This window comes from Dromaius novaehollandiae, chromosome 1, assembly GCF_036370855.1.
Source record: "Dromaius novaehollandiae isolate bDroNov1 chromosome 1, bDroNov1.hap1, whole genome shotgun sequence".
Classification (NCBI taxonomy): Eukaryota; Metazoa; Chordata; class Aves; order Casuariiformes; family Dromaiidae; genus Dromaius; species Dromaius novaehollandiae.
The window spans coordinates 51,488,175-51,717,038 of NC_088098.1; the positions used below are offsets into that span (position 1 = coordinate 51,488,175).

The 228,864-nt window shown below is 45.2% G+C and overlaps 4 protein-coding genes across 16 annotated transcripts; all 4 read left to right on the plus strand.

The window, feature by feature from the left end:
* Positions 1–6,294: 6,294 nt before the first annotated feature.
* Positions 6,295–22,547, plus strand: LOC112983458 (suppressor of cytokine signaling 1-like). Of its 3 annotated transcripts, XM_064511620.1 has the most exons (4): positions 6,295–6,462; positions 9,978–10,068; positions 17,388–17,512; positions 20,916–22,547. In XM_064511620.1, the coding sequence occupies exon 4, from the start codon at positions 20,982–20,984 to the stop codon at positions 21,669–21,671; it is 690 nt and encodes a 229-aa protein (XP_064367690.1). In that variant the 5' UTR covers positions 6,295–6,462; positions 9,978–10,068; positions 17,388–17,512; positions 20,916–20,981; the 3' UTR covers positions 21,672–22,547. The 3 variants fall into 3 exon arrangements, with proteins under 3 accessions (XP_064367690.1, XP_025956362.2, XP_025956371.2); XM_026100577.2 differs by lacking the exon at positions 9,978–10,068; XM_026100586.2 differs by lacking the exons at positions 6,295–6,462; positions 9,978–10,068 and adding an exon at positions 6,523–6,716.
* An 18,243-nt stretch (positions 22,548–40,790) lies between these two features.
* On the plus strand, positions 40,791–57,472 carry NFAM1 (NFAT activating protein with ITAM motif 1). Its single transcript, XM_026100731.2, has 6 exons — positions 40,791–40,992; positions 43,032–43,370; positions 44,388–44,497; positions 47,083–47,184; positions 51,841–51,927; positions 54,804–57,472. Exons 1-6 carry the CDS (start codon positions 40,938–40,940, stop codon positions 54,861–54,863), a joined length of 753 nt encoding a protein of 250 aa, XP_025956516.1. The 5' UTR covers positions 40,791–40,937; the 3' UTR covers positions 54,864–57,472.
* A 9,053-nt stretch (positions 57,473–66,525) lies between these two features.
* Positions 66,526–195,371, plus strand: TCF20 (transcription factor 20). 11 transcript variants are annotated; one of them, XM_064511629.1, is made up of 10 exons: positions 66,526–66,834; positions 80,326–80,436; positions 106,396–106,500; positions 108,010–108,145; positions 128,441–130,381; positions 152,103–157,739; positions 179,786–179,879; positions 187,080–187,129; positions 190,178–190,305; positions 194,084–195,371. In XM_064511629.1, the coding sequence occupies exons 6-9, from the start codon at positions 152,139–152,141 to the stop codon at positions 190,259–190,261; spliced, it is 5,829 nt and encodes a 1,942-aa protein (XP_064367699.1). In that variant the 5' UTR covers positions 66,526–66,834; positions 80,326–80,436; positions 106,396–106,500; positions 108,010–108,145; positions 128,441–130,381; positions 152,103–152,138; the 3' UTR covers positions 190,262–190,305; positions 194,084–195,371. The 11 variants fall into 11 exon arrangements, with proteins under 11 accessions (XP_064367699.1, XP_025956987.2, XP_025956996.2 ...); XM_026101202.2 differs by having other exon boundaries at positions 130,284–130,381; XM_026101211.2 differs by lacking the exon at positions 128,441–130,381.
* Positions 195,372–217,652: 22,281 nt separating this feature from the next.
* On the plus strand, positions 217,653–228,549 carry LOC112984474 (cytochrome P450 2D17). The gene is made up of 9 exons (XM_026102367.2): positions 217,653–218,099; positions 219,939–220,110; positions 220,848–221,000; positions 221,674–221,834; positions 221,966–222,139; positions 224,051–224,192; positions 225,317–225,504; positions 226,449–226,590; positions 227,107–228,549. The coding sequence occupies exons 1-9, from the start codon at positions 217,887–217,889 to the stop codon at positions 227,283–227,285; spliced, it is 1,524 nt and encodes a 507-aa protein (XP_025958152.1). The 5' UTR covers positions 217,653–217,886; the 3' UTR covers positions 227,286–228,549.
* Positions 228,550–228,864: the final 315 nt, after the last annotated feature.

Below are 228,864 nucleotides of genomic sequence, written 5' to 3' on the forward strand. Positions count from 1 at the left end.
TTTTAATGTATTTAATTGAGGAGCGGTAGGGGAGGGAGAAGTGTCTCTACCCAGCTCTTGTCTAGACTTAACCTTCCTTCACTTCCAAGATCTGGCAGATTCCCCATAGGCGGAGACAAAATAATAGCAAAAACCAGAAGTAATCTGACACTTGTAATTACAGGCCTACCAGCTCCTTATTGACCTCAGACAAAATAAGGAAATGGCATATACAAGAATCATTAAAATGAAGAGAAGAGTGCTACTTAATGCCAAGTCTCATGTGCTTATGGAAAAGAATCCATAGAGCTAATTAGGTAACTTCTGGAGAAGTTATACATTTGGGCTATGATTTGGCTGATAAATATAAAACTGTTGATGTAATAGGGCTCCAGCAAGGGATTTGATATAGTTCTACATTGTGTTTTGATGTAAAAAAACTGGCATCATTCCAAATCAACAGCATTTGTACTAATTGCATTGAAAGTTGGCTAGCTAATGAGTGTCAAAATGTTAAAGTGGGTACAGGCCCGTAGTGTGTGTTTTCAAGCAGCCCAATGGTAAGTCGCTCAAGGAGCATGGGCTACACTTCCAGGCTCGCAGCTGTGTCCTCGGAAGAAGGAGCTCCAGCGAAGGCTGGACTCCTGGTACAGAAGCAGCCAAATGTGAGCTCCCAGCACAGCACTGCAGTCAGAAAGGCTGATTTGATCCGTGGATGTGTGAGCAGGGAATGCAGAGCGGGTGTAATGAGATTATATTGCATGAGCTTGTATTACATCTGGTAATCCCATGGATGTGACTATCGGTGTAAAAGAATTCCCAGTTTTGACATCTACAACTCAAGGCAGAAGTTAGCAAGCTGGAGAGGCTTCCTTGAAGAGCTCTGAGGACTGTTAAGGGGTTGGAAGACAAACCTTATGGGGCAGAAGAGTTTAGGACCGAAATGATCGAAGCTGAAATATACCTATGCAGGAATTAAAATTTTGCTCCTCTAATAGGTACTCTGGCCAACAATGGCACAAGAAAAAAAAAACATCTAGAAATAAAGTACACATTGGCAGTGGATAAAATTGTTAAATATTTGAACAGTTTAGGATGATGTCAGGTTCCCTACTGTTGGCAATTTTTGAATTGAAATGGGCTGTTTTACAAAATGATGACAACAATTAATGTAATAGAGTCCTTTGGCCTGTAATAGTCAGGAAAGCAGACCAGATGATCACAACAGTCTCCTCTAGTTTTATAGTCTGGAAATCAGTCTAGTGCAACAGACGCCCTGGTCAGACTGTACCGGCTCACAGTATTTCTGCTACAAAACCTAAAAAATTATTTGCCCCTAGCTGTATAAGCCTTTTTGCCTTCTACCTTGTTTTTCTTCACTTAGAGGCTCCGTTTATTCAGCTGAGGAACCCCTTGCTTCCAGGTCCGGCAGTGACTTAGGGCCTTTCCTTTATGGGGTCAGTGTCTCCGGTAGCTCCCTGCGCTCCTTTGGGATGGCCTCTTGCAGCTGTTTTTGTTTGCTTTGGGGGAAAATCCTCAAGCAGGTGGGCACAGGTCAGAAGCTGGTGCCTGTGTTTTGTGAGTGGGGTTCAGCATCACCTCCCATCTCAGGGACGGAGAAGGCTGGGGAAGCACGTGCAGGAGTGAAGCCAGGCGAGGGATCCGGAGCAGAGGACTCCAGGCAAGGTCCACCACCTCCGGGCGGCACTCCTAAGGACTCGGCCTGAGAATGCAGGATAACGGGAGCAGCGGTAGCTCTTACAGGCTCAGCGAAATCCTTTACTGAGATTCTTCCTCCATGTCTGAGACGGGTCAATGTTAGGAGGAGTTTGCTGAGGTGCTCATGGATTTGTGGGGCCACAGAGCTCCACGGGGCTCACCTGCGCCCGTTGGTGCCCTGGGCTGATAATTCCTGGTCTCTGTGCCAGATCTTCCTCTCTTACTGCTCTGAAGTGTTTTACATATAGGGCAGATTCAGAGGCAAGGGAGCAATTTGCTATACGTTTATAAAAGGCTTTTCGTTTTCTCTGCGGCTACTTAAATCTGACCTAAATACCTTTTGGACTATTCAGCCCGATGCTTTCTCTGAAAACCCAGCAGGTCACTGAGTGTTGAATGCACCAGGGACGTGTAAGGAGTGTGCGAACAGCTACCAGCAAAGCGTCCCTCCTTCCCACTGGGCTGCCTCTGCCCGGCGCCGCAGCAGCTCTTCCCCACAGCCCGGCGCCAGCCTCCCTGGCCGGGCCGCTTCCCACCGCAGCGCCCAGCGTGCAAGATCGCCCTGTGGCGCTCCCGAAGGCAGCAGGGGTCCAGCAGCGCGCGCGTCGTCTCCCCTTCGGGGGAGCGGGCCCCTTTCCCCGCCGCCGCTGTGGGGAACAGCGGAAGGTGTTGCAGGCTAGAAGTAACGCGCGACGGTAGCGCTGCGCCGCCGGCTCCGGCTGCCCAGTGCCCGGCCGGCAATGCCTCCCCGCTGGGGCACCCCGGCTGTGCCGAGGGCTCCTGCCCGCTGCGACAACGTGGCGTCCTTGGGTGCGGGAGGGCGCCGGGGGCCGGCAGCCTGGAAGCAGCAACACGCGGCTCCCCGCGGCCTCACTGGGTCCCTGCACGCCGGGCAGCGCGTGTACCTTCGCTTTCCTGGAAAGCAGTTTCTCTTCAATACTGAGAAGAGCCCTGCTCTCAGAGGGGAAGGAGGGGCCTGGCCACAGCCTCGCTCAAAGGGGCCACTGCTCGCGCTAATTTTTCTCATAAGAGTGGAACTAATTCAGCCTCTGCTTGCTCTAAACCACAGAAAGGTGTTTCTGCTTTGGGTTTTTATCGGGGGGGGGGGAGGGAAGCAGGGGGCTGGGGGATTTTTGTGTGTGTTTGGTTTGTCCGCCTGGTTTTCTCTTTTTGTTCTTTTTTTTTTTTGTCTTTTTGTACTGCTTCACTGTTTGCTTCTCCTAAAAGGAGACTTTCTAGAAAGTTATGAGAGAGACCACCTAGAAAGGGGAGGAGGGGCTGAAAAGGAAAAACACGTAAGATTTTACACAATAAAAGGTTGTACATTGTGTACTGTTTGCAGGCTGGACTCAGCACACATCAGGAGATCGTGGCAGTCGCTTTCTGCTCCCCCCTCCCCTCCAACCATCCTCCTCTCCTTCCAAAATCTTATGCCCTGTCTACCTCGTCCCTCATGCTAGCATATCCAAGCTTGCCCCATGCTTTCACCCCTTTACCACCTGGCTGGAGCTCCCCAGTGCCCCTTGGGCAACAGCAGCTGTGGGCACAGCTGGGGGCACCCTAAACCACTGAGCCCCTGAGCCGATCCCACGTGATCTGGAGACGACGCTCCAGCCCCGCTTGCAGACTTGCACACTTTTCACTTTCCCAGGAAACCACCTTTATTCACTGATTGGATGTGACCTGTCCCCAAACACCTCTCTTTCTCCCAAATTGAAAGGGCAAACGGGCAGCACGTGGCTCTCTGGGCACAGTGCTGGCCACAGGGAAGCGGCATGCTGAAAAAGAGTGAAGGTGGCAAAGCGTCACTGGCTCTTGGGTGCTCTGGGACTGCTAGGTATCAACATTTTCAAACTTACTGAAGACCTTGGGGACTGCTGGAAAACAAGCACAGAAATGTCACAAAGTGGAATGACAAGCCAAAGGTATAATGCCCTTGGACCTACTGTCCTCAGCAGCTGAATTTCAGACAAAACTCTCTGGAAATGGGTCATTCTGCTGTAGCTCTATCAGTTGATGCATTCATGTTTAATGTCTCTTAAAGCTTTAGCGTCAGGGATAGTGGGGTATACATGTCCACAGGAATAGGAAAAAAATGAGGAGTATGATAAAAACATGTAGATTATAATAATAAATTCTGGTCTCCTCTAGGGAGTTATCGCTCTCCACACTGTGTCACCAGCATCCTGGACATTTCAGAAACCTGCCTTTAGTATGGATCCAACTTTCTCCAGAAAGTTGCAGCGTTGGACTGGTGTTCAAAGCTGGTTGCATGTGGTAGGACCATGAACCTGCCCGTGTATTTACTTTTATTACACCGAGCCTTTCATGCAGGTATCTATGCACTGAAAGCAGTTGGGTAAAAAGCATCAGTCCAAAGATGAGAGAGTGGGGAGTCTCTTGGTTCTAGGGAATTTGCTTGTTATTCTTTTTTGTTGCTGTTGTTGAAGCAAATTTGCTTAAAGGTGGGGTCTGTTTCTCACTTTGGACACATCCAGGCTTGGTTTCGGGCTAGCAAGAAAGAAATGCAGCACTGCTGAGGCCTGTGCTTGAGCAGGCCTTGGCTGCTGTGCTCCTCTGTCTCACAGGACACAAAGCTACTTCAGCATCCTAGTGTTTTCCAGATGAAGCCATCTCAGAGTTGCCCCAGTCCTGAGCACATTTTGGTCCTTGTGAGTGAGGTCTGAACTTTGGAAAACTATGCGCCACAGTGCCAGAGCACTGTCGTGACATGTTCCTCAAGCTCTTGCTGCTGAAGAGGACTGCTGTGATAGGCATCAGCTGCAGCTGCTGCAAGGTCACAGTTTCAAGTAGATGAGGGAAAAGTGAGACCAGCAAACAACCTAAGAGCGGTGAGGCTGGTTCTTAGGTTTCACAAGCAAAGAAACAGAGGAAGAATAAAAGGAAGAATTAGACTAGTCCATTGAATATTAGGGCAAGGTGGCTGGCACAGTCTATGAAGCCACCCAATAAATGCTATAAATACCCACAGAGGGAAGCTGACTCCCTACTAGCCAACCGTAAAGCAAACCGCAGGATATTTTTGAAGCTGCCATCCAAAATTACAAAGAAAAGTGTGACAAGCCTACTTATAAACCAAAAATGGAACAGATGAGCACTTCTTCTGGGCCGTGATTTTGGGTTTCCGTGGAAGGTCCTCCTACTGAAGCCTCGTCGGGAAAGAATTAGTGCTTTGCCCAGACTCTCATGGAAGTTCAGAAATTCTTCTGCGGTCAGCAGCATCTTCATGCTTGGTTGGAAGAAAAAACAAGGGCTGATGTCTCAATACTCAGTGGAACTTCTGGCAAGACTGCGGGTCCGAATCAGTGGCGTATTTCTGACTGCTTTGCGCTTCCCCAGCAATGCAAAGCAGCTGCAAAACTCTTTTGCCCCACTGCTTAATCCTGAGTTACAGCTGCTTTGCATTGCTAGACTGGTGCAAAGCAGCCAGAGCACGTCTGTGCTCTGTATTTGCATATCGTCATTTCAGCAGGGCAATTCACCCGGCAAACAGGCAACAGCGAATACATGCGTCAGTCTTTGCGGGATCTGTGAATGTATAGAGGTGAATGAGAACTCCTGTGGTGCAATCACGTCAGCATAATTGCAGATTAGGCCTTAGCAACTGTGTTTTTTCTGTACAGAATTACAAAGTTTGTCTTTTGTCCTATTGCGTCTATTCTTTCTGAGCAATAATGTTTACAGTATGCAGCATGCGGTGTACTATTTATACTTTACGTCATAAAATTTCACGTTTTCCCCTTTTCTGTTTCCAGGATTTTAATTTGAGCCCGCCAAGAACACAGCGTGCATTTTAGGCATGCTCTTCAAGCATGCATTAAACTGCTAGCTGCCATGCACACTGCCCTGCTGCAGTGCCCAGCGGAGCAGGAGCAAACTGCTCCCGTAGGGCAAGAGACCAGCTCGGAGAACTCCGGCAGTGAAGGTCAAGGCCTGGACACCCTCCCCAATTTCAGCCGGTGCAAACAGCCCTTCTTTGCTAGGCCTGCTGCCCCAGCACTGTGCAAAGGGCCACAGTGCTTGCTGGGTCTGCTGCCCCAGCCTGATGCACAGGAGCCCTGGTTTGCTGGATCCGCTGCCCCAGCCCGGTGCATAGAGACCCCCCCACCTGGTGCCTGCTGGATCTGACCCCTCAGCCCGGTGCTTGCTGGATCTGCCGCCCCAGCCCGGTGTCTGCTGGATCTGCCGCCCCAGCCCGGTGCATAGGGACCCCCCCACCCGGTGTCTGCTGGATCTGACCCCCCAGCCCGGTGTCTGCTGGATCTGCCGCCCCAGCCCGGTGCACAAGGACCCCGCGGGGCTGGGGGCAGCGGGCGGCGGCAGGGCCAGCCCGGCGCCCACGAGTCCCGGGGCCGTCGCCTCGGCGCGGGGCCGCCGCCTCCCCGGGGCGGCGCGTGGCTCCGGCGGTCCCGGGGGGGCGGATGCTGGCGGCCTCGTCCCGCTGCGGTTCCTGTGCAAGGTCGCAGCGGAGGGGCTTTCACAGCTTCTCTTTCTCTTTTTTTCCCTCTCCTAATCTGGCCAACCAACTTTCTTTAAAAAAGAAAAAACTTTTTTTTTTTTTTTTTTTTTTTTTTTTGCAAAAGCCACGCCGTGGAAAGACGGGGTGGTGGAGGAGGGAGAAACCCCTCCCCCTTCCCCTCCCCCGTGGCTCCTTCCTCGGAAAAGAAACACTTGGGGGGTTTCCTCCTCTCCCCTCCGCTCCCGAGAGCCGAAGCCACCCCGCGGTGGCCCGCGCCACCCCCGGTAAGCCGCGCCCCGGCCCCTCGGTGCCTCTGGGGGCCGGGGAGGGGGGATGCGCTGCGCGGCGGTGCCCGGCGGCAGCGCGAGGCCGCCTCGGTTTCACTTCGGGGCGGGAGAGCGGCGGCGGCGGCGGCCCGGAGGGGGCAGGGCCGGGCAGCGCCGTGCCGCTGTCGCCCCGGCACTGAGCGCTCGCTCGCACCCGCAGCAGCGCCGCCCGCCCGCAGCCCCCTCGCCCGCCGTCGGGAGGCCGGAGGAGAGTAGGTCTCGCAGCGCTAAGGGGAAACCGCCTGTTTTGGGGAGGGGGGCGTTGTTTCTCTCTTTTTTGCCTTCCTTTCCCCCCCTTCTCGGCTTCTCGCGGGGGCAGGAGTTGGGGGTTGCTTTCCCCTGGCGGCTTGGCTCCGCCGGGAATTGGGGCCGTCGCTGGCTATGGAGGAGGGGTGTGCGCCGCGGTTTGGGGCGCCTCTCCCAGTGGGGCCCAGGGGAGGATTTGGGGCGTCGGCAGCAGGTGGGAGCTGTGCGGCAGGGTGCTGGGGGCGGCCCTGGGGTCTCCGTGTGGTCCTGGGGCAGGTCCCCCGCCAGGGTGTTCTCCAAACCATCAGGGCACAAAGATGCTTGTTTCGAAGTGAAACCTGTGAATTATGTAATCTCCCAGACGGGTCTGCAGGAAAGCAGCCTCGCAGACCTGGGCAGCCCTGACCTCCTCTCCGTACCGCGTCTTGCGTTCACCTAACGTAGGACGCTGGAGGAGCGTTACATAGCATGTTAGCTTTTCACTCTGCAAAGTGACTCCCCCACCAGAATGGAAGGTGTTACAGGGAAAGAGGATAACCTTAAACCAAGGCTGTCCCCGGCACTGGTGGAGCTGGAGGCAGAGTAGCTCACCGTCTTCCCATATCTGATAGAGGCAGAGCGCAGCCTTACCCCGGCCTTTTCTGAGAATATCAGTGCTGGGTGCCCATGAAAAGCATTGCAGTCAAAGGTTAGCACCGAGACCTTGTCCTTTGTGCAATCTGAGTCATGGTGCTTGCAGCCCTACAGAATCCTCTACTCATTTTTTCCCACTAGCACACACTTTTACTGAGAATTTTGGAATCGTTACTACCTAAAACCTCAGCTCCTGTTATTCTTAGGATCATCTTTATTTTTTAATTTAATCTTAATTTAGTTTAAATGCATGTTCCTCTCTGTCCAATGAAAGTTTGGAAGCAGGACCTGAATGAACCCTGGAGATAACTGAGAAGAGCCCAAGAATGTTAAATTAATATCCCGGGCTTTTTTGTTTGCTTGTTTTCTATATGGAAGAAGGAGGGGGATGTGACTTGTCCATTGTTTGGAAAATTTAGGGTAAGGAGTATTGTCAGCAAGCTACTCTTGGGGATTACATGGTCCAGGCAGTGCAATCTGCTCGTTCTCCTCCTTGTAGCGCTCGGAGAACTTAAGAGGAAAATCCAGTCACATGCTGACCATGCTCAATTCTGTAAAATGGGGTGGGATCAAAAATAACTGCAGTTTCCTGATGTTTCATTCTCTGGCGACTGTGCCCTTAAGAGGGTACGCAGACATATCTGCTTTCTCCAAACAACTGTGACTGCAGTTTAACTGCTGGGAACATCAAATGGCCCATTCAGTCGCAGCAGGGCTACGGTCATGTGCTTAAAATTATGCACATGCACAGAAGTTTGTGGGACTGAGGCTCTATTATCACATAATGTTGGTCTTGGTTGAATCAAGTTACGACGAGATGTGGCCAGTCATTGCAGATGAAGCCAAGCTTTGTTTCTGCGCTTGTGAGCGATTTTCCTGGCTATGTGACTTCAAACATAGTTTTGGAAATACAGATTTTTGTCCCCTCTGGAGTGGAAGGCTCTTGGGCACAAATCCGTAGAAGTATTTAGATATCAGCCTCCTACACAGGTTCCCATCTTCTCCTGAACGAAACTTGGACCTGGGCCATGGTTATTTTTGTGCTACTTGTCATTGTGCTGTATGTTATATGTCCTTCAATAACCTGGCTCATTTACCACTTACTTAAATGTAGTGGTGTCAAGAGGCAGCACAAGGCTTCGGTTTAAGATTGCACTGGCAGCCGCAGATAAACTCCAGCAGTTTTCTGGCATGCAGGAGCCCAGACCATGTTGGGGTCCCGAAAAGCAGACGTGAAAGAACAACGAGGAGAGGCTGAGCTTGTGCAGAGCGTCTCAGGTTCGTGTCTCTGCCTCTGTGACGCCTGTTCGGAGAGGGCCAAATTCAGTCTGCAGAAGAGAGCTTCCAACGTGCCTCTAGTGCCTCTTATCCTTAATCCAACTGGAATGCCTGTGAAGCTGGTGGTCAGTTTGCACAAGGGTAGAGCGCGAGTTGCGTAGCATAAATCCTCAGTTACTGTCATTAATACTGTGGTCACATTGCTGAGAAACGGAGGAGAAAATGTTGACACAGTTGCCTTTTAAGTTTTGTTTCTTTCCTTGCTTCCCTTTCTCTCCATCCTCACTGGAGTTTTCTTCTTTCTTTCCTCCGAGTCTTTCCTTGTGGTTCCTCACGACCGTCTTCTCCTCTCCGCCGTCTCCCCTACCAACTGCAGATTTTTTCTTTCCTGGTTTCTCCTGCTGTGCTCCTACTTCAGTTTGGTCAGCAATAAATAGATAGTGCTTAGACTTAAATATAACATCATTAGGGTCGGGCTGACACTGTGGTCAGAGTAATGAAAGCTCTGGGGAGGTTGCATTTTCCTGAGCCGTTTTGGGGGTCGTTGCAGCATTCGGCCAGCTGTGCTTGCCAAAAGCCTGCAAGCCAGGAGAGATGGACACCTGTAGCTTTTCGCTTGCCAAAAGCCCGCAAGCCAGGAGAGATGGACACCTGTAGCTTTTCATTTAAATGAAAATATGGATGGTACAAGAGCTGAGTATGCCAAACAGGGCTGATATCTTTTCATACAGTAAAGGTAGTAAACATTCAATGTGTATGTGGTTAGGCAGCAACGCATTTACTTAGAAGAATGCAACTAAATGTTAGATTAATTTGATCCGTGAATGCATGTAACTAGAGGTGGAAGCTGAAGACAGGTGCTGGTGTCCACTCACCCCCTTCTATGCTGTCAGTGTGCTTCACTGCTGCCCAGTCTCCTCTTTTGCATTTGTGCATCTCCTACAGCCTTCTGCCTCAAAAAGGTAACTGAGCTAACCATTTTGCTGAATTCAGTCCCAGACCCTTAAAAAGAGAAACAACAAAAAAAGAAAGTGCGGTGGTGTTTGGTGCAGCAGATTTTGGTGACTTTGTGTTAATGAGTGGTCAAAATGAGTCAGGTAAAATTCATTTCCCCCCTTGGCCAAGTGCAAGATTTCAAGCTAAGATTTAGCAGTGAGAGGCAAAGCAAGTCCTAAATTTTAACTGCTGTAACTCTCGGGTTGTGTTCAGTAGTTCTGTAATAATATAACAATACTAATTCAGTTTTTGTAAAAATGCTGGTTTCTGTGTTGTCTTTGGAGACCTTAAAGCTGCCCTCTTATTTTCGTCCTCTTCAGTGGAGAAATGAAAAGGCCTGTGTGCACTTCACAGGAAATGAATGTCTGATACAAGCTTGCAGACTGCACATTTCCAAGAACTGCTCTCAAGGTATTTTGATAATGCACATTCTCTCTGTCTTCTCCCTTCCTGCTCCCCATGCACTTTCTGTGCCTCTGCTTGCTTGCAAACACACATGAAATACGAGGGAAAGAATCAGATTGGGCCAATGTTAAGTCTACAAATAGGCTGCTTTAACTTTACATTGGCTCTGTTGGAGCTGTTGCTGGCAAAATTGGGTTAAGCTGGCAGTATTCAGCTGCCTTTGTCTAAGCAGAGAGTTTTTGTTGCTTTTTCCCCCTGCAAACTTTGAAGAAAAATTTTGACTTCAGATTCTGACTTGTGCAGCAATTTTTTTGTTTGTGATTCTGCAGCTCAGAAACAGCTTGTTACTACTTTCTTACTTCCTGGGCAGCAAAGTTTACTTGGAAACTTGCACCCAGGCTGTCAGGAAAGAAAATAAGAGCAATTATTAACAGCTGAAAAATGTCAAAGGTCTCAGCCCCTGTTCCCGCAATCTGACCATGTAGCTGGGTTTCTGTACGGCACAGCACCTTGCTGAAGTTAGGGGAGATTCTGCGCGGATTTGCTTGTGGCGGTAGAATTGGGGTGATGTGCATATACACCTGCATGAATGGTCTGATTATACTTTTTGACAGACCGGCAGTGTTATTCTGCATCCATATTTCAGTTCTCTTTTGTTTTCTGATGAGAGATTTTGGGATGCGGAGGCATGGAAGCTGGAGCTAGAGAAATCATCTCCAATTCCCACTGCTGGAAATTATGTTCATCTTCCAAGGGCCAGCTAAGGGGCGTGATGGACAAAGAGCCACAATCGAGGGAAAAGCGAGACAGAGGGAATGTCCTTCTCTAGCCTGACACAGCCATTTCGGATTTGGAGCTGGTTTAGCAGTAAGCAATGAAACTGTAGCGTGCGCACAGTATCCAAGTGAGTGCATACCAGTCGTCAAGGGAGCACATATAAGTGAGAGGTGCTGTACTTTTTATCTATGTAAAAATGAGGAAAAAACGGCTAAGGTGCCTTAACTATTGCTATGGAGCTGTTCTGCAGCAGCTCCATAGTTAATAGTTGATTCCTTATAGTGACTTTGTAAACTCTTACTTACTCCCTTAGCTTTGCATGATGATTAAAAGATGTTTATGCCTTTTGCTGGGCTACACTGCAGCTTTATGTAAAGCTGGAATGGCTAAGAGGTGGCTTTCAAAGGTGATGCTAAAAACCCTTTTGCTGCTGGATTCCTCTACTTACGGTCTGTCAAAGCATTTCAGTCAAAAAGCTCAATTAAACTGGGGCATAATCTAGTAAACAAAAAAGCTTCAGTTGCAAAAAAGAGATCAATTAGGAAAAAAAGACCTTATAGTTTGGTATAGTGAGTCAAACTTTACAGAAGTCTTCCTAGAGCAGTGGGTACTTTATAGAGACCAAGCAGAGAAGTTTGAGAAAGAAGAGAAATGAGAATCCTCAGATCAGCTCTCTCACTTTCCCCAGTAACATTTAATGCGTCTGATTGGGGAGGTTGTTCCTTTTATGAGTTTTAAAATTAGTTACTTTTCAATCTCAGTTACCTTTGAACTTCCTCCCGTAGTTTTATGAAAGACCACACAAAAAACAGCCTTGTTATATTGCGCATTTCTTTGCATACCCTTATAACTATTGGCCTTCTAAACTGAACGTAGAGTTTCTCCAGTCTCTCGCTGTCTGAAGACTTTCACATGACTTCTCATCACCCATCTTCAGGCCTCTCCCCTTCGTTTCGTCTGTCTGTCTTTATTTAAGGCGACTGGAATGGAATAGATTATTTCAGCTGGTGACATTGCTGTTAGATTCCCACCCATCCGTTTTGCATCCTCACACTTATATTTGCTTCTTGTTTTTTATTTTAATTACTGCCTTTGTGTTCTGAGTGGACACTTTTTGTGATGAACCCTCAGCAATTCCACTCAGTTCACTCCTGAGCCGACCCAGCAAATTCATAGCTCTTTAAAAACACAGTAGTAGTTTGTTTTCCTCCTACCAATCCTTATTCACTTGCATTTATCCGGACAGAGTCTTGTCTGACGTCCTGCTGCGTGCCAGCTTGCCTGGTTTTGACTGACCTCTGACCTTGGTGGCCATCCCAGAAGTGGTTTTGTCCCTCGCTCCGGTCACCTGGGCAGGGTGAAGGAGGGGACTCGCCTGCTTTTCCAGGTGGCTACGTATGTTTAAGCAACGTGAGGCTTGAAGCTGCCAGCTAGGGTGCAGGGTTAAATTGCCAGTCTTTAAATATCGTGGGCAACGGTGGGTTGCAGCCCGGGAAGAAGATATTTAGAAAGTGTCCTGGCTCAAACTGAGTCTTTGCATGGGCAGGAGGAAGGGAGCAGGTCATGCCTGAGCTGGGGGCAGCTTTGGGCTCCTTTTGCACCCACTGATCGGTCATGTGCCTGGGGAGGGCGAAGTGGGCTGCTGGCCCTTGCGCCCCTTTCCCTTCGGGAGCTGGTGCTCAAGGAGAGGGGCAGAAGCAGCACACAGGGTCCTTCCCTCCCAGGTGCCACCAGTCCTCAGAGCGTGACAGCTTCCTGGCTCCTCTCCCTGCTGGCAGCCTGGGATGAGGGTCCTGCTGCGGTGCCCAGCTCCAGGGAAAGGGGTATAAAGGAGTGGAGGGGGCTGACGGGGCCACGTGGACCTGGAGGACAGAGCTGGTGGGGATGGGATGGGCAGGCACAGTTGGGAAGGCAGCAGAGGGGTGTTCAGGTGTGGAGCTGGTGACGTGCCTGCTTCCTCCAGACGCCCTTCCTCCTGCCCGCGGTGATGCTGAGGAGTGACTGTCCCTCGTCATCTGTCCGTCCACTTTACAGACCCAGCGCGGCTGGTTCGTTACCTCGTGCCCCCCTTCTCAGCTGGCTTCTGGCCCAGAGATTTTGGGGAAGCACGAGGCATGTCCCCTCCGCGGCCGCTCCTCTAGATCCTGTCCTCCTGATGAGGAGCTCAGCCTGGGCATTGCCTCTTGCCGCGGCCAGGCCCCTGTGTCTCAGCACGGCTTTCCAGAAGGCTCTTCATGGCCCTTGCAGTTCCCTGGCCCTTGGCGGTAGCAGGTGATTTGATTGAGAGAGTGAGTGCCTCTCTCTGCCCCTCCGCCGACCATTTCCCAATTCCTTCAGAAACTCTGCGTATGGGCCACTGCATCCCACTGACTTTTTGTTCCTGAATTATCAGTTTTCCCCTCCTCTCGTGATACACCAACATCCCCCCCCCCCCAGGTCTTCAGGTTAAAGAGCATTAAATACTAGGGAACCTGCTCAGCATCCTGTGCAAGAAAATAATCTGCTCAACGGTAATTACGCAGCTTCTCTGCAGTATCCTCGTCCCCACTTGCTGGTAGCCCAGCGAACTAAATGATTCCCCCAGAGGTTTTCTGTTTTCGATAAACTCAAAATGCCATTTGTTTTCTGGTGTTTGTTTTGTTTATCTTGGCTACCTGCTGCCCCAGTGTCATGACAGCCATCCTGTTGTAAATTTGCTCCCCACTGTCAGTAATTCACATGCCTTTATGTCGGCTCCGCCAGGGTTAGCTTTTCATCTGCTGCAGGATTATTGAGATTGCAGAGAGATCTGGGCAGGGACTATGGTTCTGTTGCGCTTTTGTACAGCGCCCTGAGCCGCGGCGGAGGCCCTTGCAAGCATCGCACCTACAGCTCGGACTTGCTGTGCGGCCTGCGGTGTCCCCAAGCCCGGGCGCTTGACCGAGCGGCTCCTCTTCTCCCCTTTCTGCTCCCATGGTTGTTGGAGACTTGCGTGTCCTGTTGCTTTAAGATTTCCTAAATAACCTCTAAAGACTTTGAATTTTTTTTTTTCACTTTTGACTTTCAGGACTAGTTTCTTTATTTTGTGCATTGGAAATCCCCCATTATAAAACTTAAGTGTTGTGGTGCATTTGTGCTTTGTGACCCTCGCCCCCTTCCTCTGCAGATACAATAACTGATGCGGCCTAATGGCCCGTCACGTCTCCGAAAACCAGCCCTTCTCCAGGGCGAAGGGAGGATCTCCTCTGCGCCTGGAGGCTCTGGCTTGCGTTGGTTAAACTCGCTGGGACTTTTCTCTGAGGTCTTTCCCTGCAGATGCTGTTTGTTTCAGGGGGGTGGAGGAGCCGCCGCCGCAGGAGGCAGAGCTGAGGGGCAGCAAGCAAGGCCGCGTGCAGCAAGCAAGGCGGAGCGGCGCGCCTCTGCCCGCGTGGGCGCCTGCTAGCGCCGTGGCAAGGCGTGCGGAGGCCACAGCAGAAACTCGGGATTTGCCTGCCTGAAGCCCAGGGCGCTTTGTCCGAGGCCGCGTCCTCTGTCTTGGCTGCGCTTTCGTAGCCACGTCGGCAGCTCGAGCGGCTGGCTCTGCCCAGACTCCTGGGTCCCTCTGCGCTGTGCCTTTGCCTCACCACGGCCGCCTGCCCGGCCGCATGCTGCCATGCTGCCGTGTCTCCCCGTAGTCTCTGCTCCCCTCCTGGGCTTGGGGAGCAGCCCTGCTCTCCCAGCGGAGGGAGAGGACACCATGCTGGGCATCACCGCTCCCATTCCCGCTGCTCCCACTCACGCGGGGGAGACGGGACAGCCCGTTTCAGGAGGGAGCACCGACAGATCCGTGTTGTCCTGGCCTCTTCCTACCCCCCCTTCTTGCTCTCCGCTCTGCCTGTTCCCCACTTTGGCCGCTTTGCCGGTGGGCGCTCGGTGCGACGGGGCTGCAGGGCAGGTGGCCCCCGCGGGGCTGCCCCTTCGCGTCCCGCTGCTGCCTGGCCGCTGACAGGGATTGCCGCTCGCTGGGGCGCTGCCAGGGCTGGGAACAGCGCGGCTGGGCTTCGCTCGCTTTGCAGAAGAAGCCCTCGTGTTGGCCAGAAAGGTGAGCGACAGCTCCCCTTTAGCCCTGGCAGGGTGGTCTGAGTTGCAGCTTCGAAACTTAGTAGTAACCAGTCCTGATTTCCCTTCTACATTTTTGTTTTTCTTTGCTTTTCCCCATTTACGGGGAGAAAAAAATTCAGGCTCTTGAGCCAGAATTCAATAGCCCGGTAGAAGTTTTCTTTGCCAGAAGCCAGTCGGTCGTTTTACTTGCTATAAAACAAACTACAGTTACTTGCAGCTCTTACTGCGCAGCAGCCTTTGAGTTCAGGGCAGCGATGTGGCTTCTCTGCTGTTATGAAATGGCAGGATTACAGTTTCACACCGGCTATTTCTGTGAGGAACAAGCTGTTTCATGTGGAAATAATTGCTTTGAATTTGCAGGGTGTTTTAAAAGTGGGATGAAGGGATCTTGAAAATAGGTTCTGTCTTCCAGCTCGGTCAGTTAGTCTAGTCAAAGCAATTCTCTCTCCTATAAACCACCACCTTTATTTATTTATTTATTTATTTATTTATTTATTTATTTATTTATTTATTTATTTATTTATAACATGTTATGCAGAAATCAGATGAGCTTGCGGACTTGCCTGCCTTGAAGAGTACTTGGAACACATCAAACTATCTTGTGGGTTTTCTTTGGGTAAAAAAACCTTGCAGCCTGTATCAGCAAAGTGTCGCATTAAAGCTGAAAGCACATGTCATGGAAAAGCATGACAAGAAACACAAAACTGAAACGTCGAATCCATGGAAAGGCGAGGTGTTTGTGGGTTTTGAGAGATGCTCTCCAACCCCAAAGTCATGAAAGGAGTTTGATAAGAATGGGCTTTGTGCCGGATCTTTAGAAACTGCTTCCCTGAGCTCACGGAGTGGCTCTGCTGCACAGCTGTAATACATGGAAACAGCAGACATCAGCGTGTGTGTGCTGCCTCATGCTAGGCAGCAAACTTACAGGTTTTTTATATTGCATCCTTGCTGAATGCTGGTCATGTAGGGAAACACAGCTTTGGGTTGAGGGGTGTGTGTGTGTGTGTATATATATATTATATATATATGTTGTTTTTTCCATGTATTCCCTCACATGTCAGACACAATGGCAGGCTTGCATCAAACTCTATTTATAGCCGTGGCATAAAAGATAGAGGGAACCGCGGCGTCTCCCAGGCCCGCTCTGTGCCGGAGCGGTCGGCTGCGAGGAGCGCTGGTCCCCTCTCGGCTCAGCCGTGCCGCATTCCTCGCCCGACCGCAGCTCCCTCGGCGCTGGCTGGCGCGCGGTCCTCTGCGCGCCTCCTGCCTGGCCCTGCCCCCTCCGTGTGGCCTGGATCGCTGTGGCCGGGGGGCTCGCCGTGGCCGCTTGCCATCGTCCGCGGTGCCCGCGGGTGGCTGTGAGGCCCGGGCTGGCCTGTCGTTAAAGCACGGCGCTGTGCACTTGGCACTTGCCGGGGAGGCTTCTCGTCCAGCCCCATGCTTGAGCTTTGCTTTGAAACATCCTCCGTAGCCACAAATCAGTAGGCAGCGCATTTCTGTGGGATGCAGACGTGCAAGCAGGAGCTGGCTGCGCAGGCTGGGCTGCCTGAAAGGGGGACGCTGCCGCGAGGGCTTGCAGGGTACCTCTGGGAATGCTGCTCCACATTGTCCCAGGTTCCATCTAACTGCTTGGAAACTGTGGGATTTGTAACGGGAAGGAACCGAAGCTGAATGGCATGGGTAGCGTAGCCACGGGCCGGACCTGCAGCTCGACTAGCTGCGAGTAAACGTGGCTCGTGGGGCACGTGCCCATCTGGGAGCGGTGCAGGGAAGCGATGTCAAGCAGCAGAGCTTAGGTATAAGCGAAGCCTTAAAGGGACTGCCTCTGAAAGGCACGCAGGGGGCTGGGTTTGCTGCTTCTGCTTGCTGATGGACCCACTGACAGCTATGTGATTGCACAAGTGGTGCTCTGCTGCTCCATCAGGTCAGCAGATTTCAAATGCCATCCACGGTGCACAAAAGCAAAGCTGCGGGAGGCAGGGCAGAAGAGCTTGCGTCAGAACCGACTGGGGCCCAATTTGGATAATTTGGGAGCGAATTGTTATGCATGCTGTTTCAGATAAGATACTCTCAACGTTATGTGTAGCATTCGGCGCAAGTTTGAATTTGCTGTTCAGAATCCTAAACCTTATTCCTGTTGCATCATCTCTTAATGTTTGGTTTTCATGGTTCAGCTTCCAAATGATGGTGGCAACTTTAAGCTCTTTGTGTTCATCCTTAGGGCACCTGTGAGCTATTTGGAAGTTAATGAAGTCACAGCATTGGAAGCAGCATCAATACTACTAATAATATATCTGTCATTTGTCTCTGTTGTTGTCTGAAGTGCTGTATACATGATTCTACAGAAATATAGGTCAAGGAGGTTGAGACAGACAACCTGTCCCTGGATTTGTTGCATTTTGGGTCTGTGTTATGGCGAAGTGGTGGACTTAGTCACCAGTTTGATGAGCATCTCTTTCTTTTCAAAGGAAGAACCTGCTCTTACGTGAAGCCTTGCAAAATCGAGGAAATGCTGCATCAAAGCTCTTGAATTTGGACCAGTTCCAGGCCTGATGTCCAGAAACTCATCCTTATGGATAATAAATTTAAAGAGGTAAGCTCTTTCAAGTATCCTAAAGCAAAAGTGCACGAACAAATCAGATCTGAGTACTTGAGGCTGCTGTTGAACATGCCAGATTTGTCAAGCCCCAGGGTGCAGAGCTGGCTTGGCTGGCACTACAGATTGTATACAGTCACCCAGTTGACTAGGGATGTCGTCTTATATGAAATACTCTGCTTTGCTTGGATAGCAAATGGGGAGGCAAACAAAATGACTTGTGTCAAGAGCACTTACTTTGAAAAGCTCTTGAACTTGTAGTAAATCAGAGAAGGTCCAGGGAAACTTATCCAGCCTTTTAATTAGTGGGACTCTGGCTTTTTGCAGTATGTTGCTCTAGCTATAAATGTTCTTCTTACTGTCTTGCAGCAGGGAGGTAGTAATGTGTTTGGGTGTTTGGGCGTTGGGTTTTTTTTGGCTTTTTAGGGGGAAAAAAGCAAATCTCAGTGTGGTAGATCGGAAGCAGAACTAATTATGCATATGCATTTCGGTACACCCCTGGTCTGCCTTATTTCTAATCCTAAGAGTCTGCTTTCTCCTAGCTTGAAATGGGAGGCCATGTGCACATAGTGTCTGTTGACTCATTAAGAGTGAACCTGTGAAGGTAATATCAGAAAGTACTTTCAGAGGGCCAGCTAACACTGCACTGCAGGCCAGACAGTCATCTGTTGGAAATGGGTCACTGATGCTAAACAAATTCATGCTGTCTGAGGATCTGACCCATATGGAGATTTCAAACCAAGTGAACAAATTGTGAGGGTGCTATTTTTGCATTTGCTTTGAATTCGAAATGATGACACAGTCTCAGTTCTTACTCAGTCAGACTTCTAGTAGCAGTGGATTTTTCTTAAAGGACTTGGGAGAATGACTCAAGCTTGAAAACTGGGACAAACCCGTTGTGTTTTTGTCAAATGGCATCTGGAGCCTTAAACAAATTATCTATTTGTTGTTTTAAAAACTAGTCTGCAAATGAAAGACAGCTGCCTGCTTCTGTTTTCCTGTTTGAATTTATTTCCCAACCAAGACCTGTGAGATTGGCAAAATTTCAGTTTGGACCCAAGAGAAGTTGCTGTTTGGGAGGAGAGGCCGCTGGTGGGAACAAGGCTCCTTCTCAGTCCCGTCGTCTCTTTAGCTGCAGCTTTGGAGGCAGTTAACAGTAGTACAACCTCCTTTTTCTATAATAACTAATGTCAAAGGGCTCTGTAGCTTTCTCACCCAGCAGAGAGGAAAAGGAAAGGGATAGAGATGCTGCAGCTTCTTGTGGTGCCTGCAGTGCTGAGTTTTGCATGGTGATAGATTGCTCTAATCACTGCACGTGTTGACTGTGTTTACTTGCGTTCTGCTCACTAAATCAGCCTCCCCTAAGATTTATTCTGACTTGCTGAACCGTCTGAGCAGCTCTCAACTGCTGCCTTTTTTTTTTTTTTAAATGGGGAAAAAAAACCCTACTTGATTAATTCCTTCCTACCCCTCCCACTTTGTTGTAAGAGTGGAATTTCCCTCCCACAGTGGCATGTAGCTAAAGAGCAGGAGAGAGGATGGTAACAGCTTTGTGGCCTGCAGATCACAGGAGGAGAAACTGTATATTCACCCCTGGAAAAGCTTCCCAGGGTGCTCTTGGACAAAGTTGCTTATGGCTCCATGTGTGGAGAAGTGCCTGATGGTTGCATTATAGATATTACTAAAACTATATTACTGCAGCTACTGTGAGAGACAACAGGGGAGAAAGAGTAGCTGTAGACAAGACTTTGCTGCATGGACGTCTCCTTTCCAAAACAGCTGTGCCAGCTGGGCCTATCTTTTGTTAGGAGCCCTAGGGGAGAAAGGCACTGAGCTGGCAGTGGAGGCTGAATTGCTTTTTGCCCCCCGGCAGCGTGTGCCTGGGCAGGAGGAAAAATGCTGGGGCAGGGTGGCGTGGGGGAAAGAAGTTTGGCCCTTCGCATCTCACGCTTCACTGTGCGCGGCTGGCCCGGATGCTGACAGAAGCACGAGGCTTTGGAGTAGCTGGTGAACAACGGGAGCCTAGCTAGCCGGGCTGTATAGCGAGAAAAGCTTTTCCCTCCAGAGTAAGCCCTCCTCTGCAGGTCCCTGCACGATCCCTGGGGGTGCCACATGCTCCCCCCTGCCCTGAGTCCACCGTGGCGAGGGACTGCTGGAGCTGGGGAAACCCGTCCCTTCCTCCGCTGGAGGCTGCATGTCGGCCGTGTGTGCCGCTCGAAGCGAGGCTTCGCTGTCAGTGTGTGTGACTGGGTTAATGGAGTACGTCAAGGGACTGAGGGCAGGGTTTGGCGGTGAGCTACTGCCTTGTCAGGCCTGGGGAAGTGGTATGTAACAGCTCAGCTTCTCACACAGAATGAGCCTCTGGCTTGGGGCTGTGGTTTTTATGTTTATGTATGCACATATATATATATATATATATGTATACACACACACGCAGACAGAATATATACTTTTTTTTTAATAATCAAAATGACTCGGACGGATGGCTGATGGCAATGCCAGGCGCAGGAATCCACCTTGCTAAATGCACAGAGCCTGGTAGTAACACCAGGCGCAGGCTCACTAGGGCAAGAGCAGGCTTGTGACCGCAGCGAAGGGCGCTTTGGAGTCAGCGCGTGACCGCTGCTTGGGAGAGGGCAGGATCATCTGCCAGCAGGGAGCAGCCCGTGGTCCAGAGCTGTCCCCCAGAGAGCCCAGGGCAGAAGTGGGAGTTAAAGGCCTGGAAAGGCCTGAGCAGAATTGTTCTTGCACGGCTGCAGGATCTGGTGTCAGTGTATAAGCAGTCTAATCTGCAGCAGTCCTAGCACTGCTGATGGTGAAACATTTCTTGAAGGGGGCCCAGTCTGAGGCCTCCTGGGCCAAGGCAGTGGTTCCTGGGGTTTGGCGGGAAAGATTCACTCCCATCTTCTGTTTCTTCTAAGTCACTTTGTCCTTTAGGTTGGGCAGGCCTGAGAAGCCCTTTGCACCTTTCACTGAATAAGAAAGATACTTTCCTGCCTTGGGAGGTTTTCGCCTTCTAATTTTGGGTTTCATTTCCCCACACCAATCTCAAGGCCACTCTGAAACCTCCCCGAACACCCAAGAGAGGGAAATCACAAATACTGAGGTCTGCTAGATTCAACACAGCAAGCTGAAGGCTGTGCTGGGGAGCCCCTGGCTGGGAATCGTATAAACTCAATGGATGCAAAGCACTGTAACATCGCGGTGGCGGGGGGAGCCAGCTGGAGCCGTTCCTGCACATATTTCCCCTGTCATTCCTGCAGCTGTGGGTTTGTGACCTACAGTAACTCCCCTGTACCCTTTTTCTTACCCTCGCTGCTGTTCTTCCTCCCTGTGAAGTCTTTGCTTGCCCAGTTAGATGACCATAAAGGCTTTGCCTCACTTTCCTTCTGTCCTGCAGGCTGGATGCAAAGGGGGAAGCATGGTAAAGACAGCATCTTTCCAGGATCCATGGGCTCTTTGAGAGATGATCAGAGGGAGGCCAGATGACCTGCAGAACACGCACGCGACTGTTTCTCGTCCGCAAAGGCAGCATCAGAGCGTCCTCCCCAGCCCTGTGCCATCCAGCTTGCCCGCTCGCTTCCGGATGTTTCGCAGCTGCGAGTGGGAGGTCCTGGAGCGATCCCTCAACATCCTTCAGGCCAGCGACTTCTACTGGGGCCCCTTGTCAGTGGGGGAGGCTCACGCCAAGCTCCAGCGGGAGCCTGTCGGCACTTACCTGGTACGGGACAGCTCTCAGGGGAACTACCTGTTCAGCCTGAGCGTGCGGATGCCGACGGGGCCTGTCAGCCTTCGGATCTCTTTCCAGGAGGGCTATTTCCGCCTGAAAAACTGGTTTTCGGACTGCGTGGTCCGGCTCCTGGAGCTGGTGGTGGCGGGGACCCGAAACAACCCCTTGCACTTTGATGAGATGGGGGGGACGCCCCTGGTGTTCTCCGAGCCCCTGTGCCGGAGCCGCCGGACAGTGCCCACGCTGCAAGAACTGTGCCGCCAGCGCCTGCCCGGGGGCTCTTGGAGCCTGCCCGCCGCAACGGGGCAAGGAGCGGGCTCCTCCGGGATGCGCCCGAGGGAGGAGGTGGCTTGTCCTCCCGGTGGGAGGGGAGGCTTGGAGCCAAGCGTTGTCCCCAGCCCCTCTCCGGCCTGGGCTGGGAGATGACGCAGCGCATGTGGGAGATGAAAGGAAGTGCCTGTTTCGTGGGTATGCTGGTGGGATGCACGCCACTCCGGTGGGATTGGACTGGTCGCTTGGAGAGGAAGGGGAGGGCAGGGGGAGCAGGGCTTGAACTCACTGACTGCGAGAGCTGTGTCCTCGTATGCGCGCAGTGTGTGTGGCCTCTCCCTGAGATGCCTGGAGTAAAGCCAAAGCTGAAGAGCAGAGACCCCCCCAGTCCTGCTCTTTACTCCGGTTGTGACTCATAAGCTTGAGCACAGGGCGAGCTGCCTGTCCTCCCAGGTCAGCCCTGGCTCCTCCTCTGTCCAAAAGTGCCTAAGCTAGTTTCTGCTAAAAATCTGCCCTTCTGAAGTGATCTGGCTGAGTCCGGCCCCTGAGCAGCGCTGCCTGGGTGTTGATGGCCATAGCCCCCGTGCTGAGCGCACACCCAGGTAGCCATGTCCGAGCGAGGACATGCTCCACTCCTTGCAGCATAAACGCAATACCTGTCACTTCAGAGGTCGACGTTTGCACTGGAGTAAAGCTGCTGCAGCCATGTACAACACGTGCAGTTTCACTGGCTTCTGCATTGCTTATTGGAGCAGATTTTTGGGAGTGCAGATGAGTTACCTTATACTAAGGGCATTGTATTCCTGCCAAGGGAATTCTGGTTTGGAGAGCCAGGTCTGCTCTGGGCCGGCGGGCGGGGATGGGAGTACAGCGCCCTTTCTTATGCTCATCTGATAGTATGCTGCTGCCCCCTACAGGTGGTGGGGGGATCGGTGATAAAGGGATATTCTTGGGGTTTTGTTTCTGCCTCCCAAAAGGCAGAAGTTTTTGTATAAGCCTTTTAAATTTTAATAAACATGGTTTTTATACTTATTTTTAAAAGTCAATGGATACATGAGAAAATGTTTTCATTGCCTTGCAGCACTGGAAACACTTAATGCACCTAGTTTAGTGCAGAGACGTGGTAATCGAACTGAAACTGAGCAGTTGAATTTCTTATAAAGACCAAAATCAGTACGTAAATGAATGGTCTGAGCTAGGAACAATAAGCTTAATTCATCATTTATAGTGAAATAAACTGAGGAGTTTAGGAAGTATCTTATGCTTATAAAAAATTTAGGGGTGAAGTTTTTCAAAAGTATTTTTAATACCTTAAAAATTGTACTGGCAGTTTGAAAGAAATACTTGTAATTCACAGTCCTACAGCACAGAGTACAACACCGACAAATCGTAGCCAGGGAGGCTGAGTACAGGTGAGACGAATGGAGTGGAGTTAAACAGGGCTAGGAGAAACCTCACCACTATGGGTCACCTCAGTGGTGCAAGCAGGTATGACGTCTTTGTAACGAGTGACTGAAAACAGCTCTGAAAACAGCTCTTGTGAAAGAGGTTCAGCATGTTCAGTTGCTGGAAAATGTGACCCATGAATCGGATCCAAACCGTTTCCTGGGAGAGCAGAGAAGCCTGCTCCCATCACTGGGCCATCGTGCATCCAAAGCCAAGCGGGCAGTCTGCTGAGTTCACGCTGACTTTCCCTTTCAGAGCTACAAGAGAGAAAGGAAAAAAAAAGATGCATGCAGAGGGATGTTGCTGCTGAATTCAGTGGCAGATAGTCACTCTCTCAGCTTCAGGTATCTTATCTGAGGAACCGAAGCGTGTGGTTAGTGAAGAGAGAGATACAGGGTATGATTCATTGTAGGAGCCTAGCTTAGACACTGAATTATTCTCTAGGGGCCTCTGTCGCTCTGCTGACGGGAAGGTGCCTGGCCTCGTGTCTCGGGGCGCTGGCTTCTGAACCAAGCTGGTTAAACGAGTGCGGGAGCCATGGCTGTCTCCTCCTGGCTGCCTGCTCCCTTGCTGGCTCGGGGAGGGCAGGGGCAGCTCACTAATACTGCAGCCGCTGCGGTTTTCAGCCCAGAGCAAAAGCGCAAGCTGGGATTGTTCAATATAGCAGGGCCTGTGCCATGGCAGCTGAGGCCCGGGTATGGCCTTGCTTGCTGTGGGAGCAGTAACCTCTGGCAGGGGCAGGACAAAAAGCTTATTACCAACGGGTAATTGCATATATTAGCATAGCTGGGTCCATTAGAGGTATTAAATTGGAGCCTTTGGACACCTGAATCAGGCTGTGATGCCCTGCGTTACTCCATGCAGCATCGCTGGCGGGGGGGCAGGGTGTTTTGGGATCAGCACACCCCAGGAGCATAGCCATGTGCATCCCCTATTCAGGAAACCCTCCTCCCTCGGGGTTATGAGCATTTCCAGCTCCTGAAGCAGCTCTCTTCAAACTCTATAACCCAAGGCCTCGGGGTCTTGGCAGACAGCAAGCCAACCGTGATCCTGCGGTGTGCCTTGGTAGTGAAGGTCAGCAGCATCCAGGGCCATCTTAGTAGGAGCATAGCAATGATAGAAGCAATTATCTCCCTGTACTTGGCCCTCATTAGACCCCATCTAAACTATTCCATCCTGTTTTGCCCCCTTTCCCCCTCCAGTATAAGAAAAATGCAATAAACTGGAGTGAGGAGAGGGCCTCCAAGGTGCTCAGGGGGCTAGAGCACTTGCCCTTTGAGGAGAGGCTGGGGGACCAGGACTTGTTCAGCCTGGAGAGGAGGAGGCTTCAGGGGGACCTAACAGCAGCCCCAGTACCCTTGAGGAGTTCAAAAAGGAGCCAGGCTTTTTGCAGTGGTGCACGGTGGGAGAGCAAGGCACAACAGTCATAAGATGAAATGAGAAGTTTAGACTGGATATAAGGAGACACTTTTTCCCCTGAGGACAGTTCAGTAGTGGGGCAGGCTGCCAGAGAGGTCATGCAGTCTCCATGCTCGCAGGTTTTCAAGAGCAGACTGGGGAAAGCCCCGAACAACTTGGTCAGGCCTCGTAGCTGGCCCTGCTTTGAGCAGGAGGTTGGACTGGAGATCTGCTGAGGTCCCTCCCAGCCTGAATGACCCCGTGAGTCTGTGTTTGCTTAGAGCAGGAGGTGGGACACGCTGCGGAGGGGGCAGTGGGGTAAAGGGGTCACATATGCTGCAGCCACAGAGGCTGTGGCTGGAAAACCACCTCCGGTGGGAAGGTTGGGATGTGCACCAGGAGTGTGTTGGCAGGGTGCCAGACCAGCCACGTGTTCCCAGGATGGCAGCAACGCCAGTGAAGTGGTATGGTGTCTTGATAAAGGGAAAAAAGCACTTCCCGTCTCCTTTCTCCACGCTACGTGGAGCCCTCCTGCCCAGCCTGGGCTGCGCGCGTGCGCTTGGTGCTGCCTGCCCCTATAGCTACATCAGCCACGGGTTGGGCCTGGCCTTGGGCATCACCCCGTTGCCCACCCAGCATGGTCTTTGGGGTGCCACTGCTCCAGAAGAGCATGAGGCTCCTGCAGCTCCTGCGCCCGCCCCTGCGGGCGTCTCAGGGGACTTGGGGCACCCACGTTTTGGAAATAGAGCCGAGCCTTCTTCCTGCGCGCTGCGGTGTGTGCCCCGACTCTCAGCTCCTTCCTCAGCTGGGGGGGGAGGGGCATCTTGCCCCGCTCCGGGAGAGCGATGGGACCCGACCTTCCCTACCCAGGCACCGGATTCGTCTCCTCGCTCCTTTTCTCCGCTAGGGATGTCTTATCCGAGGCATGTTGGCTGCCTTCCCTCAGAAACCATGGGGGGGGGGGGGAGCAGGAGGGAATGGGCTAATTTCTTTCACATTTATAACCGAGCACAGGAATGCTTCTGCTTTATGGCAGCAGTTATAACTCGCTGAGGGAAGAGCCTTCGAACTGGATTGCTCTGACCTGACTATGAACCGCTCTTATTTGGCCCGAAGTGAGCAGCACGAGTTGCACGGCCGAGGGCTGCGGAAGCGCTCCATTTGTGGGCAGGACTGTGCTTTAGGATAAATCATGCTGGGGGCGGGGTGGAGGAAACCGTGTGGATTTTAATAAAATCTGCTTTGTTTTGTTCTTTTTTTTCTAATTGCACAGTAAGTGCTTGTCTCTGTCTTACAAGTAAGTCAATTCCATGCAGGGCTGTAGCGAATCGATTTGAGATCTGTGGATGAAACGCAATCAGTGACTGCCAAGTATTGCTAGATTATGAAAGTTTAAAGCGCATTATGGGTGACTCGCTGCAGTACTCCAGAGGAGAGGTCACTTTTCAGATCAGGGTTGGTGCAAGCAAAGAAACCAATTTGAGGAGAAGAATGTGAACAGTGATTCGGATGTGGCGGATTTTACAGAGAATAGTGCTTCATTTTTGGGTTGGATTTTGGAAAAGAAACTTTTAAAAAACTTAAAAAAATGTACTAAGTTAAAACATAAGAGTTTACTTCTGAGGGGTGACTTTAAACTAAGGTTCACTTTAATCACCCTGACTCTGAATTAGGCCCTCTTCCATGTAGGAGCAGGTCCTAGTGGCCTGTAGCCAAACATTTCTTTTGGTGGCTCCTAAAGGGACTTATAAAGAAATTACAAACTTCCTCAGAACCTCTTGAGCACCATTCAGGGACTAGGAGAAAATTGCCTGCATTTTTATATGTTATGTTATACATTTCTCCAGCTGACTCATTTCAGTGTGTCGAGGAAACTTATACAGTCTTGCAGATGGTTTTTTTCAACTGTTCTTCCTAACAGCCAAAGTTGAAAATTTAGTCCTTGTGAGAGAGGCTTCCTCTATCAGGCTGCAAAGGGCTTGGATTTCAGCCCCAACACGGCATAGGCATCCAGCAGGCAACAGTTCTTACTCTGCTCCCAAAAAGCTGCCCTTCAGCAGTGCTCTGGAGACTCACCGGTTAATTTCCCAAAATCCTCCGCTGAAACTTAATAAGCTAATAACTTCCATATGTACCCATGTGTGTACACAGGAGGGGCCCCACAGCCAGCAGCTCTTGTAATAATACATGATTACCTCTGACATAAGGGTCTGTATTCCATTATGGATCTGCCTCAGTGGCTCAAAATTCCCTGAAAAAGTCAAGTTTGTGCAAACACATTTCAAAAATTTTATTAACAGTCAGGCATGCTCAAGGTTTGGACCTGAGCTCCTCCTGTGTGGGCAAGCTTCACAACAAAACCTGGGTACACGCAGCAGTGGCTCAGCTTTGGACTCTTATCCTGACGTCCCTCCCAAAATACCTATTTGCATCATTATCCTTTTAATGTCCTGAAAATCTCAATTTACAAGGATACGCCGGTTAGTGGAATGTGCGGGTTTGTCTAATTGAGTTCACTTTGCACCAATTCCTTTGATGTTTGGCCTTATTAGAGTTATCATAATTGCATGCAACGGCGCTGTGTTTGCACTGTGCCATCGCCTGGTGCAAAAACAGGGCAGGGCTGTTAAGGACGGCAGTCAAAGAGAAAGCAGGTGTCACCGGGAAAGGGAGACACGGCAGAGCCGCTCTGTGACTCGTGCTTCCTCCCCGCAGAGCTGTCTGGGGCTCTGCACACTCCCCGCTACCCTGTGATCTCAGCTGGGGTTGCCAGAGCTGCAGGTTTTGATTCAGGCAAAGCAGAGTACTTCCAAACGGTTCCCATATAAGGGCTGACTCAATAGACTAGGACTCTCCAGCCAGGAAAAGAGATGACTGAGGTCTCTGTGACAGAGGTCTGTAAAGCCTAAGTGGCATGGAGTAGGTGACTGACTGACTGAGTCTGTTTTCACACAAGAACAAGGAGGAATCCGATGAAATACTCGAGTGTCAGACCCAAAACAAACAAAAGGAGATATTTCTTCACGGAATGTATAGCTAAGCTATTTGCAGTCCCTGCCACAGGCCATGGGAGATGCTAACATTTTTGTGGGTACAAAAACTAACAAGTTAACGGTGAGAAAGGCTCCACCTCTGGGGTAGGAAGTGCTTAGCCAGGAAATAGGGGAGAGGTGGGGTCCAGATGTGACTTTGAGCTCTTCGCCTCGGTGGGCACAGCTCCATTATGGCGGGAGTGTGGGAACACCCTGAACAGCATGAAGTGTAAAACAGGCAAATTTACTCAGCTTCTCAGCAGGGGCTACTTATGCTGCACTCTAGTTGTGCATCCAGCTCCTGGTATCTGTGCTGTGTTGCCTTGAGATAGCCAGGGCAGCTGCACATTGCAGTGCAGTCGCAGAGACCACATACCGCGTACTACTGCGTGCTCCAGCACTGCTTCGATTCCAGATTCTGTGGTAGCAGCCCTTGGCTGCTTCCTCTCGGCTTTTATGAACAGAAAAATAGGGGTATCAGTCTGATTCCTTGAGGCAAGCACCAGCAGAGGCTGAGGAGAAAAACGTCATTGTCCAAAAGGAGTGAAGGAGTCTGACTTGTCAGCTGAGGCTGTCAGCTGAGGCCAGCAGCTGAGGCCAGCATCAGCCCGAGGTGACAGCTGGAATGGCACTACCCAGCTGTGTCAGTTGTGGTGGTGGGGAGGTCGAGGGGGTGGTCGAGCCTGGCTACTTTCACCTCAGAAGGGATCTGCACAGCTTCAAAAAAGCCAAGCAGAGAGGAAGAGGAAAATGTCACACATCAGAGGCAGCCTCCTGGGTCTGCATTTGATTCATCTGACCCAGAGCAAATGACAACATGTGCACTTTTTTAAAGGAGGATTTTGGGGATTCCTGCACTACCTGCCTTTCCAAGATACCAGCTTCGGTGTCTAGATCTTTGAGCTGGTCCCTGATGCCATTGAAATCAGTGACCAGACTGTTGTTCCTGTTGGAACAACAGTTGGTGGGGTTAGGCCCACTCCTTTGTCAGGCTGATGTGAGCGAATGTGGGTTTTCCACAATAAACTTAATCAAAACAAACCATGCTCCCACTGGTATGAGCAACAAATCATGCTGGGGGAAGTGCTGGCATTCGGCATGATTAGCCCAAGTGTAGATGCCTTGGAGCTCGTAAACAATAGCCTGAAGGATTGGAGAGGATCACAAACAAAGCACTTACGGACAAGACAGTGTTTCCAAAAGTGACTTGAGAGCTTATGTCCATTGGGGAGTTGACTTTCAAAAATAAAACAGAAGTAAACAAATAGACAAAGATGGCTCTGAAGGCCTTAAGTGAATGAAAGCAAGGAAATTGGGTGTAATATTTCAAAAAGGAAAAAGGAAGTTGGGGAAAAACTTCAGGCAGAACTAACGGTTCCCTTTTAACTCACTCAGGAAAATGCACCCACAGCCTTGGGAATGGGCAGGCTCTGGAAATCCCACCTGTCCGTGCTGGAGGTGGGGTGGCAGCGGGAAGGGAAACAAGCTCCCTGGCTTGCCTCCAGGTCATCATCAGCAGAAGTCCTTGCTCCAAATCACAGAAGGAAAAAATACCTTTTTCCTTTAAAAAGCAGCAATAGCCACAAAAGAACTCAGCAACTCATGTTTGTTAAGTTTTATGAGGATTCAGTGTGAAAGGGCTCTTCTCTGAGCTGTAAGCTAGTGACAGCTTGCTGTGGATTTCAGACTGAAAACAGTTCAGTTTATATAAACTGGGGTTTTTTTTGTATCATGCTTTTATTAATTTAAAAAATCCCATTTTATAATAATTTTTTAAACACAGGGTGAATTAGAGTTGTGTCTGTTTTCTCCTGGCCCTGGCACAGCGAGGTAGCAAGTGCTCAGCTTTGCACCCAAGAGTTTCTGCAGGAGGCCAACAAAGTTCCTGACTGAGGAAGTTTCTCACCCATTTAAATGCCATGATGAAAGGCAGCCATGCCTGGAGCTTGCCTGTGCCACTGCACCTGAGCTGGCATTGCAGATAACCCCAGCACACTGAGACCAGAAAGATGCCAGCATCCTTCATGCCTTCCCAGTTTCTGTGCATGCACTGAACACACACACTCAGTAGACTCCCTCATTTAAAAGCTTCAGCCTAGAAGGTGGTAGCTATTCTGGCAGCGCAGGGTGTGTGTTAGCACGGCGCAGCAAGGTACGCGCTGGGTCCTTGCAGATGGACTTTTAGGTGCATCTAGAGTCATATTGGGACTCATTGAATCTCAGGCCTAAAATAATGCAGGTGCCAATCCAGATGTTCCAAGTGATATCCAGCCTCTAGGCTGTATCCCGCAATCTGTGGTGGCAGGTTGGGTGGGAAGGGACAATGGCTCCTTTTCTCCTCAGGCTTCTGTGAAGAGCTCTCCAAGGACTGGGGCTGTGGGAAAGGGGAGGTGGAGAACCGGATCCAGGATCACTTCCTGCTCTCACAGGCTGCAGGGAATAGGCCAGATAGGACTGCAGCTCTCATGTACGTGCTGAAATGCCTCAAATAAGCCATGCAAACAAATCAGTCGTATGTTATCCAGATGGGGCTGTTCAAATCCAATAATAGCAGCAAACTGCTCCCGAACTCTGTGGAGAGAGAGATTATAGAAGGATCAGGTATAATTATAGCGCCTTATTATTATCATTCTCATCATTCTTTCTAATAAAGCTTTTCAATAGGATGAAAAAACTTCTTGCTGGAGAATGTAGTGTGTTTGCTGGTGTTCTTTCATTCCTCCTTCCAAGGGTGTTCATGTCAGACCATGTAAATGGTGTTAATAAATACTGTAATGATCTTGGACTATTTCATCTTTCAGATGATATATCCTCTTTAGCATCTCTCTCTGGCCTTGACTACAGCAAAGTGTTCTCCTGAAATTTCTCACTGTTGCTACCACTAGCGAGAACACCAGCAAAAATACATAGCTGCTGCTCTGATCCTTGCTTTGAAACTTGCACTTCCAAGCAGAATTAAACAATGCCCTTAAAATATTAGTGGTTGCTGATGGCTTGTCTGTCTATGTACTGCTCCATAGCTGGACTAATAAAGGTGGAATCACTGAACGAATATTCTCTAACTTAAACATTATCACAGAGCTGGAGGTATATAACTTCACGTGTCAGTGGGTGTTCTCCCCCCACCCAAGTCTTGTCCCCTCTGAACACCATGAAAGTTTGTAAGAAAAGCACAAGATTATCAAAATCATACCCTGGGCAGGATGTGTTTGGAAAACACACATCCTGGCTCCCAAAGCTTTGCAGTTTGGTCTTGTGGGCAGGGACCACAGAGAGAAGAAGAAGGGTCTTCCAAAGTTATTTCAGCTGAAACCATTCCTGGGTCATTGCAGATCCCTGAGAGTATTGGCTTCGGAGGAGGCTGAGAGTGTAATGGAGCTGTGCTCACCTTGGAGGCTCGACACAGCGCAGCAGTAGCTCTGTAACTGAGCGTGGACTTCCCGGGAGGGGATTTCTCACAGGAGGGAAGTCCCAGACTGCTCTTCCACTTTGCGGCTCCCCTGGCCCTGGCCTCTGAGCAACTTTGTGTGGGGAAAGCTATCAGTGCATGTGTGGATGGTAAAAACTCTGCTAACACATATCTCATTCTTAATCTGCAGCACTCCCTACATTACCATCATCGACCTGCCCCAGTTCAGCAAAACACTTATGCCTAGCTCTGTTTGGAGCAATGTACAAGCCTATGTGAAGTGTTATGGTGCACCAGAGCCTCTTTCTCAGGCTTCACAGCTCCAGAAAGCTGTGTTCTGCTCCCCTGGAGGTCCCAGGCAAACCAGGAGGAGCAGGCCATGTGGTTTGAACAGATGCAGCAGGCTTTCAGGGGTCAGATTTGTTCCTCAGGGTGGGAGGGAGAGAAGGGGGGGTGGTTTGCTGAGCTGCGTCTTTCTCTTTTCTCCCTCTCTCCTCTGCTCCTCTCCCCTCCTCCCTGCACACCTCAATAGAGAGCGTTCCTCTTAACTCAATGAAAGTAGGGCAGAGTCTAACCACATTTCAAGCCGTCTGCATTTTTGGATTCTGGGTAATTGTGATCTCTATCTGTTCCTAGAAAAGATTTAAACAACTTATAAACCACAGCTGGGCAGAGATAATAAAGGAAACAGTAGTGGGGTGGAGAAGGATCTCCCCAGTGGGTGAAGAACAGGGAGGGAGAGGTGTGGGGGAGAAGTTGGAGGCCCAGCTGCAGCACAGCGGTCTCCATACGGCTACTGGGGCTAAGGGGAACCCAGGGGGCTGCCTGAATGAAACCAAAGTCGCACCAAATACTAGTAGCTATGCTATGTACAAAATGTGTGTGTGTGTGTGTACACATACATATATACACACATATATATACACACACACATATGTATATATATTAAAAAAGCAAGTGTGAGTGCTCTGTGGAGATATGAGCCATGGGAGAAGGGTTTGAATCCCACCTTGGTATTTGCATAGTCCCATCTCCATGCACTTGTTCTCACTGAACTATTTCTCCATGTGGACAGGACACACTTCCTCTCGCACTCTAGAGCTTTTCACATTTCCTATTTCTCATCACCGTTGGATCGACATCTAGCACGGCACGGTTCTTAAAGCTGGAGAGACCCGTTTCACTGGAAGGGTTCGAGCGTGCTCTGGCTCCGTTCTTAACCTCCAGGCCCACAGAGAAGTTCAGCAAATCCCTCCCAGGCCTCCCCTCTGCTCCTCGGTAGCCTCAGCTGCTCGCGGTGTGTTCAGCGTGCTGCACGGCCATTAGGACAACCTGGCCATTATCGCCAGCACTCTGCCCTTTCCTCCTCAGCTGGACTCGGTGCAAGGGAAATACACATCCTCCTGTATGTGCCTGCACTGCCTGTTAGGAAAAGGCTTTGTGAGTGGCGATGCTTTTCTGTTTTTAAGCTGTATTCCCATCATCCTTCTCTAACTGCAGGCAGAGGTCTTGACAAAAAAATCAAAACTTGGTGATGATCCTCTTGCATTAGGCCAAAACTACAGATCTTTGTCCTATAGGCCTCTCAGCTAGGAATACAGATGAGGGGTGGGAAACTGTGGGGGGAAGAGAGAATGAAACACATTTCCATACTGGCAAAAATCCTAGCAAAGAGACAATTCTTCCAGCAAAGTGCTTTAGCCAGGATGGTTTATTTAGTTTGGATAGCCAGAATAGGGTCTGGTGGCTAAAGGAAGTTTTTCCACCCTAGGAGAGTTTGCTAGAGCAGCTGTATGAGCCTGTATATTCTCCACAGTTCACAATAAAAGCAAAGTTGAGGTTTAATAGCAAAAAAGCCATATGCATTGCCAGTGAGATACTTAGCTACTTAATCCCTTCCCAGCCTTCCTCCCAGGAGCCAATGGAGGCCCGGTGTACATGAGAAAAGCAGTGCCGGTCTGAAGTGGGGCGGGGGGTTGTGTGTATGCTTTCAATGGGGGCCACGCTGGTTCCAGAGGCTGCTATTGCTGTGCTGCAGGTCATGCCCAACCCGCACCCTTGGCTGGAAAGTTGCCATAGGTTGTAAGGCCAATGACAAAGTCCCAGCTAAGGAAAAAGCAGGAAAGACATTAACAGAAAGAAACAGAGAAAGTGAGGAGAAGAGCTGGGGAGGGGCTGATGTGGGCTGGAGGCAGGGGAGCAAAAGAGCTCGGTTCACTTCTGGGTACCTGCAGGCAATTAGAGGCTGCACCTTGCCAGGGAGGTGCTGGTGCAGGGAGCAGAGCCTGGCACAGCCGCCTGGCTCAGAACGGGACTTGCCGAGGCCAAAGCAGCTTTGCTGTGTAGACGAGGCCAGAAGGGCCATCTGGCGAGGCTGTCGCTGGCAGGAATGGGTTGTGCAGCTCCCTCGCAACCTCTGTTATCTTGTTCAACATAATCCTCTCCCTGTCTGCCCTGTGCAGGATCCAACCCCCTGCCAAACCTCCCTGCCCTGCCACCCCCACGCTCTCCGCAGAGATGTTGTTCAGCCACTCACTCAGAGACAGGTTTTCAAGGAATTATTTAAACACCTAAAGGTAAGGTTGTGTATGCTGTGGGGAGGAGGGGAGTTCGTGTTTTACACACTGAGGCTGAGGGATCTCAGCAGCGTGCCCCTTTCCTGCCCCAGCATCAGGGTGCTAGCCTATCTGCTGATAATGCAAGAAAGTTTGCACGGCCCAGCCGCGGCACCCCAGCGCTGGTGACACGTCCGATGGCCGTGGGAGTGCTGTGAGTATGACTCCTGCTCTCGTACTCCCACTGGGGGCTGGCGAGGCGCTGTGCCATCACGGCCTCTGCACAGCTGTGCAGAGTGGGCCTCACGGCTTTGGGGTGCAGCAGCACACCTGTAACTGTGAGTGCACTGATTTGAGCCTGCCTCCACTGAAGTGGCTGTGCTGAGCTAAATGCAACCACTGGAGCCTTGACTTGCTGAGGGAGGCTAGCATAGCGCTACAGGTTAATTCTGGTAATTCTGAGCAGGGCTCTACAGAGTATGTGTCTGGGCTTTGCTTGTAGTGGAAAGTACATAAGAAGCGTTCCCAGGAAAAATCAGTGTACAGATCATCTCTGTTTTCTCGCCTTCTGCAGCTAGAGAAGGGCCAGGGGCCCACACTCTGTGTTAGAAGGCCTTTGCAAGCTGAGAAATACCATTCATAATAAAACTTCACTCCTTACCAGCACTGGCAAGAGTTTCCAGAGCGCCCTCAGCGTAGGAGGGACAGCTTCCGAGAGGCAGGCTATGGCAAAGCATGCCAGGGCGCTCTGAGGCAATGCTGCCCTCAGCTCCCCACGCTTTGCCCCCTGTCTGGAGGTTGCTGCCCCCGTAGGCTCAGCAGAAGTGACTCAGCTGCTGCAGCTCCCACTCTGCTGTATGAGCTTGCACTGCTGCTGAGGGTGGCTTTGAACTGGTGCTGAGAACAGAGCAGCCTGAGGTGGGGTGTATGTGTGTGTATGGGGAATTACAGGTTCATGCTCCTCTCTGCAGGCTGCTGCAAGGACAGTCACCTCTGGCAGCAGAGGGAGAGTGAGAATGCAGGTAGGCAGGCAGCTAGGAGCAGTGATGCCTTAAAACCATTGCAGTGTGCTTTGCTAGAGCACGTCTGTCGGAGCCTGCAGTAAGGTTTATTTTCCTTTTCCATACCCCATCTTCTGCCTACTCTTGCCTAACAGGTGAACCACTACTGCAATATCTACAGCTTGCTGAGTAAATGTTGTTCTTCATGTTGTTGATTACAGCTAATTAGCATTAATTTTGCTTTAAATGGATTCTAGTTGTGCTCATTTTCTCTGGGGTTACAGTTCTGGTGCTGCTAAGCAGAGCTGCTCTGTTCTAATAGAGCTTTGAATGTGAAATATGGAGGTCTCCTCCAGTAATCTGGGGTATTGAAATCGGTCAAAGAGCAATGATGGGAAGTGGTGGAGCACGTGGGGGAAAGGGAGAGGACGAGACCAGCACAGCTTAAGCTTTTAACACACTTTATCTTCTCAGTGTTCTGTACAAGTTTGGCCCAGTGTCTGGATTTCACATGAGCTAAAATGCAGATGAGAAAGCCTTCAACTGCACTGATAGAACATCTTGCTTGTGTAGAAAACTAGAAGATAAGTATTCATTTGCCTTGAAAAGAAAAAAAAAGTCGTTGTTTATTGCATAAATTTTAACTTCTTTGTAGAATTAAAAAAAAAAAAAACTCCAAAACTCTGCAAGTCAGCAGTTTTAAATGGAGAGAAAATGCTACTTTACTTGCAGAGGGAGAGCTCTCAAAAACCCTGGGCACCTACAGAGAAGAGGTTTCGCCATACACCCAGCACCATGGCTAACAGGCATTGCTGCACAGGTTTCTCCACACTGTGCCAATCATGGGTAGGTTCAGTGGAGTTTCCTCTGTTTCTGTGTGTGTTTCGTCTAACTCTCACTTCTCTTTTGCTGTCTGTGGCATTCCCAACGCCAAGTGTTTAAAGATCGTGAGACAAGCTTACAATCTGTGAATTAGGGGGAAAAAAAAACAGGTTATTTCTCTTCTAGCCACTGAATGTTTACGTACACACTGAACAAACATGCAGGCTGTTCTCTGTGATCATAAAAGCTTTCAATATCCCTTTAATTTTTTTTTTTTTTTTTTTTTTTTTTTTTTTTTTGTGAATGAAAGCTGAGATTTCCACGTGGCCATGTCCCTAGGAGCTGGCTTTCAAACAACCTCCCAAACGCTGCAAGATGCCAGGAGCCAGGTGCCGGCAGTTTCAGGGGAGCTCAGCTAACACCTGCCAGGCACAGGCGCTTCGCACCCGCAGCACTTGCAGGAGACAAGACCAGGGGCAAAATTACTCTTCCAAAAAATAACCCCCTCAGGATTTCTGGGAACACGGATGAGACAGATGGATAATTGCAGCTTTCCCCCCCCGGCTGCGCGGGAGGGCGGCGCGTGCGGCAGCGGGCATGAAGCGGTGTGACGGCGCCGCGACGGCGGGTAGCTGGAGCGGCCCCTCGCCGCTGCGGCACCGCCTCCGCGGCCGGCGGGGACCCCGGCGCTGAGGGACGGAGCCCCGCAGCCCTGGGCTGGGCTTGGCGATGGCGGCGGCCCGCGCTGAGGGGCGGGAAGAGGCGCGCGGCCTGGGCTGCGGCGCCATCTTGTGGGTGAGGGCGTAGCCGGCGGGAGGCGGGTAAAGGCCGCAGCCCCGCGCCGCCTCCCCGCGGCCGCCCCCGCCCCGCAACCAGCTTCGCCCTCTTCCCGGGCTCTCCGCCCTGCAGAGCCGGGAGCTGCCCCCCTGTGGCCCTGGGGCAGTTCGGGTGGCCCCGCCACCTTCGCTGGAGGTAGCTCTCCCATCTCTCCTGCTCCTCACCTGTCTGAGCTCTGGTGGCGGCCGCTGTTTCGGTTCAGGGCCCCGAGCAGCGGGGACACCAGCCAGGGTCGGCTGTGGCACTGGTGCAATTTGAACAACACTAGCAGAAGCAGGGTGTTTGCTCGGGTTTCATTTAAATCTCCCGTGCGCCGTTTCCTCTTGGAAACTTTCCCACACTTGCTCGCAAACACATCAAATGTGGCCCGCTTTATGGTGCTGTCAGCAAGGTGACTTGCCCACTCAAATCCCCACCACAGTATGCCACAACCCCAGGGTCCAGCCTTTACTCTGTCTTATAACAAGCGAGCCTAAAGGAGCTGGCAATTCATTCGGCATGGTGCAGCGTGTGTCTGTGCAGTGTCCTTCCCGACCTCCCCATGGGGAAGACCTGAGGCAGCGCTTCACCGTTTCATGGTGTGCTGCTTAGGAGAAAGGTGATACCCAACTTCGCTGCTTCCTTGAAGAGTGCTCAACTGGAGGAGGCAAACAGGAGCGTAATAAAGGCCAATAAGCACGTGGATGGTGCTTGGCCTGACGCTGGTGCTGTGTACAATGATTTCCTGTGTTTTAGGATGAGGGCTGTAGCATGAGGGGAAGGCATTTTCCTTCTGCCTTCCTCTCTCCTCCCCCCCCCCCCCCCAATGTTTCCCGCAACGCTGTGGGCTCTGGGGCTGAGCCAGGTGGAAATTTTCCTGGAAGATGTCAGCCTGAGAAGTCAAAGAAGTCCTTAGAGGCAGAATCCTGCTCCCTCCCCGGCTTGTCACTCAGAGGCTATAAAAGGCAGGCTGTGAAGGGGAGCTGTAGGGGAATGCTGTAAGGCTGAAGCGCAGGCATGGAGTGTGAGCCCCTGAGAGCATATCAGGCATGTGATGAGAATTTAGTCCCCAAGAATCTTCCCAGCAGATCAACAGAAAAAGAGCAGAAGCAGGGTGATTTCTGAGGCAGGCTCATTTTGTTGGTGGAAGGGAATTACAAAAGTGCCCCCTCCCTTCCCTACGGTAGTGTCAACACCTTTCTTTTTCTGGTTTCCCTTCTAGTTGCTGATTGTTCTCTTCCCTAGGGCAATTCAACTGGTAGAAATGCAGAGAGGGCATTGGCAGCTTTTACCTCAGCATCATCCAGCCCTGCTGAGAGCCACTCAACACAGAACGGTGGTAAAAATGCTGGCAGAAGTGCAGCCCTGGCTCTCCTATTGCTCTTACCACCAGCCAGAGAGAAATTGTAAGCCAAAGAGTCTGGGGTTAGAGGAGTCAAAGAGATTGTGAATCCTCAGAGGTGCGCGTGTTGCCGCTGGCTGGTTTTCCAGTGACGGGGGATTGAGCTGGTTTCTGACAAGGCAGCAAATCCAGAGCTGCTGTGCTGGGGAATGCTCTGAAATGCTCTCAGGCAGGCTCTGCAGTCAGGCTTGTTGAGTTGCTGCAGCTCTTCTCTGCGCCAAGCAGTGTTTCTCTTTTGGATGGTTGTGGCGTTAAACACTTCGGCAATAAAGAGGCTTTGTTGTGGTCTCTGCAGCATTGCTTTTGCCTTGGCTAGCAGCAGTCTTTTTGTTTGGATAAATACTTTCCCTGGAGTTGGCTGTGGGGGGCATGTGTGGGCACGTGCGTGTGTGTGCATTTGCTTGTGGGTGTACGTTGGACACAGCTGTGAACAGGCAATTCTGGTAGGTTCAGCACTTGCATAAACTTGTTGTTGTTCCTGAGTGCCAGAACAATGTGCTTTTCCTCACGGTTGGGAATGCTGGCCACTATCACAGGCTTTTAATAGTGCTTGAGTGAAATTAATGGACACTTTCCAGCTACAGGCAGAAACTGTTGCTAGCACCTGGCCCAGTCCTATATTTAGTCTCAGGAACTGTTCAACATTTGCTGCATCAGAGGAAGGACCAAGCCATACAGATCCTGGCCAATCTGTGCTGTGGCTGAGACACAGCTGGGCAAACAGTTCCCTCTTCATTGTGCTGTAGGGACCAGCTCACACACAGTAGTGTATTGTATCATGTGTGGCTGAAGGTCATAACACAGCCTATTCCTTATCAGCTTTGTAATTTATATCCTTTGGCACATGTATCCTAGCTGAGTTCCACCAAAGTTTCAGGGAGGAACAGTCCAGCCCCACTACAGGCTGCTTACAGAAATACATGACTCCACTGCTTTTCCTCATCTTCCTCCCATTTATGTCTAAGGTTAAAACCTTGTCCAAAATTCCCAAACCAAATTGAATTAGAATTTAACATTAAAAGATTCAGGCTCTTTTTAGGCTCTAAGGAACAGAATGTCATCCTGTCTTGCAGTTAATAGCTGCTGGGTAGTCATTTCAAAGCCATTTCTTTTCAGCAAGCTCTACCATAGCAAATTCCAGCAGTGAAAGTATGTCTGGCCTGGCGTGCCTCTAATCCCACAGCTGAGTCTTATGTGTGATCTCTTTTGAAATGCTAGATCTATATATTTTTTAAAATTCCAGACAGTGGTGTTTCTAGGCCTTGGCATTTAGAGTGGCAATGGGCTTGTTTATAGGAAGAGAAGGGAAAGGACGGAAGAAGGATGTTGACTTAACAGCCCTACAAACCTACCGCACTTAATCCACTTATTACTCTGAATTCCTGAAGCAGATAAATGCTGATAACAGTTAAAACACATCACTGACAGGAGCAGCTCTAGAAATACATCAGTGCTGGAAATTGCAAAGCCACGCACTACCGTGGGGACGAGTGTGATATAAGAGCTTAGCAAGCCCTTGCTGTTCAGTGGAATTCTTCCACGGGAGGGTAGAAAGCCCCTGCCTGCTTTTCCCTCCCTCCCCCAACTATCTTGAGATGCAGTTCAGGCCAGAGAAATGCTGCCAAGCATCGTTGTGAGCCCACAGCCCCCCAGAGCCACAGCTACCTGATCTGTGCCTACATATCTGAAATACCAAGTGGGCCCCAAGTGTCTTGTTACTGGTCTTGATTGTCCTTGCTGCTCAGCCTTAAGACCTGCGAGGAGTGATTTCCAGCTGAGACCAGCCCCATGCAGCTCACATCAGCATGTCTTTGGGAGAGGAGTTTATTTTGGCTAATCTGAGCTAAACCTTCCCTAGAGGAGTGCAGCTGCTGCACCAGCCTCGCAGAGCCACACAAAGCCACTTGCTCCTCTCCCCATCTGTCAGGGCTCTCAGCAAGGTACTGGAGCCATCTCTGGGCTCAGGGGAATGCAGCAGCCGCAGCTGTGCTCTGCCCCCCTGTGTCAGAGACCTCTTCCTCCTGAGGACCTGTCCTAGGCTGGGCAGCAGGAAAAATGCTATAAACCAAAGGTTGCTTTGTTGCAAACCTCACTCATACAAGCTCTCCAGCGTGGTAAAACAACTAATGAAGACAACGATTTTGACTACACACAATTTACAGGTTCATCTCCCTTTTTAGGCCTTTCCCAGTGCACCCTGCACAACAGCACAGCCAGACAGCCATCTCCTACCAGACTCCACAGCCAGCACCCAGTGTGAGCAGGCACTCTCAGTGATGCAGTGAGGTTCTTTCATGTGGACAGTGCATTTGGCTTACAAGAAGTGTGAAAGGAGGAAGCCATCCAGAGAGAAGTAAAGACCTCTCAGACATCAGGGTTTTTTCTGAATCAGACACTACTCAGCTGTTGCATTGCAGATGTCTTAGCTAAAAACAAGCTTTCACTGAAATCAAAAACTCTTCATGAGTATAAGCAGTAGGATCCTCCCACAAAGAGAGGGTTTTCTTCTTCAAAGGGCTCTCCTTAGATTTCCCTACAATAGACTTCTTTAAGGCTTGCCTGCATTGCAAAGCTGGTTCAGAGCCAGCGTCGTGTGAATCTGAAACATCACAGCTGTTACGGATGAATTCACTGTCTGGATGTTCTCAGTTCTGGAACACGAGCACCTTCCTCCAAAGAGACCTAGTCAAGGAGTTGGCTGTGGAGGGAAGTTTTTCGCTGTAAGAAGTACAGTAGAACCGTTTCTCTGTACTGCAGGTACTTGTTTTCCACTGTGAGGACAAAACAGGTGATCCTACCCTTGAGTATTCACATAAAGCGTTAGTTTGAGCGTGCTGTTCTGCCATGAACCCACACCCTAGGGTACTGCTCAGTAGCTTCCCCATGTAAACAAACTGCTTGATTAAGATAGCTTGAAGTAAGATGTTCTTATTCCAAAATTTAGATGGTCCATGCAGTGGCATAATCAGGAATAGCTGTCCCATAACAACTAGGAAAACAAATCTGAGCACAATTGCAGTAAAAAGCCCAACATGCCACTTTTAAGCTTGTCTACTGTCCAGAGTCAGTGGGATCATTCACTGGATCTGACCCTGTTCACCTCAAATGGCCTCATGAACAAACTACATCAGTCAAAACACTTTTTTTTTCCATGTGCCAACTTGGAGGTTTGCAGTCACTATGGAAGGCGACAAAGTTTGCTTTAAATGTGTGTGATATTTGATGGTCACTGGAAGACAAAGCTCTGTGCGTTAAAGAGCTTACTGTCTAATCTTTGGACACCCGCTGGTAGCTGTAACACCATCATAACAGTACAGAGAAATGAACCACAGTGCAGGGAGGAGTCTAACAGAAAAGCAGAAGAGCCTGCATCTGCCAGGAACAGCTTGCCAAAAGCAGTGTGTGTCCATTCTGCCTGTCCCTTTGCAAACAGGAGGGGATCAAACAGCTTCTCAATTGTGGAAATACCTGACAAAACCCAATCTCTTTTGCCTTTTGGATCTTCATACCTGGTCGTTTTCTTACAGCCTTTGACCCTATCATGGCCTCTAATCTAAAAGTCATCTTCCTGTTTCTTTGGTCGCTTCAGTATGGAGGTAAAAAAGCATTTTTTATTCCTTTTGTTTACTCTCACATTTGTTCATATTAGAGCATTTCCAGCTGCTATCTTTTGCTAATTTCCAGAGGTTCCCTCTAGGAATTTGCACGCTGCTGCTATTTCTGTCTTTTAAGCATTTCAAAGCTTATAGAGAGAATCCTCAAATAAGAGGGAACATGGGAGAAGGGTTATATAACCTAAATAAAATGGTTTGGCCTTTTCCCTGGCATGTTCTTCTCCAGCTCCTGGGATACTGTAAGAAGATAGATCTCTCCCCTGCTTTGTTACTGCAGTGCTATGCAATGTCTCGTAAAAAAGTTATATTTGTGTACGTGCTGCTGGGTGGAGATGCGAAAGAGGAGGATGGATGATCATATCTTAGAAAATAAGGCTCAGAAGAGACCACTCAGGTTATCACACCAGCAGTATCTGCAGGACTTTCTGTTACCTTCTTTTCGTACCTTGTCTACACAGGACTCCCGCTAAGAACCTTTTCCTGATGATATAACTTAAACTATTCCTTACTCTCAGGCTATTGTCCCCGGTTATGTCATCTGTAGAGGATTTGACTTAACTGATGTTACTTCCCTGAAGTTCTTTCTGGGCAGTGACCATGTCGTCCCTGTGTTATTCCACCCCACAAGATCCCTTGTGACAGCAGTGAGTCAGAGTTGCCACTCCTGATGCTGAGTCCCCCTGCACAGTGGGGATGCTGCTTTGGCGATGCAGCGTTACGGCATGATGGTAGGAAAGCAAGCCTGGCTGTGCTCTCAGACAGCTTTAATGCCTTGTATGAGCCTGTTTGTAGATGCAGAACCCCAGAGAATCCCATCAAAACCAGGAATGGAGATGTCTGCCTGTCCCCTACTTTCTGTCTTTATCACCTTCCATTCTCATGTCTCTCTCTGAAAGAATCCTGAATCCTTCATTTTGTAACAAGACTTGCTTGCCATAAGTTTACTGTTCCCATTTTTAAAGACAGTGGTGCTTTGGACAGGCTTCCTCCTCAGTTGCTTTGTATGTGGTGTTATGTCAGTCGCTAAATAAATAGATCCAAAGATTGACTAGTGTTAAATGCAAATTTGGCTGAGGCACCAAAGAGGTCCTGTACCTCAGGCTCCTTTCTAGCCAGTGGCACACTCTTAGCTGTTTTTTCCTTTTAGTAAACAAAATAGGGAGTGAATTATGGGGTTCCCTTCTGTGCTTCTTCATCCTCTCTTGTAACTCCCTACATCATTGTCTGCTGAACTGCAGTGATAGATCGCTTTCAGTAGAACTGTGTAAGCAAGAAGCACATGGAGGGCATGATCTCCCATCTCTCTGCCTGAGGTACTGTCACACATAGGTACTTAAGATCTGTGGCCCTCTGCAGATTGTTCTTGTATGTAGCATTAGGTCTTTCACTTTGCTGTCCATTTACAGCAGCAAAAGTTTGGAGTGATTAAGCTATGTCCTATTTCTCATGGCCTCAGGGCTGGCCCCCATGCAGAATATGCAATTTCCTTCCTCACTTACACTTCAGAAATACACAGTGCCACTGATACTCATACTTGCATGCAATGCCTTCACTAGTTCAGAGTGACTACATGTGCATGCATACACACCCAAGCAGTGGACCATGTTACAGAAATTGTCCAGCTAGTGTTTGTCTTGGAAAATCACTTTCCAGTCTCATCAGCTGTAAATGTAGTCTCACACACTGCAAAATCTGTCCACTTCCTGCTTCCCTTCTTGTCTTTCTGCATGCTGGCATTGTACAGAGGAGCTCACAAGGGAAAAGGGGAAGCCTGTGATTGCAACAGAGTATCTCAGATCACACAGCGATTACCTAAGAGATGTGACAGATCACACAGGGCACATGCTCTGCATCACTCATTCTCTGACAAGGGCCAACACTGCATGCTACAGAGCGGGTGTAGGTTCCTGACCATATGCTTATGTTTACCATGTGATTGCTGGTTGTGTCTCTGGGGCAGCAAAAATTTTCTCTGACTTGTAGTGATGTTAGGTGGCTGCTAACAATTATCACCCTTGCAGGGGGACAAGTCAACGTACAGCAGAGACCTCCAATCCGGGTTGCATTGCTCAAGGAAGAAGTATCCATCCCCTGCAAGGTCACCTTCCCTTACATAATGAAATACACCAAATTTTCAGTCTTCTATTACTGGATTAACTTAGTGGGCAAGAAAACATTCATCTATAGTAAATCAGTAAAGATACAGATCCCTCCCGGAGAGGAGAATCGGACCACTACCCAATCCTATGATCACAAAACCACACCACTTGAAAGCACCTCTTTTACTGGCACGTATTACTGTGAGGTCAAATGGGATCACATCGTGAAAGTGGGAAGTGGAGTATTTGTCCTTGCTAGAGGTAAGTGAAAAAACAGAAAGGAAGGATGAATGGTTAAAATTCAGCTGGATCTTGCTCTGAAAAGATGATCTTTGCTCTTCTTTTCCTCTACCCAAACAAGCTATGAAATCAGGTGGGAATAATAATAGTGTCTGATACTTAATGCTATCAGAGCTCAAAGTGCTTTACACAGGGTAGTTGTGCCACCATTCCCACTTTACAGATGGGGTCATAAAGATGCAGTAATTTATATCTGCCCTGCCACAGTCTGTTGGGAACACCAGGCTAAAAATCAGGATCTAAGCAGGGGCCCTGGGCCCTGGCCCACAGGGTGCTTTTAGTGTCAATGTCCGGGACACAGTGTGATCCGGACTTTATTAGCGTGACAGAGATGGTTGAAAAAAAGCTCAGGGGTTAGGGTGGAAGGCTCACAATAATCCCTCCCCCTTTTCCATGTGGTGCAAGGGGTCAGCTGTTCAGCTGAGGCCCAGACTGGAATAGCAAGGGAGAGCTTCAGGCCGAGATGAAAGAATGCTGTAACAAAGTGGTACGGACATGCATGCTGTTGACTGGCTGGATTCGCATTACTGAATGCTGGATGTGGAACACTTCTTAGAAAGGGTAAATGTGAAGAGCTGTGACCAAAGAGCTTTGCCACGCTGGTCAGAGGATGCTGGCAGTACCCACCCTGCTAGACTGTGTGGCCTGTGTACTCTCCACCATCTATCTTTTGCCCCCTATCACTAAAGACCTTTGCCAGCCTCTCACTGCCACCTTTTTTGGCTCATATTCATTTCACCTCCCTTTAAACTACATAAAGTGCAGCTGCTAATATCCCGTCTCCTTTGTGTGATTCTCCATCTGCACCCTACTCTCCAGTTCAGTCAGACTATATTTTTGTTTTGAAGTGTGTGTGCATCTGTGGTCACCCCCTCTTCACTGCTTCTGTATTTTAGCTCTCTCATGGCTTTTGGCCAGGGTTAAAAATGCAGCTAAGTTCCACTTATACTATGAATCTTTTGTGTTTTTTTCTCACAGATACAGGTTACATACAGACCTCTTACAGGTGGGAAATCCTCATTACTCTTACCACTCTCCTTGCTGCACTGAGCATTACTGGAACAGCTCTGCTACTGTGGAAAAGAAAGGCAAGTTACTACCAAATAAAAAGCAATATCTGACATGACCTAATCTAGGAATTTATTTCACTTGCTTCTAACCTGTCCAAATTGGAACTCTCCATGCTGAAATTTTCCATGCTGGGTGTCTGCCTCAGGTTAATTTTCTTTTTTTAAGCTAAGTCTTCCTGAGAAAAAAGATTACAGAAAAAGCAAAACAAGACATTGATTTGTCCGTTAAAAAATTCTCGTAAGCATTTTGACTCTGGCATGCTCTGTTTTAGATCAAGGATCTGAAACAGGACAAGAAATCACAATAGCTATGTGCTGGCCTTGAGAATATTCAAGCAGATGTAGCCATGTGATGGGCCTTTGGAAATCTGCGGTTTGTATGTATTCAGTAGTGGCTCTTGTCAGTTGAGCAGCTCAGTTCTCTAAACGAGCCCAAGTGAGGCTGCATTTCCACACAGTGCCAGTCTGACAGGCAACGTCCTGCCCTCCCAAGTGTCCACATCTGTTGCAGCCCTGGTAGCAAGGGTAGGGCAGGATTTTCCCTGCATCTAATCCCCCTTCAAGATGGGGGCTACTCTAGTGCCAAGGACACGACCTGATTGCAAGGAGACTGTGCAGCACCTTTCTGAGCCATGGCTCAAGTACCACACAAGAAGCCAGTCTGCAAATTGGAGGAGGCGGTGACTAGACCCTTGAGCATGTGTTTGCCAGAGGAAACATTAAGAGATAGGGTGAGAGGGGAAGGTCGAGAAAAGGATCCTTTGTATGGACACCCTAACTAACTGGAAAATAAGAGTGAGACAAGGGCCTGAGGAGGAACCTGCTCCAGTTGACTCTGCTTTGAGCAGGGGGGTTGGACTAGATGCTCCCCAGAGATGCTTCCAACCTCAGTGATTCTGTGATTCTTTGAGGCTGGAAAGAGGAGCCTTGGGAGGGAAACTGGGACTGGGAGCCTGAGCGAGGAAGCACCAGGGCTTGGATAAGGGTGTTAAGACTGGATGGACAAGGACCCACAGCTGAGCAGACCAGTGACACAGGCTGAGACCAGATGGGTAAGGAAGTGGAAGCTGGGATGAAGAGCTGAGAACAAACTAGAGGTGGGGAAGAGAGGATGTGGGGAGCAGGAGGAGAAGGGACTAAGGGCTGAAAGGTTTGAATGAGACAGGGCCCTGCGGAAAAAACTTAGAAGTTGTGACATTGAAATCCCTGTTGTCTGGGCAAAAGCTATTGCTTCTAGCACTGCCTCAAGCATTCAAAACAGTATTCTCTGCACTCTTACAGAGATCTCAAGACTGGCTTAAATAAACCTGATGTCTTGAACTTGTTCCTGAACTGAACTTGGGGATTCTTGTTTTCTAGATATTGTATCCCCAGTATTTATTCTTTCAAGCTGCTCTCTGCCACCACAATACCAAATTTCCTGCTTGTATTTTTATGTGGAGGCCATGTTTGTGGTACAATCCCATGACTCCAGGAGCAGCAGGCTTCACAGCGCTTGCAGTGATATTGAAAACAAAACGGCAGAAGTTGTCAGCTTTGCTAATGTTGCGAGACTTACCTTGCAGGCGGTTAGATGGAGGGGGAAGGAGCATAAGCAGCGGAGTGACTAGGTTGGAAACAGGCCCCCATCTCTGCTTGTCTAGAGAGCGTCTCCATGGGGATGAGGAGGGAGGCACCATCACGACTTGATAACTGACATCTCTAGGTTTTGAGGGGCACCAGCAAATCTCAGACCTACGGGGTCTTGGGCCTGGAGAGTTCATGCAGCCATTACATTTGCCCTCCTGCAGAACAGAGCACATATTTCTCACCATAGCTTGCTCAGACCTGCTGATTTTAAAATGTTTATCTTTAAGAGAAGTTATTTAGCATCCTCCTTAGTTACTAATGGACTGGAAAGCAGTTCATCGTTTTCATGTGATGTGAATATAATCATCCCACTTCTTTCTGAATTAGAACAGAGATACTTAGTACAGCCTTCTGCCTTTCCTGCCTGTTCTTCTGCTCACTGAGCAGGGCTCACCCTTATCTGGGTGTGAATGGAGCATGTTCAGGGAGAGCTCAACTGATGCAAGAAATGTTGCAGAGGAAGCTACTTTCTTCTTTCAACTCAGTGCTGGACTTGCACGCTAGGGTACCACGGACTGTATGTCACCAGCTCGCTTCATGCTCTTCTCTAGACTAAGGGCATTAGCAACAGCTTCCTAGACAAATCCTCACAAAAGTGACTTCATTCTGCCTCTGTGCAATTCCCCTTGCATTCTGAACAGGGCCCTGCTTTATTCCCCTTCCTGCAGCACTGTTGTGTACTGTTAAATAGTTATCCCCTCCATGCAGCTAAGCTGCAGTGATGGAAGTGATTTCTACATGCCTATAGAGCCCAGTTCTCCTTTGGGTTGTTCCAGTGTCAGTCATCTGACTCCTTTGTTTTACCCGGTGGTGAGGAAAGGGACCAGCCTGCTCTACCTGAGAGTGCTGCTGTTCTTTGCTGTGGAATCACTTGGAGGGGGTGTGAGTGGCTGGGTCTCACATCACACTGACATTCATTTCACTTTTGGGGAGATTTTCTCCAAGTCTGCCATTCGGTGTCTTGTCCCAAGTAGGTGGTGTGTCCTGGAAGGAACCAGCTCCAAAATATCCTGAGACACGAGGTGGAAACTCAGCCTCCTCCAGCTAACCCAGCACCAGCTACTCCCATCTATGACGTGAGTATGAAATTGCCCTCCATCTCTTGTGTTTGCATCACTGTACAACCCTTCATCTCCTTGACCTGCCATGGAACAGACATGATATAACATCAGTATCACGATTTGAAACATAAGCAATACTTGTATACTGGCCTAGTACTACTGACCCTCCCTGTTCAGTTCCTGTCAGGACCGCACATGTTGCATGTCTCCATCCTCATCCCACTTGTGTCCTCCTCAGTGCCAAAACCTCACTCCCTGCCCAGCAGCTCGGCCCCAGTGCTCGTGGGCAGCACCTTCCCTCTGCTGGCAGCATGCCAGGCCAAGCAGCAAGTGCAGGGCCAGCGAGGGCTCCTGGCGGGGAGGTAGAGGGGTCTTCCAAGGTCAGGAAGGAAGAGAGGGGTCTCAGCTCCACTTCATATTCTGCAGTGCCTCGAGGACACATCCTTCCCAGCTGGAGAATGGCTCAGGGACGGGGCAGGCAGAGATGCTCCCCCTCAACAACTCTGGCTGTTTAACACTCCTGCTCCTTTTCTGAGAATTTTAACAGCACTGAGACACTTAGCAGGACTGTGACACCTTCACTGGTGGCACTGTCATGGACCACTGTAGTTCTGAGCTTAGGGACTCTTGATTTGGGGAAGAGGACAGGAGGAAAGGGAAGGGAGTCTTTTTTGGGGAGCGTTTCCCTTTTCATTGCTCAAAATCTAACCGATCTCCTTTTTCCATTTCCCAAACTGGGGAACAACAGCTGTTCCCGCTACTCAAGCCCAGTAGCAGCAGTGTCATAGGTAATAGGATTGGAGTGCCTCTCCTGAAATGTCTGGCCCAGACCTCAGCTACCTCCAGTAACCATGACCTCTAATCCCATTTACCACCCATCCAGCTCCATTTAAAATGGATTCTTTTTTCTCCTTTTACTCCCACGGGAGGGCTGTTCCACTAAGAAGGGAAGGATTTTTTTCAAATGGTCTGTGGGACAAATGAGGAGGAATAAAATGAAAGTGAGCAGAGGAGGATATTGCCTGAATATTAGGAAACCTCTCTGACTGCGAGGTCTATAAGGGCTGGAAAAGCCTCTCCAAGGAAAACCTGTAAGCTGTGCTGCATGAATCATTTAAACTAAACAAAGCAAAGCTCTGGAGAATGTACTACAGAGAGGAGCAAAGCCCTGCCAAGGCGGCAGGGAGATCTGATAGGGGGCAGATACAAACAAAAGGATGGGCCTGCCCCCTTCTCGCTCTCACTTCACGGGTGGGAGGCACTGTTGTGCTGTCCTTAAATTTTTGGAATAGAGGTTTAAGAGAGAGCACTATATATCATATGTGATGTGTTTATTCCAGGCAAAAAAGCAATGCTTTGGGTAAAGGAGGTTGCAGGTTATAAACCTTTTCATTTGTATCAAGTAATTTATTTTTAATTCAGGCTTTTAAAAATCAGAATGGGTAGTTCCCTGCTGAAGTGGATGATTTCTGCAAGGAGACAAAAAAAAAAATCAAATCCATTTCTCGCTCAGTCGGCCTCGTCATGCATCCTTAGCTCCATCTTAATTACATGTTTCATCATGTTGTTCTGTTCAGGAGGCCTCCACTAAGGCTAATACAACAAGCCAGCAGAGCCAGCCTTAGGCACAAGCAGTGCCAATGACTGGCTGGGCCCCCGTGCTTGCAGGAGCCCCATGGACCTGGCTCATCCAGCCTTCTCCCATCGCACGTTAACCCCGCACCAGCTGTGCAGAGCTTGTGGCCAGCCCGCTGTGCAGGGCAGGTTGCTCTGCCCTCTTTGGCAGAGCCGCAGGCAGCCTCAAACTCGCGCGTGCTATGGGGCACGAGTCTGCCCACTGGAGGTTACCATGAAGCAGCTGCTGCGGTAACTTGTTCCCGTGTAAAGCAGCAGCTCCTGCCATGGGGACAGCACAGGGTGAGAGCAGGGCTGTGAGGTGAGGAGATGGGAGCACAGGGCTGTGAGATGTGATGGCTAAATTAATGGGGAGGGGAGAAGGAGGGCTCTGGGATGGAGACACTGCATTGGATAGACCCTCTAGATGGGTGAAGGGACAGATCTCCCTTCAGACAAACCTTATTTCCTTTGAAAGATGAATTTTGGTGCCCTGCTGCTAAATTTCCTTGGGATTCTGCATTGTGCAAGCCCTGCACACACTGTTTGAAACAAGGCGCTTTCTGAAAATCCATTGCTGCTAAACGGGGTGTTGAACACTTAGTGCTTAATCCATGGGGAGGGCAGAAATCCACAGCCAGCAGCCAGGCAAGCTAAGGCAAGGAAACGGGACGGACAATGGAGGAGTCGCTCCAAGTGGTGAGATAAAGAGGGAGGTCAGAGATTAGGTGAAGGAACAGGAGGCCAGAGGGTGCCAGATGTGTTGCCTCTGGGGGAAAGCAGAAGAGAAAGGCCTGGGAATCAAAGTGAGGGTTCGGAGCTGGCTGGTGCAGCTCACTAAATGGGCTGTGTTATCTTGCCCACCAGCGAGGCTTGCCCCTGGCACAGGAAGGGTCTTGGCACACCTTCTGTGAAGCCTCAGCTGCTGAACATCCCTGGGAGTAAAAGCCTTTCCCAACATCTCTTCCAGGTGCTGCAGCTTCCTTCATAGCCCCTGGGAGTGGGTGCATGCAGTGAAAAGCAGCTCAGTGTAGTAAAAAGCCCCGGTAATAAGGGGGTGCTTGGGCACCCCCTTTGTTCCTGTTACACTGCCCGGTGTTGCTAGGCCTCTTTGCCCTCCTGCAATCCCAGAGCAGCACTGCCTCATTGCACTGCCCAGACCAAAACCTGCCTTTGCCTCCATCTTCCAGTTTAGCTGCCTAGTTAATGAGCACCTTGGAAATAGCAATCTGAGCACCCCACTCGATCTGCTTTATACTTCAAACAAGCTTTTTTCTGAGCAGCAAACAGAACTCCTGCAGCGCAGGTGGGTTGCAGAGCACACGAGCTTTTTCCGGGCCAAGGAAGATGAGGAGGTCGCTCTGGGATGGGAAGGCATCTGCCAGCCAGGAGGAGAGAGGTCTGCATGCCTTTACTGTGATGGTAGCAGGTGGTCAGTGACCAAGCGAAAGTGATTTATTTGTAAAGGGCAGTTGGAGCCACCAGCTTTCCAACTGGCCAGCAGCGCAACAGCATTGCCAATAGCCTCTATGGGAACAGGTCTGGCAGAGCGAGGGAATCTTTTTCTGGAGGTTAAGCACCAAAAGGACACTCCTTGCTTGCAAGTGGCTGGAGGCTGGAGCAGGGACAGAGGCTGCCGTCATGACGAGGGGAAACATAGCCAGGCCAGAGGGAGCACAGCACATGGGACGAGGGCTTCACTGCAAGTGTTACACAGAGAACCAAAAATGAGGAAGGTGAAATGGGATCCTCTGTGTGCGCCCGCACCCATGCAAATAGTTGGGAACACCTGCTCCACACGAGCGGATTGTTGGGAAGGGGAAGTGGACAGATGAATTAATTTGACTGTTTGCTCTTGGAGCAGGGGGAGTGGGGATGGTGGAGCCACATGATGCTCCATCCCTTTTGGCTCCCCGCAAGCCCCCGTCTCAATGCCTCACCTAATTTCCAACCCCCATTTCCAAACACTGCTCCTCTATCATGTCTTCTTGTCTAAATCACAATCCTGCCAGCTCTGATCCTGAAAGATGCTGAGTGTTTGCACCTCCCAATGAAATGATGGGGGCTCAGGTGATCAGCAGCCCCAGAATCAAGCCCCCATAGTTTGCTCATCCTCCTCCCTGTATCAGGGAGCACCTCGCTCCTTTTGCAAGCTCTCCACTAATACCCCTCTTGCAGCCGGAGCTCCTCCCATCTTCCCGTTGCCAGAGAAACGGCCACCTTGGCAACCTGCTGTCATTCTTGAAACACACATGAAAAAGTCCTCCTGATTGCTATGTTTGATCCTTCAGGCAGATCTGGAACATCACTCAAACTGACACGCATCTTTAGTGACACGATTACCTGGGGGACTGACGGGTGCATACACATGTGGGATGTGCGTTGGTTTCGGTACGCAGCTATGTGGGACCACAGATATGTTTGTGGACCTGGGAGTGTATTGATTTTTTTATTATTATTTTTCTCTCCTCCCTCTAAGAGGAAAGGAGAGTTCTGGCTTGGAAAAAAACCCCAGACAATAAGTGGAAGTCATGCCCCATGTAAGGTTTCCCCTTTTTGATAGCCCTTGTGCTTCAGGACTGCATCCCAGCCTTTCTTCTCGCCCTTGTGTGCCCAGAATAACCAAGAGCAAGAGCTTGTGGGTGACAGGCACCCAGTCTTGGGCCATGCAGAGCTTTGCCCTGGTCCCCATGGTGCTGAATCTCTGTTCAGGAGGTGGAAAAGTCCTTATTCTGGACGTTCCAGCATTCTGGAAGGATTTGAAGTGGAGGGAGGCAGGGGTATTGGTCTCCACTGTCTTACACAGGGTAGGTAACAGCGAAGCCTATCTATGTGATCCTGAGAGCAAAAGACAATGTAGCTGCCCAGTAAAGATTTCAGGGAAAAAAGGAATTGCTTTTTGGCCAAGTTCAGGTCAGGATTTTTTGTATTTTGGAGACTTCAGGGGTTCCTCAAAACTGTCAGGCACAAGATGAGGAACAACGCAGTGGGCAATTAGGTGTGCTTAAACCCAAGTATTTTACTTGACCCCTGCTCTCTTTTCTCTTCCCTCCACAGTGCCTGGATTCGGAGCAAGTTGATGTCTATTCTGTCCTTGGGAGCAACACAGACAAGCCACCATGCAGAAGGAGTCCTCCAGGAAAGGTAAGGGCTGGGGCCCTGCTCTTACAGAGTTCCCTTACACACTGGGCATGTGAGGAAAACCTCACAGAGTCGCCATGGCCCTAGCAGGCAGTAAGTCCGGCTGCTGTTTCCCTACTCACAGCCCCACTGAAAGGGGAAAATGGGACGTGGCATCCGCCCACCAGCTGGGCTGCACGTGTAGCCGCTCATGTGTCTTCCCTCTTCCGGCAGAGCACTCAATCCTGCAGCATTACCAGTTCTGGCAGTCCTGGTTTTGGGCAGATGCTTTGCTGTATGATGTACCCTGAAAGGTATTGAGAGGTGTGGCATGCTGCTCCCTCTCAATGGGACGGACGTTCACAGGGAGTTGGCCGGATGCTGGCCCCTTCTATGGCCCTTCCCAGATTACTTAGGCAGCTGAAAGATCCTCCAGGGTGGGGGAATTTGTGCACTGGGGCAGAGCCTGGAAACAGCTTTGCTCTCACAGAGCCTGATTGGCATAAAGCACCTGAGAGCTGTTTTGCGGTAACAGAAGCTAAGATGGTCTGAATGGAGGCTGGGCTGACACAATCCTTGTCGGCTCTGAGATCAGAAAAAGGCAGTGTAGCTACATTTTAGCCCTGGCTCTTCTCGTTGGGCTGGGAGTTGTTATGAGTTAGAGACAAGGGACTAAATCCACTCATAGTGAAAGTAGCGGCAGCTCTGAATATGCAGCTGCAGATCAGTTGTGGGGGCCATATGAAGCAGACCAGAGGTGCACACAGCCCTGTACCCTTTGGCAAGCACCAGCTGTTTCAAAGGGACAAAACTTGCATGAGGCATCCTAGGAAACATTTCCTTCCTGTCCTCAGAACTTTGTTGCTCATTTCCCCTCCAGAACTCTTCTCTGCTTAAAAAATATATACATTCTTCTAATGTTGGGCGTTCCTGAAAAACGTCTTCTGCTTCCTCCCACCAGTGTCCTGTTATGGAGAGTCCCCCAACCTTTAGGAAAAGGTGGTCTAAAATCAAGGGGCTACTTCTATGTCAGAGCTATTTGCCATGTCTTCTGCTCCCAAGGTCTCTGTCATCCTGCAGATACTGCTGTGCCACCATAGCAATAGTAGCAGAGGCAGTGGCAAGTATCTGATCACTGCAACTGATTACTGAGGGGAAGGATGGGTTGTTTTATATAGGCTGTCTTATGTCCCAGGGCATCTTACGCACTGGAGAATACAGTATTCCTTGCTTTTGTGTTCTTGCTGCATTTTGTGTTGTTAGGGAGGGAGAGCAGGAGTTCACGATCCCTCTTCCCTGTCCTATATGTCTTCTGTATACCCTTATTAGCTGCTCTCTTGTAAATAATTCAGTCTGATGAATAGATGTGGTACATGTGGGTTTTTTGCTACCATGGAGCTGTCTAAGCCATGCCAAAGCACTTGTGTGTGGCCCACACCACTAAGCTGCTCTTTTGGGGGCCAGCAGGCCTGTAAAACAGCAGGAGCAAAGCAGCAAAGCAAGAGGAAAGGAGCATCTGTGGGAGCACGAGTCTGGCTCTTGCAGGCTCAGCCAGGGAGGGGGAAAGGTCCAAGCTGAGACTGAGGGGAAACAAGGAAGAAGAAAGCAAAGAGGTGATGGGATGAGCTCTCACCGCCAAGAACAGACACCACTGAATGTGCTCAGCCCGTGTGCTGCTCAGAAGGGAAGGAAGTGTGCATGGCAGGGCCTCGCTGTCCCTCCTGCCATGTCCCCTCTCAGGGCTCTGCTTTCTAAAGGGAAAAGGAGCTTCTCCAATAGGAGCAATGTGAGGAATGGAAGGGGACGCCAGGGCCCCGCGCTGTCTGTGCAATGAACAGAGTGGTTGGAAACAGGAGTTTCCTGATGAAAATGGCAGGGAAGGGTGGATTCAACTCTGAGGTTGTTTCAGGGAGGCCAAGAATGATTCGGTTCCACCCAAAAGGGATACGGCCTTCTCTGCACAAGAGAATTTGACTGTGCTTTCCATTACTGTCGCAAATGCCTTCATCAGCTTCCCTCTCAGTCATCTGGGCTATAACAGCCTGAGACACTCACCCTCCACCTGGCTGAGCAGCAATATAACAGGATGCTTTCCCTAAGCAAGAGGACTTGTGGGCCAGTGGGTTTGGCCCGAGACTGGGGGCTGGGACTGCTGAACTGTGGCTGCAACTCTGCCCCCGAGGGTCCAGGCCAGTCCCCACTGCAGGATGCTGCATGTAAAGGGGGAGCTGCAAAGGGAAGCAGAGCAGAGAGCACCTGAAATGGGAGCATTTACCTGCTGTCACACTGGACTGTCAGCCAGTTTGGGCAGTAATGGGTTAATTCTCTAGTGTATGTGCATGCTTTGGAGGTGCCGGCACTCAGCGCTTTTGTAAAATGTTTCCCTTTGGTGGTGGCAACAGAGAAAATGCTAGTGTAGGTAGGGCTTCCTTCACCCCGTGGCATTTCAGCTACTTGCTGTGTAACCTTGCTTACAGCAGGCCTGTGCCACACAGCGCTTAAAATATCAGTCTGTCAGCGCCTTGTCTACAGAAGGAACGGTTGTGAGGAATAGACTCAACTGTTGAAGAAATAGGATTGAGGAGGTCAGGGAATTCCTCCTTCACAGAATCCAAAGTGATTTATTTTTTCACCAAGTCCAATCTTCCCTCCCCTCCCTGTCTGACAGCTTTTTGGGGGAAGAGTGACAAGTAAAGGAGGCATCTTTATCCCTTGGGCTGGATTAGTCACGTTCGTCTCTGTCGGAGCAGCATTTCTCGGTGTAGTGGCTTCCGCTTCAGCGGATCACTTATAGCCATTTCAAACAGAACAAACGTCAGTGTCTGCTTATTAAGAATTAATTAATCTTCTTTTGAATAATTTTGCTCTGTTTCTTTTTTTTTCTTTTCATCATTCTGTAGACACCTAAGAAGCAAGAAACTCTAGAAGAATCCTTTGATACGTTGTATGAGAATATCTAAGAGGGAAAAAATGACCCTGTGTGGACCAGACATCTATCTGTAAGACGGAACTACTCTCTTACATCCTCAGTTCTCTGCAAAGACCCACAGCAACTTCAGGGCACAGCCCCAGGGGACTTCTGAATCCCTGGCTCCCTCTAAACTGCCCTTCATTAACAACAGAATACAGCTGTTCAGATCCCACTGGGGCTCAGTCTGCGTTGACGCAGCACAGCTATTTTGCAGCAAAACCATTTGATGCAAAAGAAAAGCTATTTTTGTCAAGCATTCACACACTGTGTCTTAAACATGGTGCAGATGGGATCTGTGTAGGTTTCTCTCACCTGACCTGGTTGAAATACTTGAAACTTGATCATCTGTAAGTGATAGCACAGTCCAGAGACCTCCCTGCTTCCTGGCCTGATCTTCCAATCCCGACCTGCAGCAGTCCATCTGATCCTGTGCCTGACGGCTTTTCCTGACATGGCCATCAGGCCTTCACGCATAATTTAACCGAGATCCAAGTGTCCACCTGCCTATTTTTCCTTTTCTGGAAACCCCACGGTGAAACATGCTTTCTCATAATCTGCTAATCCCATCAAGCAGTCACAGATGCCTGCTGTGACCATACCAGCCAACTCAAATCAGTGCCTCCAAGTAAATGCTTTCCCTTCAGCGGTATCAGCAGTATACGGTGAGGAATGGATGTATGAACAGAGATAAAGATGGAGAAAAAGAAAGCAGAGGAAATATCCCTGCCCAGGGACATGTCTTAGTCGCAGTGCCCTTTCCAGAACAAAGTCCTTGGAGGCAGGAGCCCAAGGAAACTCCCTTGCTGGGGTTGCGTAAACCAAGCGGCTCCGGGGCCAAGTTCCAGCCCAGAGAAGCTCAAGTTGAGCTCCCTGACTTCCTGGTCCTCTTGGCAACAGGCATTGTACCTCTAGGGATTTTGCCTGCTCAGTGGGAGCAGACATAGCTGCCCCACCAGATTCATTGGGTTTGTCTTTGGCTTCATCTGGCCAGTGTTTCCCAAGAAAGGTATATAGACCCCTTTTTTTTCCCCGCTCACGTTATTTGGCTGGATAGATCAGTTCTGAAACTCACAATGACTGAAGTAAGAGTGGAGGCCCTAGATGTGCATTTTCTATCCAAGCTCTTCTCTCTCCTGTCAGCTGGAACTCGCCTACCATCTACCATTTGTGCTGGGCCTATTTTAGTTCTGTTAGGGAAGAAGTTTCGTTAAATATCCATATAACATGATCAAACCAGCAGATCAAAAAGCCAAGGCTGTTTTATCTCAGTTTAAAAAACAACAACAAAATAACAACCAAACAAAACCAACCCCAAATAAGAATACATAGCATAACCTGAGAGGGTTCACAGAAACCCCTTTAAAGAAGAAGAGCAAATTAAAACTGAGCTGCAGGGTTGTAGGACCCTCTCTAGTTGAAGATAATGTTGCTATGCATCAGAGATAGAGGCTATGGAAAATGTCTCCAGGGCCTCCAACCTTCCTATACTATGTTTAAAGAGATAATCCGCTTATTGCTTTGCTCTTTTTATTAGAAGAGATTTCAAACATGGAATTTGGACTTTCTTTAACCACAGGAAAATGCTTTTTCTCTTCCCAGTGTTGAGGAATTCATTGCAGAAAGAGCAATGAATAGACATCATGGCTTATTAGATCCATTTTCTATTTCTGAAATGATCATGATAATTATAAATAAATATTTTTGAATTTAGTGTTTGCTAATATGACCAGAGGAACATAAATTAGGAGAAAACATTTGTGTTCACCAAAGGATTTATGGAGGCTGGCACAGACATAACAATTACTTCCCTTAATGAGTATGAAAAATGGTGGAGGTGAATTATGAATATATTGCAGTATTGCAATTAAATATTCAGAAGAAGCTGATGGATTAGATGAAAAATTAAAACTTTCAAAATAATACTACTTTGAGTAGTTTTTGTGTTTTGCTTTTTTGATTTTATAAATGCTAAAAATAATGGGCACTACTGGAAATTTCCTAGCAAGGATCTCACTTTGCAGTGAGTTGATTGGTTTTGTCTTTTTATTATGTTTTAAATAGTGAATTTTTTACATTTATCTCTGAACAACTCTCTATATTAAGCAGCTGAAGCTATTTAAAATGAAAAATAAGAGAAGAGGGTGTTTGGAGTAGAAAAGGCTATTCTAAAATAGTGTTAAAGTGCTGGAAGGTGGCAGGAGGAGTCACTGTGTTGATCTGAGTGGGTTTTGGATGCTCGTGCAGCAGTAAAGACTGCAGAAGAATAAATTAAAAAAAAAGTTTTAAAGCTATGTAGCCACAAGCTAGTATCACTTCTTTAGCATCATGGGGAGCTGCGGTAGGGTCAGAGTGTGGGAGCAGGAAAGATACGAAGCAGCAGATTGTGAGAGAAAGGGTGTTTTTTAAATAGTACAGAGTTTTCCAAGGAGGTATGAGGAGATGCCTTCAGGCACAGGTAGGAGAGACTAGTAAATACAGTTTATACAATATTGGTATAACTGCTTTTTTAGCAGATATTTGTTCAGAAAAAAAGGCAATTGTTTGATCTCATTATCCTACCTGGCTGTATGGCCCATAAAAATGGATGCAGGGAATGAGTATTACCAGCAAGAGGAAAGGAGTTAATTTTTAAGTGTTGAGCAATACAGAAAAAAAGAAATTTAAGATCAGCTCCTCTAGCTCCATGAATGTGAGAGGTGATGATTGGCTTGTGTTTATTCCACATGTTTTGCTTTAAATTGAATGTTGGGAGTGGATTCCTCCTTAAAACCATGTCTCCAAGGGCCACAGCTCTGCTTGTTTTCCCCAGCACGCTGCTGTTGTGTGCAGAACATGCACTCAGGTTACAGTGGTATGAACTTTGATTCCCAAGTGCCGGGAAAGCTGAGAGAAATTATCCCTCTGTATTGACGGGATTTCAGGGCAGTGGAGACCCAGTGTCACTGAGCAGCAGTGGGAGGTGGAAATGCACCGTCCATCTTCTTCTAAAGGAGGTGCCATGTTAGCACGAGGATCCTTTGCCTCCCCACCAGCAGTGAGCCTTTAGTCCTGAGACACGCGCTCTGATCATCCTCACCTTGTCTGAGCTAGCGTAGCTGCAGAGTGTTGGTGACACTGAGATACCTAGTCCCTTTAAAATGGTCTCTTTGCAATCCTTCAATATTCCATCAAATCCTTGTTTGACAAGACAAACACTGGATGCACTTTGGTAGTCCACTCACCGTGTGTTGGTTTCATCCGTTTCCATAGGATACAAGCTCTGGTGTGGGCACTGTTCTGTAGTATGAAATATGCCAACTATATATTGCTTTTTATCTGTAGACAAGAAAAAACTTGTCATGATGGATAACTACAATGAAACATATGTCCAAGGTGTAGCCCAAGGTGTTCTCCTTCATTGCTTTTATCTTCTTAATCCTCTTTTTTTTCTTCTCACAGGTGTCACTTGTTAAACATCTCTATGGCAGTAGTGTCTAAAGCTCCAGTTAGGAATAGGGCTTTATAAAAAGAGGTGCTTCCCTGAGGAGCACCCAGATGAAATGGTTATTACTGCTCTGGTTTGCCTTGCTCTGCCACCCAGCAGTGCCCAAAAGGGGTGTGAGCCTGGTCCAAGGGCAGGGGTCTCTTCTTCCCTCTGGGCTCTCTCCTGGGAAGGACCTGGTGTTTCGTCAGCCCTTTGCTGTGCAATGACCCTGAGTGACAGGGATTTAGGGAAGGCGGAGAGTGAAGCCACCAGATGGTGCCCTAGGTCCTCTCTGCTCCCTCTCCTGTCCCCTGCTTGCCCACATCCCCCTGCCAGCACCCCTGGCAGTCCCCAAACCACAGACCCCTTTGGGTGGGCACCTACAGCCAGGCAGGGCAAGCCCAGCTAAGATGGTCTCCTACCTGCGGGCTTGGTGCCAGCGACACCCCGCACAGCTCTGCACCATGGCCCAGATGCCACCGGCGCGTGTGTAGGGATGGAGACGGAATAGGTTCACCTCCTTTGCAGCCATGAAATCTGGAAAAAAAGCCTCATCAGATACCTGCGCCTTGGCACAGGGCTGCCCATGAAAGGGGCGGTAGGATGGGTACTGATACCACCTTTGGCTCGGATTGGCAGCTGAAATACAACACTGGCTGGGAGCTGGCAGCTGCTTGGAGCTGCCGCTGCTTTCCCTCACCAGCTGGAAGAAGGGGCATCTTATCCTGGGTTTGGGAAAATTTGTCATGTGTCAATAGTAAAAAATTCTTTGTAGCTGCTGCTCCTCTTTGCTTTAAGAAGCTGATTCCTGCTGGTTCTTCTCCTCTTGTCTTCTGCTATTGCTTCATGGTCAAGATTTGCTATGCACCTAAATAAAAGGGAAGAGAGCAGTTGTGAATGCCTGACCTTGGAGAGGAGGGTGTGAACCTTCAATGTTGTCTCTTGCTTGGACTTGAGGCAAACCAGTCTCCACTGTCAGGGATAAAATGGTTCTTTTAGTTAATGGTAAAAGAGAAATGCAGGTTACTACCAGTAACTAGTATGTTACTAAGTACTTCACTATTAATAACTAGGCCTTTAAGCTGCCAGCCTGCTTTGCAAGCTGTGTCTCTGCAGGGCTCACAGCACCGGCTGCTGAAATGGGGGACAAGGTGTGATGGCGCTTTGACGACACGGGGCAGGTTCCAGGAAGAAGTGGCAGAGCATGGCAAGTTGTGAGCTCCTGGCATGAGTGTGGTGGACGGAAGAGGTCAGGTTGGGTGGTTGCAAGGGGCATGGGAGCGACAGGGAGGCTGTGCAGGTGGGGGGAGCTGCTGGGTAGCCCCATGCCCAGCCCTGGGGGGAGGGGAGCCATGGAGAGCTGCCACAGCTGGCACACCTGTGTCGCCCCATTCGGGGAAGGAGACTTTTTCCTCACCTGCTGCTGAACCTCTCCTGGAGCTCCTCTTTTCCTTCAGCTCTCCGAATCACGTAAATCGTGCTTTACAGCTCTTGGCCACATGAAGATTTGGATATACAGCTGGTAGGGCCAGGCAGGTCGGCTACCCCGCTTGAAGGAGTCACAGTGTAATTACCCAAATTGGAACAGGGCGAACATGGAAAAGCTATCATATGCGCTTCTGCAAAACGTTATGGCTTTTATCCCATCTGAAAGATTTGTCTGCCTACAATTTTACGCAATGATATCTGAGCACTTTCAGGGGTAATGATAGTTCCCAAAATACCTGTGCCAAAGTTGTGAGGAAATTAGCCCTGTAATGCTGCTAATGGTGCTTTACACTGACACACACCTTTAAAATCAAGGATTTCAAAGTCCCATGCAAGGCTCAGTATGATGTTTCAGTTTCATAGATGAAGAAATGGAGCCTTGGGAGGTTAAATGACTTTTTCAAAATTGCAGAGGGTCAGAGGTAAAGTTGGGAACAAAATTCAGGTTCCCATGTTTTTATCTCTGCCAGGCTGTGCAGCAGCTGGATAAGCAGGAGCTGTTGAGCTGCTCCTAGGTATTAAAAAAAAAAAAAAAAGTGTTTCTCCCTGAGTCACCAGCATCAGTTTCTGTAGCACTTTGCTTTCCATTTTTGATTTCTCATGCAGGTATTGATCAGGCTCACATCTGCCTGGCTGAGATCTGTCTGCTGAGGTGGCAGAGCTGCAGGAAAAGTTACTGATCTCTTTTATGGAGGTGTCCACCATTTTGGCAATAAGGAAAGCTCGTAAGAGCCAAATTACCATGGAAAGGCCAATTACATATGCTGTAATTCCCCAAATAAATGTTTATGGAGGGAACGTGATGAGTTACTGCCCACCCACCCCATAAAGTCTTCTTGATTGCTGAAAAAGTTCCTGGACTTGTAGAGAGGGTAGAGACAAAGAAGAGCAAATGGCTGCAGTAAAGCCACAAATGCTCTCTCTGTTCGTGTGAAAAGAGGGCACTGAAGTCCTCATAATCCCAACATTTAGCTTCGGGAGAAGCAGGAGGTGTGAGGAGAGCTACTGCCGATAACTCTGTGAATGGAAATGTTTGCCATTCTTTTGCAGGCTTAAAGGAAACCACAGTTTGGAGGTGATGTAATTTCTGATCGGTGTGGTTGTTTATGCCAGCACACGAGGAAGAGAAAGTGAAACTTCAGCCCTGCTTTTGCTCTCTGAGGATTTCTGTGCAGTTTCAGACTCATTCAGGTCAAGGCAGGGTGTAAATCTGAAGTACAGTGGCTCTTCTGGAACGGCTCCCTGTGCGGACCAGCCCTTTGCTGAGTAATGTGCAAAAAGCAGACATGGATTTTGGAGAAATAGGTTTTAAGCGAAGACTCTCTAGCCCTTCTCCTCCCCAAAAGATTTAAAATAATCTTGCTGCCCATAAAAATTAGGTTAGCTATTTTGGGTTCTCGCAGAGCTCAAATGAATGCAGCATCTCTCATTTCCAGTCATGATAAGTCACTAGATATCAATTCTTAATTGCTTGATTAATCCTGAATTTTCAGAGCTGGCACTGCTTGTCCTAGCTCAGTAGGGAGCTACATTTACAAGAAGGAAGAAAACATTTCCCTCTCTTGGTTTAACCCTCCCCCCCCCCCCCCCATAACCCACATGGTGGGAGCACGAGATTACTGAGAGGTTTGTAACACATTTTGTCCTGAGAAAGATGGGTTATTAGGCAGAGTGCAAGTGAGACGGTCAGAGGTTCGTGGTAAACTGAGGGATGTGTGATGAATTAAATTTAGCACATGCTGCAGCAATTCATTACAAGACTGCCTCAAACCCAAATAGTAGTGCCCTTATATTTGCTGTATGCTTCTGTTTGTTAGACCATGTTATTCAGTTAAGTAAATAAGTAGAGAGGTTTCCTTCCTGAAGATCGTGACGTTTCTGTGCAGAGAAAGGCTGTTTAAGGTCAATAGTTAGGAAGGACTATACCTTTGTGTGCTTTGTGTATGGTCAGACTGCTAATTGTCAGTGCACATGCCTCTCTAAGTGGTGGTGGTATAAAAAATACGGTTCCAAAAAGTAAAGACATTGAAACCCATTTACGGAACATTTGTAAAATTGTCTCCCTCTTCTTTTTTTTTTTTTTTTTTTAAGCAATGCGTGTGTGGCACATTCAGTGAACTGCAATGTAGTATAGCAGGCCTTGCTTGGGATGAACATATGACACTGTCAGGTCTCCTTTCCTGGGTCACAGGCAACCCAGAATAGATGATGGCACAGTGTGATATAAAGGCGTTATCCATGCAAGTTCAAGGCGAGTTTATTATGCTGTTAAAAAAAGAACTTATTTTGAAATCATTTCTCTAACAAAGGAATAATAGAGTGTCTGATTTTTTCCATTTCAATTAATAGCTGTCTCTCGATGCCACAGACTTCTTGGAAGAAGTAAGTGCTGTCCAGGACTTCTACCGGAAGGACTATGGCACCCAAGTGAATGTCACAGTGACAAGATTCAAAAACAGATGTGCCATCCCTGCTGGCCTCACAGGCTGATGCACCAGTGGCCTCTCAAGAAAATTGCAGCGGTAAAAGGGAAAAAATCTGAGAATACAACTTTCTTCCCCCAGCCCCTTCGAATATGGTACTCTGTCTGTGATTACCTTTTGAAACTAAGTGTGGTTACTTTGGTCTTCAGTATTTCCGACAACGGTGAGGAGAAGGGACAGTTTCCACCACCTACAGGGCTGTGACCTATTGCTCTGAAGTTGTCCCGGTCAGCGGGCAGTAAAACGGTCAGAGGTGGGATATCCCAAAGGCATACTGTCCTTATTTAATCCCTTCCTGCAGCCAGTGTTTCTTAACTGTTTTCTTGTGTGCTTCATTCAATCCAGTCTTAACTGAATCAGGTGACGGCCGCTCCTCTGGGATGTTATCTTGCAGTCTTATAGATTAATGTTTCCTTTGCTTAATTTCATTTACATTTATATCATTTATACTCCCTCAGACAACCCTAAACAGTCTCTCTTGCTGGTGTTTCTGCACCCCTGAAGTTCTCATACACAGTTCCCAGGAGACTCTTCAGTTGTTATTTGACCAATCTACACACAGTGCAATCCCTTCCAGCCTTTTTATCATTTTATGTTCCTCTTTTTTTTTATTTCCCTCAAAGTTGCTGACATCTAGCTAGCACTGAATTGTCCAAAACTGAACGTGTCTTCAAAGTGTGATCTCACCGCTATATTAAAAAATGGGACTATGGCCTATATCTGGGAGAGGAGGTCTCTGCCTTTACAATCCCAAATTAAATTAGCTGCATGATTTTTGCTGCCATATCACATTGCAAAAACATATTAAATCTGCTGTCTACCGTTTCCCTGAGGTCTTCTGGCATTTCTGCTTTCAGTACTTGAGCACAGATGATTCCTCTCTGCACTTCAGCTTCCATCTTTCGGTAGCTCCTGTGTTGTACCTACTGTCCTTTTAGACATGTGGGATCACTTAGCTTCCTCTTTGAGGAACAGAAGTGTGACTCCTTACACATAAGTAAACTGTTTCTATTTTTTAGCACAAAATAGTTTATTATTTCCACTGTCTCCCTAGCTGTCCTTTGCTTGTCTGCTTCAATGCACTTAAAAAGCATGTTACTCTTTTTGGTTTCCAGATACTCCTATTTATAACTTTATGCACTGCTGGCTTGCCTGTTAGTCATCTGCAATAGTCTGAACCTTACCTGCCAAGGATGATGGGGTGTAACTCTTTCTGGAGAAAGGGAAATGCTGTTTTTTTATTAGGTAGTTTCTGTCCCAAATGTCAAGAATGCAGATGAGCTTTTCTTTGGTTGGGAATGACATATTAAAATGTTCCTTTGTTCAGGAGACAGATATTTCTGGGGATGGCTAAACACTCTGAAATTAATTTCCCCAGGAAATAAGGCTTATCACAGAAATTGCCATCATGCTTGTTTTCTCTGTTATAAACACAGTGCAACATGAATAGAGGAAAGGAAGGAAAAAAAACCTACAAAAAACAAAGCACTTTGCTGCATGCATCATTTTCTTCCTGGGGAGAGAACAGGGACAACAAAAAGAAAAACAAACCCCACATGTGACAGATGGTTTTTGGTTCACTTAATGTAGTCCTTGAAGGTGCTTGTATATTATGGTTATGAAAACAGTATAAGAATCGATAAAGAACATAATACATTTTATTGTATTCTGTTTTAGAGATAAGAGAATCTGGAAGAATCAGGTAAAGCAGCCAAGACATTAAAAGTAAAAGTGCTTTTGTTGTAGCTGTGATGGTCTAAAGATCTTAGGGAAGCAAGGTTTGTGGAGAAAGGTAATATCTTTTATTAGATCAAATGATATAGCTGGAAAAAGCAAACAAGCTTGTGGGCTCAGGGTCTCTTTATCAGGTTTGACAGAAAGCAGCAAAATTCAAGCTAACTACAGCTTAGATGCAATTGCTCTTAGTTTAATCTAATTATATTAATCAATTTGACCACTTGAGAAAAAAAGGAGCACCTATGGAGTGAAAAGGGGCGTGAGCAGAAGTGACTGACAGTTCTCTGCTGGACCACTAGCAAAAAAAGGCTTGTTTGCACTGGTGACAAAGGGAGAAGGCAGCAGGGAGGCCGTAATGGGCTATGAAAGTAATATCTCTGTTAAATCCACAGTTTTTTTAGTATCTAGGGGTTATAAGTTTTAATTTCTAGATTTATTTTCTGGGAGTATTTTGTAGGTCTCCTTTCAGATAAGGATGGAGGGGTTAGAATAATTATTTTGCAACAAATATTCTCCTAACGACGAGTGTGTGTTTCTGTCCTTTATTGGTTGTCTGTGTGCACTTGTTCTAGTATGGTAATTAATTAGTTTCATTCCTGCGGTCTCTGTGAGGGTGTCTCACGTGCTGGATGAAGCAGTGAATTGCAGAGTTTGGGGATGAGTACACACAGGAACGAAGATTTTTGGTGGTTTTGCTGTGGGAAGAAGGGCATTGATTTTGTTGCCTGTGGAACTGTGCAGGCATATTTCATGTTTGATGCTCTGGCAATATCTGATTCTAGTATGTGCGTTTTCTTCTGCAGGAGATTTGCTTCCTGTAATGAAGGGGGGGGGGGGGGGAGGAAGTTCTGGGAAATATTCTTTCAAATATAGATACTCATTTTAAAGATGACTTTATGTGTGGATTCTAACATGCAATATTATGGCCATCAGAGGCATATGATCATGGGAAGGGGAATGCTACGGCAGAGATGCTGCAAAAAAGAGCCTTCATTTGCAGAAAGCTAATGTGGTCAGAGACTTTGCCAGTCCTTTATAATTTTGGTTGCACTAGACAAATACCAAATAAACCTGAGCCCTTGAAAAGTGATTTTCTAACATTGCTGTTGTTGCTGTAGTAGCTGTATTGTAGTAAATTTGTATCTATTTCCCTGGATGAGTGATCTTGTTGGATAAAGCAGATGTCACAAGTATTCCCCTCAGAGCAGGTGCAATAGCATCTGAGGGCTTGGCTGAATTTCACAGCTTCTTCATGTGTTTTGCATGGCTGCTGGTCTTATTACATCAACTTTACGGAGGTAGTTTTATGGTCGGTAGGTTCCGGTATATGTGCTGCTTTCAGAGTGCCATTTTTTAATGTCAGTTGTGGCGTCTAGAAAGCTGATAGTGTAGGAGCAATCTTGGGACTGACTAGTGCAGAGGGGAGAGTGCTCACTGAAATGTGGTAGTACTTGATGAGGGAGTCCTGGGTTTTCTGAGCTGTCTGTATTTGATAGAAATGTCATCCGTGTGTCCTACATATGGGACTGGCTTGGTGGTGTAACGTTTTTTAGATTTGGCTTGTGAAGGAGTTGGTATATCAGAGCATTAAAGAGCTGGAGAAAGGTGATTTCTCTCTCCCATTTAGTGTTAAAAAAGTCTGAAGAAGTAGGCTGGGTGCTTGCTGCATGATGTAGCAGATACTAAAATTTCATATAGTTCAAAAAAAAAAAAAAAGGATAAATTCATTGGGAGGAAAAAAAAAATCCTTTGAGGGCTGTTAAATACAAAGACCCTGACTGTGGGTCAGAAAGTGCCAAGTCTGGGGAGAGTATTTTGGGGCAGCATCGCCATCTGCTTACTGGGGTTTAGTTTTCCTTAGGCTTTGTCTGTTCAGCACTCTCAGAGGCAGGAGACTGATCCGACTCAGTCCTGCTGTTTCTCTGATCTCTTCTGGGGAAAATGAGGGGTTTTCCTCCCTTCCCTTGCGAGCCCCAACTGGAACATATGTAATTATGTTTTTATTTACTTCCTAGACCTTGTGCTTGGCTCCAGCACCGCCGCGGCAGGCCCAAGCCTACGCACCGGGACCGAAGCGCGCGGCGGCAAGCTGGGATGCAGGCAGAGCCGCGCTCCGCAGGACTCAGCTTTATTTCTCGCTCCTCCAGTGCAGCCGAACCCCCAAAAGAGCAGCGCAGCCCCGGCCCGCCTCGCCCTCCCGCAGCAGGACACCCCGGCGACCCTACGAGCGGCAGCAGCTTGTGGAGGCCTGCGCTCGCCCCCAGGCCGGTCCCCGGAAGGGACCTGGCGGCAGAGGCCGGGTCGGGGCGCTGCTCGGCGGCGGGGGGCAGCGCGGGAGCCGCGGGCAGCAGGAGCCCGGGGGGGGGGGGGGGGGGGAAGCCCCGCGCCCTCCCCCTCCTCCAGGCATCACTATGAGATGCCAGAGCCCTAATCAACGCCAGCCGCGGCGTGCGGCCCTGCCCAGGGAGCCCGGCCCCGCCGGCAGCGGCTCCTCCTCCTCCTCCGCCGCCGCCTCTCCGCCAGCAGCCAGTCGGGCCTGACACCCGGGCCCGGCTGCGGAGTATTGTCGGGGGCGCCGAGCACGGGGCGGGCAGGCCGCGGCGGCGGGGGGCGGGGAGCGGAGCGGAGGCGAGCGGAGGGGACGAGCCGCCCTGCCGGCTCCGCCGCGTCACATGCCGTGACGGGATTTGTACCCCAGCCCCTCCCGAGCGACGACGACGTGGGAGCCCCGCTCCCCGCCGCGGGACGGCGCGGCGCGGCGATGGCACCATGAGGGGCGGCCCCGCCAGGTAAGCGGCCGTTGCGGCCGTTGCCGACCCGCCCCGGCTCGCGGGGGGAGGGGAGGGGGCGGCCCCGCGCCGGCGCCGCGGGGCGTTGCGAGGGGGCGGCGGGCCGGGGGCGGCGGACGGAGGCAGGTGAGGCCGCGGCGGTGCGGGGCGGCCCCGCCGGGCCGGGGAGAGGCGACGGGGCCTTTTGCCCTCCTGATGGGCAGGGGGCTGCGCTCCTTGGTGTGCTGGAAATAAATGGCTTGTAAAAGGAACTGGCAGGTCTGGCTTTCTTTCCTTTTTTGTTGAGGTGACTTTTTTTCCCCCCTGTTTTTTCATTTTTGCTCTGTGGTGTTTATTGTGGATTTTTTTCTCCCCCCCCCCCCTTAAAACAGCTGTAACCTGAGCTCTCCCCCTGCTCCCCCCTGAGAAAGGGGTTTGAAGAATGACTGTTTGTTGAAATGTATTATTGAAGGCAGGAGGAGGGACGTGGTGAGGGAATCTGTGGTGCTCACATTTCACATTCTTTAGCAACCTTCCCTTAAGTGTGAAGGACACACACACACACATACACTAGTTCACACTTCCAACAGCCCAAGCCTCAGTTGAGCTAACCCCGGGGGATTAATGTCTCTCCTCAGCTCCCCAGGCTCCAGCACCCTGCCTCGCTGCAGCCTGCGCAGGGCTTCCCGCTGGTGATGGTGTTGGCCTGCCCTCGCAGGGGAATTGGTGTGTGTGGGGGAAGCTGGAATTGGGGCAGTTTCTGTACAGTAAGAAAAGGAAACTGGCCGTTGAGAGCTGTGCAAAGCGCTGGATGAGATCTTTTATTTTCCCCCGGTGTTTTCCATATGCTGCCACTCATCCTCTTGCAGGGGTTTCTGTCAGTCAGGCAGCTACTGGGTGTCTCCGTGTTCAGCTGCCTTTAACCTCCATTTGCTGCTTCATGTTTTTTATGATGAACAAACAGTTAATGCTCTGTAGTTCTATGCACTGCTTCCCTCCTCCTTTCCTTCCCTTCTTCCATTTTACTCCCCCCAGTGCCTATGAATCAAAATGTTGTGACCTGTCTGAATGTTTAGAAGAACATAAAGGTGTTTTTTTAAAAAAATCTTTTGATTTATCCTTTGAAAACACCACCCAGGTTTCGCGCTGCTGTTCCCTAGCCAAGGGCCTGCTGGCAGCAGGCTGCCCCCACCCTCTCCCGATGGGACTTGCCCACCGGGACCGTGAACTTGGAGTTGTTGACAGCAGGGGGGTGCGCACATGTGCGGCGCCTCGCTGGAGTGCAGTCGCAGCGGCGGAGGTTTATGACTGGAAACTCCCGTTGGGAGCCAGGACGGTGGCGTGGCAAGACCCACCGTGGTGTAAAAATACCCCAGCAGAGCTTGTTTTGGAAGCCTTTTCTCACCGTTTTGAAACATCTTCCCCCAGTTTCCTTAGGTGGGAGCACCAAGAGTGGCATTGGGAACATGTGGCTGGGAGGTGTGGCGTGAGGAGAGGTCATGCGAAGTTTGTGGGGAGGAGGAGGGGACCCTGGGGAGCTGGGCTGGCAGGCCAGCAGGGGCCTGTAAGCAGCTGGCGAAGAGCAAGGGTGGAGCGGGGCGGGCTGAAGGTCAGGGAAGAGGGGATAGAGTGAAAGCACAAGTGATGGGGCTGGAGAGGGACTGTGGACAGCCTGGGGAAGGGGCTAGGCCCTGTGAAAGCTTGTGGGTGTCCTCCCCTTGTCTCTTTTGTGCGTACTGCTGCTGAAGGGAACACCAATGTGTGGCTTTTTTTTTTTTCTTTGAATTTTATTTTTGGCCCGTGACTCTAGCTGCTGTGATACAAAAATAATCTGCTCCTGGGCACAGCTAGCATCTTCCTTGATATGCCAAGTGGCTGCCTGGCTTGAGTTTTAATGGAGGTGCCCATTAACCCTGGCTCTGTCCAACTGGAAGTGTCCCTGGGAAGAAGCCTTCCCTTGAACGGTTAGGTGGGCTTGTGGGGACAGAGAAAGCCACAGTTCCCTTTCAGGGGAAGATGCTAAGCTGGCTTTGATGGACTTAAATCTCTTCTCTTTAAATCAAAATTAGAAATAAATGAATAACCTAAGTGGTGAGGAGAACAGCCACCTACTGCCCTCTGTTCAGTGCCTCTGAGGTGGTGCCATTTGTGTTCTGGTGCTGGGCCAGGACCGTGGTTCAAGCAACAGGAAGCTAACTGCGCACCAGGGAAAGCAGTGGGAAGAGAGGAAACTGAGAGTGCGTAGCACCTTCCATTGCAGCTAATGTAATCCTCGGTGTTTCATAGCTGCTCTCGCTGCAGGCTTTGGGAAGAGGGGGGTGCACGAGTGGGGAGATATATCAACCTCAAGTGTTCAAAGACTGAGAGTTATCCCATTCTCGCCTGCCCACCCAGTGTTTTTGAAGAGTGGCATCAGGGTCCTTGTTGGGTGCGCTTCAGGATGGACCAGGTTCGCAGGTTTATGCATGCTATTGTGCAGACTTGGACCCTGAGTTTATTTTTTAATGTAAGCTATGAATCTCATGTAGTGTGGCTTCAGTTAAAGTCGCATATACTGCAAAACTTGGGGCAAAACTGAAAGAAGATGATACTGCTTTTAAGTGTTTGTATTTCCCCCATGCTTCCTTTTTCTAAGATTTCTATTCTCCCTTAAAGCGGTGTTTCTTTGGGGATGGGGTGGGGGTAGCAGAAGAGAAAGTATCAACAGCCAGCTCAACCTCTGCTGATTAGTGCTAAAAGATGTGACTGTTTTTGATGTAACTGGCTGTGTCATGAGGGTTTGGACTGAGATCCTGATAGTTTGCTTTGTGTGGGTCATCAGTTCCCATGGAAGGCTAATGCCTGTGGCTGGCAACTTGTCCCTACACAAAACAGGAGAAAGGGTGCGCCTCCCGCTTTCCCCGCAATGGAAAGGAGATTTGAAGTGAAAATTAGTTTGTGTCTCTCCCTTCTCTTTCAAAATGTACGGTAGGAGAGATGCCACAGAATATCCTCTCTGCAGAAGTGATGTGGGAGCAGCAGAAACTCTCCAACCCCATCTTTCTGTAAAGCCTTTGCTGAAAGGGGTGAGCTGGTGACAGATAAGGTTGGGAGTGGGAAAGGCTGGAATATTTTGTTTGCCCTGTGCTTTGTACAAACTGGAAAGGGAGTATGTAGAGCTTTTGTCTGTCTTCTAGGCTCGTGCTGAGGGCCCTGCCGCCTCCCTTTAGCAGACTGGGGTTACCTTTTGACTATCCAAGCTGTGCTTGCTGAGAAATGTAGCATAGGATCTGATACGTGGTGTGTGGGGGGCAAAACCCCCTTAAAAGTCACTTTGTCATGGAAGTCATAACAGGGACGCACAGCTTCAAAAATGATTATTAGTGTCTGATGACCTGGCCAGAATTGTGTAATGACACTGAGTAAGAGATAAAAGATTTTATATCCCATAAACTTGGTTCTTGCTTCAGGGTGAACTACAGAGCTTTTGAAAATGTGTGAGGAGTTTGATGGCTCTCCAGTAAGTACAAATAGGTGCAAACATCAATCACTTGAAACAAGTCCTTAAAAATAAAAACAAACCCAGATGCAGACTCTAGGCAGGTAAGTGAAAGAAGAGCTAATTACTATTTTTTCTATGTGTATATATACATATATCACATTTAAACCTGCATATATGATTTTGTGAGTGACCCAACTGCTTCAGCAGTTTATTCATTTATTTAAAACAGCTTTGTAGTTCACCTTGAAAACCACTTCCTGCCATATGGTTATATTATTTCTCTATGCCACATTTTTTGCTAATTATCAAGACCATTTGCTTTAAGATAGGTGTTTTTTATTTCACAGCCTTGTCTGCCTCTCCTGCTTGATCCTGCCCTGGAGTCAAGAGGCTGTGTCTGTTCGTTCTCCATGGCAACAGGCTGTGATTTACTTATTTCAATTTAATTAAAAAGCAGCTATCAAATTCTAGGCATCTTATATGTTCCTTATATTAAAAACAAAATCAGTGGATCGGTCTCCACAACAGATCTGCCAGCCTCACAAATAAAATTCTCAGCCTGAGCCACTCATGTCTTTAATTTAAAGTCTATGCCTTCTGGAAGAGCTTAGGAGAGGGAAGAGTGCTGTGGCCTGTCCTGAAGTTCAGCAGGTTGGGGCCGGGAACCTGGGGAAGGTGGCAGAAGGTGAGTTCTGGATTTCCCAGTGTCAGGCTGTCTGGTCAAACCACAGGACTGCCTGTTCAAGCCCATCAGGTCACCTCTCTCCTTCTGTCCTTGCACAGCTGTCGAGCGGCTCTCGAAGTGACAGGTAGGATACGAGTGTTTCAGGTCTTGGTGAGTTAGCACTGACACCCCAGACCTTGTCTGGAAAAGGGAGTGCAGGCTGCATGTTCTGTGTGTGTAGTCCTGCTTGTTGGGGCCGGTGCTTTCTGCAGCAGATTCAACTTGTGAGCAATTTTCCAGGATTGTGTGAGGTTAAGATGTCACTGCAGGACTGGGTGACAAGGGTACAAGTATATGCATGAATATTTGTGGGCACAAACATCTGTACTTGCTGCAATGAAGATGCAGAAAATGGCGGTTCTGCTGTAAATGTTTGTGTGCTTATCAGCTCTCCCCGTGCGAGAGATTTTACAAGTCTGAGTCCTTTCTGTGCTTTTTTTTTTTTTTTTTTTTTTTTTTTTTTTTTTGGTCCTTCTTGAAGCATATATGTTTTTTGAGGCATGTGTGATATAACTTTTGGGTTTAAACCAGTCACAGTGCAGAAGCCCAGAGTGCCATGTTGGTTTAAGCATGCTTGGTATTTGTATGCAGGCTAGAAATACAGGCCTTAATCCTAAATGGGTTTTCCAAGTGCTATGGTTGGACAAATGCTACTTTGTGTTAGTTGGGGATAAGGAAAGGTGAGGGCAATGACAGGTGGTTGTTGGCTAGAGTGGGAAGGTGTCAAGAAACGACCAGAGCCAGGTAGGGTAGATAGAGGAATGTGGGAGCATGGTGAATTTACCTAACCTACAGGTGTTAGGTGTGGCAGTAAAAGGACAGAATAGAAGCTATGCAATTAATGAGCTGCCAAAATTCACACTTATTTTTGTCTTCAATACCAACATGCCAGTTCTTGGTAGAATTATTTTTGCCTTGAAGGGACTATCCAGATGACTCAGCCTTGAGATTACCTGGTTGTCTGTTGTTTTTTTTCCTAGTAGAGAAGCTGGGCCTCCTTAAGGCATGTAACTAGATTTAGGTATTACTTTTGAGCTGTGCTAATGTGTGGAAGATGAAAAGCTGGTCTTGCATTTTTATTAAACCTTAAGGAGCAGTTATCATCAGAAGAGTGCCTGTACAAAACTGCACCATATTTTTTTTTCTTGGTGTTGCTACTTCCAGTGCTTTTTCAAAGTCACAGGTGGTGATTTTAACAACAGACTTAGGTTTTTACTCCTCTTAGCCTTGCCAAAGCCTGTGTGGCTACGACAGAAAAAGTTGGATTCCGTCTTGGCTTGCTTATCTTCATTGATAAAATTATGTACAGAGCTCTAGCTGCAGATTCTTGATGCACGAACTGGGAAGACCCTCTTTGAATCTTGGAGGTTACCAGTTAAGCATGCATTTGCTAGTTTAAAAAAAAAAAAAAAAGCATATTTGGTCTGTGGATACTGAGAGGTAAATCTGAAATCTCTTGATGTTCTTCCTGATAAAAACAGAACAAAACCAAGCAAAAGCCCAAAGCAAGCTTTTGTGTGTTACTGTATTTAAGTGGATGCATTAAAGGAATTTATGTTCGGTTGGTAACATCCTTAATTCTTTATTACTAGCATACAGTCATGATCTGTGTTCCTTAAGAGTTCATCTGTTCCTCTTGCTTATCCAGCTTTGAAGTAGACCTCGTTGATATTAGTAGCATCAGACTTAATTTCTTATAGGCTGTATCCTCATCTATAAAATAGAGGGAATACTTCATACAGGCAGCTGTGAAGTTACATTTATTGCCTGTAAATTGCTTTTAGTAATTGAGCAGAGGAGGTGCAGAGAATAAAGACAGTACAGTAATATGTTTTTTCTTTTTTTTGATCGAAGAGAACTGCATTATTTTCTTCATCTGATGATGTAGAATCAGATAGGGGAAAGAAAAATGCTTTGCCATGAGTACCCTGAAACTAATTGAATTTGTAATGAAAACAGACATTTCTGAGCATAGTGATGAAGGCAGCCATCTTGTTTGAGAAGTGGTATCATTGATAGCAGCAAAGTCCAATTTAAAAATAGGCACAATTGTTACTGGAAATCATGTGGGACCGCTTGTGCTTTTGTCTGGTTTGGGTCTGCTCTATTTTGATGTCACTCTTGAGCAGCATGGCTGCCTTCATCATCCAGTTCAGAAATGCTATTGGTAGGTAGAGCCTAACAGCAGGTAAAATGTCATATTTTAAGATCTTTGACAAACTCATCTACTGCAAGCTTTTCAGCTAGGCTTTTTTTTGTGCTGTCCAGTACACTTGTCTGGTGAAACCACAGCTTTGTGCAAATAAGGATGGATTTTCTTGCTCTGGCTGAACCAATCTAACTGTTTTGCTTCCTTTAAGAGGAGAGGTCAAGCCTTGCTCATGGCTCTGCAGCTGTGTTCCTTGCCTTATGCCCACTCTGGTGCTAAATAGATTCAGTTTGTTCAACTTTTGGGAAAACCGCCCTGTCCCAAAAAAAAAGTAAATAGTTTTCTGCTGGGATAGAAAGATGAACCCGCTCTCTGGGTTAAGACTAGCACCAGAGCTGCAGCATAGGAGGAGCAAGATTGTGTAGCCAGAAGCGAGGGGTTGAAAATAAAAGAAAGGTGGAAGTGGGGCCTCCCTTATTTGGCAGGAGTGAACTATTAGCTTGGTTCAGCTGTAATGTGAAGCCTCGCCCTCAGTCTTCATTTTCAGTTCCCTCCCTTCCCGTCCGCTCCTCTCCTTCTTTCCCCTGGATATGCTTGTATGCTTCCAGATGCTGATTCCATGTCCAAGGAGTATTTTCAAAATGCAAAAGGGAAAAGCTTGAGATTCGCTGCCTCTTCAGTAAAAGACATGCTATAGTTCTTGAGAGCCCATTGCTAAAGGGAGTGCATTTTAGGGCATCTGCTAATAGGCAGAGCCCAAGGATATTATAAGAGCTTAAAAAATAGTAGCCATATCCCTCCCCTAGTGAGGGGAGGAGGAAATGCCTGAGGAGTCAGTGTAGGCTATGCTTGTGAAAGAGCTTCACTGAAGGGGGTGATGGTGGCAGTTTGGACCAAGGCCCCAGGGTTGATGGGACCAGACAGTCTGTCCTTGAGATCTGGGATAAATAGCAAGGGCAGGGTAAATTCAGGAGAATTTTCTGCGCCTGTATGGTGAGCCAGGCCTGAAGTCCAGTACCGTGCTGTTGGGAAGAATTCTCCCCATCTTTGAAATGGGAATTGCAATTGCCCCAGATGCAGCTGCCTAAATAACTTCCAGGCCCCAGTGGCAATTGGGAAGGCCTTGTGGGATGCTGCTGCTGTAGTGCAGAATGGACATTGTCTTACTCTGGGGACGTAATGAAGCCAGGGCTGTGCTGGAGCTCAGGCTTCAGGCTATTTGGGTGATTTTGGGGTCTGCTCAGTGTGTTGCTTTGGGAGGAGGGAAGGTAGTGCAGGATGCAACTGGCATGCATGTATGCACGTATATATGTAGGACAGGAGGCAGAACTGCTGGGAACTGGTAAAGGAGAACTTTACTTCCACTAAATGACGTGAACAGTGTTTCTGCCTCAGGTTTGTTTTTGATAGACCAGTGTATCTGCATTAGTAGCCCTTGCTGGTTGTGTATGTAGTAGGCAGAGGTGGATTTGTAACCTGATGAGATGCACGCCCAAGTGTATACTTAGCAGGGCCAGGACACAGGTCAGAGTGTGCATTTGGGAGACTTGATGGAGGCGTCTGTTGACCTGCAATGACTGCTTTATGACTAAGGGAGCAGATACTGTCTGCCTACTGAATTTTATATAGCATGATGGTGAAGATGGTGTCACTGAGGAGTAGTGTGCCCAAAGCAGCTGGATGCAGTGAGCCTGTGCATGTGTGAATCAACCAAGTGGCCATACCTGGGGTGAGGGCAGGTTGCAGTTGGTGTGCTGCACCAATTAGGAGTGTTTGGCACAGCCGTCCTCGAATAAGCAGAGTAAGGAGGGAAGAGGGAATTTGCTCCAACTTGAGTTTACTGTATAGAGATTTGTTTCATGCTCTACTGCAGTTGTTTTTTTTTTTTTTTTTTTAAGCATTTAAATCTAAATTCGCCTTGTTCATTTATGAAGACATTTTGGCAAAAATAGGATTATTTTGTGGTTGCGCTGCTTTAGGTGGTAGAATTATACGCTGGGTGGCTGTTACAGTGGATGTGTGTTCTAAAGATGCAGTGAATAAAGGAGAGAACCAGTGTATTGATACTAAATAATGGTGCCACTGGATGTGCTAAGCACAAAGTGTCTTTGTTTTCAAGGAGATATATGCATATATAAAAATAAATAATTTTAATCTCTCATGCTTATAAGCCAGCTGCAAAATATATATATGAGACACGTTTGGAAGAGAGGGAGCGACACAGAAAATGCTGTATGTAATTTCATTGGGAAGTTTTTTTTTAATTTTTATTTTATTCCATCCCCTTGCACATGAGTTGAGCCTCTAGGGAAGATGTTAGTGAAGGAGTTGGAGAATCAGGGTCTTCTCAGGATCTACCATTGTTCCGATTGATGCAGTGGGTATTAGGCAGGGGATGCATACAGAAATGGGGGCTGGTTGCATTTTTTTCTCTGCAGTCTCCCTTTCTTGCTCCTTCTGGGTAGAGATATGTATCCTGGCACTCTTGTCCTCCACCTACATCTTTTTCTCATCTCTTGTAGATACTTGCTGAATTTTGTTGTTGTTGTTCTGGCAGATCTTTCAGTTGTACTTGTAATGGGTGACTCTCCTCCTGTACTACTTAACCTGGTTCATGATTGTGGGTGTTTCTGTGAGCCAGTTTTAGCATGGAAGTTCAGTGAAAAGATTCGGGAAATCTGCCCTGTTTTGGGCCTTCTCTGCTGTTGCAGCGATCCCTCTGATGAAGATCAAGCTGTTGCGGCTGACCCCAGCAGCGCACCAGCAGCCTTTTGGAGCGCCAAGGAATGCGGTGAAGAAAGAAGCAGCCGTTCCAGGGCCTTGTTAGAAGCCACTTTGTGCTCGGCCTGGAAATGCCCGAGGGCATGTTAGAGTTTGCATATAGGACTGCAATAATCAAATAGTGTGGGGAGGAAGGGGGGAGGAGCGCATGAGATGGTCACCTCACGTAGATTAACAAGGAGGAGGTATTACAGTGCCAGCAGAAGACATCCTGCTGTGGAAGTCCCTAGTCAGGGAATATTTAAAAAAGCTGTCTCAGAGAGTGAGAAGAAAGCCCGATAGGTCTATGATTAATTGCCCAGATACCACTGGAGAAGCAGTTTGAAGAAAGGAACTCATTTGAGAGGTGGGTGTGGTGTAGAGAGGGAAATGGGAATTTCCTTCGAGTTTTGTTTGTAAAGCTTGACTGTAGAAGGAATTTTGGACATAATGGGTGGAAAGAAGGGCTAAAATGAATAGGTAGTTGTTTTTTTCTTTCTTTTTTTTTTTTTTCTCTACTGTCCTGGCAAGTGTTAGCTGAACATCAGTTGAAGCACTACAGAACATACTTGGGAACTGAAGACATTAAGCAGAAAGAGAGAGTGAATCTGATTAGCTCTGCTTTTCATGCATTAAGCAGAAAGACTGACTGAAATGTGAGATTGCAAACAGATAATAGCAGCGTGCTCCTGAGGCACCACCATGACCCAGCATAGGGGGTGGCGGGTCTAACCATGCTAGAGAATCACTTCTTGTAATGGAAGCTGCTTGCTTCTGTGTTGTGGTTTCTGTTGCACTTTCTAATTATCCTATTCAGTGCTGTCTGCCATTTTGAGTCTGGCCACATGGGATAGCTCAGCCCCCTGGAATGTGTGCCCTGTCGAGCACTTCTGTCCTGACTAGTAACTGTAGCTCCAGTAGCCAAAGGGCAGGAGGGAAGAGGTGCCAAGGCTTGAGAGTCCTAGCTGTTTTCCCCTTATTTCCAGGAATAATGGAAGCAACAGCTGCTGCTTTTGCCATGCTGGGAAAGGTGAGTGCTTCTGCTGTGTGCAAAACTGTAACTTTCCTCTGAAAGCAAAAGTGTTAGGGTTTGCTGGAAGAAGGCTCCTAGTGACCTGAAGAAATGGGTGTCTATCAGTGCTACTTAAAATAAAAGCTCGCTTTGCTACTCTGAAGGCCTCTGTGTCCATGAAGGTCTCCTGCTATGCTAGCTGCTTTCTCAGCACGGTACAGAGACCACTCATGGATACTTGGCCACTTCACATCATCTGCACTCTCTCTTGATTCACCTTTTTGCTTCTGTGGTGTGCAGTAGCCCAGAAGGCTATGGGAAGGGGTGTTCCCTTGCCCAAGAGGCAGGTGCTTTGCTTTGACCTGAACTCATTAGGCTGAGGGCTTTTCTCATTCCATCACATCATTTATTTTCTCACCGGGCCTTTTTGGTGCTCTGTTAACCCAGTCCCTGTGAAAAGGACTCCTTTTGGAGCTCCTCAGTATGCGCAGTGCTGTTTGTGCAGGTGAGCCGCTTCCAATCCGTGGCCTCTTCTCTGTGGAGCAAAGGCAGCAGCGGAGAAAAGAAGCCAGTGGAGCCTTGGCCATTGTCAGCTTGAGTTGGAAGGATCTGCTTTCACGGAGAAGCGCTGTTTTGGCTTGGAGCTGGTAAAATCCAAACATCCCTGCATGCTGCTGGGAAAGGTTTTCTGCGTCAATGTAGTGACCTCTTCCCCAAAACAACCTGCATTCCTGTCTTCCCCCCCCCACTCCCAGGTTTTTTGGTAATGGAAAGCTTAAATAACCATTTCCAAAACTCTGACATGGATAGGGAGAATGCAAAGGACATGGGGACAGGGAAGAGTACAGCTTTGCTTCAAATGTTTGAACAAACCAGTATATACAAGAAAGCTCTCATATATATAATGCGTGTGTGTATTATGTGTATGTGTATTTTAAGGCCAGAAGGGGCAGGTCAGACTAGTGTTTCTGTGACCTTTTCCTCAACTGGGTCTTGCTTTTCCTGCTGCTGCCTCTCCTTGCCCGTCGCGGGACTTTGATTTCCTCCCTGCTGACCTGCAGTGCTGTAGGCTACCTCCCCGTCGTGGTGGCAGCTCCCCGCTCTGGCGCAGAGCCCAGGCTAATAATCCCAGCAGATTTTACTAGCTTGTGCTCAGCTCCATGCCTTGCTGTATGGGAGATGGTGTGTTAGATTGTGGTTTGTATGACTTTCAGTATCAGCCCTGGAATCCCACCCGGCTGCATCTGTGTGAAGCCCAAACCTTGCAATAAGCACAGACCGAGCGTCTGGTAGAGCCCGGCATTTCTCAGCGAGGTCTTTTGCTTCTCCACCTGCAGATGACCAGCTAGCACAGATGTCGTCCAAACACACCTTCTAATTGTCTCTGGCTGTCTGGATGATTGCCAGCAGTATGAGGTTCGTGTGGAAACAGGAGGTGTTGATAGTCAGGAAAGAAAAAATTCATCAGGTTCCAGAGAGGGTAATGAAGATCTCCTCTCACCACTCTCCCTACGCATCAAAGCATGCTTAAAAAATAGAGCGTTCATCTTTGACCCCCATTAATGGCTGGCTTGGTTTGTGTAAGAGTTTTATGAGTCTGCTGCTGCTCCCACAGAGTTTAATTATTTAAGAGCATGAGGCAGAGGTTTGTGCTTTCACTGCTGATGTTCCAGGGTTCAAGCCCTCTTGACAGGCCAAGAGGGGTTGGTTACAAATGCAGCCTGCCTGGGTATGAAACTGTGTGCTCTGAGGATCCTAATGGAAGTGTGAGCTGCAGCTGTACAGCCCTTGTTGGGGCTGGGAGTGTATCATTTTCCCGTGTGTGAGCTCCACATGATCATATCGTATCAAATTCAAGGCCTGCATCCTTATCTTCAAGGTACTTAATGGTCTGGACCTGAGATACTTTAAATGACTACCGAAAGCTGCAGGGCAGGCATGCTTGTTGCTGATTCTGCTTGTTGTTTATGCTAGAGCCCCCCCCCAGGTCAGACACAGACGCTTTGGGGGCGGGTGTAAGGCTTTGGCAGCGATACCTGATTTATCAATGCTGGGCCACACGCCCTTCCCTTCTCCTACTGGAGCATGCCTTCGCCTGCCTTCTCTCTCCTAACGGCCCCCTCCCGTTGCCCCTAGCTCCTGCTCCAGACTGCAGCAACCACTTTTCCTACTGTGATACCCCACCTTCCAGCCTGCTTTTCCCTTCCCTTTGCTGTACCCCAGCTTGTTCTTGCACTTTGCTCTGCTCCTCATCCAGCTCTTCTCTGCTGTTAATTGTCCCAATGCTTGGGAACACAGAACAGCTCTCAGGTACAACTGGGTGACTCACTCACATGCTCAGAGACCTTTGTGCAGTTTGTGTTTCCAAATGGGCAGTAAGCCAAGCAGACCATGAGTATTTCCACGCCATCCTGTTGACTGTTCAGCCTGTCTCCTGGCGGAAAGTGTGCGACTCCAGGTTGGTCGATTGGGTGGTGGGCTGGTCTGACGGGTCAGTCGGCCACGCGGAAGGGCCAAGTGGCTCGTGCTGGCCTTCTGGCTGCTACTGGAACAGGTACGTTGCTCTTGGGGTTGTGCTGCCTCTTACATTGGCTGGTCCTGAGGGCTTGCAGTGCTTATCAGCATTGAAATGAAACCGTTGCAACTGTTTCGGTGCACGACTGTAAGCGGAGGCTTGCTTCAGAACAAAAGTGCATGTTCGATTGATCTAGGTGTGGTCGGTAGCAAAATGAATTTATAGGCAGACTGGGAAGCCTTGTTTAATGTGGAAGGCTCACACTATATTTCTGTGACCATGCCATCAATAATGAAAATGCCTATCACAGCAGACACCACGCTGGAGAGTCGCCTGGTGTGCTGTTTGTGGCTTCTGAAGGCTGAGCTCATGGTGTGCACTGGGGCTCCTCTGGGTACTGTCTGCTGCCATTTCTTCCCCCTGAGCTCAGGGGCCACCTGAACCTTCATTTCCTCCCATCCTCCCGTCTGTATGTCAGGTCTCCTGTTTTGTGCCGTAGCAAGGGCCTGTGCCGGCTCTTGGTTGCATGCCAATGGTCTCTTTATACTTTACCCTTTTATACTTTATATTTTATCCTGTTTTATATCTTGCTACTCCTTTCCCTCTTCCTATTTCATTTCCTTTGGTATGGGACTCTCATTTCAAGCTATCTTGGGAGGCTGGGATGAGCTGAAATGGCAGCAAGAGGTGGGAGGGAGAAGGAGTTATACTAGTAGATATCAGTTTCTGCCATCATCTAATTCTTTAATCTGTTGATAATTATGGCCCTAGCTAAATCAGCTGGATCTGCTAGACAAATGCCAGCTGCTCTGTGTCCTTCTGCCTCCATATTCTACTGTTTTTCTATTTTTCTTTTCCTGAAAATTAATAGGATTCTGCTCATTGACGATTAAAACATCGCCTGGAATTTTGGAATGGATCAGATGCATCAGTCAAATGTTACCACATTGCACCCAAAGAGAGGAATGCCATCCAGTTGGGGGTAGGGCCTGTTTTTTTTTTTTTTCCTCCCCCCACCCACCCCATCAGTGTCTAGAGTTGATGGAAACCTTTTTCCTATTTTAAATGCAAGAATTTTTAATAGAAAATATTAGTTTTCAAAATGGATTCTTTCTCGTGTGAAAAATTGGCAGCTTCCTTTTCTTTTGATATGGAGAAATGTTGTGCCTCTTTATTCAAAATGTTATTAATAATCTTGAGTCTTTCCAGGGTTTTGGTAAAGAAAACATTTCAGTAACTATTTTCAATTATTTTGGGAGGCAAAGTGTTTGGTTTTTTTAATGAAAAATCTATTTTGATTACTAAGAAAGATGAAAATAACTGATTTTAACTTTCTTCAGGATGTCAAAGCTGAGGTCGTTAGTCCCAGAATAAACTAATACCCCTGCATAATCTATGTCCCTCACAAGAGGGGAGAGGAAGAAGAAAATTTGATAGGAAGCCACATTTTCTAATGTACTGCTTATGCGTACTTGGCTTCTGTGGCAATAGGTTGAGCATGAGACCTAGAATGAAATAAAAGATGTGGGAGAATGCGAATCTGGAGCCTTGCACTTTTAAAGTACAGGTTCCAGCCTGAGCAGCAAGCTGAAGTGGCTTTTTGGCTTCCTTCCATTTCCTAGTGCGCAGCTAGCCGTTCTCCTCTGGCTGGTATGCCGTTTGGCTATTTCAGCAGAGAGGCTGGGCAGACAAAACACTTATCTGGCTCTCAGAAGTGGGATGGACTTCCCAGGTCAGGAATGAGAAGTGTGTTAGGGTATGTGTCCGGAAGTAATGTGTCTCTGGCGTTGCTCATTTTGAAACCCAAAGTTCCTTATGTTTCGCATTGATTTGCTGTTCTTTTCCTTTTCTTGTTAAAATTGCTTTTGACTCATAAATGAAGGGTCTTAAAACGGAGGTTTTTGATAGAGTTCACCACTAAATGATTCTTTTCTCCTCAGTATGTAAGTTTCCTAAATGAATGATTTTGCAGTAAAATAATATCTCCCTGCAGAGCCTGCCTCTGTTATGTCTTTAGACTATCACAGCAACAGTGAGACTGCTACTGCAATATTAGTAATTTATGCGTATCCCTCATTCTGCACCTTTGTCAGTCATTTCAGCCTCGGCAGGCTGGGAGAGATGAGAAAGGCAGGTATATGTTTGTTGCTGTTCTGCCTGCATTCCTTCTTGGGGTAGGCAAAGGATTTCAGTCTCCAGAGACTGTCTATCTGGAACCTTTTAGCAGTGCTAAATTTACAGAAATAATACCAGAAAATAGCAGAATGGTGTCTCATTTCAGTGATCTCTGCATGCAGTTGCTTATATTGGACTCTACCACAAGCGCAGTTCAGATGTTCGTGAGCTCTGTCTGGTCGCAGTAGGTAAGGAGAGGCGAGCCCTTTGTGGGTCTCTTCGGTGCGATGAACCCAGACAGGGTTTTGCTCTGTGTGTAATGAGCCCCAAATGTTTCTGCGCTGCTGTAGTTGCACATAGCTTTCTTCAAAATCGGGCTTCGTGTCCTTGATTGTCTCTCCCACCTCCTTTTGAGGGAGGGAGGGAGATGGTCAGATATTTTGCATGCTTCCTGAGCTGGTCCTGCTTGAGGTGAGGGAGGAACAGAAAGTCTGATCAAAATGAAAATTGGTCTCTAGAAGCAAGGCTGACAGGAGCATCTCACCAGAGAATTTAACTGGTTTAAATACAAACTATTTAGTGTGTCTGCGCTTGTGCCGAGTTGTACGGTTAACTGTTGCAGTGTTGTGCTCTGTGTTAGCATTTGTCTGGACACATTTTAGCTTGACCGTCTGCTAGATACCTCTCCTTCAAATCTGGTCAGAAGCAGTGCACTCCATGTCGGGGAGTTTTGAAAGGCCGCTGGTGCAGCATGTGTGTTTCAGCTAGTCTGTGTTCTGGCAGATACTGAAATGTTCGAGTTGGATCTGTCTGCTCTGAGTAGTATTTAGCAAGCAGGTAAGTAGTTTGCAACAAGTCAGCGAGTTAGCTCTGATCTGTTGCTGGTGGTCCAGGATGGTTGGTTGACTGCAAGGAATGGGCACCTCTCACAGGTTCTGTGCTGCTGAGCTGTAGAGAGGGATGGGAGTTTCTAGCGGAGGAGAGAATGTTTTGCAAAAATATTTGAGCTGTATCTTAAGCCAGAAATAGCTTTACTGAGGGGAGAGAGAGAGAGGTTTCTAGAATAATTGTTGGGGGGGGGGGAAACTAATGTTACTTTAAAACTGTTTTGTGTTGTTTTAAATTCTGTTTTTGAACATCTTGGCTTGGGAAAGTTTGGCTTGAAAATTGCTGTGTGCAGAAGGATCTGCAGAAAGATCAACAGATAAGAAGAAACCTGGTCTAACTGTTTTGTGTTGCAGTCATTAAAAGATCTTTTCATTTGAGACTGATTTTTTTGCCAGGTTTTATACCTTTGTAGTTCAAACATACTTTCCTCCAAAGTTCTCTGTATTGTTAAGTCTCCTTGAGAACTTATATCTTGCTTTCTTCAAACTGTAAATACAACTAAGCTAAGAAAACAAGATTTCTTGAATCTGAGTTATAATGTGGATGTCCAAGTGGCTTGCCCTCTGGTGAATGCTTATAGTTCAGAAAAAAGTGAGACCCCTTGTTGGACTTCAGATCGCTTGGCTGCAGCCATGAGAATGACCTTTTTTTGCTGATTAAGGACTAGAGCCTTACTCTTGGCTCTGCAGGCTTATGTGCTTTAACTATATGTATACATTTGTAACATCTGACTTGTTGCGGAACAGCACTGACTTCTGCAAAACAGAACTGGTGAAGCTGATTTGGAAGACTTTTTTTCTCCTTCCCTCCTTTACAAAAAGTTACTTTAGATAGGGAGCTGTTCAGCAGGTTGCAACCAGAATTCTATAATAAGATCTCTGTCCGCTCTCCCTACTTTTTCACATGCAAAGTTACGGCTGTAATTATATGACAGCTGCCCTCTTGGCTGACATGCAGCAGATTGAACTGGGGATCTCCAGAGCTAAAAGTGTGAGCTGCTACACTGTGAGCTAAAGCTCTGTAGCTGGAGGCTGTAATGATCTATATCCTTCATGACTGAGCGTAGAAGGGAGCTGCAAGAAATACTTGCTGAGTTAGGCTGAGTATGTAGTACTCACTATGTGCCTGGTTACTTCCTGGGCGCACTGAAACTTTTCTTTGAATGGTTTGTGATAATTATAAAAACTGTCTTCAACTTACAGGTGCTTTAAAATAACACTCCATTTCTTGTGTCAACCATTTTGGAGTCTTTCTGCCTTAACCTTGGTTGCTTGTCAAAATCCTGCAAGACATGTTAGCCAGGAACAGGCATTTGTTGCTGTGTGCTTACATGCTGCTGACTACAAGGGGCTTGGATGTTACTGAAGTCTTTTGGCTGTAATGCAATAAAAGTAATTTTTAAGAATACTAACCACAGTGTGGAAAATTGTAAGGCATTGGTGCTGGTCAGGCAAACTTCTATGCTTGGCTATAACAATAGGTTTTCACAGATGGCACAGTGGGAGCTTTGTCAAAGCAAGGGAAGGAGAAGCTGGAATTGTTGGAATCTGTCCTGTCTTCTAAGGACCAGGAAAACCTGAGCAGAGCCAAAGTTTATCAGGCTGAGGAAAAATCAAGGGAAGCAGAACCATATGGAGCTTCATGAGTAGTGTCAGCCGTGGGTAGCTCCTGCAACTGATGTTGTGGGAGAGGGGGAAGGGTGTTGCAAGTTGAGACATTAATTTTGAACTTTGTGATGTTCTAAACACCTCTTTTCCCCCCACCCCCAAACTAAAAACAAAAAAAGGGAGATGAGAGTCTACTAGCTTTAAGTAGAGGCAAAGTATGTGTTCCTGTGGAACTACACAGTTCAAAACCAAACTGGTCTTTCCCCCATTTAAAAATATGAAAATGAAACATGAAGGGGAATCAATTAAACATTTAAATAAGGTGAACAAGTCTCTTTCGAATCTAAAGCACTAAGTTAGTGCTGGCCCAGTGGGTCTGAAACTTTCTTGATATCACATCTGTTATTAACCGGAACACTCTCTGCTGTAAACGAAGAGAAAGATTTCCATATATGCTAGGCTTTGTCCAATTACACAAGTCTGACTCTGCTAAATCACGGTTTAGGTAACCCCCTCCACCCCACTCTTATTCTCCATTGTCTGTCTTCACATAAATTCGTGCACACAAGGTTAGTATAAAGATACGTAAAGCAAGTCCTAAAAAGTTCTTACCTTCTCACTTCCCACTCCACGTTCCTGTCCTGTACCACCAGTGTCATCCCATCAAGTTGTGCTGATGCAATTACTAATAGGACAGTGGTGTAAAATGGATCAGTGACTTGATATGGTTCAAAAACCCCATCCCTCCAAATGTGTGAAATGACTTGGGTTAAAATGATCTAGTTCATGGTGCATTTTTGCAAGCAGCAGTGCTGGCAGAACTGGGGAAGGGATGTTGCAGCAGTGAAGGAGGGAATTTCTGAAATCAGTGTTATTCCTGAAGGAGGCGCCTTGTGGGACTGCCCCCTTAGGCTATCTCACTAGTATTAGGGCTCTATTCACTATAGCCTGTCTTGTCACTCTTTACAGAGATAGCAGGATGAGTCTTCCTGCACTTCCCTTGGGAGCCTGTTCCTCAGTCTAATAGACTTCACTGTCAGGAAACATTTCCTGATTATGCTTTAATCATGGGTGTCAAACTCCTGGTCCCTGGGATGACCTTAGCCTGCATCAATACAAGTGTCTTTCTTGCATGCACTGCTTAGAGTCAGCCCTCCCTCTCCCCTTCTGCTTTGGCATTTATTGCAGGCAGCTGTTCTTGACTTGAACTCTGCTGTCCTTAGCACCGTTCTTGGAGGCAGTTGCAGATGTACAGAGCTGGGAGCCCACATCAAGGGCCCAAGCTTCAATCTGAGACGTGCTAGTCACTTGGAGTATGTTTTCAAGAATCTGGGCTGCTGGTGAGTAAGCAAATACACGCTGATGTTTGTGTGTCTCTCCACTTTGGATAGAGCCAAGTTAAAGGAATCTGTTACAACAGAGCTATCCCCTGACCTAATTACATTGCTGTCAAACTCCGAAGGGTGGATAAGACTCCGGTGTATCCCTGCAATCAGTTTAAGCAGGGCTCTCAGTTTCCTTTATGTTACAGTGTTTACGTGCCCCCTGTGTTAAAGGGGTAGGGAGAGCATCCCAGCAAAGCTGTTCGTCTGTGAGGCTGTGGAAATGCCAATTGTGAGGTTCCACAGTGAAGCCTCTATGCATAGTGTATCCAGTTTGGCAGGAATGGGGGAAAAAATCTGCCTTGTTATCTGTTTAAGTGGTGTTTTTTATCCCTGAGCTGATGGCGATTACTGTCAGGTTGCGGTGGCTGGCAGTGAGAGGACGGATAGGCTTCCTGGAAAGAGGAACATGCACCCACTATGTCACAGGCCTGGCATGTGGTAACTTTCTGGCTGCACTAGATTTTTCCCCTGATATATAGATTAGTTTGGCATGTGTGGGCTTCATCTGAGTTTTTGCTGTTTTCCAAAGTCTCTCCTCTTCATTTGTTGCCTTTTGCCTGAGTAGAACAGGCTTCGGTGCTGCAGGGGTGAATGTATCTTTGGTTTATGTCATATCATTTATAAAATCGGTGTTACTTTCTGATCTGTTCGTGGTACAGTCAGACATTTTGCTTACTCTCTCCTCTGCTTCTGCAGTCTGTGTAGACCTTGCTATGTGATGTGTATGTCTTTCTACAGAATGGATGTAATTAGTGCAAAACTAGTGGGTGTATGAACTGTTTAGGTACTGACCAGCTGAACTGTTAACTGCAGTGATGGTGAACACCAGAGGCCTGAAGTAGCTTCCTTGCTGCTTCCCATGACCTCCTCCTCTGGCCTCAGGCTGGACCTCCTACATCCTCATCCTGTTTCTGTGTCATCCAGTTTGTGTCCTGGCTCCCCTTTGCTCCTCACCGCTCTGCCATAGAGTTAGTTCTGTGTTGTCCCCATACGCTCTCCACTCCTTGCCTGCCTCAGGTCCTCATCCTCCTCAGAGCACCTTGTCTGCCCGTCTTCGGTGCTCTGCCATCAGTCGGCTCTCCCATGTAGCTCTGCCATTCCTGACTCTAGTGCCTGCTTCCCAAGGGAGAGTTTTTTGGCTGCCCCCATCCCTAAGAGGGGAAATGAAAGTTATGCTTTTTCTAGAGGTGCATAAAACGTGTTGTGTCACCAGATTTTAGGTTTCTATGTTCTGTTTGGCTCAGGTCATCTCTCTGCAGTTAGCCATGCACAAAGCATCTTTCTTCCTTTATCTTTGTTTTCACGGGGCTTGCCTGCAGTGTCTCACTCTCCTGGAGCTAAGTGACATGGCTGTTGAATCTGAGGGTGCAAGTTTTTATGAGTGATTCTCTCCGCAGCCCCTACTGCTGCTGCTCCTGAGCCGCTCGTACCAGTACATCCGAGCGTGCTGCTGCGCGCTGAACTGGATCAGGGAATTGATCTGGATTAAAGTAGCCAGGGTGGACAGGAAAGCCGCTTAAGTCAGCGATTTGCCCGCAGAAATACTTGAAAAACTACAGTTTAAGGATAAGGGAGCTTTGATAGCCCTTTGACTAACAACCTCCTGGTTTAGGAATCCCTTGTTTTGATGCAGAGTTGCCGCCTCCCACCCTTCAAAGCCTCCTCCCAAACTGGTAACAACAGCAGGTCTCCTTCAGGCCCAGAGCTACTGCTACAGGCAGGGCAGCTGCTCTGGGAAAGCTGGGCCACAAAGTGCTGCAGAAGGGTCTAGGACCCGCTGGAGAAAAAGTGGATGTGTGCAAAGAATATGCAAAATCACCCTTGCTGTGCAGCATCCTAGGCTCAGAAACGGCTAGTTCCTTATCCTAATGGCTGGTCTTCCTTTATCTTGGAACTTGCTAGTTTTTCAACTTTGAACTTGCTGCATCACTAAGCTTCTGGGAAATGTAGTGTACCCCTGATACCAGCCTAAAATCTTGACCCTTCTCCCCCCACCCTGTGAGCCATGCTGAACCTGTCCCATGTCTCCCAAGTCACCCCGTTTTGGTGAGAGGTCCCCTGTCTGGTCACTTTTTTTTTTTTCCTGCTCTTCCATTCTGTTTTCACACACCCTTCCCTTCCTTACTCATTTGTGTGCTCCTGACTTCATGCTATCCTGGGTTTAATTTTTGTTTAAGATCTTCGTTTCTTTAATGACAGCGGGAACTGAAGGCTGTTCGCTGTGGGGGCTGTGGTGCGCGGCTGTGCTTGAGGTAATGAGACTTGATGAAAACCTCTTGTTACTGTGGCAAGATTTCTCCTCTGAATTTTGGGGGGGGGGGGGGAGAAAAGGAAAAGTGACAGACCCTGCTGGGTATGTTAATATATTTTTAATGGCTTGCATGTGGCTAGCTGAAGACTTATTTGTCCAGCTTGAGAGAAAAGTGAAGCAGTGTGTTATTCCTGTGCACCTTTGACTGAGCTTAGCCAGGAGTTGAAATGAGGGAGAGGGAGGGCTGGATGAAAATTTCACAGAAATCCTGATGATATAAATGAAATCTGCTAGAGATGGAGGGGGGTTGGCAGGAGAGGAAGAAGATTGGATCCCAGATACCTCCTCCCCTCCCCCTCCCCAAATCTTTCTCTTTTTCTGGAATATTCCACCGTCTGTGATCATCGAGAGAGCTACTGTCTCAGGCTGTGGTATTCCTACCAGTGGTGAGGGGAGAGATTTTTCTAAAATAATTGCTGTATTTCTGAGGAGAAACAGAAGGGTTTACACTACAGTTGAGAGCTGCGAGAGGGAAGGGGCTGGCAGGAGTTAACACAGGCTGCACAGAGCAGGGAGCTGCCGTTTGGGTAGCGGGCTGCACTGGGCATTTTTGTCTCCTAAGCTTAATATGCTATTAAAGCTGCAAGCAGAATGAGTCTGGTGGTCTGAGCCTGCTCCCTAGGGTACTTTTTTTCTTTTTTCTTTTTTTTTTCCTTTTTTTCCCTCCCCTCTGTTCTTCTGCTTTAGACCCATGTATGGCACCGAGCGTGCTGGAGCGGTGGGCTTGGGCAGCAAGGGGCCGGGGGCTGGGCTTTGGCCCCACGCAGCGGGGCAGAGCCGAGCTGTGCACGCACACGGGGCGCCAGAGTCGCTTGCAAAGAATTAATGCCGCATAACCTGGGAGAGCGAGCACGCAGCAGCGAGCCCTGGCGCTCGCGCGCGCCGCTTAGACCGAGCTGCCAGGAGAGGCCGGCCCTCGCTGACAGGCTGGCTGGAAGGGGTTATGGATGCGGACGGGTAAGACGGAGCATCCTGCCCCCCGGCCCGCGTTAGTCGTGGGATGCTTGGGGGAGCAGTGGTGTTTCTCTTCAGTGCTAGCTCTCCTGTGCTTGCAAAATCCTAGTTAAGGGTGATGCACCCTGGGGCAGAAAGGACAAAAATCAGGTGTGCTGTGAAACAGCCCTTTCCCTGGTGCTGGCAACTTGTTCCTTAGCAAACAGCCACTGTTCCAGCTCAGTGTTTCCCGTGCGTTCAGCAATGAGCTGAGCTGTCTCCATCCCCTTAGAGGAAGTCTGTCTGCCTGATACTGAGCCCCAGTGATCTGCGGCGCCTCCCGCAAGTGAGGAAGTTGATGTGCGAGAGGCATTTTCTTGTCAAGGCCATGAAGGCACATCAACGGCTGTAGAGGCGAGCGCACTCTGGGATGAGAGGTGTTAGGGTCGCTGTTGGGAAGAGGGGTTAATGAGTTGCTTCCTTGAGTCTCTTAGCCAGCTCTGGAGTTGCATATGCAACAGTTTCCTCACTGTCCATATCTGGTTTGTTGTTTCCTTCAAGTGACTGTGGTGCTGTAAAATATCCTGCTCTTGATGAATGGCCCTTCCTCGTGGCAACATCTCCGGTTGTTCCTGAGGCCCTCAGGGTCAAAGCTCTATTTTTGTCATCTTTGGAAAATTAAAGGTTTGACTGTCTATTTAATTTTGGTGCCAGGGAATAGTGCTAGACTGGCAACTCTGGGGACATCCTCTGTAGCCTGCCCCTGCCAATGAGCCAGATTTTTGACTCCAAGCCAGACTGTCCCCTCTGATTTTAAGTAGCACAAAAACAGTTTGTGGAAGATTTCTCTGAGGATATTGTAGATTTCTTTGCATCGCAGAAGACTGGAAGCACATATGGCGAGTTAGCATATCTGACTGAGGGGATAGCAACTTGTTAGCCCACAATTACTAGATTCCTCTGCTGATCTGACCATACCCTTATTTAGACTTAAATTAGCTTTCATCTGATTTAGTGAAAATCACTTTAGTAGTGAAGTAGTCAAATCCCTTATGCATTCTGTATAAATCTCTCCATGCAAGGGTTTAATCCGTTTTGCCCGTCTGCTTAAAGTATTTCAGCTTGACTTTCCAGTATGTCCCCATGCAAGCAAGCCCTAGTTTTCAGTGAGTGTCCACTGCTTTCTTAACCCAGTTTTCCAGCTGGGCTGAAGTTGCTGACGGCATCATGACTTATCCAAGAGCATGAGTGAATGTGAATTGGCACAAAATCAAAACTGGAGACCCACCAGGCTCCCTGTCCTGTAAATTCTGGATTGTTGAAGTCCTACATTTCTTGAGTAGCCAACAATAATAGTCAGCGAATATATAGTTTTTTTTTTTTTTTTTTGTACTTAGGCCTCTTCTACTGATAATATGATTATAAAACAATGTTTTGTTTTGTTTTTTTAAGTCTCCTTAAGCACATTTTCTAATGTCCAGATTAATTTTAAAGATGATCCAAAAAGAATGTTCATTTTTTTTCACTGGGCTTGTACCAATTTCTCCCTTCCATCCCCCAACGGATGAAAAAATGGTACTGTCATCAGGCCTGATATATCTAAGCCTAAAATAAACAGTACTGTGTGCGTGCATGCTCTCGCGCTCTCTCTCTCTCTCTCTCTCTCTTTATTTTTTTTAAATTATTTTTTGGCTTTGTTAGAGAACTGCTGGTGAGGTGTAACGGATGGTTTCTATGAGCTCTAATACTTTAATTGTAGGTATGAGAGTGTTGAATCTATTGGCTGTCTTCAGATTAAAACAATTGAATAAATAAAAGTCTTCACTTGCTTTTATTGCTGTCTATATAAGGACAAACCAGAATTTGACATGGGCTAAATTGAATAAAATACCATTCTCTCTCAAGATCACAGCATTCAGTTTCTCACTACTTAAGAGGACATCTTTTTTTTTTTTTTTTTTTTTTTTTTTTTTTGGTCCTCTGGTTGTCATACTCTTTCAGCCAGGACAAGTCTTTCTTTGCTAGGTGGGAAAGACAGTTGGGCCAAGATTCACCCCCCCCCCCCAAGTTGGTCTATGTTTAGTATGTTTAAAAAAAAAAAAAAAACAGCCCACAATGTTACATGGACCCTTCTCCTATTTTTAAGTTTTAAAATTAGTTTAAGGTCACCTTTAGCAATCTGGTGCTGCAAGCCATTCACCGTAGCAACCCCTGTGTTAAGATATACTGTCAGAACCCTGCTTGTTTGTAGGCTTGCTGTGAACTTTAGACACAAGGCTGTGCAACGTAGTTTCTTACTTTCTAGTTGCTTATGAGGGCAGAGCTGCAGACAGTGATTTGATTTTTTTATAAGAGGAAATCATTGGGGAGGTTCTGAGAAGCCCATAGGCAGCTGACGTGGGTGACTGCTGGGGTCCAACAACAGTGTCCCAATGAAGTAGTAGCAAGGATTTGTTTGTTAACTTAATAATCCTTCATCCCTGCACCTCTTCGTACGCTCCCGTTAGCCCTTCCCCCTCTTTGTGCCTCTGAAGTGCCATTGAGTGGTGTGGGGAATTGCATCCAAGAGCTCGTGGTGGCGGCTGCTGCTGCTAAATCAGCCAGCTGAGCACCTGCTGTCTCCTCGCTAACAGAACTGAACAGCCAGCTATTTGTTGTTAAAGTGACATTGTCAAAATAAAAACCATATTTTAAGCCATCTCTTCCTTGCATTTGTGCATAATGCAGTGGGCTATATTAAAACTAAATGAAATTTAAGAAATCCCATCGCTATTCTGCTTGTAGCCAGAGGGGATGGCCTTGAGCATCAGGTATGAATTACCTATGCGCCCTGCAACCACAACTTTGAATCCCAGCAGGCTTGACTTAGCCCTGCGTGCCCAGGTCGATAAATTGACTTCCATGCAGCTTATTATGTGGGGGTCTCTCAGATGTGACCTTATTAAAACCTGGAGTCCTCTATGGACATTAACAATCCCACAGCTGTTTCCCTAAGTATAGGGGAGGGTGCTGCTGCAGTGTCCTTGACAAAATCTTTTCCTTCTCCAAAATCTCTGCTGAGAGGGGCACATGCTGGTCATTTACCTCTACCAAGCCTCAGACATGACTGCAGCATGTTGCTGGGTGAATAGATGTTTCTGTGTGGGGCATCAAAAGCACGTATCAACCTCCTCCTAGTTAGTGTAAGGGCTAAGGCTACTGGCAGGGAAGCTCTTCATGTGAACAGATCATCTTTGTGTACTATACTTGATTATACTGTATTGTTGTTCAGATTCCTGTTTTATATACCAAAAAATAAAATCCTAGCTTTATCTGGCCTGCTGCTGTTATATCATATCATAACCTCAGACTATTTCCTTCCCTCTTCCTGACCTATCATTTTTTTCTGTCTGTATTGCCTTCAGAGCCTTTTTCCTCTCTGTCTTTTCTTTAACTTCCTATCCCTATTCTATATATGCTTGGCCACAAGTCAGCGTCAAAATGCCAGTGTGCTCAGATGGGAGTTTCGAACTGCTATGAAATATTTAATACATGGAGGACAAAACTGATTTGCCACAGGCATGCAGGAAAGAGAAGGAAATGACCCAGCATCCTAGGACGAGGCTGAAGTTAGAGCTGGCTTTTTTCTCCCCTGCCTCCCAGCCTCCTGATAAAGTTGGAGGTTTTTGCCAATCATGTCTGCTCCTGTTTGATGACCAGTGGGTGTTTTTCTTTTTTCTTTTCTTTTCTCCTCCTGGCCTTTTTCTTTTCATCCCTGCTCAGAGCATACTGGGTGGTATGTAAGTGGATGGTAGTAGATCTTGGTACCTAGCCTCAGCTATTCTTTTGTCATGAGGAAAAGAACAGTGCAGTGGTTAGGGTGCTATTCCTGGGGTTGATTCTCCTGTTTGGACACTCTGCCATCTGTAAGATGGGGCAGTTGCAGCCCACAGGGGTGGAGGATAAATGCGAAGCGCTTGGACCTCAGGAGAGGAGAAGGCTGGGGATGGACAGCTCCAGAGCTGCCCCTGCCCCAGGGCAGCAAAGTGAAATTGGCACCTTGGGTTTCCCCAGAAAACAGAGGGCAAGCACTAATAAAAGATCAATTTCTAATATTCTGTTTTGGGGGAAACTCTAAGCAGCAGCAGAAGTGCTGGAGCCGTAGATCTACAGATTGCTGTGGCTTGGCTTAGTCTTGCTTCACATTATAATGATTTTCAACAAGCTACTCGTGTGTGTGTGTGTGTGTGTGTGTGTTAATGAAGGCTTTGATTCAGTACAAGCTGTTATTACTGGACCATGCTTTCTTGGTCTCTTTCACAAGCAAATGAATTTTCCCTGTGTCCTGCCTCTCTGAATGCTCATGCATGCACATGTGTGTGCACTTTGGGATCTTTCAGGATGGAAAGTGCAGTGGGAATGCAAAATACTATAATTATGTGCAGTGTTCATTTCTATTTTTGCTCTGCAGTCAGTTTGGCAAGTGGAACTCTGTATGTCTGGGCAGTTTCATATCTGATCTGATACATTCATCTGTGCTTTTTTGCATTGTGGTTTACAGTACTGCAATTGAAACCTTCAGGATTACTTAAAGATGGAATGAGAGCGTGCTTCCATTGAGCTTTGTAAAGGCCATTTCTTCTAGTGCAAAATAATGGGCCTAAATGACTTGACAGTGCCCCTTTTAAATCCACTACTTGTTTCCTGAGGGGGCAGGGGCGAGGAGGTAATGTATAGGTCTTACAGGAATAAAGCCAGTGTTTTCTGCTCCCCTGCGGCTCTGCAGCAGTAGCTCACTGACTGACCCTATTAGCAGAGCTGTTCTGTCATCACGGGTGAGTCAGGTGTGCAGACGGGGAAGGGAACTAAACAAATAACGTGAAGTTAGAGGATGCGGTGCACATACAGCAGTGACTGCCAAATGGGAAGGAATAAAAGGATGGGGGGAGGAAAAGATCCTCCCTTACAGTAACAGTGGTAAAAATACCCAAGTCCTTTCTTCTCTTTAGCTTCTTTTGAAGCTGCAGCCTTGGGAATTGCAGGTCTGGAGAATTCAGATGCAGGCAAGCTCATGCACTGCTGTGGAAAGTCACATGTGGGTACAAGATGGGTGCATTTCTCCGTGAATCACTCCCGAGCCTGTGCACCAGCATCGTTCTTGGAGGAGATGCACTACTGCTGGGACCTCTTAGAGATGAGATGTAAAGCCCAGGCCTTGATCAATTGTTTGTTAAAGATCCCACTGCACTTTTCACAAGATTAGGGGACAATAACCTCGGTGTCCTGGCCAGATTCCAGTTCATTACTTTCTGCCCATCTAAAATTTCCCCTCCCCCCCCCCCCCCCCCGCCGTTTATGCTGGAGAAGTTATCATTCACTTCCTCTCCTAATGACTCATGGGTAATGCTGCTGGCACACAACTGATGCTTTATTTCATCCTAGTGATGAGGGAGTGATCTCTGTGATTTGGGGTCTCTGGGCTGAAAGAAGTGCTATGGAAACACAAAGATGCTTGGAGTATACACATATACACAAAAGCACAGTTGGTTACTGTTCCCTTCAGCTGCTGATTCAGAACAGGTAAACACTTTTTTCAGCTGAATCTTCCAGCTAATTCCAAATCATAAATGTGTGTGTATGTGTGTGTGCATGTCTGTCTCCATTCCCCCCTCCTTTCCGTCTTGGAACAAGAAGAATGTGTCAAGCCCTCTGGCTGGAATCCAGGACTCTCCGTGGAACTATAAATCGACCCGTCAGGGAGGGGGAAAGAGATTAACGCTGGCCGTCTTCATTAGTGAGTCCCCGGAGGAAACTGGGTCTGTCATGAGCCGTGAATGAGACCAGCTGAGAGAGAGGGGGGAAGTTTGCGGTTTTTATCACTGCCTCCAGAGACCCTGGAGGAGTGGAGGAAAAGAGTGTGATAGGGATGGGAGGATGTAAAATGAAGGAAGCTGGAGCTTTCCAGCACATCGCTTGCTTCCTCATTGGAGGATAGGGTAGCTGGTTGCTGATCCTCCGCGCCAATCCCTGACCTGGGAGCCCATGTGTGTGGCTGGAGTACTTGGCATGCTAATTGGGAGCAGAGAGGAGCGAGCCCAGTGGCAGTGCAGTGCCCTGCCATGCTAAACAAGTGCTGGTAATTGCATTCAAGGTACTTTCATTATGTCAGATTTTTCACAGAACCAGAAAAGTGCATTTATCACAAGCAGCGTAATTCTTCCTGGGCATTGCTCAGGGGGTGTGTGCTTAATTCCCCCCTCCTCTGCCTCCCAGAAAGAGGAAAGTAATTCTTTCCTATGTTTTATTCTTGCTTGCCCAGTGATTTTTACAAATCATTTCTCTGGGCTTCAAACAACACTCTCTTTCTTCCTCTCTCTGTTTATTGTGTATGTTTGCACTGCAGTCTCTTGCAAACACATGCATGCACTAACACACACACGCACGCTAATTGTTGTTTTTCCAAGCAGAACAGGGGTATGGAGATTGCAACTGCAGCTGGTAACGTTTCAGGTTCCCTTGTAAAGTCCCTGAGAGGCTGGATTGTGGTGGTGCTCCTACCAGTAAAATCTGGTTTAAGCTGGTAGTTGTCTCCCCCTCCCCGCTTCTTGCAGTGAGTGACGCAGGCTCGACAGCTCCAGATAGTGATGCTCTTTATTCGCGGAGCAACCATCACACACATCGTGGCAATACCAGCAATGCACACGCCAGTCCTACCAGGGGAGCTAGCCATGACCTGAGGGAACCAGGGAGAGGGAGGCTTGTCTGTGCCCATGTGGTCCTTGTCACCTCTGTAGTGTGACAACAAGAGAACCAATTAGTGTCAGCCCTGGTGGTGGATCTTACTGATGGGGACACAGACCTGGCTAAGATGTGAACTGAGACATCGTATGTTTTCCTGCTCTGCTTCCCTGCAGGTCTGCAGGGTAGAGGATTGCACTGGAGAGCAAAGGGAGCTCCTGGGAAATGCCGCGTGTGTGCACTTGTGTTGCTTGCGCAAGATGCTCTCAGCTGCTCCAATTGCCAGAGGTGCAGGAGACCTTTGCAGGCAATTGCAGTTACCCATCCACCTGACCCAGGGCTTTGCTAAAACTGTTCTCGTTGTCCTCTTCTTCCTCCCGGCCTCACCACTGTGTTTTGCCTGCTGTTTTCCCATTAGACAACTTCCTGCCCTCGACATGAGTACAGCTTCCTACGTCTACTCTACCTTGATATGCCAAGTCCTTTGTAAAACACAGCGCACGGCTTTGCCCCCCGCTGGCGTGTAGCCACCTCTGCTGTGGAATACTTCAGCTTCTTGAAATCACTTTCTACTAGCACTTGCAGCACAGTTGCGGCTTGTGGTCCTAGGTGTTTAATATTTACTAAATTAAGTGGTGTTTCTTGGTAGTAACTAAATCCTTTTTTTAATAAACCTTTTTTTCTGGTATGATATGATGTAAGTATTTAATGTTTTCTTTTGTAAAGAGCAACACATAGCAGGAAAAATTGGACAAATAATTGATAATATTTGGAGTAGGAATGTGGGCAGGAAGAGAACAGAAAGCTGAGGGAAAGAAACTCCTGTTTAAAATCCTTACTCGAAACAAGGCCATAACTAGTACTAAGAAGTGCCGTTGCCAGGTGAGTCAGCAGCAGAGTTGGTCTAAAAGCCAGGAATCCTGCCTCCTAGTTTCCTTTTACACCTGCTGCTGCTGCTGCTAGCTGAGGAGTACTCAGTGATGTTTTGAAATGCCTTGGAAGGGGAAGAAATAAATAGTGAAGAGCAGAAGAGTAACTGCACCATGGTGCCGTGGCACAACACCAGCTATGGTGTCACTAATGAACAAGCTGATGGATGAGTTATTAACTCCACAGTCCGGAGGGAAGAGACCATCTTCACTGATACCATCTTAATGGACAGTGCCGTCCCTCGCGGAGGTGAGATCACCCTTTTGTCTAGCACCTGGGTGTCCTTTGGAAGCCTCCAGTTCAAGCCTGATCCTGCTTAGCTTGTGACATGGCCTGAGATGGTCCGGTCCGGTGTGTGAGGTGACCTGCTCGTGGCCAGGGTGGAGGTCTCTGATCCTGGGGGAGCTCTGTCCTGGTGGAAGGATCGAGGAGGGACAAGGGGAATGCAGCCTGCTGCGGGGGAGAAGTGCTGCAGTAGATTAAAGCAACTGCTGAGGGACTACTCCAGTGAAGCTTGAAATCAGATTGTTTGACAAACATCGTGTTAGAAGCACCTGGCTGGTTCTGTTTGCCCCACAGCTCCCTACCTCAGAGAGAAAACAAGGTTTTTCAGTGCTCCAGAATTGCTTTACTCTTCCTTCTCCCTTTCCCTCGCTATGCCCCAGAGGGCAGATTGCTTGCCTGCAGCGAGCCATGGGTGTTTGTTGGGGATGGAGGGGTGGTAGAAGGCTTTGGGAGCCCCTCAGCCCGATACCATCCCCCTGTATATGAGAAAGAGAGCGAGCTTGTGGAGAGGTGGGTTTGTTTGGTGTGATTTTATTTTATTTTTTTCAGCTCTGATTTTTGTTCTGCCTCATTTGCATATTGTGGTTTTTTTCCAAGCCTCTGCATCTCCTTTCTTCCTCCCTTTTTTTTTTCTTTAAATTCTCTTCTATCTGCTAAAGATTGCTCCCTAACTCTCAAATGTCCCTCCCCCGCCTCACTCCCCCCCACTGCATTTTTCTTTCATCCTTTGTTCTTGATTGCTTGTGCCCAGGAGCAAAGAAAGGGAAAGGGAAGGATACCATCTCTCTGTGAAATACAGGAGAGTGAGAGAAATGCAGGCAGGCAAAGTTGTCAGCCTGGCAGAGTGAGATTGAATCCATCTCAGGAACGCAGGGCGTGTGTTGCTGGAGCACACAGGATTCACCTCCTCCATTACGCTCGCTGCGCCACACGATGGGACTCCAGCCCTGCCAGCCCTGGATGGGACTCCCCTGCAGGCTGTTGCTTTTGGCATCTGCTGCACTGGGGGAATGAAACGGGGATCAGAGACAGACCGAAACAGCTTGCCGTGCCAGCCTAGAATATTAACTGAGTCCTGCGCGTGGTCTCCTGCGTGTCCTCGTCCCAGTGTGAATCTGCTGTGTGTCTCTCACGCAGGACTGTAGGTAATCATCTGAAATGTGTGCACATGCTGGCTGATACATCACATCTTCTCTTTCCTTCCATCTCCTCTCCCTCTGCATCAACAGCGCTGCCATAATCTCTCAAAATCAACAGGCCATTACAGTCTGATGTAACTCAGTGAGTACTTTGAGACAGAAATCCTGCAGTGTGCTTAAAATTCCTAATGTAGAAACACAGTGCTGTCCTGCATTCTCCCTCCGCCTTATTTTCTGGCTTCTAGTGAAAAGTCAGTTTTGTCCTGTGTCTGTGTGTACAGAGTGGACTGCTAGCCCTAAGCCACCTTTTTATTCTCTTTCAGACTCTGTGTTTAAGATGTTTATTCTGGGAGCTGATCTCTTTCCCCCTGCCTCAACCTTCTCCCTTTTTTCCATTAGTAGTTTTGAGTGATGACTTTCAGCTCTCGCCTTGGGAGAGTGGAGGTCATGGAGGCAGCTAACTTTATCCCCTGTGTCTCTTTGCCCTCTGTTCCCTCAGCCTTTTGCGCGTTTGGCCTGTCCCTTGCCAGTGGAACATGTGCTGTTGCTGATTAAAGCCTGTGGATGAGCAGTTCAGGTGAACATGGGCCATGCTGGTTTTCTGGCGTAGCAGAAATGTCTTTCTGCTGTGTGCCTTATTTCCCTAGGAAAGCTTATCTTAGATGTAACCTTATACCTCAATCTTTTTTCTTGGTCCCCTCCCCCAAGTTTTTGTGGTAAGCCACGTTTCTGCCTGAGAGGACTGTGATCTGTAAGCTTGATAGGGAGGGGGTATCAGCTCTCCTGATATTTGCAGGTTAATCTTATTTCTCATAGGACCATTCTGCATCTCAGACTTAGGTTGCAGGTAGATGCAGTGGGGTAGCCCAGACTGATGTCATATCCTACAGAACTGGATTTTCTGTGATTATTTTGGTTACATAGGATAAATGTGGACGATGGAGAAAACTGAACGAGATGCTTGTTGTATGAATCACACCTACTATTAACAGTTCTTCCAAGCGTCTCACCATGGCGCTTGTTGGAAGGACTGGGGTATCGCAGTTTGTGTCTCTCTGCTCTGTCTGTGATAAGGTGGTGTTGGTTCTCCTTTCTGACCTGGCCTGAGAAAGAGCAAAAATGGGTTGCTTGAGGCAGAGTTACAGAACCGGATGCCAGAAGTTGCTGCACCCCATAGTTCTGCTCTAGCCTGCCTGAGAGCTGAAGGCACACACTGGATGGCTTACCAAAACCTGTAGTGTAAGCCGTGTCCTGGGATGTAGAGACAGTGGTTGGTTTTGCCATCTGGGATCAGGTATGTGAGATGCTGGTGTCTTGGTTCCCTCCAGATACAGTCCCTCTTTCCCTTCTGTGGTTCATGGGCATGTCAACAATATCTAATGTCAACCGATTGCAGGGAGATGACCAATACAAAAGAGGTGGCATAGATGCATGGTTTTCATTAGCTGTCAAAAGGAGATTAGCAATTAGCCGTCTCTTACCTGTTCTGCCTCCAGGCCTTATCTGGTACTCTCCTTTATGGCTAGAGTAAAAATAGCAGGTTAGTGATAGTCTCGTGTTCAAAGGAGCTATTTATGGTCCTTAACCAGTGACAAAATGTATGTTTTAAGCAGGTAGTTCACCACACAAAGCTTTTCCCATGATGAGGTCCTTGGATACTACAGTGTAGCTGAAGAAGCCTGCTCTTTGCTTTGTGCACATGGTAGCACAAGCTGCCTGAGGAATGCCACCATGCTGCTTGGGCCATTGATCCCATCGGACTGGTATCTGGGCTTTGACACTGGAGCTGAGACCAAGGGTTCATGGGAAAGTGAGGAACAACTCCACTGTGGATAGTTTGGAGCAGTGAGCCTGAGGGAGAAGCTGCTTCTTTATGTCTTTGTCAGTTGGCTCGCTTACGCTTTGACATATGAGAGTCCATACTAGTTTCTCAGTGATTTCCCTTCTGATGTCACTGTGGATGTTTTCATTATCCTTAGGAAAGTCTAATTATATTAAGATACTGGCCAGTTTTTCTCTGGACTGCCTAAGTAATTTTATCCGTCCATGTGCATCTGTCTCCTGTTGTTGCAAAGGCTGTGATCCTTCCCTTGCCTTCCCTTGCCTTCCCTTGCCTTCCCTTGCCTTCCCTTGCCTTCCCTTGCCTTCCCTTGCCTTCCCTTGCCTTCCCTTGCCTTCCCCTCCCCTCCCCTCCCCCTCCCCCTCCCCCTCCCCCTCCCCCTCCCCCTCCCCCTCCCCCTCCCCTTCCCCCTCCCCTTCCCCTTCCCCTTCCCCTTCCCCTTCCCCTTCCCCTTCCCCTTCCCCTTCCCCTTCCCCTTCCCCTTCCCCTTCCCCTCCCCCTCCCCCTCCCCCTCCCCCTCCCCCTCCCCCTCCCCCTCCCCCTCCCCCTCCCCCTTCCCCTTCCCCTTCCCCTTCCCCTTCCCCTTTTCTTTCCTTTTTCTCTCCTCTTTATTCCCCTACCTTGCACTTGCATAGAACAGGTCACTTCTGTGGCTTGTTATTAAATCTGTCTTCTGGTGCAAAAAGCTCCTGTATAGCTTTGTGCCTCTGGAAAAGACTTCTTGACCATGTCTGTTTTGTTGATTCTTTCTTACATTTTTCATTTCATCTGAAAACACTCTCTCTTCCCTTTCTTGTCCCTCTTAGTTTTTCTCTTCTCCTTCCATTGTAGATATGAGCACTTAAGCTGGTTGGGAATTTTGATTAAATGTTTTCTTTCCTTGGAAAATGTTGGTTTAAAGCAGAAATAAGTGTCTGTCTAAAACACAACATTTCATAGAAGTATTTCAGAGAACGGAATGTTTTGTTGTCCGGCTGCCCAGAATATCCCTTAGCCCGCTGATTTACAGACACTCCTCTGATTTTAAAGCAAGGATTTGAACCTGAGGTTGTTGTCTGAGCATTTTTTTTTGTGGTTGTTCTGACTCAAAACATCCTGCCTCCCAGTCACTGCTCACCTGGGGACAGTGCAAGGGGAAGGAGTGAGCATCAGTGACTGCGTAAGCTGGTTTTGTCCCCAACAGCCGTGCTAATCCAGCTGTGCCTTTACGGCCCTTCTGTAAGGAATGGGAGACCAAATGACCCTGCCCATAGTTAGGGGGGTGAAGGGAGAGGGGGGAAAGACTCTTGAGTTTGGAGGGTTATTTGTTTGTTTGTTTGTTTTCTTAAAGCTCTGAAGAGATGCATGATCTACTGCATCATAATTAAGACAAATTCTTGCATCTGTTTAACTTTGGAAGTCAGCGTGCGTGATATGTTTTTCCTGGAGAAAGCTTTCAAAAGGCATTGAAGGGTGAAAGGACAAGGCTCGATAGCAAGTTATGATGTAAGCACTAGTGTTTAAAAAAAAATCCTTGTTGATACGATGCACTGTCCAGATAATCACCTATGAAGCTGCGAGTTAGTATTGAGTTGTACTTGCAGTGCTGTGGATGCAGTATCATTTACAGGACATGCAAACTGAGGGAGGAAGGGAAGGTCTACCATGCCACTGGGGGGAGCATGCTAGACTAGGATTTGATACATCATGATTCAAACCCTATCCTGCCTCTGTTGGCTAAGTTATTCAGCTTTCTGCATCTCAAGAAGAGGATGTGCCAGAGGGCTTTCTTTTGGAAGCTTTAGCCTTGAGAGCATCTGACAAAGAATGCCAGGAGTTAGGCCTGAGCCCCTTCTGAAGAGGGGGGGAGATGTGGAAGCATGGGGGCAGTGTAACTGTGGGCCACTTAACCTGGGAGAGTCGCCAGCCAAGGCACCACAAACTTGTGAGGTAGAACCAGGAGGCATCCAGCAAAATGCTCAGAAAACAGACTTGAAATGAAGACATGCTCTTTCAGCTGGTGCATCTTCTGCTCTGTGGAACGCGCTGCCACAGGAGTTTATCAGCCTGGTGTATAAATGTGTTCAGAATGGAATTAGATTCATGGAGAATAGATCCACTGGTGCCTTTTAAATGCAATGGTCTGGATATATCCTCTGGCTGAGGAAATCCCTAAACTACTAAAAGCTGGGAGAGGATATCAGGGGCTTGTCTGCTTCTGGCAGCTGTCAGCAGTGGAATTTGGACTTAGGTGGACCTCTGGTCTGATCCCGGATGGCTGCCTCTAAGCTAGCTCATGGAGGACCATTTGTCTAAACTGGGGGAAGGGAAGCAGATGGAGAAATCTGAATGGAAGCTGGTTTGCATTTAATCTGCACTGTTCATGATACAGAGTTGAAATGGAGGACTTGGGGATGGGGCAGTACTAGGGTTTGAGTTGTGAGTCTGGGGTAACATTGGGCATGGCTCTGTGGTGGGTTGAAGTAGATATAAATCACCACTGCTGCCAAATAGCATGGTCCCAGTTTCCTCACACATTAACATCGCAAGTGCATTGCTGAAAACTTACCTAGCAAAAAGATAAATTTTCATCCAGATCTCGTCAGGGAAACATGCTGGTGGAGGGAGGGAAGAGGCAGGAGGGCTTGAGTTCCCCTTTCAGCAGCAGTAAGGGCTTGGATTGCCTTGATGTGTTATCAGACAGCTTGTTTTCAGCTTATTTAGATAGCTCGTCTGCCTCTACCCTTTGCCCTCTTCCGTTATCCCCATTTAATAGTATTTCCCAGCTTCACGAGGGTGTGATGAGGGTATCACAGGCTGTGAAGTGATCAGATACAATGCCTGTTTGTGTGTGTGTGCATGTGCGCGCGCGCATGCATGTGTGTATGAGAGGGAGAGACCTAAGCTAAGCGGCTCGGCTGGCAAGAGCTCTGTGGGGCAAGAAATGGTATTGGCAGGGGTTACTGGTGGAGCGGAGTGTGCAGCGTTGGCATGGCCAAGCGGGGTGGGTAGTCTGCACAGTGCCTTCCAGCGTGCTGCCTGGCCCGCTTGTGTTTTGTTGACCTTGCTTGACTCAGCCTAGCACTCGCCTCAGTGGCATTTCTCAGTTTGTCTGTAACACAATAGTGCTGGCACGCTGCCGCCCATCAATTTTGAAACTAAAAGGAATGGCAGCAGTGGGCAGAAACCTATTGATTGTGCTGTAAATCAGAATACTAAAGGAAAAAAAAAGCCTGATTCTCAGGAAAATTGAAGTCCATCTCTCACCTCTTCAAGACCGCCTTCTGCTGCAGGCAGTCTTTCTGCTACCTCCTCTGGGCACTTACAGCACCAGTAGGTAAATTTTTTGTGTACAGGGACAGTCAGTAGCATGGGCTGTAATATCAGTGTTAATTCTTTTCATTTTTTGTGTGTGCAAATGATGGGATTTCAGGCTGAACAGGGTCTGATAAAGCTGCCAGAAGGTTCAGCCTTGCTTGAGAAATAACCCCGTAGCGAAATGGGACACGCAAGCCACCTGGGGTGCAGAAGGTAGCCTGAGCTGCTGTAGGAAGGAGACAACACTTGCTTTCTTGGCTTTTGAAAATGATGCCAGGTTTGACAGAAGACAAAGTTCTGTAACGTAGGATTGCTTTGCTCCCTTCTGCAAGCGGTGGGCTCGGCCCCTCCCTGCCCCTGGGAACGCCTGGCTTTGGGAATGGAAAAATGGAGAATTTCCCTCGTGGAAGTCTGAGAAAGCAAACGCAGAACTGCAGAAGAGAAAAGGTACTCTTCTGGGGTGGGATATGGCAGAATTAATGTGAGGCAGAGCCTGGGGCTGAGGAACTGGGAGCTGTAGCACACGGTAGAGTTAGAGATTTGGGGGACAGAATGAATTGCGGGGCAGGAGATGGACAGATGGAGAGAGATCTTGGAGGAGGGCCCAAAATTGCCCTATTCGGTACATTTGGGAGAGTCATCACTCTTCTCGTTACACGTATGTTTTGGGAATGGGCCAGGGGAGGTTTCAAAAGAATCATAATCTGAGTTTAAAAAAAAAAAAAAAAGACTCATTATTTTGGGGTCATTTTTATCTGCATTGATTAGTTAAAAAAAAACAAATCTGTTGACTGTTAATACCTCTTGATTTTCTTACCCGTCCATTCTAGGAGAGAATTGTTGCCAGGCTCTGGATCAAGCTTAAACAGGAGTTTCACATAGATTCAGGACAGATGTATAGACAACCTAGGAAAAGTGGAATAGCAGGAAATTATGTTGGTCAAAACTGATATGCTCAGCACAGCCAAAGCTCTTGAGCTAGCGAACCTTTTTTATAGCACATGTTGCCCCTGTGCCATAGATTGTTGATTTTTTTACAGGGAGCAGATGGAAAAAAAAAATCCCTTGGGATGGGATATTTCTCCTGTGACTGGAGAGAAGCTTGTGTGTGCGCCGGAGAAAGGAGAATAACACCTCTTGCTCTGCATATGTTTGGGTTAGCAGGAAAGCTCCTTGAGGATCATGGCTATATTGGCTCCTTGTTTGTCTAAGGTGCTTTGGGATACTGAGGTCAGAAGAGCTTCCTCTGTTGCAGTGGGGATCTGTTATAATAACTGCTGTTTCTGCTGTGATGGGCCACACAACGATGAGATATTTATTAGGCTAATGAGCAAATTATAATTCAAAGCTGCAGGATGAACGAAAAAAGAAATCTATGTTAGCTCCCAACTGGTAATGGCTGTAGTATCAGAGTCACAGAATTCTTGAATTTTAAAGTTTTCCCAAGTGACCAGCACTTGGATGAGATGTGGATATATATGTGTATGCTGTTATATTCTTACACTTATAAATGTGTGTGTGCATTGCGGTCACAATAAAGAGAATGAGGGAAAAAGCTCATTTCCTACCTTTTTATATGTGAATTCTCATTCATAAAGCATATAGGTGGGATATTTTTGTACAGCATTTCCTAGGTTTTTTCTCTTTCCACTAAAAGAAAATGCAGAAAACTTTTGTCATGCATTCAAATACAGCTGTGTTTAGTTTGCAGTGTAGTGCTCTAAGTGGGTATTACGACGTGACCTGCCTAGTGTACCTGTTTTGCATCACCTCCATACACAGAGGGGTTTTTTTTTTGTGTAGCCTCTATTGACCTGCTATCCAGAGGCAGTTTTGGATTATGCCTTATCTGGGCTAGATTCAGATGGTGGCTTCAAGGTGAAACACTCTTTAATCATTAGAGCTGGATGCCTGAGTGTTAGAATCTTGCAAATACGTTGGCGTGTATTTAATAAATACTGACTTTTTTTTTTTTTCTTGAGGAACCCTTGACATAAGCTTTTATTGTGAGATGGTTGTTAGGGCTGAGAATTTGCCACTGACTCCCTCTCCCCACCCCAAAACAAACAAGTAAGTAGAACCATATGTAGTTGACTTCATGCTCCAAACAGCCTCTTAGGCTACTTCCTTATGAAATCAGCAGCTTTTTTAGTGGTGATGGTGTTTTCCTGAGACAAGCCAGACCACTCTAGCCTGCGTAGAGAAGGAAGATGTTTGCCCTAATGATGACTCTTAAGTCAGCCATGAGCTCTATCCAAAGTACCATTTTCCCACAGCTAAAGTCACTACAAAGTATTCCTCTAGCCTAGTTCCCTGTGTGAAATAAGCAAGCTGCTGTTGCTGTTGTTTTTTTTCCTTTTTTGCCAAAATAGAAACATTTAATCATCTTTTAAAGCATACTTCTCAATGCAAAGCCAACAGACATTATTCTCTCAGTAGCTGTTTCTGGTTTAGACTCGACATAAATCTTTTTTGATTGTGCAGTCTGGTTCTAGACTGTGAAGTAGCCCAAATACAGATCTGAGTGATTTTTAACTCGGCATTTTAATCCAGGCATCACTACCGACTTTCCATGCGGTCTTAGCAAAATCAGTTAAATTTATCACTTACTTCTTTTATCTCTGAAGTCAGGGTAATTCCTGGCAAACTCTCAAAAGATTTTGTGGCTGTTTAATTCAGTTGATATTTGGAGAGCGTGCACCAGGTAGTAATATTAGGGAAGTAGGGAAGCACCTTGTGACCCAGCAGGAGGAGAGTATGAAGTGACAGAAAGGGACAAGTAATGGGGGAAAACAAAGAGGAGCTTCAGCCAGGGGTTGCTGGAGGGACCATGGTGGGGACTGGAGGGAGTGCGCAGGGGTGTGAAAAGGGCTGAGAGGGAAGGAGGTGCTGCAGATCAAAGAGAAAGAGGGAATGGAGCACAAAAGAGAGCAGTAGTTTGGAGAAAGGTAGAATGAGTTGAGGAGTTGGAAGAAAGGAAAAGGAAGAAAAAGGAAGGAGTAAGAAAAAAGGTATGTTAAGGTCAATTAGCTTTGTTGATTACATAAGTTTTACTTTTGAGGCATTACATTTCTAAACTTGGGGCAAAATGATTTTTTTTAAGCATCTGAGTGTTACTAACCACTCGAAATTATTTTGTAAAAAATTTTTGAGGAGGAAGATCTCTAAAATTTGCTCCTAAGGTTATACTGGCCCAGGTTCCTGATAGCAACCCTTCTGTCTCTAGGAAGTAGTCCCTTGAATTTTATAAAGTGTTAATGGCTTGGTGTGTCCCTTTGCTGATTTGTGCTGGTGACTTTAAAATTATTGCCTAGTGTTGTTCTGTTTTGTAGATGAAAGCTCTCTAACATGCATTTTTTTAAAAATGTAAGCAAAAATTGATTATAGAAAGAGTTTTGTGTGCGCATTTTTTCTTTTAATCTATAATAAGTAGTGTCTGTGACTTAAAGCTTAGCCTGATATATCTCTTGTTGTTGTTGTTGTTGTTGTTTCAGTCTCATTGGTAGTGGTTTCCCTACTCTCAGCTGCAACCTGTGAGGAGCAAGTGGCAGGGAGAAGGAATCAGGTTTGGGTGGTCTGTGATGACTTGCTTCATTTTGGTATGTAAGACAGGGATGGCGAGGGTTGATCCGAAGCTGGGGGTGATGGTGGTGTTATTTTTACTATTATTATGCCAGACCACATGGTTTAGTCACAGAACAATTATTTGTCAAAATCGATGTTTAAAACTTCTCATTTTGAAAGATACCCATTCTAAAAATTAATAATAATAATAAAAATCCATTAAGACCAGTACTTAAAGCTGCCTGAACATAGGTGGATTCCTTGAAAAAATTCCCAGTAAAAATATTTGTACGCTGTCTTATTGGACAAATATTTTGAAGCATAACTTGAAGCATGTCTTGTACAAGTTTCTGCACTGACTAACCAGGCAGTGGAAAAGCAGAGAAATCACTTCACCTATGACCACAGCATTAGTTTAAAAAAAAAATCATGGAAAATATAGGCAACTCCTGGGATTTGGTGTTATAAAAGGCCGTGGAGTGACTGACTTCTGAAGGGGCCTGGTTAGTGTTATGATGACTAGTAACATTAATAACTGTTTCTTCTAAGATTAATAATGAAGGGAAAGAGGCCTTTTGCTTAATGTATAATGGTCATCTGCAGAAGTCAAAAAAGACTTCTTTGGGGGTCAGCTGCCATCCATCACTGCCTGTTTACAGCAGTGCACAGTAAGGCAGGTGTATTATATTTTCAAAGGCAGCAGCTACAGGCCACTTGTGGGATGCGGGATCCCAGGTGGGACGGACCAAAGACCTGATCTGCTCCGACAGCTCCAATATTTTGCTTTTATCTCTTTCTCCCTTGTCTGTTCATTTCCTTCAAAGGGTGACAGCCCTGTGAAATCTTCCAGCAACCGTAGCATTTTTCTCCCTTGAAAGTTGGAAGGAGCAGGGGACAGAGGGGGAGAGGATTAGGGCTTTTTCTTGTTTTAGGCTTTTATTTGGCTTGTCTTTTCCTGGAGAAACGCAGCTTAGTATTTCAGACTATTTCCCCCCCCCTTTGAGAAATTCCTGTGAAACGATTAGAAGATTTTTCCATATGTGAGATACTTCTGTATTTTGAGCCCTAATCACTTAGGTGAAAAAGAATAAGTAAATTATATATTGAACTGCTAACTGGTGCTGAGGCCTTGTTGTTTCCATGGCAACCTGGCTGGAAATAGCTGCCTGTGACATCAGCACGGTACAGGTAGAGCCGGATCCAGCCGTTTTCCCCTAAATAAGTGAACGCGGTGGGCACAAACATTGCTCCCGCGAGCAGCCTATGCAAAATACCTTGACATTGCAATTAACATATGCAAATAGGGCTTGCAACCTGGGGGGGGAGGGTGGTGGTGGGGGAAGCTGCGCAGCGCTGAAGTCCACAGAGTTCATCCCCTGCACCGGGGAGAGGAGATTGCCGGGGCCCCTCGCAGGTGCTGGGCCCCCCTCCCTCCCCACCTGCCTTTTCGGGTGCCGGGCCGCCCTTTGAGGCCTCTCCACCTGCCCAGGTGGGAGCAAAGCCACTTTGGGGAACTTCATTTTCAACCTTTTCTTTTCCTCCAGCGCCTGGTGGTGCCCCAGTTGCATAAGTTGCGCCTTAAATCAAATTGCTGTCTACGGTATTGCGAACGGGAGGGGAAGGATTTTTAAACAGCTCCGCTTGGACACCATTTCTTTCTGATGATGGCTAAAAGACCTGGTAGGTTGTTCCTTTTTTTCTTTTTTTTTCTTTGGTGTTTTTTCTTTTGGTTTTGTTTTGTGGAGGATTTGGTTATGTTTCTCTTTTATCTTTGAGATGCCAGGAATGTAAACTCTGGTCTCTTCTGGTATTGCTGAAGGACAAGTGGGAGGTGTAAATGAGTCTATGAATGTGCGCATTTAAACCCTTAATTGAAGGGGTGAACATGGTGAATCTTTAACAAAGGCCCTTTCTACTCAAAATATTAATTACTTGTTGAAGTAAATACATGTTAAGCAAAACAAACAACCAGTCTGATTCAGCATGATTATCTGATTATCCTCATAGAGTGGGGAATGGAGGTCCCACCTGAGGCCTCCCTGTCCTGCACATACGCACTTATCGCATTCATTTGTGGCAGGGACTGTCCCACACGGAAACGTGGCTAGACAGTGGCAAGGTGAAAGCAAAGAAGAATAAATCTCCTTTCAGCTGTGGAAGTGAATATCCCTTTGCCAGCAATAAAAAACACTGTTCAGATCATCCAGTTCTACGCATGATCAAAACCCAGTAGGTGTGATACTTCTGTGTGTTTTCTGGTGTTTGTGTCCAATTTAGTTTTAACTGTCCTGAATGATTGCATTTCCATCTTTTTCCTGAAAAGACAGACCATATGTCTCACGGTTGAGATGATTTGTCCTCTCTTTCCCGTATTGTACATCTCAGTAAGTCTGTGTCTTTTCTTTCTTGGTTTCTACTAGACCTGAGCATAGTCCAAGTAGCATTAAACAGTCCCTCTTTTTGCTTGTGCCTGTCAGAAATTTGTAGGCAGTTAAGTTCCCATCTCATTTGTTTATGAGAGCTGAGCAAGCTCTCATATTTAGTCTTTTAGTTTGTAAATTGATTTCTGTTCCGGTAACATACCTGTTACTCTTCTGCAACCTTCTGTTTTCTCATGAGCTTTTTGGGCAGGTTTTGCCCAGAATTAAAATACCGTTTTTCTGGCATGGTTGCAACCAAAACACTTTGAGGCTTGTCTGCTCTAAAGACCCCTAGTGCTGCAGGCGCCTGCAGCAAGTGCAGCTGTTTGCTTGCAGCCGTGCCCGCCTGTATGCAGACGCCGCTCCTGTTCCAACTGCCCTCTCCCAGGGCCTGCCCATCAGTGCATCCCGTGTCTGCTATGCCTGCAGCATGGCAATGACTTTGAGTAGAAAGCGCTGATGTTTCAGTTGCTCTGACATCGGTGGCGCTCTCAGGAGGGGTCTCATACTGCCTCTTCTCTTTCGTCAAAGCAGATGAGCTCGGGATGATATTTTACATTCAGATGTAAATGCTTATCTTTCCTGTAGGCATAAAGACTTTCAGTGTTTATAATGAGAAACCTGACACAGGGCAATGGATGGGGAGTTTTATTAGGTGCTGTGGCTCACTGAGTGTTGTTTGTAGATAGCTGTGCTGCATGGACCTCCTATCATGCTTCACAGACCAGCAGTGACCTGCAGACCACAGTTCAGGTACTGCCGCTCTCGGGCCTTATCTATACTAGGAAAAGGAAGACCAACGATGCATAGTTTATCGTCCTATTGTAAGGCTAAATGACATTGTGTGTGTGTGTTTTTAAAGAGTTCGTTCCGACTGTGGTGTACTTGTATTGCTGCTGCCAGCAGTGAATGAACTGTCCTGATTTTGTCGGTGTAGATGCAGATAAATATATATGGAGCTACAGAATATGACTCCTACCTTTATTATGTACTCCTTTTGGAAGCGGCTGCAAACATTAGCAGCTCTTTTTCCTTCTTTTGATGGGCTACTCTAAATCGTTTATAAGGTGACTTCCAAGGAGGTTTTCTTCTCCAAATACTTGGTCTGTAGGTAGTGCCACCAAGAAGTGAATAGATTAAAATATGAAGATCTCTGCAACCTTGCTGACAGAAGGGAAACCTTGCAATGCATTTCTCACAACTGCCAACCCTAGTTAGCTCTCCTACCAGTAGTAGTACTGGCAGAGTAGTCGGAGATAATCTGTGGACTATGAAGTGCAACGGTCAGAAGAGCTGAGCCCCCTACCACCTCGATGGTTGAGCAGTCCTGAAAACCTAGTCTTTCTTTAGATAGTTTCATGTGTTAGCTGAGCTCTTGGAAGATGTTTCCCCTACTCAGACTTACTGTGCTCAGATATGGTACAATGTGTGAGGCATTAAAATTAGCTCCTCCATCCTAAGCTGCCTACTGCTATTAACACTCGTAGAGTTCCTCAGGGTTTTCTAATGCCTCCTATCTTTTACATGTCTTTTAGAGCATGAAATCTTTGGGCCAAAAATGGACATTGTTTTGTCATATAAGCATATTGCTAGTGCAAGTAAGAATGGTATGGGTGCATGTTCACATTTGAGTCTGTCACAGGAGGGTTCAGTGATAGGTGTTCAGGTAATGAGCCACAGGGGGTGGAGTATGGCTAACAGAAAGTAAGCCGAGATGACTTTTCGCTCCTTGGCCCCTGTTTTTCTCCCAATTCATGTGGTCCTCACAAAAAGGAGGAGCTGTTACTACTATCAGTTCAATGTGGTGTTCTCGGTCTCTATGAATGCTCTGTATAGTACCTGCGGGAGGCGTTATGTAGTGTTTGGGAGAGCTAAAGACTGAGAGGATAGGGTTTTATTGTCTTTTGCACTGAGGCTTGCTCAGGCCCTGAGAGCTCAGTGGCTGCTGTTTCTGGGATGATGTGGCTTACTTCTCTGCAGCTGGAGTATCATGGGCAGGGGCAGACCAGCTGCTTATGCGCCCTAAAAATATCACTTTGTTTTTCCTTTGCCTGAAGGAGGATATGCGGGGAACCGGACTGACTGCAGGACTCGAGGAGTGAGAGGGACGGATGGTCTCTGGGGGACAAACTGCAGAGAAGGAGTCAGTGGCTGGAAGGAGTTGGGCCCTGTTTAAAATGTCTGCTGCCGCATTCAAGGGGCCATTTTAAGTGTCTGTTATCCTACTCTCTCTTAAGGATGTAATTTGAATGAATGTGAAGCCAACAAAAATGTTAGATTCAAGTACAAATCTGTTCTGATTTGGGGATTCATCTGAGTCCTAACAATGCATAAAATACTGTGGGATGAGAGGTGATATATTGTGGAAATGTAAGATATGAATTTTATATTTATTACTGACTTGGCAGGGTGCTTCTCACATCACCATTCTGGTACAATTTTGATTAGATTTTTATGCTGAGCATCAGAGAAACACTGTTTGTGTGTATGTATTTCTCTCTCCCCTTTGCGCTTTTCTTCTCTGATAAGGAGTAGTCTGTGCTGATGAAAGATACTGGGTTGACAGTCCCTGGGCTGTAACGGTATGGTTTAGGCAATGCCAGTGAAAACTTCCTCTGCCAGCGTGGAGAATGTGTGTTGACGTGGAGCAGGGCGCTGCTGGCAGTAGGAGGACAGGTAATTTTCTATGTCTTTCCCACTTCCTGACCTCTGGAAGAGTTCACAGGGTAGTGGTCGTTTCTGTGGTGGTGACATGTTGTGGGGACTTTGTTCGGTGGTCTTGAGGCCATGTGTTGCTCTCATTTGTCACAAGTTGCCGACTCGTAACCAATTTTGCTTACTCCCAGCCTGTGCCAGCTCTGAACTAGCACTGTAAGAAGATAAAATTCATCTGTAGTTGAAGGACTATCTGTTTTTTCACAGGTACTTGCTTTCACTAAATGGGTAAGCATCAGGAAAACACCCTACTCCGTAGACTACCTTACAAAGTTAGGGTTCAGGGACAGTGGAAAATGTGTTGTGTATACCCATATGTAGTTGTTTATACAACCTTCATCTTTTCTGTAGGGTTCTTTACAAGAATTAATGCATGTATTCTTCCCTGCTTTATGTCAAAAGTAGTAGTGTCCTCATTTTATAGCTGCATAAAGAACTGTATTGTGTAGTTCAAGGTGGAGCAGAAAGTCTGCATCATACCTGGGAGCTGAACCCAGACTTCTGGATGCTCCATTCAGCATCCAATACCCGAGGAAGATGAGAGAGAAGGAGGAATGATTTTCATACTTATTTAAAGATTTATGTGCTTGTGCTGCATCTGCTTCCGGAGATGAACCTCTTCAATGTGGCACTTTTCATTAGAATAAGTGTCTTCAGAAGGGGCTTAAAAGGATAAAAATGGGGTAGTAGCTCTCTGCATCTTCACCACAAACAACATTACAGTTGTACTGCAGAAATGCATTTAGCTTATGGCATTTGGTGGCACCAAAAGGTTTGACTAAATCTGATATTGGCATAGCAAAATGTATGAACAGATGATTGCCAGCAGGTTGATTTACCATGATCAGATTGTAACTTGTCATCTGGGCTGTAGTAAATGACTCTGTGATCCTTCTTCATTGCAATAAGAAGTAAAATGTTTGCTTAAGCCATCAGGAGGTTGGTTGGTTCAGTGTTACTGTGACTCAGCTGACAAATGGTAACTTGTTAGTCATGGTAACTCGATTGCTTACTTTTGTGTTTGCATATCTTGGACTGATTTTGATGGGTAGCTATTGTAAATGGAAGGCTAAGCAAGTGAAAGAAAAAGCTGATGAGATATAATCACCTTCCTCATTGGTAGCATAGGTAGGAGCAAATGTATGTGCAGAGCTACTGGCTGTTGGAGAAAAAAAAAGCAGAAAAAGGATTTGTCTCTATCTTAAAGTTGCCGGCCTTCTAAGGTAAATCCATCACCCTTACCAAAGCTGTGAATTCTTCTTATATTTAAAGTTTTAGCAGGAAGTGGACAGGGCTTAAGGTAGTGTTATATGGGTTAGTAGTTCAGTCCCTGACCTCTGGCAGCTGGAAGACTGGCTCTTAGAAGAAGAGGTGGAGAACTTTTTCCTTGCTGAGAGCCAAGCTGGCCTTTCACACACCTGTGTTGGGTCGCACATTACCACATACCTTCACAGTAGTAACCTTCACATTATCCAATAGTAATGTGTGAAATCACGTGGCTGCGGGCTGCACAAAATGAAGTTGTGGACTCCACTCTGCCCTTGAGTTACAGGTGTTCAACCCACCTTCGAAAACTTGAAATAATCTGAGTTCAGCACTCGTCTCTTCAGGAGGAAACACTGCTTGCAGAGTAAAACCACTATGCACTTAAGCTTGTTTATGCAGCAGAGGTAGCATGCAGCAAGCTGGGGTGTGAGTATACGGCTCCCTAACTGTTCTGAACTGCTTTGTGTGGGCATTTTTCATATGCAATTAAGAGCTAAGCCGCTCACTTCAGTGAAGGGCAATAAGAGTGGCTACAGCATGAATTGGTGCCCAGTAGGCTGTGTGTTCACAGCCTGGGTTGGTGCCTCTTTCCCAGGGTAAACAAACCCTGAGATGATTCTTGGTTTTCAGAGAACAGCTGGGATAGGAGCTGCGGGAGGTGGCGGGGTGAGGGCTGAGGAGCGGTGTTATTAGCAGAGTCGTGTGCGTGCCGCCCCAGGCAAAGCCAGGAAGCAGTCGGTCAGGTTTGCTCTGCATCCCGCAGGAGGATTGGTAACAAATGCAGAAAACGTCTACGAGGAGAAGGGGGTTAATCCCAAACAGCAGGAGCAAGGTGACCTGACCCCCCTGAATGCTGCTGACTGCCTGTTGGGCTCCCAGGACCTCTCCTGTTTCTTGGACAGCCGTCAGCCTTTGCAGAGCCCGTAGGCAGGTTGCGGATGCCGGGAGGAGATGGCGGGGGAGTAAGTGCTTCCCACTGCTAAGCATGGAGCTGGCATCGGAGCAGTCTCACCTCTGCCCCCGGCAGCCCTGCTCCGCACCTCTCGCTGGCCCTTCTTGGCCGCTTTCCACGTCTCCTCGCTCTTGCTTCTGCTTGCCAGCCCCTGCGGCCGGGCGGGCGCCCCTTCCTCCTGCCTGGGCTGGGCACGAGGAAGCAGGGAGGGCAGAGGGGAGGGCTGGAGGACGACGGGGTCCCTCGGCCTGCTGGCCCGCCTGCGCAGCGAGAGCAGCCTCCCCCCGCTCCCTGTGTCAGGCGCGTGTTTAAGCTTGCGCCAGTCTTCTGGACACCTTCCCGGTGAGTTTTCCAGAGAATGACTACAGATGAAATGCAATTAGACGCAGATGGACGGGGGGTGGGGGAGGGGCGGGAGATGAGGCGAGTTTGGAAATGGGGGGGGGAGGGTAGAGATTAATCGAAAGACCGTGAGGCAGGTTGGTGCGCCCGAGCGCACAGAGGCGAGAGGGAGAGATGCGTTCAAGGATCAGAAGTCTCCACTGGGAGATGCTCGCTAGGCCACGGCCAGGAACCTTCGGAGGTTTCTCTGCTCTCAACTGCTGCCGCTACTGCTGCTGTGATTGTCTGAGAGCCAGAGGGAAGCAGCAGGCGTGTCTCAGGAATGATTAATCATGTATGGCAGCACCGAGAAAGACGAACGTGGTGTGCGCGCTGAGACCAACGCCTCCCCGGCCCCTGCGTGCCTCTGGCTCGCTGACAGGAGCCTCTCCTGCTCCGAGATTCAGCCCTGGAGGAGGGCGGGCTGAGGGGGGACCGGCTTTGGCCAGAGCCAAAAGGGCTCCTCATCCATCCCGTCGCCCAGAAGCTCTGGGGTTTTGAGACTCTAGAAACGTAAATCTCTTAGGTCTGGGGAAGAATGAAAAAAATGTGAGAGCAGGGAGTTGAGCTAGTCCAGGTGGGAGGAGAGGCAGACCTGACTGAAGGTTTAATTAGCGAGGAGCGGGGAAGAAATAAAAGTGGGTTTGGCAACAGCAGGCTCTGAGCGTTTCCCAGTTGGAGAGGTGGGGATAGGGCACAGAGCAGCCCAGATCGCTGCAGATGTCCCTTTGCTTCAGGACTTGTCAGCCTCCTCTCCCTCCAAAGCCCAGCGCTAGCTTAGAAACCTGAGATTTAAACATGAATTGGTTTATACTGGGGGGAGGGATTTTGTTTGTCAGTTTGTTTTCAGGTTTTGAGTCTCCGGGCTTTGACTTCTTAAGCTTTTCTTCAAGGCAGTAAGGACTAGAAACCTGCTTTTCCCTCACCATTTTTGAGAGGTCAGAATGCTGCACAAAGAGAAAAACAGAAGATGAGAATATCAGAAACTTGCCAAATATCATGAGACGCATGATTAAGCCAGAAGTGCTGGCAGGCCTGCAACTTTTAACCAAGTTTCTCAGTTTAATGGCCATTACCTGCAATGGTCTGCATGCACATGTTCCCCTCTGAGTTTCTCCTGCAAACATCTGAAAAGCTCCCCTTTACTCCGCATCCCACATCCAAGGGTAAAGCAACGTTTTTCTTACTGTCACTATTATTTACGGTGGATGATATCAAAGTGGTCATCCCTTTTTTTTTTCCCCCTCAATCTTTGAAACATCCCTTCTGTGGTTTGTAACAGTTCTTCTCAGGAGCTTTGTACCAAAAGAGAAGTGTCTGACTTTATTTTCCTGCCCCTTGTTTACATCTGCTTGGCTCTAGATTCGTTGAGAAGTCCTTAGCTGTAATGCTGTCTCCTGCTTGTTGAGGTGGGATCTCTGAGCTTGTTTTTGTTGGGTGGCTTGGGCATGCTGTGTTGTGTTTGTTCCTGGAAGATTGCTAGAGAATGCTGTTTATAACCGTTCATTTTCCATGTGCCGCTTCCTTGTGCAGTTCAGAGTGGTGGCCAGAAGCTGGAATGTAACTTTTATTTTTCTTGATATTAAATGTGTGGCTAAATGTTTCTCTCGCAAAGAGGATAGGAGTAGGGCATAGGAACTGTTCAGAAACAGCTCAGGGCTGGAAGAGGTTTCTCAGGACAGCGTTGGGCTCTGCTGGGAAAACCTGTGTGCTGCAGAGGGAGGTAAAGCCAGAGGCCTACAGATGAAGTTAGAGGTATGTTTGAAGTATTGTTTTGGGTTCCCTGGATTAAGAAAGCGATGTAGTTTTCCAACCAGAATTGAAATATATTAGTGGCATTAGAATCCAAGAGAGCCAAGAGCTGGAATAAATACTTAATGCTCCTCCCTGAGAGACCTCTACTCACAGTCAGTAGTCATGGAAAACGGGACAAAACAGACTTGGATTGCTGAGTTAGTGAATAGTGCGCCTTTATTCATTGCTGTTTGGAAGTGAGGTGTTTTCCTCGCTCCGTGAATTTGGCAAACTTCCCTTGTGGTGCTGGTAGCCCAGGGAGGTGATGTTAAGAAGGTGCTGGAAGCAGCTGGCATATTGTATTAGCTGTGCCATGCAACGTGCCCTGAAGGGACCGCGTAGTCCTAAAAGTTTTGCCCTGTGTTGCTGGTAATATTTCCTGCAACATGGGCCATCGGAGGAAGTGGGGATAGGGTTTGGTCTCTTCACCTCCTTCGACTCCAGCCCAGCTGATCTAAATTTGGATGTGTGCAAGGACTCGGGAAAAGTAATGAGCTCCTCCGCTGAGGCTGCGTTGAGGGACTCTTCTTTCTGCCTTGCCCGAAGGGACCATCTATCCTTTTTGTACGGGAGGATGGAGAGCGAGTGGCTGGATGGAGAGCGAGTGGAGGGGAGGGAGGACGTCTGTATACCTGTGGTCTGTACAGAGTTGCCGTTTCGCTTTGAAGCTCTTCACGAGAACATTTGTTAGAACGGAGAAGACTGAAGGGACAGCTTGTCCTCTGTCTTCCCTCTTTCCTCTCTTCAAGGTGGCGACAGAAGCAGGGAGCTTGCGCTGAGGCTTACCTCACCGGGGATATGATTTAAGGGAAAGGAAAAAAATTGGGGCCAAGAAGGCATGATTTGTGACCTCGCTCGCTCACCTGACTGATGAGCGGCAAGAGGAGCGTGTTGCCAACTAATGGGAACCGCGCTCATGTTTCGACAGGGATATTGGTGTAATGGGGAATAACCGTTCCCCCTTGGGGCTGTTGGACTATTTGGGGGATTATGAAGCCCCTTTCCAACCATGGGGATCCCAAGTGGGGTGTGGTGAGGAGCAGAGGTGGAAATCGGCCTGGGCACTGAGTCGGAGAGGAGCACTTTTCCGTTGAGGGGGCTGGAGGCAGCAGCTGCAAGAGGCAAAATACAGGGGCTGCTTCCTGTTCGCGGCAAGCGCCGCTTTGCAGCCCTTCACCTTCAGGTTGTTTTGCTGGGAAACGGGAGCCTGACTAAGAGGCTTTGTGCTATCCTCGAGCATACGGAGACGTGGCAGCGGGGTCTCCCGGCCCTTGGGGGACCGCAGCTTGCCAAAGGGGGAGCAGCGAGGGGTCCCTCGGGTGCCCTGTCTCCTTTGAAAGATGGCACCTCTGAGGCTGTTGGCCCCCTCCCCCTGCTGGGGGATGCTTTCTGACAATGTAATGTGAGCTTTCGAAGATAGCAGAGCTGGGGGCTGGCTGCCAGGCTTCCTTTAATTCCCCCAGCTGGCAAACAGGAGGTCTGTGTCGGTTGCCGGGGCAATGGCGGGAAGCTGTGTTAGTTTAATGAAGCATTGGGAAGGCTGCTGTTTATTTCAGGGGAGTGGGGGCTCTCTCGACTGCCAATATGTTCCCCTGAGGCGGAGGGGTGGCTGCCAGCGGGTTCGCAGGCCGCGGCCACGTTGTCGCCTTCTCCCCCTCGCTCGTGGCAGCCGGCCCTGCCCTGGGATTTGGAGGTCTGCGCTGGAAGATCGTGCTCGGCGCCTGCAGCCCGCTCCACTCCTCAGAACATGTCTGCCTGTGCTCCTGCTCCCCGCCGCAGCTCCCAACACAAAACGCAGGTGCGTTTGGTCCCTTGCCCCCCACCCTCGGGTTTTTGTATCCCTTCCCTCAAACTTGCCCTCATCCTAAAGGCCTTCCCCCTTCCTGGAGAGCATCACCTCTGTCCCAGCGCTGCGATGGTTTCCACCAAGAGGGTCGGGCTTGGTCCCCGGCACACGCAGAGCACCTCCTTCCCTGGCGCTCGGATGCCCCTTTCCTTTCACAGCCTGTGTGGGGGACATCAATTACCAGTTAGGGATTTTGAACTTATTCTCTGATTTAGCAAATGAAGACTTGAAGCGTTAATGTCTTCATATTAAAGGTGACCTACAAAGAAGAGAGAGGAGGAAGGGGGGGAGGAAGGGGGGGGGGGAAAAGCCTTGTGTTTATGCCCCTTTTCTAGTGTCTCTTTATGATTTAAAAAGGACTGAATGTGGGGCTTGGGCTTTTTTATCCCTCTTTGCTTCTCTTCTTCCCAGCATGTTATTTAGAATAAAAAAAGAATTCTGGTCTTGTTTAATCTTTTTTTTTCTTTTTTTTTTTTTTTTTGGAAGGGGTGGGGGGAGGGGGATTCGACAGACAACTTGAGCACTAATAGGCTTATGACATCAGAGGAACTATTCAAATAAAACTTCATTAACTGATTATTTGAAAAATACCCCTTATTCAGACTTGTTACGATGGAGGGGGGTTTAAATAGGTGTGAATAAACAAATATTAGTTGGAGAGCTTGTCTGAAAGTTCAATAAGCCTTGTCTACTCAAGTACAGGCTAAAAAGCCCTCCCAGGCCACAACCCCATGAATTTTCAGGCAGGAAAAAAAAAAAGGCTAATTAAGACTATTCTCCTGAAAGCAGAAAAAAGAAAAAGGAGGCCTTTTCACATGTTACAGTATATTTTGTAAAGATGTAAAAAGGGACACGTACCTGATTTTTTTTTTCTTCCTCCCACCTCCCCCCATTTTATTTTTTCTGCTGCCCATTTAAAGTGCTGTATAAATACATGCTATCCTGGGTCGTGCTTTCTAAGCTGGTGTGCGAGAACATCCCCTTGTCCTGCAGGAGCAGCTTTCAGCGCCAGATCTTGAAGGACCTTGTTCTTCCCATATCCAGCAGCACGTTACCCTCTCGGCACCTGCTGGAGCGCCTCTGCCCCGTGCCAAGGCAGCAGCCTCCTCCAGGGCTTTGCCGCTTGCATGTGCCAGACCTGCCTGGTGGAGGAAAATGAGCCTTTCCCTCAGCAGGAAATCTGCATCAGTCCAAACTCTCCTACCCCCTGTTGCTAGCCGCCCTCTCTGTCCCGCGTTCCTCGCTGTACGTGCAAGTCTCGAGCGCTCTGCATGGCTGGTAATTAAAAACCTTTGAGGGGGATATTATTGAGTTAACAGTAGTTATTTGTCAGGCTGCTGGGGAGGGGGGAGAGTGATCTATCCCCAGGGAAAGCGGCACTGACGAGGGGTGGGGGGGAGCGGGAGGGAGGAGGAAGTGGGGGCGAGATTGGCAGGTGACTGCCAGCTCCGACGAGATGACAGCGGCAGCAGCTCCGCCAGTCCCACTTGAACACTGCACTGCAGGTACTGGGTTAATGGGTGGGAAGTGGTGAAGAAGAATATCAGGGTGGGTGGCTGGAGGGGAGGGTGCTGGCGTGGGGGAGTTGATTTCTGCTAAACGCCAAGATAGAGATGGCACTCTCTATATACATGTAATCATTAGACTTCATTCCCAAGAATATTTGCCTTCATATAAATTTTAAAAATGTCGAGAAAGCTTTCGCCAAACCTGACAGTATTCTACCTACAATCACTTCCCCCTTGCCAATATTACCATGTTCTACAAAAAACGGTCTGAAATGCTGTACTATTTTTGACCATTTCTTAAGGATATTTGCAGTGAAATTTTAATTTTTAAGGTGCTAGGAATAGGATTCTCTGTCCTACATCTTCCCCATGTAACGAGGCCTTTTTGCTAAACATGAGACTGCATTATAATCTAAACCTCACAATTTTGTTGTTTGATGATACTGACTGTCCAACTAGAAAATTCATGTATCCTCCTTTTGCAGGACTGGCAGGTAAGACCTAGACTGAAGTCCTGATTGACATCTGCAGACAGCATTCTTGCTCATGTTGTTTTCCTCTCTCATCTCGTGCTCTCTCTCTCTCTCCCCCCACCCTTTTTTTTTCTTCCCCCTTTCAGAGGGTGCAACATCTGTTTGCAGAGGGCTGAGGACATGAGCTGCACAGGGAGTTAAAAGCAAAGAGCCCTCATCCCAAGTGAGAGTTCACAGATCTGTAACTCAGGGGATTGGGGCAGGATTTGGCAAGGATTGAAATCCTCCTTCTGTCTTTCTCTTTTCTCATATGTTTGAGTTTTAAAAACAAAACCACTGGACTTATCTTAAATGTCCAATGGTGAGGATTTAGATGTCAGCTTCACTATCAGCATTCTCATCAGAGAAAAAGAGGATCAGAGATTTGCACCTAAGCTACATGGAGCGATGCCTCAGTTTATCACAGTCCAGGAAACCAGTGCCTCTCCCCTTCCACCGCAGCAGACTTAAGCCAAAGGGCCTCACAAAGCCGGTGCCTGTGTTGAAGTCCTGTCCTCCCCCTCCCTGCAGCAGGGACCGAATTTAAGCAGTCATTTGGGAGTTAAAGGCACACATGTGATTGTACACCTGCATGATCTGTAGGAAAGAGAGGAAGCATATAAAAATGTCTCGGTTCTAATGTCTCCCTCCCACCACCAGCAGGCCCCTGTAAAGTATTTAACCATAAAAATGTTGCCTTTTCTCTTTGATCTGTCACAGTTAAGGAGTGGGCCACTACCTACGCTTGTGTATCCATGGTGTTGCACGTTTTAGTCCAGAGCCTAGGTAAGATGTTCTGCATTGTGAAAGCAATGGACAGGCTGGCTCTATTGCTCAGATACCTTACTGGTGAGCTTATCAGAAATACCTACAACTCTGTGGGAATTGGGGCAAATTCCCTTTTATTTTCCAGTGCTAACACAGGCATGCTGATTTGTATCACGCGGTGATATGTATTTTGACTACTCGACAAAGCAGATCATATCCACGACAGCTTCTTGTCATGTGAGTAATCCTACTAAATGGAAGCATGACCAGAGCCATCAGTTTTGAGGTGTCCCCTGTGTTGTGTTTTCCAGAGTTCAGGTGTAGCCAGTTTCAGAAAACTGAGACCTGTATTTTACGCAGGCGACCGCTCGCAGTGTCTGCTGAACGGCCCTAGGAGCTGTGGGCATTCAGTAGCTTTGAAAATTACATCATAGGCATCTTAAATGGTACTTTTCAAGTATGCATTCATTTTATAGCTTAGCAGCCGGCCTTTTGGCCATATATATAGATCACGCACATGCTAAACTGTTTACTAGGAACAGCAGTTACTTGAATTCAAAGAAAAATTACATGTTTCTCTTCTGCCTTCTTCCTCCCCTTTTCTGTTTCCTGTGGGGGACTAGAGACCTGGGGATAGACCTTCTGCTCCCCAGTATGCAGAGACCTTCAGTTGGACTGTGAACCGATTAGCATGTTGGTTTTGCTAGGGGAAGAATGGGCTCACCAGTGTAAAGCGCTACCAGTTCTTTGCGTGAATGCGTTACAACCTGCTATATTTTCAGTGTTACTAATGTGTGGCAGCAGATTTCAGTTGCATATAGCCTTGCTTGGGGGTAAAGAGGGCTGGGGGAGGACAGCAACAGAAGACCCAAATGAACCCCCCGATTTAGAGCTTAAAATTAATAGGATTGAAATTTTGGGCAAGTCTCAGGGTAGCAGAGGAGGGTAACACAAAGCCAGCACTGGGAACTCATTTTAATTTCAACCATCTTGTGCCTGTGTAGTTGGCTGTCTTTGTTTAAAGAACTTGGCCTTCAGGTAGCTTTTATTTGGCCTGCTTGCTTATCCAAAGAACATTAAATGGCTTTCCTTGATGAGTTCCAGCCGGTGCCTTTGCACCCCAGTTCTCTTCTAGCCCTATTTTCTCTTTTCCATAATCTCCTGGTGCCCAGCAGCAAGCCTTTAGGGTACATGCGCGAGTGAAAGAAGCCTGAGTTGGGGAATTAATATTCCTGGAACATAACACCAGCAGCATGCACACGCTGAGGAGAATATTAGAGCTATTAGCGGTGGGAGTTTGGAGTGCATGCAGTATCTAGATGGAGAATTCAGTGTGATTAATCTGCCTCTAAGCAGCAGCCTCCGGGCTCTGGGAATTCTGTGGCACGTTTGAAATCAGAACTTTTTTTAATTACCTTTCCGCATCAACAAAACAATCGCAGTTGTGTGAAAATAAACCCGTTCTGTGCTTGCCCTTTCTCTTTTTTTTTTTTTTTTTTTTTTGGACAAGGCATGCTGCCCAGACCCTGGCTATTCACGGTCCCACCAGCTCCGACAGCACTTTGCACAAGTGCGGAGGGACGTAGCATTGTAGTCTTGGCCAATTTCCAAGTCAGGTAATTGCATTCTGGGCCAAGTTAAAGCAAGCCTGTTCTAGTCGGTGTGCGTATGTTAGATTTCTTCCTTTTCTGCACTTCCTTCGTTCTGCTTCCCAGCAAACCCGCTTGCCCCTCTCCCTGCTTTAGTGCTCTGCATGGTGCTGGTAGCATCCCTGGTGCAGGATGGCGGCCATGTTGTCTCCCCGGCAGCCAGCGCCTCCCTGCAGCCGACAGGTTGGAAGGGATTCCCCAGGAGAAAAAGGAGAGGAATAAACACGTCGGTTCCTCTCTTGCAGTCAGAAGGGGAAGAATTCGAGGGAGATTCGGTCAGTATAAAAATGGTAGCAAAGCTGTGGCCAAACAAGGCCAAACGAGACTTTTTGAAGAGCGCCATGCCTGCAAGATCGGACGTAGACCTTTATGCTGCTGAGTTTTACCTCTTCCCTCCCTCTCACAAGCAGGGGCAGAAAGAGAGTTTATTCCTTCCATTGCAGCCTGTGTTTTTCCTGTACTGGCGTAGAGGAACTGTAAAATGACATCGGCAGCCAGGGAAAATCATCCCTGGTACCGGGGACATGCCAGGGCTGGGAGGAAAATCCCTGCAATGCCCCGAGGTGCCGGGATTCAGAGCCGTTCCAGGAACCGAGGAGGTTTGTAGGCAGCAACTGAGAAGCTCCCACATAGAAGAGCCACTGGCTGCTCCAGTTTTACCCTGGAGGCACGTCTGCCCGGCATTCCCGGGGTGCAAAGGTTTCTGGCAGCCGCCTTTTATCCCTACCTGCTCCTGGACTATGTCTTCCGCATGCTTCCAGGAAACCCCCAGGTCACCTCCAGGTCACCTCGCGCACTCGAGGGGCTCTCATTCCTTTCAGTAGCAGCAAGCAGCAAACGTACCTGCCAGCCAGTTCATTACAGGGATCTGGATTGTTTCCTTCTCACTTCTCACTCGCGCCATGTACAGATTTCCCTCCTGCTGCATTGACAGGTTGCAGGAAGGGTAGGCTGCCGTTGCAGTGCTGGTTTTGCTCCCTTCCAGGTCGGAGGGGTGGTGGGCACTGCCTTGCAGGGCTCGGTAAGGGCAGGAATGGAGAGGAATGGACACACTGCGAGGAACACAAGCTGTCTCCCCCTTGGCTCTGTAGTTCAAATAACCTTATAAATATAACATTGCCTGCAATTAGCACTGTTTAATTTTTTTTTTCTTTTCACTTGGCTGTAGCCATGCCCTTGGCTTATCCCTCTGAATTCCTGGCTTTCAGGCATTATTAGCTCAGTGCAAGCATTTGAGTTGCCTTGTTTCAAAAGGAGGAAGAAATAATAACAGATTTTTTTTTTGGTCTGTTTACCAGCATATTTGAAGTTGGGTTAAATTTTGAGAAATCCCTATCAAAAAACCCCAAGCAAATAAAGAAACCCCCCAAGCCCCACAGCTGTCCAGGCCACATTAAGCCAATACTGACTTGCTATTCTCTTCCTCCTAGGGGTTATTTCAGAGATGACCATAGGTGCTCTCAGCGCTAGCTTTTGCTCCCTAGGCAGCGTACAAGCATTGCCTTGTATTGGGAGACTATCAAAGCCCTCCTGGCCTTTCTTTTACCTGCTGCAGCCTACCTGCCCCTCCCTGGCGCATGCGATAACTAAAAATACAATAGGGAACAGAAAACCTCGCTGTTTACTCTGTTTTGCCTTGCCTAGGCCCCATACACACCTCTGTTACCTTAAGTCTAACCTTTCATACCTCCTTTATTCTAATTATAGTTTAAAAGTGGTTTCAGATCCTCGGGTGAGGAAAAAAATTGGGCACATGCTAATTAGCATTGCCTCAACCCAGCCCACCGCTTCCAGGCCTTGGCCCCCGAACTTCCCTTCTACCCCGGGGCTTTTCTTCCCGAACAATTTTCAGGACCTGCTTTTTTGGCGCATCTCAAATGTGACATGAAACTTAGCCAGTTACTTCAGTCCCTTCCCCAGAATCCCCCTCTGCCGCCTCCTGAAAACCTCTGTCTTGGTTTACAGCGTGCCCTGATTTTAACCCCAGCGCGGTGGCACCTCCAGTGAGGCGGCAGCGGCGGAGGCGCAGGGCTGTCCCGAAAGGGCTGCAGGAGCGTGCCCGACGCTGGCGGGTTGGGGCTTTTCTAGCGCTTGCTGTCTCTTCTGCTCAAGCCACTTCTAAAAGAGATTGCCATTGTGATTGCAAACTTTATTTGGAAAAAAAAAGAGAAAAGAGAGCGTGTTTTACACAAAAAAAGCCGTTTTCTTGGCCAGCCATTTCCTGAGTTCCCTTTGTTACTACTGCAGATATGTGTTTGAATAAGAGCCTATTCCCCTCCCCTCTCCGATTCCTCCCTGCTCCATCCTGCAGTGAAGTCACAATCCAGTGTTTGTGGGCTCTGCGTGATGTCAGAGGCTCAGCCGTGTGACTTCACTTGCGGGCTCAGGCAGAAGGTGCAGACGGGGCTGAGAGCCGAGAAAAAAAGCCCCCTCCTCTTCCCTTCCCCCCTCCCACCCCTCTCCACCCTCTCGGTTTATAAAACCAGTAGCTGAGATAAATCGGAAGGGGGTGGGGAGAAGCAGCAGGGAAAGCTGAGAAAGATGCCAGAAAGGTACAGTAAATTGGCTTTATGTCTCTCTCCTTCTTGAAAGTTTCGAGGGTAAAATCGCCCTGCCGAGGCCAGCGCTTGCAGACCACGCGCGCGGTGGTGTGGCTGTGTTTGTGGCTGTGTGTGTCACCCAGTGACGCTGTGGCTGTGCGGGGTGCGCGCCTCTGTGTGTGTGTGTGTGTGTGTGTGTGTGTGTGTGTGCGCGCAGGGAGGCAGGCAGCGAGGGACGCAGGGCAGGGGCAGGGAAGCGGCGTCGCGCTGCATCTCTGAGGGACGCAGCTGGAGCCTGCTTTGGCTGGTTGCAGTGAGCCTCTTTTCTTGTCCTTTCAAAGGCCCCAGCTGTTGGCTGCTCGCTGCAGTCTGGCTCCAGCTTTGAGACCGACATAAATGGGTTATTGGGTTTATGCATGTGTGTGCGTGTGTGTTTTTTTTTTTTTCTTTTCCCTTCCTTCCCCCTGTTCCGCTCTTCTTGGTGATGGTGGGTTTTTGTTTTGGTTTTGTTGTTGTTGTTGTTGTTGTTTTCCCTGTGCAGGTTCAGAGTAGTGGCGGGGTGGATGGGGTGGGCACCTGCCATTTGACCGTGATGGGTGTGCACACGAGGAGGGAGAACGGCAGGGCCTCGGGGTCACGTTCTCAAGGGCTGTGAGATACGATTTCTTTTTTAATATCTCCATTTTTTTTTCTTTTTTAACTGATGACAGCACAATAGCAATGTGGGTGCACCAGCAGAGAGCAACCTCAAAAAAAAAAAAAGAGAAAAGAAAAAAAAGGGGGTGGAGGAAAAGAGGGGGGTTAGCTTGCCCCTCCCTTCTTCTTCAGCAGTTTTTTTTCCTGTGTCCAATTTACCATTCATTTGAGATTTTGGACAAAGACGGGGCAGTGGGTGGGCTGCTTTGAGTTTTGTGATATAATATGACTGGAGCGAGAGAGTAAAACGCAGACAATTAAGGATCGGCGCGAGGGCTTTGCTCATTCAGTCTGTTGAGGAAGCCGTCATTTTGTGTTAGTGCATGTGTCTAGAGGAGGAAGGATAGTGGATAGTGACAGTGGAAGGATGCCTAACACCGTGTTGTATTTATACTTGCTGAATGCCCACGCCAGGAAACGGGGGCTTCAAAGGAAGGCATCCGAGAAAGGGGGTCCTTCCAAACGCGCCCCCGCGGTGCGGCCAGCCCAGACCGGACTCTTACCACCAAGAGCGTGATGTTTTGTTGCATCCTCAAAATGGGAAGGCTGAGGCAAGAAGTGCGTGCAGGTGTCAGGCAGGCGCCGTGCTGCCAAGCTCTGCTTGTGCACCTCACCCCGATGACCGGCGGCTTCTCCACTGCTCTCGTTCCCGGAGCGCCTCGGCAAAGTGGCGCTCGGCTCGTCCCGGCAGGCTACGATGCTGCGCTGCTCGCCGGTCTCAGCTCCCGCCGGTCCCGCCACTGCACTTCAGCCCTCGTGACCCACAGCCTACCCTGCTTTTGTGTTTATTTATTTCTTTATTTTAACTACTGGACCCTGGCTGTCCTCTGCCAGTGAGTTTCAAGGCTGATGAATAGCACCCCCTGCAGTTATAGAGCTGATCTTTTGTAGCGTAGATGTATAATTAATTGTGCGGCACTTTTGCAGTCTGAACAGGCAAGTGGATTCTTGGAAGACACCCACTCACTGCCTGGTTCGTGGGTACGCGATCCCACGGCCCTCTGGGAAGGGACCTGCTGACCGCAGCTCGTGAGCATCCGCCCTGCCGTAACTTTGGTAGTAATCCGAAAGAGGATTTGAATCCAGGTCTTGGGTGTTAAAAAAAAAAATATCTGCTGCACAACAGAATTTCCTCTCCTCTGCCCCTGCTCTGACATGAAAAGACTTATGGGGTTATTTGCATCTCTGTTCCATCACACGATTCTGATGTTTAGGGATTTTTTTTTCCTTCCTTGTCTCAAAGGGGAAGTAAGGATTCGTTAGTTTGTAAAGTACTTTGAAGATAAAAATCATTGTCTATGCTAAGTGCTGTCTGTTGGTTTGTCTGAGTCATGACCAGGCTTAGCTTAGGAAGTGAAGCCAGGAATCTCCCCTCAGCCCCCTCTGAGGATGAAGTCAAGTGACCTGGCAGGCCTCCTCCACCTCTCGGGCTCGCGCTGTTTGCCCTGGCCACATGGAGGGCAGAAGTGGGGTAACTGGGGGGACGGAACACCCTGTGTCTCAACCTGGGAGATGGGAGGAACCAGGGAAACGCACAATGTGAAATTGAGGGCAGAGGACGTCAGGGCTGTGATTTAGCTAAGATTAGATAGAGAAGAGATTTTAAGCCTCATCAGCTTGTCTGGGTATGGCAGGATTGTCCCCTCCAAGGTTTTCCTCAGTTCTTTATCTGCACCTGCTTTCAAATGACTCCTGAAAGAACAGAAAACAGTGGAGAAAACCCTTTCCTTTGATTTCTCTTCAGTTGGTGACAACCACTGCCTGGGACTGTAACCATAGGTATTCAGGGATGGGGAGAGGATTGCATCACTTCAACCCCATGCTAGGATATGAAAGGATTAAATCTCTTTCCTAAGCAAAGTGAAAGGTCCCCAGGTGTCTTCTCTCAGGCTCAGAGATTGCAGTGGGAGAAGGAGGCAGGATCCAGCTGGGTAAGAGACCTCATCAAGAGGATAAAAGCATTTAGGGTAAAGGACAGTCTGTCTCCCTGAGTAGGGGAAGTAATCAGTGAGGATGTGCAAGGGTCTCTCAAAAAGCCCTAGGCAGGAGATGCTTGTATCAGAGCAGAATTTCCAGGCAGTGATAAAGGGGAACAAGCTGAAAGCATTAATTGGTTCTTCCCCCTTTCTGTTAAGATATTTCGTTTTTTCAAACCACTGCTGCTTTTCCCCCCCCCCCCTTTTTAAAAAAAAACCCTTATCTTCAATCTCAATGAAAAGTACTGTGAAGGAAACCCCCTACTTATCACCTAAGGCTACTTGCTGACTTATTGTTTCTCGAGATGAGATAATGCGAGCTGATTATAAATAGGGTGACTACCCTTTTCCATCAATATTAGGAGTAAGCCGGCAACTTGATCTTCAGCCTTGTGGAATGAATCACACTATAAGAGTTTGAGGCATAGCTGGTTTCAGAAAAGAGTAGTCATCCCTTCTCTCGCCCCCACCTTCCCCTGCTGTGGAGTGGCTTGGCCATGACCTGGGAGGGGGGATTCCTGAACCCTACACAATTACTCTGGGGAATGTGTCTCCTGGGGAGATGCTTTCTCCACCAGTGTAGACAGCATCTCTTCATTGGTCCTGGGTTCAGCCAGGGTATTTGGGGACCACCCTGAGGATTGCAGACCCCCAGAATGCTTTTGCCTCTGCTGGTTGTGAAGGAGTTTATGTTGAGGTATCTTTTTTTTCTTTGCTGTGGGCATGGGCTATTTCTAAAACTGGCTAAAAACAATGGAGACTCACCAAGTTGATAGGTTGCTACGGATCATGCGTGCTCGGCCTTCTGTGCTTGCTGGTGATGTCTTAAGAAGTGCCTAGCTTATTTTCAGAACCTTGAAGAAACTGGCAGCATTTTGTTCAAGCCTAATTACTTTGAGCACTTTTACTGAAAAGTTAAATAGTTGGCCTTCATTTCTAATCACCTCTTTAGGACAAATGTGAGCGCCATTCGGATTCCATGCTGCAAAATGCAATCTCTTCAAGAAGGATGACAACAGCCCCAATATAAGCGGAGGTTTTGCCAGTTGAAACATGAAGTCACTGAACTTCAGCAGGCAACTGGAAGATCCCCTTGAACTCTGAGATAGAAACTACTTATGATTTTACTGTGTGTGTTGGACTCTCTAAAGATAGGTCTGTACAGACTTTACGAAACCAAATGCTAATTTCTTAACCCAGGGTGGTTACCTCCATTATCTGACAGCTTTTAAAGCATTGTCATCACTTGGGTTAGGTGATTTGAATGAATAATATATGCTTCCTTCCCCTACCCCCAAATGCATAGGTTATGGTCCTAAATAGTTGAACATGCTGTGTTTTAAAGTCATAAGTTCTGTATGCTCTTGTATGCCTGCCTTTACTTGAATTTGAGCATGACTTTAGGATAATACAAGGCACTAAAATAAGAAACTAATGCCTTTTTGCATGTTAGAATTAGAGATTTTGAGCACTGCATGTATTCTTATGATTCTCAAAATACTATGTAAATGGTTGTGTTTGAAGTAGTTCCCCTCCCCCCATGTTTTGGTAGCAATAAGAGGTATATAAGTAAACTGTAGTGATACTTTTAGAATAATTTTTTAATAATCCAATATTTCTGATGCATCAGGACTGGAAAACATCACTATGTGCAACAGAAAAAAAGTAGAATTCAGTTTGTGTGGCAAGAGGTTAATGAGATTTAATGTAACATATATCTAAGTGGTCCTTTAGCCTACTGCATACATACAATACAAATACAGGCTTCTTATCAGGTGAGCGTAGAAGACCTCTTGGTTTTGGTCTAGTCTGATGCACTCCGCTTTTGTCTCTTTCTGCTGCAAGCCCTTCTGATGTGCTCTTTAATGTGCCTGAATTCTGTAGCAGCAAGGTGACTGGAAGAACTAACACCGCTCCTTCAGGGACTTTTTTTTTCTGTTGGAACAGCCGAGATTCAAAACAAGTATTGCATGCATCAGGGAGAAAGCCAACAGGGAGTGAAGTAAGAATCAAAATCGTAGTTGCCTCTAAAATTTGGGACTATATGTCATGGGGATTTAAGCTTGTCAAGCCTGGAAATTCCCACTTCCCTGTAGGCAGAAAAAACAGCAAATGAAACCCCTGTAAAAGGCCAGCAGAATTAAAGAAAAATTCCCTTTCTGTAAAACATGTTCTGGCAAGGCAGAATTGGTTTTATGTAAGACCATTTTAAACGATGAGTTGTTCTTCTAATATTTGAATTTCTCCTTTTGTTTAGATATGTTTAGCCATTCAGCTAATGAAGATTTATTGATGGCCTTTTCTGCCTTGTTGGAGACAGTCTTGCCAGAGAATCATATTTGTGTGGCTTTCTATTTTAATTTCTACCTTTATTACTTTGGACATCTGCATGGAAATGTGATCCGTTTTTCCTCAAAAGTTCAGCTTCTCTTTTTCATAGCCTTTTTACTGGACTCAGATTCTTTTGTCTGCAGTATCAGAATCACTTTCACAGCAACTAATTCTGATTCTGCAAGAAGCAGGTTTTTTGACAGGCGGTAAAAGGAATAAGCAGAAGAAGCTGAGCAGGTCTTAAGATACAAAGACCTTATTTTCATGAATCAGCTCCTTGTAACAGGAAAATGGGAGGACAGAAGTGTTGCAGTATTAAAAGATAGAGCAGAATTGTCTCCTGTATAGGTGGTTTAATTTTTTTTTTTTGCTATGATTCATGCTGTCTACCTTCAGCTGCTTTATCTTTTTTCTTCCTGTGACATGCTCCAAAGTCCTTCAATCCAGTTGTTGCTCTGTTGCAGGAATTGGGCTCTAGAACTTAACACTATGGCTTATGGAGATGCTTCTTGTGTCTGGAGGAGAGCCACTTCCAAGCGATGCACCCAAGACATGACAATCAGTAGGTTGAGATTCCATGCTCTTCCTAAAATACTTTCCATCAAGTACACAGATCCTTTGAATGTCTTAAGGGGAAGGTTCAATAGCAGAGAATTGATGAGAGGAGAGCCCTCCCTGGCTTTGCTGCAGTACCTTGTGAGAGGCGTGATACTGCTTCTCCTTCCTGTAGGGTCAGATGTAACACTTTTTATCTGAAGTAACTGTAAAAGAAATAGGAGGAAGGTATGGGAAATCCTGGGGCTAGATGGGGAAAGCGGTAGGAAATGTTAATGAATGCAGCCATGCTGATGTCTGTCTTGGAGAAAGAGAAACAGGCTAGCTGCCCTTGCTTTACACTTGTTTAAAGATTTAGCTGTCCCACCGTGAATATAAGTTTCAGACCCTAGTTGCGTGACCTGTAGGTGCCTGATCTCACTGCCATCTTTTGTATTATCTGTCTTCAAGCTACTCTCTAATGCCCATTCCCATAGCATCTAAGTGCCTCTAGATAAAAGCTGTAAAAGTGCAGTGGAGAGCCTGTGCATGACATGAAATAGTGTAACAAGGGAAAGGATTAGGATAGGGATACTACTCTGAGGGGACAGGTACAGTTTCTGTGCCTGGAGAAATCTGTGTGCCTAACTCTGTGGAGACTTTGGCCTCCTGGTGCTGCTAGTTCAATACTTTTCATCAGCAGTGAAATCCTTTTTTTAAAAAAAAAAAAATCCCTCAGAGGAGCCCATAAGCTGCATTCAGAAATCATCTTCCCTCTAACCAATACTAGGGCACTGTGAGTCCTTCCAGCATGTAAGGTACCTACAAATTTGTTCTCAACCCCACAAACTGCACCTCAGTAGAGCCCTTTCGCAGCACTCCTTCCTTTCTGGAAACCAGGGCTCAGAGGGTGTGTGGAGCTGAGAGGTGGTTGTGATCAGGAGTGGTGTAATTCCCCCCGCCCAGCTGCTGATATATGCTTCTGCAGAGCTGTAGTAACGGAGTAATTGCTGAATTATGGCTAGAGCAGAAGTGGTGACCTCAAAGACAGAGGGTGACTCTCCATCTCCATTTGTCAGTCTGCTCAGGGTCAGGAGGAGTTTTTTTCTCAAGGATCTGTGGGCGAGGGGAAGGGGATGCACAAGGTAAGTCTTACTTTAAGGCATAACAGGAAAACCTGTTTGCTTTTGCCATTGGCAGAATTTGCATATATTAAGAAAGCTGGTGCTGCTTGCATATGTGCTGTGACAGCAGCGCTGGTAGGAGCAATGGCACTAATCCTGGGGGCTGTTGAAGGGGCTTTATTTTTGCCCAGAATCTCTCGTCCATCATACAGGAGGCTTCCAAGTCTTAAGGCCATTTTCCTTCTTGTATCTGTCTTGTTTGCGTGGCGGTACTTCTGTCCTCTGAAGCACTTTGATTAGGAGGTGTGGGGGAGAAGGATGTCTGAGGTGAAATAGGTAGGATTTGGAAGATTTTTATTGTGGTAATACTGTAGTGGCTTCATGCAATTAAGGCTGAGTTGATTTTCTTGCACTAGAAGCAAAGACTTAAATCTTTATCATGACTGTAGTATAGTGCATCTGCTCAATTTATAGAACTTTCAGCTTATAGAATGTATTTGCTGGAAATTTGCATGTAAACCTGTTAAGTTTGTTACATTGATTTTAAAATTGATCCTTTAAAGGTTTATTTTAGCAAGTAACCATTTTTGGCCTTAACAATTTCTTGTTTTATTTCTCTTCTTTTATGAATTGAAGGGTAATTTGCTCCTAAGTTGCTTTAAAGAATGTATAGATACTACTGATGGCTTTATCCTGAATTAATACCGCTTGCATGTATGTTAGCTTCCAGCCCTGATGATCCATTTGCAGCATCAGAGCCCATGTGGAATTAAATTTTTCATTAGTCCTAACAATTAGTCTTTTAGTCATAATTTTTATGTAACTGATCATGGTCAAGTAGTTGTCACTGAATGGACAAAGTCAGAAGGTTGAATTTCTTTTTTTTCTGGAAAAAATGTGAAGCATTCAGTGGCAAAGAAAAACTTGGGCATATGAACAAGGTATAGTAATGACAGAGGTTTTTCTTCCAGAGTCTGCAGGCAGCCAAAAATAAGATTCTGAGAGAATGAACTTCTCCATTAAGCTCAGTGGGGTTGTACCTTAAGGCCTGATACATCACCTCAAAAGCTTCAAACTATATGGCATTTCTGCTCTTGTGATATTTAATTAATATAGTTATGGCTACTTTGTTTTCATACTACACTTTAAATGATTCTATATATTATCAGTAATGCCTACTGTAGTGTGTTAAGGACTTTGGATTGAACAGTTTCCAACAACTGATAACAGTGTGGAGTTTGCCTATATTTCTAGCATGTTTTTAAAAACTTCACTTCATCCTTTAAAATCAGCCATATAGTTTTGAGTTTTAAAATGTTTTAAAAAGAGACTCTTCTTCCACTTCCCTTTTAACATCTATTAGTAGTCATTGGTGGAGATGGGAAGTGGGAAATGCTGCTATGAAGCAGACTGGAGATCCAGGTACTTCAGTATGCCAATTCACTTATTTTTGTTTCTTTGATAAATTCACATGTGAATGTTAGTTGTCTTATAGTTCTTACATTTTTTGGAGCGTTTTACATAACTTTTTCTATTTATGCTGTGACTTCATTTTGTACATTAAATTAAAAATAGTTTGATTTACCAAGCTTATATATATAAGCTACGCTGTCATGTATTTTTATATACAAAAGGGTTTTACCTTAAGCTCTAAGCACTCCTACCTTATAAATCTACATAAAAGATTGACCTCAATTGACATTTCACTTCAGAATCAGAGAACAGATAATGAAAAATCAAATTATAAGAACCTTATCGAGTTCCCCCACCCCATTACAGCCTTTATCACAGTCCTCCATCCCCAGAGGGAATGCTGCTTTAACCGAGCTCTTAGCATGCCTTGGCAGCCAACAAGATTAAGGCTGTTTGTGACTAGAGGAAAGCAATGGTTTGTCACGGTGAATGTGCTGTCAGAGCCTCTTTTTCAGATGAAGGAAGCAATGACTTCCACCTTCCCTAAGCGAGGCACCGTGCCTTAAACTTCCCTTCCAAATGGGCAACAAGTGCAGATGAGAGCGCTAGCATATTGTACAGCGAGAGGGAGAGAGCGCTTAGTAGCACAGCGCCTGTGTGATCCAGCTGCAATTCCCAGGTAGCTCATGCGGAGCACATTGCAGTAATCTAATCGGAAGGAGATAAGGCATAGATCACAGCAGAAGGCTGGCCTGGAGAGGAGCCGCTGTGTGCTTCTCGTGAGCGCAAAGAGGAGCGGAGGAGGCAGCAGGTCCTTCCTGGGCACTCCTGCTCTAACCAGCAGCAGGGGATGCTGCTCCAGCCGCAAATCCTCAACTTGGAAAACAAGCAGTGGGAGCAGGTGTAAGCGTTGTATGCTCTGGTTGGTTTCTCTGTGCTCTTGCCTTTATTTCAGTCTTACCTAGGTGGAATTTCAGGCAGTCTCAGAATTATTTTTGGCAGAGAATGGATATGACAGTATGTGGTGTTTTACATTGGTTTTTCATAAAGAGTAAGTCACCTGTGAGGAAGCCATCACTGAAGTTGTTGTTGGAAGGACTGTCGTGTAAGCACAGCCAGTTAAGCAGTCCATTGCTTTGGGGAGTGAGCAGGGGCCCTTTCTCAGCATAAGGCTTGCTACAGGAGATAGCACTTGCTGAGGATCTGGGGAACAGAGTGGTTATCGAAACTGTCGTATCTACTCAGTACTAAGTTCCTGGCAAAGCAAGTTTTAAATGATGCTCAAGCTTTCTCTGCCCGGCACTTAAAGCTTTTCAGGCTGCCAGCCTCCTGCATTTTCACGTGAAATGCTATGAGTGGCAGATGGAGGAAGCTGTAGTGTCATACAAAGCTTCCTTTGCTGGCATGCAGTCTTAAATGAAGGGTATGATGATTTGACAAGTGCTGCATCCTCGCTCCCGAACTGCCCCCTCTGCCAGTCTCCTTGTTTCAGTGTTTAGTCCCCACACTCATGCTTATTTTTTTAAAAAAGAGACACTAGTAAATATTCTCTAAAAAGCTTAAAAGTTTCTTAAGTGCAAAAGTACAATTAGGCATACTTCACTCTCAAATTTACCGTTTATGCAAGACTCAAGAGGGCTAAGAGTATTTTTAATTGTTTTAAGCAGTTTTGGAACAGAGTGGCACTTAGGAAAGCGAAGAGTTGATCCTATTGGGTAAAATCAGACATACTGCAGATAGGAGGAGAGCTTACATAAAGCCGATACCCCAGCACATAGCTCAAAATGCAGCCTCCATGTTGTTCCTGAGCTCGCTACAGGTCTGCTGCCCTATCTCCGGATGGATCTGCACTGCCTTGCCCATGCAACGGCCCTTTGGATTATGGTCCCAAAATTGGAGTTTGTTATAAAAACTTACTAAAAATATTCTTATCGACTGCTTTGTGCCAGTGAAAAAGACTTCCCTTTTCTCCAGAAGCCACAAGGGATCTTAAATACCCTGCGAGAAAGCCAAATGTGGGCATCAGGCTAATGCATGAAAATTGCCTGTCTAGCTCCAGTGCAAAAGCGGAGCAAAGTGAAAGAAGTGGCCAAACAGAACAAATTAGATTCTTAAAATAATTTGGGGGTGGAAAAAAAAGCAGATCCTTAAAAATATATTACAAGTATTGATTTATTAGAAGATTAAAATGGAAACTTCCACCGTCACCGTTCCCTCCCCCCCGCCCTCAAACAAGGTAGAAAGGGCCCCGGCAGCTCCTCGCCGGGGCCTAAAGCCCGCCCCCGGCTGCTGCGGCGCGGCCCCGCCGCCAGCGGGCTCCGCCGGCCCGCCGCCCGGCGAGGCGCGGCGCGGCGCGGCGCGGCTGGCGGCTCCCTCTGGCCGCGCCGGGGCCGGGCCCGGCGCGGTCCCGTCCCACCCCGCCGCCCGCCCCTTCGCCCTGAGGGGGCGGCCCGGCGCCCGCCGTGGGGGAAGCCGAGGCCCGGCGGCTCCTGCCGTGCCGCGCCCACGTGCGGCCCCCCCCCCCCCGCTCGGGGCGGCCGGGTGGAGCCGAGCGCGGCGGCGGCGCTACCCGCCACCCGCTGCAGGGAGGCGGCACCAACCGCCCGCCGCGGCGCGAGCCGCCGGCGCGGCCCCTTTAAGCGGGCGCGTGGTGGGAGGGAGGTGGCTCCCTCGCGCCTCCCCCCCCCCTCCGGCGCCCGCCTGCGACCGCGTGCGCGCGCAGGCAGCCGTATATACATAGACACGCGCGCACGCACGCGCCGCTCCCCTCCCTTCCACTCCCCTCTGCCTCCGCCTCGCCCGGCCGGGACCCGCCGCCTCGCGCCGTTCCCGCTGGCGCGCGCCGCTCCGAGCGCCCGCCGCCATTGGCTGGCCAGGGTCAGCTGACCCTGTGTTATTTCCTGTGTGTGTGTCCGTGTGTCTGCGCCCGTGCGCGTGCGGGGAGAATGGAGCGGGTCTCTCCTGCGCCGCTGTGGCCGCCGCCGAGCGCCCTCCGCGCTGGAGCCGGGTCCTGCTGCTGAGTGGCCCCCGCCCCGCGCCCCCCTCGCGGCGGCGGCGGGGAGGGCGGGGCGGGGAGGGAGGGAGGGTCGCAGGTAACGGACGCCACCGCTCGGGCCGGGCCGTGGCGCGGGGGGGAGGGGGGAGCAGGGAGCCGGAGGGAGTTCTGGGGCTCGGGGGCCCCGTGTGGGGGAGGTTGAGCTGCCCCCGGTAGCGCTCGGGCAGCCTGGGAGGGGGCTTGTCGGCGAGTTTAGAGGGCAGAGGGCGGGCGCGAGGGAGACCTGTGCACGGGCTTTTGAGAAGTTCTCGTGCTAGCGCCTGTTTAAACTCCTCCTCCTCCCCCTCCTTTTCCTTTGAAGAAACTGTTTAGAGGCCCTTGTGGGTCGTGGTGAAGCGCCCACCTGTTTTTCTGTCCCAAAAGAAGGGTCTGTTGCAAGAGCTGAAATTTTTATGAGGATGTGGGGCTGAAGCTTTGGTTGAAGGGCTAAACGATTGAAATGGCAGAGAAGATGGGTGCATACCATGCGTAAGTCTCAGCAGATGGACTGGCTGCGTTGTGAATGCTTGAGTTTGGTAGAGGTTTTTTTTTTTTTTTTTTTTTTTTTTTTCTCCTTTCTGGAGGGTTTTCTCTAGTATTGTTCGTTCACAGAGGTATTATGAATACAGTGGGATTGGGCTGCTATGAGAAGCAGGTTATCTTCTGTTGACGCTGCTCCCTTTGCTGGAACTTACATTTGGGACTGCTGTTGGACATTATTTCTCCCTGCCTTAAGGAAGGAATAAGAGAAAGTTATGTAACTTAAGTGTTTTAACCTATGTGTCGGAATTGTATAATGATACCGGAACTCTGTTATTCAGTTGAAAACAGGAGCAGTTTCGTATGTGAATCACCAAATGATTTTTGTGTATATACTGTCTTATCTATAACGTTCTCCTCTTCATTAAAAGGGTAGGTAGCTTGATTAAATTGTAGCATTGTTTCCTATACCATTTCAGTTCCTTATCCTGCTTTAGAAAAAAAAAAGAACTGAGAGAGGATTGAGGATCAGTTTCAGAGCTTTCTGTGTTTGCGTTAATATTTTGAAAGCTATTTGTGTCCATAATAGTTGTTGCCATCTGTTGATTCATCCAGGAATATTTTTTATGAGTTACTGAGTTTTAGTATGTTTGCTGGTCAATAGATGTGCATGTAGTGGCTTGTTCACCTTCATTCATTTGTTGAAGAACGGCGAAGTGAGTGGATGATGGAGGCGCAGCAACTATTTGGGTTAGAGTTATAGCATATTAGTTGAATCAACTCAGGAAAAGCTGTTCTTCTTTGCCCCTATTTTTCAGGCTGCTTCTTGGTTAGATAATTTTGGTTTCTGAGGTTTATAATGGGTACAGCTTAGCGTAGCTAAGTTCACTTGGTTAAGTGTATGTGAAGCTTTCATTTTTAATATTACTGAGTGTGAGTTTTCTTTTGGCTGAAATGTTTCTTCTTAAATTACTTCTTTAAATAGGATTGTGTATTAATTTACTATCACTTGAGTTTTATGAAGCTGAATTTTTTTCCGTTGTCTCTGCTTTAGGCTCACCTGGCATGTGAAAAAGGTAGTGGCACTAACGTGCTGCAGAGAGAATTAGTATGAAAAATGGGAAGAGATATCGTCTGTCTCTTAAGAAACTCTATTAATGTTATGAAGAAAGGAAAATAATGCTAGCTCATATCTGTAAACTGTTGGCATGTAAAATACATGTTTTTGTTTTTCTGATTAAATTAGCAAATAAACTGCTATGCTTTCCAAGTGGAAGTATGACAGCACCTTCTACATCAGAGAAATATGACTTACTGCTGTATGGTTTTGTTGCTTATAGTTTTGGAAATGACCTCAGAAAAACTGATACTACTTTAGTAGACATAAATGTCTAAGGAAAGTGTTTGGACCTTCTCACAAGTTTGGTATTCTGCAGACTATTTAGCTTAAATCGGTTAGCGTCCTTCTGTAACTACCTTTCCAGTAGGATATTATGTTTTTTGACACAATTTGGGCTTTGATCTCTAAATCAAATTTCGGAGGCTTCAGGAATGACGAAACCTGCATTTTTGCTGAAATCCATACTTTAATATATACCTTTGCGGCCTGGGGCAGGTTAAGGATGGTTCCCAATATGAAAGCACTAGGAGCAACTTGGTTGTGCCTTTAATAGGAGATTGAAAAAATAATTTTTTTGTCCTTTTCTTAGTTATGTTTTATAGAGAAGGCCTGAGGTGAATATTTATTAAAAGAGTAAATCTGTTTCTATAATGCATAAATAAGATCTGAAAGTTATTCAAATGAAACAGGTATCTTGTTTGTGTATTACTTATAAAGGAGAGTTCTTTATTGTCAGAAGTTTTCTTAATCTTCACGTGAAGAAGTGGAGAGATACTAATATTTTCTTTCCTAGTCTTTTAAAGGATGTTCAGATTTTACTCTCACTGTTCTAAACCTTTACATTTAAAATTGTCCTCACAGAGTTCTATCTGTGACTGGTTTCTGGTTGTCCATGAAGTTCTATAGGAAAAAGTGAAACGTTATGTTTTTGAGGTTTTTCTCCCTCCTTCTATTGTGGAAGTGCGTGTGAAGAAATCCTTTTGGGCTTTTCCTACAATATTAAAAAGAAAATCATTGCATACCCCTTTTCTCCCTTCCTTTTTAGGTCATGTTTGACTAAACCAGCTATGAGGCACAGCTGAATGACAATAATGCTCTTCTTGGAGGGGTCCCTTCATAGGAGTTTTACTGCACAATTCCTGTTGCTACTCTACCAGCTTGGCAGATTGCTATCTGGAATGAGGGCATAATATGTAATAAACTTGAATAATTTTCATCCTGCTTGTTTGGCTCCCCTATAATTTGAGATAAGGGTATATTTAGGAGTTTGTAGCTGGCTTGCACATATCTTGATTTCTGACATAGGGTGTGCCAGATCCCTGTGGGGGGTAGCTTTTTAATTAAAACATATTTAATTTTTTTCTGAACTCTTTCAATTACATTTTATACTTATGAAGGGTATTAGACCAATGTTTTTGGAACCTGAGTTCTTATGACTTCCAAAGATACAGAAACATTTTTGGCAATGCTAGCTTCTTAGGCATCAATGTGTACATTAACTGGCTTTGTAAAAATTATTGTCACTTAATCCTGTGCTTGGCCTCTGAGACAGGAAAGCTAATACAGTAGCAGAAGTTTCTGAAGAACCAACAGACACTGGTTGATGAAGTGTTCTGTGATTTACATGCTGATTTTGATTTGTTGGTAGAGACTGGACTGAGACCAACCAGCTCTTATCATTCAAGCCACTAAACTGCTGTTAGGTGGTGGTTCTTTTCTTTTTTCTTTTCTTTTCTTTTCTTTTTTAAATAAGGCTTTTTGTGACTGTTTCTGGTGAGTTCTCTTTCAAAAAATTACAGCTTTATTTAGCTGAGCCTTTCCTCTTCTGCTTACTGCTAAGTTATGTATGGGTTTGTTTTGGGACACTTAGAAATGCATATGATAGTCTTCTGTCCTTTACATGGGTTCATTTTTTTTAAATGAAAAAGTTGAGGCTGACCTATAATCATGAGTTGATTCTGTTTTGCCCCCTCAAAGGATAAGATCAGTTCAGGGTGTTCTGGAGTCAGTGATATGCTGTCTCCTTGCCTTTGAAGGTAGAAGAATGTTGAATTTAAGTTATACCAACTCTTGAACTTGTTTCTGCATTTCTGAACAGCACAAGCAGTTAAACTTAACGTTTTGAACTGGATACAGCAAGGCATTCATGTTGGAGTAAAATTCCTCCCCCCCCCCCCCCCCACCTCTGTCCCTTATTAAGTGTTTCCTCAAGAACAGTATTAAGAAACAGTAGAACTCACAAATATCCTTTGGTCTGATAGACCTGGTGACAGTGAATATTCATATGCTTTTCCAAGTGCTCTTTGTGTTCCTCCTCTCCCCATATTGTTGTTAGTCATAAACATGGTGGGAAGGACTGGGAAAAGTGTTAAAGGTTCCTTCTTCTCCAAAGGCCTTACTTTGAAATCCCTTTGAGATATAATCTGTTCTCTATTTGAGAAGCCCAGTGTTTCTTGCCTGTGTTGTAATACAATAAGTACAAAGAAGTCAGGAAAATTTACTTTTTTTCTCATAAGCGTGCAGCATGTTGGCATTAATGCTAATAACTGCATATGGAATCACTATTCCACGCTAGAATATGAAGATTTATTTTGGAGGATTTTACTGGTTTGAACTTGGAGCCATCTAATTGCCAGTAAATTTCAAGTCATAAACAGAACCCCCAAATGAGTTCTGATAAAAGCTTGCTATTTTGCTAGAAATTTTGCAGGGAACTACTTTGCTAGAAGCTTTGATACACTTTATTGGGAGTATTGTTCGTATCACTTTTTCTGTAAAACTATGCTGTTAACTCTATCTTGGTTATAGCTTTTAACTGAACTTGAGACAGAGCTGAATATAGAGATGACTTGTGGCCATATACAACATCGCTAATCAGACTATGAAAAAAGTACCCAAAACTTAATAACTGAAAGAAAAATATGTGCTGTCATCTTCCAGAACTTAAAGGAATAAACCATTGTATACTATAATGAAATATTGTTAATCAGCTTCCAGTTCAGTATATGTAATTTGCTGGTGGTTTGGTCAAATGACTGAACATGTTACTTGAATTTCCATGAAGTTTGTCAAGCAGTGTTTCCTGAGTCAAAATTCTGGAGTTGTGGGGAAGAACAGAGTATGTGATCTGTGTTGTCAGATGATTACTGCAATCTATCTGATAAATGTAGTGAATGCTGTTTCATCAGCATTGTACTATCATGTCTTTTGCTTTTATTTCTCATGTTGACTTTTTTCTTTGAATTCAAGTGTTCTGTCATATGTGTACGTTTTGTTTTTTTCACTGCAAGTTTTTCTTTTCTCTCTCTTTTTGTGTGTGGGGAGGTTTCTCTTGTCCCCATTCTCCAACATAATTCGCATGGAATGTCATGCTTATTACACTTCCTGATGTTCTTGATCCTGTCCTTTAGATAGGTCTTGAAAAGTTTGTTTGGCACTTAATAGGTGGGGCAAAATTGTTACAGAAGGTGGGAGCAGATTTTTCCTTGTATCCCTTGGCATCGCGGAGTGAGTGGCAGATTCTCTTCTGTGCTGCTGGAAAGCAGCAGTATTGGGAGTATGGTTAAGAATCACTCCAAAGTGGCACTATTTGTTATTTACGAAAAAACTGAGCTGTGCCACCCTTCTCGCCTTCCCACAAAATCATTGCATTGTAATGGAGAAACATTCTTTCTTTGCCTTTCTCAGTCTCCCATTTACTGTGAGAGTATATAAAGGCAGCTGTACTTATGGGTTGCTTGGTTGCCTGCTGTGGTAGCGGATTGGCTTTGGTGATGACCCAGGGAGGTCCGTTGCCGTGTGGTGTTCTTTGTCAGTGTTTCTTCAGCAGAGACTTGAAACTTTAGCATCAAGTTGACTGCGTTTTGGGAATGAGATGGTGACTCTTGCTTTGTGTTGTTTTTCTTTTCTTCCTCTTCCCTCCCTCCCTCCCCCCGCCTTTTGTTACTCTGGGGTACTTTTCTACATTCAATGTCTTGTGCCTGCCTCTGCTCTTTGTATTTCAGTCAGCAGAGTTAATGTTAACTTCTTTCTTGAGAATTGCTCAATTGAGTACAAGTTTCTGAATGATGGTAGTATCACACAGGGTATACACATTTTGCTTGTCTTGTGTTCATTTTGTTTGCTATCTTGTTTCTGAGTTGCAGAAATAAAACTTGCTGTGTATTTGAGAGGTGGATTTAGTGGAAAACCAAAGGTGTGTATATGTAATAAAGTTTGTGAAGGGTTGTTTGTACCCACTGCTGAAAGAGGCAAGGGGAGGGGAAGAGGTATAATTGTATATGTGCTCCACAGCCTAATCAAAATCCTGTTGAAGTCAGTGGGAGAAGATGTGTTGACTTGAATGAATCTGGATCAAGCTTATGGGGGGAGAACATCTCTTGGCTCGATGAGAAATGGGGTCAGGAAGCTCCTAAATGCAGACAGGAGGAGGAATTAGAAAATAAATTTCCTTGCTCACTCACAGAACTGTAGTGTTTATAAAGACTTTGTTAGGCTGTGTTTGCTCACGAAATTATTCCTGATTAGCTCCATGTGTACACTCCCATTCAGAAATAAACTGAGGAGGAGCAAGAACCTTTTACCCAGTCGGTTAACAAGCCATAAATGTCCAATGCATAGAATTAAATCAGGAGCAACTCTCAAGTTAAAAGCTGATAACTTGTTTTTGTTGTCATCTTCCCAGTTTAAACAAGAGAGTGACCTGTTCTGTTCTTCATTGAATGTTTGGATGTTTTGGAGCAAGGGGTGGAGTAGTGTCTCATCTATATGATCATGTAACCAACCTCTAGGAATACATTAGTATTACGGAATGATTATATGTAGGTCATCATGTGTATTTTCCCTCTTTGCTTAGCCTCCTCTAGAGGGGAAGTAGGATGGAAAAAGAAACAGTGTAATTTTCTGTTTTTGTTTTTTCCATTCTCCCCAGTGTACAGAAGGAATGACTGCAGGAACTCAAGTTTAAAAGAATGATGGGGCTGATTTTCAGAGTAGTGAACCATCTAAAACTCACTCTGTCTTAATTTGAAATCTTAACTCTAGCATTTCCAAAAATCATGTTCGGAGTGCAGCATTTCTCTTATCCTGCACTAATTCAGATCTGTAGAAGTGTTCTGTCTTTTCTGGTGCTGAATTCATTCTTGCTTCCTTGCTTTGGACTGTTAGCTTCTTTACCATTCATTCATATTATTTAGGATATGTACTGTATGATAAGAGATGAAATAGGTGCAGTGGAAATTTAGCCCATCATCTTTCCAAGATTTTGTCCATCAACAAGTTCAAATGCTGCTCAACACTCAATGAGGTGATACTGAAATCTCTTGGGGGAGAAGAAAGCTTTAGAGCCTAGTTGAGAGAAGATGTGGTATTGTAGCTCATCACTTGTAAACTGCTTGTATTCATTAGAGTTTGTTTAATGTGTGGTGCGATCTGACTACTGTTGCCATTCATTTTGCCTTGACTAGGGCGTTAGAACTTACAAGCAGGTTGTTAAGTGTCTGCAGCTGGAAGTAGCAGGGTACAGGATCTTGTTCCTTGGTTACTGTGGCCTGAATTTATACCGTGTAACTTCAGACACTTAACTGAAGCATAAAAATATAAGGTGATTAGACTCTTAAAGTGGATGTGGAAAAAGACCTTTTGGAAGACTGTTGTTAACTTCATGGGAAAGCTGGTGAGACTGAACCAATTTAAGTGCTTTAGGCTAAGGATTAGTGATACAGGAATTTCAGCAATATGAACTTAAGGAACTCTTAACTGTTTGTGCCAACACTGCAGTATGCTGCCTCCTCTCTCATCTGTCTGTGTAAGTTATGCCAGTATGGCTACTGTGGGGCTACATAGTGCGATGGTTCAAGAGACTGGTCCAGTTTGAAAAACCTAGAGAAAACCTGCAGTGCAGAGGTGGGAATGAGAGTCTTGGGGATGGGAGGAAGAGAGGACCAAAATGAACTCCTTAAAATAGCGCTGCTACTGAAATCAAATCACTTTTTGTTGAATCACTTACCTGAAGTTATTTTGTATTTATCAAGCTTTCTCCTTTCTTCCTGTTAACAGTGGCTGTAGTCTTAGCATGTAGCTCTAAGCATGAGGCAGATACTATGGAATAGGAAGATGGAGGAACGAGCAAAGTGATGTTTAAAGGGTATAGGAAAAAGCAAGATAAATGGAGATAGGTTGTAGGAGTTGGGGAGTGATATCAGGGAATTTTTTTTTTTCTTCCTTTTAATGTTAATCTTCAAAGTGCTTTATTTTTGGAGGGAACTTCACTTTTTTTCCATGCTAGATAAAAATCTTACTTTTCCCCTAATGTTCTATCAGTAAGCATCCTATGGACTTGACTATTACTTTGTCTCAAGTCTTTCATAGCAGGAGTACTTACAGGCGTTCCACACCCAAACTACTTTTAAATTTTTGCCCCTTTGGGGGGGAGGTAGTGCTAAATTGAGAAGAATGATAACTTTAGCTCGTGAAACTTCAAAGTGGTACAGTGCATAGCTAGGTTTCTTGTGGTATCCTAAAAGAATAAAAATTAAGAAGTTTAGAGGAGGTAAACTTGAGTGCAGTGTTTCTACAGTTGAGGTAATTCTTTGTTAGTTTAAATTGATTGGGATTATATCGCTATCTGATTTTGATAATTTTGCATCTAATGCAACTAGGTTGTATTATCCTAAACAATGGATTTATCCTAATCAGTGGATTTAAATCTTACATACAGTGTATAACCTGTGTTGTTGTAATACTTGTATGTAACTGATAGAGATATTTTGTGTTAATTTACTTCATTTGCCTTGAGAAGTTCCCAGGAGTCTTACTTACGGACTCATTGCACTAGACATTGTAAAACAGAATAAAAAGACTTGATTCTACAGACTACTTTAAATGGAAAATAAAGCCATGGATTACTGATAATATATGACCTTAGTATTCCTCTTAACAACTTCTCATAATTTGAAGAGATAATGCATTTAAGACTTTAAAGGCAGTTGCTGCTACTTAATTTGAACAACTTATGAAAGTTAATTAGAAGTAGTGTATTATTATTTCTTTTCTTTTACTGTTATGTAGTGTTTGAGGTACTGGGTGCATTTCTGCAATGAAAGTGGGAGTTGGGAACAGATAGAACCTGGCAGCTCTGCTTGCTGTTTTCCACTTCCCTCTTGCAATTAATGATTGACTTCTTTTCTCTTTATTTTTATAACTGAAAGGCGAGGGTGGAGGTGAGTTGAGAGACTGTTGCTGAAGCTCATGTCTCAGGTCTGGGGAGGTGGAGAGCAGATCAAGAGCTGTGCTTTGAGATGGTTGCTTAGTGACTTTGTTGTATTGCAGAAGCAGACATGATGTTTGTATGGAGATGTTGGAGATAAAAATGCAGGAACATGTGCAACGAGGCATAGAATGAATTGCCAAAACTTTGGGGAGAGTAAGTGATTGGGTAGAATGTGCAATCAGCTGATGTGAAGCTTGCAAAAAAGAAATGAGGAGCTGTGAATCAGTATTGTTTTCATTTTGATGGTGGGAAGGGTTGTTACTGTTGTGTGAGGATGAAGAGCCTTTTAAACATGAACTTCTGGTTTCAAGTGCACTTTAGTAGCCATGCCACTTAAGCAGTTCCTACTGTGTCCGTTTTGCTGGTACAGCTGTTTGTATGATGATACAGTGAATGAATCTGTCAAACAACTTAAAAATGGCTTTTCTCCCTTGCCGGGTTTGGGGTGGTGGTGGTGTGGCATATCAGTTTCCTGGTCCTCTACAGCTGTTCATGCAGCAAGCCGGAGGCTGGACCTCTTAAGCTAGTATGTTGAGGACTGCCCCTATATGTGAAACCACCATATGTTGTTTTAATCTTTAATATAAAACAAAGTCTGACTGGTTTGCATAGGATCTCCTATTAAAGTTGTCGTAACTGTTCACCTTAAATTTGTAAGGATAATTTTCAGCAGTCAGCTGGTGAATTATTACAAGCGCTTTCTTAAGTGCAGCTGTGCCATTGGTTGAGACTGAGAACCAACCATGTAATAATTTATATTTATGAAATGATACAAAATCAGATAAAATTCTGCTAAAACTTGGTCATTAGTTATATCCCTAGAAATACAGTTTTCATAGCCCCAACAACTTAAGTATCAGCTTACAACAACACTTTATTCCTGTCAAGCTTTTCCTTTCATCATGTTTAAGAATATAAATTTAACACTACACTTCCAGTAAAGGGCAGAGCTAAACTGGATGTGGTATTTTAGTTCTGGTGACATGGTGAGTGAGCGATGAAGACTTGCAGGCACAAAAAATCTGGTTAGGTAATTTAACTTGCTGCTATCCAAATGTCTTTTAAAAATATTTCAGGAAAAAAAGATGAAATAAGCTGTCAAATGATAGCAACATGCAAAATTCTGGATCTTTTTCTTTATTTATATGGTACTCCTTGTTATAGTAGTTGAATACTTCGGCTTTGTGTGTGTGTTCACATGGCTCCACTGTGGGATAGGAAGAGGCAACGACTGAAGCTTGGAGGAATTCTTTGTGGCCATGTAGGGAAATAGGTGAAATGAGAAGAGAATCTAGATCTCATCTAGTGCAATAATCCCCAAAGCATTCCCCCCTCTCAACTGGCAGAACTCACTGTGCTCCTTCTGCCTCGCTCAGCTGTTCTTCACCCGTTCTGTGAGAAATGCTTCCTTAATTGTTTGGATTTAAACTTATATGTACCAACTCTCTAAAAAGCTGTACAGACATTTTCGTAAAGAAGATAGGGCATCTGTGTGAGATGATGGAAACTAGTTAAAGCCACTTGTTCAAACTTTAACTCATTTGAGGAATCTTTTGACAGAATTTTCTTTGGGCAGGCCAAAACTCGGATTTTGTTCCAAGGCCAGTATTACCACTCACTTCCAAGACATACATTGCTAAAAATTGCTAAAAATACTTGCATAAAATATGATGCCTCGGTGAGAGCCGATCTCAGTAGAAATTTCTCTAGAAGTGCAGTGGTGAATGAGACTATATCTGAGTTTCCTTTGTTTATTTTTAGCATGCAGAAATAACTTTTTTCTTTTTAATGGAGCAGGTCTGAAACAGCTTTATAGAAAGGTATGAAAAAAATCTTTCTTGCAGTCCAGGCTAACCACAATTTTTGAAAGAAGTGAGCTGTGAATATTATTGCTTGGACAAGCTGGTGACCTTTTAAGTGCTGGCTGTCCTGGTTGACTTGACGGTTTTACTTTTCTTTAAAAAAGGCATCCAATGAAGAAAGAAGTTACTTCTCTTACTTTGCTAAATGTAGTTTTCCGTTCGATTGTACAGTTTGTCTACCTGCAAAGCAGCAGACAGGGTAATTAATATTCACAAAAAAACCTGAAAGAAGTCAGTCTCTATTCCTAGCCATTGCCCAGGCATGCAAGTAATAACTGTACCTGCAGAAATGAGGGTTAGTAACTTGGCCTTGACAATGGAAATGATATTCACCACATGGAAACTTTCTTGCCTTGACATCAGGCTTTATTCAGATTCTGAGGATTATTTACTTATGAATTATGCTAATGAGCTGCTTGTGCTCCAGTTTTGACTTGGATTTGTATTGTTTTTTTGCTTAGCATTTGAGTAGAGCAACTGTTGCTCAGGGCGGTCTGACTTTGAGATGATCCAGGGAGGAAGAGTAAAAATTGTAATGCTTGTATTGTGTACAGGCTGTAACCAGAAATGGCCACAGAGATGTATGTATATCTCTATTATTTGTACAGCATTTAGTAAATAAGTCTATTTTAATCCGAAGGCTGGACACTCCATGAAAAATGTTGTTCATGTATATTTTTGGACTATGGAAAGTGCTATCTTAATGTTTGTCACCTGTCTGTAACTACATTTTCTTTTCTGATAAGCACACTAGGAAGTGAGAAGTCTTTGACAGATCAACAAAAATATGTTGCATTTGGTTGCTGCCTGAGCCTTCTATGCACAGATGGGTCACAGTAGTCAACCCAAATCTAAAGAAAATTTAACGAAGCAAAAAGACCTCACTTACCTCCTACAGAATTAAGTGGTGCTGGTTTGGTTTGCTCTTTCACGGACTCATCATTAAGAATTAAGCATATCCACCACAGTATTTTGCTGTTTAGCTGCCTTGTTCTGAGCTGCCTGCCTGTGCACAGCTATGTTTGCATCAGTGTTATCCGGGGAAGTCTGGGCAGCTGTCCTGTATTTATCCAATCTTTGATAATTAGGACAAAAAGGTTTAAAGATTTATACAGACTTAAAAAACTCAGCACAGTATGTTGCAGAAAATCTTTTCACATAGTAATCTTGGTGTGGGAGGACTGATGAACCCTGTTAATCAGCAATGGTTGGGCAGTCTCATATGCATGCAGGAACTGTTGGAAGATGCTTGCATGCTGTTGACTACCATTTGATAATCTTGCTCACAGTAGGATCAGAATGCGATAGCTCCATATTTTGAGGAACTCCCATGTTAACAAAGTTATTCTGTAAGGATGTTTCAGATGATTAAACAAGAAACAAAATCTGCATTGTAGATGTGCTTAAAAATAAGTTCACATGGAGAGTGTAGGTTGAAAGACTCTGAAATAACTTCAGATGTTTCACAAATAATTCTGAGACATGGATAAGAGGACCTACTGTGTCTCTGTGTTCATGACTTGTGCAGTGATTTTCTAAATGAGGCTGTTTCTTTATCAGTTGCAGGAGCTTGCAGCATGCTTTCTTTGTTCCTGCCAGGTTGAAGACAAACTTTGATTGCTAGGATATTGGGGAAGAAACAAAAATGTTGGAGCAGAATGAAACAGCTTAGCCTAGTGAATGTATTCTGTAATCTAGATGGATATGCTTAGATGGCTGTAAAGCTACAGGCTATAAATACTTGAGGAGAATCATGAAGCTTTATTGATCGAGCTGGATGTACCTGTAGTGAGAGCGTAGGTGTGACACTGGACTCATGAAAGCTTGTGCCAGAGCTGGTCTTTCCTCTGAATGAATGAAAACAGCTTTGTATGTTTTCGTTGGAGAATGCTGTAAATGTGTGTAGTGTGGTCATTAGTGGAGCACTTGGGGGAGGAGGTTGTTTGTCCCCCTCTGCGGGGGATGGGACTGTAGCTGTGTACCGCCGTTCTGGGAGTTCATATGATTGTGTTGTGGTCTCTAGTCAGTAGCTCATATGCCATTCCTCTGAGTACCTGCATATGGAGGAGTATGTGAACATGTATTTTTAAATGCTTCCAGTAAAATTGTAATCAAATAAACATGATCTTTTCTCCTGTGGATCCAGGATAGGCTTTGAAGGCTTTGTCATTTGTCTGGATGTATTTTATTAATAAGGCTTGCCTATGGAACTATCCTTGGTGGTTTTGCTGAGAGCGTAGCATTTAAATCTAGGCACTCTACAGTGCTATTATTATTAAGAAAAATTATTATACCAATTATAGTCTTGTATTTATAGTACATTAATGACAGGAAGTATGTTATAGGTCTTAGGTTATCAATGATGTAATGGACTGAAGCACCTCCTTTTTTTTTTTCCCTCTTTTTTTTTTTTTTCCCCCTCCCATTACTAATGAAATGCCACATTTTTTTTCACCATTATTCTGCTGGTTTTGTTACTCAAGTCAAACCTTTCATGAGATATTCTGCTGAAGGAGAGCTTAAAAACAGAGGATTTGCTTAAGGCATCAGCAACTTAAGTTGTCCTCACTGAAATTTTTTATTTACTTTTCTGATCCAAGATCAAAAATTGAAGGAGGAAAACATTTCTTTTCAGTGTTTGCATTTGGCATATGCATCTTCTGGACAAAATAAATATTCAGTTGTGTGAGATTATGGAGGATAAGAATTTGTGACTCAGGTTGATCCCTGATGGAGGTATTTCACAGCATCTTGTCCTGTTTCTGTTTCATGATGTAATTAAATTATACTTTCTCAATAGTGAGGAAATCTTTGGAATGTTTCCTGCCATTTTTAACACTGATATGTTAGCAGTGTTCAAGCCTCTATTAGCAGTAGTATAGAAGAGTGAATATAATCATTGATCAGAAAGTTTTTGTATCATGTAATGCGAAACAGGCTTCCTGAAGCCTTGCTTGGGCTATGCAAAGTAAGCTTTATTAAAACTGTATTTAAAAATGAGTCTGAGATTCTCTGAGAGACTGAGCCTGTGATGAGGATGGAAATGATGCTTTTCTGAGAAGATGATGTAAACGACGTTACTGATATGGAGTGTATTCAGCCTCTGCAGCATGTGAACGTTGCTGATTGCAGAGTCCAAAGCTGCTTTCATCCAGAGAAGCTGCTTTCTAATATCTGATGGTTGCAGTAGGTGTTTCTCTACCTTTAGTTTGATAACTCAATTCCATTTCTGTGTACTTTCTTTTTCTCCTTGCTTTTATTTTTTTCCTCCCTTTTGTATGCCTTGGCTGAAGATTGAGAATGGGTCAAAAAAGTTTGTATTGGCTGCCCCAATTGTGGGGACAGGAGCTTCCAACTGACAAAAGATAGAAGGAAATAATTCAGAAAAGTGTATTTCTCCATAAGAAACCCAAACTGTACAGATCAGCACAGTTTGGCTTTTATAACAGTGTTACTCTCATATGTGTGGTCTTTAAAATGTTAGAAAATGAAAGTTCAACATGATGCCAAAACTTTCTTATGCTCTAATATTTTTTTTTAAGTGCCATACAGATTAAAGCTACATTAAAGTTGAATTCCTGGAAGGAGAGAGAAGCAGAAGAATCAACAATTCAAAGTTCTCATCTGATGCTAGTGACTATTTCAGTAACATTCTTTTGGACCTCAAGCTGCATGAACCAAGGCCACAACACAAAGCTTATGCCTTTCTGAGTTAGAAAGGGGTTATGAAGATGTGCGCTGGAGTGTCTTTTGTGTTCCATAGCCTGCGTATGCAAAGTAGTAGAAACACAAGTATAAATAGTATCCTGTTCTGAAAAAGACCCCAGTGATGAAGCTCTGTTGAGTAAGAGCCTTCTGTAGATGAGATGCTCCTCAATAAAATCCTGAGAGGCAGCTGGAAAAAAAGTATAATGCCATGTATAGTCTGCATCTTATTATTTGTATGTCTGTTTCCTTGGTACTCTTTGGTGATCTTCTACTTGAACAAAATTTTAAGTGCAAAAACAGATTTGAATTCTAAGTGGGTGCAGTTGAATGTGACAAGCACAAAGGATGACTAAATGAGAAAACATAATGCAGACAAGTCTTCTAGGAAGTCTTTAATCTGAGGAGTGAGGGTTTTGTTTCCTGGGAAAGTGTTAGCGTTGTATTAACACTTATCTAAAGAAAGAGAAGTCTCTCCAGGTGGGCTTTATCCAGTTTGTTTTCAGGAAGGGAAAGCTGCAAGGCAGCGTTTCGTTTAAGGACATACTATGCAGTTGCAGCATTGGAGAACAGTCAAAATCAGTAAGTTTTTGTCATCTGTTTATTGCTTTTTTTGTTGTTTTTTGTTTTTGGAAATACCCCAAAAAGACTGATTATACATACACTTGTTCATTACCTTAATTTTCTTAATGCCTCTAGTGATGGGTCAAGCTCTTAATGAAGGACTAGCCAGGGTCTGCAAGCAGTTCTTCAGCTGTAGTCCGGTCCTTGAGGATGAGTCATGAGTTCCACATCCTGAACGGTAAATTGAGGTGTATAGGGGAGAGCCTTCCTGAAGTGCATTTACTTAGGAGTTCATTATGTAAATATAGATGATCATACACAGTATTTCAAAACATAAGGTATGTTTTTTTTTGACAAATGTTTTCAGTTAAGTTTCATTCAAGATAATATAGAAGTCCTAAGGGGTGAAGCTGCAGATCCCTTTGCAAAGTAGAATGGACTCATCTTGATTTTTTCCATTGTTTAGAATGAAGCATAAGTGGGGAAAAATATCACTTGTTGTCTTGCTTGTGTTGGCTTTCACCTAAAAGTGTCACTGGAATAGTTAGGAACAGAGCATGGAACAGATGTATTTGAGCATGCTGGTGTCAGTTCTTTCAATTTCCCATAGAGCCTTTTGATTGCAGTATCTTAGTTTGAACTTTGGTCAATTCTAGCTAGAGTGTTTTCTGCTAGAGATCTTTTTGAGTGAACTGTGGGCCCTTGAATAGCATTCTTACTGTAGATCCAAGGAATTTTTGAGAATGATTGCCTCTTTCAATGTTGTAGCAAACTGTTCCCAGTGAGCCATAGAGAATAGTTCAAGGATGATGGTGGTTCTCCTTCTTTACTTAGCAAAATATTGCTGAAAGTTTGTTTCCTGTGAGACACACAAACTGTGACCCAGTTAATGACTGCAGGGAAATGTATTAATGCTGAAAAAGTGCTCCAACTGGTGGTGGGTTGCAGACTTAGTTATTCTTGGAAATTAGTGATTCCTTTTACTTGTGCTACCTAGAAGGTCCAAAAAAGCACAAGCAAAGGGGCTAGGCCTTGATGCTGTACTAGAAGTTAGGAGACAAATACGAAATGTTAATTGCTGTTCAAACTGTAAAATTGAACATGGGAGTGACTGGGAGATGTGACTGGGAGATGTGAATGCTATACTTTTTCTTTTTTTTTTCTTCCATCCCTTTAGGAGGGCTTTCGAGCTGTCACTCTGCTGCTGAACAGCATGCAGTCCTTTCGGGAGCAAAGTAGTTACCACGGAAACCAGCAGAGCTACCCGCAGGAAGTGCACAGTTCATCCCGACTAGAAGAATTCAGCCCCCGCCAGCAGGCCCAGATGTTCCAGAGCTTTGGAGGTGGTGCTGGCAGTGGACGTCGTGGAGCTACAGGAGCCTCTACAGCAATGCCTGGTGAGAGCTCTGGCCATCAGAGCTACCAAGGTTTCAGAAAAGAAGCAGGAGAATTTTACTATATGGCTGCCAACAAAGATCCAGTGGCGTCAGGAGGGCAGCAGCCACCTCAGCGCAGGCCTTCCGGACCAGTACAGAGCTATGGGCCCCCTCAAGGGAGTAGCTTTGGAAGTCAGTATGGGAGTGAGGGACACGTGGGCCAGTTTCAAACACAACACTCAAGCCTTGGGGGTGTATCCCACTACCAACAGGATTATACTGGTCCTTTCTCTCCAGGGAGTGCCCAGTATCAGCAGCAGGCTTCTAGCCAGCAGCAGCAGGTGCAGCAGCTGAGACAGCAGATTTATCAATCTCATCAGCCTTTACCCCAGGCTTCCAGCCAGTCTGCTTCCAGCACCTCACACTTGCAGCCAATGCAGCGTCCATCCACCCTGCCTTCCTCTGCTTCTGGGTACCAGTTACGAGTGGGTCAGTTCAGCCAACACTATCAGCCACCTTCGTCCTCTTCCTCGTCCTCTTTCCCTTCCCCGCAGCGTTTTGGCCAGTCGGGACAGAACTATGATGGAAGTTACAGTGTGAATTCTGGATCGCAGTATGAAGGCCATGCTGTGGGTTCCAATGCACAGGCATATGGGACACAGTCCAACTACAGCTTTCAGGCTCAACCAATGAAAAGCTTTGAGCAGTCTAAGCTACCCCAGAGTGGGCAGCAGGGGCAGCAGCAGCAGCAGCATCCACCTCAGCATGTAATGCAGTACTCAAATGCTGCCACCAAACTCTCTCTTCAAAGTCAAGTAGGACAGTACAGCCAAGCTGAAGTTCCTGTAAGATCACCAATGCAGTTCCACCAGAACTTCAGTCCAATTTCTAATCCATCTCCTGCTGCATCTGTGGTTCAGTCTCCAAGCTGCAGCTCTACCCCTTCTCCTCTCATGCCAGGTGGAGAAAATCTGCAGTGTGGGCAAGGCAACATGTCCATGGGTTCTAGAAACCGAATCTTGCAGATGATGCCCCAGCTTAGCCCCACACCATCTATGATGCCAAGCCCCAATGCTCATGCAGGGGGATTCAAGGGGTTTGGGCTGGAAGGACTGCAGGAGAAAAGGCTCACAGATCCAGGGCTGAGCAGCTTAAGTGCTCTAAGTTCTCAAGTGGCCAATCTGCCTAACACTGTCCAGCACATGTTGCTCTCAGATGCCTTGGCACCTCAGAAAAAAAGTTCCAAAAGGTCATCCTCTTCGAAGAAGGCTGACAGCTGCACAAACTCGGAAGGTTCCTCCCAGGCAGAGGAGCAACTTAAGTCTCCCTTGGCAGAGTCTCTTGATGGTGGTTGTTCCAGCAGTTCAGAGGATCATGGGGAGAGGGTGAGGCAGCTGAGTGGCCAGAGCACCAGCTCAGACACCACCTACAAAGCGGGTAACTTAGAGAGATCCAACTCCTCACCAGCACAAGGCTCTCAGAATGAGCCATCAAAACTCAGCACCAGCCCTGCAGCTGGGGAAGATGTTGCCTCCCCTGATGGGAAGGAAGCCATGGTAGCAGTGGAAACTACCCCAAAAGTGAATGAAAAGGCAGTTGGGGTGATCGTCTCTCGGGAAGCCATGACGGGAAGAGCAGAAAAGTCAGGTGGGCAAGATAAACCTGCACAAGATGATGTTTCCACAGCCACCCAGGCACCAGCTAGTACTAGTGCAGCGAAAGAAACCGGGCATGCAGGGCCACAGCCAGAAGCTCAAGGAGGGAGTAAAGGGAGCAAAAGTGGCGATAACACTAACCATAATGGAGAGGGGAACAGCCAGACTGGCCATGCAGTCGTTGGGTCAAATTTTCCTGTGAGAACAGAACCTTCCAAATCCCCTGGCAGTTTAAGATATAGTTACAAGGATAATATAGCAGCTGGTATACAGAGAAACATTGCTGGCTTTCCACAGTATCCTTCTGGTCAAGAAAAAGGTGATTTTCCAGGGCACAGTGAGCGCAAAGGCCGGAATGAGAAGTTTCCTAGCCTCCTGCAGGAGGTCTTACAGGGTTATCACCATCATCCAGACAGACGTTATTCTAGGAATGCACAGGAACATTCTGGGATGGCTGGGAGTTTGGAGGGAGCCATGAGGCCCAACATCTTAATTAGTCAAACCAATGAGTTGACCAATAGAAGCCTCCTAAACAAAAGCATGGGGTCTCTCCTAGAAGGCCCTCACTGGGGTCCCTGGGATAGGAAATCAAGCAGCACAGCTCCTGATATGAAGCAGATCAATCTAGCTGATTACCCTATTGCTAGAAAGTTTGAGGTAGAGTCTCAGTCTTCTGCCCATGAAGGGGGAGCACTCTCAGAGAGGAGATCAGTGATCTGTGACATATCTCCATTAAGGCAACTTGTCAGAGATCCTGGCCCTCACCCAATGGGGCACATAGGTCCTGAGGCCAGGAGTGGACGGAGTGAACGTCTTGCTCCTGGCTTAAGCCAGTCAGTAATACTCCCTGGTGGTTTAGTATCCATGGAAACAAAGATGAAGGCTCACAGTGGGCAAATCAAAGAAGAAGATTTTGAACAGTCAAAGACCTCAGCTAGTCTCAATAATAAAAAAACAGGAGACCATTGTCATCCTGCTGGCATCAAGCATGAATCTTTCCGAGGCAATGCTAGCCCTGGAGCTGCAGTGTCTGATTCTGCTCCAGACTACATTCCCCAGCAGGACAGCAGATCGACACCGATGAGACGAGCACCTGGCAGAACTGGAAGCAGCAGGGGTAAATCACCTTCTCAATTTCAGGATCTTGCAGATAAGCTGAAAATGTCACCAGGCAGAAGCAGAGGCCCAGGAACAGATCTGCATCACATGAACCCACACATGACACTATCTGAAAGAGTTAACAGGGGTTCGTTGCATTCTGCATACTCTCAGAATTCAGAAGGCTCGTCTTTGGCTTCAGCATATCACACAAATGCTAGGCCTCATGCTTTTGGTGACCCTAACCAGAGTTTAAATTCCCAGTATCATTACAAGAGGCAGATATATCAGCAACAGCAAGAAGAATACAAAGACTGGGCAAGCAGCACTGCTCAGGGTGTGATTGCTGCAGCTCAGCACAGACAGGAAGGGGCAAGGAAGAGCCCAAGACAACAGCAGTTTCTCGAAAGAGTAAGGAGTCCCTTGAAAAATGACAAAGATGGGATGATGTACATTCAAGGTAGCTCTTATCATGATACTGGAAGTCAAGAGGCTGGGCGCTGTGTTATGGGGAGTGATAGTACTCAGAGCAAATGTGCTGAGCTGAAACATGGTAACCAGAAGATGCAACAACATGAATCTGGTTGGGACCTCTCCCGGCAAACTTCTCCTGCCAAAAGCAGTGGCCCTCTCGGAGTAGGCAACCAAAAAAGGTTTTGCCCTCAAGAAAGTGATGGACATAGACGAGAGGAGTCTACAGATTTGCCCAAGCCTAGTAATGCCATGCTCAGGCTCCCTGGCCAGGAAGACCAGTCTCCTCAGAATCCATTAATTATGAGGAGGAGAGTCCGTTCTTTCATCTCGCCTATCCCTACCAAAAGACAGCCACAGGATATGAAAAACAGTGGCACTGAAGATAAAGGGCGACTGATGACTTCAGCAAAAGAAGGAACTGATAAAACATACAACTCCTATGCCCATTCATCTCAAAGCCAAGATGTTGGCAAGCCAGTTGCAAAGGGAGATTCCTTCAAGGACCTGCCAAGTCCTGATAATAGGAATTGCCCTGCTGTTTCCCTTACGAGCCCGGCTAAGACCAAAATATTGCCCCCAAGAAAGGGGCGAGGATTAAAACTGGAAGCTATTGTTCAGAAAATTACATCTCCCAATATTAGGAGAAGTGTTTCCACCAACAGTGCTGAAAGTGGTGCAGATACTGTCACTCTCGATGACATTCTGTCCCTTAAGAGCGGACCTGAAGGAGGAAGTGTGGCTGGGCATGGACCAGAGGCTGAGAAAAGAAAAGGAGAGATATTGTCAGATCAAGTAGGGCTAGCAAGCCAGGATGCAACCAGTGAAATAACTCTTCCAGGATCTTCAGAAGAGTGGCCAAGCAATGAAGATGATAAAACCAAGAAAGAAACCCCTGAAACTGCCAGTATTAGTAAAGAAGGAACAGGATCCAGTGGAGCACTACCATCTTCTCAGAAGTCAGGTGGTCAGGGAAGGTCTGATGGATCTGTAAGTGGAGCTGGAACTCTGACCTTTCCCGACTCGAAAACAATCTCCCCTTCTGGTGTGTTTACTTCTGAACCAAACCCAAAGTCTGAGGAAAAAGACGGAGATGTGACAAACATTTCACCCAAGCCAGATGGTTTCCCTCCAAAGGGATATTTTCCCTCTGGAAAGAAAAAGGGGAGGCCAATTGGGAGTGTGAACAAGCAGAAGAAGCAGCAGCAGCAGCAGCAGCTGCCCCCCCCACCGCCACCACCACCACCAGTACCTTCACAATCTTCAGAAGGGGTAGCCGGTGGAGAGCCGAAACCTAAGCGGCAGAGGAGGGAGAGGCGAAAACCTGCAGCACAGCCACGGAAACGGAAGACTAGACGGGCTGCTCCAATTGTGGAGCCTCAAGAACCAGAGATTAAGCTGAAATATGCTACCCAGTCTGTAGATAAAACTGACACCAAGAATAAGTCCTTTTTCCCTTACATTCATGTGGTAAACAAGTGTGAATTAGGCGCTGTGTGCACAATCATTAACGCAGAGGAAGAGGAGCAGAACAAATTGGTGAGGGGTCGGAAGGGGCAGAGATCTTCAACGCCCCCTCCTAGCAACGCGGAGAGCAAAGTGCTGCCCACCTCAACTTTCATGCTGCAGGGCCCTGTAGTAACAGAGTCTTCTGTCTTGGGGCATCTGGTTTGCTGCCTGTGTGGCAAATGGGCCAGCTATCGTAATATGGGTGACCTCTTTGGTCCTTTCTACCCCCAGGATTATGCAGCCACATTGCCCAAGAACCCACCTCCAAAGAGGGCCACAGAAATGCAGAGCAAGGTCAAGGTACGGCACAAAAGTGCTTCTAATGGTTCCAAGACAGATACAGAAGAGGAGGAAGAACAGCAACAACAGAAGGAACAAAGAAGCCTAGCTGCTCATCCCCGCTTTAAGAGGCGGCACCGCTCTGAGGACTGTAGTGGAGCCTCTCGGTCACTTTCAAGGGGAGCTTCTTGTAAAAAAGCAACCACTGAAGGTGGCAGTGGTGGTGAAAAGACTCCTTTGGACTCAAAACCCTCTATGCCCACTTCAGAAGGTGGTGCTGAGCTGGAGTTACAAATTCCTGAACTACCTCTTGACAGCAATGAATTTTGGGTCCATGAGGGTTGTATTCTCTGGGCCAATGGGATCTACCTGGTCTGTGGCAGGCTCTATGGGCTGCAGGAAGCTGTGGAAATTGCAAGAGAAATGGTGAGTACCTAAAGTTATATGAAATGATGAGATGATTTGCAATGAGTAAAACACTTTGAATACTGTTTTTTCCCTTGTCCTTCTCTCAAGTCTGAAACAATCATCTTTCATCTGTTCATAAATCTCTAGTGTTGCCCTTTTCATGGCCTAGTTTAGATCTCTGCTGCACTTGGATGAGACAGATTTTTCAGGCATCAAAGAGCTGAATGCTCATTACCTATTAAAATTAAGTTTTGGATGTCCAGACCTTTCTCTTGACTACAGTGATCTGTTTTTTTCCTCTTTATTCTGTCCTGTTAGATATTAATACTTTTCAGGCCTCTTCTTGGAATTATACAGTGAAAGGAGAAGTGGCAGTTGGGTACAAATTGCAACAAAAGAAATTCCAATTCAATATCACTCCCCCCCCACACACACACACGCACACACCAAAAAAAACAGGGCGAGGGTGGTCAAACATTAGAACAGGGGCTGAGTGAAGTTGTGGAATATCTATCCTTGGAGATGCTCAAAATGTGACTGCAAGGCCTTGAGCAACCTGTTTTAACTCTGAAGTTGGATCTAACTTCAAAGGTGGCTCTGCTTTGAGCAGGGGCTTAGACCAGAGATCTCCAGAGGTCCCTTCTGACCTAGATTACTTTGGGGCACTAATGCATATTACACAACTGTAGGAAAATTGGCAGTTTCTACAAAATAGGGGAGATGGAGTAGAATGGCACAGAGGTCTTACAAGCCTTGGGTGAAACACAGGTGGCTTGAGTACTGATGAGTTGCATGGGAACTATCCTACAATTCATACTGATAACTGCCTTTTTCCAAAGTGTGGGGCCCTGAATATGCAATTAGTGAGGAGAAATATGTAAAATCAAAGTGTGTGTGTGGGGGGGGAGAACAGAAGATTATTTGCAACCACTGGGTTGTGGATGGAGACAGTAGTCTTGATAATCTGAGATAGAAGCTGATATCTCAAAACCACAGCTATGTGGCTTTATCTTAGCCATCATCAGTATGCTGCACCCCTTTATTTGCTGTTACCTTTCCCATTATGCTTTCTGTCCTGGGCTAGGCCATAGAGGAGGGGTTAGACTACTTTTTCTGTTGCCTTCAGATTCTTCCTTTTCTAAGCAGTCCTGGGATTCAGTTTTTCTCTTCTCTTCCCTCTGCATTGTCACATACTCTACACTCATTTCCTTCCCGTGAGCCTTCCTCTTCAAGTTTGCGTCCTGGCTTCTTGTGCACCCTTCTTTGACAGTAATTACATGCTTCTTTGCCCTGACTTCATTTGGCCTGCATTCTTATTCCTGGTCTCCCATTAAACAAAGACAGTTAATCTCACTTGGTTTTCGTCGAGCGGTGCTTGTTGCTTGTTCTGATCTGACTGCTGAGTTTTCTCTCCCTCTGATAATTCCAAGGTTTCTTTGAGATCTTCAACGTCATTTGATCCCACTTGCAAGGTCACCGTGCTTTCATGTGTCGTGTAGTTCACCAGTATTTTGAATTCAGGTCTCTCCAGCCTCTTTTTTCCCTTTTTCCTGCTCTGAGGATATGTTACACTTGTGATTCTTGTTTCTCCTAAAGCAAATGCCTTCTCTGGCAATTCTTGAACCACTTGACTTCCCCTCACTGATACTACTTGTGCTTTTGTTCCTGCGAAGGGAGTGTGCCTTGCAGAAATACCATGACTCTGCTGATTGGCCCTAATCAAATTTGTTAAGTCGCAGCCCATTATCCACAACATTCTTTTTACATGGTGCTTGCATGTTTTCTCTGTTTGGCATCTAGTTCTTTCTCTGCATGAGATTTTCATGACTTTCTTTTTCTGACAGAATACAATTTGGTCTACCCTTTCTCATTTTCTTCCAACAGTTCTGATCATCTCCTTGTCACAAACAGATTTTTTTCTCCTCTTAATCCTTTCACCTGCCCTTTTGACACCATACAATAATGTCTCCTTATCTCCCTTGAACCCCTGTCCTTTCTACCTCTTTCCTTTAATCACTTGTTCAACTTTAGGGTTTTTTTTTCCCCCTCATAGTACATGTAGACATGATTATTTCCCATCTTTAAAGTGTGCAGAAAGCCTGTGGCCTCTCTTGCCTTTCCAACTACCTCTTCATTTCCTTTCCCTTTTTTCATCTCAAAATTCTCTGAGTGCATTGTCTGGGGCTCTTGTCCTCTGCTCTGTCTTCGATTGTGCTCTAATGCTATTGTAATCACTGTTTACTGTGATCTCTTCATAGCTAAAGTTCAGTGTTGGTTCTTCATTTTCCTTTCCCTGTCTGCTAAATTTGTCACTATCAGCTGTGCTCTTCTTAAAGTGTTGTTCCACCTGCTTCCCGTCTGTGTCCTTTTTTGATTACCTCTTTTCTTTCTAATGTTTTTCTGTTTTTTGGTTTTTTGCCCCTTTCCCCAGAGACTGCTTATCAATTGCAGCTTTTTGTAGGGTGCTTTTGCAGTTCTGCCTCTGCTTTCCTCCCCTGTATCCTGGAATGCCGTGTCTTTGGGTAACTTTTAGTAACCCAGTTGCTTTATTCCAGACACTTGTAGAGCTTCCTTTTTGCTCCAGTTTCATGTTCATCTGTCACAAACTTAAAAATTATTCTTGAATTCATGATGAGTTCTCAGACTCTCACTTCAGACTCAGCTTTTAATCTACATCCTCCACAATCCATCCTCTGAGATCTTGTTCTGATTTTCTTGTCACTCAGATTCATAATCTTGTCATTTGACTTGAAAGGGATTTCTTTCTAATTAATTCTTCCTCTCTAAGGCCATGAGGAAGCCTGCTTACTCTTTGTTTACGAGATTTAATATATGGCCTTTCAGTGCTCACAACTGTTCTGTCTGGATCCATTTTTTTAAACTCGTTTTAAGATGGTAGGAGAAGGAACCGTTTTTGTGAGTTTTGTTACTGTGTTTGTACAAGATACAGCATAACAGATGTCCTAGCTGAATGCTGGGCTCTTTTGCGCTGTGTCAGAGTAATCCATCTTTCTCTTTTACCTCTGTCACAAATAATGGAATAGTTTCTTTTTCCTAGTAGTATTTGGGTTTTAACCTTTTATCCTGTTGTAGAAAAATGTAGTGCTGGATTTGACTATGGAAGCAGTGTATCCTCTCCCCTTCAGTTAGGAAAGGGTTACACCCAGGATGAGTATGACAGTCAGGATATTAAGAGGTGTGTACCTGCCACAAGCCATCCTCAGGCAGTGGAAAGGCTCTGTTGAACTAGACTCTCTTTTGCCCTGCTGCCTGAGGACAGCCTTCTGGCTCAGACAGCTGATTTCTTATGCTTGGTGCATATGCTCTTTCTTTACATCTTCCTTGCTTTGCAAGTGCATCTTCTTTTTCTTTCCTCTGACACGCAGTTCATCACTGTTAGTCTCGGAAAAGCAGACATTGGCAAACCATGTAGCTGCTTGCTAGCAGGAGAGAGGAGACAGATGTGTCTGCACAAGCATAGGAGAATAGGTCTTAGTTTTGGTCTAGGGAAAGGGAAGACATCAGTTCATGGCAAATTAAGGGTCATGGGCCTGGAAGTGAATAATTCATGTATGTAACACATTCTGTGTAAATGGAATATCACCTTACTTCAGAATCCACGTAAATCGCTTAAAACTGATATTTGGCTCTTATACCATGGCAAGGATGTTAACTGACCTTCAAGCTTGGCATTTTGAGGTCGAAGGCTAAGTGAAGTGTCGGAATGAAAAAATGTCTCTGTAGTCCTGGGTGAACCCGTTGCCCATAGAAAGCTCTCTTTTAATGATTGTAGGTGGTCAGACACCATGTTTTGGGCTAAGGAAAACAGGTCATAAGTGATTGGAAGATAAGATCTTTACATTATGGTACCAGGAACCTTAAGGCTGGTGCCGCTGCAGTAGGTTTGAGAGTACATCTGGAGACCTGGCCCGCCTTGGGGAAGATCTAGTTCATTCATGTCTGTCTTATGGGAGATTTATTTCGTCTCTGTTCTTAAAGTCATGTCAGGCCATTTATTTGTATTTATGGATTTGGAAAACTAAGAGTTGCACACACCTCACTATAAAGACCTTGAAGAAAATGGTTTCCTGACCTGTTTATCTTCTCTTCTTCATTTTGCTGCTCACGAGAAACTGTTGCAGGATGAAATCTTAGTTACTGTTGAAAATGGCAGAATTTTCAAGCACCTTTAGTAGCTCTCATCGGAACAGATTTAACTTTCAAAAGAATAGATTATGTTTCAGTACTCAATTTAAGAAGCTCTAAGTAAATCCAAAGAATGTTCTTTGTGTTACCTGTTGAGTTGCAAAGTCCAAGGAGATAGATGGTTCTACTATTGATTTCTGAAAAGCCATTCACTAGAAGGTGGTATGCTGTTGCTTGGAGCTCTTATACAACGCAGTTTTTTCCAAGGCAGAGGCTCTGGTCCAGCACAGGTATTATTTCTAACTTTTTGTTGTTGTTGTTCCTGTCATTGTCAGAATTGATCTTGGTGAAGTTAAATCTAGCTCTTCTTTCTGCTGACAGTGCTCTGTGAAAGGAAAACTTGTTTATCCCCCAATAAAGATCCCTTTTAAAAGGTCTCAAGAATTTAATGCTTTAGCCCTCCCTGCTTCATTCCCAGCCTGAGAAATCTTTTAATCCTTATGTACCAAAGGAAGTCCTTGGAACCTGTTTCCTATGCAGTTTTTTACTGAAAGGCTCATCTGCTGTTTCAGTCAGGAGAACTTCAGAGTAGCAAGCAGCAAAGGGAAAAATCTGTCCATGACCTGCTATGTAATGGCAGGTGATTCTGGGCTTTCTCTCACGAAGTTGGAATTTTGCTATCTGTGTGACTCTTCATGGATTATCTTTGAAAGCCTGTTGCTTACCTGAAGAGAAGAAATCTTCATGCTTTAGGACAGTTGACATATTTAACAAGGCTGTTAGAAAGGTGTGACTGTTTTTTAAGAACCTTCTCCAAAGTTGTATAGGCTCAGAGAAGTTCAGAACCTAAATGCATGTCTTTTTTCTTTGCAAATTGATGCTTGGATCTTTGAATTTTTCATTACTGTTGGGCAGTGGCAGGCTTCTGGCTCGTTTCCAGCATGCCTTTTTAGATGTTTGCAGGGCTGTTCCATGGAGACAGGTTTTATATATGCTATCCAGACTTCATGGAGAACAACTGGTTTCACACAGGAAAGGTGTCCTTGACCACTTAAGATTCCTGCTAGCTGATCTCCTGAGTATGTATCTATGGAAATCTGTGCCATAAAAGAGATGAGTGCCTATCTATAGTAATTTTTGTTCACTTCTGTTGCTTTCACAGAACCATTTTTGTTCATTTACCTCCCCCATTCTGGATACTTGCTGTAAATTGGACAACAAGAGGTCCCTGGAGGGACCACTAGGCATTAAGCTGTTATTTATGTTCTCAGATTTGGGAAATCAATGCCTGACAAAAAATTTCTTATGTGCTTTAAGTAAGTGTTTTTTAAAAGGTTCCTAATGGTGTGGCTAATCAAATGTCAAAGTTAGGGAATCAGTATGGACTGAGAAAATTGTGGGAGGTTAGCTACCTCTGGAAAAACAAAGTGAAACCGCTTCTAACCCCAGAAAGCTAAATAGATAATAATAAAGCACTGAGAATCTGAAAGCCTGAGTTTTATTTTGAATGTCTCATTTTGTACAGGTGTGCTCTGTTATACCTCAGCTAGGCTAAGAGCAAGTTGCTGTCAAAAGGAGTGACCCTACTTCATTCTCTTTGCAAGCTGCTTGCTCCCACTGTTTCCCTTGTGCTAAATCTACCAGTTAGGCAGTTGCACAGTGGGCTGATTTTTAGCTGGCTGATCTGTTGGAAGACTAGCCTGGGGTGGGGTGTCTTTCTGCCAGATCAGCCAGCTGAATCAGCTGACTCTGCACCACCTTTGCTACATCTGATAGGGAGGGCCCTTTTCACTGGTTGCTATAACCATTAGATCAAGTTTGCCATAACACAAAATTGTGCCCAGGTGACACCATCACTTGGAAGTGTTATAGTCCAGCAATGCTGCTGTTTTTAAATGTGAGGAGATGAATGTTGACTTTTAATTCATTGCCCTTCTTTTTAGAGAAGAAAAATGTGCAGAACCTGGCGTGGTTTTTCCTTTAGTTTTTCTTTGCCAAAAACCTATCAGGTAAAGTTCTGTATTGGGTCAGGGTTCAGCTGAAATAATAATTTGCTGCTTCAGAGGCTCACATGCCTGACAAATACAGGAAGGAAAAACTGTTTCCTATACCCGGACCTGTTAATAGTAAGGAGGAATTTCCAGAGTAGGAAGAAGTGACACTGGAACTTGTTAATTTTCCACCCTGGTGAAAGGGAAATGAGTAATGGATTAAAAACTGCATGTTATCAGTGGCTTTAAAAGGGAGGATTGAGAACATTGTCTGCTATCTTTATCTCTGTCAACAGTTTTTAATGTGCTTTAACCCCAAAAGAGAAGTGCCGCAGAATCTCAAGGCACCTTGTACAATTATCTTCAAGTGATTGAGTTCTTAGTTTTCGTAGGCTGTGTCTAAATACTCAGTTACCTGAGCGGAGAAGATTCTTTCTTTCTTTCTTGAAGATGGTCCTCAGTAAAATTAACGTTCATTTTCATTCTTGAAGATGCTACCATTTCTTGAATGTTCTTCTGCCATGTTACGAAAATAAGAAAGCTTGGAGTTTCTGGTAGAGAAGAAATTCTGAAAGACAGGTTGAATAGTGAACTTCTGATTCAGCTTTCCCAGAAAGGCATTGCCATCTGCTGTGCTGCTGAAATTCTCTTGTGCTGTCCTGACTCCTGGTTTGCAGAGGGTACGCCACCATGATCATGGGAACCTAATAGATGCCCCTGATGTTCATTGCCTGCCTCTGGTAGGGACCTAGAAGTGTGAATGTCTAGTACTAGAGCTCTTTGTAGTACTGCACACAGAGCTGCCGTGATCAGGACCCTCAGCTGCCAAACAGGTGAGCAGACACAATCCACATCTACACTTCTGATGCACATATTTCAGTATCTTCAGTGACTGAAAGCCATCGACTACATTTGGGAGATGAAACCTGGTTTCCCTTACCTTCTTGTGAATAAAAATCAGCTGAACCTGCTGCCGCGTATTGATAATCATGGATTATGAATGGCAGGAAGGGCACCTTAGTTGAGGTCTCAAAGGTAAAGATGGTATTGGGAAAGGAGGAAAGATTTCTCCATATCAACCTTTCGAATAGCAGCAGATAAAAGAAGAAAGGTAGACAGGGAAGTAATTTTTGTATGTCTTTAGTAGATGACTCCATTGCCAATAATCTATCCCATGGTATGGGCATCATGTTTGCTCATATGTGGTTTTATACTTTACTGTTTGTCTAGCATGTGGAGCAAGGAAAGTGGAAAATAGATTTACTGACAATAAGAGCGCTGGGAAAGAATAGAATGTTTAACCACTTACGTTAGTTGTAGCCAGGGGCACTGGAAAGTTTTGGATGTAAAATGCAGCATGTTCATTCCACAGTTGAGGCCTTTCTGCAAAGCATCAGGGATCCTCAAAAATCTGTGTATAATTTTCATTTAAAAATGTATTTAAATAACTTTAATTTCAAAGAAACTCTTCCTGATGATAATGAAGACTTCTCTGTGCAGGAGATCTCTAAACAAAGCTTTCGAGCTTTTTGTCTGGCTGTCCACAGACTCGCGCAATCTTTTTTCAGGGGCTTTTAAGTTGCTCTGTTACTGTAGAGATGCCAAACTGTTGCTAAATTCTCAACAGTGAGTGAATACCATCCATTTAAATGTATTTTTAAGTTGAATTTTTTTAAGCTGTGCTGACAAAAACGTTCTGAGATTCTCAGCAGTTAGGGAGGAGGGCAGTGGTGGTGGTTGTTTTAATTTTTTTAATTTGGACTGGACTTGAGCGATGGCCTCTTCCTGTTCGGGTTACAGATGATAGTCACTGGAGCTGTATCCCCTTAACCTCAGTAGAAGACTGCTACTAAAAAATAGGTACTGAAGGACCTTCAGAAACTTGAGAAGCTTATTCTGCTGGTGCACCGCCATATTTAAAATAGCCTTTATTTAATTATAGCTGGGCAAAAGTGTAAAGTTTACTTTTTAAAATGTTTTTCCCAAAACAGGAAAACTTGTTTGTTTTACTTTGCTTTGCCCATTTGATAAGAGGTTAATTTCTGGGGGTCAGAATTCATGGCTTTCCTTCATAAAATATTGTGTGGATTATTAGAATTATGTTCCATCTTTTGTAAGACTTTTAAAATAAAATATTTTGCAGTTTCTCTATTTTATTTTTAAAATAAATGTTATCCCGAAGCCTTTGTTGACTGAGTAAACAAAAAATAATACTTCAGCTATACTAATGCTCTACTGTGCCTAAAAAAGGAAAGTTCTTCAAACCTACAAAGCAAATCAAGTTCCTAAAAAGCCATGTGAGCATAATACTTTGTGCAGTAGCCAAGCTTGGATAGGAATGCGGCAGGTCAGAATTGAGAAACTCTGACTGTGGTGTAAGACTTTTCTTTTAATACAATATAGACAATTTTTGAATTTTTGTCATTTTGAAGGTAGATTTTCCATCTAGCTGTCCATTATAAACCTAGTTATATAACCCCAATACCTGTTTTTAGTTGGAGGAAAATTGTCAAATGTGTTCTGAAGTAGGTCACAATAACTTCTCTGGATTTAGAAGGACGAGTAAAAATAAAGCTGAAGTAGGATTAGTATTCATGTAGTAATTTCAAAAGCTGTAGCAAAATTAAAACTTGGCAGACAATGTTACTCTGAACAGACCAGAGTCAGAGAAAAGAGGTTCTGTTCTCTCTGTACTGCAGGATCTTGCTTGAGGTTATGAAGGAAGCCAGGAGTTGAGTCTGGGTTTCCTGAATCTCAAAACACTCCTTTTCACCTAATCTAAACTATGCTATTCTTAGACTGTTGTATTCTGTATTTTGTGTGTGTGTGTGTGTGTGTGGTTTTTTTTTTTTTTTAAACAGCATAGGAAATATTTTCAGACTGAATTTCATACATTTCTACAGAGTCTTTGTGGAGTATTGGATAGTCTTCATGGATAGAGGACTTGAAAAAAAAGTTATTAATGAACCTTCATTGTTATGGATTGGATTCCAGCCAGCTGCTTAGTGATTAAAGTTTAATTGCATGATGATTAGTTTTCATTAGTAAGCAATTAGCACTTAACAGCAGTCTTGTATTGCTAAAGCTATGGGCTAGCATAAGTGGATTGAGCCATGTTGAGAAGGTGCAGAGCTGGAGCTGCGGCCCTAAAGCCATTTGGGGACTATGGGGAGGTGAGTTCTGCTTTCCCCTCGCAGCCCCTTCCTACTGCAGAGCTGAGCAGGAAAGTGAAACAGGAGCAGGAAATGGAGCAAATTGCCAAACAGTGCAGCTGGACCGAGGACACAAAGATTGGCTGTGGCTTTGCCCGTATCTACGGAGCTATCAAAATAATCTTCTTCCTGAAAGAGCCTTTTGCCCTCACAGTAGTGCTGGTTTCTCCTACTATAGATTTGTGGTCTTATCCCATTTCTTGCCACTACTAAAATTCTTCTCCAAATCCCTCGCTAAACTTGACAAAATCCCCCATTACCACTGTGATACCAGTCCTCAATTGCTTTGTGCCACAGTGCACTGAGTGAGGGGAAAGGTGAGTTTGGGGTAGGAGGAGGTAGAATAAGATGGGGTAGCCAAAAATGTGGGTAGAGAGAGGCTAGCAGTGTAGCTGTTAAATGTTGAGGGGAGGGGACTGCAAGAGCAGAGCAGCACTGATAAACCACTCCTGCTGCACTGGAGAATCTGCTCTAAGATGGACCTCACTGGCAACTTAGGCGAATCTTAAGTGTTGCCTGTTAAGAAGCCTTCCTGTTTCCCCACACCTTCCTTTCTGCTGGCAGTACTGCTGCGTGACTACCTGAAGTAATTCAGGTAGCTTATCTGGCCTGCAAACTTGTATTCTTCCCCCCCGCCCCCCCCCATCAAACTAATTTTTGGCAGGACCAGCTTTCTTAACGCTTGGTGAGCGTCAGTACTGTCCATCCTGTCAGCAGGGAAAAGGCACAGCCGGGGTAGGATGGGGCAGGAGACTGTACAATCAAAAAAATGGTATCTTAAAACTGCCTGGAAGTTAGCAGACTGGTCAAGACCGTGATTTCAGAAAAAGTTTTTCTGATCATATTGATCAACTTAAGTTATCTTCAGATTTGCTGAGTTTTTGGTGAGAGTAGACATAACAACGTGGAACTTGGCGTAAGCTGTTAAGCCTACCCGAGGTGCAAATAGCGGAGTGGCTGAGCCCTCTGAGAGGTCTGTGTGCTGCAGCTGCGCTGGTTGTCAGTACCTGGGCTGGCGAGGTTAAAAATAGATTGCATTTCTTCCTGAGATCTGGTTGCACAACTGATTGTAGCATAAATATGCTTCAGTCTTATGTTAGCCAGCTAATTATTGTGTGCGTCCAAAGCTTTCCTTCTGTTTAAGAAAATGTCAAAGGTTGATGTTAAAAATTGTTTATGTTAGCTTTGCTTATTAGTGAATGATTCTGTTTTACACTTTTTTCATGTTTTATTTTGATTTGCAATTAGGTCCCTTAGTTCTAACTTAGCCATATATTTGTCTTGTTCTCATGGCTTATCACTTGACAAAATATGGTGCTATTATTACTTTGCACTACGCTGCTGTCAGCTGCAGCTTCACTGCGTCTCTAGCACCTTATTTTATTCTTTTTATTAATAAGTAAAGCTTTCTGAGTCTAAGGAAGTTGCTGATTATTAAAGAAGAATTGGCAACTTCAAGAAAAGACTTAGTAGTAAAGGAGAGAAAAAGGAGGAGAGTGTCCTTATATGAGTCACTGAAAGGGAAACTTTTCTTTAAAGGAACAATTTCTGTAATGTTAAAAAAAAAGAAAAAAAAAGCAGCTTTAGTACTGGAGTTCAGTTCTGAGAGCGCCATGAACTTTTCAAACCCCATCCCTACACTGTCAAAAACTCCTTACATTGCCTTTGACAAGTCTGTCAGGACAAGAAGTAATTCTGTAAAATTGAAAAAACCACTGATTTTGTGACCATTGAGACACATTTGGAGGGCACTTTGAAAATTGAGAGTATGGTCTGTTTTTAAATTGTTAGATGTTAATTAAATTGTAAAATTAGGGAGGTCATGTGAGGTTGCATATTTTAGTTGCATAGATGTAAGTTAAATCACTTTAAAGTTTGTTCATGTATCATTTAGAGGCAGGTCCGCAGAAAATAATGCTGTTATGTGTTTGTGTGATGTTAACTTTCGCTTTTCTTAAAGAAAGTTAAAATGCCAAAGAACCTAACTTGAATGTACTGATACATGCATAAAATCATTATTAAATTTGTCAACTGCTTTCTGGAGGAAGGACACTTCAAGTTTAATTTGTGACTAAAATTTCAAGGTTGCCACAGTGCATAACCAACATCTTCCAGAAAACGAAGGGTTCGTTTAGATGTTAATTTTAGGAAATTGTTTGGGTCGGATGAGAAAAATTCCAGTAGTCACGTTATAGGGATATTAAAAGTATTTTATGAGGTTTTTATGCAGTTTTTATTCCTGTACTTAAATATAATTATTCCTCCTCCTTTGAAGTGTCATACGTTATTATTGGGGAGAATAGGTGTTCTTTAGTGATGCCACATGGTACTGTTCCTCCAAGCAGAAATGTGCAGAGACAGTTCATGAGGAACAACAGTTTCAAATAAGATGCCAATAAATTCAGTTTTCTGGACAAATAGCTTCAAGGCTAATGCCCAAAGAAGAATTTTTCCTTTTGATTCTCTGACACTGTCTAACCAGGAAGACTTTATTGCTGACTTACACTTCTACTTTTGGACTACAGCCTTCAGAAGATGGAAAGATGAGAAGTGAGAAGAGAGTGTGCTTGCATATAATGCACTTAATCCTTCTATACACTAATCCTTCTATTTCTTCTTCAGGTGAAAAAAGAGTCAAATTTCCTTTTGATCTCACACAGTGTCTTATTTGTAGTACTCTAGGGCTAGTACCGGTGCTTTTTATTTTAGTACTGAATAGTTTGATCTAGGTTTATATAAACTGAAAGCGTGGCTTGCAAATAGCTAGCTAACATCATTGCCTTTTTATCGTGATTCAGCGATGGTCTGAGCCTGAAAGTTCTTCATTAATTCTTTTTCCCCTTCAGATTCAGGGAGAAGTACATACGCCTTAATCCTTAGGCAGAGGAAGTTGTTTCCCCAGTAAAACAACATTAAATTTATCCTTTAAGGAAACTACCGGCACTACCTCAGCTGTTTTATAATATTCAGCTGGAATGCCATCCGGCCTTGGGCTTTTGCTACTATTTATATTTGCTGCCACTTCTAAACTGCTACTAGTTCATCTGAAGTTTTTCTCAATGCTCTGTGTCTTTGGCAGGCCTGCTGCTCCTGGATATTTTTGAATAGCTTCAGTTTAGGATTCATGAAAAGTAGTTACTATTGTAATAGGCAGTGCGAGCCACACATATGTCATGGTTTGTAGGTTTTTTGTTGATTATTACTGAATAGTGCAATAATATTTCCTTTGAAACCCATTCAGATTTTTGGCCAGCAGACATTATTTTTCAAAAAGCATCTTCTCTCTATCTGAGGCTTTTTCATCAATGTACTTTACTAATCTGCTTAGCGTTCCTCCACTATTGATAATTTTTGCCATAGTTCGTGAGCTTGTATTTTAATTTTTCTTCACTTTTTTTAAGACTAATGTGTTACTTGACAGCTCAGCTTTAAGAAGGAATGTATTGACTCCTAGGCATTTCTCCTTCCCTAAGTATTGCACCTTTTCCATTTCTCTTGGATTAGCTTCACTTGCTGTTGCTGCTGATCTGCAGCTGCTTTTGCTGTGTAGTAGCAGCAGCCATCAGTGGACCTCAGGAATATTTGTCTGCACTCTGCATCCTGCTCACCTTTTCCTTAAAGCTCTGCCACTAGCTACTACCTCAGCAGTCTTCTGAAGGAGCTCTCTTCTTGTCGTCATTATCTCTTCTTTAAAAGTATCAAGCAGTGCCATTTTTATTTGCTGCAGACTTATCCTTCTTCTAGAGAGGCAGGTTGTTCATTTTGCAGTAAGATGATCTTTGGGACCTCTTTGACCTATCCTTACTTGCAGTGGGATATATTTTGATCATGCATTGGATCGGTTCTTTAGATCTTAATTTAAGAATTGGTATCCTTATTAATGAGTAAACATACATTTGGAATAGTGTTAAATTTTTTCCTAAAACAACATTCTCATGTGTGTCCTTCCTTAACATTCATCTACAGGCTTCCTCTTTACTTATGCCTCAAACATAATTAACTGGTTATTATTTTATCCTAGGCCATTTGTGCTCTGCCCTCATTCTACTTATTTTCTTCTTTCAGTTTGAAGAATTTATGATCTACTTCCATCCTGGCTAATTTTATAACTTCCTAAACCAGGTACCTCACATTTAAAAAGCTGCACCTTTACCTTTGCTTTCTTTCCTTCACACATTTCACAGAATGGTTGAGGTTGGAAGGGACTTTTAGAGATCATCTAGTCCAACCTCCCTGCTCAAGCAGGGTCACCTAGAGCACCTTGCCCAAGACCCTGTCCAGATGGCTTTTGAGTATCTCCAAGGAAGGAGACTCCACCGCCTCTCTGGGCAGCCTGTGCCAGTACTCAGTCACCCTCACAGTAAAGAAGTTTTTCCTTAGGTTCATACAGAACTTCTCGCGTTTCAGTTTGTGCGCGTTGCCTCTCGTCCTGTCGCTGGGCACCACTGAGAAGAGAAAAAATAACTTTCATTAATCTGAACAGTAATTTTGAATGTTCACTGTACATTTTGGACATCTGTAATCAGTACCCAAAATGGTCAGGAAAGAAAACATGTACTGGCAGAAAATCCAAATGTGGCAAATGCTCTCTCATTGCTGAGTATACTATTCCCATAATTATCGCATAATCGCTGCTTCAAAATTTGTAATTCCTTTTTCGTCATTTAAGTTGGTTCTTCTGTTTTTCAGCCTTTTCCTAACAAACTTGCACTTACACATTTAACTCCCCAAATGAATAGCCAAGATAACATTAACTGTGTACGTTTTCAGATAGATTTGTGTACTTCAGCAAATTCTAGGCCCCCATACTTGTGCATGGTTGTCTGAAATGCTTCTCTTGTTCAGGGTGGTTCTTTTCCATCAAAGGAAACAAGATTTATGCATTTTTTTGTCATTTTGTATCTTAGACTTGTAAGTCTACTTATTCTTTTAATTCGAAATTACATTTCATACGATACACATTGGCTATAAAGAGGTGTACTTAGCCTACTTAATTTAAAGTTAAACATGCTTTTTCATTATCATCTTAAGTTATTGGTAATTTTTTATTACTTTTGCTAAATCTGTTCTAGTTAACCTTCAGTTTACTCTCAAAGTATCTGAACTCTGTTCTGGTTCAGTTATGGTTGGTCCTTTCTTTTGTTTGTCTTTTTCTCTTTCCATTTTCCGAGGAGCGGGGAGACTTCACCATTCTCCATGACTTTTTCAGCTTTTCACCAATGTCATCTTCATGTACATTTAAGCTTTTGACCACTCAAAGTGAATTTATCTCTTAGATAAAATTTCAACCCTTCTATATAGCATTACAGTTTTTGCTCAGCCTTCCCTTCCAGTTCTGGAGGTGTAGACTGAAAAGTCTTAAAAGCTGTGTCTTGTACCTTACAGTGTAATTTCTGGGTGCATACTTTTTTTTAATAATTAAGGATTTTTTTTATTGCTGTTCCTTGTGGAATATCACAATCAAATCTCCGGGTCTGCAGAAGAACTGCCATGCCAGGCAGGAATGAAATGTTTTGTTGCGGTATCCTGTCTCCAGCACTGGCCAGGAGCAGTTATGAGCAGTTATCTTGGGAGCTGTGTAATAAACCAGGCACGTAGAGAGTGCTGCTTCTCCTAAGTATTTCCTCCCGGCTTTCAGTTGTCACAGCAGTCTCTTTCAGATCACTGTGTTTAGCAGACGCTGACACACCTATGCTAGATGAATTTGTCTAATCTCTTTTTGAACTCCCTCATGCTGTTGGCCAGTACAGCATTCTTTGCCAGTGAGTTTTACAGTTTAATTATTTGCTGTGTGAAAAAGCAGATTTATTCTAAGTTCTAAACCAGCTGCCTGATGATCACATTATTTGCTCCTGCTTCTTTGCCTTATGAACACCATGCTTGATTTTGTAGATCTCCGTTGTGTCCTCCTTGTATTACCTCTTCTCCATTTCACCTGTTCTCATGTGGAAGCTCTTTATGCTCCTCATTATCTCTGTGGTCTTCCTGTATATTTTTTTCTCATCTGTTGTATTCTTGTAGTGATGGGGTGACCAGGACCACATATGGTATACAAGATGTCAGGATGCTACAGTGGTACAAAGACATAATGATAATTTTGATTTCATTATCAGTTTCTTTTCCTAATAATTCCGTATGTTCTGACTGTCTTTTTTTTTTTTTACAGTTGCAGGGACCGAAGTGATGTTTTCAGAAGTCTATCTAGGATGACTCCTATCTTTTCATGAGTAGTGATAGCTAATTTAGAGTCTGTCATCTAATATATGTATAGGTGAAATTATTTTTGTCCATGTGAGTCACTTTGGACTTACGAACGTTAGGTTTCATTTCCTTTCTATCATCTAGTACAGTGAGCTCTTTTTGCAGCTCTTTGCCATCAGATTGAGACTTGACTACCTAGAATAACTTTGCAAAGTTTGCAGATTTTGTCACCTTATTGTTCGCTCCATTTTTGAGATTCTGTATGAATAAAGTGGAATAGCTGTATGAATAAAGTGGAAAAGCTTAAGTGTCAGCATAGGACCGTAGAAAGCTGTGCTGGCAAACCTTTGCTTGTCAAAACTAACAATTATTTCTTTTCTTGTTACTTCCTTTTTTCCACCAAGTTGAGGAAAATAGAAAGCTCTGTTCTTTCTTCATTTACAGTGCTTCTGTTGTATTTTAATCAATTTTGTATGTATTGAATAGGATTTCTGTTTTTTAAGATATTTTTAAAATTCTAGTATTTCTTCTGTTTTTTTTCTATGCCATCCATTTTGAGCTGCAGCTTCTCTTTGTGCTTCAGCAGCCCATGCAGCACTGCAGTTCTGACTCTTCGCTGTGTTTCCTAATCCAGCTTTATAGGACAGTGATGGCATCTTCCAGATCATGAATTTGTCCCTTTGCTGAAATCTAAATTCGTTCTGAGTTGCTTGAATTCAGGATAGCTGCGCAGTTCTACTTAAGTGATTAATTTATTTTTCTTCAATGTTACTTGGTTCGTTTGCTACAGGAGATCCATCGTCATCGGCAAGAGATACCTTCTAATAATGCAAGTTTGAAGCACTTTTCTTTATAAAGATGTTTCTTTTTAATTGAAAGATTCATTTTTTCTGATATTCTGTGCCTGTTTTTGGAGAACTTATATTTGTTATGAAGAGAAACAGAAAGTGATCATTCTGTATCCCTCAGTACTACTTTTTTCATTAAACTTTAACTTCTTCATTATCTTCCCATCAGAGTGAAAATGCTGTTTTCCTCTCCTACTTCCTAAAAAATGTCACTCCACCTCCTTTTGTTTCCATCTTAATACCTTTCAGCAGCAGCCTTCCAAGATCACTTCTCCCTTTCTCCTTTAACACATCTTTAACGGTACTTTTTGCTATTGCATGTGGTAGCAAATGATTTGCAGTTTTCCTCAGCGCTTGTTGGAGTACGGTGTCTCTTGGTAGCCAGCTTTCCAGGAAAGGGAATGCTCCTGCCTGCTGCCTCTGTTGCCTGCCCTGTGCCCAGATATTAAATCTGAGTGCTCTGCCTAGCCTGCCAACTATTTAATCAGCAGTAGTCAGAAGAAGGTCCTGCTTCGTAATACTGTAGCTGGACTCTGAAATCCTACAAAAGCAATTCTTTTCCTAAAAGCACAGAATTTAAATAGATGAAGAAGAAAGTGTGGAAAAATGCATCTAACATGTAAATTCAAGGCTTGTACCTGCATAATTAATACTACATGTATTTCATTTTTTCCTTCCTTTTCTCTTTAAGGAACCTTTAGTTGTTGCTTGCCATTTCATTCCATTTATGTATTCCCTGAAGGTGGTACGCAAGAAGGGGAAAAACAAGGAGATAACTAGAAAGCAAAGCGAAGAAAAAGGGAAGAAAAAAGAAAGCAAAGGAAAAAATGGTGCTAGGAAGAAGGGATTTTGAAATGAGGCTTAAGTGTGGAGCATTGGTGGACAAACTGAAAGAAGCAACCGATTAGCAGGAAGAAAAACTTTTTGCATTTTAGACAGTAGAAAGCGTAAGCCAGTGGTATCTATTATGGATGTCCTTGCTGATATGGCTTTGGTAATTGCTCCACAAGAATAATAGTGGAAAATCATCTGAAAATGCCTTACATTGCAAGGTTAGGCAGAAACAGTTTGTTTCTGCTCATGAGCAGCTGTCCTTGCTATTCCTCAGAACGTGGCAGAGAGGTGTATTAGAAAGGCTCCTGAGGGCTGGGTTGTTGGCTCCCGGCTTCCCATCTGCAAAGCTCTTTCAACTCTGCGGTTAGTGGGATTTTAGTATGTCAGACAAAGACATTATCTGTGTCATTGCAGAGCTGAAAGGAAAAGTTAAGGGCTGTATTTTTGGGGGCAGCTTGGATCATTTTTTTCACAAGTCTAGGAAGCCATGCTTGGTTGGGAAGAAGGTGGTGGTCACATAGCTAAGACGTGTTTATGTTCCAACACCTATGTGGTACAAATTGGAGGGAGTAAAAACAGGTAACCGCAATACACACACCTTTTTATTTAGAGCAGTGCACTGTCTGAAGAGTTTACTCTTGTAGTAATGAAGGAACAAATATTGCAGGAAAAAAATAAAAACCTTAAAGCAAAGGAAATACAATTACAGCATGTTTAAATATTTTGAATGAATCAGAGCAGCTCTGCTATTGCTGCGGTAGCTGTCCCCATGCTTTGCACACTTCCAGGTTGGGTGTTACCTCATTTTGGTAGACAGAGAATGATGAGCTGTAGCGAGGAAGAGATGGGCTGCTGATAGCACGAAGAGGTAGAGGCACCGTAACCTGCTTTAATACTATGGATAATTTAGTTCAAGGGATGGAGTGTCTCTTCCAAATGACACTTTTCAGTCTCCTCAGCCTATTGTAAGTGAGATATATGTGCTTTGTGGCTAAAAATGAATTGTGGGGATAGGACCTCTGAATCAGTCTTTGCTCTGTTTTTTGTTTTTTTCTTTTTAATTTGAGCCAGGGGATGATTAGATGCCTGGCAATGATTACTATCCATTGGCACCTCCCATTGGGAGCACACTCCCAAGTACCAGCCCTCAGCTCTTTCAAGCAGAGGAGGTTAAGCAGGCTGCTTACTGAGCAAGAGGAATTTCTCTTCCCATGAGAGCACGAGTGCTGTTTCCCTGGCGAAGAATGCTATAATTCCTTCACAAGTGACAAGCAGGCTGCTACCATCTGCTGGTGAATGGCTGCGGGGTGGAGTTTGGGTGACAATTTGCATGTGGACCAAAGAGAGTGATTAGTGGCAGTTAAGCCCAGCTCACTTATTTCCTGTATGAAATTCCATTATTTTACTTTGGTTTTAGAGTGTTTTCTAATCGCAGTATACATCCATCATTTTATTTTTGTTCTGAAACGTAAAAATGTAAGAATAAGGGTTCTGGCCTAAGCCACTGAACGTACAAGCGGGAATGGTGCTGCTTTATATCTTTCAAGGCATTTCAATGCTGTCTTGCAGAAGAAGACTGATAACATCTAGGAATTTTTTATTCACTCTGGTCTATATTTCTAGAATCACCTGGAAATATTTGGGAACCATATGGCATTAGTCTCTTTCAAAGATTAAGTGACACTCGTGAGTTTTTTTTAGAACTATATACCTTTATGGCATATCTGCTTTATTCAGTCATTGTGGTGTGTCAAGAAGGCAGAACTCGAAAGCAAGAGTAGTTACTGTGTACATGGTTCCCCCAGCTTCCCTTGCAAGAAGCAGATGGTTGGGGGTCCCAGGAGGTAGAAGAAATGGGGCCATTAGACTGTCAGCGGCTTGTGAAAAGCAGAAGCATCTGCCAGAATGGAGACTTGTTCGGCAGCAGGGGAGCCAGCAGCGGCAGATGATCTCTGCCTTGAGCAGTCGATAGGATTGTAGTCCACTGGGGGACTGCTGTTGTGGGCGTAGCTGCAGGTAACCTTGGTAATAATCAGGTTGGTCAGGCAGGCTGAAAAGGGGAAATGAAGACTTGATGCTTATGCTCTGGCATCTTAACTGCCCGCTTTTGCTCTCCAATGAGTCCTGACTACAACAAATATGAAAATATTCCAAACCATTCTCAGCTGAGCACTACAGGCACATTCACAATTCGTCAAAATGCCTGTTGTGTTTCTACTGCAACAGTTTCAGAATAGCAGGATGAACCACGCTAGATGCACTAAAGAACTGGTTCAAAGGCTAAATTAGCATTTGGAAAAGTATCAAGAATTTTGCTTCGAGTTTGCTAGGGGGCTTTTTGTTTGCAGTTTTATTATACCATGCACTCTAAAACATGCCTTTTTAATGTGAAGAATTCTTTTACAGATCTTTTACACAGCTGCAGTTTAACCTCCACCGCTGTAGTTCCTATGCTCCTGTTGACTGCCCTGTACAGGACACCGCGTTCTAGGGAAGAATGATCTTGTGTTGCAAGAGTGTGATGGTACTTCAAAGACTAGATAAAACAGGGAGGACAGAATGCCTCTGAGGAACAAAACTGGAAATTCGTATCTGTGTTCAAAAAGAATAGTCAATTTGGGCTCTGTCCTGTTAGAATAATTAATCTCAGTCAGTCACGTCTAGAAGAGAGAGTAAAGCATGTGGGTAAAGAGCTCTGATTCAGAGCTCCTCAAGCTGCACTTTGTGAATATTTGGCATAGGTGAATCTGGGACTCTTGCCAGTACATAATATTCTTCTGGGGTTGATTTCATAGCCAGGAAAAGACATTTTCTATACCTGAAACTTGGTTTTACTCCCATGAGAGAGATAATTACATTACAGTTTGGCCAGAGGTCTATGCATTTTGGTGTGCATTTAAATACTGTTGTAGATTTTTTACCTTTGGAAACAAGCACTCATGTTCTGACAGGCAAAAATAAAACTGCTTGGGTGTCTCTTTTTAGGCCTCAGGGACACTTTCCTTACATCATAAATACTGCAGTAGTTTGTCACGATACACATTTGCTGCTTAAAAGACATATGACTTGATTTAGTAGGGAATGCTAAAGATCAGGCTCAAGATGCTTTGGCATAGCTGAAAAGAGAAGGCAGCATTCAAGATTGGAGTTGTGTTTGTCATGAGAACTGACATCTCATAAGCTTTTCTGTTAATTGCATCTGCTTTGATTTGAAGAGGGCCACCTGGTTTATGGCTGGAGCTAATTTTGCTTTCATCCTCGCTCAATCATTCAAATACAAACTATAGCCGTCACTGTCTGCGTAGCACAGAATAGTAGGAAGAGCAGTCAGTGACTGTCTTTGTGTCAGATATTCCTAGTATTTTTTTGAAATATTGTAATCAAACCCCTATTTACTCTGCAAAGTGAGGCATGTCTGTGGCTCTCATCTTTGGCTACATTTTCTGCAGACCTCCACTGCCACATATATTTTAATTAGGGACATGAAGAAGCGTCGTCTGGCTGATGTGGCCATCTTGATAGAAAAACTATGCTTTTGTCCAGTGCCAAGTACACTGGTCCAAGCACATCTGTCCGGTGTGCTGTACAGGTGTAGCTTGCTGTGTTGTTGGAGCACATGTAGTTTGATACTAGCTTTTCCAAGAGAAAAAACAGTTTATAGATCACATCGTCTTCTGTCTTTGTGCAATCAGTGACCCAAAGGCAACTTCTTCATAGCCTGAATTCAGGGTGGTTTGTAGCAGTTATACAAGGGCTTACCCTGGTGTTGGTCATGCAAAACTGAAATTCCCTCTGTTTCTTAGATAACAACTAGAAAGTTATCATAGGTCATCTTTTCTTTTCCTGTCAGTAGTCTTATTGCGCTTAAATTTTTAAATAGTAGTAGGCTCTCAGCCTTCAGTGTATTCTGCCAGTCACGTAGCTTGTTTTCTTTTTAGAAGGGAAAAACATCAACCTGTGAGAAATCAGCTTTCTTCAAAATCTTAGATTAGTTAATGGAAAACTCTTATCTTTTACATTCAAGAAATAAAGTTCCTGTTTGAATGAGATGTGCTATAGGCCTACCTCCTTAAAATCATTCAGGATGAAGTAAGTGGGTGAGTGACTTTCACACTGCTGCATTCACATCTATCTGATAATATGATTAAATATATCATAGACCAGTTGAGATAATAGGAATAATGTAATGGAAATTGAACATGCTCATCAGATAAGTCCTACTACTTTTGAAAATAAATGTATTAGCATCTTTTTAGCACTGCAGGCGTTTCTTCTGGAGATGAGCTGTTTTTTCTGACAGTGAGGTATTTTCCCCTGATGGCATCTCTGCTTGCTCTAGGTAAACTATTTTTGATCTCATGTGAAAAAATGTTCAACTTAGCCTTGATCTTCCTAGAGTACTAGTGATAATGAAAATGATGCGACTAAATTAGTTTTATACTAATGGTGTCTTCCAAATTATTCCCTATCATGCTCATTCTCATTTTAAAGCTGTTGTAGATTCATAAAAGCTCTTTTCCTCCAATTTTAATACTGATGTCATCATCAGGTATTGAAACACGGGCCAGTGGAATGAGTTTGAGGTATGTTTCAAGTTCTGTTTTGTGGTTGAACTTAGCCAGTTAATACAGCTGAAAAGTTTGCTGTTTGAAAGAGCTTACGTTGTCTTTTTTCAAAAAGCCTCTCTCTATATGGTGTGTAAAGATCCAGCCTACCATTGTGAAACTCAAGAAATTTGTGCTGAAACCTGGTTGATAGATTTCCTGGGAAAATACAGATATTTGGAAGGATCATTACAGTATTCATTGTCATTTCTCGGGTTTCCCTTTCAGAAATGTTCCCATTGCCAGGAACCAGGAGCCACCTTAGGCTGCTACAACAAAGGCTGCTCCTTCCGATACCATTACCCGTGTGCCATCGATGCAGGTAAGAACAAATGACATCCTAATTGTATTTTATGTTTATTCAAAGCATATGACACTGAATAATTCCAAGGCACTTCCCAAGTTTGTTCCCTCCGAGTTTTTAACCTACTCTGCAATGTATAGTAATATAAAGGGTGAAAAATGGCAGCAGAAAAAAAGTGTACAATAGTGCTTTGGGGCAAGATGAAGCATGTAATGGAAAGAATCTGCTTGAAGTGCAAAAGAAAGTTTTGTGGAATGCAACTACAGCAACTGAAATTTGGCTACAATGTGAAAACTGACCATCTGTTTCTTACGAAAAATAGACACCTGGTTAAAAGGTTGAAAGTAACCTCAAAGACGTTTCATCTCTCAGGAATGCACTCCTATGGATAGGCCTAGTAATGATTTCAAGGCAAAGTATTTGTAGAATCATCAGCACCACTCACAGCACAACTTTCCTTTTCCCTCCACAGAGTCATTTCAAACAGTCTTTGAGTAGCTCCATTTTTTTTTTATCCGTGGACAAACTAATGGTTTGGATGGTATGCTCTTATGGGAGTTGCTCCTTTTACTTCATGATTGGAGGAAGGGATTAGAGTCCTATGAGTGCATTTACCTGTAAGACTGTATTGTCCACCTCATGTGAACACAGGTTATAGAGCAGACAGGATAGCTGGTTGCAGGAGAAACCTTCCTCATAACGTTGTTGTTATTAGAAGTCTAGGAATTAAAACAGAGGGAAGGGTTTGGATCGTGCAGTTCTCTGCAGGTTCTTGCCTTTTGAGGCACAAGGGGAAAGTAGAAAGGAGTGCTATTTGAGCTGTGTCATCACAACTGATAAAAATTACTGTGTGTTTTAAATTATTTCCAGCTATGAGCCTGAGGCTGGTGAGTTGGCATTTTGTGAATAAGAGTGTAAGTTTTTCATGGAGGTAAATCCCAGGTCAGAATGAATAACATCCCACGATTCCAGTCCACTGTAACTCACTTCTCCTGTCATGTTTTATACAAAAAATAGTCTGATAGCAAGCAGGTAAGGATTCAGGATTGCACCTCTTGACTGGCATATGATTGAAACTTCCTGTTTATTATCCTGCTTCTTCTACAGCAGCCTACTTGTTTATCCCACTATTTCACACTGTCTTTCAAATTTTACAATATTTGAAATAGGTACTGTCATTTCTGAATGACTACAGTGCACCTCATACTGTGAAATCCCACCCTTTTGGAACACAGCATTTTACTCCAATAGAAATGCTTTTTAATGAAGTTAATACTACGGTGGAATACCGCTAATACCACAGTATAGATGAAGGGTCCTTGATTATATTTTATACAACATATGTAACATACCGTATGTTATTCCCTCTTGGTTCTGAAAGTAGAAGCGTGAAATTTTCTGTGATGTTCATTGCTGTGATGCCTAAGAGTTTCATGAACGATAACAAACTTATTTTTCCAGGATATCTGAGAGATGGGATCATCAGTTTTGCTTTCATATTGTGTTAAGTAGTGTGTTTCTGGTCTACAACTTGGTCTTTTAAATGTTGTATTAACACAAAATAAATTATAGTGCGTGTGCCCAATAGGTTGAGGTGCTTAATTTGAATGAGTACCTTAGGTAGCATTTTCCATGTTCTAAATACAGGTATCAGAATTAAGATACATTTTTCTTCAGAAATTACCTTCCTCCTTAACTCCATGTCCTTCTGACTTCCTCCACAAATGGGATAGGATCCTCCAGATGACAAATTTACTGAACAATTCTGACTGATTCCCAAGAGCAGTTCCATGTCATGCGCTGAAGAGTCAGTGTCCTGTGCAAAAACAGTGTATGATCATATTACTAAAGCCATGTTAAAAAATATGTAGAAGTGGGCTAAATTAAATTGGCGTTTCCTAACGTTTGACTTGACATTGCAACCTTTGGGGTTTTTCTTAGTGTAGCTTTTAGTGTGCAAGTTCCAAGGCTATGCTTACTACATTTTGTTTTATTTCAAATTCTATCACAAGACATCATGTTGTCATGTGGCCGTGTGTCAAGAGTACATCATTCCAAGCTAAAGTCTCCCTTTGAGGTAATATGGTGGCAGTAATAAATTGCAGGCCAGTGTGTGGGCTGGAGGTGCCTGGAGATGGGATACTTTGCTTTTGAGTTTCACAGATTTAATTAATAGCAGAGGAATGGTAAAACTTGTGAATCTTTCATTTCACTCCAGGCAGAGTATGATCTAGTGAGTACAAAGACTTCTCTCTGTTTCTTTATACTTTTTCCCTTCTGTCTCTTCCTCTTCAGTCTGTCCTCGTCCTATCTCTTCTCCATTCTGGCTGTTTGTCTAGTTGGTCTCGGGTGCCTTTTCTCAGGTTTCTCATTCCAGTCTCATTGTAAGAGCCAGTTCTCCCTACTCCTTTCTAACCTTTCTTTTGGTCTGTTTCTAGCTATCATTCTCGCCTCCTTCTCTCTGCTCATACATCGCCCTCTCTTTCTTTCTTGCTCCTAGTTCCAGTTTTCCTCTCTGAGCTTCTTCATACAAATTAGCTCTCCTAACCCAGCTCCTTGTCACACTTAGCCCTGCTAGTCCCAGTTTGCCTTTGTGTATCACCCTCGGGCTAATCTGTCTCACTGCTCTGTGCCTTATCCCACTAGTTCTTAGTCTCCAGTCTTCTGGCAGAGTCAGCCCTGATTCAGTCTTAGCCTCCTTCTGCTGGCTGTCTCCCAGTACAGCCGCTCCCATTTACTTCCCTCAGTCTTGGCATCAATCTCCCATCTTATTCTGCAGCATTGTGTGCATCTGATCATACTCATCCTTATTTCCCTGCTCCTAACTTCCACTAGCTGTAGTCTCTGCATCCTTCTAGCCTCAGCTCTTTCTCCAGTCCCAGATTCTCTTTCTCAGTGACTTTCTGGACTGCCTTCTGGACCAAAATATTTTGCTGTTTTGAAATGGTCACCTTCTTTATTCAGGCTGCCTGAGCCTTAAAACTGTCCCCTCATAACTTCTCTGCTTTTGGTTCTGGTGCGTGAATCTGAGACCAGAGGTTCATTTACAGGAAAGACCCGCTTACCCCCAAGCAAAAGCATACTTGGTGGAATCTTCAAAGGATCTAGGTAATAAAATATAAGAAACCTCTCCTGAGGATGTGCAAATTAAGATGCCCTTACCTCCTTGCAAAGGGTTATGTTTTGCTTTTGTGTTCTGTTGGCAAGGGTGTGCCATAGCTAGAATTCAGATTCCTGCTGCAAATCAAGGAATGGTAGAGTTTTTCAGAGAAAATTTGCTAGGATGTTTAACATGGGCAAAATAACTTCTTCCAAGAAAGAGTCTTAAGGAAATGGTTAGACTGCTTTAGCTGAAGTTTTCAACCAAAACAAATAAAAGAGCTCAGCTTGAAATAGATTCTCGGCAATCAAAATTTCAGCCTGGTATCCTGACAGTGAAAGACCTTGTTTGCAGTTGTTTTTATCTGTGGGGATAATCAAGCTGTCTTAATCTATAACCCCTCTTACAATAAATCTATATAAAAGAAATATGCTGTATGGAATAGGATTTCATTTTCAATTATGCCCAAGTAGAAAACATAAGCTTCCTTGAGAAGCAAATCAGCATTCTCTCTTCTTTCTTCAGCCTGCTATCTGCCTATAAACCCTTTTTATTGGTTATGCAGTGCTGCTGTCATATTTCTCAAGTTTCTTGAGCTCTGCAGTAGTTTCATTTCAAGTCAGCTGTCCTGTGATGAAGGATGGTGCTACCTTGCTTTATTGAGGAATCTGGGACTGATTCCTTCTGAGTCCTCAAAAGTTTGCACTGACATTTACAAGGGTGCTCAGGCTTCTGTATGATGTATGACTCTTTGTATCTGAAAAATCAGAAAACACTTCTTGGAGTGGTCAGTCATAAACACTTAGCATTTAACAGAGTTACTGTAGTATCCCTGGAAGCGGCCATGGCTTAGCCAAGATGAGTATCTGTGTCTGTATTCCTAGGCAGTTGCATTGTGAACTAAAATGCTTTGTTACCTTAGCATTGCTGTGGATTACAAGTTAGTACCCTTTTTGTTACTGTGCCTCATTTGAAAGGCCCTGAATCCTTGGTAAAGGACTGGAGGGTGTGATATCCGAAAATTACTTCGGTTGCTTGCAGTTATGTCATTATATTGTTTCTTAGGGACAGGCTTGACCTATCTTAACAGAAATAGTTAGATTTAAAACTGTTTTCATGGTAAATTGATTCTTCTTTTTCTTTTTTGGAATATAGAGGTCCTGAACAGTTTGGTTCCATACATAATAAAACTAAGAAACAAGAGCAGGAAAAAAAAATGTTAATTTGCATTGAGATTTTGGAAGACTATAGGACTTCTTTTTGCCTCTTGTTTACCGCATGGTCCTGATAGCTCTCCACAGCTCCAATGTATTGCAGGCTGGCCCTGCAGTGCGTTCTGTGCTCTGCGCTTCCACGCTGCTGGTCGCCTTCCAGCCCCAGAGCTGGTGAGGAGCCAAGTTCGGCACCAGTGTTGCTAATTGGCTGTTATGTAAGGCACATGGCTTCATAAGCTTCTAGTTTGTACATATGGACACTTTTTTATATCCTAATTCAGTCTTCCTTTTAATCTCCTTTCACACAAAGTCATCTTTGTCAGTATAGGGTATACTTCTGTGCAAGAGAACTGAACTCCTGTTAGCAATTTGCATAAAAATCGAAACTACTAGTGCCACTTAAATAATTTTTATATGGAAATGACTGTGGTTAACATTGTCTGTGTTTGGCTTTCATCGGTCCAAATTTATAAAGAGCCTCTGATGTCTCAAGATAACTTAGTCCTAGGGACATCTCCATGGAAACAAGATCTTTGTTTTCTGAGATTTTTGTATCTACTCCTTCTGCCTGGTCCTCCCCACCTGGAGTCAGATCCTGATTGTTACAGCACAGTTGTCCCCACAGCATCCATTGTAGGAAGTATCACAAACAAAAGATTTTTTGACTGCAAATTAGGGAAAAAAACATCAGCAAAATACAATGAATTTTAGAGAACAGAAATCTGTGTCACCATGAGTACTGCTGAAGATGGGTAACAAGCAGAACACAGAGAGTGAGACAAAGTGCGAAGCTTATGGAAGAATAACTGCTTCTGTTAAAAATGTTTTAGGTTTTCCCAGACTACTTTATGGAGAAAAATCTCTACAAACAAGGATGAATTTCTGTTCTTTTTCCCCTTCTGCCACGCTGAACTGATTGTAGCTGTGTGTCTGATGACTTTGAGGTGAATTTTAATCTGCAGTATAAAGTATTTGGAATTGCTAGCTGCAATCCAGTGCAACTTGGTAATGATAAACAATTTTTGCCTTCTTATTGGTATTCGGTTGGTTCTGTACAGTAAGCTGATATTTCCATATCTCAGTCAGATAGTAGTCTCTTAAATCTTAATAGAAACAAAAAGAAGTTAGCGTTAATTGGATGTGCTGTTGGTATTTGCAACAAAAATCCAAAACTTAGTAAGAAATTGAGCTCCATACCCAGATCAAGCATGAGGTACAAAGTATCTGAGAGTTTTTCCTAGTGCTTGCATGATCTCCCTTTCTGGTGGACTAGATAGAGAATTCATTCATCACCAATGCTGAATTTACAAGAAAGAGAAAAATCATCCTATTCTAACATACTGTATATATTTTTGACAATTGCTGTATTGTACAGTGATAATTCATGACATGGTCTAAATATAGAATTCCTGCCTTTGTAATGAGACAGTATTTTATTTATTTTATGTCTTTTGCTAATACTGCGTTTGAAATTGTTATCCATGGCAGGATTAAGGGTTTTTTTCCTCTTTGCTAAAATCTCTCAAGCAACTTAGCCTCTTGCATGCTGTTTCCCTTTGATTCAGGCCAGAGGCATTGATGTTGAAACATAACCATTTCATAGCAGAGGGACGCTCTGCCAAAGCTTGGGTGTCTAGAAAGCTTTTCCCTCAAGCTTTAGTTGCAATCTCCTGCTGTCTGCTAAACTCTTCCAGCAGATTGAAACAGCAGGTAGCGCTGGTTATGCTACATACTTAAGAGTGTTTTAAATTAGCACATTTTATTTACCATTTTGCTTCTTTACTTGCCAGCTTTTTGGGTAGGTTGAAGAAGAGAGGAGGTCATAAACACCTTGTTGAATTCTCACTGTGCTGGTAGTACTCAAGTTGTGTTGCTGGGTCAGTCTGTCTGTGTTACATGGGGCGTTTGGGAAGAGCCGTGTCACAAGTTGGGGCAAGTGCAGAGGTGAGCCTGTGGTGAAGGGTGCCTAGCAAATGCAGCTGAATTCTCTCGGGAGAGCGGTACTGCTTTTTGACTTGACTGTGAAGATGAAATACAGGGTATCTGGAAACCACGATGGGGAAAGCAGAGAGTTGGCAGTGCTCCTTGTGTGGACACAGCGCTTAAGTTCAGGAGCTGCTGGCTCGGCATCTCTTCGGGGAGTAGTCTGAGGGGGAGGGTAGAAGGGCAGTAACACTTCCGCTGGCAGTAAAGAAATGCTCTTCAAAGTACAGCATTGTGAAATTCATTGCTAATGCTTCTACATAGGTGCTCCAGTTTCCATAATAGGTTTAAGTCATTAATTAAACTATTTCTTAGATCACAGAAGCTTCACAATGTACGAATCATGTAAGCAGATCCAAGAGCAGCATGAGTGACCTGACTACCAAACGTAGTGTAAAAGTGTAAACTGATCACCAGGATTTGGAATTACAAATAAACTGTTATATACACCCATACCTAGAGACCCACACCCCTTCTCCCCCTGATGTTGGCAGGGCCTTGGGGTAAGGATGAAAGGCAATGGTTTTCAGATGAAGTATGAAGCAGGGATCATCTGTTGAGATTGGATGGATGTGTCTGGCCTTCCTTGTGCTGTAGCAACAAAGGCTGGAATTGCTGAAGGGGATTGGGGTGCAGGATTTGGAGCCTTGCTCTTGTGATTCTTGCTCTGTACAGAGCATTGGGGAGACTGGGGATGTTTGGACTTGGCTTGGTAATCCAGGCGACGTTGTCACTTGAGGTGCTTGGTGATGTTATTTGCTAAAACTTTGGGGGAGGGATGAATTTGCTAATAAGATAGTATTCCTATAAGAGATCTTTGAAAAATACATGCCTGAGAGGCAAGATTAACACGTGTGATGTATTATTCAAGGTGGGTTTTTTATTGAAAAAGTAATAAATTGCTGTCTTCTCTTCCTCTAGATTGTTTACTAAACGAAGAGAATTTCTCAGTGAGGTGCCCCAAGCACAAGGTAAGAATTCCGTTCTGCATTAGGCCTGTTTATTGCTGCCCTCTTCTGGGGTCTAAATTTGTTCTAATAATTTTACACGTGGATAACATCTGTAGTCAGAGATGCTTTTAGATGAATTCTTCTGTGATGTATTCTTGTGGTGCACTCTGGGGGCAAAGATCTAGTTAAGAAGAATATAGAGAACTTAAGAAGATAAATGAAGCTTTTGCTGTATCTGTTTAGTTGTTCTTTAGATCCTTGATGACTCTCAGAAAAACCCAGCTTCATTTCCTGTCTTTTGTGATAGAATCAGCACCCTGCTCCCTGCTTCTGTTCAAGTGTTACACTGAAGCTCTGGTGATTTTTTTTTTCTTGGGATTACTGAGGATGCAAGAAGGAAGGAAAATGGCTGGTGGAAATGTTTCACCAGGTTTTTGGAAAGAAGAACCTGTCAAAAACTGAAACATCCTTGTCCTAGATTAGTGGTAGTAATTGAGACTGAGTCCTACTGCTCAGCCTACAATTTGTCTATTTAGTTGTTCTGTAGATCTTTGACTCTTCAGAAAACCCATTGTCATTTCCTGTCTTCAGTGATAGACTTAGTGTACTGCTTCTGCTAGAGTATTCGGTCATCCTTAACAGCTGAATGTCTTTGGAGCCTGCAAATACAGCGGTGCTAAGAGCTGAATGGCCTCTGCTCCATCCGTATGGAAAGAGGAGATAAGGCAGACAGCGCATGCTGTCCTGTACATAGGTGATGTGATACAGGGCTGAGTGTCTCTCCCCCAGAGCATGAGGGAGGATGCAGTTCTGGGGAAGCTGTGGAGACAAGTCCACGCGGGGAGTTCTAAATACTCAGAAGTATCCAGAAAAATGACTATTCTTGTGGCTAGTTGGATAAAACGTAAATTGTGCAAGAGTGTGAATGGCACATGTTGGAAAGATGATAATCGGGAAGAATTCTGTTGCTCGCTAGCAGGGATTAGTCTCCATTTAGTCCTTGTCTGCAGATCTCCTCTCTGCCTAGAATTAGAGTGACATCTGGTGGTCTTCTGTCTTTACAGATCATATTTAATCTGTCTTTTGTAAACATACAAGTATTAGTCTCACATTCCTTTCTAGATGTTCTACCACAGTATGATGTATTTATACACACATGTTTAAGGTAAAGGGGTGATACTTTTTTCATGTTGGATATTCTCATTCTGCTTACACTGGAAAATTCTGGGGACGTTCAGCCCATGATTCAGAACCGGCCCACTTTTTCATCATATAAAAGAAATTAACCTATTCTGTACAGCTGTGGAGATAATGTTGAAAATGTACAGCAAGCTTAAATTGATGCGTTAATGCTACATGAACCTGCAGCTCTCACCAAACAATAATGGAAGGAATGAGCTCTCCTTACAGAGGAGTAGAGCTACAGAAGTGCCATCCTCTACCCAACTTTGTTACTTGCCTGAAGAGAATAGGAAGACTATATCTTTGAGGGCTGTTTTATTTTAGTTGCCCACTGCCAAGAAGTGTCATAGGGAAACATGGTTTTAAAGCTTTTCATAGCTGGCTTGGGTCGCTGCTGCTATATATTTCTGCCTGCAGTGATCATGCCCAAACCATGAAAGGAAACACAACCATTTTATGACAAGAATTCATCCTGCTGTAGAAGGTACTGAAACAGGCACATTGATTTCTTAGGGGAGTGAGGGAAAGAGTGCCAATTGATTTGATAAAGGTACATCATGAGGCAATAGAAGTTGTGAATTTTATTCAAAACTAAGCACAGATCATTTCCTTTTTCTGCGTTGCAGGCAACATTAGCAGCCTTTCTTTGACACTAAAGTTTGTTGCCTTTCGCTTAGGACATAAATCATTTGTTTGAAGTCAAGCAGGGCTTTCTTTGCTTGCCTGTGACTCTGCCCTTGCTGCATGGTTCACTGATCGTTACTGATTTGTTCCAAATTCTTCTGCAGGGCAGAATATAACATCACCTTGCTCTTTCCATTGTAGTAGTTTGAAAGGGAAGTTCCAGCTAGTTGCAAGGCTGGAATAGAAGGGCTGAAAACCACCACTCTAGAATGACTGGAGAACAAATTACATCAAGATTTTTGCAAGAGACGAATGTGAGCAATTGAGAGGAAAAGAGAGTTTAGATTAGACTGTTTAAAACTCTCCTTTTAGGTAACATCAGTTTAGCATTAGTAGCTAATTAGTAGCTGTCTGATATCTGACTCTTCAGTTCTTCAATTAACGGGTGGAAGAGCTAACTTCATAAATCCACTGACACTTAGTAAGTCCCCCAGTACAGTGCCTCTTACCCTTTTTTAGCCTATGCCTCATATCAGTAAATATCATCATAATAAGTGGCTCCTGGAGAGCAAAGGGGCTTCTTGCCTCATTAACTGTGCTTAACTCTTCAGGGATAAGCAAACTAAGTCCAGAGGGACTGGTCCTGCCTTTCACTCTTCTCCCCAGTGAGCTTTCCCATTTCCTTCTGTCAGCACTGATGCTCCAACCATCCATGTCCTGAATGTGCTACTTTTGCAGAAAAGCAGCTTTTATCACGGGAAAACGCTATCTGAAAACTAACAATCTTTTGAAATGGTTAGCTTCCACTCCCTGATCCAACTAGCTGTGTGTCTGCATCACTACAAGTACTGCTGCAACAGAATGGATGAAGGTGCAGAGGCACAGAAAGGAGTGTGCATCTATAGCGGGGAGTATATATATGGGATGGGAATCCTCACCTTTTGGTGGCACTGGAGTCTTAGATTGTCTTAAGCCATCTGTAGGTCAGTTTTAAGTGATGTTTCTAAGAGTTTGTGCCAGAGGTTTTGTGATAAATTCTGTGTTTCTTATAATTAACCAGGCCTCCATATCCCAAACGCCATACTTTTGTGGAATTACCTGCTTTTGTCATAGGGAAAACTCTGTCTGAAAATCTGTGTCTGGTTCTAATACTGACTTTTCTTTCTCTCTCTCACTTTGTGTGTGCTTCTCTTTCCCTACCCCTGTCTTCCTATTCTCCCTCATTTTCTTTTCCCTCTTCCTTTCGGCTTGCTGGTTCGTCAGCCCCTCCTTCCTTGCTCTCTTCCCTCCTTGCAGAACAAGATGGTGAAAGGCAGCCTCAGCACAGAGCAGTCGGAGCGGGGGTGAGGGGGGAAGTGTACTCCTGGGAATGGAAATATAAGCAAGCACAGGTGAGTTGGGGAGAGTTTTCAGTTTCCACCTGCCTTCTCCTATGGCTTCTTACCTCCAATGCCCTTCCCCGCTTCTCTGAGAGAACAAGGTGGTGCTTTTGTGTACATGTAGAAAAATTGTAATTACTTACAACTTTTTTTTTTCCTGCTACCAATCTGTTCAGGCTAGTGATTTCAGTTTTGTATTTCTACAGGGGTACCTTCTGTTTAGTGGTGAGGGGCAAAGCTTGTTAGCTGTTACAACTGCCTGATAACTCATTATACCAGTGCCAGAAATCTCCTGAGGTTGCCTCAGCACATACAGGGAGAAATAAATTAACCTTGTTGGGAGCACGTGACGATCCTTTCAGACCAGCGTTTTGCTCTGCTTTGCAGACAGATGTGGGTGAGAGAAGATGGAAGGTGAGGGAAGTGGCCACAAATTCACAGATTTGTAGTGTTTACTCTAGTTCGTTGCCTCCCCTCTGCCTGGATGTAAGGTAGACCGTAGCTGGCTGAATGCTTCAGTCAGCAGGGCTGTGGAAAGCAGCAGCTCTGCTCTACTGCCCCACCTGCTCATTTCTTCTCTCCTGCTGCATCCTTCCTTGTCTAGCCCAAGCATTTGTACAGCCACGTGGTGAACTCGGTCTGGAATTTGATTTATCTGAAACTATTTTTTGCCATGTTAGCATGTTAGGTCATTTTCCTTAATCTGATTCACTGTATGGCTGGGCGAAAGCCCTGGCACAAGGAGGGAGTCATACAGAGGTGAGAATTAGCACCAAGGAGTGGGATGAGAATGGGATTTCCTAGTGCTTGATTTCCCCCAAGTGCATTGCCATTCAATGGCAACAGGGAGGTTTAAATGAAGTGAGTGTTTGGTTTCAGATTAGTTCCTGTCCGCCTATTTTTCCATAAACTGCTGCCCAAGTAAACATTTTGACTTATTTCACTGTTCGGTTGCATTTCTTATTCAGCCTAGTTGCCTCTCTGTCTTTTTCTTGTGATCATGCAAGTGAAGTTGCTTTATCACGTGTGCTGTGTGAGCTAATTATAACTATCACCTTTCCTCCCCACATTTCCTTGCTTTCCAAGCGCTTCCCTTACCTTAAAATCTTACTTATTTCCCCAACTGAATAACTATGAAGTGGTTTTAGTGGTATTTTCTATGAAGGGCAAGAGATTTACCAAAGAATTCTCTGGTTTTTAGCGCCATAGCAGAAGACATCTAGTGTTTGGTATGAATACTTTGTAGAGAGACTGCTGACTTGGTTTAGCTCTGCTGTGTTCTATGAATTTTTTTTTTAAATTTTAACAGCATTCTTTATTGTTTTTAGTGAGTTATTAAAAAAGTTGCCATGCAAATAATATTAAACTTTAAAGTTCATTATTTGAGTAATTTTTTGCTTCCTTGGTAAAGGTCACTGGGATTCTTTGCTTTAAGCTTTTCTCTTTTCCTTAAAGTGTAAATGGTCACATAACTCATAATGTTAAAACAGGATGATAGTGTGTCTGTTATAACTGTTTTATACTACAGAATATGAGGAATTTTTTTCAGTGATGATTTTTTGGGGCATTTCTTTAAGGAGTTTTTAAACATTAGTATGTCCCAGAGACTTCTTTGCAACTTTGTTTCCTGCATTATTTTCCAGCACTAATTTCTTTTTTAAGCATGTAGTAGTACATCATAAGAATGTATTGGCTTAAGCCCCTACAAGTTCTGGAATCTCAGCACCATGTTTACTGTGTGCTCTAGGCATCTCTTTAAGGCATTTCTTTCCAACTGCACTTATGCCTAAAGTAGTTCTTATTTAACGTCCTATTTAGCCTCCCCCTTTTCAGGCTGACAGTGTCTTAAAGGTCAAGTTCTTCAACCTGACCTTGCATCCCAAAATAAAACCCGTGAAAATCCAAAAGGTCCAATTCTTAAAAGGAAGTTTGCTGCAGTACTGTGGTAGGTGAAGAAGTTTAGAGGAATTCTCTAGCAGTCCTGGTAGTACAGCAGCTGTCCTTCTGCCGGTCTTAGGGTAAAGATAGAATATGCAGTTGGCTGTTAGATTATTGGGCAGTTTTAGCCTTGGTTCACTCCTAGGCCCAGTAAGTTAAGAAAAATCCTGCATGCTGGATAATATCCAAGCAAGTCAGTGTATTGTGCCTCTGTTGCTTCTCTCTCCCTGAGCCAGTTGCCTCTAGAGCTTTTGGATCAAATCCAGATCTGGAGAGCTACTGTGAGAGTGAGTCTGGTGCTCTGGATCTTGTCCAGGAATAGGGAAGGACTGTCTGTGTGGTGTGCCTGTTTCCTCCCTGAGCCAGTGCCTAATGCTCTGGACGGACTCCAAGCATGGGCAAGCTTCAGTTGTACGGGAGCCAGAGGCAGCAACATGGCCTTGACACTCCTTCAGTGAGGGCTCACAGTTGCACAGTAATGAATACCACAAAGGTCAGCTGCCTGAACTGTCTGGGAACCTCCCTCCTTTCCTCTTTAGCTTTATCTCCACAGCCTACCTTTTTTTTATATATATAAATATATATATACAAACTTGCCTGACTCTTTCCTCTTAGCCTGGCATCCCTGTATGAGGGGAATCTTTGCAGCCAAGAGGTAGGCTTGCTGGGCTGTTATCTAATTGGTGTGCTAATGATCAGAATGGCGTTGGCCTCTGTATCACACTTAGTTAGGGATCCTGGAGTTGTGACTGCCAGCTATGAACATGGGTGTTGTGGTGTGCTTGGAAGCACACCTCTAATGTTTTTAACAGCTTTCCATATGTGCCTTATATGTGGTGAGCTTTTTCCTTTGCACAGACTCGCTAACTGATGGGACATGATTTATCTGTTACACCAAAGGGTTAATCATACTAAAGAAATAAATGGGTTCTGGGCCTCGCTTAGGTTATGGGAGAAGGGAGGAAAGGAACATATTATTTCAAGCTTTAGAAAAAATTAAGTTTTAACTTTGTCTGCAGTTTCTCTTTTGAGCTAGGCCCCCATGAACTTAGATGAACTCCTGAAGTCAATTTTTGTCTCCTCGGAGAATTTCTGGACATGGAGAAAGAGAATGCCAAGCACTTGGACTTTCCAAAGCTTGTCTTGAAAGACATCACAAATTTAGTCCCTCCGTTAACTGTTGCCACCACAATGTGGCAATTAGAACAAAAAAGCAACAAAAAAATACATATTAGTTGAACTGTAATTATTGTAACTATAGCTTTACCTTTAGCTTTGTGAAATCTAGTCATTTCAGGAATTTGGTTCCTGCAGTTGGAGTCTGATAATTTTGATATCAGTTCCATTATCTGCTATGCATTCACTGAAAATTATTATCTGATGGCTGTTTGGTGCCCTGTATGAAATTATTTGGGTTCAGCCTCCAAGGGGCAGTGCTGTACTGCAGAAGTTGTCATCGTAGTTGAACTTGTTTGGATCCTTGGTTTTCAGTTTTAATGGTCATGATAAGGACTGGACGTTCGCGTATGGCAAATGAGCGCCCTTCTCACTGCTGGCAATAGCTGTTGTGCAATAACGTTACGCCGTTGTGCTGGTGCAGAGAGCTCTGTCATTGTGGACCTCCTCTGTAGCTGGGCTTGTTTCATTCTCTGGTGGTTGTCAAACCAATCCTTTTCACCACGCAGATTTGCACTGTTGTGCCTCCATCCATTTTTAGTCCACGAAACTTAAGAGCTCTTGGTGCTAACCGCTGTGGTAGGCTGTAGAGTAAGGTTCTCCGAAATGTGGGGGGGTGTTGGTAGACCGAGGAAGTGAAGCAGTCCTATATTGTTGTTTTCACTTTGTTTTTCAGGTTAGGCTGTTGAGATAAAAAGCGGTGGACATTCGTGACTGAATGGAATCTCTCCCACTGTGCAGCCATGCCCCCTCTCGACGTGCCTGCCAATGCCAGCACTTCCTTCATAAATTCTTACATCACACTCAAGACTGATGACATCACAGAATCTGACCAAGGAGTCTGAACCAGCTGTTTCCATGGACACAATCTCCATAGTGACAGTGGGAAGGGGAGGGGGAAAAAGAGGAAACAGGTGGGGGGAATTAAAGAGGGAGGGATAAATATATATATATATAAAGATCTATTTTTTAGTCTTGAAAGACTTTGTTTTAAATGAAAGGTGCGCTATCCCTTTTGATGCTTTTGATTAAAGATGACAAAAACCCAGATAAATTAAAAAATCTGTAGCTAAAGTAAATATTAAATCCAAAATCAAAGCAAGGCTCTTGGAGCCTCACATTCTGTTGGAAAGAGCAGTGGAACTAGGAGTATACCACACTGGATTTGTCTCCCTTCCTCTTGCTTGCTTTCTGACCACATTCAAGGAAGTTCAGTTTTAAAAGGAAAATAAAATCACATAAGTTGTTTGTCAGATGGGAGGAAGGCATCGATGGTTGCAGGTGATGGGCTGTTTGTACTTGTGTATGTTGGAGAGGGAGATTATCGTTTTTGAGAAACACTATTAATAGTGGAAGCTTGAAAACTGTTTAAAGACTCCTAGATCATGTTACTCATGAAATGAGAGGTACCTGCTGCTTGCTAAATCACACACACAAACGTACACCTTCTACATGTGGGAACATCTGTTCCATGCCGGGGGGGGGGGAAGGAGTTTCTGCCCTATGTTGTAACAACATATGCCCCCAAAACGTTCCAAGAAGTTGCCTTCAGTTTTGAAGGTGGGTGAGAGGAGGACACTTTTTTACCTGCCAGATTGGGGGACGGAAAAGGAGGTCTGAATGTTGGTAGAATCAATGTGTTCAAACTGGGAAACTCAGTTAGTCTGTCTTTGTTTTCTGTTCTGCTTTTCCAAAGGAAGGAAGAGGGAATGTCAGCTTAACAGGCTACACTATATGTTTTGGGTTTTTTTTTTTTTTTTGTAAATTGTGTAATTTTTAAACATTTGGGTTTAAGGAACAACAATTCAAAATTTTTTTCTTGTTAAGGCCTTAAGAAAGGGGTTAGTGCATCTTTCAGGGGTCACTCTGCCATGGGAATAAAATAGCTGTTTCACAAACAGTTTTATATAAAAAAAAAAAGCTTAAAAAAACCAAAAAAACTAATAAACTTCATTTTAACCTTGTCTCCTTTTGTTTTGTGCGAACTTGATTTGTTTAAAAGGACAGAGAGAGACTACTATCTGCTGCTTTTTGGTTTATTTGCCTTCATCAGTCCTGCCTTCAGTGATGACCTTCTGAACTGGCCCAGCAAGAGGAAGACCACGAAAGCTTTTATTTATAAAAGCTTAGGATTTGTGTGATGTTCAGGATAAAGAGCCAATGACTGGATGAATTTTCTTTTCATGTGAGGTGGTGGCATTTCACCGGTTCACTGACTTCTTTCACTCGTAGGATGGTAGCATATCCTAGTGACATCAGTGTGGTGTTTGCTAGGAAGTCACTATAGGTAGGGTTCTAACCAGCATGACTTGGATAAAAAATGGAATTGATATTGTGGGGAGGGAAGAACTATTTTAAAAAGTTACGTACTGGATGCTTGCTCAACTACTCGCATTTTGGAGTATTCGGCACATAAAATATAAAATCTATGAGAGCTCATATTAAGATATCTATTTTAACTCTATTTTTAAAGATCAGTTTAAAGGTTTGGGAGATAATTTGGCAGTTATTTATTTCTAGAAGTTGCTACTCTCACTGAAAAGTATTTGGAAAGAAAGGGCAGTCTTCTGCTTACTCCTTTCCCAGTAGCAGCTACTGAAGTTAGTATGTCCTTCTACATTAAGAAGTAGACCTGTTGTGATATGTCACTAATGTGTCCTGAATTGGTGCTGAAAATATTTAACTGCTGGTGTAGTCAGAAAAAAATCATTTTTAGCATAGATAATGTGATTGAGTAAATGACTTCTTTTCAACTGAATAAAAACTGTTTTTTTTTCCTAGTGTCTGTTCTATTCTCCATGTTCTGGGGGAAAAAAAAAAGGAGTTACTGTTATTGCATTATTTATATTGGTGAAGAATCAGTTGAGTGGTACTGCAACAGAGGACAGTGTGGTAAATCTGCTGAATTTGATGCTTTTGGCTCTTCACAGTGGTGTCACGCAACTGAGGGAAAAGGTGTTTGGGTATTTTGGAGGGAGAGGGTCAGAAGTTTTCCTTGTGGGTGCTCATGGCTATTGTGGAGACCATAGCTTCTTGTGCATCTTGGTTGAAAAGCAGTAGGAGTCATGTAAAGCAAATAAATAAATGATGTAACACTTGACTCCCTGACAAACATTTCTCATTGGGAAGTACTTTCATACTCCTCAAATCGGCTGTTGCTTGGCCAGCTGTGTCAATGCTGTTGTCAAAGGAAGGGATGTACTCTCTAGTAGAGGTCTCGCAAGTTGGTAGTAGAGTCTTCACACAAATCAGAGCTATCTGGATTCTCTAAAACCAGGCCAGGAGGAATTTAAAACAATGTTTAACGGTTTCTTGGGGAGAACTTGAAAATGACCCAGAGCAGTCATAAAATCCTCTTGGAAATAAGAATTTCTTTCAGATCAAAAAATAAAAGTGCCTGAGTGGATTTTGAAACCCATGTACAAAACATTTACCAGCTTGATCCTGCAAAAGCAATTTGTTAATGATAATTTGCTTGATACCATGGATACCTCAGTTTAGAAAGAAAAGATTGGAAATCTTGTCTAATTTAGACCTTGTGGAGCAGAAATGACCCATAGCAGAACTTTAAAACATGGAGACTATATAAAGAAGAAAATCAGTGGCCCGTCAACCACTTGGAAATAATCTGTTTGGATGAAGAAATGAACTAGCGACAGCTTGGACAAGATAGACCATTCTCAAAATGTTTCTCCATGCTATCTACTTGCACCAGGATCTCTGAAAGGAGCTTCCTGGGAAATGTAAGTGACTGTTTACCAGTGTTTCCAAAGTGAGTGGCAATCAAAATGAAGATTCTGACGACTAACCTGAGTGAGTCAATCCAGTAACTTTGCTAAACATGGTCAAAGAAAAAGATGACGCTTTTTCATTAAGGATATGCAAGACACCACTATGAGCTGATCAGGGTTCAGCTAGAGGCTAGAAGGATAAACAGAATTCTCACAGGAATTGATTGAGAATCTGGATACACATAATCAAGCACATCTTGATACCAGGAGCTACTGATTTATTCATCAGGGACTTCTGCCCGTGACATCTACAGTTGGAAATCCAAAGCATAGGCTGCTGTGGAGTTCATGGTGGGGTTGTGCAGCACAGGAGAAAGTAGCCACAGCGACCGCTGCAAAAGGTGGTGGCCAACCTTGCTAATCTGTGTATCACATAGATATGACTGGGGATCTTACCTGAATTTGCAATGTTCTTGAACCTTTTGAATCAGTATTAGAACAAGCCAAACTGATAATGTGTCATGGTATTGAGACAAAAACTGTTAGAGCTTCAGAGCAGAGCACGATGGAGTGCCACAAAGGAAAAACCGTACATCTAATTCAGGGAATCCAGCTAATGCCAAGCTAAAGAATGTTTTTGGTGGGTCATGTGTTTTAAAATGCAAGTTTGACACATACGGGCAATTAAATGACAGCTCTGGTACTGTGACCACAATAATGCACAATAGGGTCTGTAATGTATAAGAGATGTAGAGAGTCAGGGTATGTGAAGAAAGGTAGTATGTTTAATTAACTGGTATAGTTGGTGGGGAACACTTTGGGCTGAGTAGCTTTCTAAATTATCGTGGCTAATAACAGTGTTGTTATAGCAGGAATTATGTATGCCATCTTGAGTGCAAGGGTTGTATTGGACATCCTAGAGGTACTTGGTAGAGGGATACAGAATTGATTTGTCTGACCTAGTCCCTGGCTATAAGAATGGCTGGGAGAAACACACTTCTATCTAAAAATGTGGAAAACTGAGTTCAAATATCAAACCCTTAGAAGCAGAACAGAATATTTGGATGGTTGAAGGTGAATAACTCAATCATTATTGACAGGGATTTTTTTTTTCTTTTAGTGGTTATAAGTTGTGTGTAAGCTAACAGGAAGCATACAGGTAATCCAGATCCAACTACAGATCTAGAAAATGTAAAGATACAATTAAGGTTTTGTGGCTCTACTGATTTTCTTATGAGAAGTCGAAAGTCTAGTTACCGTTGTTGTTTTGGGTTAGGAGAAAGCTAGTGCTTGAAACTTTTGAGACAAGATCTAGAGAGTGCATAAGCTGTTAAAATATTCTTTATCATGAAACAGATGAGATTCTTTTTGGTTGTGGAATATTTCCAGCAAACATCTTAGTGGAGTTATTTTCTGTTTTGTTTTGGTTTTTTTAAAGATAGAGCTACTGCAGTATAATGTGAATCAGAGAATTTGTCAATAAAGGCAGAGGGCAAAAGTAGTTCTTAGAAAATTGTGGGAGACCAGTAACTTTCAGGCACTTTTCCTGTTGTGTTGCATGCCAAAGGTACTTTGGCTAATGCACATCACTGAAAAATCGCTTCCATATCTGTATCCTGCATTACCAGCTGCAAAACCAAACAGTACAATTCAGCTAGCAAACAGTCCAATACTCTTGAAATTCTTACGCAAGTTGTGAAAGTGCCCTGAGTTGAGGACCACCATCCCAGAGAAGTGGGATGTCTTGTGATTTGTCAGCTGCACATTGTAAATGTAATGGTCAAGGTAAAGAGTGAACTTCTACTTACAGTCTAAAGATCAGTGAAACAATTGCTGTAATTAGCTCTATGCATGCATATTTTATTTTTTGCTCTCCCTGTGTTTTTGTCAGATCCAAAAGGTTCTGTCATCCAGCTAAAAAGTTAACAGGATCCTTACAGAGTCTTTTCATTGGAACTCATTTCTTTGGTGGGACCAACGTGCTGGTTAAGGCTTTTACTAGAAAGTGTCTGAATGAGAAAGCACTGCTTGTTTACTCAGTTGGTTCATGGGGATGTATCGGGGCCAGATGACTTCCCCCTGCACTCCATCCTCTAGAGGTTTCTTGTAATTCATTGCTTTACTCAGTTTTAATATTATGGTTCCAGGATTTTGACCTTATCTGGCTAGCTTTAGAACTGCTTGATCTTTCTCAACAGCCCTAGAGAGGGCTATCTCTGTCCAAATAATTTAAAAAAGAAAAAAAGACTCACTTGGCTCATAGCAAACCCTTAACCTGCTGTGAAGGAAATCTTCCCTTCTGGCTGGGGGATCAGGATTCAAACTGAGTGCATACTCTTCTGTGTGATAAAACCTAAATGCACGTACTACTGTACACGAATATACTCAGTTTATCTACAAATAATGCATGCAATATGTCACTAACTTTTCATTTGTAACTAGATGGGCTAAAAACTAAACATGAAGGTGACAGTGGGTTTGGAGGTGAGTGCTCCGTGGCTTTGAGGTACATCATGACAGTGGTCTTCCTGAGTTTTATTGAAATTGCTTTTCAGTGTCACATATTTTAATGTAGAGCAGCAAGAATGTCAGAAAATTTCTGGGAAGGAGCTGGGAGGCACTCTGCCTTTATGCTAAAGTATAATATTGTAAAGATGAGTCAGCATTGTATAGTAACTGGATTCACGTGGGCTGAAGCCGATTTATCAAAGAAGCATCACCACATCTAATAATTGAAAAGAGGAAAAGTCTGTACACTTTTTAGCCCTTGTATTAGGAAAACAAAATTGAACTTCCACCTAAGTTCTTGCACCTCAGATGTATTTCTGTCTCAGAAGAGAGATGGAATCACTAGATTTTTACATAGACTGTAGAAAGAAATGTTCACATTATTTTGAGGACTGTTGGAATTACCATGAATAGATATTTACCTGGATTCTGGGTTGCAATAGTATGTCATTCTTCTAGTGCATTTTTTTAATCAGTTGGTCTTAGAGCACCTTACAAATAAGACAAATCTCAAGGTACCAGTTTACAGTTGGGAGGCAAATACAGAAAAGCAAACTTAAATCTATTTTTCAGTGTTGTATGATGAAATTAGGAATTGGCAGGTGGAAATGGATCTAAAAGAGTCAAGAAGGGACTGCGTGTATAAGCAGAGCAAAGCGTGTAATTTAATTTAACACTTTTGTTTTATGTAATATCTTTGCTGTTCTTAAAAGCAACGTAAGGAGGTTACTGTATAGAATGGATGTTACAGCTTATTTATTTAGTTAGTATCCAGTTGTGGCTAAAACTTCTGAGGAGTAATTGATAAGTTTACAGGTGACTGATAGCATAACTATAACTGATAATTTGGAAGTGAAACCAAAGAGCTGCACTCTGCAAGAAAATTAGCATTGCTTGTGAGATGTCCAGAGTTGTGTAAGGTCCATCTCCAATTACAATCAAATGTTCATGGCTTCACAGGATAGAAAAATAACTGCCTATGCTGCATGGAAAAAAGGAAACATTTTCTGGAGCCATAAGGTGAAAGTGAGCATTTGTTGCCTTAAAAAGGGCATTTATGGCTACTGTATCACAGTCTACTTCTATTACAAAACTCATTTTTATTAGAAAGAAGGTTAATGCACTGCCACAGAAAGGCGGACTTGAAAAAGATGCTGTTACAGCAGAAATACAAGCACTCTTTATGTCGAATATGAGCCAAGGACTTAGCAAATGTCACGTTTGTGGTTTATTGCTTCAGAAGAATAAAGAAGCTGTATCTTTTGGACTATGTAAAATTGTCGCAGTCTAGAAGATGAAGAAGAGGAAGAGGAAATCATTAAGATGTAATAATCAGCAGCAGGAATTATAGACTGCCAATAATTGGAACAAATTCTGCTTTGCAGATGACCTTTTGAAGCACGACACGTTTGCCTCAACCACAGCATAAAACCCAAATTTTGTGGTTTCTACCTCTGAGCCAAGGGTCAGCAGAGCAGCTTTGCACTACGAAGTTCCTCTCACAGATTCAGCTTTCATACCTTTCACAAGGGGCCTAAAAATGTGAAAAAGCCATGAAGCAATAATAGGTCAGCAGAAGAAGGCATGAGTAGTTTGCCGTTGAAGCTCCTTTTAGGGAACTGTCAGGAGAGGAGGACACCTGAAACCACTGGAAAGGCAACCGGAGGTCTGGAGGCCTCACTGGTGGAAGTGGCTGCTCCTGCTGACTTTTTCTGTTTGCAGCTGCATGTGTCTTAGTTTTGGAAGAATGGTTTGGGTATGTACTATCCAAAATCAATTCCATGCCATTTATTATACTATGTAACAACAGGCCCTGAAATCTGTTCTTTAATACAGAGCAACCATTTTGCATCCAATTCATAATAGAGGATAGATTCTGTTTTGCTTAAAAAGGGAATGTTGACCTAGTCATCTGGGTTTGTTTGTCCTTCTTCAAAACACGTGTACTTTGTCCTTGTTTTCTACCTCCAGTCAATAGCAATCCACAGAAAATGTGGCAAAGGAAGGTTGATTCAGTGCCTGCTTAGCATCAGCAGTGTCAAGAGAGGCCAAGGACTGAGCAAAGCTTAGGAACTGGTCCTGCCCCTCAAGCGTGGAGATGGGTATATGAAGGCTGAGAAAGAATGTGCATTTATGTGAGATTTCTAAATCAAAAATTTTATCTGCCCCAGGGAGAGATGTCAGTTTTCTAGGGTTTCACTTATTGCCTTTGATCTATTTAGAAGAGTTGATTGAGACGGAGATATCAGAAGTCTATGCAATCTGTAAATCTCGCTATTTCAGCAGGAAGAGAGCTTTCCCCTTTTTTCTTTTTAGCATTTACTGGAGTTACTTTGAATTTGAAAGTAGTTGATCACGAGTGGCAAAAAAAAAAAAAAAAAAAAAAAATCTTCCTAATCTGTAAGTGTTTAATGATGCGTCTTGTAGAAATATTCCTTTATTCTTTACAATGCAAAAGAAAGGAGCAGTTTGGAGGTTGTTTGAACAGCCTTCCAAGCCAACAATTTGCAACAGCCACCTAACCTACCCCTTTATTCTCAAGGTACATTAAGGAAATAGAGTTTTATGCTTTTAAAGACTGCATATGCTTATCCTTTTGATCTGTAGCAGTAGAGTAATTGTGTAATGACATTTGAGTATAGGTGCTCAATAGCTGAGGAAAGATGATGAAACCATTTTTGTGTTTATTCACCAGTTTATATAACTTTCAGTGGAAGTGCTGGTAAGAATCCACACAGCTGTGGTCCATAGGGAGCTCAGGGGACACTTGGACAACTTAAAGGTCGCAGCTCAAAATTTCCCACAGGAGGCTGTGCCTCTGCACAAGCAAACAAGCAACATTCATGAAAGAAAAAAATTGGTCCTTGCAGTAAGCAGTATTTGTACTTTCAACATATTGATAGTGAGTCAAGCCACAACTTCATAAATACGTGTCCTTGAAATGAGCTTCTAACAGACACACAATAAAGCAAGTCATTTTCAAGGACAGAGTAGGAACTAACTCCTGTACTTCCTCTTTGTTTTTACTCCTACATTAACTGACAACAATTTTATGAAGTTGATTTCCACTGCAGGCTTCATGGATCGTGCCTAGTAATTGTCAAAGATAATTACAAAAAATCCCTGGTGGGTGATTTTGAAAAGCCTCGTGACACTAATATTCAAAAAGCTCTTGAGAGTTCGTAATAGGTGTAAACAGGCTTAATCATTTTCATCTTTGATTACAGAAGTCTTTTGAAGACCGCATTATTCTTCACATTTTTCCAAGTAATCTTTTATGTTGCTTTTAGATAATTTGTGTATTCCTCTTGCACAGTAGTACAGATGTTACTGTCAGCTAGCTCATCCTATTTTGCATAATTCATGTTTGAGTCATTCAAAGGTGTTTGGGATTTGGGCTAAAGGAGCTCAGATTTCCCAGCTCTTCTCCCCTCCCTCCCCCCAAGGTGGGACCAAGGGTGGCTGTAGTCGGTCTCACTTCCTCCAAAGGCACAGAAATCCCCAGCACTTACAGGCTTACCCAAAGGTTACCTTCCCTTGAACTCATGGGTATTTCCATGTTGTTACACTTAAGCAACTTCGCAGTTGGCTTGTTGGCTTATCTTTTGTCTTCATCATCCAAGCAGTTCTGAAGCTCTGAAATTCTTCAATTCTTCCTTCCTCTTTTTTTGTAAGAGAATCAGTAAATTGACTCCAGACTTCTCCAGCTTTGCTTTTTCTTTTCCCAAATTGAGGAAATTTTTCTCAATTGCTTCTGCAAGGTATACCTGTTCTATACCAAGAGTTAAATAAAAATTCAAATTGCATCTATGATCTGGAATCCCAGTTAACAATCACAACTCTTACACGTGAAGTCTTTGCCTGTCATCCTTTCTTGCCACTTTTTAAAGCTCTTTGGAAATATTGTCATTATACAATCATAGAATAGGTTCCAAGATACCTCTGGAGGTCTCTGGTCTAACCTTCTGCTCAAAAAATGCCAACCTCAAACTAGCCCAGGTTGCTCAGTGCCTTGTTCAGTTGAGTTTTGAAAGTCTTCAAGGATGGAGAATCCACAGCCTCTCCGGGCCCCTGTTCCAGTGCTGGGCCAGTCTCATAGGGTAGTTTTTTTCCTTGTATCTGGTCACAATTCCCTTTGCTGCAATGGGTGACCGTTGCCGCTTGTCCCATTGCTATGCTATTCTGAGGAGTCCTGACTCTGTCTTGCTCGTCAATGCAGCAATTCCTCATGTTATGACAAGTTAGTGCAGTCAGGCCGTGTGGATCCCAGAAAATATTTAGCAATGTTTTTAATCCTGAAAGACAGCATGCCTGCTGGGCTTTAGTGCAGCTGTCCAAAGCAGGGAGGGGTAGTTCAAACAGCAGCAGGTGGTTTTTCTAAAGCTGGTTCCAGCAGGGAGCAACCTCCCGTTGCAGTGAACTGCGCCTTGTTCATCCGACAGCAGCCAGGAGGACAGCGAGTGCAGACCACTTCCTAGGAGAAGCCTTCAGAAAAGAGTTATCAGAGCCTCTGTTTTCAAAGCCCTACTTCTTCCTGCAGTTTCCAATGCAGTTTCAACATTAAACTCCCTGCTTGTTCCCTGCTTGCTTTTTTTCTTGTTTTATAGCAAACCTTGATATTCTCTAGAGACCAGAGGTCTCCAGCCTGACTCCACTTAAGCCCAGCCTGATTAAGAGAAACAGGACTGAAATCCCACACCAGGCACATCACAGAGCTGTCAGATGGCAGTCGCTTTCTGTTGCTGCTAGCATGGGCACTCCTCCAACTAGCGACCTATTTCCACCTTGGGGTAGAAACTGCAGGTCTCAGCCCCTCCATCGCATAAGCTTCTGGCGTGATGTAAATTCATCCTCGGGTGTTGGGTATGAAGGAGTTTACATTTCATTTTTATACTCCCGATCTGGCTGCCTGCTCAGTTCACGCTGGCTTTTTAATCATTGCTGTCTTCCACTCTTTGGTCTTTCAGTCTCTGCATGTGATCTTTACCCATCCCAGGACTGCTCTGTGCTGTGCTTTAGACATTTGAGAACTGTGTAGTGCTGCCACCTTAAGGCTTTTTGAGGAGATACGCCAACGAAAAAAATGAAGAGTATTAGAGATGAGAATTGGGGCCTGACCAAAGGACATTTGTAACGGTATGAGGAGTGGCTTGAAGCTGTTACTCCATGCTAGCTGAGCTCTGTGACTGCTCTGCTAGTTCGTGTGGAAAAATATACATCGGTTTCAGGTAATTTCCTAGCGTGCAGATGTCTATTTTACAGGCTGATGATAAACCATTCTTGGTAATCTGCATGGCAAAGATAGAGTGGATGGGCCAGAAAATTAAAGTTTCTATCAAAGAAAATGTTTGCAGCATGTGCCTTTGGCAGGGGTGGGTGCAGAGAAAGGTGCCCCTGCTGCATGTGCTCTGCACCTACTATGGAGTTACCTCAAAACTCTCAGCTTGACGTTGGTTTTCATCAGCTCTTAGCAACGTATAAGAGATGCAAATGGATTTACGCATTGAATTTGCACACTGACTGCTGTTTGATGACAAATTTCATTGTTCATTGACTTCATTTCTCATATGATCTGCAACCTTTCCATCTCTGTTGTGCTCCCTTGTTTAAAAAAGCCTGCATCATGTTACTCAAAGAGTGGGATACTTGTTTGGTTTCTTGTAGCACATCCCTTGGAGATTGCGACAGGCACCTCTGGCCTTCGGATCTGAGGAGACTTCGAGGGAGCAAGTAAGTGGCTGCACAAAGGCAATGTGGTCAGCAAGGGCTCTCACACCCACAGAAGACCCTTTGGCAGGGACTGGGCAGCTGCTGCTTCTCTCGCTCACCCCCCTGGGCAACGTCAGCAGCAGGCTGTGACTGTAAAGACCAAGGCAACCCCTTGGCTCTGTTTCCCAAGAGTGCAAAGGATGGTGGGATTAACCTGCCTTGAAGCTGCGTCATGACAGGAGGTGATCTTCACTGCTGGATTTATGAGAGCTGCACATGAAAACAGCTAATATTAGAAAGAGATGTTGAACTTTGAATCCTGATTACAAAGGGTATCCTAGCATTAGGCCTTAATTCAAAACATAATGAAGATAAATCAGAAAAGCCTTAGACTTTGGAAGAGGCAATAAAGAATATACAGTAATTAAAAATGTCCTTAGGCCTTTCCATGTTTCTGGATGTGAACCAGTATGTCTTATCATGGAGTGACACAAATCAGAAAGGAGCTGTAAGAAGGAGTTAATGCACATAAAACTGTGCCTGTATTCAGTAGATAGGAGGATGAAGGCTTATTTTCTCCTTATGTGGCACAGCTTTTGAAAATTTTTAGTTTTTTAAGTAAGCCAACATTTAAAAGTCATTACCACCAAAATGTCCATTTTTTTCCTGTCTAGCTCAGGAAACGCGTGTACAGTTCTGGTGCTCTCAGTGGCTCACAAAAGTCCTGTTCTGAGATGGCTGCGAGTGCAAAGGCCAGCAGACATCCCTGTGGGAGCTATGAAGTAGAGATTTTAGAAAGCTGTTACTTCTCTGTGGGTGGGGGAGGTCATTTATGTGAGAAAGCAGCTCTCCTGGACTTTGGTGATGAGCTTTGGGTTGGGCTGCTGGGAGGAGGGGAGCAGCATCCCGCCGTTGGCAGCCCAGACTTACTGTGTTGTTTCTCTCCCATTAATCACTCGCAACTTGGCAACATTAAATGAGCATCCACTCAGTCCTTACATCAGCTTGAAAAATACAGTGCAAAATACTGTCCTTTCCTTTGCCTTTCGGTATTCATTGCAGCCACCGCCTCTGGTCCTTCTCCCCTCCCCAGAAAAGATTGCTGCTTATGGATACCTCCTCTGTGCAAAGAGTGTTGGGTAATTTTGTAGCTGCAATGTTTTCAACATAGAAACCTAATTACACAGTGCAGGTGTGACTACAGAAAATATTAAAATGAACCTTAAAAAAATAAACTTGTTCCTAAGGTGTTATGTCCAGGTGTATGAACACGTAGCAACTCCTATTGGCAAAATTAACGTACAGATGATCTACGATGGAGTACCGAAAGGTAACCAACAAGATAAACACTTCATATTAAGATCTTGCCTGTATTTTCATCATTCCTAATTTCTATTTCACTCCACTTGCTCCCACTGTTATTAATCAAACTGTGAGCTTGGTTGGGCCAATGCTCAAACCAAAACAGTTGTTCAAGATTTTCCTAATTACAAAAAATTAAAATACACTTTCTGAGTTGCAGTGCACATGCTCATCTGTGAAGTATAAGCTATCATTAGGAGCACAATGTAGAAAGCAAACATAAACAACCTGTTTCACTGCCGTAATAACATGCAGCAATCTTTTATGTTTCCGACACGCTGATAAAAAACTTTCAAAGGCTTACTTGTATTCAAGCCATTGTTTATAGCAACATGAAAAGTGCAGATAAAAACATTCAAAATTGCTAATGAGAGCTTGACACTGTCTTATTCATGAAAATGGCAAAATAATAAACTCTGTACTTTAACAGCAAGCACACTATGCTCAAGTGATTAACACAGGTTATAGGTCATCAAAATTATATGCTTAAGGATTTTAATTTTAGGCATATTTAATAATCATTTGGGGAAAAAAGCTGGGATGAATGCGTATTTTATTTTTACTGTTAAAGTGCAGCATTATTTATAGTGTGCTAATAGAATTGACTTAAGTTCTTCGAACCATCTTCTGCTCATTTAATGAACTGCTTGACAAGGGCCAGAATTCAGTAGCTTGTGAATTGCTTGGCAGAACAATCACCAGTCTGTATCCCGTGAACAGTAGTTACATTTTCTCACTCATTTAAGCCTGGACTGCCAATACATTTGCCTTTGCTGGGCATAGTCTGCTCTCCGGAGCGTACTGTCTTTTCTGTTGCTTTCTTGTCTCCTTGGATTTCCCCACTGGTCGCTATTTTTTCTGTATCTTGTCATGAATTCCTGCCCCTTGAAGATCCTCATGGAGCTAGAAGTAACATAGGACCACAGAGGTTGTCGACTGCAGGCCCCTGCAAATTGACACCGATCATCTATTTGGCTGGCAGTGATCCCACACAAAAAAACCTTGTCATCTTCTCACCCCAAATCACCCAAAACAAGCAGTAAGAGATGTCTCTGAGATCAGAGGAAGGACTAATAGAAACTTCAAATGTTTAGTATTGGTGGTTCAATTCTCATAGCAGGATTATCAACCGAAAGGTTGTGTTTGGGAAATCTCTTAAATGTTATTAAAATAAGGGATTTGTGTTGGTTTGTTAGTGAGCAAGGCCGGAGGCGTGTTTTGCTCTTTGGAGATTGCCAGGAGAAGCCACGTGGTATTTAGTGGTTTGAGGAGGATCCTTCTGTAGCCTGGCGTTAGCCTATTGCAGGGCCGGAAAACTCTCCGGTTGGGCTTCCCTGTAGGCTTCTTGCTGGGCCCAGATCACCTCTTGCTGCAGCAGTGGGAACCCCATATCCCAATCCTGGACCTGTCACGCCATTGGCATGTCTGTGATGTGCCCAAGCTGCAGGCATGTTCCATCACCGGACAGATGCGTGTCCAGTCTCATAGCAGAGAGTACCCACGTTTGGTGCTACGTAAATCAATAAATAGCTATAGTAAACATCCAGGTTTGTGCAGACTAACTGGCTCTGCACTCACTATCCTTTAAACCTTGGGGAAAAAAATGTGGTGTCACTTCTACCTATAACTTTTCTGCTGGAGCCATGGAGGTCGGTCTGCATTCAAACAGGCTAAGGTGAATCCTTGTGCTGCTTTTCCTTTTTCTTTCTCTGACAAAATGGTGACCCTGAGCTTACCTGTTTGTCCAGGTATCTTGTATTCTTAGTATCTTGTATTCTTATCCTTGCAGCCAATAATACTATACTTTGATTCATACTCATGTTTGATCATGCACCATACTGCTGATTCAAATACTGAAATGCCTCTAAAGCTCTGGTCCATATAAATTATGCCCTATGAGAGAATCAGACCACTGCTAATTTAGGGCCCAGTTTGCTCAGAGATTTGCTTGTGTTTGATGTCCTGCATTTTAGTTACCCGTGGGGCAAGGGTCCCCACGGCTTGCAGGCCACCCGCACGCACAGGAGGTTCTGAGAGGCAGATACCTGCTATTGACTATCTGCACAGACCCAGCACGACAGGGCCCCAAACTAGGGATGGCTCCGCTGTTTCTACAGGCTCTATCATATTTACAGGACCTAGTGTAAGGCAAACACAAAAAAAATTGTGTTTGAGAAGCTAAAATGCCTGTACACATTGTTATACAGGGAGAGGTTAGCTAACACAAGTGTCATGCTATCAGTCATGACCATTGCAGAGTGGCTGGTAGGTATCTTACTAGCTTTTTGGATAAGGTTAATAAAACTCAGTTAATACAACACCTCCTGGAGGTGTTTTATTTTGCTGACAAAAATAGCACAAAATACAACAATAACAAACCAGAGTCCACACATGCAGCACGTTGGAGCTGCGTGGAACTACTCATCCCGTGCAAAAGTGGCGACGCAAGGGGAGAAAAGGATCCTAAGCTGATAGAAAGCATGTGTTTGTAATGTTGAAAATGGTTGCATAATTTAAGGCAAAATTAACGGCATGCACCAAAATAACTGCTACTGCATCACTTTGAGCATATGCTTAAACAGACCAAGCAGATAACGTGATGCTTTCGACCAGAACAAGAATAATTTAGACTACTCAGACTTCAGAGCCAAAAAGTCTCTCTTCAGGATGTATGATTGTATAAAGGTCAGATTAATTATTCTTGGTATAATGAGAGGTATTACATGCTCTGTGCTGTCTGAAATTGGCAACTTTTGCTTGAAGACCAATATACCTACAAATACTGTTTGCACACAGAGGCAGATACTCAAACTTTTCATTATTTTGAATAAAGCTCACTGCATTTAAAAGAGATTCTTGAAAAAAAATCAATGGTGAAACAGATTTTAAAATGGAAATTTGTCATCAAGAGTCTAGACTGGATCTGTCAGTTCTGTGGCAGACAAAACACCCTATTAAAGTCCAGGGGACGCTGATGGTTGATTCTGCTTTGCTAGTATTGTAGGATTTGGCCCAATCAGTTGTCTAATTCTTTGTCCCTTGTTTTTTCAGTTTAAAATTAAACTCTCTTCTGCACTGATTAATAAGAACGCTAGGATGGGCACATGATACAGCCAAAAGTGGGGGCTGTTATGGGGGTGTCATTTGCCAAATGGTGAGAAGAATTCAAGGTTTTGGTTTTGACATAACAAGGCCTGGAAATCTTAGAGACTAACTAAACCCAGTTCTGCTCTTGCTGACCACGTCCTGGTCTGAGAATAAGCGAGTTTTGAGCACTCTGCTGAAGAACTCCCTCCCTGCAGGCAGAGGTTGCAGGCTCAAGGATGCGTTTGAACCTGTATTTACTCACTGAAGACTGGCCTACATGAACAGTAGGTATCTTCACAGGTAATGGTCACCTTAAGGGTGTAGAAAATGGCCCTAAAGACTTGGTCCACTTAGCTAAAAGTCCTTGAATTTCTTCAGGCCCTGACTTTAGCGATGGCTGGACTGAAAATCAGTGAGCCAAAAATGAACAAGATTTGTAGGACTAAATGTAACGGCTTTTGCCTGAAGATGGCACCCAGAGAAGGAGCGTTTATCATGTATGTCCTGAGCGTATTTTCGCTTGACTTTGTTCCTGCTAGGCTGAGCTCTGTTATGCTAGTTTATTTCTTTGTACAAACACCTATCAGCTATGGAGAACTGGAGCTGACATTTCAGTAAAATCCAGCTATGAGACTGGTGCCAGGTCTTCAAGAGGACACACAGTTTGATCCCAGGTCTGTTTGGATTTCAACTTTATAAAGAATTGTCTAAAGTTCAGTCAGGGAGCATTTCTCTTTTCAAGCTCTGATCTTATGGGAAATGCATCCTATTGGCCTAAAGAGAGTCTGACTGCGCAGATGCATCAAGGCACTTGCTTCACTGCCCAGAGTAAACCAAGTGTGTGAGAAGATGGCCAGACCCTTATGATATTGGGGTCCTGACGGAAAGGTAGTGGAGACACTGCTGCTCCAGTTTGGCCATGCTAGCTGAGTGGTCTGCAGCATCCAGGACATGGTGGTAACAGAGACAGAGAAGTCTGGAAGCAGCAGCAGAAGGAGAAGCTCTCATGAAAGCTCAGGCCTGAGGAGCTTTGAGAAGCGTTCAGATACCATACAAGTAGAAGGCAATTTCTTGTAGCTATCCTTCACAATGACCTTAAAAAGTCATCTCTTTAATCCCAAATGAGAGAGAAAAGGGACCCAAGAGGAACCAGACTGTGTGCATATACCCAGGCAATGTTTCCCAGTGTTTTGCAGTACTTTCTGCTGCCCTGTGTGGTTTGTGATGAGGAGGTGACAGTGAGTTCAACTGCAACACCTACTACCAGCGCTCTGCCAAGCGATGAATGGCAGGAAGGCTTTAGTGTCACAGTAAATGACATGATTTTTTGCAGACACTTTTTGCTCTCACAGTTGGAGCAAACACAACCACCAAACCAGCAGGAAGGCGATGTGAATGGAGACGTTCAACTGTACATTTATTAATCCAAGAAAACTGTAACACCAAGTACATTCTATAAACCATGGGAAACTTTTGCCTCTTTTTAGCTCTTCATTCAGAGATGTATTGAACACATGCAGCTCTGAATGCTTTTCTGGCAAGCAGGGGATGTTCAGAACCCATCCGAAATAGGCTAATGAGCTTATAGTCAAAAGAGAAAGAATTATGACTCATTTATCCATTTCATTCCCGAAATCTGACTTACCTACTAGGAGATAATGTCACCCAGGGTTATTCTGTGCTGATCCTGAGTTCCATGAGCACAGGAGAGAAAGGCAGTTCTCTCTTTAGCAACATTAGCTTCACCTTTTATTTTGATTCATAAACAACAGAATTCAGGACCTAACTGTGAAAAAAAATACATGGCATCCCCGCCTCTCTCTCCAGGGCATGGAAAGAGCAACAAAACACTCACTGTGAAAAGCTCCCTGTATCAAAAGAAAAAGATCAGACTTGCTTAGAGAGTTCCCTGTAACAACAGAAATTCTTCAGACTAACTTTTTATCTTTTTTTATCCCCTATTCTGAGATCTTTGCAAACTTGCCTCTTTGCTATGTAATAATCTCTGTATCAGTCCTCATGAATGTATTTTGCACCTAGATTTGTAGATGCTTTAACATGGCTGGGTAAACAGCACCATTAAAACCATTAAACACATTTTTCAAGAAGGGAAATTGAGATACCAGCAAGGTGAATGCCTGGCTCTAAGTCACACATCAAACCAATGGCAGAAACGAAATCAAGATCTTTTGTCCCTAGACTTAAGTTAAAGTTAGGCTTCTAAACCTGTATTTAATCATCTCATGATTTTGAAGGATGCCCCACCAATCTCGTGCTTTAGGAAAGCAGGATGAGTTTCCCCACATTGATTTAGATGAACTTCTCAGAACCCCCACCACCACCCCCACCAAAACAGGATTTTAGCCAGGATCTCTGTGCAAAATCCCCCTGGATGCTCCTGTTACAACAAACCATCATAACTATACTAAAGCAAAAATGAAAAGAAAAGGAATGTATTTGCAGGTCTTTGGAAGCTTAGAGAACAAGACATGAAAACCAGCAGCTGAGACAAATCAACAGCCTGTGGTATGGGGGGCATAAGCCATATTTTTCTGACAGCTTCACAGGAAAGTGTGAGTGGAGGCAGCTGCTTCCGTTCCTTTCCTGCATGAGCAGGATCTTCCAAGAGTTCAACCAGCCCACACAGGTTTAATAGCATTTTTAGTAGGCATTTTAGACCAGTGTTGTTACGAGGATCAGTGGAAAGCAGCACTTTGCTTCATAATCTGTCTGTGCTGGGGGTAGAAATTGCACATACTTTGGCTAAGTCAGGTTAACGTGCAGGTGGAAACCTTTTAGCCTAAGGCTGCACTAGGAATTAAGGCCTGTAGGAGAATCTGAACTTAAATTCAGCTGTCAGCCTAGTTAAAAACCAAACCAACTTGCTCTGATTTCTGCCTTAATCCCAGTTATAATGAGTAGGGTATCAGGGTTAGGGCCCATAACAACCACGGCCTAGTCATTTATTGAGCTGATGAAATGCTCACTGGCTATTGTCACATACGTCTACGAGATCAGCTCTGTAGCATCTCCAGCTATGTGAAAATATCAAGTCAAGATAAAGCCATTCCATTGGCATAGCCAAGACTTCAGTTTCTCAGTTTGCCTTTAATATCTGGGGCTTATTTTGGATAACTTGTTTCAGAAGACAAACTTCATCCCAGAGGCTGCTTCATTTGTCTGGACACAGACACCTTCTGAGAATATACCGCTTACACTGCCAAACTCTTCACAGCAGTCACTAGAGCCTGGTTCCTGGACGGTTTCCAGCATGAGCACAAAGTTGTCTCTTCAGGGTGGAAGCTCAGGCCAAATCCTTTCCTCGTTTTTCTGTATTAAGTTTAGAGTCATTGCTCTTCAAGAGAAAGAGACCGTGTGGGGGAGGATGGGATGGGTGGAAGAAAAAAATAAAACTACAAGTGGTAATAGGTGATCTGCTGTGACCGGTATAGGGAAAAGTGTAGGAAGCCATGGGAGATTTAAAGAAGAAAAGTCTAAAGAACAGCTTTCTTTGCAACGTGGGAAGGTTGGCAGTAAGTCATAGTACCGTAACTATGAAATACTTGGCTATTTCAGTTCTGCTGACTGCTTTATTATGAACAGGCTGTTAGCACAGTTCATCTTAAAGCTGTACAAATACTTCCAATTTGTAAACCCCGATCTGAAATCCAAGAAAGTCACAATGAACCAACTGAGACTAAATTTCCCAAGTTGGGGTTGTGGCTCAGGCTAAATTAGTTAGGAAATGTTCAGCCAATTTTTTTTAAATCCATTTCTAATGGCTGACATAGCTCTTAGGAACCCAGTGTTTATCTAACCTTCTTCTAACCCCTTCAGAAAATTAAATATTACACTTGAAATTTGGCAGGTGGCAGCCTTCTGTTAGGAAGACACATTGCACCAGCTCTCTAGAACTGTGCTCAAAATTGGCCATGCTGCAAGTGCTTGAAAATCTGGTTTGCATGTGCTTGATGGAGGTTTTAGTTTTTCACCAAAAATTCCCCAGAGATGTCTGAATGGAGCCCGTGACAGTTACTGCTGGCTGCTAGAGGCTGGTGACAGTCAATGACCAGCATGAAGCTGGGTTTCCCTGCTCTCCCCTTGCCCTCTTCCTGTCCTGCTAAGTACAGCTAAGGAGGAGAAGCCACCTGAGTGAAAACAAAATAGGCCAGAGAGATTGTGGGCTGAAAAACAGGTGGAAGACAAACCAAAGGAGACTAGGACGACCGGGAAGAAAAGACCCTGGGATGGGGTGGGCAACCATGCTTTCCGTGCTCAGAAGAGGACGCTAAAGCATTTCTGGGGTCTCTGTCAGCCCCAGCTCTGCTGCAGCCTGGGAGATGAAGAGCCGGGGAACGAGAACAGTGTTCTCACATTGACTGTGCTGTGGCACCAGGCTTTGCTTTTCCAGAATGGACCATCGCTGCAGTTTAGATCCATTGATGGGTGTTAGGCGAAAAGGGGTCAGGCTGCCTGGATCTGAATGACAAATTTATGACAGCTCGAGGAAACACTCATGTTAGTTGACCTCCCTGCTTCCTGGCTGGCTCCAGGAGGAGCCAAAGAGGGAGAGACAGAGGCGTGTTTCCTTGGCTGCTGAAAGCTGCCCAGCAGCCTGGACTTTAACCACATCTCTGCCAGGGAAGGAGTATATTATCCTGGGTAATCACTGAGCCAGCAGTTTCCATAAACAGGCACTAATCTGTGCCCTCCATGTCCTGGGTGCCAAACTTGTGACTCTGGGGGAAGATCTACAAGTCCAGGCAGCAAACCCAGCGTCTAGGTGTCTCCTATTAGGTACCAACCATTTGGAGGTCACTTTGGCTTAAGTTTCTTTCTCCATTGGTGACAGCAGCAACTGCTGCCTCACAGCACAGAGATGTTGTGAGGATAAAAGCTGGCCTGCTCTGCACTTGGTCAGTCAGCGATGACCATGATGGAAAAGCCCCAAAAAACCACACAGTTCTGCCATCCAGGTGTGTTGTCAAAAGCAGGTGGAAAAATAGGTCTTGAAGCCAAATACTGTAATTAAAACAAGATAACTAAATGAGCATCACCTATCTTGTGCACTGAATGAAGTGGGGGTCCTGTAGGCAAAATAGCATGAGGCCATAATTAGCAATGATCTTATAACAGATGTGGACAAAAAGGCTTAATTAAGATGGGCAGGCAACTTCACTTTGCAAGATGATTAAGTTTTTTTAAAACCTTGCTTTCTGTTTTTATCACAGATTCTTCAGTCAGAGAATGGTAATGTCTGCATATAACTTCTGTAACTTCACTCAGTATTTCTTTTAACTAACTGTGCACAAAGCTGTGCACATGGCACAGTGGGGACGGCACTAGCTAAAATTACTATGTGGGGGTTTGGGTCCCCCCAGATTAAAAAAAAAAAAATCTCTCAAAATAGTACTTTATTGAAAAAAATGCAGATGATCATCTCTCATCCCTCTCCCTTTCTCCTTCTCTCTCTAAGAGATAGATTTGTTCTCTATTTTTTTGCTTATTTTGAAAATTGTTCTTCTGAAATGACCTAAGCTATAACATTTGCTCTGGTCCTTTGTGGGGGAAGGTATTCCAAGCTACCAACCGAAAAAAAACCCAAAACCAAATTGGCCGGGTTGTCTATTTTGCAGCCTGAAGGGGCTAGAGGACAAGATCATTTGTCCAGAGACCTTTTTGGAAGGGTGTACAGTATAGGGGGCCACAGGGGAGGAGTTTGTGGGTTTTTTTTTCTTATATTGGCACATTTCTCAGGTTGCTTTATAGTCTTAACATCAAGGCCAAACCCCAGAAAGAAGAGCAGCTGGAGGGTTACTCTTCTGGTGTCCTTTCAGGGTGATGTTTACTGAATGCAAATCCACTTACTGAACTCCAATCACCCATCCTTCTGTCAGCAGAGGGGTGAATGATGGGAGTAAGCTAGCCTTTAGCTCTAGCTGTGAGAAGCAAAAAAGAAAGAGCCCAGGTGGATGTTTCTTCTCCAGATGAAGTCTGTAAAGTTGGCAACTCAGAATAAATAGAAACTGAAAGGGCAAGAGCCTTTTTGCCAGTGGGGTGATCAAGGAAATGTCTGCTGATATTCTTGAAGCCTTATTTTCCCATCTTTTCACTTGTTATTTGAGGGCATGGTCATGAAAGTGAGTGTGAGAGGAACCCCTTGGTCACTCTTTAGCACCAGCTGTCTCTTGCTCAAGCCCATCAACTGAGTCTAGGACCAGCAAAGCTTCAGCTCCTAAGAACTTGCGGCAGAGCTAGTCCAAGTGTGGCGGGTACAGAGAAGCCTCTGAACTCCCAAACTTATTGCACCTCACGTTAGCTCTCCCAAGCTGTACTTGCTGAGAGTGCTCTCTGTCCCATCATTCAGGTTGTTGTTAAATTGTATCAGCCCCAGCATGGATCCCTGAGGCATGCCACTAGTGATAAGCCACCAGCTGGACTCTGTACTGCTGATCCCAACTGTTTGAGTCCAGCGGTTCAATCAATCTCCACCCACCTTATCATCAACCTCTCCAGTCCATCTCACATTGATCTAGTGGGCATCTACCACAACATTGCCCATGTTGCTCTATCCTCTTGTCCTGCCCACAAGCTCTCGACTGGCTCATCAGCCGTCCCAAGGCAGAGCTCTGCATACTCCTTTGCATAGAGCACAGCCACTCCTCACCCTTTCTAGCCTGTCTTTCCTCAAGAGCCTGTGTCCCTCCACTGCACCACCCTAGTCATTGGAGCTATTCCACCATGTCTGTGTAATCCAAGTGAAATCACAGCTCTGCAAGTGTTTAAGAAATAGTAATTCCTCCTGTTTATTTCTCATGTTGCATATCTTTGTCTACAGGTACTTGAGATGAATCCTGGTCATGCTGCTTTCATGAGGGACATGCAGGAGTTTCCCCCACTGTGCATGTTCAGAGTCCACCAAGGGAGCCTCTGCACACAAATAAGGAGCATTTAGCCTCTTTGGGTAAGGGGCATTTCGAGGCTGTGGCTACATATCAGAGGTCACTGCACTGCCTTTCCAGGTGCAGCACTTTGCAGTCTGCGCTCTCCATCACTGTTGCAGCAATTGCTCCATTAGGAGCTTTTCTCTGATCATGCTGAGATCACAGATCAAACTGTGATGGGTTTATTGCTTCTTTTTAGCTAGAACTAACTGTCATAATAGAGAGCTTTATTGATTTCCCATGGCAGTGATGCCAGGAGTACACAGCTGTGCTGTTTTATGAAATATTTGAACTATCTCCATAACTGTGTTTTCATTAGCGCTGCCCCAAAGACTGGAAATTTAAGGGTCTTCGCAATACAGTTACTGCCCCCCTTGCATTTGAGCTGTATTCTACAAAAACCAAGGTCATCACATTGACTGACATTTGGAGTTGGATAAAGATTGTTATTCCCAGAAACATAAATGATTTTTAAACTGTCAGATCACTCTTTTAGGCCAATATCTCTGATCTGAGTGCTTACTGTGAGACAAAGCTTAACCTAGCCTGAGGTTTCTCAAGTTTCAACGGAACAAGTTCTCAGCCCTGCGAACAGAAAGCCGAACAGTCTGTGTTTAGGAGCTGCTTCTCCCTTCAAGCGTTTGTGAGGGCGACACAGGTTTACACTCTTTCAAAATCACCACTCAAGAATGTAACAAAACTGGATTGCTCGTTTTGAACAGTGATCCCAACTTGGCCATGAGACAGGGCACCCAAACACCTGGACCTCACCCAGCTCTGCCCCACAGAAGGCACCACTGCAGGAGCTGCTACAGCAGCAGGAGCAAAACAATTTGTAAACTCTCACTTCGGAGGAGGAGGGAACATCGTCATCACCACTCCCCCACAGCTGATCTGTGCAGGAGGAGGAGCCTGGGGTTTGGGCCAAGTCCCACATTCACAGGCAAAAAACTGCAGGGAGAAGGGAGCAGAAAGACAGAGGAAAAACGGAGTGGGGAAGAGAGGAAAAGGAAAGCAAGGAAAAGAGGATAGCTACCTTGGGAAAGGAGTGAAAGAAAGGAGAAGGAGGAAGAGGAAAGTGAGAGGCAGAAACAGTCCTGGGTCAAAAAACAAGACCAAGGAGTAGGCAGGCTAGGAAATGGCATTGCTTCTGTGGCTGGGGTCCCAGCTGTCGACCTACTGGAATGGCATCTCCATCCTGGGAATTTTTCTTACAGTCTTCACTTTGCTTTTTGATTTCATGAAGCGCAGGAAGAAGTGGAACCACTACCCCCCGGGCCCAACCTCCCTGCCCTTCATTGGGACCATGCTGCACATTGATTTCCGCAACCCGCACCTCTCCTTCAACCAGGTGAGCCCCACTCCCCACTAGGAACAGTCCCGGGACCCCACAAGGGGCTGGGAGCAGCTGGGGCTCCTGGGGAGCGAATCTGCGACAAAGAGCCCCTCACATGACCGCAGGACTGGGAGGGGAGGGGATGACATGGCGTGAGCTGATCAGAGGCAGGAGCTCTCACTCTTGCACAAAACCAAAGGGCAATGCCCTCTCCAGAGTCCAGGACAGAGCAAGTCATGGCCCTGTACAGATAAGCAGATAAGCACACACCAACACTTGCCAGCTTCCGTCTTCAAATGTCTGTGGGAGCTCAGTGAGAGATGCTGTTTTACCCCTGCGATGGGTGATGTTGGCTCATCAGCTGGGCCCCAAACTAACAAGTGGGCAGGTGTAGGAGCAAGGGAACACAGAGATGGACAAACAAGGGTGGGGGAGCAAATAGCTGTGGGTTTGGGATGTGGCTGCAGGAATGGCAGTTCTAAGCACGCCCACAGGCTTGTGACAGTTCCAGCAAAGGGATCTGCTTGTGGCATTTGCCCTGGCAGCAACGCATAAAATCTCTGTAGCACTCTTATTCAAAGTCAGGATTTAGCTTTTCTCAAAGAAAAAGCATCAGCACAGCTTGCAAAAGCTAAACCATGGGGGGTTTTTGGTGCTTCAGTTTGCAAACTACAGAGGCCTCTTTTTAGGTCAGCACTGTTCAGCTGTCTGTCCAAAATCTGCCAAACGCAGAAACTAAATAGAGCATTTGTATTATTTGCTTGCATACAGTCCGAAAGTATTACCATTTCAAATCACATCAAATCAGGGTCATGCTAGCTGCAGTCTTGACCAGTAATTGCTTTTAATGATGTATTTTTAGTGCCAGGAAAGTACTAATTTCCTTTCCAACTCCATTTCAGATACACTCACTGTATTTCATTTCTTTGCATTTCTCACAGTATGAAAATGAAAACAAGTTTTTTTTTTTCCTTTTTAACAAAAAATAAATAAAAAAATCAGAGATAGTACAGTTTGTGGGCCATTCCTATCACTGCAGGCTTCCAACAACAGGCTCCTGAGCACTTGATGTGTTCGTGATTAGCAGTGAAGCTTTGACCCATCTTCCTATGGTCAAATGTCCAAAGGGCTTGTCTACCTGGAGAAAACTTAGCTCCTGGCAAGCCACAGGGTGAGTACATGACTGACTGGCTTACCTGCACCTGCTGTCATCATTATATCTGCTACAGATTATGACAAATGTAGGGTGCATGCCAGTTACCAGTTTTGTTAGCTATATACGTTCCTTGCTCTAAAACTCCAGCATGGAATTGCCTATTCCTACTGTCTTTCTGGAAACTGGCCTCTGGCCAGGTCTTTGGGAACAAACGTGTATAAAAGAAATCATATATTACTTTATCATCAATATTTCCTTCTAACAGAACAGACTGAGTGACTCAAAACTTGCCTAGCCTTTCAGACCAAAATAAATACAAATATTAGGGAATAACATGCTGTTGAGTGTGAAGTCTTTAAAAATCTCAAAAGAGGTCCTGACCTCATGTTTTCAGACAAAATCCAAAGTACTTGCACAATGGTCTTGGCAACAGTTTCACCAGGATTGCTGTATTCTAAACTTTTTCAGCTGCCACTGCTCTGATCCCTGCTTCAGCTGGTGTTTGGCACTGCTCTGAGCTGTTGCCCTAGGAGAGTTTCCCTCAATGGTCAGCTGAAAGTCTCCTAATAAAAGTACCTCAAAATTACTAAATATTAAAGGTCTTAAGAAAGGATATGACGATTTTTTTTTTTGGTGTTACCGTCCAGCAAAATTGCATGCCAGCTTATTTTCAGTGATATACTTGTTTGTCTTGGCAGCTTCGTAAGAAGTTTGGAAACGTCTTTCATCTCCAGAACTGCTGGACCAACGTGGTAGTGCTGAACGGGTATAAAACAGTGAAGGAAGCTCTGGTCCACAGATCGGAGGATTTTGCTGACAGGCCATACACTCCAGTATATGAGCATTTGGGCTATGGAAGTAAATCTGAAGGCAAGTCCTTTGGAAATGGACATTCCCTGCTAGCACTAGCACAGGGAGGGTCAGGTAGATGGAAGATTTTCCTAGTACAGTGCCTCCTTCTCATGTCCCTCTGGTCATTCTCCTTGTACACTCTGCTACTCTTCTGTGCTGACAAAATCAGATTAGATGAAAAAAATCTCTCCCCTCCTCTCCCAGCTCTAGTGAGTGGCTGTAAGATGGCTTCATGTACTAGCATACACCTCTTCTGTGGTGTGAGGACACGATCTGCCACGCCACTTGCCTGCTAGCATTGGAGCTGGTAGATCCCACTGCCCAGTGGCTAGTGCTTACGCTACCGCACTAGGTACATTTCAGCAGCGGCACGAAAATTATCTTCCTCCAAGATAAAGAGAGTATTATCCATCAGCCTGCACAGATCTCTCATCCTTTGCTTCTGTGCCCTGGCACAAACTGCTACCCCAGTTCACACAAGCTGAGGGCACAACTCTGAACAGTTTGGGGGAATTATTCTACATTCCTTTCTTCTTCACAACACGTGTCGCTCTCAGAGAGTTCCCTCTCCACCTTCGCTAACCGTGTACATGTATTAGAAGGTGCAGTAACGAGTCTTTTGAATTGCTGTGCAAATGAGCTGTGCAAGATCAGACCCTTTCATCTATCCATACAAACTCACATTGGCTATTCTCTAGTGGACTTTGCATGGTGTAGACGTCAGCGCTCCTGACATTTCCTGCTCACAATTCCAGGGATTGCTATTGCAAGATATGGGCATGTCTGGAAGGAGCTAAGGAAATTCACACTCTCTACCTTGAGGAACTTTGGGATGGGAAAGAAATCCTTGGAGAAACGAGTGACCGAGGAAGCAGGATTTCTTTGCTCTGCAGTCGGTTCTGAAGAAGGTTTGTCACATCCAGAAGGATGGGGGAATTGGTCTAAATAATCATAGAAAAAGGCAATACAGTGAGGCCGAGAGAAAAGTAACAGTACAGCCACTCTCATTCGCATGCAGTGTTCTCTTTCTAAACGAATGCAGTTTCAAGTCTGTATACATAATAATTACTGACCCTGCTCTGCCTTAAAGACTATGTTGCATAGTGAGGCTGCTGCAACACCAATCACTTTGAGATAGGAAGTAAACAGTCATAATAAGTAATACAAGTCCCAGTAGAGGTAAAATATCATTATTTCTAGAATTGAGTAACTATTACCTTTATGAAGTTCAGGCCAACATATCGATATTATCACACTTGATAAAAGTGAAGTGGGCAGTTTTTGCAGCACAGCACCTACCATTTAGACACAAAGAGATGTGTTATCTGGTGTGTGACAGCACAATGCTGCAACTCTTAGCTTTTCTTTGGGAGTTTCTCATTTAAACGATGATCAACCAAATACTAGTAGGAGATGAGAAGATCTCTTCCCAGTGTGATGCATTTCCACTTCGAGCAGTTTGGGGGCTTTTCCTCATGCAGGCATCAAGAAGCTATTTGTGCATTCTCTTATGCTGACAGCTGAGCTACAATAACTTAATGTTGCTTAGCCTCTTTGCTTGGTCTCCATTTTTATTTTTAGGTCGTCCTTTTGATCCGCGTTTTCTTGTAAATAACGCAGTCTGCAATGTGATCTGCACCACCATCTATGGAGAGCGTTTTGACTACGGTGACAAGACATTCAAGCGGCTGCTACATTTGTTTGAAAAATTCCTGAATGAAGAAACTGGATTCCTGCCTCAGGTAACCCAATAATGTGATTTGGTCTGCAAAAAGCCACCTTTTGTCGCTTTAGAGTATTATGTTTTCATTATTTTTTCTTTTGCATAATGTCACATAATGTCTTGTCTCTCTTTCTGGTTCTGGCATCCCAGCTTCTTAACGTGGTGCCTATTTTGTTGCGCATCCCTGGAGTGCCACAAAAAGTCTTTCGAGGGCAAAAGGAGTTCATGGACTTCATAGACGTTCTTGTACATAAGCACATGGAGAGCTGGAACCCTGCTCATATCCGAGATTTCACTGATGCATTTTTAAAGGAAATGCAGAAGGTAGGGAGACACCAGCAGAACCTCAGGGTCCAAAGTTAATTCCTCTTCTTATTTAAGCTTCTTGATGGAAGCTGACTTCCCTCATGAAGCTCTAAAAATACCTCTTGCCAACTAATCTCCTATTTATTTCATTTCACTTTGTATCTCAAGAAGAAACGTGTTGACTTTTTCATGCTGTGCCCTCCTTTATTGTCTTAAGAGATGATATGATGTTCTTGTCCCCATTTTCTACCTTCAGTTTCCCTTGATTGTCCAGCAGCCCCCTCCTCCCTTATAGTCTGTCTGCAACAAGTTTTTAAACTTTTAATTGATCTCATGTTGGTATACAGAAGAGTCAAACACCATTTATAAGGCATTTAAAAGGCAATGAATGAGATTTCACTAGTGTTTCTAAGTCTGCTCTGGACGACAAGTCAACATGCAAAATTTTGTGTTCGTCAGAGCCTTGATAACCTGACAGCTCAAAATCATTTAGAAAACAGCAACAGCAGACTAGATTTTTGGTACCACTGCCTGGCCAGCACCCTGCCTTTAAATTAAGTTATGACTTGGAAAGATGGCGTCACCTATGGGATATTTGTCTTTGAATTGCTTGATAAATAATTAGTTCATTTCATTGCCCTTCTACGGATAAGATGAAGGCTTAAATCTGAATTCCATTGAAATTAGAAGGAGTCTCCCCTCTGATTCAGCTAGGTCAGTATAAAATCAAAGGCACAAGCGTCAGTCCATCCAGCCACCAAATGTTTCTGTGCATGGATTCACTAAATTTCAAGTGCCAGATGAGCAATAATAGTAAATTCTGTCTGAGAATTGCTTCCACCGTCTGAATCCTCAGGATAGACCGACCGCTTCTCTGCATAATGAATCCTGCCGAACTGTGGGGTGTCAGGCACCTCCCATCTGTGTGTTAACCACCTAGCTCACCCAGGCAGAGCAATGTGACCTACGTCACTCTGCACTGAGCTGTACTATTCTGGGGTGGCAGAAATGTCCTTACTTATGAGATTTGAGCCTGACCATGTTCCCTCTTGTCACATATCTCTTCTGTTCACTAAGATCCCCTGATAAGCCAGCCTGGAAAATCCCACCACTGGGTTAACTTTGGTCAGATCAGTCCCATAGCTCCCTTCCTGGAGATGTTTTATTTGAATAACTGTTGAGTCTTAATATACCTTTTTAACTGCTATCCATATTAAGACAGCATCAAAATATGCAGAATAACTTAACAGAAGCTAGTCCCTAGGAAAGAAAAGCATAAAAAGGATTAGAAAAGACAAGCAGATGAACTCATGCAGGGAGCTTGACATATCTCATATGCTAACAAATTTGAAATCAATTAGCATTTGGATGAGATACCAGTTTTACTGAAATTGGTGTTGCAGACTTAATAGGCAGCAATGGTACCCTGATCTTTTTTTTTCCCAGTTGTAAGAAAATACCAGGGCAGGAGTAGAGACAAGCTGTAATTTATAGCTATAGATAACCCCCTCCAAATACAGTTAATTTTGCATTTGCCACATGAATGCAGCCTGCTCTCCACTGCATGGGTTTTCTGATCTGATCAGACCTGAATAATTCTGTTCCCCCTCCTCTGGGGGAGGTTGTTCTGGTAAGTGGCAGTGACCTGCTGTCTGAGTTGAGAGCACAAGATGTTCACTTCTGTCCTGAAGACAGGCATAATGTTCATCTCTCAGGGTATGGGAGGTAACTGATGACCTTCAAATGCATGAGGTGACAGGGTGTCTGAAGTACATTGGTCATATACAGACAGTTGCCTATGTTATACTCTACTTTGCCAATGAATAAATTTTTTGGTCAGCAAAAATGTATCAGTACTTCTCTAGAACAATGCTCTTCTCTCCCAGCAAGTATCTTTGGTCCAATCACACAATTTTTTGCTTTACTCAGGGTAAGGTGGCTGAAGAGAACGGTTTCAATTATAACAACCTTCGTCTGGTGACAGCAGACTTGTTTGGAGCTGGTTCTGAGACCACCTCCACCACCCTCCGGTGGGCATTTCTGTACATGCTTCTCCATCCAGAAATACAGAGTAAGTGAGAGGACAGAGGTGTGGCTTGTTCCTGTCAACCCTCAGTTTTCTCTAAGGAGACTGAACATCTATCCATGGTTTGGGATTTTTGCAGTAAGAAATAGCTTTGGTGTTTGTTGGTCTAGAAGAAACCAGGAGAGACAGTTCCCCAAATGTAGCTGTTCTGGCAGGGCCCAGTGGCAGGGGGAAAGAAAGGAACCCCAAATAAAAGACTGTGGAGTTGGAAAAGACAGTTCATGCTCTCTTTCTCTCTCCTTAGTAGGCCCCAAGGCTACTTAGGGACTTTCCATGGCCAGAGTAGCCTCTTCCTATATAGGAAGTGATGCTAATCTGTTTTAATTCTCTAATGCTGCATGCCCAAGTGCACTTGGAGCCACAGAGAGGAGGGGTAAGGTAGGGTGCCACTACCTTTATTAAAGACATTGAGCACAAAGAATAGTTTTATGGATTGCTCTGAGCAACTGAAAATCAATGTATTTCCCTTTAGTTTCTGCTCCTCCCTCTAACTGCTCATCCTGCTCTTACCTACTGTCTACTGAGTGCATGCCAGCAGCTTTCCTACAACTTGAACCAGTCCTTTCTGTTTATCTAAGGGAGTTTTGATTCCTTAGTTGCCCTGCTTTCTGCAGGGAAAACAAACAAACAAAAAACCAACAAAAAAACCCAGAATCAAACCAAAAAGCCCCACACAGATCTGCCTATGAGATCAGGATTTAGCAACTGAGGAACAGATCTGGGGCATCAGGGAAATATCCCAGAAGTTAGACGAATCAACACTTTGTCCGGACAGGAACCAAGCATTTGTCTTTATCTGCTGGATCCCCTTTCTGATGTCTAAGTGATGCCAGTATCTGCCAGCAGCATTGACACTTCCACTGGGGAACTGTCCTGTAGTTGATACTGGTACAGCTGAAATGTTCTAAAAAAATACGTAGCCAAATGTTACTATAACATATTCCAACAGAAAATATCTCCTAAAGACTCCAGTCAAGTTTAGCTCCTCACTGTGGCACTAATTGCTTAAATAAAGAGGGAGATTCCCTGCTCCAGAAAGTTCAGACAAAAGTAAAAGCTGAGTATCTTCAAATATGCTGCATCATCTTCAGTGTAAAATGTCTTCTCAGATAAAGTCCAAGCAGAAATTGATAAAGTGATTGGCAGAGAGAGATCACCCACAATGGAGGACCAAGTGAACATGCCCTACACCAATGCTGTGATCCATGAAGTACAACGTTACGGGGATGTCATTCCTCTTGGACTGCCTCATATGACATACCGGGACATCGAGTTTCAAGGTTTCTTCATTCCCAAGGTGACTGCGGCCAGATAGGCAATGCGGCATCCTTTCCCTGTGCAGCTGCCAGGCTCAGGTGTGGGGAGGGCCCCACATGACTTTTTGCCATGTTCCACTTCCAGCCCTGAATCAGTCACTGGCAAGTGCTGAAGCGGGGAATTTTCAAATGCTAAGACCAGAGAGACAGCCACATTTGTGCTCGAGGTTTATTCTGGTTATGTGGGAATCCAACAAGTGTAGGGGCAGCACAGCACAAAGGTTTGCTTTTCTCTAGATGAGCTGTGGCTTTCACTGCTTCTGTTGTAGGGGGAAGGTAAAGGAGCGTAAAGGGCTCTTTGGAGGCATTCAGTGACTTTCCCAGGACCGTAGTAGTTAAAACAGTCTAACCTCTGAAGCTATTCAGATGCCACTGGCATTCAGTCCACTGCCACTGTGACAGGCAGTAAGTACACTTCTGTCCTGGCAGCATTGGCAGCAATGAAAGCCTGGTGTATTTTTCCAGCCTTGCATTATCTCCTGTAGCTTAAAACATTGACATGTGAAACAGGAAAGCTTTGCAATTTTCCACAGCCCATATGAAGTTTGGGCTTTGAACTCTGTCAGTCAGCTGTTTCTCTCCAGCTATAAAACAAATCTGGGAGGATCTGGGGAGTGGAGGCTGTTTCCACAATGTGACCATGAAACTGGCCTTTGCATGCAATGGCCTTTGTAAGGATACAAATTACAAGAGTCCAAATGCTTCAGAGCATAGGGCAGGCACTAGACAGGGTTGAAAAGGGCCCTGCTGTATTTCTAATTTAAACTAGATGTGGGAGAGGAGTTCTGTGCCTTATTCTGAAGTACCTTATAATGGCTGCTGTTAGAGGAGAGAGACTGACTAAAGAAAGACCAGCACTGATCTGTCGTGCCATGATAATCCTGCTGTTCTCACACAAGTTGTTTCCTCTTACGGAGGAGCGCAGGGGACGACAGTCATCACCAACTTGACTTCCGTGCTAAAGGACGAGGCAGTCTGGGAGAAGCCAAACCAGTTTTACCCAGAACACTTCCTGGATGTGAACGGGCAGTTCGTGAAACGAGAGGCCTTCATGCCTTTCTCAGCAGGTAAATCTAAGGGGAGGATCTAGCTGCCCATGCAGAAGCCAGGTAAGAACAGGAGGGGTGATCTGCCTCCTGGAAAGTGGGAAGCCTCTTCCAGAAACCATCTCAGGAAAACCCTGGAACAGGCTGCCTGACAGGCTGTGGATCTCCACCCTTCAAAACTATCTGGCCAAGACCCTGAGCAACCTGAACTGGTTTTGAAGCTAGATCTAACTTTGAGTCTGGCCCTACCTTGAGCAGAGGATAAAACTACATGACCTGCAGGGGGATCTTCCAGCCTAAATTATTCTGTGATCCAATGCACATACAGTGGGTCTGTCCCCATCTGACTAGGTGTGAGCGTCTGCATCCTTTGGACTTCATTAACACAGCATTTACCTTCATCCTTCCCTCCACCCTGAACAAAACAATCTACTGATCTCCATCCTGTGGCTGCACACAGGGGGTGCCTCTCCCACAAAGATTTCAGAGTGATTTAATGTCCTCTTTCACAGACAATTTCTACTCCCTTTCTTACAGGTCGCCGCGTTTGCCTGGGAGAACAGTTGGCAAGGATGGAGCTCTTTATTTTCTTTACCACTCTCCTGCAGAAATTCACCTTTGTACTCCCAGAGGATCAGCCTAGGCCACGGGAGGACGGTTACTTTGCCTTCTCACGCTCCCCATACCCCTACCTACTTCGAGCTGTCCCAAGATAAGTGCACATTGCTCTCCTTGCACCCAAAGAGAGTGCTGTAGTTTGGCTGGGCTTCGTCATTGGCTGCAGAAACAGAGCTCACCGAGCACATGGCTAATGAAAGAATATTACTCCTGAATTACTGTTTACTGAACTACAAGGATATCCCAGGTAAAAGACAACCCCTAGATCTTGCTCATTTTAGGAGAAAAAAAGTTGAAGAAAACTGTGAGATACTCTGGTCCCACTCCCTTCTTTGTCTGCCCCACTGCACACACAGCCACTCTTGGTCTCCCATGCTGTGCAGGCCAGGGCAGTGTGTATCTCTGCATGTCCTTCCTCCTGGTGCCTAGGGGAGTCCAGCTCTGGCTTAGTTCCTGCAGAAACAGTTCACTCACTGCCAGTCATCTGATTTGGCATGTGCTGTCTGTGGGCAGGGCAAGAGCTTCAGCTCTTCTCACAAGGTGACATTTAAATACAAGGCAACACGTGCTTTCAGGATGGTGCTCCTGAAAAAGATTACCATTTGATAAATATATAACCCCTTCATTACTTCCTGTTATGGCATACTCTGCCTTCATTTACAGCCTCCAAAAAAGTAAATTTTATTCCAGAGAAATGCCTGACAACCACTATATTATACAAAGTCTCTGATAGGAGTAAATACAAAGAAAGTGTCCATAAATAATCAATATTATGTTTTAGCCATAGAAGCAGGTAATTTGTGAAATAATATTGGATTTTCTACAAATATTTTTAAAGAGGAATCCTCCTGTTTTGATTTACTATCTCTTATCTAATTAGTTCCTGAAAACTGCTTTTTTTCAGTGTCACATAAAGTGAGCTCTTCGGCAGCAACTTTGGGACGCACAAAGGGATGGGGATATGCTGCTGCTTGAAATAGCACGGCTGTAGATTTTAGAAGTAGCTTTCTCATTCTTCCTGCAGTATTTCTGACAAAATGTCTTGCAAGGTGTTAGGGAGATCAGACATGTTGATGTTTAGATTAGCAGGAATTAAATTTTAACCATGGGACTGAAAAGACTGCAGCACAGAGGAGCTCATAGGCACCATCACAACTAAAAGAAAATCTCAAATACTGAGTGCATGTATGTGCACACTCCCATATATCTTTCTAATAGTAAACGTTAGATGCTATGAAGGCTATTGAATTATGCAAATACTTGTTAGTAACTTTTGGTGTGATTTTAACTTCAGCAGCAATTGCACATTTATGCTTTTCATCCACAAAATAATCCAAAAGAATAAAAGTGATCTGAAAAGTCTTTTTTTTCCCTCCTCTCCACCTTGTGGTTGTCTCACAGTTCTGCTGTACATCTGCCTCAAATGTTCACTTGATAATTCTCTGCTTACAGCCATAATGCGGTTTATTTTACAATCCTTTTAGTGTTACTTGTTTGGTTGGTTCAGTGACCCTGGCCTGAATGTTTATGAAGTTACCAGCAGGCAGTCATGTTTTTAAAGAGGTTTTGGTGAAGTAAACCTAAAAGTAGTCAGAAAGAAAAGATTGCAGTAATCATGTCGTTGCATAAAAAGCTTGGGTATATCTAGAGCAGGGAATGTCTTTTTAACATGCATGA

What these genes read in the sequence shown, in the direction of transcription:
- LOC112983458 (XM_064511620.1), top strand. Translation starts at nt 20,982, where the DNA reads ATGATCAGAGGGAGGCCAGATGACCTGCAGAACACGCACGCGACTGTT.
- TCF20 (XM_064511629.1), top strand. Translation starts at nt 152,139, where the DNA reads ATGCAGTCCTTTCGGGAGCAAAGTAGTTACCACGGAAACCAGCAGAGC. An exon ending in TGGAAATTGCAAGAGAAATG is followed by an intron (nt 157,740 to 179,785) that starts GTGAGTACCTAA and finishes TTTCCCTTTCAG; the next exon opens with AAATGTTCCCATTGCCAGGA. An exon ending in CCCGTGTGCCATCGATGCAG is followed by an intron (nt 179,880 to 187,079) that starts GTAAGAACAAAT and finishes CTCTTCCTCTAG; the next exon opens with ATTGTTTACTAAACGAAGAG.
- LOC112984474 (XM_026102367.2), top strand. Translation starts at nt 217,887, where the DNA reads ATGGCATTGCTTCTGTGGCTGGGGTCCCAGCTGTCGACCTACTGGAAT. An exon ending in CTATGGAAGTAAATCTGAAG is followed by an intron (nt 220,111 to 220,847) that starts GCAAGTCCTTTG and finishes TCACAATTCCAG; the next exon opens with GGATTGCTATTGCAAGATAT. An exon ending in TTTTAAAGGAAATGCAGAAG is followed by an intron (nt 222,140 to 224,050) that starts GTAGGGAGACAC and finishes TGCTTTACTCAG; the next exon opens with GGTAAGGTGGCTGAAGAGAA.
- NFAM1 (XM_026100731.2), top strand. Translation starts at nt 40,938, where the DNA reads ATGGCCTCTAATCTAAAAGTCATCTTCCTGTTTCTTTGGTCGCTTCAG. An exon ending in AGTATTTGTCCTTGCTAGAG is followed by an intron (nt 43,371 to 44,387) that starts GTAAGTGAAAAA and finishes TTTTTCTCACAG; the next exon opens with ATACAGGTTACATACAGACC. An exon ending in GAAGGAGTCCTCCAGGAAAG is followed by an intron (nt 51,928 to 54,803) that starts GTAAGGGCTGGG and finishes ATCATTCTGTAG; the next exon opens with ACACCTAAGAAGCAAGAAAC.